The sequence below is a fragment of the Perca flavescens genome, chromosome 15, assembly GCF_004354835.1.
Source record: "Perca flavescens isolate YP-PL-M2 chromosome 15, PFLA_1.0, whole genome shotgun sequence".
Taxonomy (NCBI): Eukaryota; Metazoa; Chordata; class Actinopteri; order Perciformes; family Percidae; genus Perca; species Perca flavescens.
Genome location: NC_041345.1, coordinates 29,988,537 through 30,239,656, shown reverse-complemented (window position 1 = coordinate 30,239,656; position 251,120 = coordinate 29,988,537). Strand labels below are relative to the sequence as shown.

General features: G+C 40.1%; 4 protein-coding genes, 3 long non-coding RNA genes and 1 pseudogene across 8 annotated transcripts; 4 read left to right on the top strand and 4 right to left on the bottom strand.

The window, feature by feature from the left end:
* The first annotated feature begins 952 nt into the window (after positions 1-952).
* Positions 953-1,284, top strand: LOC114568955 (uncharacterized). The gene is made up of 3 exons (XR_003694365.1): positions 953-974; positions 1,062-1,149; positions 1,267-1,284. It is a non-coding gene; the product is annotated as an uncharacterized LOC114568955 (long non-coding RNA).
* A 25,388-nt stretch (positions 1,285-26,672) lies between these two features.
* LOC114570217 (potassium voltage-gated channel subfamily C member 1) lies at positions 26,673-115,263 on the top strand. Its single transcript, XM_028600471.1, has 5 exons — positions 26,673-27,215; positions 84,826-84,957; positions 85,123-85,984; positions 89,222-89,431; positions 115,112-115,263. Exons 1-5 carry the CDS (start codon positions 26,673-26,675, stop codon positions 115,261-115,263), a joined length of 1,899 nt encoding a protein of 632 aa, XP_028456272.1.
* A 20,184-nt stretch (positions 115,264-135,447) lies between these two features.
* On the bottom strand, positions 135,448-146,775 carry LOC114570216 (uncharacterized; annotated as a pseudogene).
* A 1,354-nt stretch (positions 146,776-148,129) lies between these two features.
* Positions 148,130-162,309, bottom strand: LOC114569490 (pyruvate dehydrogenase (acetyl-transferring) kinase isozyme 2, mitochondrial). Its single transcript, XM_028599329.1, has 11 exons — positions 162,009-162,309; positions 160,334-160,475; positions 158,346-158,417; positions 157,572-157,759; positions 155,990-156,079; positions 155,126-155,203; positions 154,941-155,017; positions 153,636-153,734; positions 151,708-151,818; positions 151,483-151,596; positions 148,130-149,248 (listed from the first exon to the last, which is right to left on the bottom strand). Exons 1-11 carry the CDS (start codon positions 162,136-162,138, stop codon positions 149,105-149,107), a joined length of 1,245 nt encoding a protein of 414 aa, XP_028455130.1. The 5' UTR covers positions 162,139-162,309; the 3' UTR covers positions 148,130-149,104.
* Positions 162,310-167,749: 5,440 nt separating this feature from the next.
* Positions 167,750-175,873, top strand: LOC114570048 (uncharacterized). Its single transcript, XR_003694455.1, has 3 exons — positions 167,750-167,939; positions 175,321-175,453; positions 175,787-175,873. It is a non-coding gene; the product is annotated as an uncharacterized LOC114570048 (long non-coding RNA).
* LOC114570047 (trichohyalin-like) lies at positions 171,733-174,345 on the bottom strand. The gene has a single exon (XM_028600244.1). The coding sequence runs from the start codon at positions 174,151-174,153 to the stop codon at positions 171,958-171,960; it is 2,196 nt and encodes a 731-aa protein (XP_028456045.1). The 5' UTR covers positions 174,154-174,345; the 3' UTR covers positions 171,733-171,957.
* A 17,417-nt stretch (positions 175,874-193,290) lies between the features above and the next one.
* On the bottom strand, positions 193,291-196,378 carry LOC114568881 (uncharacterized). Of its 2 annotated transcripts, XR_003694354.1 has the most exons (4): positions 196,293-196,376; positions 196,177-196,206; positions 194,209-194,279; positions 193,291-193,659 (listed from the first exon to the last, which is right to left on the bottom strand). It is a non-coding gene; the product is annotated as an uncharacterized LOC114568881 (long non-coding RNA). The 2 variants fall into 2 exon arrangements; XR_003694355.1 differs by lacking the exon at positions 196,177-196,206 and having other exon boundaries at positions 196,293-196,378.
* A 23,852-nt stretch (positions 196,379-220,230) lies between these two features.
* LOC114568880 (TANK-binding kinase 1-binding protein 1) lies at positions 220,231-243,518 on the top strand. The gene is made up of 13 exons (XM_028598514.1): positions 220,231-220,319; positions 224,630-224,867; positions 225,049-225,180; positions 232,510-232,614; positions 232,768-232,918; positions 235,468-235,661; positions 238,693-238,760; positions 238,840-238,946; positions 239,681-239,871; positions 239,969-240,247; positions 241,917-241,997; positions 242,089-242,316; positions 242,978-243,518. The coding sequence occupies exons 2-13, from the start codon at positions 224,637-224,639 to the stop codon at positions 243,104-243,106; spliced, it is 1,896 nt and encodes a 631-aa protein (XP_028454315.1). The 5' UTR covers positions 220,231-220,319; positions 224,630-224,636; the 3' UTR covers positions 243,107-243,518.
* Positions 243,519-251,120: the final 7,602 nt, after the last annotated feature.

Genomic DNA, 251,120 nt, shown 5'->3' with positions numbered 1-251,120 from the left:
GCCATCTGGTGGTCGAATATGGGGCGCATTTTGTGACGTGGTGGCCCGTATGTGGTGCGGGTGGCGCTTCACCACTACAGGGGTCTGGTGCACTGACGGGCGTATTCTCACAGATTTCATAGTACCTGTAGCACCCTTTTTACCACGTTGCGTTTTCCGCAGCAAAAGGCCATCTGGAGTTTGTCTTATGTTTTGGTGAAAAACAACTAGGATCGTTTCTCAGCAGTGCCCTCTTTAGCCTTTTTTGTTTACTGCTATTTAGCTCTTTTTTTTTTAGATGTTTTTTAGCTAGTCTGGTAACTAGCTTGTTTCCACGTTTTTTCCACATCAAAAAGCCCTCTGGAGTTTCACTTTTTAATTCTTCTTGGTGCAAGCAAGCGCCAGATTAGTTTTTCATCGCTACCTACAAGTGGTAAGTAAAGCTTGTGTTTAAGAATGTTCAAAGCTATTTAATTCATTCAGTCATTCATGAATTAGCTAAAACTTTGATCGTGTGTTCGTAATGCTGGTGGGTTGTACCACATGGCGCTAGTGTTAAAAAAAAAAAAAAAAAAAAAAAAGTAGGTGTTAGACCAGTAGCTAGCTTGTAAATGTGGGGTCTTTTTGTTGTGAGTGTTAAATCGTCATAAAGGGGTTTGGTTTGTGGTGTTTAAAACCCCTTGTTTCAAGACGGGGTCTGCTCACTTTTTACCTGCATTTTGTAGCTACGTTGGCTAGCTAAAACTTTCCCTCGTTTTCTCAACAAAGTCCTCTGAAGAAAGAGGATTCGGTTCTACAGCAATGGCTGCATTTGGTGAGTATATTTAAAAAAAAAAAAAAAAAAGCTTATTGTAAGGTATTTAATTCATTCAGACATTTGTGACTTAAAACGTTTTTTTTTTGTGTGTTATAATGTAGTTTGCATCATTAGGTGATCGTGCAAAGAGCTGGGATAACGTGGCTGTGTTAGTTGGACGAAACTATTAAACCACAAGGTAAAAACTTATAAATATATTATACACTACAGCATTAATTGATTTAGTACTGTGTTTTCATTCATTTTGTTTTTGTTTTTAAAAAAGCTCCGTGTAGCCCATTCCTACAGACCCCAACACGCCAGAACATTAAACCAAAGGCCACTCTAATAAGGAATAAGAACACAGCAAACAGGTATTTACGGTTTATTTATCTCTTTCAGTATGTAATATTTATTACTGTTTAATTTATCACTGTGTTTGTAGCCATCTAATATATATATATATATATATATATATATTCTTTGTCTAGACAATCAGCCCCTGAACAAAAGGATCCGCAAGAGGCGAGGGCTACTCGCTCTCCCATGTGGCTGAAATCAATCCTGTTGAAAGACCATGTGCTTCCATGCCCCTCTCTGTGAAAGCTGCTACGCCTAACGTTCGCCAACGTAAGCCTAGAAGCAATTTATTGAGGTGAGTTTAAAAGGAAAGCAGTAAAATAGCGTGTTGTATTTAAAAAAAAAAAAAAAATTTTTTCTAATCTAATGCTAATTCCAGCCTGTGAAGCCATACACGACCGGTCTCCGCCCAAAAAGTAGCCCCTTCCTTTGTTCGGTCTCGTCTTACCCGGCCACTGTATCTTATGATAGTAACACAGCAGCTGAGGTGAGAAAACCTTTGTAGCTAACAGAATATATTTACATAGTGTTGTAAAAGCTTTTTAAATAAAATGTATATATTTTTAAAAAGGCTTTTTTCCTTTGTTTTAGCAACTAAAGGTGACGGAAGACTTAGTTACATTGTATTTGACGCCTGAGGACGATTTCACACAGTCACCCCCGTGGAGCGAATAAGATATGTCCACACAAGCCTAAGAAGAGATCTAGGAAGAGATCTATTGATGTGAGTTTAAAGGAAAACTGTAAAATAGCGTGTTGTATTTAAAAAAAAAATGATTATTTTCTAATCTAATGCTGATTTCAGCCTGTGAAGCCATACACGGTCTGTTTCCCGCCCAAAAGAAGAAGCCATTCCTTTGTTCCAGACACGCCTTACCCAGACACTGTATCGGGTGTTCCTAACACCACTGCAGAGGTGAGAAACGCATTTGTAGCTAGCAGAATATATTTACATTGTGTTATAAAAGATTTTTAAATAAAATGTATATATTGTTAAAAAGGCTTTTTCCTTTGTTTTAGCAGCTAACGGCAAGCAAAGACTTGGAGTCCTTGCATCGGTCGTCGTCTAGTACACCAACGCCCTACCAGCCACCAAGTGTCACCATTGAGAGGGAACAAAAGACATCTGATGAGGTGTGTGTGTGTGTGTGCTTGTGTGTGTGCTTGTGTGTGTGCTTGTGTGTGCTTGTGTGTGTGTGTGTGTGCTTGTGTGTGTGTCTTTATTTAACCAAAAATATTTTGTTATACCTCTAGACAATCCATGCCATAGAAGTAGGCGAAGTATCCGAAGACACCGGACTAACAGCGACAGCCCCTACATCACGCCAAACAAATCGTGAAGCTACAGGCGAAGGGTCTGAAGACACAGAGCTAACAGCACCCGTCCCTACATCACGTCAGACAAATCGGGGAGCTACGGGAGAAGAGTCTGAAGACACTGGACTAACAGCAACACAGCTTACACCCCACCAACCGTGTCAGGCTGCTTTGCAGGAGGCCCCTGAATATAATGTAGGTGAATACCTCTTTAACTGTATCTATAGCACCGAGGAAGGCACCGATTATGTCAGCTGTATACCACACACCTCTGTTATAACTGTGGCAGATAAAAAGTGTAACAGCGCTAATACCGCCATAACCACTCCTGTAAATGTATTAGAGGTTAACGTTCCATTCCTTGATAAGCAAGCAGTACCTAATTATATTACTAACAATCGGTTTGAACAAGGTGGGGCACTAGGAGGTCCTGAGCAGTTAACATTACTTCAGAGTGCAGAGTTTTTTGAGTATTGCGTTAACACATCCCCTCAACAACCTGCAGTCGCTGACCCTTATAAACAAATACAATCAGAATTAGCGAATTACGAAAACAAAACAATGGTCTTATGAATAAATTAGATGTCTTGCAAACAGCTAACACACAATTGACCGGTTTGGTCACAGACTTTGGAACTGCGCTAGCCATTCAGGCCAGAGCTAACACGCATTTGGTTGATATGGTCACAGGCTTTGGCACAGCTATTGCCTCTCATGTCAGCTCTCTCAATTCAATGCTTGATCCTATGATAGTATGCCTTAAAAAACACAATGAATATGACACCGCAGTAAAAAGTGTTAAAACAGTCTATAGTTTGTGCAAAAAAAAAAAAAAAAAAAAAAAAAAAAAAAAATGTCATCCCCACCCAAAAAAAAAAAAAAATCTGAACCCCTAGGGAGTGTGATGCTCGTATTGATGAGGAACTAGAATGGCCGTGCAAGGGCGATTACACAAGAGCAGTAAACAATCCTCAGGATTTTTACACGATTGTGTGCAATGCATGCAAAAATATTGAAGCATGGGCCCGATCTATGCCTCGCGCTAGACCTAGTGAAAGCAACAGTGAGAAAACACACACATCAGATAGACCTGCTCCTGCGCAGTTGTCACATAATGGTCCTTCAAGCGTATATTCCAGCAATACACAGGCCAATACAGACTCTACACAATCATCAAATACAGACCCCACAGGCATAGATCAGAGTAATAAGAGACCATCATGTTTTCCAGTGTTCAGCCCTCAAAACGATCTTGTACAGATGAGCAGACTGGTCCCCAACCGTCCACAAGCGCTTATAGACCCCCTCCATCACCCTCAGAAAATCCTCAGGGTAGTGTGCAGTGTGGTGCGGGGCGGGTTTCTAAGGTAACATCTGAAATAACATCCAGACAGATACCCCTTTTTAATGCTGCTGAATTTCGTCAAGATGTTGACTTGCGAAATATTGATTTGACGGATATTGGTAGTGTTCCTAAAAGGGTGTATAGCACCCTAACAGGTTTAATAGAGAGGGCGTTGGGTAATGCAACACAGGACAGTGTTTTAAATGTTGAGTTAAGGGGTCCCGCCGTAGATGTCCCTATCCAAACAATGTTGAATTCAAGCGATGGCTATAACACAGACACATTTCTGGAGCAAGTAGCACAGGCGATGCAGAGTAACGATAATTCACTGACCGAAGACTCTTTAGAATTAATTGTGACAATAGCGCGCAATATGTCGGGAGGGAATGGTGGTGGACGTCGAAAACTAGGAAGCATTGGTTACGATCAAATATTGTCAGAAAAAGGTAATGCTTTGTATAATCCCAAGAATAACGCTGGTAACGACAATCTCTGCTTTTCTCTCTGCCTGGCACATTATGTAAACAGCAGATTGTCGCATGATGAGAAGATGAATTATGCCAAGCAGCTGCATAGTGATTTGGGTTTTGACTACACACATAAAGTTTCGTTCTCTGATGTTGACAGATTTCAGAAACATTTGAAAATGAAAATTGTGATATTCCATCATGTAGCTGACTGTAAAAAACCCACAATCTTCAAAACGCACGACAAACCCGATGTGAAAACAGCGTGGTTGTATTTGCATGACGAGCATTATTATCTCATCGTAAATAAAACGGCTTTTTTGGGGCGTCTTACGTTTTGCGAGGGTGTTACAAGACCTACCAGAACCCTCTGGGGCACCGTTGTAGTTGGGATTGTAATGTGTGTTACACTGCTTGTATACCTGACAAGACCATTAAATGCAGAGACTGTAGCGCGATATGCAAATCGCAACAGTGTTTTGAAAACCATAAAAAACCCAATGGGAAACACGGGCTTATACCGTGCAATACAAACAAATATTGCAAGTCCTGTCACGCAACATATCGTGTGTCGAAAAATCCACACAGCTGTAAAAAACCTAAATGCCTACATTGTAGAGAGCCTTTAGGTGCTACTACGCACTCTTGCTATATACAACCCGTAGAACGCAAAGAAAGTAGTGATAAGTATCTCTTTTACGATTTCGAAACACGTTATCAATGTGGGCGTCATGAAGCTAATTTTGTATGCATTATGGATATGGACGGGCAAAAAAACTGCTACGAAACAACAAATTGCGTCGCATCATTCATTCAGAACTACAGACAGGAGAAATACAAAGGCTATACTTTTATAGCACACAATGCTTCAGGTTTTGACAGTTATATAGTTTTAGAGTATCTGGTGAGTCAGAAACTTTGTCCAACTATTACTATCTTGCGGTTCAAGGGTGCTTCTGATGATCGATTCTACTTTCAATCAGCGTTGGATCGATTCGTTCAGTTTTATCCCTATGGCTCTGTCTAAAACTCCGGCAGCAATGGGGTTCTCAGATCTTCTCAAAGGATTCTTCCCCCATGAATTTAACAAGCGAGAGAATGAGAATTATATTGGACCGTATCCTGCACCAGCTCTATATGGTTATGATGCTATGAGTGACACCTCTAAGAAAACGTTCATGGAGTGGTACGATACGGTCCGCGACACCCCTTTTGACTTTCGAAAAGAGCTGCACAGCTATTGTGTTAACGATGTAACGGTTTTGATTAAAGCATGCAAAATATACAGAGAGGCCTTCCACGAGTGCACAGGCCTAGACCCGTTTGCATACGCTACATTGGCTTCCTCGTGTATGGGTGTATTTAAAACGCTGTTCCTTCCCAAAGACACTGTTGCTCTGACATACGAAGGTGCCTACATTAGGCAAAACAAGACATGTTCTGATGTTTCAATACAGTGGCTTGAGTATGTTGCAGACAGAGAGGGCCTTGACATACAACATGCTCTGAACAGAGGTGAAAAGTCATTCGGTCAGTTCTTTGTAGATGGCTATTGTGAAGACACACACACGTGTTATGAATTTAATGGCTGCTTCTTTCACGGCTGTGATAAGTGCTATGCGCCAGGTGAAGTCAATCCTCAAAAAAAAAAAAAAAAAAAAACACAGGGTGAGCTGCGCTCGGAGTTCCATAACAGAGTGGCTGTTCTAAAAAATAAGCATCAGCTGAAAGTTGTGGTGATGTGGGAATGTGATTGGAGACAGGCTGTGGACACTAACCCTGACGTTAAGGAGTTCATGTTAACATATGAAAAACCAGGGCGTCTCAATCCACGAGAATCCCTCTTTGGAGGCCGCACAAATGCAATGAAGCTGTACCACAAGGTAGAAAATGATGAAAAGATCAGATACTATGATTTCACAAGTTTGTACCCAACTGTTCAGTCCAAAAGAGATTATCCAATAGGACATCCCCAAATAATACACAAGGATTTTGATGACATAAACGCATACTTTGGCATTGTGAAATGTACAGTAGCACCCCCCAGAGGCCTGTATCACCCTGTGTTGCCCTACCACTGTAACGGTAAACTGATGTTCCCCCTATGTGCAGCGTGTGCTGTTCAGATGAATCAAACAACACCTTGCACACATAACGATCAAGAACGGTGGTTGTCTGGCGTTTGGGTGACGTTTGAATTACAGAAAGCCGTAGAGAAAGGGTACAAGATTGTTTCCATTGCTGAAGTTTGGCATTTCCCAGAAAAAAAACTGATCAGCTTTTTAAAGCCTATGTTAAAACATTTCTTAAACGTAAGCAGGAAGCTTCAGGATACCCTGGACATATCAAGACGGAAGACGAAAAACAAAAGTACATAGATGACTATTATGCACATGAAGGCATTCGTCTTGATCCGGCCAAGATATGTTTTAACAAAGCTGTCAGGCATACAAATAAACTGCTTCTGAATAGTCTTTGGGGAAAATTCGCCATGCGAAATAATATGACTACTGCTGAGCTCATAACAGAACCATCCCGCTTCACACAGCTCATGTTCAGCGACACTTTTGATGTTCGCCAGTTCTCATTCATCTCACCAGAAGTAGCGATTGTCCAGTGGAGATACACAGATGGTGAAGCATCCAGAGTAAAAGATGTGAATGTTTTTATAGGAGCCATGACCACCGCCTACGCTCGCATGGAGCTATATGATTTGTTGGATAAACTGCAGGAACGTATTTTATATGTGGATACTGACAGCATTTTGTTGTTCACAAGAGAGGCAGTGGATCCCACCTCTAGGGCCTTATCTTGGTGATTTAACGGATGAACTAAATAGCGCTCAAGTCTGTGGGGCTCCTAACGAAGATTATATAACGGAGTTTGTTTCCGGGGGTCCTAAATGCTATGCTTATAGGACTGCTCAAGGAAATACACAAGTTAAATGCAAGGGTGTGACCCTTAATGCCTCAAATGCCAAAGTGGTTACACATGAATCGTTAATTGGTCTTGTTCAATCCTTTGTGACCAACCAGCAGCATCCTAGCCGTCTGACCACAACAGCATTCACAATAAAGCGCGACAAAAAACAGTTCCATCTCAAAAACGACACCTTGACAAGGAAAGTACAGGTTGTTTACAACAAACGACGTGTGCTCCAAGACTATACAACCGTCCCTTATGGCTACTAGGGATGTTTCAGGATTTGATGGTAGGCTTCAACACCCTTTTAGCCTCGTTATCAGTGGTCCTTGAATTGTGGAAAAACATATTTTGTCAAAGACATTATTGAAAACATGTCCTCTGTTATTTCACAAAAATTGATAACATAGTATACATCTATTCATGCTGGCAACCAATATACGATCAATTGCTTAAAACGGTGAATATAAATTTTGTACAAGGTCTCCCGGAATCGTTCTGCGACGAGGCACTCTTGCCTACTACTAAGAATAATTTGCTCATTATAGACGATTTAATGAATCAAGCCTGTGATAATTTGGAAGTTCAAAAGTTTTCACACAGTATGTCCATCACCGACGTCTTAGTTGTATATATTTAGTGCAGAATCTGTTTATTCAAGGTAAAGCTAGTCGTACAATCAGTTTGAACACCAACTATATGATTATTTTCAAAAATGCTAGAGATCAACATCAAATAAGCTTGCTGGCACGGCAAATGTTCCCGGAAATTCTAAATATTTTTTAGAGGCTTTTAAAGACGCCACTAGTTACACCTTTGGCTATCTATTGATAGATTATAAATCCACAACCCCCGATATTTTAAGACTCAGAACAGCTCTGATATCCCCCAGCAGGTTGTATATGTTCCTAGAAAAAAGGTGTAATAATGTCAAGCGAAATGAGAGGAATTTTACATTGTTAGACATGCTACATAAGGCGTCACCCAGAGCGAGAGGTGTCATTGTGAGCAACGCTAGTCCAGACTTTATCAATGCGCTTTGTGAAATAGCTTTGAACGTCCTAAGAGGCCACATACCACTGTCTAATAATCAGTACAAACTGTTAAAGAAGAAGAAGAAAGTTATTAGACTAATAGCTGATAAAAAGTTAAACATTTAAAAAAAAAAAAAAGACAATCAATCAAACGGGTGGGTTTCTACTGCCTCTACTGGGGGCCGCTATCCCATTCATAGCAAGTCTTATCAACAGGAATTGAGATGGAACACACGCAGAAAATGTTTTTGGTTCCACAAAATCAATTAGTGGCATTACAACCTCCTCAAACAACGGACTCCTCAAATGTATCTCTGCGACAGTCTGTACAAAGTGAATTGGACCGAGCCATGAGTGATATATTGAAACAGCCTGACATTGATGTATATGAAAAAGCTAAAAGATATTCCAGTATTCTACAGCGGTACTTAGTCATGATAAAACAGGGTGAACGCGAGAAAAGTGTGATTACATTATCAATACCTGAAGTTGATTCAAAGGATGATTCAAAAGATGAAGAAGAAAATATGTTAAAGACAGAAGTGTTGAAACATATGCCTATAAGAAATAAAAGAAATGCAGAATACATATTGGCTTCATTATCCCGACACAATGACCAGTTATCTTGGACAAATCAAGGGAAATAGTTGTTGAAAATAAGAATGTGCCTGGAAGTCATCTGTATGATCTGCTGAAAAGTGTCACAACCCATAATAATGTTCCAGAACACTCTAGACCAAAAGGGTGGAACATATTTTTAAAAACGTTGTGCCACTCTCCGTAATCCCAAACACGAGGGCGCTGTTCTATTGAGGCTTTTAAAACTGTTGCATCATCTGAAACTAATACACAAACGCCTATGATTGTTCCACGAACCCCTCGCACTCCTAGAGCAATAAGAATGGCCCCTGTATTTACACATGGTACACCATCTGCTTTACGAGCAACTAGTACTCCTAGAACATTTAGTATTACACCACCCATTGCTAAGACTCGCTGGTCTAGTTTTTAATCTTTTATATTTTCTATTTCTATTACACTACTTTTATTTTTTTTTTTTTTTTTTTTTTTTAAACATATTTTTATTATTTTCTATTTTTTTTTTTTACTTTTTTTAAAACCTATTTCTATTATTATTACTTTATATTTTACTTTTTATATTTTATTTTTTTTAAAAAACCTATTTCTATTATTACACTACTTTATATTTTACTTTTTTTAAAAACCTATTTCTATTATTACACTACTTTATATTTTACTTTTTTAAAAACCTATTTTTATTTTGTTTTTATTCTATTGAGAGGGGTGTTTTCTATTTGATGTGTTTTCATTCATTTTGTTTTTTGTTTTTATTCTATTGAGGGTGTGTTTTCTATTTGAGGTGTGTCTTCTTTATTCAACTATATGAAAAGTCAGTGTTGTATGTAAACATGTGACATAAAATGAATGTGTTTTACATAAATTTTCTATTCATGTGTTTGGCTTTATTCGACTACGTGAAAATGCTGTGTTGTATGTAAACAGGTGACATTAAATGAATGTTTTACATTAATTGTATCTGTTGAATGCATTTTTTTTCTGTATAATTTGTTTTAAAAAAAAAAAAAAAAAAAAAAAAAAAAAATGAAGGCATTATAAGAATAGTATATTCCACATTCTTTATTTTTTGAAAAGAAACATCATTACACAATTTCTACCTATAGGTGGAACATGAACATTGTACACATTTAAATTTCTGATCGTGACACACGGGGTGTATACTGCTAACAAAATGGCTGACCATTGTATCGTTGCATACAAGATTAGTGCCATACATGCTCAATACTTTTTGTATAAGGAATCTTTTTCTGAATATGACATAAAAAGAAGACGCAGTGCTGGCCACATGTTGTAGAATAATTATTTTGCACTTGGATTGCTGAATGGTACATCTCCACACAGTTCTTTAAGAGGAAATTGCCAATTTCCTGAGGAAAAAAGGTAGGTGGATGTCCAAAGCTATCAAAGAACAAACCATGCTTGTTCTCTGTAATGTAAATACCTAGCCAGTGTTCACCCGGCATATTACTGGGCTGTGTATTTACAACGAGCATGGCGGGTAATTTACAAACAACTGTTTTTGGGAGATGATCGCATGGTATTACTCCTAAGAAATTTGTGTCTCTATTCATTCTTTTTCTGAGGACGCTGGTGAGTTCTATTGTATTCATCTTTAGTAGTGATCCAATAGGACTTGCCGTCTGTTAGATATTTCGATTACAGAGTCAAAAACTGAATAGCAGATAAGGGTCACAGTCCTAGGAAGTGGATTTCTGAACCGAACTTCCAAGCGAACGTTACCGTTCTTAATCAGTGAAACATTTCCTGAGCCCCCACCGTCAGGTTCCAAATTAAAACAAAATAGAGTATAACCAGCCCCAAAATCCTCTCGTGTTATGGCTAGTGACCTGTCTTTTAAATGGCGTCCTGTTGATTCAACCAGTTGATAATATTCCCGTACATATTGCCCTCTTTGAAAAAGGGGCTGAAAAGGACGGGCTGGGTGAGGCTGTCCATCGGCATAAAGGCTAATAAATTCTGTATTATAGTTTCCAAAATTAAAGGGGTTATGGGCATACGAACCTGTGTATGCTTCATTATCTCTGAAAGCTATGACTACAAATTTAGGAATCTGTCCTATGAATAGGTTTTCTTGGTTGCAAACACGTGTGCCTGTAGGTATTGAGAAGGTTTTTAGAGCTACTCTGTCAATAGCATATTTTGCATTAGTATGCTGTAGGGCCCTACTATGAGCTAGTCTAACAGTTGGTGCCACTGATATTTTCTTGACAAATAGACTAGCAGACATTATTTTCACAGCAAATTGGACATTTCCAGGGTCATTAGTGCAAAGTCATCTTTTGAACGTATGAATTTCAGAGACATGTCCACACCATTTAGCAACAATTTTTCTTGAAAAAACAAATCTGCGTGTACTGGTGCTATTAATTCAACAATACGGCTTTCGGATGTGTATTCACCCCTTTGTGTCAACCCCAAATTATCGCCTGTGATAGAGGTCTCATCCATTTTGCCCGCTGTGTCCTTACAAAATAGCCCTGTGCTAAATTGCGTAGCCAATGTGTCCTTTCCATAATTCAGAAGACATTCTATAACGGATCGATAAGGATACGATTTGAAGACTGTGTGATCAGTCTATCACCCAACATTATATCTACTTGTGAAAAAGACTGCATCCAGGATAGTTTATAAAACCTACATCGGCTGCGTTAGCCAACAATGTGCCATCAGGGTTTGTAATCCTTACGTGTATACAAGTATGAATCGTTAAGGTCGAGATAATCCTCCCGCTAGCCGAAATGAAAAATTCAATAGGACCACCGTCCGTTAGAGCTGACATTGGTGGGATTTCTACAAATGTAGATTTTTCGATAGATGTTTGTGTGTACGGTACTGTAAACAGGTCCAATTCGGTCTTCACACACTCTTCGGACTGATTATGAATAAACGCCATGATTGATTCTGTAAAATTAAAATATGTCTTTTGTCAGGGACAGAGAGCGTCGTTTCGGAGCTCTGCGCCTACTGACAGATGCTTTCTTTTTGAGAATTCTTCGTTTTTTGGTGGTGTTTTTATGCTTATGGTTAACAGTCCGGCTACGCCCACATCCTGGCGGGCTTCTTTTTAATGCTTTGCGTCTGTACACCATGAGCCCATTGCCCTGTTGTCTGGATGCCACGGCGTTCCTGACATTAGTCACAACATCGCCAATAAAACCACTTGCTGCTGTTTTCAGATGGGGTTTGGCTATATTAAACCCCTTTTTTAAAAGTGGAACAGCCATTCGAAATAAATTTCTGAATATCCCCCCTAATCCATGCCCATATTGTGTGCTGGCGCCTATGAAACCCGGCAACTCTCCACCAGCTTGATTCATGTAATAGTGCATATATCTTCCATCATCGGCTGTGTACGCTTTCCTCATCATTTTAATGATGTTTCACAGGTCTAAAATGTAGTTTGACAATTACTTTTCCGTATGAGAAAGGGATGTGTTGGTTCTGATCGCCTCGTAGTTCTATCTGAATATCAGTAATAGTCGAGCGTGACAACGATGTGTAGTGAGGACTGTCGTAACTTAGAGTGGGCATACGTTTGCTCTCATCAGAGATATTTATACAACGGAGCAGGGGTACATGACTATCACCGACTAGCTGATAGTCCACAATGTCACTATAAATAAATATATTATAACGACCCCCATGGATGTCGGCCGGGTGTGGAGCTGAACATTTTAAATGAGGGCCAATGTGAATTTCGAACACAGAGTCTGGAATGAACCCAAGAATTTCGGCCAGACGCCCCCTAAACACAATATTCCAACCGTCTCCTCCCGTGAAAAGAATCTTATTAGTGATAGGGTTGTGGCTCATAGTTATGTGGGCTAGGGCTGTGTTAGCAGCACATTTCATATTATATTCATTAACAATGCTGGCGATTGTATTATAAGAACCAACTGTTAGCCTTGTCTTGTTGTACATTTTCGTTTTCGTGTCGATGAAATCAATCTTGGCATCGTTCTCAGTGAAACTATTCCAGATCCTGGGGTATTGAATTTCAATAAGACCAACTTCATACGGTGTTTGTAATATGATCGGTTTAGCCAGTTTTGTTCTGAATTGCCAAATCTTATTATTTGGATAAACTAATTGTGAGGCATTACTAGGTAGCGTAACAAAAAATCCGTTCTTATTCATAGCTCCAACACCTTTCACTAACAAACCACAATGATTAATATTACAAGACTGACCCCTCTCTTTTATCTTACATCAACCATGTCTTTTTCAGAGATCCATGAATTGAATTTCTCAGGCCATCCTAGCCATTTCACAAGTACAAGCTTTTTACGGCCTGTTTTCTTTCGAGCCAGCACTTTCTCAATTTTAAACACTTTGTTTTTGTCTACAATTACAGCCTGTAACTCTGCTTCGTAAAAGGTACCTGTCACAGGCTCCCCGCTATTGTCTTTCAGTATATAAACAGGAGGAGTTCTACCTATACGTTTTGATATTGTAAAAAACTCATCTGTAAAGGTCTGTTGGTAACCTTTACGAAAAATGCCTCTGTGCTTTGATATCCTAACGGTGTCCCCCATCTGAAATTTAAACAGCACTGTTCCATGTGGTTTCAGTTTGTACAGAGTGTTAAAGACAGTTTTCTCATTGTCTTTACATACGGAGGACGGGGCCATTTTTATTGACCTATGGTATGCCGAGTTGTAAGCTGCAACCATATCTTGTACTACCTCAATATAACGGCGTGAGTTAACAGCCGTTAAATATCTCCACATTCTGGTTTTGAAAGTCCTATTGAAACGTTCAACCACACTTGATTTTATTTCATTCGATGTGGAAAAATGGTGAATTTTATACTGTGTCATCAATTTTTGAAAAACCTTATTATAAAATTCTTTTCCAGCATCTGTTTGAGTTCTGGGGTATGCGTCCTTGTTCCAATATTTCCTTAAAGGCACTTGTCACAATAGGACCCGATTTGTTTTTCAGACATATTACCCAGGCATATTTAGAAAACACATCAATACATGTCAATAAATAGTGCACATTATCGTTTTCCGATGAATATTCAGACATATCGACCAAATCAGCTTGGAATTGCTTGTCGATACCATTAACAATCACTCTGTTTCTTGGGAAGTGTTTCAATGCAGGAGCGTGCAGTGTATACGCATCCTGCCTCAGCAGAAACTTTTTAACCGTGGGTATAGTTGGAGACAAGCCAGTGCATTCTTTGACGGAATCACGAAGCCGCTGCACTCCTCCCAACCCTCCTGGGTGGGACGGATCATAGTATATCTTGTGCATAACCTTCTCCATGATTCATTTAAAACACAAGTGAACCCATTAGAGTTATGTCATTCTTTTTATTTATTTATTTTTTTACAAAACACTCTCACACATCCATACATAGCACAGTTATGAAGACAGTGAAACTCATTCTATCATAGACAGCATATTGGCTAATACGGTTACATCGCTTTTACTGATTATGAATATATTCAGTTTTTGCAAATCCTGCAAGACATCAGTATACTGTTTTTCTTGCACATACAAACTCACTGTATCTACAAGCATTGTATACATAGTAAGTAGGTGATAAACTTTCAGCATCTTAAAATTGCGTGTAATGTTGGCTATGACGTCACAAAATGTTTCCACTATACTCTCACGTGTCATTAACATTGATAATAACATCTGCAGCAGATCCTCCCAAGGAGGGGTATTATGTTGTCTTCTTACAATCACCATCAGTTTTTCTAACCTACTCACAACTGTACGATCTACATCAGCACTCTTACATTGGTATTTTTCAACGTCGTTCACATTATTAGCAATGGCATGATCTAAAATACCAGATAAATGCGATACGTGATATCGCTCACTGATATGGTTATACATTACACCTAAACAATTCCCCATATTTTCACACTGTTAGTTTTTTCTTGCATATAAATCGCGCCAATAGTCCCCAATCTCTCTAATTTCGCTATTTTGACAACGCCGTCCCCTATCATAGAGTCATACATAGCACTGATTTTAGTCGTAACATCTTCAGCCGTTTTCAACTCGTACAAAACTGTTTCGGATACTCCCCTGATTCTACCCTCATCAGCTGTGAGATGTTTCAAGGACAGAAAACGTTGCACTACACCAATGAATTTATCAGTAAGGAGTCTTTTCATAAGCTGTTCAAAGTGGACAGTGTAGAAGTGTTCTGGTAGCCCCTCTAAACAGGCATGCTGATTCTGGCTTGGATGATTGACCTGACACCCCGAACAAAGCTCTTCCAAATACTTGTAAAGAACAATGTTAAGAAGATGTAGAGACGCTGTTTTAACGCTATCTATAAACAAAGATGACACCACCCCATCCGTCTGATCAGGCGCCTCTGTGTCCGAACAATCAGCAACACCTCCCTGTTGTAATGTAGCATATGTTGAGGGGGTTGTTTGATATGCACATGTCTGAGGGGGAAGTGCCCCAAACAATAGAGATGGTGGCAGGGGAGGTGTAGGTGGGGATGGTAGGAAGTGTTCCGGCGATAGAGGTGGCGATGATGACGATGATGAAAGGGATTGAGGAGATCCGGATGCCTTTAGGGGTGCAAATAGCCCAGGGGTGTTAGGAGGCGTACCTGTGGGGGTCGAATGAAACCACTCCAGATCCTCTGGGAAGAAAAAAAAATAACACATTACAATCACAGTAAAAAAAAAAATAAAAATAAAATCATTTTAACTATTTTGGGCAAATAATTAGCACCTTAAAAATAGACCCACCATTTTGCTAGTCTTTGTGTCTGATGATTTTAGGTCTATAGAGGTTCCGTGGCAGGGGTAGAGACTGTTGGTCAGTGTTCCCAAATATCAATCTTTTTCTTATGTTCTCATAAGAACTCCTTATTTTGTCTCTTCTGATGACATAGTCGATGGTATCAAACTGTTTCTTCAAAATCTCCCAGTCACACCATTGTATAAAGAACACATTTTTAAACCATTTGTTGTATTCATCGTTAGATACAGGATACGGTTTTAACTTCCATTCTTCATGACCACGGGCAGCAACTAACTTCTCCCTTTCACTGCACAAGCTAAGGAAAATAAAATCCTCTGTAGGTCTAGTGAAACGGTCTGCTTCCACACGATAGATACTGGAGCCATTGCGACTATCCCATTGAGACACATACACCAGCTCAGGTAAGCCCGGATTGTCAAGATCCGGACAGGCGACATCACAAAAAAGGCCCCAGTCTTTCACAGAGATTGTACAGGCTGTTTTGGCATTGCTAGATAGTTCCACAGCAACACTAGTGTAAACAGCTAATGTCACGTATCCAGCATTGTAGCGAATTGAATAACTGTATCCGTTGACACCAACATATTCCAGATCAGATGTACATGACTCAGTCATGCTTGTAGGAAAGATCTCCGAGCGGAATCGCTTCTTTCTGGGAGCCTGACTCAAACTGCCTGTTGTTCCAGTATTAGGCTCTTCGCATCCCCATAACTCTTCACGGTGGGCTAGGCTCAAACCAAATGTAGTGGGTCCTATTCTAGATGTCTCACCTTCTTCAACAAAAGATGATCCAGATTGTTGTCCAAATGCGTGGAAAGACATGGCTGAAAAACAATTCCTCGTTGCTTGCACCTAGAAGAATTAAAAAGTGAAACTCCAGCTGGCCTTTTGTTGTGGAAAAAACGTGGAAACAAGCTAGCTACCAGAACAGCTAAAAATGGTGGATAAAAAAGTGAGCAGTCAGCCTTGAAACAAGGGGTTTTTAAACACCACAAACCACACCCTGTAGGGCGTTTTTACAACCCACCAATAGCAAACCCTTCTTAACAGCTAACCATTGGTCTATCAGACGTTTTAACACCTTTTTACAAAATGTAAATAATGCCTCACCCCCACCTAAACCATGACGCCAGCTATACCTACGTCATCACATCCGCTAGATGCGTGCGCAGTTTCGACGATTAGATGCACTACCATATTCGGCCACTAGATGGCGCCCGCGAGTACCAGCAACGATTAGATGCAATACCACATTCGGCCACTAGATGGCGCCCGCGGTGTGACGACGTTCGACCGCTACGTCATTACGTTCGCGGTATGCGCGCGCAACTTCGACGATTAGATTTACTACCATATTCGGCCACTAGATGGCGCCCGCGAGTACCAGCAACGATTAGATGCAATACCACATTCGGCCACTAGATGGCGATCGCGAGTACCAACGGGCACCCGCGACGTTACATGCACGCTCATATGACCAGATTACAGGGTGGGTTTGCGCGTGCGTGTGATGACGTCACACATGCACGCGCGAACCCGCCACCTTTATACTACTAAAATCAGACAAATAGCAGTTAAAATCCCTCCGATTCAAAATCAATAAAAAGTTTATATCAAGCGTCATCATGTTGAGTCGATTCTGAACCAATCAGCTGTTCGATCAGCTGAGAGTGTCTTGAAATTGAAATGGTTAAAATCTTTTATTAATAACAGGCAGTCCTTTTGGTTTACTGTCCCTAATTTGATATTTTCAAAAATGGGTGGTATAGATTTTCTGCTGCGATGCGATTTTGAATGCAATGCTTTACCAGTCAAACTTTCTGCTTTCCATCAGCAGGTCCTTCTTTATTGGAATTTAATCTACAAACATAATTTTACACCTCATAATACTCCAGTTTGGAATAATAGATACATATTGATAAGTAGAAAATCTGTGTACATGGAGGAATGGAAATCCAAGGGAATTTGGGCAATTGCTCATTTTATGGATAGTAACGGACTCTTGTTACAGCACGAGGAGTTTTGTGAGAAATATCAACTTCAATGCAATGTCAAGCGTTATGACAGATGGTTGAAAACTATACCAATGTCTCTGAAATCAATGAGAGACTTCAAGGTTTCTCCTGGTCTGAGGCAGCTCTGTATCCAAGGAATTGATTTCTGTGATTATAAATGTACCAACAAAGTTATTAGTAATATTCTATTGAAGGAATATTATCCCAATTCAGTTAAAAGATATGATGAAAGAATTTGGTGATGAAGAGGTTAAGAAAATAAGGAAAAGTTATTTCTCATTTCCTCTTCTTCCAAAGGTAAAAGAGGTCAATTTTAAAATTTTAAATGAAATCTACCCGACAAACGAATTTTTAAGACTGAAATTTAATTTTGGTACTAATAATTGTGCTTTTTGTGAAAAAGAAATTGAGGATTTAGAACATGTTTTTTTTCTGTGTGAGTCAGTGCAATACTTCTGCATAACTGGCTTCAGACCAGGGAAATTGAGATACCACCTCTGACAATGAAGAATATAAAGTTTGGTGTTTTTGTTGAAGATAAGAAAGTAGATTTTGTTCTCAACAACTTGGTGCTGCTAGGAAAACATTTTATACATAAATGTAGATATTTTAAGACCAAACCCTCCCTGATCCATTGGAAGAATGAGTTCAATCTTTTGTGCAAGTCATTGAAACGAGTTAAGGATAAAAAAGCCTTTGAATTGATTGATTTATTTGAAATTTTTAATTTAATTTGAGATAGCCCCTTCTTTTTATTTATTTGATTGATTTATTTTATTTTATATCACTCTTTAGGCTGATTTGTAAGATATAAGCTCCTAGATTTTTTTTTTTTTTTTTTTTTTATGCTCAACCTGAGGCAACAGTTCTGTTTTTTGAGATGGATTTGTGATTGTGCCTTGTTTGTTTGTATTTCTATGTTCTGAATAAATGTATAATAATAATAAAAAAAAAAAATAAAAAAAAAAGTTGGTGAAAAGCAACTGCGCTACCTGCGTCTCAGAACTGCGGCCGCCTTGGTCTCGTGAGATTATCGTTGCCCACGTGTGCATGACGTCAGAGCAAGTCGGGATCAAGTCGGACACAAATCTAACCGGCATGCATTGGGCGGCGATCGCCGGTGATCAATTCTGCGCAGATCTGGCTCATCTCGAACGAGCCTATTATCAGAATTCCTCATGGGGGTGACAGATATATTATGCCCTATACCTTTAAGTCTTCACGTCTTATTGTAAGACATGTTTCATACAGTAATGTTTTGTATCTCTGCTTGCCAGAATCGAAATTGAGTGTGTATATCAGTATTATCATACAAATCAATAGGATGTACTCTGTCATGGACAGTAAGCTCCCAATGAACTTTGATCTGTTGACCTTAATAGGCACAGCCAATCGCTATTGACCACTGAAACTGAAAGATACTATCAAATCTTCAAATCAAATTTAAATAATAGGCTAAAACCTCACTATTGATAAAGCCTAGTTTGCATATTTAAACATTTCAGAAAACTTTTTATACAAAAATCAATTGTCTCAACTGGGGAAGTTATATGAAGATATTTGTTAAAACACATTAAAATGTTTTACAACTTATAGCGTTTTTAAAAATCTGACGAATTTTATAATATCTTTAAGCTGTTTTCTCAAAATGAGTGTTTCTCATACTCTGAGCTGGAAATCTCTACTTCAGTAGCACTTACATATGTTGTGTCCCTGTAAAAGAGAAAATAGAATTAACCACACAAACACAGTGTTTCTTCACTCCCATCCAATGTTGTAATGGACGTAAGCCACACATTCCCCTACACAGTCCGAACAAGGCATTAGTAATCGAACACAGATTAGCAACTCAACTAGTAGCACTTAAAACAGGAAACAAACAGAAACTTAAGGAAACAAAGAAATACTGCAAAATGTCATTTCAAGTGCATTTTTCCCAAAGTCTTATAGGTATCAGACAGCATTTTAAACACAAATCGTCTTTTTATCTTATTTATCTTTTAAGCCTCTTTTGCGTGAAAAGGTCAGAGCAATGGATTACCGATCTACAGATCATAGTGCATTTTAACTCAATAAAGAAATGAATGACCATCTTTTTAACCAAGCAGTGCAATGAATTACAGCATTTTAACTTATAAGTTTTAACTTAAACTTTTATGCACATTTTTAAGTATCTTTTAACCTATGTATGTATTCCCATTCAATGTATTCAAAATATCACTGTTACACATGCACCAAACTTTCCACTTTTATTCCTGTCTATTCTGAAGGTTTTTACTGAGGGGTCTGTTCATATATAATTCATAGCCTGATTTATGTAAAAGAAAAAAATCCTAAAAACGTGCTGAAAATTGATTTTTTTTCTAATGGCTGTTTGACAGTATTTTCTGATTTATTTTGTGATAATAAGAGATATCCAAAATACTCTGACATGTCAATATAATGAAACAAGAATTTCGAGCCTGGCTTTATCCAGATGTCTGTTCTGGAAATGTCTGCAAATTGTGTCTCCCCTTAATAAGAACATGAGGAACGGTTACAAATGTTTTTTTTATTCTAGGAGTGACAGCAAAATGACGTCATTCATACATTAAACATAATTATACATTATAAATGAAATATGCATACCGTTCCTAGACATGTACATTCAGTATTTCTCCCCTCGTGCTTCGTGGCTGACGAGGTCACATGTTGACCGGAAATAGTCGAAGGCGGGGACCAGCGGTGTTGGCGCTGTCCTTGGTGCTAAAAGCGGACGAGACCGCTTCTCCTTCCCTCAGTCGAGGACTGATGAGGAAAGCCTCGTGGATCTCTCTCTCTGCTGAGCCTTTTTGTCTCGTGCGCTTTTCAGCACTGGGAATACAGCGTCATCAGCATGTCTGCTTCACTGTGTTCCAAAAATAAGAAAATATTCCTGTGTGAAGCTATTAGGTCACAATTTATTGGATTACAGAAAGGGTATGGGGACACATGAAACATATAAATGTATCTATTCCTTATTTTACATTAAGCCATGTATTAGGTATGCCTACTGTCTAATGTAGGAGAAAGAGAAGAAATAAAAAAAAATGTGATCTAACGCAGTACAACATCCTGCAATACATCATCCCTTCATGCAGATTCTAATGTTCAGTTTTTGCTGAAAAGGTTTTAGAGAGGTGTTGATTCAACCATGTGATAATTTTGGAGGATGTAGTTTGTGGTTCTGTGAATGGTATTGCGGTATACTGTTTAAAATTTGTTGTCCACCCTAGATTAAAAACATACTGTATAGCCTATATTACCCGAAAAACAAAGTAGTCAGTGCCGTATTCAGTGTCAAGTCAATTTATTTTTATAGCCCAATATCACAAATTTCAAATTTGCTTCAGGGGGCTTGTCAGCAGGTATTCTTAGATTAAATGTAATCTAGCCGTATACAGCCTGACAGCCGAAACCAAGGGTTCAAAAGTCCACTAGCCGCGCCGCACTACTCGCTCCTTCTCGTTAAATTGATTGCTCTGAGCGCACGTTAATACCTGACTTAGATGAAAATATCCACATTTCATCAGCTCACATCTTACATCTAGCTTTTGATAGCTGGGCTGTTCAGAGGGACCGGTAAGAAAATAATCCTGAGACAATAAAAATTAGACGAACAAAAATAGGATTTTGAGGTGTGTGTGTGTGTGTGTGTGTGTGTGTGTGTGTGTGTGTGTGTGTGTGTGTGTGTGTGTGTGTGTGTGTGTGTGTGTGTGTGTGTGTGTGTGTGTGTCTGTGCGAGAGAGAGAGAGAGAGCCTGCGTGCGTGCATGCGTGCGCGCGCAGAATGACCACACAGTTGAATCAACACCTCTCACAGCTTGAACAAAAACTCAACATTAGAACCTTCATGAAGGGTGGGTTTATTGCAAAGTCCTGTAGTTGCATTAGTTTTAGCTAGGTGTACCTAATAATCTGGTAACTGAGTGTATATCCATTTCTGGCCAATTTAGCTCTTCTTAATGACCATGAGTAAGTACAAGTACAGTATTGCCAAAGCTTGTTATAAAATGTTTGCAATATAAGTATTATATATCAGAAAGTAAGGAAAGTATAGGTTTGCACATCATTACATTATATACGTTTTTGAAAAGAAAATAAATATACATAATATATGTCCATCAGATTTTTTAGCATTAAAGACTGACAACATACAAGCCTACAAGAGCATAGAGGCCATAGTTAAATTTGTTTCATTGACGTTGTAGTGGACCATATACAGCAGAGCACAGTGCTGCAGACTGTTCTCAACAGACCAACACAGCACATTAGCTCTGCACTAGTGAGAGAGAGGACAAGCAGTTGAGACGATAAGGGGAGGTGGAGAGAGAAATGGAGAGAATACACCGTGTGAGAGAAAAAGAGTGAGAGCGAGAGAGAGAAAATGGGTGAGCACTAATAATCTGACGGTCTGCAGTCTTTTCCCCCCATTTTGTGATGCTCAGCAAATACTCGTTCTGCTTCTGGTCTCTCTCTCTCTCTCTCTCTCTCTCTCTCTCTGTCTCACTTGCTGGTAGTGGAGGGACTATCTTGGAAAGGGAAAGAGAGAGAGAGGGAATAGGTGGTGGGCGTGAAACACTCTATCATACCCTCCTGCTCCGTTCTAATTGAGCCAAGTGTTTTAGTAGATTGAAAGACAGTGTGGAGGAAGGGAGTGATGCAGCACAGAGAGAGATAGAGAGGAGAGAGAGAAAGAAAGAGAGAGAGAGGACAGATGAGAGACTCATGTTCATGCAGGACACTAAATCAAATCTTTACAGTATTGAGGTACTTGCATTCAGTCTTTTACTTCTTTTGGAGATCAGTTACGTTTACACTTACTTGACCACATACTGTATATGTGATGGATCTTTTTATTAACTACAACATAAAAGAAAATGCTGATCCAATCACATCAATAACACTCGAAAAATAATTGTTTTATAGAATGAGCAGCTTTAAAGGTACAAAATGTAACTTTTCTGCATTAAAAGGTCTACAAACGACCATACCTATGTTGTATATTTTTTTAGTTGTGTAGTTACACTATCCCAAATGTTTGCATCAAATGGCAAACCCAGAGAAATCTGTTATTTTATTTTTAGACACGTCACGTTTCATTTAGTCGCCCGTCAGTGGCGTCATAACCTTTCACCATCTAGTTACTTGTAACTTCCATCAAAACACGGCACCCAGATGCTACGTTCGAGAGTAATTGTAAATCATACAAGGTCACTAAAAATACTGGTAACACTGCTTTTTCTGCCAAAAGGCATTTTGTGATTAATTACATGCCACATTGCAACACAGTAATACACCAGAAACCTTATTTATTGATACATATCAATATTAATTCAGCTTAATGTTACTACAATGTATGTGGTGGTTGACAAGTAGCTAACATTCATGCTAGCTAATGCTTGTTGGATAACATTATAGGGTTACAGCATCGTTCAAGACGCTTATAAAGTTATTAGTAGTATGATTGTTTGACCATGGATAACAACAGCATTGCGCTAACCCACGAATAAGTTCACTAGTAACGTTAACGTTAGCTGTATAGATAGACAATTAATCTAATGCTAATTTAGCCAGCTAACACACTCCGGTCTGCCTGCCTCACTCCCCCGGCACAAAGAGACTTCATTCGGGATGATAGCTGACAACACAGCTGGGACATGTAGCAATAGCTAGCTAGTTACTGTTAGCCCCAGCCGGTGCTGTGTGCTTACGACGCTAACGGCAGTTTAATGAAGTGTCGGGAAACAGAGAATATCGGACCCAGGCATCCTAGTCACAACATCAGCAATCCATAATGTTAGCTAACTACGTCTCTGTTTGCGCTACCGGTGTTTGTACCGAAAATCTCCTCCCTGCCGAATTTCTCCCCACTTTGCGTTTACCTGTCTTTACAGTAGCTAGCTAAATTAACCCGACAAAAGGTGGGTTAAGCACCAAAACGAATAGTTAAGATTACAGAAAAGTGAAGTGGGAGATCGGGCAGCTGGGAGATGTTCTCCTGCTGCACAACAGGCATCAAACGTACTCGCCGTCGCGGAGATTCCCCCTGCAATCCCCACCCACACCTGTCTCTCAGCCTCATTGAGTAGCTAGCTAGCTAGCTTTACAACAAACCCCGTCCGCCCGGTAAAATCCAAAAGGTGACATTGGCATGTGACATATACTGTGATAGTGTGGTTTTAGCTGCTGGCTAATGATTAGCCGCTAATGTTAGCTTGCTGGATCACTAGCTAACTGGTCAGCTAGCTACCAATACAGATTTAATCAATAAAAACATAATTATGTTGGGGAAACTGCAGCTATTTTATTAGCATGACATGAATAAGTAAACGTTACTAAACGTAACGTGAATAAACTTGAAGGGGTAAACTCATTCGTTAACAGATGCATTCTATCGACGATAGTGTTTAGCAATAAAAACTCCCATAATTCCACGCAACTTCTCAACGTCATCAAATGTCTGTGTTTACAATCCATTGTTTTGGTTGAGAGACCCCTAGCTACGTATATGTTACAAGTTACATATTGTACGTTTAAGTACATTTTAATGTTAAAATGTCTGTCCTCTGGTAACGTGTATCCATCCATTTTCTGTACTAACTTATAATGTCATGTGTTTAGGCCAAAACTCAAAAAGACATTCCGTCACAGAACAGGAATTTCAAAGGAGAAAATACTGGCTTTAGCATTGTTGTCAGAAAAGAGTATTTCAACTTAGTATATAATATCTGATGACCTATTGTGGTCATTTTGGGATTTAATACAGTAAATATATTCGAAATTGCACCTTTAAGTTATAGATGTTGACAATATATTCCAAATTTTCCATTTTACTCTAAACAAGTTATATATTAGCAGGCTCACATTAGCTTTGTCAGTTGGTTCAGTTAGCAACAAAACAGTAATGGTGCGTTCTTTTTGTCTTGTAATCGCGACTAGTAGCTCGAGTGTGACGTCACATCCGTGTCGAAAAACGAGAAACGAACTCGGGGTCCTCTGAGTTCAGACGACTTGACGAGTCGTATATACGACCTCGGCGTTCTTTTTGCAACTTCCGGTTCGTAACTCCGAAAAACAACTCGTAGATCGACTTCGGTGGACAAAAAGAACGCACCATAACACCCAGCAGTTAGTGGGTGTAAATGTTCCGTAACAACTAATCTCTATGTAAGAACTACTTCATATGGAGCATCCATCCAGTTTAATTTAGTAATCTCCTTTGGCTGTAATACTTCTTCCTTGATGTTCTGTTATTTGTTATATCTTCTCTTTTATTTTTATTGTAGGCTAGGTGTTGTTAACCATTGTGTATTATGGCTCTAATACAGAGATGCTGACAGCATAACATTCACAATTGATAATAATGCATTTTCATTAAATTTAGAAGAACCATTACAGCTTGATTTCAAGTTAAATTTGTACTTCAGACAGAGTAACGTCTTTCTCCAACAGCAACTACATCAATCAAAGTTTACTTTATTACTTACACCCAGTAGCATGAATCATAATGTAAAGAAAGCACACGGCTGCAGTTTATTGCACATTAGGCTTTGTTTTCATATTTAATCCCTCTAAGTTTGAAACTGTACTCTTTGCAGTATGAATTCTTAATATTTACTGTGGCATAGCTTACAGACAGTTGAATATGCAAATTTACGTTAAAGTGTAATCAGCATTCTCTTCAGCACCACATAGCTGACTGTAAGATGCTCTTAACAGAACTTTAATTGTTATGGGAAATTGGGCCCTTGGTTTTGAGACAATTTTGTTCTAGTGACCACAGTTGGAATTGCAAGTCATATGACGCCGACAGGCCCCAAAATACTTTTTCTATTCACAGTCTTCCACAAGAAAAGCCTATTGCCTATTTGGTCCAATAACAAGTCTTGAAGAACTGTATCAGTAATATTATTTTCAAGCCAGATGAGACTTCCAAAGGCCTCAGTACATCTGAACCCCTCTTTCCAGATTGTACTTTTAGTCTGGGCCTGTTTGGGCCCCTCAGTTCCATAAAGGGAAATCTTAAAGCTAGATAGAAAGAAAGATATTTTAGACAACAATGTTCTTCCAACTTTCCTGTTTTAACATGACAATGCCCCATACACAAAGCCAGCTCCATAAATAAATGGTTTTACAGTTTGCTGTGAAAGAACTGGACTAGCCTGACTTCAACCTCATCCAACATTCTTTGGGATGAAACAGAACTCCGACATAAACGATTAGTTGTTTGGTCTATAATATGTCAGAAAATGGTGAAAAAAGTAAATCTGTGTTTCCCACAGCCCAAGATGATGTCCTCAAATGTCTTGTTTGTCCACAAACAGTTTAATGTCACAGAGGAGTAAAGACCGAAGAAAATGTTAACATTTAAGAAGCTGGAATCAGATAATGTTTTAATTTTTTCATAAAAAATAACTCAAATTGTTTAATCGAATGTCAATAAATCAATCATTGCAGTTTTACAGGTCTCCATACTGTCAGCCATGTAGTTTGCCCTTATCTTATGTATAAAAATATGAACCATCTAGTTTCTGCCTCTCTCTGCTTTTCAGTTCAATAACTCTTATTTCTTTGCAGTTCAATCCTAGGATGCGGCAGATTCAACAGTGCCAGAATGTAAATAGATTTGATCGGCAGTTTTTATCTTAACAACATCAAATGATCCGGTAATATGAGTTCAATCAGTCAGTCAGTCAATCAGGCAGTCAGTCAGTCAATCAGGCAGTCAGTCATTCAGCGGGCAAATCTATTGATTCATAAAATCCGCATCCCACATACTCTCCCTCTCTGTCATACACACACTTGCAGACACACACCTCTCTCTCTCTCTCTCTCTCTCTCTCTCTCACACACACACACGACACACACCGACACGCCGACTCCTCCTTCCTGTCCTCTCTCCTCCTCTCAGTTGGCTCTGTGACTCCTTGCCGGGACGGTATAACAGTAGCTTACAGAGCAGGGACCGGTGGTGGATGGGGAAGGGCAGTAGCCGCATCAGCAGCAGCAGTCGGGCGCACCGACCGAAGCATGCTCCAGCGCAGCCATGACTTGCTCGGCGTCAGATAGCGAGAAGATCGTGATCAACTGCGGCGGGATCCGACACGAGACCTACCGGAGCACCCTGAAGACGCTGCCGGGGACGCGCTTGTCTTGGCTGACCGAACCCGACGCCTACAGCAACTTCGACTACGACCCCAAGTCCGACGAGTTCTTCTTCGACCGCCACCCGGCCACCTTCGCCTTTATCCTTAACTACTACCGTACCGGCAAGCTCCACTGCCCCAATGATGTGTGTGGGCCGCTCTTCGAAGAGGAGCTTGCTTTCTGGGGCATCGATGAGACGGACGTGGAGGCGTGCTGCTGGATGAACTACCGGCAGCACCGCGATGCCGAGGAAGCCCTGGACAGCTTCGAGCAACCCGAGCCGGACGCACCCGAAGATGATCCGGCGCTCACCGGCGGGGCGGACGGTGACCTGAAGCGGCTGTGCATGCAGGAGGACGGCCGTAGGACGACGTGGTGGGACGCGTGGCGACCTTTTATGTGGGCGCTGTTCGAGGACCCTTACTCCTCCAAATACGCCCGGGTGAGTGGCTGGACAAGTGTCTTGTATTCTATTCTAATCTTACCAATTTTTTATTTTCCTTTTCTCTGCGTTCCTGCGCCTTTCCTCTCTGGCGCTGCGCTCACATATCAACGGTTGGCACAATTTTGGCCACTGCGCAATGTTGCGCGTAAAGTTACCCCTTACACTGTTTTGGAGAGGGGGAGGATGTCAAATTCACTGCAGTATTTTCTCCTCTCCTCTCCATGTTTCCTCTCCCCTTCTCTCCTCTCCTGCGCTTAGTTACTCTGCCGCTGTTCTTTCCTTTTAATCTCTCGCATTGATACTCTATCACTGTATTACGATTTGGCCACTACTGATGCCCATTTGTCAGTGCGCATCAGTCCACCCTTCTCTCTTTCTCTCCCTCTCTTTCTACCTCTCTCTCCAGTGTCTATATGTGTGTGCCAAATTATTTCTTCAGCAAAACACTTAACAGTTAAAACATGATTTAATTAGGCATGACCCTAATTTGGGATCCAGTTCTCTCCACTATCAGTCCACATTTGATGTAAATTGTTTGATAGTCCAATAATCAACTTAATCACTTTCCCCCCACTTTTTTCAATTTATTCATCTGCTCTCTCCTGTGCATTAATCTGCTCTCTCCTATCTAATATGCTATTCTGAAGCAAAACTCAAATCCTGTAAGCAGCAGATTTGTGTGTGTGTAGGTGAGCACATACACATGAATGCATTAATGTTTATTCATGATTGCGTACCTTACGTGTGCTGGCAGGTGATGGTAAATGCATTCGTACCCGAGTGTCAGGGTGTGAGTGTGTGGATGTGTGGAGCAAACACTGTTGCGCTATTAAACACTGCTCTTCTTTAAGCTTTGGTTGGTCTGTTTTTTGTTTTACTTTGTTAAAGAACACACATCCTATCAGTACATGCTGGCACAGAACACAAATTAATCAAATGTCATTGGTAGCCTTAACTTACTGTAATAGAGCTCCTATTGAATCTGCTTTGAATTTGGCATGCACTACTCTGCGCTGCTTTAGAGCACAGAGGTGAATTCTTAATGACTAAAAAAAAAGACAAGTGTGTGTTTTTCTCAGCACAAAGAGCATGTGACAGTATCCTGATGGCAACATGAGGAAAGGTCTTTTGATGAAGCTAAAGCATAACATGTACAGGTCTTGTCTTTGCACAGCCCTGGCAGTTTTAATTCATATTAGACCAGTCTGTTGGTAACAAATTCTGTCCAGTACAAATGCAGGACATAGTGTACCGTTCATGTAGCAAAGCGGAGAGTAAGGGTCAGGGCATACCCCTTTCATACGATAGACTGAAGTTTGTGTCCAGTGGCAATCCAGCAGTTAAAGAGTATGTAGGCTACATCCTTGATTTCTGCCTCTCCCAGAATATTTAAAATATGTGATGTGGAAAGTGGGTGTTGGTGCAGCGTCGTAGAGTCGCAGTTTGTGATGATGCAGGAGGTCATGGGGTGGTACATGGGGACAAGGGACAGAGACAGATTGACACATTGACCACTACTGACGACTCTCAGCATACGTGTCCCTTCCCCCTGACAATAAGAAAGATTACGACGGTCCAGAGACTTAGCAGTTTGAACTTCTGGCCAAATCAACGCTTCCACCATTGTGTGTGTTGTCAAATAATTAATAGGAACTTTTCTAGTATGCTGGTATTTTATTTCTACCGTTAAACTTCCAATCAGTTAGAGATTCATCTCTGCTTTCCCACCTTTCTCCTGCACTTTTTATATTGCTCCATTTCTCTGATCTATACCTGTGAACTAATTTTTTCTCTTTTCTCCTGTTTATCGGTCAGTCCTCCATTTCTCACCAGTGTCTCCCTCAGCTTATGTCTCTAATTGTCTCTAAATATGGCCATTTGCAGAGCGAAGCCAGTGCTGACCAGGATCACTGTGAGTGGAGGTTATCTGTAGACTCTGCCATACGCACAGAGACAGCATATTGACTCTCTGTGACTTAGGGTGGAGAAACACAAACGGAGACACACATACTAGACATACACACACACACACACACACACACACACACACACACACACACACACACACACACACTTGCACACAGACAGTCTGACCTGTGTACATGGTCTGTAGAGAGGCATGAATACACACCAGCAAATGGGGTAATGTATGCACATAAACACTATAGACACAGGAACATACACATGCACAGCTACACACACACTATCACACACACACACACACACACACACACACACACACACACACACACACACACACACACACACACACACACACACACACACACACACACACACGTCATACTCAAAATCTAAGTATAAGAACACACTGGAGAAGCATGTTCCAACCCATTATCTTTGGAAATCACATTCAAATTGGATGATTCTGCATCTTGCGATTAATGCCCAATGTGGTGTCATTAGTGTCGATGCCCCCTTACAGCACGTAGATGAGTGTGTAACATGTCTGACTGTCATGCAGGAAATGCAGTTTGCATATCAATGTCTGGTTATAAAGTTGTCCTGCCCTAAGATAGACGACAAAAAAAACATGGCTGGAATGCATCAGTAGATGTTCCATCAGACGCAGCTACGCATTTTAGCTGCCCTGTAGCTCTGTCATGTATCTGCCATGGTTCCAAAGTGAACTGTGAGCATTTGTCAAGTAGCTCACCTTCAAATAGCCTCTACCTGCAGCATATTGTTCTTTTTTGTAGAGGTTAGAAAATGCCTTTCACTGAAACACATCTCTCACTAAAGGGCCTTTATATTTATAAGCACTAAATTACGATCTCTGTAAAAACAGCTTGACAGAGTGTGCAGGGAAGAGTGCATGTTCCTCTCTGAGTGCTTCAAATCTCGCATAACAAAGTGAAGAGCCGCATGATCTTTTTTATGTACAGGTGGAGTCCCAAATGTGAAGCTGGGGGTGTCAGTAGTTGCCAGTAGATCTGTGAGGCATTACAGCTTATCACAAGGTATGCAGTACTTAAAAAGGGTTGAGAACCGCTGGTTTTTTTTGGTACATCAATACTAAAGAATAAGAGAAAGGGAAGATCTAACAGTGACTTTGAACTGAGTGTGAATCTACAGCATATAGGACGGGCACTCTTCTTTGTTGCAGCTGTGTCTCATATTTAGACTGGACTCGTGTAGCTTTTTCATGCATAAAGCCCGACAAAATTAAATAGCAGCCAAATAGGCGATCGGTGGCGGGGGGGGGGGGCAGTAAAAAAAATACCATGGTGGTGTTATGGTGCGGGGGTTATGGGAGCATGACAATGACAGCTGAGGTGACGGTGACTTTGAAAGTGTTGCAGTCAATAGTTTCGGTGCCAGCGCAGTGACATAAAGATAGGTTGGATGGTGAAGGGGGGCAGCCAGCGCAGCAGCACTCAGGTAGGTTGAGGTCAGGTGGCCGGCTCGGTTTTAGCTGATTAGCTGGGTGGAGAACGACGAGGGCGAAGCTGCTCGTTCCTGCCAACGTCTCGGCTGAAGAACAATGTTGGATGTTAGAAGAAAGTGAAGGAAAATGATTGACTGGATCACTGGTTCAATAAATGCATCTGTGCATTACGAATATGCGACATCCTTGCAAAGGTAGCACGGTCTTCCATCTCTTTCTGTCTTTCTTTTTCCTTCTGTCCAATTCTCTTCTACAGTCTGCACAGTCCCCCCGCTCCTTTTCTCCCTGTCATCACCACTGACAGCTCGTGCTGCTTTATTACCACGATTCCAGAGCTGAGTGCTGGATTGCTTATTATCGCTATTCAGCCCCTCCAACCCCCTCCACGTCCTCTCCCTCCTCTACTCCCCCCTCCTTTCTCGTTCTCTCCAGCTCTTGTGCTATAGCGTAACACTGCAGTCCCCGTAGTAGCTGACTGCGCTCGAGTCTGCTGCAGAGAAGGAGGGAGAGAGACACAGAGAGGGGAGGGGGTGACAGGATGAGAGGTGTTTTTGGTTGGCGGGGTGTTGAAAGAGTAAGAAGCAATAGAGGAAGAAGCAGAACAGGATGGGGGGTCACTCTTCAGCCCCTCGTTTTCGTTCCGGCTGCCCCTCTTTTTTTCTTTTTCTGCTGAGCTCGGCAGGCTGGGACGCTCGTATCCGTTTATTGATCGGGCCGTACGTCTCAGCTCGCCTCATTCAGGTGGACGTCTCAGCTGAATGGTGTTTCTTTGTAAGCAAAACCTTACCTCTCTCTCTTTCTCTCTCTCTCTCTCTCTCTCTCTCTCTCTCTCTCTCTCTCTCTTTTTTCAATTTAATTAAAATTGCTTTATTGGCATGAATGTCAGAAAAACAATATTGCCTAAGCATCAAGGATAATAAGATGAGAAATAATACATACATATAAAATCGGAAGTGTCAAATGTAAGAAAGAAAACAAAGACAACACAAACACAAACCTACACTTACATAAGCCTACACCTCCTGTACCTTCACACACAGCAATTGCATCACTGTTAATGTCATTTTGACCTCATTCTCAGAGGCTTTGTTGCACATTGGAGTTATTTTTGTTCAACATCATTATACCGTGATGTCATGCTGGAGTGTCATAATTAAGGTCCTGCAGTTAGGCAGGCAAAAAATAAGCTAAGATGGTCCTGTTAGCATATATAACACTGATCGCTGATGTGACCAGTTTTAGGTAAGAGAATGTGAAATTCTACCAAGCTAGACACACATGAAAAACTGTAAAAATAGAATTTCATCGCATTCCTTTCAATGAACATCAAAGAGATTAATGGATGTCACACTATGCTAGAAGAGATAATTGTTTTAGTCAATTAAAGCAGCAATACTCAATATTGTTATGTCAACAATGGATTGAATTAATATGTTTAAGGCTGAAGGTGTTGCTCATAGTGACGAAAACACAAATAATCACCAACTCTGCAGTTATCCTAAGCGTTACACAGCCCTTTAGCCTATTTAGCTTGTTGTTTTGATTCCACTGCCCTCTTCTCATTAACCTCCTTTCCAGCAGCAACTGCCAGCTGTTTTCAGTGAAAAAACACTAAAACACCACTGTACACTACCTGCTCAGCCACTAACAGCAAACAGACACAGTTAGAGACTAGCTGGTGAACATATTGGAGCATTTAGCAGCTGAAGACGGAGGAGCTGGTGGAGACAAAACCAGAGCCCATTAGTGCATGGAAAAGATTGTACCTCAGCTCATTTAAGAAATAATATAATATAAATATACTGTACAACCAAATATGATTACAAATTATTGTGATTTTGATCTTCAGTAAAATGTATTGTCACAATAACCAGTAAGCTAGAAGCTACGATAAGCTAACTGCACAGAAACAAACATCCCACCAACCTAGTCAGTTGTAACACCTTGTGTTGAAATTGTCACAGAATATTCTTGTGGCTTCCGTCGCCAGCTTCACAGTTATGAAATGTTGGACAGTTAGATGATTCCCACTTATTTACAAACTGACATGCAACCATATGTAATGTACAGTGTATAGACAAGCTGCTTTTAGTAAATCATTTTGTAAATACAATGCAACAACAAATATTTACACATAAACTTAGACAAGGTTATCAACTTTATGGAAAAAAGGGTGTATTTTTTATTTAATTTTTTATAATTAACAGGGTCGGGAAAGTAGTGTTTCAGTCACCCTGCCAATATTCTCCCCCCCACTTCGGCTAAGCAGCCATAGCAGCTAAGTTTAGCAGACAAACGGTGACTGTGACCTCAGTACAAAGTGTTAGGTCACTTTCTTTTAGTTGCAGTTAAGTTTAGCTGACAAAAGATGACTGTGAGCCGGGTATAGAGCACCCCGAGGTCACAGTCTTTTGCGTCAACATAGCCAGCCAGCATCTAGCTAACATTGACGTCGTGGGACGTTCGCAGCCTGGCAACCTGCATGAGGTTCGAGTCTGGGGAGGGGGACCAGGGGAGATGACTCTCCATTATTTTCTTATTCACTTTTTCTTAATTAAATGTTAGATGTCAGTATTACATATTGCTCCTTTAAGAAAAATGTTTTTTGGCAATTGACCATAGTATAAGCGGGTTAATGCTTTTGGAGGTGTCTTTTGTATATTGTACAATTGTACATTTTCTACTACTTTTAACATGCAGACACATTGAACTTGGTTGGAAAAGAAATAGCTATGTTAACCATAAATAAAATTAGTCCTAACGTTCTCATGCACATGTGTAGGTGCTCACTGGTGAGCCAGGAACAGTACTTGGTGTTAATATTGTTCAAAGTGGGGAAAGCTGACTCACAGTTGTAAGTCGAGTACAAAACCGTCATTAGGTTCACTGCGTACTGCCATTTGGTGATGCACAAGACCAACAGTCAAAATAGTTGGCTAAAATAAATGGATAAAAGGATGAATTGTTAGCTAAAAGTAATGAACGGTTTTAATACTTAATCAAAAGTAATGGATACATTGTTGAATTGTCCAGCTTCTGCCACTCTAATTGGTGGTAGTACAAATGCAAACTTGACCAAACCGACCTAAAAATATATTTTTTTTAATGATATCCACTTAAATAGTCAATAGCGGTAAATAACATCCTCCTAATATCAATTCAAGGTGAAGGGTACAGCAGCCAAAAATGTTTGGGAACACCTGCAGTAGTTTTTTTGTCAGTTAGTCTTTATGCTAAGCTAGGCTAAACATTCCCTTACTCCAGCTCTGTGCTTAACACACAGACATTGACACACTGTATTTGCACCTGAATCCTGACAAAATTACCCAAAAAGATGAACTATTCCTTTAAAAGCTAAGGTGAGACAGGTGGTCAGTGGGTGGAAACTGGCCCTGTTTATTAATCGATTCACCCAAAAACAATGACTTAGCCAGTGTTATTTATGGAGCAGGAACATTGCTTCCGACCTTCAGCATGGAGCACAGTGCTAGCTGCTTACGTCACTGCAAGATCTCCATACCTCTGCACCAAAACAAAAGACAACCGGATGATGATATTTAATGACACAAAAACAGCGGGTTTTAAAATCTTCCCATCTTTTTCAGTGTCTTTTTTCCTGTTTTTAAAAACATTTAGCACCGCTCTCTCCCCCCTTCCTCTCTAGTGGTTTTGTTGCGCTATAGGCAATATATCCACCAGGGTCCCCCTTCCCCCTCTGTGCTTTTCAGGATAATGCTGCGACAGAGCTTTCTTTCTCTAAGTGTCGCCCATTGCAGGAGAGAGAGAGAGAGAGAGAGAGAGAGAGCGAGAGAGACTGAGAAAAGCATAAATGTAAGAGGAGAGGATGCAGAGAGAGAGTGCGAGAGAGAGACAGGGACACCATACTATATTTGATGACATGTCAAGAAATAAAGCGTTTAACCTCTGAGTGATCTCTACTTTCCTCTCGCCTCACGGGGTGTCAATAACACAGTCAACGAACACACACACACACACACACACACACACACACACACACACACACACACACACACACACACACACACACACACACACACACACACAGGCTAAATGCAGAGACACACCGCTTTTGCAAAAACAGCAAATTGAGCACAAAAAATAACATGTGCAGTAAGCCCCTAGCCTTGCTATATACAGTACATTCACACATGCAGCAGATTACTGCAGAATGATCTGCAGTTGTGACATGCTGTGCTGTGTGTGTGTGTGAGGGAGGTGAGAAATGCAGCAGATTTCCTTAGTGGCTTGATTTGAACACCCTTACCTCTTGACTGTTTTGGTGCCTGTTTACTACACTTTAAAGACCAGATAGGACTAGGGTTGGGTATCGTTTTTTTTTTTTTTTCGATTCCGGTGCTAAATCGATACTTTTAAAACGGTGCCGGTGCCTAAACGGTGCCTGAACCGGTGCCTGAACCGGTACTTTTCAATAAAGTAAAAAAAAAAAAAGAAGAAAAAAAAAATAAGGGTAGTAAACAACAGTCAGTGACTTGTTTATTGCTAAGGCCATGGTCAAAATTAAAGATTTAATAATAATGTAATAACTATAACAATAACAATAACTTATTTCACCAGTAAATTGCTGTTGAACCCCAGATGGGAAAAGGGTATTTTATAATTACTGTGAATGCACCACGAGGCTACCTGTTTTAAGTGAATCTGTGTTGTTTAATTCCGACAATGGCAGCTGCAAGTGAACGCACCGTCTGTGTTGTTTAATTCCGACCATATAAACATACTGTATATCTATGAATTGCGACAACGGCAGCTGCTGCGCTGCAGAGCAGACTGTTACATCCCGCTGTTGAAGTCCTCCACAGTGAAATACAGTCACACTTTACACTGTTTAACGTTAGCTGTCAGCATTTTAACCGTGATTAATCCAGCTGCTAGCTAAAGGTAGGCTAACGTTACATGCTGTCAGGTGTAGTGTAAAGTCGAGCACCGAAATGAGGCACCGAAACTTTCGTTCTTATTCGGTCTCGTTACTACCGTTTACGTCGGCACCGGTTCCCTATTGGCACCGAGTTTCGGTACCCAACCCTAGATAGGACTTTAAGAAAACCAGGAGGAGCTGTTCAGATTGCAACAAGAAAACTTCCTGAAACCAGTTCCTAAATGCTCAGTCCAGTATTTCCAAACAGCTTTGTTATTCTTTGTTTTAATATTGTTTACAAATCCTATGAAAAGAACCAAATCAAACAAGACATGCAACCATAACTTTTCTCCCCTAAAACATTTGCCAAATGGAGAGTTTATTTAAAAAATGCTCAGTAATTTGCTAAAACAGCTATCTATTGTAATTTTTAGCCAATGTTTCTCAACAGGAGGAAATCACGTATTTGTTTGGGACTATTTTCAGTGTGTTCATGGTAAGGAACATGTCACCCAGTGCAACAGTGTGGCTCATTATAGTTTTGGACAACAATGAAGCTCTATGGCACAGAGAAAGGTCTTTCAGATTTTGGATACACACACAATACTAGTTAGTTGTAGTTAGTTAATCGGATTAGTTCATTGTCAGTTTTTATCTCTTCAAAATTTGTACTGACAATAAGAGTAAAAGTTCAAAATATTAACCTTAAAATGTCAGAGGAATCATAATGTATCTCCTTTGTTGGAGTAGTTAATGAAATACTATCACACTTAATCCAACTTCATGCTTGTGTCCTTGTGATGAATGTTCTTTTCAGTTTGTCACTGTAAGAAAGCAAGGAAAGATAATCAATCTCTACAATTTGAGATGAATTAGTGGTTACGGTTTTCCTATCACTAAAAGCATGAGTTCAGCAACGGTATCACTAGAACACAGGATTAGACAAACACCCTGCTATGCCCTGAACTGCTACAACTAATATTTCTAGTCATAGTTCAATTATCTTTATTGTTACTATGATTGCCACTGTTCATCATACCAACTGATATAATTATTATGAATCATATTTCTCTATATCTGTATCAGTGTCTCTGTGTCAAAACCGACAGTGGCAGATGGCTGCCCACCAAGAGCCTGGGTCTGTCTGAGGTTTCTGCCTGAAAGGAAGTTTTTCCTTGCCACTGTTGCACCAAATGCTTGCTCTTGGGGGAATTGTTGGTATTTTTGGGTCAAGACCTTCTCTATCTGTAAAGGTTCTTGAGATAACTTGTTATGATTTGATACTATACATAAATAAAATTGAATAAAATTGATTCAGTTTTCTTAGGTTAGGGTTAGGGCATGGAAATCTCCTCAACCTCCTCTTTATGAGTTTTTGTGGTAGTGTAATGTCACAGAAACATCAATATAATGTTTTAAGCATTTGGACAAATTACTGATGCTGTTGTTTTTCTGGTTTCTGGTCGGTTTTGGATTGTCCTCTCCTTTATGACAAAAATACATGGAAATTATTAACCAGAAATCATCCCCTTGTCACTTTGTTTGCCAGTGTTTCCATTGAAGAAAACCTAAGGAACAGTTGCTATCAGCTCAGCAGCTGTTATGTGTGCTAAGCTGTATCCTCGTAGCCCTATAACAACTTATAACACCATATGCTCTGCTTAAGGCTCCTGTTAGCAAATAACAACTCCCAGCAGCACAGAGGCTACATCAGTCACATGCACATGCCTGGACACATACACGCTCATACACACTCTAATTTGTCATGGCTGAGCAGGTGCTCAATGCTCTCCGACATTATGGATGTATCATCCAGAGGTGCTGAAATTAAAACTCCTGTTTACACTCACTTTTTGTTAACGCAAAACTTGCCTGTAAGATTAAATACAGGACAGCTATTGGCTCGTACAAGTAATGTTCAAAGGGTTAGTGTTGGGGTTGCATGTGGAGCATTCCTAAATATTCCTTTAAAGCTATATGGTGTAAGAATTTCTCCCATCTAGCGGCAAACTTGTATATGACAACCAACTGAATATTACTTTCAAGCCTCTCCCATTCCGAGCGCGTTTTAATTCCTACGGTGGCCGTCCGTTCTGTATATTGTACGAGATTAATAGTGTAAGGCAATGTTTACAGTGTAGGCTACATATTTTTCTCTGTGAGCAGAGTCAGAGATCAGTTGATGCGACGGAGGTGCGAGGGAAGCTAAAAGAAGAGGGAAATAAGGCAAAGAAAAACCAAAAGACAGAGCCGGTGGCAGTGGATCGGTGAGACCGCCTAGGCAAAGAAAAACTAAAGAGACACTTTCCAAAGATGACGAGAAGAGAGTGGAAGCCCTTCAAAGACAAAGTAGAGAAGCAACGGAGGTTTGTGTTTTTAATATATTTCTCTGAGCAGTATGAACAATGTCAATAAAACCAAAGTGAGCTCTTAGTATCTCCATCGTTTACATGCACGTGAGTTGTCTGCAGGGGGAAATCACGACGTTATGCACAACCATGCTATAGTAATAGCCAAGCAACTATAACATTTTGAAACTATAAAACTTTGAATTTACACAAATAGGTGAAATACCTGTCGAGAAGAAAGCAGGCAACTTTGGCGTCCCTTTTAAAATCCTTGCTCCTCATGATCTCTTTCCATCTTGGAAAAGCCATTCCAATATTGACTTTGGTCTTGTTGCTTTTCCTGTTGCGTTGTCGTTTTAATTTTTTTTTTGTTTTGTTTGTTTTTTACTTTTTTGCTTCCTTGGCGGCTCAGTTACATGTTCTCGAGAATAGGTGTGATCCTCCATCTTCAACAGGCTTTCAAATCTGCCGGCAGTCATGAGTAATCTCCTGGCTGGCATTCGTCACAGTGCCACGGAGTGTAAAAGTGCAAAAGGCGGAGGTATCTTTGGCTAATGTATTTTAGATGGAGGTGCAACATGGCTGCCACCATTTGAGCGACTCGCTTGTATGTATTCTGAATGATTCTGAATGTCAGATTCTACGCGTACGAGAATACTTTGATTAGTTGGTGGAAGTAATTACACATTAATGAGCACATATTTGTGAAAGAACAAAGTGTTTTTTGCTAAGAATCAACTCAAAAAATTACACAATGTAACTTTAAAGTGTTCATATTATGCTCATTTTCAGGTTCATAAATGTATTTAGAGGTTATGTCAGAATAGGTTTACATGGTTTAATTTTCAGAAAACACCATATTTTTGTTGTACTGCACATTGCTGCAGCTCCTCTTTTCACCTTGTGTGTTGAGCTCTCTGTTTTAGCTACAGAGTGAGGCATTGCACTTCTGTTTCATCTTTGTTGGGAGTTGGACATGTGCAGTACCTAGGTAAGGACTACTAGCCAGTCAGAAGCAGAGTTTGAGGGCATGCCACGCTAGCAGCTGCTCGCCTGAGCATTATAACGTGTGTTACAAAGTGACCACGTTTGTCTCTGAAGTAAAGGCTGGACTATAATAGAGCTGTTTGGAGCGGTTTGTAAACAGTGTTTTCTGTGGGAGATAGTAAGTCCCTTTGGGGTGGACTTTGGGCTTTTTGACTTTGTAAACCTATTACATGCACAAAATAAGATATATAACAATAAAGGAGAGGGAAAAACCCAAAAAGCATAATATTAGCACTTAAAAAAATTATTTAGTTGATGCTGATAAATAATATGTAACCTGTAAAGTGACTGCATCAGATGGCCTTATAAATGGCCTTCAGTAACCAGTCATATGGTAACTCAGGAGGCAATTTGGTCTTGTGTGCTCTGAAATTAATTGGCATGCAGTAACACACCACTCATTTGTTTTTATAAAAACCAAAATCGTGGCAATTGCTCCTGGTGTTCTTCACCACTGTAGAAAATAACGAGAGTGGTTAACTTTAAAAGTGATTTATTTATTTATTTATTTTTTTAAGTAGTAAGAATGGAACTTAAACTTAAAAAAGAAAATTTTGACTTGATCAGAAATTCTGATCAAGTCAAAATTATGACTGTATGCTTCAATCTAGTAGTATCAAAGTAGTTCATAGATGTGTCGTCTGACCACATTTAAGCCTTTCATCCTGTTTTGAATGGCCACACTCACCTCTATAGCCTCCTCATTCATTTAGTCTGTCAGCGTCCATGATTGTTACATAGTCAGTTTCAGAAAGTAAAAAAAATAAAAAATTGCGAATGCAGCAACCCCTCTGATTCCAATGTAAATATGAAATACCATGTTAATAGTTTAACTTATTACATCATAATCATAGGATAAAGTACTTTATCAACATTGTCTGGATATTAAAAACTGTACCTGTATCTCAAACTCATAATTGAGACTCAAGTCAGTATCTAATAATTTGGCCTTTGATAAAAATATCTAATCATTTTTTATTTGCATCTCAATATAGTGTTAATTTGTAGGTCTTACTTTTACTTTTAATCCAATCTTTGATTGACAGTACAATAATTTTTAGTCGTGCTAGCTATGTTGTTAGATGGCAGTGTTGGTCCAGACTAACGTCTGTTGGATAGAATACCATGACATTCAGTACAGACATTCATGTTTCCCACACTTTGGTGATCCCTTTACTTTCTATAAAGCTCCATCATCAGGTCAAATTTGATTGGTCCAACACTCTGGTTTATGACTAACACCTGAAAAACTAATGACGTCAGCCTCAGTTGTCTTTTGTGTTTAGTGCTAATTTTTTTTAAATGTTAGCATGCTAAATTAAGATGGCCACCGTGGTAAACATTAAACCTGCTAACCATCAGCATTATTAATGTAAATGTGGCAATACCTGGCAATGACACTCAGGGAATTTAAGATTTCCAACAACTCCACTTTGAATAGGCCCAAGACCTTTAAAACACAGGTTTGTTTCCAAAATTAGGGTTAGTCAGAGACAATAAAGTAATTATAAAAATATACAATTTTATTTTGTCTGATAGGTTTAAAATAGCAATATCTTTTCTGTAAAAAGGGATATAATGGATATTAGAAAAAGAAACAAAAGACAATTCAAATCAATAAACCACCATGCATAATGAAAGTAAACAAAATCAACCAAGATCAACACATGCAACAGTTAATCTACAGTATTTACATAAAACAATATTTGTGTACAGTCTAAGGCTGACACCACCAATATCAATAACCCAATGATTATCTGGGTTTTCCAACCTTAGCTGTAGTAGTCCAAAAGACGTAAATATGTCATCCAGAACAGCTCTATGTAGTCCAGAACAGCTCTATTCGCTCCAGAGCAGCTCCATGTAGTCCAGGACAGCACCAGCGAGAGGAGAACGGGAAGTACTGGCCCTTTAATTGGCCACCACGGTAGCCCCACAGCAGCATATACAAAGTTACAGCCCGGTCCAACTGTGGTGTGAAACGCAAAAAAAACGTGCAGCATGCCAGCCCGGAAACGTCTCCACAGACCCAACGGGAGAAGACAGAGAAACAGGACAAGGCCACACACAGGCTTAAGTAATGCCCCCACCTCTCTCAATCAAGCGGGATGAATCCCAGGTGCACTGATGCACGTTCCCGTGTACAGGTAAGGGGTAGGGGAAAACCTCATCCTGCCACATAACATTTTGGCATGCTAATTTTACTGTGCAGCCTCACATAGATACTAGCCTGGCTGTAGACTCTTAGTGATTCCTAAATCTTTGACTATTTAGTTATTTTTGAGTAAGAAATAAATGTTACTGTACAAGAAACCATAAGTACAATGCACATAAGTACACAATATAAGTACCCTCAAAATAAAAGTGTCCTTGAAGGATTCTTCAGTCTGCAACACAATCACAACATACCGTAATTGAAGAGAGAGCCTCTTTCATGTTTTAAGCAGAATTGAAGAAAAAAATGTTGCTGTTCATCAGATTGTGACAGCTGTTTGACAGACCTTAATCATGTTCTACACATTGAAATTCTTCAAAATACCCAGGTATGGTTGGTTCTGTGTAGAAGTGTATGAGCCCTTTCTGGTGTCAGAGGATCCTGGATTAGTGCTCACAGTGAATGAGCTGTCCACTGCTGAGAGAGCGGATATAGGGTGTAGATTTCAGCGAACAGAGCTGGCCTATGAAAAATGAAAAGCTTTAAATGTGCTGTTTGTTCCCCTGTGGTGCCATCTAGCCCTGAAGTAGCTAATGTGGGTCGCTGGCACCAAATGACACAAAAATAGAAGCATCGCTGGATGTGGAGTGCTGAATCAACTTCAGAACGCAATTTTAATTTGGGAGCGCTTGTTTTGCTGGTAATTGTTTGTTGGCACTTTCCAATGGTGAAACAGCTGCTGAAGCAGACGTTGTCCTGCGCTGAAAGTGCTGAAATAGTGTACAGGGTTCAATTTCACTTTAAATTTGAAATCCTTTTAGAAATTAAATGCATGACAGACTCAAGTCACATCACTGTGATTAGGTGGGGCTTGTCTTGCCCATGATTACATAAGTCTCACTGTGGGGCAATTCTTGTGTGATTTGTGATAATATAATTTATTGTAAATTAGTTTAAATAATATGCATGAGAAAAGCATAGTATTAACTGACATTAAAAGCCTTATGGTGGCTCTACATTAATCTTGTGGCCCTGTGTGAACCTCCAAGTAGTCGTTTATCATTACAGTTGACAACCTACATGTGGATTATTCCTAAATATTCCTAAAACATAATTCTTTGCTTTATGGGATGAAGGGACATGAGTAGGCTTAATGGTAGGACTGGACGATGTCGCCCTAAAATAAAATCTCGATTTTTTCAGACCACACTGAATGACTAAACTGACTGGAGCTAAGTTCTGCTACTTTATTCTTTTTTTGATCCTGTAGTGTTTCAGTGGACATTGGTGTTGAATCCAATACAGGTACATGGTGTTGAATCCAATCATTCTGGGGATTTAAGATATCTAAGAACTGCTCAGTTGTGCACAATAAGAGGATTGTTTACTGCTATTGTTTGTTACCCACAAGTCAACTTTATGGAGCATAAAGCCAGCATAAAGACTGGAAACTAGGGGTTCCAGACTTTATGCTAAGCTAACTGGCTACTGGCTCCAGCTTGACTGTATTTGTACTGTATACTGACATGATCGATCTTATCCTCTAACTCGACTGAGCAAGTGGATGTGTGACTTCATGCATCTTCTGGCACTTGTGTAAGGTGGAACATGGAACTACTACTACTACTGCTCCGTGACTGTGGCTTGGATTGTACCTCATATGTACATCACTTTGGACAAAAGTGCCTGTCAAATGAATAAATGTTTCCAAATTTACTCCTTTAACTAAAATTTGACATAAATAAAAGTCCTGCATTCAAAACTTTACTCAAATAAAAGTATACAAGTATTATGTATAAAGTATTTCCTAAAGTATCATAATAGTATTATTTATGCTGAGTATCAAATTATTGTATATTACTGAATTTATATTACAGATGAAGGCAGGGTAAGGCAGGTATTTGTACATCAAATTTCATACACCAGGGCAATTCAATACAAATATAAGAGATACAACATTTAAAAAATAAGCTTGTGGTGAATTACTGTGTAAGCAGCATTTTAGTGTTGCAGCTGTTTGAGGTGGAGCTGATTTTAACTAATTATCAATAAAAAAGAGTACTGTACTGTAATGTACTGAATGTAAATTTTTAATTTGCAAAGTAAGTTCAAAGTTCACTTAATTATTTATATAACTATAAGATTGTTTCAATTTTGTCTGTAGTTATTTACCTACAGTATTTACTTGTGTTTTAATTATTTAAAACATCTCTGTAGCCAGTGTTGGGGAGTAATGGAATAGGCTACATGTATTGGCGTTACGTATTCAGAATACAAATTATGAGTAACTGTATTCCATTACAGTTACAGTTTAAATAGTTGTTATTTAGAATACAGTTGCTACCTGCTTAGTTGACATGCAACTTTACATTCTCCTATGTGCTGATTTACTAGCCCCAGAGCCTTTGAAAGACTAGCCCTGTTTAACTTGCTAGCTAACATTAGCTAAAATTAGCTCGTGGTAACTTAGACTGCAGTTAGATTTTTGTAGTATGCAGTTCGGGACTAAAAATACAAAAATCTATCTGCTTATTCAGGTACATGTTTGTAACGCTACTGTGTGTACTTTTACCAGAATAGGCCTGTTTAGTAAGCAGGATTTGATGGCCGCGTTCCTACACTTATCAAATGCAATTCAATGTGGATGTAATCCAAGTAATGAAAACAATGTTACTCAGATTGAGTAATGTAACGGAATACGTTACAAATTACAACTCAACAAATTACGTAAAAAAGCTTAACGTGGTTTAATATCTAAACGACGATCAATCATCACCAGATGTATCATTGTCATGAACACTTAAGCCTGTCAAAAAAACTAAATCAAAATCCAACGATTATAGAAGTTATCTTACGTTAATGTGTCAGATAACGTCCATAATATTTGGACATTGGGTTAGATTTGACCGGTTTAAGTTGTTATGATGAGCAATATAGAAGAGGATTTTTTTGATGATGATTGATCGTTGTTTAGGTACATTAAACCATGTTAAGCTTTTTCACATTAGGACTTATAAAGCCAATGAGAACCGTGGAGAGTCAACCCCCAGCCGCTCGGCTGCCCTGAAGCAGAAACGCTTTATGTCAGATAACGTCCATAATAATTGGACATTGGGTTAGATTATTTGACAGTTTTCCGTGGTTATGATGGGTAATATGAGAGATAAATCTGGTGATGATTGATCATTGTTTAGGTACATTAAACCACGTTAAGCTTTTTCCTCGCCATACGGCCATGAAGAAAACATTAATGTGAGATAACTTCTATAATCGTTGGATTTCGATTTAGTTTTTTTGACAGGCTTAAGTGTTCATGACAAGATATGACCATGATAAATCTGGTGATGTTTGATCGTTGTTTAGATACATTAAACCACGTTAAGCTTTTTCACGTTAGAATGTCCCTGTCGTAACCTTTGTTGGTCATTTCCTTCGCGAGCTCCTGATAAATGATGGCGTTTCTTAGATTTTTGCTATCTAAAAAAGCTGTTATATTTTTCTGGTAAATTAAATTAAAAAAGTATTTTGTCTCCTCGTTTGTCCACTTACATCTGTTTTTGTTGACACCTGTCATGTGTGCAAACAGAGCGGAAATACTGGGCGGAAATGAACTGAAACTTCTTCTTCGTTTTATATATATAGCAATATACTGTCTTCTTTAAAGCTATACTGTGTAGTTTCTGTCTCCACCATGAGGAATTCTAAGTAATGACAACAACACTGGCATTGCATCCATATGACGCAAGCCTCTGGTGATCGCGCACCACCCCCACCCCTCTTCCACTTGAATGTAACGGACGTCCATTAATATAAAATGCGCCATAGCTTTAAAGCTATAGTGTGTAGTTTCTGTCGCCCCCATGAGGAATTCTAAGTAATGATAACAACACTATCTCCCATGATACAGCCTACCGTGATTGCGCACGCACCCCCACCCCTCCTCCACGCAGTTGTGAGTAGCCAAAGAGGACACGGAGAATTAAAAAAACATGATGGCCTCTTCAGAAGAGGTAATTATCTTCACTCAAGCTTCTGCGCGGGAAAGTCACCATGACACAATCTACTGAACATAGTCATACTGAGAAATACAGAGAGAGTTGTGTGGAGCTGATCATTTGGCAGTGGCTTAAATGCAACGGACGTCCAATAATATCAAAAAGTTACACACTAAAGCTTTAACTTTGTCTTTTTTAAACCACAGAGAACTAAACAAGTGCAGAACTTGTGACAAGCTGTGAGCACCTTGGAATAAGAAAGCAGTGTGGTAAAAGACACCTGAACCACAGCTGTGACCTGTACATTTCACATAAATACACATGTTAATAACACAAAACACAAGCAAAGCTGTGCTTATGGTTCAATTCACACACACACAAACACACACACACACACACACACACACACACACACACACACACTGCGGTCTCACACACACACACACACACACACACACACACACACACACACACACACACACACACACACACACTGCAGTCACACACACACACACACACACACACACACACACACACACACACCACTGCGGTCACCATGACTTTACTTATTCATGACAAACTTGACATTTGAAGAGCTTTCTCAGGGGAGTTATTGACCCAACGAAACCTTTCATAGTCGTTTGACCAAACCAACACTTGCTAACACTCACTACAAAGCCTCTGGCCATACACACCACACCACATAATTACAACCCATAGAGGGGACAGTTCCCACAGTCATTATGTGGGTGCCATTAAAAGCATGATAAGTGCATTCATGTTAAATGTTGGATTGACACATAGCCAGTTGGCATTCACTTCTGGAAAGACACAGGAAACTCATTTTTGTGACACTGAAGTAGCCTATTTTTTACATTCAGATACAAATAGAGTAGTTCAGATATTTCATTGTGTTCCATGACAAGCTGTGTAAGCTGAATTTAATTAGTGTAATTTTAGGATTTTCCAAACAATTCCTTCCCCCTTCCTTAGAGGGATTGGGGAAAGCAGTGGTGCCACAGTTTGGAAACCAACATAAAAATAAAGCTTTTAAACTGGCTACATGAATGTACAACCTTGAATGCACCACACAGAGAGGTCTTCTCTGAATCTTCCTGCTCAAGTAGCCAAAAACCCATTAGAGGATCCTTTTCTCCCTTCCATCTCTCCTCCTCTACTCCTTTCGTTCGCTCTAAATATAGCCTTATTTCACTCCGTCATTTCGACACACACACACACACACACACACACACACACACACACACACACTTCGTCCCCCTGGTGGTGGTAAGAGGTGTTACAGCGCCTCTGATGCACACTCATGGGTAGGAGCCCCTGGTGCAGTCTCTCACACACAAACACACACAGTTCCCCTCTTTCCCTGCGGTAGTGTTCATGGTGCCACTCTGTGGGGGGTGCTGTAGCAAACAGCAGGAATACAGGAGCTGGCAGGGCTTAAGGATTTTCACAACCACTACAAAGAAAAACAAAGATCAATAAAAGACATCACCTAAAAATTATATTTTTTTGTTCAAAATGAAAGAACACAATTAAACCAAAATGCAGTCTAAAACAGTATTTTACTTTACAGTGTTTTACTTAAAAGTGTATTAAATCCAAAAATGACCACAATATGTCATCAGATATTAAAGGGATACTTCACCAATTAGCATTAAGCTTTGTATCAGTAGAACCCCAGTAGTATTTTTTAATGACCGTGCTTCCCTCCCTCATGTCCCCCTGAGACGAGAGATAGCTGTTCTGTGTGTCTGGAAAAAAGCCTCTGATGACGCAAAAATCGTAATTTTGCGTCATCTGAGGCATTTTTGCCCAGAGGCTGTGGACTACAGCCAGTAGTAGGAACTACAGCCAGTAGTAGGAACTACTTCCACATTTTTTTCAACCCGCCCATAGGGGGTTGGACTGTCACTTTCTGAAGCGTCCCGATGCGAGAAGAGTGTCAGCCATCTTGGAGCTAAGCTACAGCCCTCTCTTTTCAGCAGCAAACTTTTACAACAGTTATGTGCATTCAAACTACCGCACATGTGTACCACCAGGATACATTGGTACAGATCGGAGAATATGCAGGAAACTTTATTACAGACGGAATACTCGACAAACTACGAACAAAGGTTCGCCTGCAACGGAGACCAGACCCTCAGCCTGCGGTGCCGCTAGCGGGTAGACGGAATACTGGACACACTACGCGAGCTTCGCCCATGGATGTATTAAGAGAACGGCTTTGCCTGCCACGGAGACCAGCAGCTCAGCCTGCGGTGTCGCTCGATGCCGGGCTTTTATATAATGTCGTTTTTATATATTTTAAATATGTAACACCACTTGAGCCTCTGTGAAATGTATATGGTTGAAATGACAATAAAACACACTTGAGTTGAGTTGAAAGCCTCACTGTCTGTCTATGTTTGTAGGCGTGGCTTGGGAGTGGACTTGTAGAGCAGCGAAGCAAGTGCATTTTTTTGGTGTCTTTCATCCACATGAGCCAAAAACATATTTTCTTGCTTTTTCTCGGCCTAGAAGGCACCAATTTCTAAAAAGATTTCACATTTCTACTACATAAGTGTCCCAATTTAAAGATATATTCATCTTTCCAATGGTGAAATATCCCTTTAAGGAAACATACAAAGTTGAAATACTATCGATAAAGGTACTTTATTTGTCACATACGTAGTGAAATTCATTCTCTGCATTTAACCCATCCCTCAAGGGAGCAGTGGGCTGCCAATGACAGCGCCTGGGGACCAACTCCAGATCTGAGCCAGTGCCTTGATCAAGGGCACTGCCTGGAGAACCTAGTACATGTTTTTGATGGTGGGGGAAACCGGAGCACCCAGAGGAAACCCGCGGAATCATGGGGAGAACATACAAACTCCACACAGAAAGGCCCCGGAATGACCTGGATTTGAACACAGAACCTTCTTGCTGTGAGGCCACAGTGCTAACCATTGGGCCACCATGCTGCCAGATTCTGACAATAATGCTATAGCCAGTATTTTCTCCTTTGAAATTTCTGTTCCGTGACGGAATTTCTGTCTTTTGGCCTGTGTGTTAATACCAACTGCCCATTTTGACAGGCGGGCTGTGTTGCCAGAGATACCTACGCAGACCCAGCACACTACAGCTGTAGTACAGCCATGGAGGCAGCAAACAAACAAACAGGATCAATCCGACTTAAAAAACATTGGCAAGTATACAGTTGCATGACCAGAGACATAAATCAAACCCGGGTTAATATTGGAGATGGAGACAGCTTGGAGCCCAAAAGGATGCCGGGTTGGCTAATTTACTCCTGAACAGGTAAGCATTAAAGGGATACTTCACCGATTTAGCATTAAGCTTTGTATCAGTAAAAACACGGTAGTATTTTCGAATGACTGTGCTTCCCTCCCTCATGTCGCCCTGAGACGAGAGATCTCTGGGTCTGGAAAAAAATCTTCCGATGACGTAAAACGATGATTTTTGCGTCATTGGAAGATTTTTTGCCCAGAGGCAATGGACTAAAGCCAGTAGTAGGAGCTACTTCCGCATGTTTTCGTCTGTCGTCTTTACCCGAAGGTTCCTGAAGTAAAATGAGTGTCAGACATCTTGAAGCCTCGCTAAATAAAACAATAATAAAACAATAATAAAAACAATAATTATGTGTATTCAAACTACCGCACGTGTACCACCAGGATACATTGGTACAGATCGGAGAATATGCAGGAAACTTTATTACAGACGGAATACTCAACACACTACTCAAGCTTCGCCATCTACCAGACCAGCACTTGCCTCCAGTGTCACCTGATGCTGCTAGCCGGGGAAAGGGACTTCGACAGCGGTGTGCAGAAGTTAGAGCTGGTGGAAAGCTAACGCTAGCCGGCCACTTGTTACATCAATCCTGCTTGCAAGTGTCCGCTCATTAGACACCAAACTGGACTACATCCAACTTCAACGAAACTCCCAACGCGAGTTCAGAGACTGCTGTGTTTTTGTTTTTGTGGAAACATGGCTGAACAACATTGTACCGGACTATCCAGCTACAAGGTCTGCTAGCCCTGCTGGGTCAGCAGATAAAACTCATGGAGGTGGGTTAGGTTAACACGGACTGGTGCTTGTATCCAACTAACTGCTCACCGCTGGTGGAGTTTGTGACTGACAATTCCGGCGCAAAACGAACCTAGGAGTTAATAACGCATGTGTACCCACTCTGTTATTCTCTGGGACATGTTTTCATGCTAATTGAATGTGTTTGTAGCTTGAAAGAAGCTAGCACAGACCGCTGATTAGCTTACAACGCTAGTATTCGGGGCACAGGGAAAGTAAATATATGTATATATATATATATATATAAATAAATCGCTATTTTGTACCACTAAAAAGGCTCAAAATATCACTAAACTTTAACGGTAGCATAATGAGGGTCCCTACATGTTAACCAAAGCATTGAGAACGTTGTAAATGTACAGACAGTTTATTGAACAAAGAGCTGCAGGAGCTCCGTGAAAGGGAGCTACGAGAGAAGAAATCTAAGACCAAAATGACCGAATAATCGACTTATCGACTAAGAGGGGACATTTATCAAGTGGAAAACAAACATGATTTCAAAAGAATGATCATGTTGCTAAGTATCTGCTGAATGTGTTCACTAGCAATTGCATTCTTACATGTTAGCCATATCAACGTTACAAGATATATGTCAAAGGGGTGTCATATGGCTTGTTATGGAGTTTTTTAACAAAAAAAAAGAAGACGATGTCTCTCTTTCTCACATGAAAATAAGAAAAAGAGGAATACATAAAGTGATGCGGGAGTGAGGAAAGGAGCACAAGAGAGAAAGACGGTCCATTTTTCCTCATCTTTTAACATTATTGCAGAGTCTGCTATATCTCTCTCTTGCTGATGCACACACACACACACACACACACACACACACACACACACACACACACACACACACACACACACACACACACAGAATCATGCCATAAACCTCTCTGTCAGTCCTCATGCTCTGCATCAATAATACAATGATTTCCGTAAAGCCTTCCTGTATGTTTGCTGTGTTAAAGTCTCTTACTGTTGATCGAGAGGTTCTGTGTGTATGTCTGTACATATCTGCATACTGCGGGACAAGATGTGGGTGAAGAAAAGGACAATCTCCGAATGACAGCAGTGTAAAGCTGCAGCACACCGTTCAGACATAAAGACACAGAGGAGAAGAAGCTGGACGATAAATGGATTAATATGAAGAGGAGTAGGCGATGAAGAGGGAGGTGAAGGAGGGATTATTTCGTGAGAAATGAAGAAGCTGGGAATTCTGTAAGAGAAAGGAGATGAAAGAATCTCTCCTTTTTCTCTCTCTTCCTCTACTGATATCCAGTGATGTCCCATTTGGCCCTCTATAAATTCATATGCTTTAATTTTTTTTTTGGTTTCCATTTCAGTATTATGCTGAGAAATCTCTGCAGGTGTAGGTGCGTATGTGTGTGGGAGAAAGGGAATATGGGCATGTGTGTGTTATTTGATGATGGAGATGAAATAGGTTGCTGAATGCGGCTTTACAAACGCACGCATAATCAAATTGCGCTTTGCTGCTCTGTGAATGTACTGTGAGTGTGTGTGTGCATACAGTAGGCTACCGCCAACACTAAATAAATAAATAACCAGATTTATTTATATTTTTATTCATGACAAAAATTTACTTCTAAATATTGTAGTTTGACAGTGTGATACAAAACACATATCAATTCATATTAACATTTATCATTTTATGAACATAATATTACGTCTTTGCTATTTGGGTTTATGTGTGTTGTATGCTTGTATGCTTGTTGGTTTGTGCAATTTTGGTCACTATTCTGATAACTAAACTCTGCTTATATTTGATTTAGATTTTTTAGGCAGAATGCTTTCCTGCCCTGCCATTTAAAAAAGTAGCTAAGCAAATGGCCCTTCAATCTGATTGTTGGTTGCGAGGTTGCGGTGACAAATGGGTTGAAATTGTTTTTCATAGATGATCTGGCAACTTATCAGACAAACGTTTGTATTTGTATATGACGTTTATTCATAATAAAATTTGAGGGCCGTGCAAATTAAAAACGGGAGGGTGCAAGGAGATGGCAGGTATGTGTGTGTGTAGGTGTACAGTATGTGTGTTTGTGGACAGGAGCAGCTTCTTTGAATGTATGTATAAAAAAGTTTGAAATAGATGTAGTTTAATGTATTAAAACAAGACTAAAGGCGTGACTATACTCCCTCTCTGTTTATAATATTTGCTTGGAGGACGCGTTCCACACATGTGCAGAAGATCGCTACGCTACCAGTGGAGTGGTTAAAAAGTTGGAAGTACTCAGACCTCCGCGCAGAGCCTCTACGTATACACTCTGACAACATGTACATCACGCAGATGCCGACAGGCCCTCACGCACACAGACAGTATAATTTCATCAAGCGTTACAGCTATTGTTTTCTCTGTTGACATGAATAGGTGCCTGTAATGTCTGCCAATATATTCAATCAATTCAATAAATGTTGATAAGTATCACTGATATTTCTTAAATCATTGTAGTTTTTCAGAGCAATAAGATACAGATTATTAAAACCATGTTCATATTTGCAACAAATTAAAACCCTGATCAAGGCAAATTGTTTTTTTCATTTTCCATAACATTTATAAAAAAAAACATATTTACATTTGGTAAATAGCTTTAATTACCTTGTCAAAACAATGAGTAATTCATAACAAATTGCACAATATTTGACACAAAACCTTAAAAGTGTTCATACTACGGTGAAAGCAGAACAATTTGCCTATAGGATTTACTGTAGCAGGAACATTGATATTGGCAAACAGATGACCCAGGTTAAGGTGAGTTTGTGAGCAGGGTTATGAATAAAGATAAGATAAGCCTAGTGTTCACAAGAGGGATGATTCAGGTATTGCAACACAAATTAAGAATAATTCAATTAAATAGGAGGTATATACAACTAGTAGAAAATAAATGAACTACACAAGAGCAATTAAGGTTAAGTTATGAGGTAGTGGTAAGCTAAAGTGATGTATAATCAATAGCATGGAGTCAAGTCAACAGTGTACACCAGAATAATATATACTGTGGTTAAGTAATGATACTTACTGTTGTCTGTATTAGAGTCAAGTCAACAGTGTACACCAGAATAATATATACTGTGGTTAAGTAATGATACTTACTGTTGTTTGTACTAATATAACAAAACAAAAAATATACTAATATAATATAATGTGTGATGCAGTATGGAGAACAACCAAGTCCCATATGAACCCAAGAGACTTTTAGTGCAGCTGTTGATGTTCACTACAAACAAAACTTGCAGATTGGTTGTAGTCTGTAGTCAGCCATACAGTAGGTAGATCTGGACCAGATGGTTGTAGTCTGTAGCCAGTCATACAGTAGGCAGATCTGGAGCAGATGGTTGTAGTCTGTAGTCAGCCATACAGTAGGTAGATCTGGACCAGATGGTTGTAGTCTGTAGTCAGCCATACAGTAGGTAGATCTGGACCAGATGGTTGTAGTCTGTAGTCAGCCATACAGTAGGTAGATCTGGAGCAGCAGGGTGAATTCTAGCTATCATGGGTTGGTGATATGACACACACAGATCAACAGGGGTCGAGCCCCTCAGCCCCACCTGGATGAAAAGAACGTGAAACAAAATACTTGTTTTTTCAGTTCAGTTTGCTTTGTATTAATTAAACAAATAACTGGAGCAAATTTAAGGAGCAAATAAGAAAGCATATCATTTCTAGATTTGTTTTTATTGTGGTGAAATTGTACTTAATGTTACAACTTTTTAAACAGACTGATATGAATTCATCATTTTCAGACTAATGCTATATGAAGGAATGAAGACTAAATTCTGATGAACAACACAACAGTGATGCAAAAACTGACACAAACAATCCAGTTTCTTGTGTTCTTTCAGTTATATTACAGTTTAAGTTCTACTACTGGCTCTAACATGAAATCAGCCAAATCCCAGGAACACGGTGTAGGATTCTCGTAGGGTACAGATTTGATCATTGGCAAATTATCAAAGATGTTTTATCAATATTAATAAAGTTATGAATATGGTTATTAATAACTTTATCAAATCGACAAACAATCAAAAACGGGGCACCACCCTGCAAGTCAGGGACCAATAATCAAACTGTGGAACAGTCTCATTCTGTGGTAATCCTTTAAAAAGGGATTAAAGGAAGGGGTGAATCCAAGCACGGACCTGATCGACCAGCAATTATTACAACAAGTACACAAATAATCACAAGCAACTGCTAATTAAGCATAATAAGATTTATTAACGTCACAATTATCGGTAGCTAATCAATAATCCTTTAATAATAAACTCATATACCTCTTTACAATATCACAACCAAAAACAAAGCAAAACCAAAGCAACGCAGCATGGACACGTCTGTGTCTGTGTGTGTGTGAGAGGGAATGAGTGAAAAGGGAGGGGCGGTGTCGATCGTAGTTCTAACACATCAAACAACTCCAAAAATGGCTACTCATGTGAGCTGCACAAACTATTTAGCCTCAAGAGGGCGGTAGTGGTGCTGGGTGCACGGGCAGGGGCTGAAGAAGCCGGGGGTTGCTAGGCAACGCGCACGCTTAGCTGGTATGGTAGCTAGTTCCTGTGTTAGCTCTATACCAACGTAAGCCAATTCCACGTGTGAAGCTAGCCTACAGCGTTAGCTCGGGAGCTACGCGGCTAGCCTGTGTGTGTGTGTGTGTGTGTGTGTGTGTGTGTTAGAGAGAGAGAAGAAAGAGAAGAAGAGTAAAGAAAAAAGGGGGCACTCTGATCTTTAGTTATCGATAATGACCCAGTTCCCCTCAGCCACTCAGGTCTGGGCTAACGTGTGGTTTAGGACAGACTGAGACTTTGTTTTGCTGAGGAGAACGTCACTATAACTAATTCAGTGACTAACAGCTGATTTTCGCGATTCTATCGCAGACAGTAACTAAACTCCTGAAAGGAGTGATTTAAGCAGGTAGCGATTACAGTTATACCCAGCTACTTAACACAACATAAATCAACGAGTATAGTGATCAATTTATACATTCACAGACAAGATTAATAATCACATATGGACCAGTACATGATTAAATCAGATCACATTAATGGCAACAATGGTAGCGAACCCCTTTTGCTCATTAATAAACACACTACTTATCTCTGCCCAGACGCAAGCCTTCTTACGGTGTGTTCAGTCCGTCTGTTTCTACTGCAGATATGAAAACACTGGTGTGTTTTCAAGGATCCACCGAAATAAAATCCACTTTCTCCAGAAAATGGAACACAAGCACACAATAGCACAAGCGCGCCTCCTTTCAGCAACTGAGTTGCAAGTGAAGACGGGGGAGTTTCCTAGGGTCAGGTTATTTATAGGTTAAAACACACCTGCTGTGTTTATGGTCCCGCTGAACCAATAGGAAGACTCAAAAAGGGTGAAAACTACACTTTTGTAGTCATTTGACTTCCTGCCAGTTGTGAGGAGTTTCCCTTCTGGCTGGCATTTCGCATAGAGGTGTGAATTGTCCCGGCTTTGGGGTTTACATGGAGGCCAAGATTCCTTTGTCTTGGTCACATGTTCCTTTGTCTCTGAGCACATGTGTGTCCTGTATCCAGAGGTCAGTTTAATCTGAGGCCTTTTGGTTAAAATCAGATTTAACCAAACTCTTGGTCCCCAACAACGGTTAACCAAACGAGGAAAAAATACAAAGTGAGGTCGTCACATATACACATACAGTCCATCATATGTCGTTCAATCTAGCTATACAATAAAGAAAATCTATTTGTTTATGGACATCAAGCTAGCTATATGCTAGCGCCATATGTTAGCTAGCTAGCTAGGTGCTTAAGTTATGTTACTCACCCTCGTAGTTGTGGACATAACTTCATATGTCCCACTTCAAAGCTTTTTCCCGTTTCCTGATGGGTGCAGGTGAAAGTGCGTCGACCATTCTGTGCACATTGTTGACATATACTTATAATAAAGCAATGAACAGCGCGGGGATATATAAACTTGGTTACAGTTATTGGTTACAGTGCAGCTGCCCTCAACAGACGTTCTAACGTAAAGTGAACGCACCCTCAACGGGGCAGGGATCATTTCATTGGTCAACACTACAGCTGGCATTCTATTGGTTGTTGACTTTTGGCAGGGTTATAACACAAAAAAATCCAAGTGCGCAGGAGAGATCCAAGAGCAGAAAATTTGCAAGCGAGCAGAATCAGCCTGAGTGCGAGGAGAAGGTTCAAAGCTGAGAGCAGGAAATCTGTCCAAACAACAACATATCTGAGTCTAAGCAGAAAGTTTGAGCACAAGCAGAGCAAATCTAAGCACGAGCAGTGACTATTTGAGTGTGAGAGCAAGGTTTTGAGCGCGAGCAGTGACTATTTGAGTGTGAGAGCAAGAAATCTGAACGTAATATCAGTGAGAAATGCTCTCAAATTGAAATAATGCGCTCTTGACTAATGGCAGTAATATAACTCCATACTGATGGGAATGTCATTAGTTTTGTGTAGTAAGTACCCGGCCTAAGTGTTTCAAAGCGGTGGAACAAGAATACAGATCGTCTTAGGTAAAGTACCAATATAACAATGTAAAAACACCTTCAGAAGTCCATTGTTAAAATTTTTACTTGAAAAAAAATGTGCAGAAGTATTAACAGCAAAATGTACTTAAAGTATCAAGTAAATGTAGGCCTACTTGTTTTGCAAAAAATTGCCCCATAAGCTAGGACAATGGTATGAAACGGTACACACTTCCTGTCTCCTAAATGGGCGTGGCCTCGTTTGAATGTGTAGTGAACATAGTGTGAATGAATGAAAAGTTATATTTAAATAATTTATTAATATGTTCTTTTGCTAATGTTAGATATTTACATTACAGAGATTAGTTTTGTTAGGGTGTTCACGAACGTTAGCTGACTTTACTGTGTTGCCAGATCTCATGAGAGTTTGGTCCAGAGACGGAGACAGGAACAGGTCTTAAACAAAGTTAATTTTCATCTGATTTGTCTTTCTGAAAAATGCCATTTAAGTGTCTGTGACTGTTCAAGAGATGTATGGCTTGTGAAAAATGGGTCCAATATATGCTTTGGTTACTAAGGGGCGAAAGAATTGCTCATAGTCTGTGTTCACGTTCACTTCTCCCGTTGGAATCAATACACCAGCCGCTAGTCTCCTAAAGAGGCGTGGCCGTGGCGGATACAGATACGGGAAACTTGGGGCGTCTTGGTTCTAAACCGTCTCTGTTAATATTAATGCATCAATGTGTAAGCACAAGCTACTATTGTAGCTGTTGAGCTGGAACCTTAACTACTGCAGTTAGCTAGTTTAGTTCATTGGTTCGTAATTAATTGATTAACAAAGTTTTTTTCATTGTTTTGATTTTTCTTATGCGTGTTGGGGAAATATTGGAATATTTGACCTATGGTTACCTAACAGTTATTTAAATGAAACCATGTGAGAAGATTTGAGTGAAAATCTCTGATGGAACTGAACGTGACAATGATACACTACACAGGGTTAATGGTAGCATGCTAACAAGCTATATAAGATTGGGAACATGGCTTTTTTAGAACATTGCAGCAGGACAATCATCCGAACCGTGGAATGTTCACGTCAGTCACCTTACCTCAGTCCAACTAAGTATAGCAATATACTGTGGAAAACCAGACCTGAACCCCATATTGACTCTATAAGTTCCTGAGAAAAATGTCTTTAGCTCGATAGGTGTTCCAATATGTTTACAATCATGAACTCTGTTTGGTCAGGAGCCTTTTTATGCTGGAAACTTCTGCAAGAATTGGTCCCTGTTGAATTCCCAAAGTTGTGGCTAAAAGAAAGGTATTTTTATTTCAGGAGAGTGAAGGGGGGGGGGTGAAGAGATAGGAAAGGTGAGGGGAGGAGAGGACGCAGCAATAAAGAGGAACATTTCTGCAAGGACAAATGTGAATGGCATTGTAGCACTGCAGCGATCAGGGAGAACAGGAGAACTAGGCAGAGAAAGTGCACTGCCTTCTGTTTGCCTGCCTCACCTCAGTGAGACAGGAGGCGAGACGGAGCAGTGCTGGGAAGCATGCCTGAGTGACAGAAATGAAGTGTAGACAGAACAGAACATTACATTCTGATGTTTGTGATGATTATATTGTAAGAAAAGTATATCTGTGCTCATAACCTTTCATACATGTGTAAATGCTTTCTTTCTGTCTTTGGTTTGTCCCTCTGCATACTATCAATTAGTATCCTGCTCTCATTCCTGTCGTCCCCAAGGTCTTGTGCTCTTCTTAAATCACTCAAGGGACTTATTGCTGCGCGCGCACACACACACACACACACACACACACACACACACACACACACAGACAGACAGACAGATAGACAGACATGAGCATATACATCTCCTTCTAACACTACCCTATTTTTTATTCAAAATGTTCTTTATATGTTTACAATTTCATCATGTTTTGATTTGACAAAAAGCAAAAAAAGAGAGAGAAAAGATCAAAGGAAAGGAAAAAAGGAATGAAGAAAAATGAATAAATGAAAGTAGGAAAGAAAGAAAATGAAGGACGGACAGAAGTGAAAGGAAGGCAGCTAGTTAATGCACCCCCAGGCATTTCTTTACATCAGTGTACGATGCAGTTGTAATGTTCTGCGTTAGAAAGCCTGAGTGTACCGAGGAATTGTGAAGAAAAAAGCCATGCAATGCATTTCCTCTTCTCTCACTAAAGCAAATCACCTGTGTCCTCTAAAAACCTTGGAGCAATTCGCTTTTTGATGCTGTGGCAGACATCTTCCTCCATTTGTAGAGAGAATCCTTCCTGACCATGAGGCTAAACCCAACCACTACCTTACCTCCATTATTTTTGTCTCATGTGAATTTGTTTTTGTGCAGGTTTCCGCAAAGGAAAGACATCTTTCATTATGTTTTTGGAACATCTTCCAAATATCTGTGGGGAAGATTTTGCAGATCAGACTTAATTTGTTCGTTCACACATGATTTTTCAGACATCATTAGTGTAATTTTAACAAGATGCATAGCCTGCTTTATAAAGTAATTTTTCTTGTAGGAAAGAGGGTCTGAATCTAGTTCCTAGGAGGCTTGGGCCGGTGTAAAGACTTTAAACCAGTCTAATATCAAGCCGGACCGGTATACCGCAGCGGTATACCGCTATTTTTTACGGCTAACTTTGCTATCATCTCGTCACCCCGAACAAACACATAAACTTTCTTGTAAACTAACACAATGTGTGCCACTGAAATGTTATCTCTGTCATGGCGTCACTTGGCTCCAGGAATTTGCGATGTCGTGATCGCAACAATTCACGGGAATTGAACGAATCACCATGAATTCAGTGCGACTCGCAATTTTGACCAATCACCCCAACTTTACCACAAATTTGACCAATAAGCGTTGTTTCCTGCAACCAATCACAGAAGTTTCACGCGCCAGACTTTGCGTCAGTATGTGATTCTGTGAACCACTGACCAAGCGGGAGTGAGAACAGGTTGACGTAACACATATACGTCATCAAATTCATTTCCTTGTTTCTGATATGAAGACATGTGTGACTTGAACATCTCACATTAAAACGTACAGCAAAAGACCGCGCAAAAATTTCAGACCGTCCTGCCAACCTGTATACAATTTAACATCAATGTACACTGTTATGTTTTTTCACTCTAAAGTCTCTAAAAGCTGATGCTGTTTCAATCCTGTCTGCTCTCTGCAGCGGGCGGGGCTGCTGCTCAGTTCCTACCCGCGATGACGTACACGATGACCTAAATTGAGGACAGCTACACTCGTTATTATAAGTGCAATGATAAGTTAAAGTCCAATAAGAGCTTTATCAAACCGTATGAATGTGTGTCCCAGCCCAAGCCAGGATAGGCAATTAACTAACAATGTAAAGATCAACATGCCACTGACAGATATGTTCAAATTTGAATCATTCAATAAATTTGTATTTTTTGTCTTAAATCCATCAGCCTTTTTCATATAACATTTGCAGCATCCTGAGCCTTTTTGGTAAGGTTACTAGGAAAACTCAGCCCAGAGTAGTTTTATTCTGCCCGAAACAAGTTTCCCTTTATTTGTAAAGAAGTATACCAAAATAAAACCGTAACTTTTTTTGCAATTTTCACTCTCTCTCGCAACTTCATTGCAACAAAAATACAAAAGACATCAAGACAACAATCTCAAAAAAAGGCCGCAAAATCCTGGAGGAACTGATAAATTGCTGTCAGACACTAGTTTGTTCATTTATAAATGAACACGTTATCATAATGTTATTATCAGTGTTGGGCAAAGTAGGTAATTTTGAGAAAAAACGGCCTTTGGTCCACAGGGATAAACAAAATCAGTAGGATTCATCCTCTGGGAACTGTGAATATGTGTATCAAATTTCATGGCAATCCATCAAAGTTATTGAGATATTTCAGTCTGGACCAAATTGGCTGACCAACCAACTGACACTGCCATCATATTAAATAAAGGTCTATATGTCAGACACAGTACACCCCACCATGGATACTGTCCTCCCCCAAAAAGCGCTCCCATAGGTCAGTCATTCAAGCAGCAAATATGACTCTTAATAAAGTTTATTGTGGCAGGGTACAAACTACGGGGGAGCTAGGGGGAGCTCGGCTCACCTTAATAAGACATGTGCTCCCCTGAAAACGTGATTTGTGGAATTTTGGGGGGTCTCACAATGTGTCATTGACATGCAATTTCAGTTTTGTGTAATGTGATCATCGTGGATTATTATAAAATTGCAAAAATATCAGTCATTCATACATGTCGGTGATTTAACCCTAATTCACTTCAATAAAGATAACTATTCTTGTCATGAGCATCAAGGCGTTGTGGTGCAAATTCAACTCATGTTTAATACATGTTAACTCAAAGATTCGTAGAAAAAATATAAACGTTGGAGGCCATTAATCGGCGCGCAAAGTCCTTGAAATCTATTCTGCAGTTAGCGTCATATAGCCATGGCAAAAAGAAAACAAGGCAGTTTTAATTCATTTTGGTTTTACTAAGAAATTCTGTAGCGATGATGTTAATAGCATGACTGATTCCCTTGCTGCAACCCGTCAAGAGCATGCCAAACCTGTAGGTGGCAGTGTAACGAGAAGCTCAAGCCCACGTTAGACAATCAGAATCCCGAAAATAGCAACAACAGCAACAAATCACTTCCTCTCTCTTCTCTTCCTCACTTCCTCGGCTGCCTAAACCTCCGTTTGTCTCAGTTTACATGCAAATGTGCAAACAAAGTTTTCCAAAATCTCCATTCTGGCTGGAGGTTTTAGAAAGACTTGTTTTCAGAGGTGAATGCTCCATTTGCGTGTAAACGAAGGGCACAAACGGCAGGAAATGTACGTATAAACAGGGCTTCTGGCTGAAGATGGAGGTTGTAACAGCTTGTCAGAGGCCGGTCACAATCCTAACCTCTCTTGCTCTTCTCTCCCGTTGAATTGGAACAGCCAGCAGTGGAGAGACAGGAAGAGCCGATATACATTGCTGTTTGTTAAACTAAGCTTCTATGGGTCGTATCAGAGGGGTAGGAATGAACATCGTCATATAGTTTGGAGGAGTTGTTGCACCACGAGACCACACTGAGGACAAAGGATGGCTCACACTAACAAGAGCAAGAGAAAGAGAAGAAAAGACAGAGGTGAAATGTGAGGAGATTAAGAAAATAGATGAGGTGATACAGAGAAGTGAAAGATTTGAACACACCTGAGCATATTCCCTGATGTGTCTTGGTGTAGCGGATGAAATACAGAAGTAATTGCATATTGCAGATGCTGCGCAGAAGAAAACCTTTTAGCTCTGAAAAATACACTCAAACTGTCCTTTTGGAATGGAAGAAGCTGCAAATGACAATAAAACAATACATGTACTACAGCAGGATGAAAACAGTGATGACTTCTCTGTAGTTTGTATTACATTAACAATGGTTTGATAAATAGATGCACTTAATTTATTGTTGGGAATTACCAATAAAGATAATGCTCATTGAACACCCAATGTACTCATTGGTTTCTAGTATATGATTGAAACAAGTTTTAAACAAGTTATTCTACCAAAAAAACAACAACATATGAGCAGTTTTCTGACAAGGCGTCTTTGCCAGGACATCATTGTTTGTTGGTACTTTCCAAAATCATTACAAATATCCATGACAAAATTATTCATATAAGCATTTGTCATGGTCTAGTTCTTGGTTCCTTTAGGCACCTAAAAATACTCATGCCTACACAATATCTTTTTTTCTTAGTTGAATAAGATCACAGTCATTACTGTGGTACTTTTATCTTCCATCGCAAGGGAAACAGGAGAAATATGATGTTCACGTTACCAGGAATGTGCCATGCTTGCACATATTTATATTAGCCAAACGTAGTACTTGCCTGATGATGCTGCCTTGCACCAAAAGTTGAGCCTGGTTGAACCCTGCTTTTTTTGCCAGAGCCCTCTGCAACAGCACCCCTCCTTAGAGTTAACGCAGCAGTACAGTTGTGAGTAAAAGATGTGTCTGTGTCGTCATAAAAGTTGTCCAAAGAAATTCACTAGACTTTCTCAGATGGTGCATTGGTTGTCTTCCTCTATGAAACACTATACAAGATAAACCTAGCTGAATTTTTCTCCAGGACCACAACAAGTCCAAACCAATGCTGTCTTTTTCTGTTCCAGTTTACTAAACAGCTGACTCTGCTCTCCATCCATTGCTTGTCTATTCGACCTGGGAACACAACCAGCTGCTTGGTCTCTGGGGCTCTGCAGTATTCTGTATGTGTGGGTCAGTGGGTTGATGGTTGAACTACATCCCCAGTCTTGTACCTGCGGCAGTTCTTTATTTGCTGTTGGGGAGTTTCAAGACACAAAGAAAATGGAGGGACTACTTCACTTTTAGTCTCACTCTTGTAATTTCACTATCAGTCACATACACACGCAATACTGTAAACATGCTCAAATCTGCTCAGTTTGAGCATGTCACTGCTCTATCCGTAATTTGACTGCTTCCTTCTTTTCACAAGTTATGAATGCCCACACTGATATACCAACAAATACATGGAAAGGAGATCAATATATGACCTTAGCAGAGTGCTCTTCTCAGCTGATGACCTCATCTAACTGGCCAGTTAAAACATCAATAAGGGGCAGGAAGGCGGGGCCAAGCTGTTAGTCATTATAGTGGACAGTGATCACCCAGTCATCCAGTTCCCCTTCATTCAGCTATCCTCAATGGGTGAATGATTCTCTCTCAAAAGGTAATACAACTTAATATACAAATTGCAACATAAAGAGTTCTCAAATATATACATACATACCAAAGTATTGGACAGTATATATATATATATATATATATATATATATATATATATATATATATATATATATATATATATGTATGTATCTGTCCAATACTTTGGTTTATGACCAAATACCTGGAAATTGGCATTCCCACCAGCCTCAGCTATACTTTCTGCTAGCATGATAAGTAGGGTGTTACTATGACAATGTGTTAAAAGCTTATTCCACCCCCCAATTGTCTTCATTTCATTTTTGTCACTCAGTTTTGGCCTAATAATAAGTGGACATATTATGCTTTTCCGTATTTTCTGTCATATCTACAATGTTATAATGTCAGATTTTCATGTTAAATTTGGCTAAAACAAATAATCAGGTAAACATATTTTAGAGAAATCCCTGTGAGCTAAAATATTCAGATTTCCAACTGTTCTGAACGCTCTGGTTTCAACGTTTTTTACACTCTGGGCTAGGTGTCACTTAACACTAAACCAGCCTTCTCTGGCCTTCTGTGATTGGTCATCTGCTCCAGGTAGGCAGGACTGGAGTGTTGTTGTTTTTTTGCATGTAGCTACATGCTAACGGCAGTAAAAGATGTTATCTTGGCTGCGAATGTTGTTAAATTCTCCACAATTCTGGGTTACATTGCTCCAAAAACATTTTCGGTTATGTAGTATTTGGTTAAAAACACTTGTATCTGTGGTTTGTGACTGTAGAAAGTGCTGCTATATTCTATTAGTAGATTAACTATTAATTAACTATTAAGTAAATAATTAACTATAGTAGCTACATGCTAATGGCAGTAATGTTGATAAATTATTTGTTCAGAGGACTTTATCTGTTATTTTTGATGGTAGAAAGTGCTGCTCCATTCCATTACAGTCTAACATGACATGCTCACTATTGAGTAGCTGCATGGTAAGGCCAGATAGCTGAAATTTTGACGGCCAATGTTGGTAATTTCTCCCCAATTTGGGGTTGCGTTACTGCTGGGACATGTCCAGTTTTGCAGTATTTGGTTTAGAAGCCTTTACGGATTCACGGTACAAAGTCCTGCTATATACTCTGTTGCAGTAGCTCCAGCTGCTACTAGTGAAACAAAACTGGAGTGAAGTGGAGATTCCAGGAAACACACTGACCAATCAGAGCAGACCGGGCTTTTTTCTTGGCAGGGTGGCTTAACAAGATAGGCGTTCCTACAGAGCGTCTCATACAAAGGATGAATACAGGTGCAGCAGCCATGGGCATTATAAGAATGATAATTGTTTTTTTATACATTAAAGCATGTAAACATTTCCTCAGACCACAGTGTTTCTGTCACTTCCTGTTCAGCCTGAAGGCTGCTGGAAACGGCTGAAAACTGTCCGACTTGAGAGCGGATTTTTGTCACCGCCCCCGGCTGCTGCCGCCTGCTCTCGTCCATTTTACAGGCGAGGCGCAGTTCATCTCAAACGAGCCTACTGTTAAATGCTGACCATTCTACATTCCACGCAAATTCATGGCTGTGTTTATACTCAGTGTTTACATCCCACCAAGCGCTAATGCTACCAATGCGTTAGCTGAACTTTACGGAGCCTATAATGTGTGTGCACTAAATGTAGCCTGTTTTGTATGTTGTTTTTATATAATGTTGTTTTTATATATTTTAAATGTGTAACACCACTTGAGCCATGGTGAAACATGTTTCGTGTATACACTATGGTTGAAATGACAATAAAACACACTTGAGTTGACTGCCTCTCTGTAACCTGTAGGCGTGGCTTGGGAGTGGCCTCGTAGGGAAGTGAAGCAAGTGCATTCTGGGAGTTGTTGTCTTTCATCCACATGAGCCAAAAATAAATTTTCTGGCTTTTCTCGGTCTAGAAGGCACCAACTTCTAAAACATTTTAGTATAAATTTAATACATATTCATCTTTACAGTGGTGAAATATCCCTTTAAGTAGCAGACTAGAACACTTGTAGGCGTATACTGCCCTTGTCAGGTCCGGAAGAATTGCCTCCCCTGGTACCTACGCGTTATTATGGATCCCACGTAACTTCTAGGCAAGTCCCGCCCTACGAAGCAGCTCAATTGGTTGGGGTTAGGCATTGATCTTGAGTGTGTATGGTTAGGATAGCCGATTGTTTAGGGGATATGACCTGAACATATCGGGTTACGTTACCTTGCGTAAGCATGGACGCCTGGCCAATAGTAGTGTGTGAATGCTATTGAAGGCGGGTCTTTCCTAGAAGTTGCGTGGGTTCCATAATAACGTGGTACCTACGGTACTGTAGAAAAACAAGTACCTTCACGGTTTCAGTATTTTGGTTTTGACTTGGTACCGAAGACCGGTTCTCGTGACATCCCTAATATGATGAGAGAAAGCAGTAAGAATGCTTGGGCAATGCTCAGGTGGCTATATAACTTTACATTTAAAGTGAAAATTAAGGATCTTTTACTGCATAATTTGGATTTGTTGAAGCATGCCATTTTATTGTGAAGAACAACAACAAATCGCTATTTATACCACTAAAAAGGCTCAAAATATCACCAAACTTCAACGGTAGCATAATGAGGGTCCCTAAATGTTAACCGAAGCATTGAGAACTTTGTAAGTGTACAGACAGTTTATTGAAAAGATAGATTATAAAGACACTCGCGTTCATGTTTACATGCGGCCGCCGTCTTGAAAACGAGTCACGACTTACAGCTGGCGATGCAAACTTAAATCAAAAGCAATTTGCTCAATATATCTAAAATAATAGCAGAAATGTAAAACATAACTTGTCTAGTTTAGCTATCTACTTACTCAGTGGATAACTGTCCATCTGGTCCCTCCGGTCTGGGTCGCCGTCTCCAATTTATTTTCGGGACATGGAAAAAAGTTTCAAGTACAGCCCTGTTTATCAGAGAGGGGAAATCCTCAGACAGTACGGCTCATGGGTGTCGCGATGCAACATGTCCCACTCCGTGCAACACAGACACTCCTGTTTGGTGGCCATAGCTTCACAATGTCCGCAGGTACACCACCAGTTTCCTGAAGTACGAGGCTGTGTTGCAGCATTGACTACCGTTAGCTCTCTCTCTCGTAGCCCTTTCATGGAGCTCCCGCAGCTCTTAGTTCAATAAACTGTCTGTACACTTACAAAGTTCTCAATGCTTCGGTTAACATTTAGGGACCTGTAATTTCACTGTGCCCCGAATACTAGTGTTTTAAGCTAATCAGCGGTCCGCGCTAGCTTCTTTCAAGCTACAAACACATTCGATTAGCATGAAAACATGTCCCAGAGAACGATCGAGTGGGTACACATCTGTTAATAACCCCTAGGTTCGTTTTGTGCCGGAAATTGTCCTTTAAAACGACATTCTGTTAGAGAGGTCAGATGTTACATTTAAGTTTTACACCTTTAAATTAACTGAAAACATTTCTAGATCATTTGTATTTGTATTTAAACAGATTCTGATAGAACTATACCCAAAACGTGTCCAAGCATTGACACAGTTATATGGCTCTGCTACCAATATCGTGATGTAGAAAAGATCCAAAATATCTGTGAACTGATCATCAAAAGGTAAATGGACTGTATTTATATAGCACTTTTCTAGTCTTAATGACTACTCAAAGCACTTTTACATAGTACAGAAGCCACTCACCCTTCAAACACTGTGGCTGAGGCTGCTGTACAAGGTGCTCATCAGATAAACATTCACACACATTTGCGCAGCATTGGGGGCAACTCAGGATTCAGTGTCTTTCCCAAGGACACTTTGACACGGGACTGCAGGGCCAGGGATCAAACCACCACCCTTCTGATTGGCAGGCGACCACTCTACCATTGAGCCACAGCCACAATGTTTGATAAAAGCCTAAAAAAAAAGATTAATTTTGGCACAATGTCTTTATGTGGTGAAGCAGTAATTAATAATTGTACATTTTGGTGGTGGTCCATATTAATGACGACCACAGGAGCAGGAAGTCTATGACAGTGCCCCTACTGGCCCGTTCTATCCTCCAGTATGTTTGGTATTCACTTTCTGGCAGCAGCTACTTTTGGACCTCACTCTGAGTTTTGGCAGCCTGGGGCACTATTTGGCAGAGCTCCGTCCTTCCTACTTAGTGTATTGGAGCTACCTCTGCACCGAGCAAAGCACTGCAGCAATCTGTGGCCTGCAGCAGTGCTACAGCAAGGGAGGAATCAGGAGAAAATAGTTCTCATACTGGTCTCATTTCCCAGGGTTCATTCTGAGGTTTCCTTCTTTACATCATTATTTTAGTTTGAGATTTTGCTTTATTTCTTAAATAAGGAATATTTAGACTTATTTTGATTCCTGTTCTCAAAATCTCCAATTTGTTCATCATACAAGTACATACACTTATAATCTACTCTAACAAAGCCCTTGTAGGCTTATTAAACCAACCAAGTGGACACACACACACACACACACACACACACACACACACACACACAGCAGGTTTTGCAGTGTGGCTAGTGGCTGTTTTAGTACTGTAGCCAGAGCCAGAGCCCTGTCGCTTTGTGACAGCACTTCTCCTCCTCCTGCTTTTCTTTCATTGTTCTACCTTAGGTATCTGTTGGTCCGTGTCATTAAAGCGCAGTAGGGAGCTCCAGGAATTACATTAGCCTATAACTTGTCTGTCCTTCTTCCACCCGTCCTGCTCTCTCTCCCTCTGCCCAATCTTTTCAAGCACAAATTGCTTGCTTAGCAGATTAAATTAGCCAAGAAAATATGTATTTTTACCCCTTTAATGAGCACCAGTATTAGCTAGTTATTCTCCTAGCGTACACCAACTGGGCATACTGCAGCACAGGGGAAAGAAGATCCAAACTCTGCCTGACTTGCTGTATTTATGACTTATGGAGATGTGTTGTGATTGATGGAATTTAATCTATCGATTTATAATGAAAAGACATCAAGGCTCTTTTGTTTTTCATCCAAAAGAGTCCCATCGATCCTTTTCCCTCCACAACCACCTCCCCCTCCATGCTGATTCAGTGCAGTCCAGCTTTGCTTACGCATACATCTAGTAAAGGCTGGACGGCAATTACTATCAAAGTGCTTTGGGAGGTTTATGTAAGGCTGAGGCTGGTTGGCTATGGTAGGCTGCTCTGGATATCTCTCTGAGGAGGGAGGGAAGAAGGCAAAGAATATTGGGAAGGACAGAGGTAGGGTGAGCCAAAAACCTGTTTGGGACCACTATCTAATACAGTATATATTGCAAATGAAAAATGGTGCATTTATCTATCTATCTTTAAATTGGAGGAACGTCTGTCTGTCTGTCTGTCTATCCATCCGGTTGTTAGGCACATATTTCTCGAACCGTTAGTCCGATGGATTTCAAACTTGACAGGTGTTTTGCACGGGCAGTGCAGTGCCAAGTTTGACATTGTTTGGATTAGAAATGCAAAAGATATCGTTAAAAATATAGGTAAAAGAAGCACACATTGGCTTTTGCCGCTCTAGCCGCTGGCCACTCCCCCTCTTACCTTGAGGACCTGAGACCGAGAGCAGCAGAGCTTTGGCAGCTAAAATGTGACATACAGCTCAGACCCACAAAAATGTGCAAAGTAGCACTACTTTGGACTGTCTTTGACTTTGAATAAACAAACGACAATTCCCGAATTTAAGGACGTTTCAGAATCCCACACATGCAAAGCACAGCCAGCTACAGACAAGTGGCAGCGAGACGTATCTGTATATATGTGTGTCCGTGTTTGTGGGCATGTTTGGGGGGAAGGTAACCTGCACATCACACGCAGATGCCACAAGCAGAACGCTTTATACAGCGAGGGGGACTCTTTTCCTGCTATTGTATTAAGTTGCTGTGAGCTGGCAGAACATAACGTAATCTCTGAGATTATTCCTTCACAGCGCTGTGCAATGCGAGACAATCTCAGAGTTGAACCGGGCAGACACATCAGTTTTCATCAGACTCACCCTGGTCTGGATTAATTAAATTTACTGCTAATTTACAACACTAATAACATTACCGTCGCCAAACACCCCCGCGAACAAATCCATACTTCACTGTTAACCATCAAGCCACTAAACCTGTATGGAAATGAACACCTCAGCTGAAATGTTAAATTCGTAAATTCTAACGATTATACGTCACAAGACGTCTTTCTCTCTCTCTCTCTCTCCCTCTCTCTCTCTCTCTCTCTCTCTGCTTGCACATGCACACACACACACACACACACACACACACACACACACACACACACACACACACACACACACACACACGGTCCGGTTCTGGTGGTTGATGAACGCAGATATGTGCTGATTAGCTCTCATAACGGGCCGGATGGGTAGCACACTGCCATGAGTCCATGACGCTAATGTCTGATTACTCCACATTTTCATTGTGATATTTTGTGATTACATTCTAAATCTGCTCCATTCTCTGGTAAATGCAGTTGTACAATGTCTTCCTCTGATGTAGACGTAGCCTATACTGCAAGTCAGTAGTAGGCTATACAGTGGAGGTGCATATTAAGTGGTTTGGAGTCCTTCTTAACAGTAATTTTGGGGTACAGTTTGGTTTTGAAGAATTCTACAAGCAGCAATACCACAGGCCAAACAATCGCCTGTCAACTATTAAATTAATCTCCAACTATTTTAATAATTGATTAATCATTTTGAGTAGTTTTTTTTAAATAAAAAATGTTAAACATTTCTGATTCCAGCTTCTTAATGTAAATATTTTTCTAGTTTTGTTACTCCTCTATGAGAAAACAAAACATTGTAGGACACCCACTTGGGCTTTGGAAAACACTGATCGACATTTTTCACCATTTTCTTACATTTTATAGACAACAAACACTTATCGATTAATGGAGAAAAAAACGACAGATTAATCAACAATGAAAATAATCGTTAGTCGCAGCCCCATTTGCAAGAGTGAGAGAAGAAGATGGATACCAGTTTCATATCTTTGTGGTGCTGGAGATAGGATATGGTTAGCCTAGCTTAGCATAAAGACAGGAAGCAGGGGTAAACAGCTAGCCTGGCTCTGTCCACATTTCAAAAATATACATATACCTACTAAGACCCCTAAAGTTGACTTATTAACACATGTTGTCCTAGCATATAGTGTCTATAGCACAGGTTGGCAGATTCAGTCTGTGCAAGTTTCGGTAAAGGTATCTGTAAAGGCGCAATGGTACCAAACCTGGCAACCTCACTGAGACAACAATGCTCTGCACCCATCTGTTAAATCAAGAAACCAGAGTAACTTCCTCCAAAACCACAAACAGTTTGTGAATAGCTTAAACGAACCAGATCCAACATGTTGTGTAGGCTTTACAGGTGCTACCTCTGTGCTTCCTTTGCTGTGCAGCCAACTTCTAATAGGATTTTTTCAAAGTATCAGATTTTCCTTTTTTAACCTCTTTTAGGTGCTTTTTTTTCCAATAACCTCACCTATTATTAAACAAAAACACCCAAAATGACACATATGAACTTTTAGCTCCCAAACCATTCTCAATGAAAGAAAGGCAAACTTTCAAAACGTAAACGTGTAATTGCCAGTGGAGCAGCATGGGTTCAGGGAAGATTGACATTTCTGCGCACCTAAAAAAACAAACTTTTGTACACAAAAAGTGATTAATGACAAATTGAGAGCGTTCAGGGTTGAATGCAAAAGTCCCCCAATGTCTTGCAGCCATGGCTGGATAAATCCAGTTAGATGCTCTGGGACAAAAATTAACTGTGGTTGGTTCAACACAAATTTATTTAACGAATATAAACTATGTATATTTAACACAGCATCTATCTAGCTATTATCTTAAGGCAAACATTTTGTACCTTCTACAAGACAGATTAGGTAAAAAACCCTGAAAAAACGCTCCCATAGGTTGTTTGTTCAAGCAGCAATTATGACTTATATTAAAGTTTTAAACTAAAGGCAAAACAACCTATGATCATATGGTTTGGAAGACTTGTTAAATAATAACGGACCTTGAGTCCTTTATAAATTCAGTCAATATTGTGCTTTATTTGTGCACATTCCCATTTTCTTTTGCAATAATACAAATGAACACAAATGAATTGACCCTTGGAACATATGCCACACAGAATTATGCATCCATGCTGCATCCACCTGCCTCTCTGATCTCTCTCCAAGAACTTGGTGTCTTTTACATGTCTTTATGGTCTTGGCACTTGCGAACAGTGTCTTCTTACTGAAATCATTCATGGTGTTGCTCTCTTGTACTGAAGAGAAATTACAGAAGTAGTTGTATGAAGTTCATGCCCTTCTTAGTTCCATTGCCAGACCTTCCTCCACAGTGCTGTGTAAGAGGGTCTGGCTAGTCCACATAGAATTCCGGGATAGGAGAAAAAAATGCTCAGGTTTATTGGCATGTCTTTAAACCAATCACACTGGGGCCCGACAGAGCCCCGGTGCCGCTGCAAAATAGCCTCGGGAAGGAATTTGTTTTGGTGGAACATGTGTAAGTTCAAAGGTTGTTTTAGTCGTGCAACAGAAAACTCAGATTGGACAGATAGTATAGCTAGCTGTCTGGATTTACCCTGCAGAGATCTGAGGAGCAGTTAACCATAGCCCTTAGGCCGGCTGCACACTGGCTGTGTGGCGTGAGCGTGTCAGCTGTGTGGCGTGTCTGTTTTTATTTCAGCTCCCATGTTAACAGGTTAGAGCTTGCACACTGCCTGCGTGACACGCATGTCTCAGGCTCAAGCCACGCTAAAAATGCGTGCATGCTAGAAATAGGACCGACACCTATTTTTCAGCGTTTCCAGGCAAAATAGAATAGGAAAAGATGCTTATATGTCATTTTGACACAAATACATTTAATAAATTACATTTTGATGTTTGAAAGTCTCTAGGTTTTGACAGATATATTTATATGCAGATATAAATGTCATTTAAAAAAATATATATTGCGCGTCAATACAGAACGAAATATTCTATAGCCTATTCTTCCGTCAATACTGCCGACGTTGTCTTTGCTGTAATCATCGAGCCTCCATCAGTATTTACGTTTAAAATGAAGTATACTACTGCTTGAGTGCATTTTTATCAATGGTAAACATTGATAATGTGTACAGACAAGGCTAGCTGCAGCAGTGCTGCGTCAGACACATTTCTGGTGTGCAAAGACATAGAAAACGCCATTGAGCCACACACAACAAAAACGCCACACAGCCAGTGTTAGCTGGCCTTATAAGTCGACCAGAGTTTAAAATTCCAACACAAAGAAAGCGGAAGGTAACGGACATCCGGCCGAAAAGAGTGACATCCGGCGGACTTTTCGGCGGCAACGGACCAATCCTGGAAGTGGAACGTCGTGGATATAGTCTATGCCCTGCCCAACCTGTCGGATGAACATAAGACCTAAAAAGACCAATACTGCTAGTTTCAAGCTCCTATAATAGTCAGGCATTTGTGCTTGTTTGTGTTGAAGTTGATCTTTGACACCTCCTGCATGTCGCCATCTGTCAGCAACAGGGAGAGAGGATGAGACAGCAAACAGGTTGGGGGATGCAGAAAACCATGAGCTGCAGTTTAGGACAAAGGCAGCCAGTCAAACAACTAGATAAAGATCAAGAGATAAATATGTATAAAATGGAAAATTAAGTGGGACAAGGCAGAAAATCCACAGAGGGAGGTATGCTGAGACAAATGCAGCTACTGTAGCACACCAAGAACTAATGCACTACTACTGTCTGAAATAACACACATACAGACCACATACAGACTGTGTCTCATCTCAATCTCTACTGCTGTCTTTCATCTCACATATACACACATAATCACACAACCAGTTAGATTCTTACTGTGTGTGTGTGTGTGTGTGTGTGTGTGTGTGTGTGTGTGTGTGTGTGTGTGTGTGTGCACGCAGAGGGATTCCAGCCAACATAAAGCTGTATCCTCCTCCTGGGGAGTAAACAGTATGCAAATCTTCAGCCGGGCTATTTGTAGTGAAGTCACCTTTACAAGGGACAATGTGTGTGTGTGTGTGTGTGTGTGTGTGTGTGTGTGTGTGTGTGTGTGTGTGTGCGTGCGTATGTGTGTCTTTTCTGCAGTGGAAGAGAGGACATCCCGACTGCTGCGTCACTGCTACAGGAGAAAAAATATGATGTAATTTATGAAGAATTACTTTGTATAATCTTTCAGCTGCAGTCACATTTTTGGACGAAAGCTGTGGTCTAAGTGGGTACAGTTAGGATTGGAATAATACCTTATATTTACTTCTATTACTGTGTTTCCTATGGAACATTAGTGTCAGCAGATTTACATGCATCATTTGTAACTGCCCTCTAGAATGACACATAAAAGAGTAGATTGTTACAGATTACTGTTAATAAATCAAAACTGTTTTCAGTCTTTGTTGGCCCCTCCTCCCCAGCTCAACGACACTAGCCAGTGAGTTTAGAAATCTTCAGTCTAGCTAGCTAATGGGCATAGTATTTGTGTCCAAACAGGATTATTTGGCGGAGCTTCCCGAGCTTCCAGTTACGTTTTCTTACAAAATGTATTTGTCAACACAAATTAGTAGTATATAAACTAAGGCTGCACCAATTCCCCTTTTTTAGTTCCTTTACCGATATCGATACCTGGGCTTATCGGTCGATATGAGTAGCGATCCAATACCAGTGTTTAGTCAATAAGCTGTATGCCTTACTGTGTGGACGAGACTGGGATCATTCTTTTATGTGTAAGGCAATATCAGGCTTGACTTAAACACTGCTTTCATAATTGTAAAACAATATGTAACAAATAAATACATAGATCCAGCCCATGGGCCCACCACCTGTGGGAGGAACCGCTGGGGTAATGTGCGCTGCCACATGGGTGGCAGTGAAGGTCAGGGGCCTCGACGGACCAGACCCATGCAGCAGACGCTGGCTCTGGGGACGTGGAACGTCACCTCTCTGTGGGGGAAGGAGCCGGAACTGGTGCGGGAGGTGGAGCGCTACTGGTTAGATCTGGTGGGGCTTACCTCTACGCACAGTCTCGGTTCTGGAACCGTACTCCTGGATAGGGGTTGGACTCTTTTCTTCTCCGGAGTTGCCCAGGGTGTGAGGCGCCGGGCGGGTGTGGGGATACTCACAAGCCCCCGGCTGAGCGCCGCTATGTTGGAGTTTACCCCGGTGGACGAGAGGGTCGCCTCCCTACGCCTGTGGGTTGTGGGGGGGAAAACTCTGACTGTTGTTTGTGCATATGCACCAAACAGGAGTTCGGAGTATTCGTCCTTCTTGGAGACCTTGAGTGGAGTCCTGCATGGGGCGCCAGTGGGGGACTCCATTGTTCTGCTGGGGGACTTCAACGCACACGTGGGCAATGATGGAGACACCTGGAGAAGCGTGATTGGGAGGAACGGCCTTCCTGATCTAAACCAGAGTGGTTGTTTGTTGTTGGACTTCTGTGCTAGTCATGGATTGTCTATAACGAACACCATGTTCGAACATAGGGATGCTCATAAGTGTACCTGGTACCAGAGCACCCTAGGCCGAAGGTCAATGATCGATTTCATAATCGTTTCATCTGATCTGAGGCCGTATGTTTTGGACACTCGGGTGAAGAGAGGGGCAGAGCTGTCAACCGATCACCATCTGGTGGTGAGTTGGGTCAGGGGGTGGGGGAAGACTCTGGACAGACCTGGTAAGCCCAAACGTGTAGTGCGGGTAAATTGGGAACGTCTGGAGGAGGCCCCTGTCCGACAGACTTTCAACTCACACCTCCGGCGGATCTTTTCGTGCATCCCTGTGGAGGCTGGGGGCATTGAACCCGAGTGGACAATGTTCAAAGTTTCCATTGCTGAAGCTGCGGCGAGGAGGCAGTTGCAGGGTACCAAAGGGCCCGAAGGGCTGCAGCCTCTGCCGTGAAAGAGGCAAAGCAGCGGGTGTGGGAGAAGTTTGGAGAAGGACTTTCGGTCGGCACCAAAGTGCTTCTGGAAAACTGTTCGCCACCTCAGGAGGGGGAAGCAGGGAACCATCCAAGCTGTGTACAGTAAGGATGGGACACTGTTGACCTCAACTGAGGAGGTAATAGGGCGGTGGAAGGAGCACTCTGAGGAACTCCTGAATCCGACTAATACACCCTCTGTTAGAGGCAGAGCTGGAGGATAACGGGGGATTGTTGTCGATTTCCCAGGCGGAAGTCACTGATGTAGTCAAACAACTCCACAGTGGCAAAGCCACGGGGATTGATGAGATCCGTCCAGAAATGCTCAAGGCTCTGGGTGTGGAGGGGCTGTCCTGGTTGACACGCCTCTTCAACATTGCGTGGAAGTCTGGGACGGTGCCAAAGGAGTTGCAGACTGGGGTGGTGGTTCCCCTTTTTAAAAAGGGGGACCAGAGGGTTTGTGCCAATTACAGGGGTATCACACTTCTCAGCCTCCCTGGTAAAGTCTACTCCAAGGTGCTGGAAAGGAGGGTTCGGCCGATGGAGGAACAATGCGGATTCCGTCCTGGTCATGGAACAACGGACCAGCTCTTCACTCTCGCAAGGATCCTGGAGGGAGCCTGGGAGTATGCCCAACCGGTCTACATGTGTTTTGTGGATTTGGAGAAGGCGTATGACCGGGTCCCCCGGGAGATACTGTGGGAGGTGCTGCGGGAGTATGGGGTGAGGGGGTCTCTACTCAGGGCCATCCAATCTCTGTACGACCAAAGTGAGAGCTGTGTCCGGGTTCTCGGCAGTAAGTCGGACTCGTTTCAGGTGAGGGTTGGCCAGGGCTGCGCTTTGTCACCAATCCTCTTTGTAATATTTATGGACAGGATATCGAGGCGTAGTCGGGGTGGGGAGGGGTTGCAGTTTGGTGGGCTGGGGATTGCATCGCTGCTCTTTGCAGATGATGTGGTCCTGATTGCATCATCGGCCTGTGACCTTCAGCACTCACTGGATCGGTTCGTAACCGAGTGTGAAGCGGTTGGGATGAGGATCAGCACCTCTAAATCGGAGGCCATGGTTCTCAGCAGGAAACCGATGGAATGCCTTCTCCAAGTGAAGGAGTTCAAGTACCTTGGGGTTTTGTTCGCGAGTGAGGGGACAATGAAGCGGGAGATTGGTCGGAGAATCGGCGCAGCGGGTGCGGTATTACATTCAATCTATCGCACCGTTGTGACAAAAAGAGAGCTGAGCCAGAAGGCAAAGCTCTCGATCTACCGGTCAGTTTTCGTTCCTACCCTCACCTATGGTCATGAAGGCTGGGTCATGACCGAAAGAACAAGATCCAGGGTACAAGCGGCCAAAATGGGTTTCCTCAGGAGGGTGGCTGGCGTCTCCCTTAGAGATAGGGTGAGAAGCTCAGTCATCCGTGAGGAGCTCGGAGTAGAGCTGCTGCTCCTTTGCGTCGAAAGGAGCCAGTTGAGGTGGTTCGGGCATCTGGTAAGGATGCCTCCTGGGCGCCTCCCTGGGAGGTGTTCCAGGCACGTCCAGCTGGGAGGAGGCCTCGGGGAAGACCCAGGACTAGGTGGAGGGATTATATCTCCAACCTGGCCTGGGAACGCCTCGGGATCCCCCAGTCGGAGCTGGTTAATGTTGCTCGGGAAAGGGAAGTTTGGGGTCCCCTGCTGGAGCTGCTCCCCCCGCAACCCGACACCGGATAAGCGGACGAAGATGGATGGATGGATGGATGGATAAATACATAGATATTTTTGCAGAGGCTGGCTGCTCTTAGTTACACATTACGGAGCATCTGTTAGAATGTTCCACCAAGACTTGAATAATGAAGTCTGAGACCGTTTGATCAATTTGATGCACTTTAATGAAGTACACGCATGTTTGTGTGTGTGTGTGTGCTTCTAAAAGGTAACCTATACAATGTAGCCTTTAACAGATCACTCACAATAAATGCAATAGCATTCAATAGTCACAGATCTCCAATAGCTGACAGCTTGACTACAACCAAAGTCCTTTTAGGCAAGTCATGCCACTCGGCCGCCATCTTGGCAACGCCTCCGGGCAGCTATTTCGGACTAACAAGACCAGGCTCCTATCTAAATGAATGGGCAGAGAGTCAGAACTGCACTTTCACTGGTCATCGGGACATAAAAACTACATGTATAGAAACAGCAGTAGAATATGATAAAAATTGCTGAAAAAGTTTGATGACTTTGCCCCAAAATAAGGTTTAAAATGCCTTTTTCCCCACAGGTTATACTGTTACTACGCATGCGCAAGGGTTCACGACACCAACTTCATTTACGTCTCTATTCAGAATGCCGGTGTTGTGCCCATAGATATAAAGCCTTAAGGCTTTATATATATCTATGGTTGTGCCAAGCCAGAGACAATTTAAGGACTTTGGCCAAGCACTTAAACCAAATGCTCAATGTCATTTGTTTTGTACAGTACAATATTTTGAATTATTATTTTTCTTGTGTCTTGTTCTTCTTGTGTCTCACTTTTTCTTGTTGTTTTAACAGTTACGTAATGCTAGCTAACGTTAGCTTGAGCGTTGATAACTGATGCTACGTCATGAAGCTAGCTTCGTCGCGTTGCTAAAATTAGCCTGTTAGCTGTTTCGGATGTTAACGTTAGCATAGCTAGTCTAGTCTTTTAACGTTACTTACCGTTAGGCTGGTTTAGTAGGTCTTCGCTGTCGCAAAACCTCAACCGTGCGCATGCGTCAGTGGAACCAGATGATAGGCTTAAATGTTTCCCGGCTTGACTGTTAAAAAGCAGATGATTGGCTTTCCAGCGGGAGGGGCGGGACATGTGCATACAACCGCTATCTTTGCCGTTACGGGTTTTCCTTATATAGTTGTATTGAGGATTGAGGAAGTGGCATGTCTCTTCTAAATAGTCTCTGCTACAACACACTAGCTAACAATAGCACTAGCTCCCTCAACTATGTCTCAGCTATGCAGTCTACTTGCGTCCGTTGCTGCTGCTGATGCATAACGTATTACATGCATGTGTAATCAGACAACATAGAATTGAATTGAATAGATCGCCCCCACTGTCACAATACCCAATCCAACTATTTGAGTCAGTATTGACCCGATATCTGATATGAGTATCGGATTGGTGCATCCCAAATAAAAACATAATGTGTAGACACACACAAGGCAGCATGAATGAGCTTTGGGTTCATTTTTCTAGGTTTTTCTTTGCTCGCAGTCATGGTGGTTTGCCTCACAGTATATTCACCAGCTGGAGGTCACAGCTTATTTGTTGTCTTGTCCTACAGCTTTCTATTTCTGTAATTTTTTTAGTAGCTGCAGCTGTTTTTAGTAGCCTTTCTTTCTATCCCTCTCTCCACTGACATATAGGTCAGTGTGGGATCAGTGTGATGAGTTTGGGCACAGATTGTGAGCCTGGCCAGGCTAAATTACTCTAATTAGTAGCTTTTGATCCTCCGTCCCAAGCTGAGAGCTCCTTTTTCTTGCCTCATCTTTGGCTTGCAATTGTCCTACCTTCTTATTCGTTTTCTTTTTGTCTGAAAAATGTATTTTCATTCATCATGTCATCCCTCTCCTTCTTTGCATCTTTCTCCCTTGCTGACTTGCAAACTTGCTTTTGGTGTTTGTCGTCATCCTTTCTGTATTGACATTATTAGCTAAGTACTTAGGTAAAGAGTATTTTCTGAGTCACCGGATGCTGTTTTAGTATTATTCCTTCCTATATGCCCACATAAGCAAACCTTGTAAGACCACTTAAATGCTTTTAACAGGCTTGTATTGTTTGGTAGGTGTTTGCCCTTACTTGTAGAGCTTAGCTTATAGTATGTCAGACATTTATTTTTTGTATTTTTTTACTTTTGGCCACTAGGGGGCTAAAATGCCACGATCTACTGGAAGTTAATTACGACTGTCGTCCGCTATATGTTATGAAGAAATAAATGAGCGTTTGTTTGTTTGCCAAACTTGTAGTAGTAGATTTACGTAATCATTTAACGTCTCACTGGCTGCAATGCTTTGAATTCCTTATACATAGCTATGCAGTGTTCTGAGAAGCCTGGATGGAACGCAGCAGGTGATACAACACTCTTTATAATCACAAGACTTGAGATTTGACTTGGACTCTAGCTCAGAGACCTGAGACTTGACTTCTAGCTTAAAGACCTGAGCCTTGACTTGGACTCTAGCTCAGAGACCTGAGACTTGACTTCTAGCTTAAAGACCTGAGACTTGACTTGGACTCTAGCTCAAAGACCTGAGACTTGACTTGGACTAGCTCAGAGACTTGTGAGCATCTCTGGCAAAGTGTTGAACTTTCTTCACCAGCTATCCGCTAACTCTGTCTGTCTGCTGTTTGGTTTTTACAAATGTGCTGGCAATAATTATCTATTTACACATCTAGCAGACACAGAGCAACATTAGCAATACTTTTGAGTCAGTTTCCATTCTCCTTATGAGAATTATAAGTAAGTCCAATACATACACTTCTTTTAACTTTGCAGTCCTACCACCAACTCTTTAATGGAATGCCATTTCATTCAATATTAAATAAATAAATATGCCTATGAAATACATGCTGAAATAAATAAATGAGGCAATTAATACATACATATATGTAAATATAAATATATAAATGAGTCTATATAGTTAAATAAATATAAATAGGTTTTACTTTTGTGTATTTCAGGGGACGTTTATTTCATAAGTACACATTTACTTATTTCAAGGGACTTTTACTTCATAGGTTCACATTTATTTATTTCAGGGTACTTTTATTTCATAATGTTACATTTATTTATTTCACTCTATATTTATTTCCACTTTTTTATATTCAAATGAAGGGGCATGACTATAAACTGTTTCAGACTGCATGTGTCCTGATATGGCTAATAACCACAAATGGTGTCCGAGCAATGACACAGAGACACTAAATTTAATATTCACTGTCCTTTAACACCTAGTTTTGGTCTCCACCAACTGCTAGGAAAAATAGCTGGTATATCAGATGTAAGATATTATATGGTTAGCCAATCAATTGCTAACTTTGTCAATGTTTAGTGCTAGGCAGCTTTTCTGCTAAAGATAGCTCGCTCTTTAAGCTGGAAACGGTTGTGAGATGCACAACCAAACAAAAAGCTAACGTTGGCTAAAAGGATACCTGAAGAGGAACTGCAGAGTTGGGTAATAATTGTCTGGGGTTGTCACTACTAGCAATCCCTTTCATATTACATACACACAGAGAGAAAAGACAGAAAGAATTAAAAAGGGAACAAAAGGAGGATTGAATAAGTAGAGATCTAACGATACCAAGAGATGACATAAAGGGAATAGCACATATGAAGGAGAAAGGTATAAAAAGAGAGACAGAAATAGAGGAGAAAATAGCAGAGACAGGAGGGAGAGGAGTAGTCAGTGATGAAAAGCTAAAGAGAGAAAGCTAAAGAGAGTAGATTGTCCAGGGGAGGAGGTAAGGAAAGAGATTTAGGTCATGCTGTATGACTGACAGCAGTGAGGGAATGTGATAGAGAGGATGGGGCAGGGAGGTATGAAGGACTGTAGGGAGAGGGATAAAGAGCAGGATAAACTCCAGTGTTGCTTGTGTCTTAGGTTCCCATGAACCTTTCGTACATATAGCAACGAAAGGTAATGCACTGTAATTTGTATGTATTCCACTTATTTAATAATGTATGCACCACATTGATTGCGGAAGAAGAAAGTGGGGGACCCAGAAGAAGTTAAGGGGAAAACACAAGACTTACTTAGAAAACTGGTGTTCGTGTCCTGGGAGTACTACTCAAGGGGACCAGTGTTTTAACCCAAACCACAATATTTTTTCTAATATTTAATAGTTGTTTTCATGTCTAAACTTAACTGTTGTCCCCGCATGACATCACCTTTTGTCGGCTAAACTCAACTGCAACAGCCTCTGAAACGACCAGCCCCTTACGGTGCCCTGTACGAGGCTCACTGTTACCTATTCTTGGCTAAATTTTACTTTAAGGCCGCTAAACTTAACTTAACTGTTCATCACGTGAACAGCTGACATTTGTTGTAATTCTGTAGGATATTGTATGAATTGTTGTGCATAACTTTCCGTACAATATCATGCGTACCCATTCATGAGAATGGTCGTGTAGGTTACTGTAAATAACGCATATGTAGATGTGAGATGTGTGTTATATTTATTGGGCCTTTTTATTTATTTTTTTAGTTTGTTTACAATAACTCCCAATTAGAAAACCCCTGCTTTCCGTACATACAATTTAATGGCGTGGAGCAAACAACTGGACATACTCTCATTTCATTCATCTAAAATGCATGCTTTTGTATGTTCCTTTACACAGTAAAGGAAATAAGGACAGTAGAAACAACAGATGAGTTGGACCACCGCGTTTAACTATGTATGCTTAAACATTACAGTTACAGCTGAAAGTAAGAACAGAAATAAACAAGTTTGCCGATTTCACATATCTCCACAAGTCAAATCAACAACTAGTTCCCGACCTGGAAGTAGTCTTGCATTGCCAGACCTATTTCCACAGCGCTGTGGAGTAAGGCGCTCTGGGTTGAAGCCACATACAACTTAACTGTTCACACAATACAGTAATGTGAGCTATATAAATTAGCTGGATACATGGTTAAACATCATTTGCTCTTATAACACTACACTTAACAGTGTATCACCTTGTATTTTGTCCATAGCAAATCCCTGCCAATTGGTCTCAAATCGTCCCAGATAGATAGCGAATGCTTTGTAAATCTTTACAATCATTGTGTTTTTATAATTTTTAGCACTATCATGTAGCACTTTGAGATTTGCGTAAATATAAAGTGCATTACAAATTAAATGTATTATTATCATTATTATCATTCCCCGAAGGAAACAAGCAGGCCTGCCTTGTTGCACGATCCACATTTTCTTCAAAACTTGCCATTTTGTGTAGCTTGCTAGCTTGAAGTTTGTTGTTGTTTCCTGAAGGGGAGTTAGACAACGGCAACACACAGCGCAACACAAATGGCAACACACAGCGCAACACAAACGGCAACACACAGCGCAACACAAACGGCAACACACATCGCAACACACAGCAGTTATCCTGGAAATTAATTGTTGTTGATCCAAACTAATCCATAATTTACTGTTGTGTTAGCGCTATGTAAAGGTGATTCCATTCAAACTGTTTTTTCTTCTTTTCTCTTAAAAGTGGACAGATTTTTTCTGTATTTTTGTTTACTTAAGAATGATGGCTCCATTTTTTAGCTGAAATGTCAGCAGTTGGGCTGTTTTGATCTGATCTTCTGAAGTTAAGCAGCAGGTTAACCATGTAGCACAGGATAGCATGGTGAGTTACAGTTAAAAATTAGATCACTAATCTCGCTTTATGTTACAGGCACTTGATTGAGCCCAACCTTTTTTTTTAACCCTCAGCTGGCCACAATGGTAGCTCTCATATCAACCAGTTAGACAATCACATTGATGCCAAATGATGGATGGTAACCTGCCAAAGTGTCTGGCACAGCAGACAGACTCACCAGCCAGACACATTTGGGCAGTTTTTGGTTGAAGAAGGTGTTTCCCACTGAAATATCTCAAATAGTCATCTGACACGCTACTGTACTGTATGTCACTGACACACTCGTATACTTTGATATGTTATGTTAGATACAGAATAAACAATTGCAGAAAAAGACAAAGGTGTCACATGGAAAGTAAATATAAATATAACAATGTGTTTATGTAGATACTATTATTATTTATCTGTGTTCATTATTCAAATCTGATTGTCCAGTTTACATATTCTGATTAAGGGTATTTTATCTCTGAATACCCAACAGAACACATTTAAGACTTTTAGGTGCAAAAAAAATCAGAATTAAGCATTAAGACTTGCGGTGTGAACGTAGTCTTAGTGAGTTTTTGGTCACTCTAGTTGTAGTCTATGTCCACGACGTTCCACTTCTGGGATTGTGCTGGTGCCGCAGGAAATTTCTGTCTTTTTGACGATTGAGACAGCTAGCTAGACTATCTGTCCAATCTGAGTTTTCTGTTACACAACTAAAACAACTTTTGAACGTATACGTTACTTCCCGAGGCTATTTTGCTCTCTCTGTGCGGAGCTTAGCGCCGCCCACGACGATTGTGATTGGTTTAAAGAAATACCGATAAACCAGAGCACATTTTTCTCCCATCTATTTATACTGCATTATAAAATGACATATACCATTTTATTTCCATTACTACAAGGACTGCACAGGTATACGCATCAGTAAACTGCAAATAATGCTTCATTTAAATTACTTAGAGGGTAAGCAATATTGCAGCAAAGTGACATGTAGCCTATATTCAATTTATGCTCATTTTGATGCCGACCAAAAAAGGATTGAGATTTCAAAGAAGGAGATTGCCAAAGCAAATTGTAAAATAAACGAGGGATAATTATGCTGTGCATCCTTCTGTATCTGCTTTTAATACCTCCAACACCCTGAAAATGCTCAAGAACGTGTGTGTGTGTGTGTGTGTGTGTGTGTGTATGTGTATGCGTGTATCCAGGGCAGCTCTAGATAGCAGTGTTAAATTAGACCATGATAATAAGCTGTGGGACTTGATGTGTTCCCTAAGGATTAGAGGAAGACTTCATCTGTCTGTCTTCATCACTGACCTGACACACACACACACACACACACACACACACACACACACACACACACACATACACACACACACACTTAAGAGCATACTTACATATATATATATATACTTGACTGGTTTTATTTCTTCTTAAGTAGGTTGCTGGGTTTGGGTGCAACTACAGTGTAATTAATAATAAAAATAATGGAACAGAGCCATCATTAATGTTATTAGTTACACCAGTGCTTTTCCTGCTATGACAAAATGTCCAATTTATCGGGTCAGTTCTCACTGTACATGCTCCCCACGTGGCTAAATTATTGAACAACATGGTGTGAAATTTCATAGTTATGCAGACGACACAATTTTATTTATCTGTAGCACCCACCAACCATAAAAGTATAATTTTTTAGCAGTCTGATTATAGAGTAAAATTATTGGGGCTGAATCAAAGAAGGATAAAATGTTATGGGGCCTTATAACTTGCAAAGCAGGTTCAATCAGAGCCAAAAAGCTTGCGTGCCATTATAGATCAAGTTAAATTTAAAGAAAAACATTTTTCGACTTAGAAAATATAACAGAAGCCAGACCAAATCTTGCACCTGAACATACTTCAGCTGGCACATGATGCAGCCGCCAGAGTCCTAACCAAAACAAGTAAAAGAGAACACAGATCATCACTGTTCATGTTAGCCATATAACCTTTATAAGTATATCAAGTTTGTTTTCTACTGCATGTTTTGTTTCCATAAATATGTAACTGTGCTTTTCTTTGGTGGGCTGCTTCTTCGCATCAACCTTTGCTTAAAAGTTTCAGAAGAAGCTAAAATATGTACTGATAGTGAAAAATGTATGTGGTCAGTATCTAGGCAGCTCAGCATCTGCAGTGGGGAGAACAAACATCAGGGTTAAAAGGAAGAAAAAGGGTTTAGAAAACAAGTCAAACAAAATGTTCATGCATGTGAACGAACATTGATCCCAGCACTTAGGAAGACGACTGCTATTCCACACACTGCATGGAGCACAGGAAGGTGGGGGGAGAAACAGAGAGAGGGAGAGAGAGAGGGAGAGAGAGAGAGAGAGAGAGAGAGAGAGGAGAGATGGGAGGGAAAGGAAAAGTTGGGGGCAGGGGGATGCTGCAGAGAAAACGAAATCTTATTTCACACGCCTGTACACTGTACAGAAAATGAATGATAATACGTTACATAAAATATATGAATGATTTGCCAGCTGCAAGGTTTATGGAGTGTGTATGTGCATGTGTGTTTATTGGTGGTTTACAACAAATAGATGATGGAAAAAAGACCTCAACCTACATGTGGCAGATCTACATACATTCTATGATACATGATGTGTGCTTTCATATTCTTGCTCACAGTAATGCATACATCTCCTTACTCCATTGTCTATGTAGCCATTTACTTTCTTTTTACTGTGTATCTATGTTTTCACTTTCTCTCTTTCAAACACACATACACACACACAAACACACACACACACACACACACACACACACACACACACACACACACACACACACACACAGATACCCTGTGTACCTCATTACTTTTACACTCTCCATCCATCAACCCTCCCTCCCTCCCTCTTTGTCTCTGACTTTGCTGTTATCAATGGGATTGCAGCAGTCAGGACTGAATTAACAGCATTCCTCCAATCTCTTCAGTGTGTTATCTGTGCCCCCTATATGCAGCATGTTGGCTAACCACTGCTTTACACATATTACACATGAATACCTAAATACTAATGACGAAGGTTTAAACCAGGGGCCCGAAAAATGTGTGCAGATGTGACAGTTTTCTTTAGTGTTCTGGAATTAAAGGAGATGATGTACAAATTGTAAAATTGTAACACCCCCCTCTGTTTCTCTCTCTGCAGTATGTGGCATTTGGCTCGCTCTTCTTCATCCTCCTCTCCATCTCCACCTTCTGCCTGGAGACCCATCAAGCCTTCAACACCATCTACAACAAAACAGAGAACGTCACAATTGGAAATGTGACGCATGAGGAGGTACAGTGAAGTTTTAGTGAATTGTTTTTTAGTATTAGAGATGTTAATGCAACTGTAAAAGGGAAGCTGCAGCAATCTAGTATTAAGATGGCAGATTTGAGAGTACATAAATGAGGAAAGGCATTAAAAAATAAACTAACACTTTGTTTTTCCCCTACCCTGCAGATTGTTTATGAAGTAGTCACAGATGGCTGGCTGACATATGTGGAGGGCGTCTGCGTCATTTGGTTCACCATTGAGGTGATGGCGCGTGTCGTCTTCTGCCCTGACAAGGCAGAGTTCTTCCGCAGCGCCCTTAACATCATAGACTTTGTGGCCATCGTGCCCTTTTACCTAGAGGTGGCGCTGAGCGGCCTCTCCTCCAAAACAGCCAAAGACGTGCTGAGCTTCCTGCGTGTGGTGCGCTTTGTCCGTATCCTGCGTATATTCAAGCTGACTCGCCACTTTGTTGGTTTACGGGTCCTGGGCCACACTCTGCGGGCGAGCACCAATGAGTTCCTACTGCTCATCATCTTCCTGGCGCTGGGCGTCCTCATCTTTGCTACCATGATCTACTATGCCGAACGTATCGGTGCCGACCCAGATGATCCGACAGCTGCGGCCCACACCAACTTTAAGAATATCCCCATCGGGTTCTGGTGGGCTGTGGTGACCATGACCACACTGGGCTACGGGGATATGTACCCTGAGACATGGTCAGGAATGCTGGTGGGTGCCCTCTGCGCCTTGGCTGGTGTGCTGACCATCGCCATGCCTGTGCCCGTCATCGTCAACAACTTCGGCATGTACTACTCCCTGGCCATGGCAAAGCAGAAGCTCCCTAAGAAAAGGAACAAGCACATCCCCCGAGCGCCACAGCCCGGCAGCCCCAACTACTGCAAGCCAGATGCCCTGGCCATGGCAACCGCCTCGCCACACAGGCTGATGGGCAATGTGCTTGGGCCAGGCATGGTGGGATCAGGCAGCATGATGGGTACTGGAGACTGCCCACTGGCACAGGAGGAGATCATCGAGATCAACAGGGCAGGTGAGTGCTGGAACAGAAATGAGTTTCAATGGGCCTCGAAAGTCCCCCCATATTTTTTATTCAGCATCCAAGCATTTTAAAATGAAATATGCTCATGACAACTGAATCAAGGAGAATCAGTTAACAACAGATCTGCTCGTGGAGGACAAAGCAGATCTGTGTAAATATTTCACTTCAAGTAAAACTTTGATACCCTCAGTTGTTTCTTTGTCCCAGGATCAAACCTTGTGATGGATGTGTGATTATCTGTAAAACTCTTGATTATTTTATAGATTATAATAGATTACTTTTAGTCTATACATTGTAATAAAATAGTGAATAAATGCATAACCAAAGCCTGAGGTGACATCTTCAAATAACAGCTCAAAACCCAAAAGTAATCAATTAACAATGACCTGAAACAGGAGAAAAGCAGCAAATCCTTAACATTTGAGAAGCTGGAAACAGATTATAGATTGAAGTTTTTGCTTGTTAATTGACTTAAACAAATAAGCAGTTATCAAGATATTTGCCTCCTTTCAATCAAGTAATCTGTTCATTGGTTAATTATTTAAACAATAATTTGAACTGTGTCAATGAAACAGAGGCCTCTGAATCATGGATCTAATTTGAACCAATATCACATCTTAGCCCCTTAACACTGATATTTAGAGTCCTTGAATGCCATTATGAAAGTCGGGTTTGAATTTGATTTGAGACTGTTGAAACGTGTCCTGTGGTTGCGCAGTAGACATCATGGGCCATGTTTGCGTATTTTGTTTTGCACATGGTTTGCCTTGGTTGAGAAAGGATTTGTTTTTGTATCATATATCATCTTTTCTTTTGTACTTTACTACTTAAAGAGTTTTCAAATTCTAAAGTTAATCACTTTAGTCCCCTTAATAAAAATAGTTATATAAAACTGTCCACGTTTCTCACTTTCTAATCAAACTGATGACCAGAGGTCAGATTCCAAGCACTGAGTTGATGGCAGCAGTGTGTATCTAACAGGTTTTGAAGCTGTAAATAACTTGCTGCATGTCCTCGTTCTTCCTAGAGAAGAGTACACTAAAATAGATTTTAATTTACGATGGGACAAGAAAGCTTATTACTTTCTCCCGACAAATCCATCTCTTCCCTCTCACAGCCAGATGCTGTACCACCAAGGCCGACATGTTCAGATAATCCTGGATTGGGTCTATATACATATACAGTACGTTCTGCCTGTCCAAACATTGATCTAAGTCATCTGATCTCTGCTATTTTAATTGACATGTCTATCATCTGCATTCATACACAAAAAACACTTCTTGTGGTGGAGTTTCAGTTTGTGTCTTTACAAGGTTTAGGGTTTATAACTATGAATAGCCTTGAGATTGGCTTGCCACCACAGTGTGTGACAGCAAACTGACATGTAATCAGTGTGTGTGTGTGTGTGTGTGTGTGTGTGTGTGTGTGTGCGTGCGTGTGTGTGTGTGTGTGTGTGTGAGTCTGAGTAAGTGAATGTGTTTGTGTTTGTGTGAGCACTTAAACTTAAAGTATATGCGTAGTTTAACTTTATGAACTTTGACATCAAATCTTTGAAATCAACTTTTATGAATCTTGACAGTATGGAGAGCCAGAGTGTCCAAAACATTTGACTGTATTTGAACTTAAATGTCTTACAGGAGAGACTGTCATCCCATATCCCATATCTAATATCTCATCTCTATGACAGCTGACTTTTTCTTTCCAGTGTGGCCGTTCAGAACAACAACAAAACACTTTTGATTTCTGACGTGGTCGGACAACATGTACGAGCAAGTTCTTTTCCAGAATAACCCCCGACCCTAAGTCTTGTTACCAGTTCATCTTGTGCAAACATGTGTGTCCTGTGTGTGTGTCCACCCCTCTGGCCTGTATCTGTAACTGTTGAGCAGTAAATCATATCAGATTAGATTTGACAGCTGTGTTGAAAGCTACAAACACTGTACACCCTGTAGCCATCTCCTTTTGTTGTTGTTGTTGTTGTTGTTGTTGTGTGTGTGTGTGTGTGTGTGTGTGTGTGTGTGTGTGTGTGTGTGTGTGTGTGTGTGTGTGTGTTTGTGCGTGAGTGCTGTACTGTAGTATGTTCTCCCACTCCTCTGTTTAGTCCCTCTCGGTCAGTGCTGAAGTGTGTGTGTGTATGTGTCTGCAGCCTGCTCTGCTGCAGTGTGTTGGTCATGTGATCAGGGTAGCTATCACAAGGCACTAACGTTCCATTACACCCCTCCTCCTCTTTCCCTCTCTCTTCTATAATTTCTCCATCCTCTCTTTACCCTCTTTAATTTTCTTATTACCTCCTAATCATTTTTTTCTTCCCATTTCTGTCTCATCTCCCATTTTCCCACTTTTGTTTCTCATCTCATTTCCAAATCCCTTCTCCTTGTCCTCCTCTCGCTCCTCACCATCTCCGCTCTTATCTCCCTTTCTTCATTTTTATTGCTTTTATGCTCTCAACCTTACCTTCCCTGTTTCTTTCAATGGGTCCACCCCTGCATACTCCTCCTCTCCCGACCATTAATCTATTCTTCTTCTACCTCCCCTCCTCCTCACTCTCTCTCAACTCCCCCCATCCTTCTTTCACATCGCTTTGACATTCTGTCTTGTTTTTCTGTTTTCTTCTTTGTTTTATCTTCTTTTGATATTTTAATATTTTCTGTATCCTCTCTTTTCCATGTTTCCTATTTTCTCCTCTCTCCCCTTCTTCCATTTCCTTTCCATGTCTCTTTATTCTCTCCTCTTTTCTTTTCTCTTCTCCTCATTTCTCTTCTTCTCGTTTATCTGATCCTTTCCTTTTTCCTTTTTTCCTTTTCATGTCCCCTTTCCTCTCCTCTTTTCTCCTCATTTCTCTGATCTTTTCCTTTTTTCTTTCTTCCTTTTATGTCCTCTCCATGTTTTCTCACCTCCTTTCCTCTTATCTTTTCTCTGATTCCTTCCTCTATTCTTTTTTCCTTTCGTGTCCTCTCCATGTTTCCTTTCCTTTCCATGACTGCTTTCCTCTCCTTATTTTTTTCACACCGTTTTTTCTGATCCTTTCCTCTTTTCTTTACTCCTTTCATGTCCTCTCCATATTTCCTCTCCTCTTTACCTTCACCACGACTTTCCTTTCCTTTCCTTTTCCATCTTTTCTCAATTACCCTCCACTCTCTTATCTGTTGCCCCTTGATTCTGTTTCTACCACTGTTTTTTCTTTACCTCAACTATTACCCCTACCATCTCTCCATTCCCTTCTCCCAGATTCCAAGCAAAATGGTGATGCAGCAGCTAATGCGGCCCTGGCCAATGAGGACTGCCCCACCATTGACCAGGTCCTTGGGGACGAGCGTAGCCCGGCCACCGGGGGCCTTGGCTCCACCACCAGCCGCGAGCGCTACCCGCATGACCGGGCCTGCTTCCTGCTGAGCGCCGGGGAGTTCCAGCGCACGACAGATGGGAACGTTCGGAAAGGTAGGAGGGCTGAGGGGGGGAGGAGGAGGATTGATGGGGGAGAAGGAGGAGCGGGGGGTAGGGTGGTACTTGAGTGACAGCAGTGGGCTGTCGCTCGATGCATGGTCCTGATTGATATGTGCTGACAGTGTGTGTAGTGTGCAAAAAAACATGTAAAAGTCAGACACATATATTCCAAGCATACGTATACATACATACAGGTGGAGGACAAAATAATAGAAACACCTTACAATACAAAGGTGTTCATGGTATTGTGACCCCCGCCAAAGTAACGCAAAAGCACACACCATACAGACAACGTAAAAATATGTAGTGAATAACTGTAATTTAAAAGAAAAGTACTTAACAGGCTTTTATGCGAAGCTTAAACTGAGACTCAGCAACACACATAAACACACAACATATTACATTTCCCCTCACTCCCCTTTATCATTTTGTGTGACAGCTCAGCATGACCACTAGGCTCACTGCCTTCCGACCATTCAACATGAAGAGCTTGCTCCTGTGGCACAAATAACATATCAATGCCAAATCAATGGCATTGATATTTAATCCAACCATTCTTCTTATTTACACCTTTAAACTACAGCTGTAGTAGAAGTCCCCTTCATGCACTTATCCTGCATCTGTACTGCAGAGGTCCTGCAGAGGCTGCTGCAGCACTGCCATATTTGCTGATGTTAAAGGGATTGGATTTAGTGTCCTGTAACACAGAAGTAATCATGACAGCTTGTTTTGTGAACTGTGGTCAAATAATGCAATATTCAGATTGTGCAGATGATTCCTTACTGAGGTGGGTCAACAGCCACTCAGCAGCACTACATGCAGGATAACATTGGTCACCTGTGTCTGCTGTATTCTATGTTAACATAACATGTTCTGTTATGTTCATCCTGATGCAGTTCTTTGTGTACATATAGCTGAACTGTTTCATTTCAAAACACTGTCCTTTATTGGGATTACAATGTTACATGTAATGTTTGAAACAGAGAGTTATTAGGATACGAATAACATTGATGTTATACTATTATTTTTTACAATATTATTTTTTCAACAAATCCCATGAAAGAAACAGTTTTCAACAGTTGTTTGTTTAAATGGATTAAATTACATATGTTTACCTAAGGTGGACTCATTAAATCATGCTGATATTAGCATTTAGCTTAAAGCAATGCTGTGCATAAGAATGCCTCACTGAGCTGTTAAAAAAGGCTAAGCAATTTCTAAAAACAGTTGGATACTTTTGTTATTATCAAACGTTACTCTAACAGGCGAAAATTGGGGACTATTTTCAGTGGTGGATTTGTACCCATTTGGTATGTATGTAAGATTGACTCAAAATAAACTACAGTGACATGCTACTTTGTGTTAATGAAGGAACATGTCACCCAGTACAACAATGTGGCTCATTGATGTGATTTTATTAGACAGAGAAAAAAGATTTCAGGCTGTGAATACACACACATACACACACACAATACGTGCTAGTAGATACATTGTTAATTCTGGTCTTTTCATGGAATTTGTTTGATAATAAGAGAAATACAAAATATCTCCAGCCTCATCCTTTAAAGTACTAACATCATGCATTACTTGAACTTTTTTTGCAACATTTGAATGCTATAAATGTTTAAGTCTGTTTGTGGATGTCTTGTTTTGAAATGAAACTCTTCTTGTATAAATGTGCAGTATTTTGAATCTGATCTGGCAGAACAGCCAGATCAGATGACTGTCACTCTGTTCTCAGTCATCACATCAGGCTACTTCATTATTGTGCTCTGTCTCTCTCTTTCACAGTCTGTCACTCTATGTCACTCCATAGTTTCTTTTTCTCACTTTTTTATGCTATAATTCATTAATTCTTCATTCTCCCCCCCCTCTCTCTCCTCCCCACACTCTATTGTGACTCATTTCTGTTCTCACATTTGTTTTTTACCCAACTCCTCCTTTGACTTTCCATTTTTTCTTCGCCCTATTCTCCTACTGCTTCTTCTTCTCCCTCCGTTTTCCCTTCCTATTTCATCATTTCCCTGCTTTTCCCCTGTCTGTCCTCTTGGTTTTCCTCAACTTCCATTCATTTTTCCTCTACATTCTCCTGCTAACATCTTGCCTTGTGCCACCTTGACCTGTTAACACTAAAATAATGAATTTTGTTTTCAAATATAACCCCTGACCTTTCACCTTTAAAACCCTATACACTCCTCTATACACATGCTATTTCCCCTGACTCACAAACACAAACAAACACTACAAAATACACACCCACACACAGATGGCTCAGAGTCCAGCAGTGTGACATCCTCCCTGGGAGAGGATTGGTACAAGCCAGAGGGGCCTCTGTTACAGCAGGAGCTCAGTGTTAACTCCACCTCGTCCTGGATCAAACCGTAGAAACACAGAGGTAACACTTCCACACAGTGCACAAAGCAGCCAGTCATACAAGCTCCACTCACTGGGAAACTGTACTGAACTGAAAAACTGATTACATTAGATTACACTTCATTAGGGTATAGTAAAACTGATTAGAAAAGATTATATTAGACTAAAATATAACTAGACTAGAGATTATATTAAACAAGAACATATGAAAATAGATCAGATTAGATTTAACTTAATTAGATTAGATTCAAACTTTACTTGAATGGGTTTAATAAAACTATACTAGACTAGATTCAGTAATAGTAGACTATATTATATTAAATTAATTTAGATTAGATTTTACCAGATTATATTATATTAGACTGAAATAGACTACATTAAATAAGATTAGACTAGATCGGACTTAATTACATTACAATGAATTGGATAAAAATTAGAATGAACCTCACTATACTAGACTATAGATTACTTTTTATTAGACTAGACTGCACTAAAATAGGTCAAATTAAACCAAACTTTATTAGATAAGAATAGACCAAAATAGATTCAATTATACTGGACTAGACCAAACTAGATGCTTGGTTATTGTATAATAATATCTTAATTGGCTGAATCAATTTGAATCAATTTGATTTAATTCAATACGTTAGGAATCAGAAGAGAACAATGGTTGAACTTGAGAGGAGGGAATAGAGCATACAGCACATGCACAAAATAAGATATGAATCAATCAATCAATTTTATTGACAATTTATTTGTCACATGAAATCATACGAGATAAACTTTCACTGAAATATAATTCCATCAGTGGTGGCCTGTATCCGGTACCTTCTTACCGACTTCTACAGAGAGAAAAGGCTGTTGAAGGTGGTTTGGATCTTTAATGATTCTCCTAGTCTTTTTCTTGCAACGTCTGGTATACATATCCTTTAGACATACCCATGGTAGTCTTAACATGATGATGTAAAGCGGAGTAGATTAGAAGACAAGAGAGAGATACCAAAATCACATGATCAATTGACAAAGTTGAAAAGAAAAGAAACATTATAAAGATCCGGCCAGACTATTGTTGAAGCCTCACAACAGACATCACACACACAGACACACACAGACACAGACACACACACACACACACACACACACACACACACACACACACACACACACACACACACACACACACACACACACACACACACACACACACACACACACACACACAGGTTGAATGTATAAAGGTGCATGCAGGTTGCTTGTTATTGTAAAGCTTTTAAGTGTGGTTCAGCATTATGAGGTGAATAATAGTGGTATGTAGGGTGTGTGGGGGGGGGGGGGGGGGGCATATGCATGTGTGTGTGTGTGTGTGTGTGTGTGTGTTTTGTCCATACCTACAAAAGGCTTGACCCCTGAGCATTGACGTCCATTTTATTTGGTTCACAAGGAACAATTTTTAATCAACACTAATATTTTGTTCATATTTAATAGGAATCCTCTATTAAGGGATTGTTGTAATAATTGGCATAATGTACATGATAAAAAGAGTGCATATGTCTACTGTATGTAGGATATATTTTCACTGCTTATTATCAATGGTGTTCCTTAAGCTATTATTAGCTTACTTGCTACTGCTACATTTCATTAATGCTAGTCTTGTCAAATTAATGTAGCACACAGCTAATTATAAGCACTGCAATACATACTGCAATATGTCCCGTCAAAAAAAATAATTTTTACAAGCATGTTTTTTGTCGAGAAATTATCATCACCTTTTTGTCATTATTATCAAATTATTATTATTTATAAAGGTTCAACTATTTATCCAACCAAAACTGTATAAACTAGTTACGTGTGTGCCTGCTCCATCCAGTTACATTTTCTCAGTGCTCTCCCATGGGCCTGGTCACGTTGGCATTTCAACAGCACAGAATTATTAGCTTATTGTGACTGACTAGGGTGGCTACTGAGTTAACTTTTAGCTCAACAGCTATACAGTTTACCTAGCTCTGCATGTAGTCACTAGATCATTAAGCTTCTTGAACCAAATATTAGGCACAAATAAATTCTATTGTGCCACTTTCTGGTGTGGCCAAGCCTTACTTCCCTGGTGATAATCCGATCCTGATCCTGATTTTCCTGCCAGCGATTTGATTGGTGGCAAAACAGCCAATCATAAATTACCTACTCTAATTCTATGCTTGGCTAAAATTGTGGCTCACTAAGGTTGAACAAGTTAGTAAAACAGAGAAAGTGGTCACTGTTGTGTGCTTATTTGGATGTGGACAATAGCAAAAATGCAAATATTACAAAGACATTAATTAACACAGAAGGGAATTTTTCTTCTCAAACCCAATTATTCTTTGCATGATGATTTCTCTATTATGTGCTTGGAAAAATCAAAAACAACACTGTGTGAGTGTGCGAGCATGACTGTGTGACTAACTGCATGCCTCTATGTACTGTTTACTGTGTGTTTGAAAGAGATATGCCTTCCCTCTTTCCACCTACAGTATGTTGGAACCAGCAGGGACAATAGGTCATTGGGTCAGAGAGGGGGTAAAGGTTAAAGTTCACAGTGCGGGTCCATGTGTGATGCGTGCTGTTGCTGTTGTTGTTATTTTGTTGTTGTTGTGTTACTGTCTCCTTCCCCAGGTTGTGTCAGGTCATGCGTTTGTACGTTGGCTCTTGTTGGTCTGTGTCACACTATCCATCTGTCTGTTTGTCTGTCTGTTTCTCTATTTTTTCTTTCTTTGTTTTTGTCTGTCCCTTTCTGTGTGTCTGTATTTTGTGTGTAGCTGTCTTCCCCTCTTCCTGCTCCTCCTCTTCCTCCTCCTTCTCCTCCTCTCACCCAGTCTCTTCTCACTCTGGTACTTACAGATAGGGGGGCGTCACTCTGGCCTAAAAGTCAGCCTGGTTCCAAATGGGCAAGGGAGGTCTTCTTCCCAGACTGCTTTTGGGAAGAGGGTGCCTGGTCTTTCCATACTTTGCTTTATGTGTGGACAGAACTTTACAACTACTTTGGTTTGCAAACTCTACACTACTCTCTGTACAGTGTAGTTAGGACTTATTGTCCTTGTGAGATCAATCAAGTATTATATTATTGGGAATCAAAATGAAGTATTTTTCACCCAAATACTGAGTGAGTTTTTACAAAAAAAAAAGAAAAATAGATGGGGAGTGAATTTAACGTGTTTTGTGAAAGGTGCCAGAGTGAAAGTGGCTGCCGTGCACCGGTTGGCTTCTTGGCCGGCCATGCCAGTGAGAGCTGGTTGCTGATTGGTTGTTTGGTCGGTTTCCTCTGTCCTCTTCTCTGGAACTGAGCTCAGGTCAGTTTTTACAGCTCAGCCGTCAGAGAGCACTGATTGGCTCAAACCATTGCATTAGGGCTCTGGCTGATTGGATCTTTCAGGGAACTATTTTGTATAATATAATGCTTTCAAAAGTTCTCATTGCACTTTCAAATGAAAAAAAAAATTATTTTGTAGCTGAGCCGTGTGTGACTCTCTGTCATGCTGGGCTGAAACACTGACTGCTGTAGTGCTTCAAAGGTTTACGTTAGCTAACAAGACTGCTAATGTTTGCAATTCATGTACAAAAACACACAAGATCAAGCAGGTTCTTTGATAGACTAGCAGATAGATGAGCAGGGAGAAAGAAAGACAGACACAACTCTAATCACAAAAAGACACATTCAGGTAAGTATTAGAACAACTTTGAAGGGCTGTGGTGATAAGCATAGTGGTGGCACTGTTTGCTATGCTGTGATGGCCTCTGGCTCGAAAAGCTTCAAATGCACTGGAAAACTATAGACCGAATCACTGTGACGTCGCGCTAACACAACAATCACTTCCGGGTAGACATCTGGCCATTGATTTGAATTGTGGAGATATGTGGAATCGGCAAACTCACCGCTGGTCGGACTGACTGCTACTTTGTAGTAGCTAACTGACTGACTAACTGACTGACTGCTACTTTGTAGTAGCTAATGTTCTTTAGTCTGTGGCCCAACAGGTAAATGTTGGGCCACAGACTAACCTAACGTTAGTGAAAGTGTTGACATATGAAAGCATCAAACGTACTGTATTTTAGATGAATGAGATGAGAGTATATCCACTTGTTCCTCATCCCCCTTTGCTCAGCGCTGTTAAATTGTACTGTACATACGGGACACAGGAGTTTTCTACCTGGAAGTTATTGTAAACAAACATTGTGATTGGGTCTATTAGCTGACTACCTATAGGAAAAATCTGTATGCTTTATTTATCTTACGTTATTGTCTCATTGCGACTGGTCAAGTTTCTTGGCAAGATAAATCAAGCACACCTCAAGAATTCACAGTCACACACATTTTAAGATGATCGCCAGGCTTTCGCTGTAAAAGTGCCACCAGGGCTCTCTTCTAATCTCTCTACGACACTCCTCTTTCCTTCTTCCCTTCCTCTCGTTGACAATATCACAGATCGTGCTGTACTTGCATGGGATTACTTACAGATCTTAATGTTCAGAGCTGTCACTGTAACCCAACTCTATCAGATCTATGGTTGCGGTGGGTGGGAAGAACGAAAGACGTGAGGCATTATAAAAGGAAAGCAACCCGCTGTAACAGCCCTTTTTCCTTCTGTGCAACTTTTTTTGCTCCTCTTCTGCTTTTTTTTCCCGGCTCTGGTTCCTTTGTATGAGCAAGCAATGGGGCAGGGGCGCAAGCTACTACTTGTTAAAAAAAGACTGAAATGAGACTGATAAAACTGATAGCACTGTAACAAAAAACCCTATTAATACAAAACTCTTCAATATCCACCTTTGCTTCGCCCCTGCCAGAGGGATTCCCCTGGTTTGTAGCTTTGTCATGGTTTTATTTTATGAGAGCTATCTATCTATCTATCTATCTATCTATCTATCTATCTATCTATCTATCTATCTATCTATCTATCTATCTATCTATCTATCTGTCTGTGTATCTATCTATCAATCTATCTATTTATCTATCTATCTATCTATCTATCTATCTATCTATCTATCTATCTATCTATCTATCTATCTATCTATCTGTCTGTCTGTCTATCTATCTATCTATCTATCTATCTATCTGTCTGTCTGTCTGTCTGTCTGTCTGTCTGTCTGTCTGTCTATCTATCTATCTATCTATCTATCTTGAAAAGGAAATGTGCTGATGTGTTTTAAATGATTTTGTTTAGCTCATTGCTTTAGTATTTCTGTTTATTTCGTTAGTCCTCATCATAAATCAGTCTTATTTTCTTGTCCTTTACCCCACCATCCCTCTACTCTCTCTTTTTATTCTAGCTTCTCACTTTCTCCCTATCTCCCCGCTGTTGCTACGGAAACAGTGGACAGGGGAATTCTGGGAGTGGGTGCAGCAAAGCATTTTGGGTCAGGGCTTGGTGTTTGATTGCATTATTGATTCATATTGATACAGTGGGCTGCATTTTACTAATCATGCAGTGAAGTGACACAAATCTAACTTCCTGTGAGGTAAATGATGACAATGTACAACATACAAGAACATAATCTAAACCAAACAAGAAAAGTGCCAAACACACTTTATGAGTATAAGCTGAAAAGTGTGATTACTCACACTTTGTCCTTTTTGCTTGTTATTTGGCAGGATGAATCTTAATAAATTATTAGAACTTTTGCACTAACCATGAGGACAAAGTTCTTTACAAATTTATTTTTTTAATTGTAAAGTGTACACACTCATTTATTTACAGACACTTGCACATTGTAGCTGAGTGGTAGAAGGATGAGCATGTATCCCCCACATAGATCCCAGAGATTAGCATTCACTCAGTCTTCTACAAGTAAATGCCACAATTAGTATGTCAGAAGTTTGCATTGTTCTAGTTGTTTTTATCTGCCAGGACAATTTCCACCCTCAAAACACTGTACTAGATATAACAAAAACTGCATTTTTATATGCCACAATCTTTGCCTAACCTTGGAAAGAGAGAATAAAAAAAAAAAACATTGCTATTGGCTGTCAAAAAAACATTCATTGAATGTAATCTAGGTGTTTGCACAATCGCCCAATAACTACATTCTTGTTTGGCAGCAGTGGCCATTCAGAAAAGGTATAAACCCTTTGACATGGTCGGGCTGATGCCTGTAGTCACTTTACTGTCCTTCTGTTCCAAGAAAGAATCCCACCACAACTCTGATTTTGTGTGACTGCAACTCGTTAAGGTTTCTCGCTGTCTCAGTACAAAATCGGATAAATGATCAGAGAGAGTGCCCTGCCTGCTAGAATGCAAAGAGGAGAACACTGCCTGCTCTCTTTCAGAGAAAAAAAAAAACCTGCAGAGAGGTAGCTCTGGAGTAAACATTGGTGCAGTGCCGTGAGTGCCTCCAAAGGCCAAGACTGCACATTACACCCTCATCCTGACTGCATTACTTCCAACGGCAGCAAACACACTGCATTACGATACTGTACACGTCTATCTCATTGGGAAACCTAATCAGTGAGTTGGTGGAGGTCGAATAGATGAATTAAATGTTGCATTGCGTTGCTTTGTATTTCATGCTCTCTCTGACTGCTGTCCTGTCTCCCCTTGTTTTTTCCCCCATAATTCCCCATGATGCCTTTTCTCCCTGTTCTCCTCCTCCTTTTCCTCAGTAAAAAGAGTATTGATTCTCTTCATTGACAGACAGATACCACTGGCCTGAACTAACTCTTGCATCTTACTTAGAGGCTCACTGATGTAAGGAGATATGCTGCGCCATAACAGAGTGGAGAACCCCCCCCCCCCTCCACACACACACACACACCCCTTTTCCTTCCCTCTCCCTTGAGTTCTTCCACCAACATTCTATTTCATACCACCTTAAATATACTCTCTTTTCACCAGATGTTTTTATTCTTATTTAGTATTTAATCATTATTGGTGGTCAGAATCCCCTGAGGCCTATTGGATTGCACTCACATTATTTTATTTCCTGAGTGCTGCTACAGTAGTTGAGCTACAATGGTGTCAGGAGGAGAATCATGTTGACCAAGGATAGTGTGAAATGTATTGATTATGTTGATCATGGTTATACAGTAGAGTGGAAAATGTGTGAAGTTAAAAACCTTGTAGCCTAGTAAGAATTTAGATTTGTTAGCCAGAGAGTTGTCATATTTATATATATATATATATAAATATGACAACTCTCTGGCTACCAAATCTAGATTCTATATATATATATACACAGTATATATACTACCAGTCAAAAGTTTGGGGTCACTTAGAAATTTCAATTCCACTCCATTACAGACAGAATACCAGCTGAGATCAGTTGCATTTTTTTTTCAGTTTTCAGATTTCATTATGTGCTTACATAATTGTAAAGGGGTTCTCGACTGTTGTAGAAAGAAGTGGCTGATCTTTGATGCAATATCTACATTGCCCATTATCAGCAACCATTCATCCAATGTTCCAAAGGCACATTCTGTTTACTAATCTGATATAATTTTAAAAGGCTAACTGAGAAAACATTGGAGAACCTTTTTGCAATTATGTAAGCACATAAAGTAATCTGAAAACTGCTGCACTGGTTAAAAAAACATTGCAATGCAACTGATCTCAGCTGGTATTCTGTCTATAATGGAGTGGAATGGAATTGAATTTTCTAAAGTGACTCCAAACTTTTGACCGGTAGTGAGTTTACACATGCTCATGTAATGATCACCTTTAAGGCTCGTTGTTCAGTATACAGCTCTGCCTTCCCTTCTCATTAGCCTGCATTAGTATTGTATACATTGTTTAGTTTGAAGCCATCAAACATTAGTAATGTAGGACAGGGGTCTTCAGCATTTTTTAGGCCAAGGACCCCTTAACTGAAAGACAGATGGAGCAGGGACCCCCTACTACAAATATTATAAAGCCTTTATACATACCTTTTTTGCATAGAATACCACGCTATTATTAAAATAGCCAAACAATTGTTGGCATGATTTTAAAAATCATGTTTTAATGTTAAACATACATGTGGCACAGTGAATCCTTAGGATTAACTGTATCTGTGGATGGCTATCTTAGTGACTACCTTATCTATAGGCCAGAAAGCCTATGATCAGTGGGGATTTATATTTGCTAATAATATGTTGGATGTATGTTAAGAGTTTTGAATCTGTAATTTCTTTTCCAAAAATTACATTACAATTACAATTACATTAACATTAATTTCTCCCCAATTTTGGGTCACATTACTGTTGAAACAAGTCTGGTTATGTAGTTTTTGGTTCAGAAGCCTTTATCTGCGATATTTGACGGTAGAAAGTGCTGCATAGTAATATAATATAATATTACTATGCAGTGCTAACTAAGTTATAGTAGCTGCATGCCAGGGAAATCTGTAATCTTGGCTACCAATGTTGGTAATTTCTCCCCGATTATAGGTTGAAATATGTCTGGTTGGGTAGTATTTGGTTCAGAAGCCTTTATTGGTGTTTTTCATGATACAACGTCCTGCTGTATACTCTGTTGAAGTCAGACACCGACTGTACGGAGACAACAACAGGAGCTAGATGTAGACTGCTGACCAATCAGAGTAGACTTGGCTTTTTCAGGAGGGGGGGCTTAAAGAGACAGCCGCTCCAGCAGAGCGTCTCATACAGAGGGTGAATACAGGGGCCTCAGCCAGGGCAGTATAAGAAATATGTGTTTTTTGAACATTAAATCATGTAAACATGTCCTAGTACAAACACAAAACACAAGTATGAACCTGAAAATGCTATATAATAGATCACCTTTATGCTAACTTTAGCTCCATGAGTCGGAACTAAAATGTGGCTGCAGCTGATTTTTTAATGTTCCCAAATGACTCCTTTTACACTTAAAATGACAGTCTAGTAAATAGTCTCTTAATATGTTAAATTGTTATGGTTGTGGGTGAAGGTAATGTCTGCTGGTTTGTTTTGTCTAAATGCAATGTAAGCATTTAGCATTGAGTGATGAAGATGTTTTCTTCATGTGCTTGTGTTTTGTGTTTGCTCGTGCTTTCTTACAGTAAGTTGTCTGTGTTGAGCTCCCTCAGCCACCATAGACCTCTGCACTCATTGTTTTAGTCAAGTTAAAATTAAAAAGAAATGGTTAGACTTTATATCGTTTTTTTTACTAATATTTCTTCATTTTCTGTCCTTCCCTCTACATCTTAGTAATCATATCATAACTTCGCCATGTTTTTCATTTAATGAAATATTGCCCTAAGTTTCACTAATGTCCTGTAACAGGACCTTCATTATTAGATCATGCATGGTATAATCTGTTCATCTGTGATATCCTTATTAATGTTCTGCATGTGCATCTCTCTCTGCATAACTATAGGGTTTTTCATGGTTTGTGTATTCATACTGTTCATACTGTTATCTTTAATGTGACTCTGAGTTCATATGACATAGCAATGAAACTTTCTATATATTCTTTCTTTATTTACTTTTCCTGTTTTACTCAGTGTGGTGTGTGTGCATGTGTGTGTATGTCACATGTCACATACATACAGGTTGTGTATGTATGTATGTATGTATGGATGTACCTTTTAATCCTAAACTGCATTTTTATGTCTGTATTTGATGCAAATATTATTTTTTGACAATCTAAAATCCACATGCGGTTCCAATGATACAATTAAATTTCAAGCGCATATTTGTGTGTAATTTGTGTGTTTTTTTTAAGTAAAAAAAATAAGCTTTTTGTAATTATTTCCAAAAGCTAAACATAAGAGCATTTTGCTGTAAGTTGAAGCACATGTGAAATATATTTTGCATGCAGATTGTTGTTGGGATAATATTTGCCCTGATTGTTCACTTCTGTGTACCCCTACTCATCCTCAAGCCTTTTCCTTCCCCTTTCTTACTCCCGCTCTACCCTTTCCTATCATCTTCCTTGGCCTCCCTGCACTCCTCTATCCACCCCCACCCTTGTCATCACTCTCCATTCTCACATGTTTGTCCATTCTCCTTTTCTCTGGAGGAATCTCATGAATTCATTGATCACAGATCATAGATAAAACGTATATATCAATACGTGCGATTGAAATTTAAGCACATTTTCCTCTCAATCACAGTAATATTTGACATTTTTGGAAGTATAATGACTGATGATTGTTTAAACTGCTTGTAAACATGTGGCCATCAACTTGAGAAGATGATGGCAGTTAGAGTAACGGACAAAAAAGAGACTTTATATGGTTTATACTGTTTTTCTGTCCCCAGATAGTTGAATAAGTATTCAATTTAAAAAGTCTGGTGGTATTTTATATGTTTCTTATTGTCAACAAATCCCAAACCAACAATGAACTGATCCTATTAAAAAGGATGTGTGCCATGTGCCATAGAGCTCTATTGTTGTTAACGTCAATAAGCTACACTGCATTGACATGTTCCTTAATTACCATAAAACACACACACACACACACACACACACACACACACACACACACACACACACACACACACAAAAATACTCACTAAAGAAAAAACATATTCACACACATTCTTGCTTTTAGATTATTTATTTTAGAAATTGTATGAAATCAATGACCAAAATCGTCATAAATTATGTCATTGTGTTACTTAAAGATGGAATTATAGAGAAAATGTATGATTCCTCTTTTTGCTGGGAACCCATCCCCTCAAGGACCCATGGGGATCCCTGGACCCCACTTTGCAAACCACTGCAGTACAGTAATAATACAATATACCAAACAACTGATTCCCTTTGGAACTTTTACATAACATCTGTATGACTAACTAACTATGATAAGTTGATTTAGCAATTATATTTGAGTATTCATTTACTTCCTAATAACGCAGTTTCCCAAGTCAATATACAGTAACCCAATATCACAGATTTGCCTCTAAAGGGCTTTACACTCTGTACATCACACAACACCCTATGTCCTCTTGTGGTGTGAAGATAGCTCATTCTATCCCATTCACTCTCCCCTCTGCTGCTACCTCCCTCCTTTTCTTCCTTTTCCCATCATCCCTTGTTCCTTCTTCCTTTCCCTCCCTCCCTTTCCCTCCTACCTGATGTCTCCCCATCCCATACTAACACTGGTGTATCCATCCCATCCTCAGGCTATCCTCCTCAGTCTCTCCCCCTGCGTTGTGTTACTAAAGTCTGACTGAGTGGAGGTATGTACAACATGTCGCCATCACAGCACAGCCAACAGATATGCTGCTACACTGTGAGCACTCGCTTAGCTTCTTGCTTCAGAAATCAAAGCTTTTAAAACAGAGAACTGTTCTGGAGACAGACAGTGGGCCATATTTCAACGATCTAAGTGCACGGCGTGATGGTGCAGGTGCGTTTAGGGCTTGTACAAATCCACTTTTGCTAGTTTGACGGCGGAAAAAGGGTTCTGTGCGACGGGCGCATGGTTCAAAGGGTTGTACTTAGTGTCTTCATTAATTCATAGGTGTGTTTTGGGCGTAACATGCAATAAACCAATCAGAGTGTCATCTCCCATTCCCTTTAAAAGCCAGGCGCGTTTGGACCATGGCGCATTGCTATTATGATGGCGGATTTGCACCGTAATATTTTTATTTGTAATCTTTTGCATGTTTGTGTGCTGCTGCGCTTCCCTGTGTGTGTAACAAGCATAGTGTGTGCGAGCTGTGCACGAGCCTAGGCACATTTTACTAGCCTCGTGAGACCGTCCTGATCTCGCGAGCTCCAGTTTTCCACTCGCAGATCAGTCTGGCATCTTGAGGCAGAGAAAATTTGGAGCCGTTAGCCAAACGACCGGGCCAATCAGCGTTGGTTTTGAGGTGGGTTAGGTGGTGATAGACCGATGGTTTATCCAATCAGCTAACCAGTATTATCAGCCAGCGGTAGCCCTAATTCTGTTAGCCGCTCGCTAATGCTTTTTTTCTCTTGGATCCTTCTTTTGGAATATGGTCCGGGAACCTGAAATGGTGCCTTTTATTCCTAAATTCTCGTTACACAAATGGCAAATATCCTTTACCGACATGTTGCTTGCATGCTGAGCTTACGAGCTATGCTTTGCCTGCAGCAGCAGGGGCGGGCTTGTGGTTGTATTTTCATACGCTTCGTTGATGTGATTGGTTGATTTGGCCCGTCTATCACCAACATAGATGATAGACAGATGGTTCATCCAATCAAATAACCAGTATTCCGCCCCTTCCCAAAAGTTCTCCAACGGAAAGTTCCCAGATGGATATGCCGAGCAAATGCGAAGCAATCCATCTGGCGGAGTCAGATTAACATTTTACTAGTTCACTGTTAAAATAATGATGAAATGCTGCGCTATTGACTTTAGACCAGGTTTTTGTTTGTCAATTGCGTGATCACTTCCCGCTGCCTCAAGATAGCAATACGCCAATAATTCACCTGAACACAGCTCCCTGTAAGACCAGCACGCCCGTGGGCGCAAAGATGGGCACAGGTGCATTTGCTATTTAAACGACGTGGGCGCTGGATGGGAAATTGACAACTGCGTCGGTCTTAAACTAGCAAAGAAACTTGTGTCGGGCTTTGCGCTGCGCTGCACCGGGTGCAAGATAGGGCCCATAATCTCACTGATTGACTTTATCAAGCTAGCTTAGTTTAATAGGTATGGGCTTAGTTTAAACTCTTGAGAAAATGACTAAAACAACTAGTACAGGCAATATAGCTATATTACCTTCCTCTTCTCTTGCCTTTTCATATTTGACATGCTCCCTATACTCCAGAGAGAAATATATGTAGCCTGTTCACTTCAATACTTTACTGCCATGTCAACACAGTTGGTAGGAATTTGCCTCAGTGCAGCTCTTAAAACAAACAAAATGCAAAAGAGCCCATACAAAAGAGAGAGAAAAAAGGGTAGGGGCAAAGAGGGGGAAAAGAAGCTACCACTTATCACAATGAACACAAGGATGATAATGAATCTGCATGGCTCAGGCAGGCACAGCTGATTGATGAAGTAGTAGTAACCTCTTTAAATGTGCATGCATGCACCAGTTCACATCAATAATACATTAATTAGTTTTAATTCATTTATAAACCCCTGGATTTTAGTAGCTCATATGTGTTTCTGCAAGATTTCTGCTCATGTTCAAAACTTTTTGCACATTCAAAACATTGACTTGAAAACAAAGATTTCAAGAATATAGTTGTGATTTAATTAAGAAAAAAAGTCCAAATGTTACAGTTTTTCTCAATTGTTTACAAATATTTCCTGAAAGCATATCTCATATTCTCAGAACTCTACACACAAATCCAAAAACACAAAAATATTGTCTCCTCAAAATGTCATTTTGTGTTCTCATTATTATCAAATATGAATCCCCACACTATACTATACATATATACTGTAAGAAGACTGTGCCAAATGTAGAGAATTGTTTGTAGTGTTCAGAAAAAAAGTGTGGTTTAGAACTGCAATTTGAGTGTAAAGCAGGAAATGTGATTGTATTTTAGCACAATTGGTTCAAGGGGTTGAGACATGAGATACAGGTTGCGGCCATTGTGTCACAGGTACCAGTATTATTGTGTAAACAACTGAGAAAACTGTAATACTCTGCTGAAACAGATGAGTAGTGGTGTAGTGGTACTGCAATATTTGGTATCGATCCGATACCAAGTAAATACAGGGCCATATAACAATACCGATACCAATACTTTTTAATACAGCACTACTTTGAAAATAGGGACCGGTTTTTCAAAAAACTACACACAATTAGCACAACCACACACCCAATAAGCAGAACACCTCAGACCTCTTGAAAAAACTATACACTAATTAATAAAAAACATATTTTGTTACCATATGAAACACACACGTTTCATATGACTTAATTCTGTTTGAACCAGTTACACACTGCTGTTGCTAACCTAAATCACTTTTAGCAATTCTACTTATCAGTGATTAGAGTACTGTAAATGAAGTACACAGAGAAAGTGCAAATATACAATAAGTTCACCAAACATTACACATGACCAATGCTTCAGACTGAGGAAAAAATATAATTTATTTCTCTCCATATACCTAAATCAGTCAACATGTCAACATGGAGAATCCCAACAAAACATGTCCCAGTTTTCATACAGCTACAGTAGTGTGTATAACACTGTTAGCTCAGGAAACAACAGACAAACATACAATACTGTATCCAGTACAGGTTACAATTACAGTAAAAAAAAAAAAAAAAAAAAAACTGAAAATACAGTACAGAAAATACTAGACTGTTTCACTTTTATAATGCTTAAATCTGATTGGTGTGTCTACAATTACAGTAATGGGGCACTATGCAGTTTTGGCAGTTTCTTTGCTGCTTTTTGCTTGCAGGTTTCTCTATAGAGCTCCACCTACTTCGGAATAGATATTTGGCAACGCTGTCGTAAAAACTTGTTGGCGACTCTCCACCCTCCCATCTTCTCCCTCTGGTCATGTGCATTTGTTTTCAAAGAAGCCGGCGAACGCACGGAACCATGTCCACTGAGGTTTTTCTCGAAATATTACCCTTCTCTCCCGGGTCCGTAACATTATTCTTTTTTCCTACAGTGGCCTTAGAACGCTGTTGGAGCAGAAGCAACTTGCGTTTGCCAACATCAAGCTGACAAGAAACTCTATGGCAGATAAAGTTTCTGATCAAAGATACTTACAAGTGCAACAGCAAGAACGCCAGGTCAGCATCAGATTTTTTCAGGCTTGTGTTTGTCTCAGTTTTTGCCATTCTGAAAACGCAGGTCCGATGTTTACTCGTGTCTGACTCCTCGCTTGGTCAGTCTGCCGTTTCCTCTTTCTCAGTTCCTCCCATCAATCCTTTCCTAGCTTTGGCTCAGCCATGACGATAGTGTGAAAAACTCCATCGCTACCTTGTTCTTATAGCTAGTCGGTTCCTGGATGGGGACGTGTAGCGGCATGTATGTGTGCAGTGCCGTGAAGCAATTCGTTACATTGACCTGATAACACGCGATACTTCCTGACGCTGAGGCCGCAGTTACAAGGGTGGTTTTTCCGCTCAGGCGCTAGGGGGAAGCGAGACGACCACCATTCAACCCAAAAAAAGTCATATAACCATTCCAATGACTCCGAAGCTGTTCAGTTAAGGTAAATTAAGCTAAAAAAAAACTACTGCATAGTTCCCCTTTAAGAAATCATCTGTTTGCGTACCTGATGGCTTTTTCACAGATTGGCTCATAGGTGTGGTAATATGACAGTCAGTGCTTTGGAATTGCAAGGAAGTGACATTATGATATACTTATGTGTGTTTAGTGTTTTGCAAATCACTGTGTAGTGTTTTGCAAAAGGTGTGAGGCTGACATTGTACTTATAGTGGTGCACATCTGGGCCAATGTTTTGCTCCTTGAGTCCTTGGGTTTGATAATTGTGTAATACTTTTGATTTCAGTGTGTAAGCAATCGGCAAAAACTGTAATTCGGTGGATGCCTCATCAAATTGTTAAATCTGATTGAATTTTCAATGTTGTGTTACCACAGTATCTTACAGCCTTTTTACAAATTATACAGCTTGCCTTCGTTTCATTTTCAGCCTGAAAATGTAGCCACCGTCTCTGTCCTGCTTGTGTGTGCGTGCTGCTAGCCGCTGCTGGCAGCTTGCTTGTTTGCCTGGCACCGCTGAGTCACGTGACGGCACAACATCAAATCACAAGAGGGGGGAGGAGGAGCAAAGTGTGCCGGCTCCGCGCTGTCACAGGAGTGACACTTGAAAGCAGCAGCACTTACACAGACACAGACAGCCAGGTCGCCTCTTTGAGCAAACTGCAGCAGTGCATACTGGTACACTTGTATTGATACCAACGTATTGATACCAACGTTGGTATCGATATTATCGATATGTAGATCGATCCGCCCACCACTAGATGAGAGCAGTGTGTCATCTGAGTGTTGATGGCCTGAAGTGACAGGGTTCAACAATAAGCACCTGATCTCATTATTTGAGAAAATGAAACCACCTACATGATGTATGAATATGAAGCAGGAGCTCATGGAATACAATGGGGGACCTGGGTTTCTCATGATGTCATGATGATGTGAAAGGCAGCCAGAATCTAACAGAGCAAAGGTGTCTATAAGCGAGTGGGGCGAAGAGACATCAACACAGAGCTACCAGTCAGAGGAAAGTTAAATTATCAGTTTGCTACAGCAGGACTGTCAGGAAATGCTAAATCCACAGCCGTTTCTTCAGTGCAAGACCTCTTTGGCCCTTATTAAAACCCAAAACTCTGACCAGCTCGCTGGTGCTAACGGATCATTTTCCACCCATTACTTTGTGATTCCTGCAGTTTAAGGCACCAAAACAACTCCCCATGTTGATTTCCTCATAAACTCCCAGTCATTCTGGTCTGTTCTCTACCTTGCATGTGCAAGCAGATCTCACGACATTGCTTGGAAACCCGTCCATATACAGAAGGTTACTCACTGTAGTTTGTTAGAATTGTTGATTGTAAAATAACTTCCAAAAAATATTTTTAGGGGGACAAGCAATATATTAAACTTACCTACCAATCCTTTGTAAATGTAGGTATTGCATTTTGTAATCTGAGGTATAGTAGGTTGTTTTTGTGAATCATATCGTGAAATGTTCCCAGATTACATTATTATACTGCAATAATGCAATCTAAGTGTTAGACATGTTGACCATATTCCTTTTCCATACTCCACTTACTAAACACTTAATATAAAAAGGCAATTTTCAGGAGCGGGTGCAACGGACAAATTGTTATGTATTCTTTCCTGAAAAAGTAATCACCTCATTGTAACATAGTGCAGTAAATTATTAAAGCCATTCGGTCAATGAGATATTTCATCAATTAAATCAGCAGCATAATACAAGATGAAGTAGCTTCAAAGGCCATGAGCAAGGCACCAGGCACATTAAGTGGCAGATCATAGCTAAAGCTGCCTAATGCTGCATCTGCTGCAGAGCAAACTGCAGTGAGGCACTCATTAGAGATGCTGAGCACCTTTCAGCTCCACTTTTCATACAGCGAGAGACACTAGAAACAGTCCCTGCTTTTAAGCACTGAGACATGTAAGTGCTTATCAACAATGTGTTTTGCCTTTGTTTATTTATTCATAGGACATGTTCATCAGGCAGATCTGTGCTCTAATACAGAATCATATTCACAAGATGTCTGATGATAGCAGTCCTAATCAAGGATTACAGGTCACTATAAATTGCTGCTGTATGTTAGAAGCTGTAGGTTATTGATCCCATTCAATCTAACACTCCTGCAGCTCTGTGTATATATATATATATATATATATATATATATATATATATATATGTGTGTGTGTGTGTGTGTGTGTGTGTGTGTTTGTGTGTGTATTCCAATCAGCTAAGAGCCGCAGTGCTGCTGATTTATTCCTGTGGTTACAGGACTTGACGTTGCAAACACAGCTATTTAAACAGAGCAGAATGCGTGCTGTTACAAAGTAAACATGCACAAATACACACATACACACAAGGATACAGTATATGAGGCTGTAATGCACACAAAGGCGTTGGTCATTCATTTTAGAATGATATGCTAGAATCATACTAAAGTGTATGCTGAGAACATGGCTGGACCTATTGTCAAAATTATCAATAACATTTTCAGGGGGATTTTCAATACAGCCATTTTGCATCCTAAAATGAACTGGACCAGGAGCTTTGATATACAAAACTGAAAAATGAAAATCCCCATTGAAATGAATGAATGAATCAGCCCATCTCCTATTCTAACCAAACCTGACAGTTTTTTCAGCAGTGGGGGCAGGTCTGTCCAAACAACAGACCCCCCCCCAGCCCCGCGCCCCGCCGCCAAATGTTTTACGTATGAAACGGAACTGACACTTCGCACAACACAACACAAGACGTGAACAAGAAGATGCCGTCATTCTCGTGCATATTAAGTAGCCACGTTGGTTTGTTTTGGTCTTATAATACATCCATAGTTCTCCAACAGAGAGGATCATTCGTTCAGCCAGCAGTTAAGTTTACAATAATTTGTCCAAATTTCAAGATTTGTGGCAAACTAAGATAAACAGTTAGACTACAAAATGACAGCTTTTGTTTTAGCTTGTTTGTCAAAATTCTCCATTTAGAGTAGAGTAGAGCTGTGTTTGTGTAAACAGCGTGGTGGAGTGGACTGCCCAGACAGATCAGATTGAAATATATATATATATATATATATACACACGTATTTACTAGGTTTTATTGTAGCCTACTTACAATAACGAGCGTAGCGGTATCTTTCCCAGTCAGGTGCCTGCGTGCTGTGTGTTGTAACACACCTTTGCTTGCAAACTGTGGCTTTTTTGTCGACAACACGAACGTTGTCAACATAACTCACTGGAAATCCAAAATACTTCCACACCGTTGCTTCAGTGAAAGAGGAGGGGGTTAAAGTTCTGTCGATGGCAGTTGCCATGCTCATCTGCAGTTGCCATGCTATCTTTTGAATGGCAGTAGCTACGTTAGAGGAGGTTGACTCGCAGCACTTCAACAAGTGTGTGTTTTTTTCTGCTTGGCAAGCCGACCGGACGTGACATGGGGGTGTGGCAGCATCGACGATTCCATTATTTAATTTGAAGTTCGAGATTGTGACTTAATTTCGTGACACCCTTGGTGTGTGTGTGTGTGTGTGTGTGTGTGTGTGTGTGTGTGTGTGTGTGTGTGTGTGTGTGTGTGTGTGTGTGTGTGTGTGTGTGTCCCATGCCACCAAGTATCAATTTCTCTTCAATGACCACTGACAAAAACAAACAAACAGGCTTCACCCTTCAAAAACCGCGGTGGATGCACCTGAATGGAGTCGCCCTTTTGGTTTGCTTAAGTAGTGGTCCTCAACTATAGAGAATGCAAATGCAAATAAGGAGCAGGCAACATTGCTACCAGAATGCATTGCCAGTTGCTTACAATGAATGTGAAATAATGCTCCCTCTGGACAGGTACCTTGAAGCGAGTGTCTATACTGGTTCTGTCTGATTTCAAATCCTAAGCTGCTGCTTAGGCTTTGAAATCAGACAGAACCAGTATAGGTAGGGAGATCAGGGAGGTTTTGGGGATCAGAGCAGAGTTGTCTAGTGCAGTGTGTCCATGAATAAATACTGAAGTTCCTGTGTGCCCAGCTAGCCTCTAGCCTTAAGCCTCTGACTCAAGTGACATCACTTGAGGACATTAATCAGACTACATCAACACACATCTCCCTCTGGAGACACTAAAGACGTTATATAACTCTTATAATGTGCAGTAGTACTGCCCAAAACCTGAAAACACACATTGATGTGTAAAATCAGTAGTTCCCCTTAAAGCTGTTGTAAAGAATTTGAAGTAGAGTGAGACCACTTCCTGCAGATCTCTCCCTCTCCCCTCTTTGTCCAGCCCCTCACTGGCTTGCACCGCAGCTTCACACAGTAACCTGTATGAGTACTAATCATTAACTTCATTTAGATGAAAATGGCATGCTGTTATATTCTGGAAATTCTATGAGAATTAATGTAAACACGGCAAATAAGCCTGTATTTGTGCTAGGCTAAAGGCTAACCCCAGTACTCCTGACGGTCACCTTTAAGTCAAACATACAGTCAGTTAATGAGGATTATTATTATTCTCTTTGATAATAGAATTTGGAAGAAACACAGAATGCAAATTTCTGCCTGAACACAGTCTTCCCTCTTATGTGATGTTGGTGATGTGGCAAACAATGAAGGTCTAGTACTGAAACATAACTAATTAATGAATCTTTGCCGGTTAAGACAGTGTGCAGGGGTTTGTTTGCAACTTTTTACCTACTGGCAGCGAGATTCTCGCGATATCACAAGAAAAAAAAAATTTCTGGGTTGTTTGCATTCCTTTAAAACAATCATAACCATCTTGGGCGGCGCTAAGCTCTGGTCACAGAGATGGTGGCTCTGCATAATGCTGTTGGGAAGGAACTTGGAAAATGCCATATACAATATTGTATTGAAGTTAGCTGTTAATAACATGAGTCATTTAAATTAGATGAATGGTTAAATGTAATTTGCTCTTACCACCTGTATCGCGTGTGTATTTTGTCCATAGCAAATGCCCGCCAATCAAAATGTCGTAAAAATATTATTTGTTAATCTTTACAATTCCCCAAAAGAACCAAGCAGGCCTACATTGTTGCACGATCCAAATATCCTTGAAAAACTCGCCATTTTAAGCATGTAGCTTGCTAGCTGGAAGTTTGTTGTTGTTTCCCAAAAACAACGGAAACTAACATTCCTGGAAATTAACTGTCATTGATCCAGACTAGGCTTCAAGTAATGTATTTGTATCTGAACTACCAGCTTACCGAACCAATCAGCGTCCGATGAGGAGCTACTGGCAGCTACAGGCGTGGTTTAGGTGTGTGTGAAGGCTGCGACTGTTTGTCAAAACAACAATTGCAGAGGTGTTTGACAGATGGTTCATCCAATCACCTGCCAGGTATTTTATGTATTGTTTGAAAGTGCCTGCCCTTTTCCAAACAGTTTCCAATGCTCAGATGGTTCTGCGTAACAAACAATCAGGTTACCTCCTACGCACCTGTCTAGTAATCTTCTGCGATAATGTGTGTTGACAACAAGCCACCCTTGACTCACAGTATGACTGCAGAGTAGTTACACCTTTTAAATCTAACTAATCTATTCACATTAGGTCTGTTTATTAGCAGTCCTACTTTTCATGGGGCTTTCTCACCTAAAAGTCCGAACCAAGGTTTTGGACCAAGGTTCATGTTTTTGTTACATTGTATATGTTTTATTGGGTAAGTTTTAGTTTCACACTGCAGTTATGCAAGGAAACTAAAGAACTACGTGACAAAACTACGTCCTTTCGTCATCACGTACACAAGCTGTGTCTCCCGACCGTAATTGATTGGTTTGATTGTTTGTTTTTCAAATGACTGCTGCTCTTCTTGTGTTGTTGAGAAGCTAGACACAGGAACTTTACATGGGGTTTGGAGTTGCAGCATTTATTTAGAGACAAACTGAAACCTACACTGTACATTTACTACCACTTAACAAGTAAATTGCTGATTTATTCTCTGCTCTGATAGCTGACAGCTCAGCTGTCTGCTCTGAGTGCATTCACCGTCACACTCTCTCATGTACACACTAAGCACTGAGCTATTCCTTAAAGGAGCTTCCCTTATATCATGAAGTCTGTAGTCTATTTGGTCCAAAAGTCTGAACCATCCAAACAATTCTTTCACACTAGAAATAAAGAAATGGTTCAGCTTGATCCGAACCGAGACCACATCTTTTGGTCTTTGGCCTGGACCGTGGTCCAGTGGAGGTTTCACACCTGAAATGTTTGGTTCAGATCAAACTGAACTGTCCGAAAATTAGGACCACATGAAGTAGGCATGAAAGCACCATAAGACACCTATTAATTGACTCCATTGTATCTGTTGGATGGTCTATGTGTTGCTGGGTTCTCTAGAAGCACTTTAAAACCAGTCATCCATCTTATTCCGTCAAAATCGAATCAATCATTTGGTTAATTATAGGGAAACTTGGAAGCATTTATATTAGCTACGGAGAAGATATTCTCTTAATGATGCCCATGTAAAAAATGTAAACAGAACAGATTCTTAAAATCAATTAATTTGCTTATTCACTCTTTGAGCCCATCACAGTACAGTGCACCTTGTGGGAGCCCCTACTCTTTGCATTTACATTGAGATTTCTCTGATTTTAAAAGAAGGCCTTTTTGACTTTTGGCTGAATGGAGAATCATTCAGGAATATGAAAATCCATTTCTTTCTCAAGTATTTCTTGGGCTGTTTCAGAGTTTTATGTCATTATTTTAATTAAATATAAATAATTCTGCACCAATTCATCAGCCAGACCAATGTCTTTCTTAAATAGTGATGTTAGATCCTCAAACAAATCGTTCTTTTTGAACGACTCTTAAAGAGAAACAAGTTAACTCGATCGCAGGTGGGTGTAAATCCCAAATCCTGCGTCTGTAAGGTGCATGCATCAGAGCAAGGTTAGCTTCCAGACTCTAGTTCAGACTCTTATTGAGCACACGCCCATCAGGCTATACTCTAATAAAAATTCATGCCGATCCAAGTAAAGTGTCACCACATTCTTCAAGATAAAAATCCACCCAACATGTTGAAATGTCGCCGAACTCTGCCACTTCCTGCTGCTTCAACCTGACCAAAAAATTCCCATCAGCCTCAGCTATACTTTGTGTTTAGTGCTAACTTGCAAATGTTAGCATGCTAACACACTGAATAAAAATGGTGAACATGGTAAACATTATACCTGTTAAGTGTGCTGATGTTAGCTCAAAGCACTGCTGTGGCCACATACAGTCTCACAGAGCTAGCATGGCTGTCAACTTTTAAACAATTTGACCACTTAAATGAAGAGTAACACATACTCGACCCTGACCCTGGTGGGGGTTGTTCAGTGTGTCTGTCTGTCTGTCTGTCTTTCTGTCTAACTGACTGTTCCCCTGGTAACAGCGGCCTGCTGTTCTTACTGGTAGACTGGCTAAAACACGTGGACTCTGAAATTAAAATGTCTTCAGTGAAGTGAAGTTTGTTAATATTGGAGAGTTAACTTGGATGATTGTGTGTATTTCTAACTGTGCTCAGCTCCAGATGATTTACCCATTTGAGTTGCTCTGAGTTTCCCAAAAATCATTAAACCACCAAGTCCGGTTGTGTTTCATGTTCCTGAACAGTGTACCACCACTGATGTGCTTTTGGGAATCCCAGAGCAGGTAGTCCAGTGGATGTACAAGTATAAAAATCTTATGGGATGCATTCCGATCAAAGGGGTTTGTGTACTTCCACTGGACTAGTGCATCCTCCCTCCCCTACACAGTTCATGTCGGTGCTACAGAGCGCCACCTCTAGGTGTCTAGGGGATATTGTGGCAACTGATAGCTGATTTTCGTAACCAATATTCCTGTTTTGTCCTGTCTCTGTCTGTCTGTCCATTTGTTTGTCTTTCCGTCCATCTGTCTGTCTTTTTCTTACTTCCTCCTTTGGTCTAATATATTTTACTTGGTTTGGTTTGGGCTGGTTTTGTTTTGAGTTGTCTCTTTTTTTCAACTTTGTTTCATTTACAAATGCTTGTAACTGTAACAAATGGTTTATATTTGCAATTCTGATGTGCAATGCTGTCATAACATAACATAAATTAACATATTATAATTTTATTTTCTGTAATAAAAATGCATTTCCATGCAATACCACACATTCCTTACATTACAACTTTTTACCATATCATGAAAACATTCATGCTGTTTCACTTGCTAATATAAATGGCCCTTCATAACTCCACTCTAACCTTTGCCCATTTACCTGTGCTTGTCATCTTCATGTAGCCACGGGTTATGAGAAGTCACGCAGCCTCAATAATATCTCTGGGATGACGGGCGCCCCGCTGCGCCTCACCCCCATCACCAACTCCACCTTTGAACCCTTCGAGCCGCCTGGCCTCAGGCGATGCCACTCCCCCATTCCCTCCATCTTGTAGCATAGCTGACAGGGAAACACAAACAACAAAATGTCAACAACAACAGCAACAATAAAATATAAAAACATTTTTTCTTCTTCTGGGGAACATGCAAAGAAACAAAAATCATCAACATGGAAGGAGTGTCTCGTGGACATTTGATTCATCCCAGCTCTTTCATTATCATTACTCACATGTTTTCCTCTAGATTGGAACAGCAAGAAGGAATTAGAGCTCTTCTAGACACTAGAGGTTCCTATTTTAAACCCACAAAATAGCTAAATCTTACTGATCAAGCTGACATAGACGCTTAAGCAAATGTATTTTAAAATACACCAACACACACTAACACACATGCCTTACTAACAGGGATAGAGTCTAGGTTAGTTTAGACTGATAGTTGAGTTAGTTTACCTCTAGCGTTCCCTGTGCTACATCTTGCCTGTATCTTGACACTGCACTTGCACTTCAATGCTTTAAGACTTAAGAGTAGCTATGAATAAGAGACTTTTCTGATATTAATCCTCAGAATGCACACATTCACACACACACGCACACACACACACACACACACACAAACACACACACGCACGTACACACACACACGCACACACACACATACACACACACACACACACACACACACACATAGACACTAACATATTACTGCAGCATGCATGTTTTATCCATAAGAATCTCCATAATAAGAGCATACGGCAACCTTCGAGTAGATTGAAAAAAATTGTTTGTTGTATACTTAAAGTCAAAATCATATCTCTGAAAAGGAAGTACCCCAAACTGTGCACCTTGCCACCTTTAAAAAAAATGTCAGTTATTTTTGTTACATTGAGACAACCACAACAACCTCTGTTACACACTTAGTTTGTTCTCAGTGTATCCCTTTAGTAGGGGAGAGAGGAGAGAATGACTTCCAATAGATTCTACATCACCTGCAAAGCCAACTTATGAAAGCAGTAGCATCCCCTCCTCTTTTTACCCCTGCTTCCTGCTCAGGCCTCAGACTCAGACCCTAAACACTCTGCTAACAACCAACACATGATGTCCTGCAGGACTTACAGTAAAAATGATTTGTGTATATCGTGGACAGAAGGAAAACAGGTGTAAATGTCTCTGTCAGGGTGGGACGCAGGTCATAGGACAGTGGTTCCCAACCTGGAACTCCTGAGTTGCAAAAAAAAAACAGCAGTTGAGATATGTTTAAAAAGAAATGGAGTTTAATTTTTATGAAACCGTTTCATAAAAAAATCATTTTTTTTCTCCTTGTGAATTACTGGATAACTTTTCCTCTCCAGGCCCCTGAAAAAAGTATTCAGATAAAGTAATCTGAGAAGCAACAGTCCCTCTTTGGGAGAGAGGGGACATACTGTAAATTCTCAGATAGTAAACTTTATTTACACATTGGCTACTATGTGAATAAGGCTACTTTTAAAGGCATGCCTGTTTCAAGTATTTTGATCATATTTTAGTGAGAAGCTTTAGAGATTTTTGATCAGTTCCTGTTTTAATTAGCTGCTGCTGATGCAAAGTCTAAGTCAAAGTTCATATTTATACGGAGGAAGCTCCATATGATAATGCACATTTCAGGATAATGTACATTTAATGTTTCCTTAGTGGAATTGTATTATGCTAAATTAACCATGCAATTACTACGGTACCCCACTCAAGTCAGGTTTCCAGCCAAATGTAGCATGGATTTTTCCTGAAAATTGGCAAAAGAAAATGTGAATTGTGTGTTTCCAACCACTACTGTTATACGAATAACCTGGCTATTATTTGGCCAGGATTTTAGAAATACTGAGGTATGTATTGAAGGTGTTAGTTGAACACTCCCACTTCCACCAAGGGATTTTGACCAAAAATTAACTATATTGAATGTTTTTATTTTTTTAATTAAATTATTCATGCAATTGTAAAGTCTGTAAATGTTATTTTCCAGCATGAAGATGAAAACATTACACAGGCCACTCCAATATGCTACAAATAAACTAGGAAATGCAAAATACTTTGATTATTAAACTTATTGACCTAAAAGTAGTAACAATTCAATATATTTATTCCACAAAATACTGGAATCAGAATAATCAGTATATTTATCCACCAAGTGTTTATCTGTATAATGTAAATGTGACCCTTTTGCCAAGAATCCTAATTGCCAGAATAAACATAGAGGACACAACCACAGTGTCCTCTATCTTAGCTACTGTATGGGCCTGCTTTGGGAATTTATTATCTATTTTTCAAAGGATCACAAACTGAAAAGGTTGGGAATCACTGTCAAATGGGGATTATGGGATGCTAGGGGAGCAGCGTTGGTATTAGCTGTGTCGTCACTCGATTCTGCAGAGCTGGGGCATGAAACATATTTCGTAAAATAAATAGAAAAAAGCAGCTATGTGAAAAAAAACTGTAGGTGAACATAGATAAACATTGAGCTTTAGCCTCACAAAGATCTCCAGCGTATACGTCGTGGAAACTGGAGCAGTAGGGTCCGATCTTTACCACACCATCACTCCTCACCTGCTCTCCATGTGCTCTCACCTGGGCTCTCAGCAAAAGGCTGAGCTGCAAAATCCAAAGAAAGGGATGATCACTTCTCATTTCTTTTTTGTGCTTTTATTTAGTCAATATTGTTTAAAGAAACTGCACCAAGACAGTTTAGCCTATTTGCTTTCTTTTCAAGAGTAAAATGAGAAGATTGATATCACTTTAATGTCTGTGGGTTAAGTACTTAGCTGGAGTCAGTAGTGGTTAGACAAGCTTAGCATAAAGACTGGAAGCAGAGCGAAACACCTAGTCCAAAATAAATAAGTAAAGCTGGCTAATTAACACGGGGTATCCTGTCTTTTTAATGAAGACAACAAACAGAAATGTAGGACAATTTGTGGTTTTCAGTAGTGTTAACATGCTGAAAGTTGGGTGCAGGACTGTTCCACTTTCCATGGTCTTGTCACATTGAGGTTGCCAGGTTTACTTCCATCATACCTTACCATACAGAGCTCACCAACCTTATCATTTGGCAACCTGGATGTATAAACAGTTGTTTATCAAGACATAGCTCCGACACATAACTCACATAAACCGCAGAGTCCATTTCTGCATTTCTATTTGTGTATTGAGTACACGTTTTAAAACAACTAGTTCATAGATGTATTTTTGAAAAGTGCCAGGCTAGCTGTTTCCCCCTGCTTCCAGTCTTTATGCTAAGCTAGGCTAACCACATCCTGACTTCAGCTCCATTCTTAACACACAGACAGAAGATTGGCTTTCATCTTCTCATGACATTTTCACAAAGAAAGCAAATTAGCATATTTACAGTTGAACTATTCCTTTAGGATGGGGAATTGGCTTTGTCTTTATGGATGCCATGTGATTGCAGCTCAGCCTGAGTGTGAGAAGCGTGGTTTTCCTCAAATCTGAGTTCATCCCGCCACCACCACCACCGCCAACAGCGTTACTACTTGCACTGACTCCAGTGTGACTCAGCAGCCAATGGCAATATTTTTAGTTTTTGGCTTCTCTTTCTTTCCCTGTTTTTGCCCCTCCTGAACTCCCCAACCCCAACCAATCCCCCCCTTCCCTTCTGTCCTTCCACCTCCTCTTTGTTTTGGCTGCGGCTGCTCAGTAGGTGGCACTGTGAACGGCTACTGGAGCGACAGCCCGTGGTAGAAGAAGAGCGGACGACAAACACCACAAGGGAAGAAGAGAGAGAACTGAATTGAAATGACAACTGAGACAGCATACTAACATAGAAATATGCAATGTAGATACATGAAACAGCGGTGGTTGGATCTGTGTGTTTCTGTTTAGTAATGTTGTAACTGTGGCACACATGAGTGTGCATGTGGATGTTTGTGTGTGCATGTGTGTTTCTGCATCTACCTCTGAACTAAGATGCACAAATGTCAACCTGGAAAATACATTTTCCTTTGTTTTTGCTTCTGCAAGATTGAAAGGAATTTTTTCACTTTAGTTTTTTTTATTTAATTTTAGCAATCTGTGTGTGATTACTATCAGTAAGTGGACTTTTGTTTTTAGTAAGTTAGTAAGTTTTTTCTTCCAAACTGTAAAAGTTGTTTCATTTTTTTTAACTGGAATTTTCTGTTGAGTGTTGCAGACATTTCATTGATTTCATAACAACGATGCCAGACTAATTGTTTTAGACAGTAATTATTTGTCTGTTGGCTAAGTTTTATACAGTATCTGTTTAAATCTCTAGTCCTCCTCTCTCGCTTTCACCTTCCCTCTCTCCCACCAAAAAGTAACAAAGAGCTTTTGGCTGGCAGGAAGTCATTCCTTTTGATTTGCATTAGATTCCCAAGATCACTTACCACCCAGTCAACTGTTTAGGCAAGAATATCCTTAAAGAAAGAGTCAGGTGGAGAGGAAGTTCATAAAGTACTGTTTGTCTCTTAAGGACATCTAAGGAATTGTTCTGTGCTCTGAGGTATCTCCTTCCTGTTACTGTTTTACATTCAAGCTGGGAGTGCTTAGAAGGTGAGAGCACCAAATGAGGAGACTTTGTCTGAGGAGCATATAAATGTTTATTAAAAAAAATAGCTTGACATTGTGGGAAAAATACTTTATTTTGAGCTACATTTGGAGCTATAGTAGTAAAGCATTTAACCTAAATTAGATTTAAGACTGGAAGAAGGGGGGAAGCTAACCTGGCTCTGTCCAATGCAAAAATACACTGTTAAACAAAAACTGAAAATAAGCAAGCTCACAGTGAGGACAAGGAATCTAATACGACTGGTCACAACTCCTGTAAAACCCACATTTTTACAATTTACAACTTTTTGTGTACAGCTTAAACAAGAGATATACATTGTCTTAATTAGTAGGCTTTACAGGTGTTCATTTTAAATTTTTTGGACATTTTAGATCCAGGTTAGCTGTTCCCTCTACCTCCAGTCTACGCCAAGCTAACATAATTGCCTCCTAGCTCTAGCTCTGTACTGCACAGGCATGAGATTTACATTGATTCCTCATCTTACTCTCGATAAAAAAAGTGAATAAACCTATTTTCCCAAAATGTCAAGCTACTCTTAAAACCTTAGGTGACCCTGATTCTGGGTCATGCAGGGTTCTTGTTTCCTGTTTAGCCTAGTTTGAATCCACTGGAAGTTCAGGATTAAATTCCCAGTTGGCAAGTCATTTTAACCCCCAATCCTATTAGACATGCAGACAAGGCACACACACACACACACACACACACACACACACACACACACACACACACACACACACACACACACACACACACACACACACACACACACACACACACACACACACACACACACACATCTCTCCAATCTCTCTACTAAATCTGTCTATAGTTCTCCACATTTCATCCTCTCCTCATCTTCCTCTCCCTTCCCAATGTCTACTAGTTGTGAGTGCGTCTGTCACTTTCACTAAGGCCACTGCTGATTGGTCGCTTTTGTCATGATAATGTACATATGTAAAGTTTGCGTTGTATTTGAATCTGCATGGGTTTCCATTGCAAGCAATAAGGATACTGATATGACTAATAATGTGAGGAGGTTTGATAAGATTTTAGTCTCAAGCTTAATGAATGTGTATATACTTTAGACATGTAAGAGTGTGTATGGATGTGTGTGTTAAGATGCATACATATGCACTAACAAAGCATGCAGGACAAAAAATGTTCACCTCTTTGAATGCGAAAGAGGTGGGATGGGCAGACATTATGCATGCCAAAATGCTATGATGCTATTGGTCGGAAGAGACCAAGTTAGGTACTGTAATGGGGCTGGGTGGGGGTGGGAAAGTTTATTTTTGCAGGACAGGGAGGGGTTACATTTCTAGTAGGTCTTGTATAGCTGCTTTCTTATCGAACTTGAAAGACTTATGATAAGAGAAACATATTAACAATTGAAGCTTATGATTTTCTTCTTTTTTTGCTTCTCTTTTCACAGAGAACTGTTCTGAAAGCCCTGCGCTTATCAGATATATGCAAAAAGAAGCAGTAACTGTGAACTAATGCTAAGACATGAAAAAAACAAATCCAGCTTCTTCCATCATTGTCTCAACTCCTCTTCTGCAAGAGAGAGGAGAGACCATTCTCCTCCCAAGATACCTCCTCACCAAAATTTCCCTATCCATCGTCTCATTCATCTGCTTCTTCATTATCTGTCTGTGATTCATCCTGCCCATGTCATGTTTGATTTCCTTCTGTCCCCTTCTATTCTCTACACTTGCATTTAAACTGCAGTGAGTTCAAAAGGATACCTCTGCAATGTGAGAATGCAATGATTCAATACAAGCTCCCACAAAGGATGAGTATCAGGGCCAAATTAGCCGGCCAGGGGGGCCTCGGGCAAAACTGAGCTGCCGGCCCCTTTTGAGCATATCCTGTTTCTCTGTGTTAGTTTGATTAAATTCAAGAATCCTTATCATTTTCCGTTGTAAACCTGAAATATTTCCATCAATGCAGAATATAAATCGTGTGGCTTTTCTATCAGTCGCATCATCATGACAACCAGTGACAGCGGTAAGTCTTAGCTGCTTTTTTTCTGTAACTCTAAAAACCATGCTATAAATGGACTTGAAGAACCTTGCCAGCCTAGCAACATTAAGACTACAATACCTACAATACTCTCTCCATTCAAAAAATAAATCTGATTTTATGAATATGTGTGTATGAATGTCTAGTCCTCGAATATAATGTGACCCCCACTTTTTCAAACGTAATGTCTTGTGTTATAATTTGGCCAATCCAGTTTCAGCAAAATCAGCTAAAAAGGCCCCAGGGAATTATTACTTAATTTGTATAATGTATCCTCTTGAAACAAGTCAGTAAGTTTAAACCATTGCTAGTTAGTTATGCAATCAAAGGCAGATTGATTGGATAGGACGGTCAAAAAGGCGAGATCACTGAAAACATTTTAATGACTTTATTGTTGCGATATTGCACACACCCACAGAGAGATGGCAGAGATGGTGTTCTGCAGGGAATACGCTGAGAGAAAAAAAAACTGTTGGTATTGGATGTAACCCAAGGTTTTGGGTTTTGCAGGATCAATGTTCTTTTCTAATGATTTATTGTGCTTTAGTGGTGCATGTGACCAAACAAATTGGTATTTTTTTTTTTTTTTTTTTAAGTTGCATTAAGTTGCATTGAATACCCAGTAGGAAACCACACTGCAGAGGCACCCTTCAAAATTCAAACGTGTTTTTTTTTATTTCTTAAGCTTCTGCCCCTTGTTGCCAACGTTTCTCTTCTTCCCATCCATTCACAACTCAGGTATCTCTTTCTCAATCTGTCCCTCTATGCCCCCTGTGTTTCTGTTCGCCCATGTTTCCTCAAAGATGTACTGTAAAAAGGGATAAGAAAAAAAGTAGAGTAAATCCTCTCTTTTCTGTCCGTGCGAATGCCATGTGTCTCGGTTTGGTGGCTCTTGCTCCACTCCTTAAAAAATGCTATTTTTTTTTTGCTTTCCTTGTCCAACTGTGCTTCCTGTCTTCTCCTTGTGTCGTTTCCTTGTCTTCCCACCCTCTCTCAATAACTGTGTCCCTCTTTCTGTGAGACTTTATCCCCCCCCCAATGCACCATCCATCCCCCCATCCTGAAGTCTCTCACAGCAAAAACCAAAAAGGAATTGAGTAAAATTGGAGCACCTTTGCACCTACAAAAAAAAAAAAAAAGGCCAAACACTGGATTTCACCAAGGAGGAAGACAGGAACGGACATTTAAATGAATGAAAAAGGCTGAAGTGATATATTGTAAATGGGGAGGAGGGGAAAATGTGCTATGAAATGATTTGTTGTGAGTGGATTGTCAGCCAAGCAGCATCAGAGGGAGGAGATGGAGGAGGAAAAGTTTGGGGAAGACAAAAGTGTGATGATGAGGAGGAGGAGGATGAAAGAAGCAAAATCGCTTCTCCATGTAAGAATGTGTACCTCACTGTTGTTCCTGTGCACAGTTTTGCTCTTTGTGTCCTCACCTGTGTGTGGTTCTATGTTGGTGTGACATTTTGTTTTATGTTCTGTGTTCTCGTGTTGTGTGCCGCACTCTATTTCCTTTTATATAGCCTTTATGTGTACCACACCTGGGTCAAACACCCTTCACAAACACCAGCTTTGGCTTTTTTTATCCCACATGTGCAGAATAATTGTAGTTTGTCATTTGGGCAAACACAAACTGCACTAAAGTGAAATGAATTAGAAATGAGCAGGCCGGATGCAGCAAACTCTGATGGTCTGATGGTTAAAAATGGGATGAAACAAAAAGCTAAAAACCTTATTTGGCCAAGGTCTGGTCTGTACATGTGCAGGACACACCAACTGAGATGTTCCATTCACAGCTCTAGGTCTGGATTTCAGCCCAGTCCTGGTTGGCTGCAGTCCTCTGGTTTGAATTTTGACATCACTATGTTAGTGACCTTGATGTCTCTTGGTTTCATCAGCAATTAGCTTCCAAAGATTTGTTATATCAGAGGACTGAGCAGCTCCCCGAGGACTTCTGCAGATTGTATCTGTGTGTGTGAGTTACAGAGACACAGAGAAACGTTAGCGTGTGTCACATTCAAGCTCTGTGTTCTTGGTGTATTTGCATGTTGGCTGGGCTGGGCAAGCTTTGTAGTGGCGTCTTTTTTTGCTTCAGTGGTGTGTTTGGCCTATACTTTCCTTGCCTTGGTGTTGTATTCCTGCAGTTTCCATTAGTACAAACAACTATTTCACACTGAGGACCACTGAAAACTAACATGTAGGTGAGGAACACTTAGTCTGCCATTGTAGAAGTCTTTCAATTTATACATTCTTGCTTAAACCTGGGATGATTTATTTGGAAAGATGTGATGCAGTAATAAAGAAAGAAGGGTTTCTACAATGGCTAACACTATAAATGGCCTCTTTCCCAACAGCATCTTTGGGATTAAAACTGTTAATGTTAAAGTACACTTCCATTATAGACATTAAGTTAACAAACAAAATAATGCTGTTGGAGCACTTGAGATGGCTCAGTCATCATCACCTTTAAGAAGTACTCAGTTCATTTGCTAAAAGTATCAATACAACATTGGCATATTATTATATATTACATTAGGAGATTGGTGTTACTAAGGCATCGGAATGTAAGTGTTATTCTACTGTGGTAGCTGGTCAAGGTGGAGCTAGATAGGCAGTTTAGTCTAGTATTTGCTGTTTGCTGCCTTGAACAATTATGCCTTGAACTCATATACATCTGAAACATGTGAAAAGGTGCCCCAACTAGATACAGACATGGTTCTTGATGCTTTTGGGAAACAGGCCTATATCTAATGTTCTGGTGTAAGATATCAAATCAAACTGAATAATTTTATTTTTCTGTGATGGGTAAAATAATTGTCAGTTTTGCTGAGGTAAGGTCCTTTCCTTAAATGTGGCTTTTCATAGTCATATGTAAAATTGGTCCCATCGGTTGTAAAATGTGAATGTCTGATAGAACCATCCCATGAGCCAACACCAATAGATCTTTTAGGTTGCACCAGCAATTCAAAATTGTTCACTAACAGAATATTTGTACAGAATGGGAAATATCTGATTATGCTAACCTAACACTATACACTCCTTTAGTCAAATGTTTTTGTCATAACAACATTTTGTAATTTGAGATATGTGGTGTTATTTTTGTGAAATGTAATTGAAAATCTTAAAATCTAAAATATGTGGACCATACTCCAAATTAACTATTCTCTCTAAACGAGTGATATATTAGAAGGCTTACATTAGCTTTATGAGTTGGGTAAGTTAGCAACAGTAACACCCAACAGTTAGTAGTGTATATGTTTAGTAAAAATAGTTCATGAGGAGCAATTAGTTTTAATTTAGTGAAGTGTAAAACTCATGAATAGCTGGTGCAACCGGCTCCAGGACTTTGTATCTGAGCAGATGCCTTTCTTATGAAATAAAGAAAATATTACTTTACCCATCAGCATCATTCCACTGATTTACAGTATGTGCGAATTGGGCTTTGACCTTGATCTGCACCAGACCTGGATGTTACTAAATTCACTTAACATTTGAAACAAAATAACTGGAATATAGTCAAAATCAATTACTAAATGCTTCATTCAAGCCTTTATCTATTACATATGTTCAATTGAATTATGATGTCTTGATGAACTTTTTATGGGTTGTACATTCACACGAAAAATCTTGAATTATTTAATTTTCTGACAAGCCTTTGTCAAACGCTATGCCATGGTCTGGTGTCTGAGGGTCAGGAGTCATTACTTATTCACTTCAAATCCTCACTAAATTCTCTTTTCTTTTTATCTTTCAGTGCTGAGTTTCTAAACCCACTCTTTCTACAAGAAGAGGAAAACAATAAACTTTGAAACCGCTGCTCCTCCATCTCCCCCAACGGGATTCACTGTAGAAAAGGGAAGGAGATAGAGAGAAAGAGAAAAAAAGAAGATTAGTGGCAGAAATCATCACCGTTTCTGACACTCTGACCTGAAAATCGTTATCATCCGTGTGACACATTCATATGCAAACTCGCTCACGATCCCAATGAAGAAAATGGTCGAGATCACATATAAGCTATTTTAAGATGGGAGAGAAAACATTTCCACCTCTTTTGAACTGATTTTCAGAGCAAACCACAGCATGGATGCTCCCAGCGTAGCGGCCAAAAGGCCTACTGTCAGACTTGGATTAGAAACCATGTAACAAAGATGCCCTCTGTTTTAGTTGTGTTGTTGCATTACTCTTTTTATTTCAAGAAGCTGCATTTACAATGTTGATTTCCAGTGGATGTACCATTATTTTGGCACTCAAAGCACTATGCAAGGTGAGGGGTGGTCCATTGTGATGTCTAACGGCTCTGGCAGATCCAGCGTTGGCGCTGGGCTACCCAGGCCGGGCTGCCCTGCTGATCTCTGCTGAGCTACAGGACTCTAACGGCAGGCTGAAATCTACTCATACATATCAGAAAACATCAGCCATATCACATGTATATTGACATGATCCTGGTCAATCTTCCAGGAGCCAGTTGACATCTTGGGACTGAGATCTCACTAAATGTCAAAGAGACAGTTTTCATCCACCTTGTGATGGAATTAACCCAAAGACAGACACATGGATGGACGTACCAGTTGGGGTGAACAGAAGCCCTCACAGACAAGAAACTAGCTGTAACATCTGCTAAAGAAAAGGAGGTGTCACTGAAAAGGAAGATTTGATTGACCAGCTTTCTCTCTTTCTCACTCTCTCTTTCCCTCTCGAGTGTTTACGGTATCTCGACCGCCCCCCTCCCTGCATCTCAGCATCGCTGCTGCTCCATCTTTTTAACAAAACTGCATGGCATGAATGAAACCAATTAACACCCGATGAAAGACAGTCAAAGACACAATGGATGGATTAAAAAAAGGGGGGAGAGAGAACGGAAAGAGTCTATGAGAGAGACTAAAGATTTTCTTTTTTCCACGCAGCAATGTCAATGCAAAGTCATCATCATCCAAGCTACTTTTAACCCCCCAAAATGGCTGCAGAACAGCATCTCCTGCAGCGAACTGCTCTCTCAGAAGGCATAATTGAGGAGGAGGCGCTCCCTCCCCCTCTGAGGTAAAGAGGGAGAGTGGAAGGAGATTCTGCAGACCATACACTCTATATTTCTGGGGCTGTGGGTCAAGAAGATAGAGGCATTTTAAAGAAAGCAGGTATTCAGCAGGAGCGGGAGAACATCTTTGAGAAACTATTTTAGGGACAAAAAAAATGGCAACCATTGCAAATAAGAAATGCATTTTTACCAGCATGAATATTCTGCATGACTTCTGCAAGCCATTCTGATCTCCCCCATGAATAACAGGGCTAGCAATTGAGAATTTAAACATGAAAATTTAACAAAGATTATGTTATATGCAACCAATTAAAAAATGTAGGATTGTGTTTCAAAAAAGATTTCCTCAATTTTATTTTTAATGCTAAAACACAAATAAGAAAAAAAGGGTTGCTACTTTTACCCTGTTTTGTTTTCTCTAAGAAATCTTAGGAGACCCCCAACCCCCCAACCCACTAAAATCCACGAAGACTTCTCCCAACTTCTGCAACTATTTATTCTGCTACTACAGGTTTGTCTACTACTACTTCAACTTCTCACCTGGCTGCTACTCTGCTTCTTCTTCCTCCACTCAGAGATGTTATTGATTTAGTGTAGTTGAATTGAAACTGTCTGTTGTCCCATTCTTTGGAACTTTTTCTTGACCTTGATCTCCAAGGCAACGCCACACTTTGCAGTCTGGAATCAAGGATAGGTCAGAAAAGGTACAGGTGAAGTTGGAATGATCCAGGCAGCGCTGAATAGGTACAAGGTGACTGCCTCATCATCCAGGCAAGTTATTCCACTATCTTAGATTTATTTCTGAGGAGAATGTATGGTTTCGTTTCCCCAAAGAGCAATTGCTTTTTTATAATTTGCTTTTAGAGTCCCTAACATTTAGGGTTAGGGGTTAGAATTAATTCATGTTTTATGGGGTTAGGGTTGAAATTATGAATTTAAACAATATGTACCACTGAAATATCAACAAACACAGGGCCAGGATTTCAGAAATACCAAAGTCCAAATCCCCTCAACCCAACCATATCCACCTTAAACATTTGTAGGCCACAACATTCTGTGAGATTTTCAACCATTCTAAAAAAAGAGACAAAGCCCATATTTTATGTAGCCTATCATTTAACTTTTTGTAATTAAAATTAAATTAAATGTTACAGCAAAACATTATTGTCTGATGTTGGGTAAAATAATGTAATTTTTGTCTGAAAACAATCGAAAACAAAAACAAATGACCCCACGCAATATATACAGACAAACTGTTTATCTGCATGTATTTTGCCTGATGAAGATGATACCTTGTGTTCATAAAGTGAGTTAGACAGTGAACAGGATTTTCTTTGGTTTTGAGGGAAGTTTTTGATCCTGCACACTTGCCACTAAGACTTTATTGGTGTGCAAGAACCTTGTTGAAATTACAAAAAAAAAAAAAAAAAAAAATCTAATTTAGACAAGAAATATCAGAATCAGACTTGTGTAATCATAGACTGTAAACTAATTTCATCATTTTATGTCAAATACAAACAACATGACCTCAGTGGTCTCAATGGTAGCCATGGACCTGACCAAAGGAAAAACAATATGTGGTTCAATAGTTCAAGGGCTTCATTCATCCCACTTCAAAACAAAACAAATGAAAGTGTAGCTTTTTCATGGTGCTTTACCAAATCTGCCCTTTCACTCTGTCAGAGAATCACAAATGAGCAATTAACTTGTGTATTAAAGGGGATTGATGATTTATAAACCCTACTTGAGTAAGTAATGTAGTCACAATATTCCTCAGTTAAAGCTCCCATATTGTTCAAGTTTTCATGCTTTTGTTTTCAAAATAGCGCAGGAAAATAATTACGGTTCTCTGGTGTTGACTGAAAGTGTAGCTAAATTTGATGTGTATTTATTTACAGACATCATTACAATATTCAAATCTTCATGGCTGATTGTACCAACTTTACTGATTAGCTAAATTGACACAATGTGCTTAAAAAAAATCACAACTTATTGTATCATGTTCAAAACTTAGTTAAATTGGATCCTTAAAAGAGACTATTCATATAAATAAAGGTCTGGCCTTAATCATCAAAGCCAAACTTTTCAAATTCAGTAAAACATTTTTTTTATATAACAAACTGTCCCAGAACAGGTATATGCCAATTGGTGACATTATTTAGTAGCCTAACTTGTTCTAAAAACAATATATGGTATGCCCAGCTAAAACATGTAGTAACTCTGCCATAAGCCTGTAAATGAGGGAGTGAAAACTGAACGAAGACAGCCCAAGGTATGACCTGTAGAGTGGAGGCTTTCCAGTTTATTATCCTTAAAAGTGACCCGATTGGAAAGACTTTAGTTGGTTGGTGAGGTATTATGCAATAACTCCAAACAAAGTCTCATTTAAACACTGTGCTACACTACACATTGTGCTCTAACACTAAAATATGTTGGGTCTGTCACCTGCTAACCTGGTGAGACAACATAAGAGCAGAAGAGGCATACATGTACCGTGTACAACTCATTTATCAGACCACCATTAATGGATTATGAGCAGCTCCTGATGGTGGGGGTTCCCCTATGGTGAGAGGCAGCCATCTTGGCTCTATGTGTTCAAACAGGGTTGGCCAAGTACCCCTATCACCAGAAACAGTAGAAGCAAGATGTTCTGACTACTAGACTAGATAAACAGGGGAATACGCAGAAGATGGAAATGCCTTTAAAAGTGGCAGAAGCACTTTGGGTGGACTGAAAGCTGCAGGTAGCCTTCTTGACAGATGTGTTAAAAAAAAAAAAAAAAAAAAAAGCTGTGTTCTGGTACTTTTCATTTGTCTTGTCATGTCTTTATTATGCATCTTATGTGAGCATAATTTGTTATGCTGTTTTATTTATTTAAATTGCTCTGTATTTATTGGTATTTGTTTATGAGACCATGTCGGCCCACCACTTGGGCAAAATTGTTTGAAACTTTTTGGCATGGATGGATTACTGAACAGGCCTACCTGGGATAGGGGTGCCCTGGGTGAGATCCTCTGTTTAAAGTGACTAACCAATTTCTTCATGGAAAGTTAATCAACTACAAAACGACCTCAAAGAGACTCAAAGTGACTTCAAAGAGAAGTAAAACAACTACAAAGAGACTGAAAACTACTACAAGGAGACTCAAAACTACTAAAAAGACACACAAAACTACTACAAAGACACACAAAACAACTACAGAGACTCAAAATGACTACAAAGAGAAGCAATGCAAGTACAAGAAGTACACAAAATTGGGCCCATTTTTTCATAATCCATCCATGTGTAGGTTTTTCATTTTGTGGCTGACATACAGTAGGGCTATGACAAACATCAAACCAAAAATATTCCCATTTATGGCTTGTTCCTATTTAAAAATTCTTTGACGCTAACAAGTAACAGAAAACAAAAATTTGACGATATATGTCCAGCTATTTGCAGACAAATCTGCACACTCCTGTTGTCACTGCTTTTGCCAAACTCACCAGCCAGAGAAGTGCAGCAGAATAAGGGCTATCAAGCTAAACGAGTCTAGCCTTGGTATTTGTGGATTGGACGCTCTCAAAATGTGGTCATATGTACCATGGTGTTTTAAATCATTGTCACATTGCTGGGGTGCTAAGGGAACTTAAGACCTACGTTCTTTGTATAGATATGAATTATTGACCCCTAAAACTCATCTGAATTATCCATGTATGCAAGATGTGCCTGGTCTGCTACTTTATTTAGTTCAACTAGGATAGATTTTGGTTCATACCTTTCTTTAGCTTTGATTATCTTCACATTATTATTGAGCACAGCAAAAAAAGTCCTTTTCGCACTTGATAAAATGCAGATTTGGACAGTACTAGGTACTCACAGTCAAGCTGCAGTCCATACAGTATTTGTTATTTCATTGTCAAATGCAGTGTATGAAAATCAGATATCATATTTTGAGGATTAATAAGCATTATACATTGTAGCTTTTACAGCGTATGCAGCCACGCTAACTGAACCCAATAACTTGAACAGCCCCTGGCTGGTTAAATGTGAAGTTTGGTTTGCACCATGTTGTGCATTGTGGGGACCAAAAAGGTTTGGTATCCATACTCTGTTCAAAATTACTGTATGTCGTCACAGCAGAAAAAAATCATTGTAACATTTTCAGACATACACACAATTCTCTGTATCATTCTGGGGGAGTCTTAACAAATAACAGGGAGCCAAAAATCAAATAGAAAAAAAGGGCGTTTCTCAGGAATACACTGTTTCAAGAATCTGAGCGATAGAATGTTGTTGTTGAGATGTTATGATGCTGCAGTATGTTTTTTCAGGAAAACTTAAAGTTTCAAATAATAGTTTCAAATTAACATAATGATCATTTCAATGGATACCGACAACGTTACTTAAAGCCTGGAAGTATATTTTTCTGTCCTTTTAGTCTAAACTGTGTCCAAATGTCCTTCCACAATGCACTAGATCTCATTGCTTCCAAGATATTCTTTTTGTATGTGGTACTGTGAAAGGAATTGGTTCTGATATTTTACATCACTTGTCTTCCTAAAGGTATATAAGTACAGCATCAGAAATGTCAAAAATAATAATAGCCTACAATGTACTGTACTGTAGCTATACCAAGATGAACGCAACTTCTTTCCGTCATTACTTTTGTTGGTTTATATTGCTTTCAGCATTTTTTTATTTGTTAACACTGTAGTTTTTGGTTTACATGTCATATATTTTGTATTTGTAACACATGCAATTATGATGAATTATGATCACGAAGATTATAACAATGGATCGATAAAATGCTTTTGTATTCAAGCATGTAATGAACATAAAGATAGCCTATGCACGCACCAGTTGGGCTAAAGGCTTCATGTCATTGGGATGTTGGAGAACAACTGGTTTTGTGTCTCAGATGGGGTTTGGGAGGTTTAGACAGGGGTTGCAAATGTTGCCATTATATATAACTTAGAAAGAAGACTTTTAACCTGGTTATAATACCATACAATAACACCATACAATGAGACTAAACCCTTACTGTAGATGTAAAACACAAAGGTTCTCTAGCAATAATTGAGTATGTGATTGAGCCATCAACGTTGATAGACAGTATTGCTGATCAGAATTGCCCATGCATTTGTGTATCGCTACCTAGAGGCTGTGCAAGTGAGGGGTTTTACAAAAACAAATGCAATTGACGGTTCTCAAATGTATTGAAGCATTAAATAATAGTCTGCTGATATTGATGTAGTCCCTAGCATGGGTCAAGCTCCAAAAAGGCAGGATAGTGTTTGACATCGTTCAAATTCCATGCTAGCAGTTTGCAACGTAGGCTAAGTTAACAGCAGTCATTCTCAGACATTTTGGTGTAATGAATATTCATTTCTAGAGGACTAAATTGATCGGTTAACACCTCACAGAAACACTGATCATCTAACCAGAAACTCTCCTGGGTCTTTGTCTTGCAGTGTGCCTAGATGCTGCAAATGATCATTATTTCACAACAAATTGCAACAATGGTTTTATTGACATTGAAAGGTTGAAAAATATTGAATCCTCTGGCGCCCGCGGGATTGACCTTTGTTGCTCAGTTTGAGAACCCTTAGCTGTCTCTAATGTCTTGTTTAATACTCAAAAGTATGGAAAAGAAATGCTTCAAAGGTTCATGGGATATGAATACACCCCTGCATCTCACTCTTCTCCCTCTATACATTTCCTAAGGCATGTTGCTTCAGAAACCAACCTGAATAAATCATAATAGAAACCTGTAGGGCAATAGGAGGGAGAAGAAGAAGAAGAAGAAGAAGAAGAAGAAGAAGAAGAAGAAGAAGAAGAAGAAGTGATGGCTGTGCAGTTCTAGAAAGACAAATAGAAACCTTGATTATTCCACTGCAGTGTAGTGGGACAGAGCAATAATGGTGAAAGGCGTCTTTAGGATTTTGGTTATGTGTGCGTATGAGTGTGTTTGTCTATATAAATGACTCTGTGTAAGAAAGGAAGCATGTTGTGCAAACTGAGCTAAGCCACACCCCTGTGAGCAGACTGACAGCTGAGCTGACTAATAGTGCAACTTTACTTGAAACCCAATTGAAGCCAAACATATCAGGACAAGATGCAGAGAAGCGGCTCTGCCCACTGTCACACCCCCATCTTCCTTTAATGCTGATTGGAGTTTTAAGGGCCTATATACAAGTAGTAGGAGTCAGGAGCAACCTGATTGGTGGGTGGTGAATCAAACGGGGCAGAAATGGTTTTTGCACAGCTTTCTGTGGGTTAAAACTTTCAGGAGTGTTGTATGTCTGGCCACACCCCCATCAGTGATGTCACAGTGGGTGCTTTTCCTTTGACAAAAAAGCCCCTCGGGTTTTCTTTCAGTTAGTAGCAAGTTGGGCTCTAAAACTCCAGTCTGTTTCTTGCAACCACTTCTCCTCCTCTCCATCTCATGCTCTTCACCTCTCCCCTCTCTCTCTGTCTTCTCTTCCTCCTCCTCCTCCTTCAGTTATTTTGAGGAAGAAGCTTCCTTTTGCATCCCTTGTTCTTGTGTTTTTCTATCCTATTTTTTTGGAGATGAATTCTAAATGCATGCGTGGGAAACTTTAAAATGACGACTTTAACTAAATTGTGAATGGCCATGTGAAGGGACAGCCGGAGGGAAGCCTCTCCTCCATGGAAAAAAAAGCAAAGGTTTTCGTCTTCCCCTCATCTTTCCTCTGTCAGGATAGAAGATACAGTTTAGGACACTGCTTTTTATTTTTATTTTTTGTGCTTCTTTTTATGGGCATTTGTCACTTTTCACACAGCAGCAGACTGTGATGTGGTCACTTTCTGAAAGCAAACAGGCTCAGTTTCATGAGTCCAATCATGGTTTTTCAGTAGCTTCTCAGCACCAGTGTCAAGGTTTGGGAAATCAGTTTTTTATTTTTTTGTGTCACCAATTGGGAAATCTTTTTTCTTTACTTTTGACACTGCTTTTATAACTTTTCACAGAATCATGAATGCGGAAAACTATGTCATTGTCTCTCTACCTGTCTGTTCAGGTTCATTTATTCACTCATTTTAGATTTTTCATACTTATCGTGTGCTCATTTTGCTGTGCCTTCTCTAAGTCCCATTTTTTTTCTGTTTATCATAAAATGAAAAATACAAAATGCTCCAAGTACAGATGAGGCTATTTGGGCCATCCTTAGGTATACACTGTTGACTGATTCATTGATTAGTCAGTTGATCAATTCATTCGTTGATGGACCCACAACAGGGATGAGTAGTTGCTATGTGTCAACTGGAAAGAGGGGAGGCAGTGAGGCGAGAGGCTTCCTTCCGTTAATGAATGGGTTTATGCTATACAGACTGATGCTGGATATAATTTTATTGTCACTACACTGGAGAAAGAAAAATTAAGAAGAATCAAGAACTGTATAAAATATATTTCAATGGAATGTTTATTATTTACCTTTTCTATTTTTGAAACATGTAAAGAACAAAAAAGGTGAAACTGTAATAATTCAACAGCATTTGTAAAAAAAAAAAAAAAGACAAAATACAGTTCTGTTGTTAAATGTATGAAGGTTTGACTGTGAATGCTGATTTACCTGAGCAACTCTTCTCCTTTACTGATAGGATAAATAAAAACCAGATTAATAATAAAAAAAAAAAAATCACCAAACTACTGGGAAAAAAGCAAATCAATTCAGTTTAAAGAGAAAACCTAGAAAACTTAATAAAAACATTAAAAGCTTATGCCAAAACTTTCCATTTGTGTCATGTGCCTTTTGTAGCTGCTTGCTTACTTTAATCGAATCAATTTGTGTTTAATCATAGCAGATAGAGTAGATCTATTCAATTCAATTTTATTTATAGTATCAAATCATAACATAGGTTATCTCAAGACACTTTACAGATAGAGTAGGTCTAGACCACACTCTAATTTACAAAGCCCCAACAATTCCAACAATTACAGTAATTCTCTCAAGAGCAAGCAGTGCGACCGTGGCGAGGAAAAACTCCCTCTTGGGAAGAAACCTCGGACAGACCCAGGCTCTTGGTAGGCGGTGTTTGACGGGCCGGTTGGGGGTGTGATGAACAGTGGCAATAATAGTCACATTAATAATGGAACAGTGACTGGATGTAGCGGGAAGCTGCAGGGTTCAGCAGGAAGCAGCATGATATTGCAGGGCACCGCTGAGCTCAGCAGGGAGTGCAGCAGGACCACGGCGAAAGCTGGAACCAGGATCTTGGTGCCAACGTTCTCCAAGGAAATACGCTGGGGGGAAAAAAAAAACATAAGGACTCCGGGGAGTAAACTCCCTAGAAGCTAGGATTAGTAACAAGCATTTCTGGGACGGGATACACACAAATAGTAATAGTAATAGAAAGGGAGAGGAGAGAGCAGCTCAGTGTGTCAAAGGAAGGAAGGAAGGAAGTCCCCCGGCAGTCTAGAACTATAACAGCGTAACTATAACAGCGTAACTAAGAGAGACAGGTCATAAGGAGAGGTAGCTTTTTCGGGCTTAGAACTCTCCCCCTGCCGGATCGGGCTTGGCTGGCCTGCCTCCCTCTACTTTGTTATGTATTATTAATCTAACAATTATGAAGAGAAGAAGGTGGGCCAGTTAGGTGGACACTGCAACTCCTCCCTAACTATAAGCTTTATCAAATAGAGTTTTAAGTTCATTCTTGAAAGCGATTACAGTTTCTGCCCCCCAAACCCAGATCGGGAGCTGGTTCCATAGGAGAGGAGCCTGATAACTGAAGGCTCTTGCTCCCATTCTACTTTTAGAGACTCTAGGTACCACCAGTAACTCTGCATTCTGGGAGCGCAGTGCTCTAGTGGGACAATAGGGTATTAGGTTACTTCTAGATATGATGGTGCTAGACCATTTAGAGCTTTGTAGGTCAAGAGAAGGATTTTAAACTCAATCCTGGATTCAACAGGAAGCCAGTGCAGAGAAGCTAATACAGGAGAAATATGATCTCTTTTCTTAGTTCTTGTGAGAACAAGCGCTGCAGCATTCTGGATCAGCTAGAGAGTCTTAAGGGACTTATTTGAGCAACCTGACATTAGGGAATTACAATAGTCCAGCCTGGACGTAACAAATGCATGGACTAGTTTTTCAGCGTCGTTTTGAGACAGGATATTCCTAATTTTGGCAATGTTACGAAGATGAAAAAAGGCTGTTCTTGAGGTTTGTTTTAGATTGGTATTAAAAGGATATATCCTGATAAAAAATAACTCCTAGATTTCTGGCAGTAGTGCTGGAGGCCAGGGCAATACCATCCAGAGTAGCTATGTCTTTAGATAATGAGGTTCTGAGGTGTTTAGGTCCCAGTACAATAACTTTCGTTTTGTTAGGGTTTAACATCAGAAAATTATAGGTCATCCAGGATTTTATATCTTGAATGCACGCTTGAAATTTAGCTAGCTGACTGGTTTCGTCTGGTTTAATTGACAAGTATAATTGGGTGTCATCTGCATAACAGTGAAAGTTAATTGAGTGTTTCCTAAGAATATTGCCTAGAGGAAGCATATAAGGAGAATAGAATTGGTCCAAGCACTGAGCCTTGAGGAACCCCATGGCTAACTTTAGCGTACTTGGATTTATCATTAACAAATTGAGATCGATCAAAGAAATAGGACTTAAACCAGCTTAGAGCAATTCCTTTAATGCCAACCAAGTGTTCCAATCTCTGTAACAGGATTGAATGGTCAATAGTGTCAAATGCAGCACTAAGATCTAGTAAAACAAGAATGGAGACAAGTCCTTTGTCTGAAGCAGTTAAAAGGTAGTTAGTAATTTTCACCAGTGCCGTCTCTGTGCTATGATGCTTTCTAAATCCTGATTGAAAGTCATAAAATAAACTATTGCTATGTAGAAAATCACATAACTGATTAGCAACCACCTTCTCAAGGATCTTTGAGAGAAAGGGAAGGTTAGATATAGGTCTATAGTTTGCTAAGACCTCAGGATCGAGGGTGGGTTTTTTCAGAAGAGGTTTTATCACAGCTACTTTAAATGACTGCGGTACATAACCTGTTAATAAGGACATATTGATCATATCTAGTAATCAAGTGTTTACCACGGGTAACGCTTCTTTGAGTAATCTCGTTGGGATGGGGTCTAAGAGACAGGTAGATGGCTTAGCTGAGGATATCTTTAACATTAATTGTTGAAGGTCTATAGGATAAAAGCAGTCTAAGTATATGTCGAGACTAGTTGTTATTTCTAGCGACTCTGCGTTTAAAAGGTGAACCGTTAGAAGTTGAGGGCAAAAGGTGATGAATTTTATCTCTAATTGTTATAATTTTATCATTAAAGAAGCTCATGAAGTCATCACTACTCAGAGCTAGAGGAATAGATAGCCACAGCTCTACTGAGCCGTGGCTATCTGTCAGCCTGGCTACAGTGCTGAAAAGAAACCCTGGGTTGTTCTTGTTTTCTTCTATTAGTGATGAGTAATAGTCTGATCTGGCCTTTCTTAGGGCCTTCCTATAGGTTATAAGACTCTTGCCAATCCAAATGGGTTTCTTCCACTTTTGTGGAACGCCACTTACATTCAAGGTTTTGCGAGATTTGTCTTAATTTGCGAGTTATACCAAGGTGCTAATTTCCTTTGCTTAATCGTCTTTTTCAGGGGAGCAACGAAGTCTAAGGTCGTCCGTAGGAAAGTTGTAGCACCGGCTACAAATGTATCAATTTGAGAGGGACTGAGGTTAATGATGTCATGACAGAGTCGAATGCTGTTGGAATCTCTTTTTTAAATTTAGCTATAGCACTGTCAGATAAGCGTCTGGTGTAGAAGCTTTTATCTAATTTAATATAGTAAGGTAGTAAGAATTCGAACGTGATTAAAGAATGATCTGTTAATACCGAATTCTGCGGAAATATTATTAAATCCTCAATTTCAATACCATATACCAGCACAAGGTCGAGGGTGTGGTTAAAACAGTGCGTCGCCTTGTGCACACTCTGACTGAAACCGATTAAATCCAATAATGAGTTGAAAGCAGTACCAAGGCTATCATTGTCAACGTCCACATGGATATTAAAATCACCTACAATAAGTACTTGGTCTGATTTAAGGACTAAACATGATAAAAACTCTGAGAATTCAGATAAAAATTCAGAATACGGACCCTGTAAATAACAAACATAATTGGCTGTAATGTTTTCCATTTTGGATGTTGAAGATTAAGAACAAGACTTTCAAAAGGAGTTATAATTTAATTTAGGTTTAGGAGTAATTAACAGGCTTGCATCAAAGATGGCTGCAACTCCCCCTCCTCGGCCTGAGCCTCTAGGAATTTGAGTATTAATATGACTGGGAGGAGTGGCTTCATTTAGACTAACATAGTCTTCATGGCCCAGCCAGGTTTCAGTAAGACAAAATAAATCAAATGTTATTATCTGATATCAACTCGTTTACCAATAATGCTTTAGAAGACAGAGATCTAATATTTAATAGTCCACATCTAATTTTCCTATTTTGTTACATCGTTGCAGTCGTTTTAATTCCAATTAGGTTGTTAAGTATAGCGCATCTTTTGTTTACCTTTGATTTAACCGATCTGAGTCGGGGAACAGACACCGTGCTTATTAGACTATGAGTGGGTGACTGCTCCAACGGAAGCACAGGGGGGCGCGTAGTACTGCACCCCTGATTACTAATCTCAAACTTGGGTTGTCATGGTTTATGTCTGATAAACTCGGTCAGATTTTTTGATATGAGAGCGGCTCCGTCCCAGGTGGGATGAATGCCGTCTCTCTCCATCAGACCAGGCTTTCCCCAGAACGCCCCCGTTATTCACATAGCCCACATCATTAGCTGGGCACCACCCCGACAACCAGCGGTGGAAGGATGACGTACGGCTGTACATTTCATCATTTGTCAGGTTTGGCAGGGGTCCAGAGAAAACTGAGTCCAACATTGTCTTTGCGTATGCACAAAGTGACTCAACATTCAATTTAGTGATCTCCGATTTACGACCATTACCCCCTACGTGAAGTATGATCTTACTGTATTTACGGTTCTTTTTAGCCAGCAGCTCTAGATGGGTTTCTATATCGCCCGCTTTAGCCCCGGGGCCACATATGACCGTAGGTACTGTAGCCGCTGGGGCCGCCGGCTTCACATATCGCAGTATAGAGCTCCCAATAACCAGAATTGGCTTCTCAGCGGGTGTATCACTGAGTAGGGAGAAACTGTTAGAGAGGCGAAGACTAGAGCGACCGTCATCATATGCTGGTCTAGATCTAACGCTACGCTTCCCTCTAAGGCTACGCTTCCCTCGGACAGTCACCCACTCGCCCGGCTGCTCGGGATCTGACGGGGGACAGCTAGCAGAAGTTAAAGAAGCTACAGAAGCTACAGTATGGTGGTCCGCATTAACTACATGGTGCTGGCTAGCTACGGAAGCATACAATTCTGATTCCATGGTGCGGAGCCGTGACTCAAATTCACTAAGCCTTGCCTCCAGATCAGCGAATATACTACATTTATTACATGTATCGTTATCACTAAAGGAGGCAGAGGAATAGCTAAACATTTGACACAGAGCAAGAAAGAGCAGGAGAGGAATTAGCCATTGCTAATAGCTAAGCTAAAGTAGCTAACAGCGTTTTAACAATTGTAAATTCAACGAGTCAGTCACTGTAAGTGAAGCTAAGTATAAGTGCTTGAGTAAAACAATTGTAATTCAAATGCAATCCAGGCAAATAGCCGCTAATTTAAACAGTAAAGCAGAGTTCAGTAAGTTTTTGCCGGCGCAGCAAACTAGCGTTTGTAACACGGGAACACCGGAAGTGACACAATACGCTCACCTTGCACGTCAGCCTCCTCCTTCCTCCACCAGAACAGCCTGTCTAGACCACATTCTATAATTTACAGAGACCCAACAATGACAGGGAAAAAAAAAATAAATAAAAAAAAGTAATTTTAACAGGCAGAAACCACGGACAGAATCTGGCTCTTGTTGTGCCATCTACCCATGGATGTATTAAGAGAACTGGATACAGCAACCTTCGGCGTTGACTGGCCCATGACGTCATGATGGACATGTGCACTAGCACCAGTTTGTGTTGTCGTAGCAACTGGTAGCAACGTGTTCGTTCATGAGCTTCTCTGTCGGGTCTCTTACAAGTGGCGAACTCATGAACTCGCCATTTCATTGTATAAAATATTCACTAACGTTAAACATTGTGTTTTCGTGGTTCCTGATCGTTTACATGCTTATCTAAATAAATAACGTATGTATTTAGACAACCAAGGAGATGTAATTATTATGTCGAGCTAGCTACTAGCTAGCGGTAGCTACTAAGGTTAGCCTGCAGTTTCGTGAACAGAGCTTCTCTTAATAACATATCCATCTCCATCTCTCATCCACGTTACAGGCTTTACAGCATACATACCTGTTAGGTTCAGCAGGGAGGAGTAGGGAATGGTGGACCCAAAATGCAGAGGCAGGCAGGCAGGCAGGAGAACGTAGAGGTGGAAGGTTTATTAGTCATAAAAAACAAAGTGCAAACAACAAAGGGAGTCCTGAAAGCAGCAGGCAAAAAACCAATCCAGAGTGTAGAAAACAAAAGAAGGGAATCCAAAAAACAAGAGCAGAAAACAAACCAGCGACTACAGAAGAAAAGAAATCCAGGGAGAAAAAAAAACAGACACAAGCAAACACTGGGAGACACAACAGGCACACACAAAATGATCTGACAAAGGACAAGGGGAAACACAAAGACTAAATACACAGACTAATGAGAAAACACAAGACAGGTTGACACAAGGGCTGGGAAACAGGTGAAACACATTAGGCTGGGCAGAGTATTCAAAAAAGGCGGGAAAACACAAGACAGGAAGTAAAGTGGACAAGACAAGACAGAAAACCACAGACTTCAAAACAAAACAGGAAACAGAGCAGAATACAAAACAGAAAACAGACCACCAAAATAAGACCAAACCCCAAAACCATAACAATACCATGATGTATTAAAAGAACACATGGTGAATTACAACCATTAGCATTAGCATTAGCCATTATTACCAAGGGGGTAAGCCTCGCTTCAGAACTCAAACCTCCTATGGCGCCATTTTGATGCTACCAAACGATCACCCGCCGTTAGCATTTCATTGACTGCCATTCATTTTGACGTCACTTTGACAGTGAAGCGTTTAAAGACTATTTGTCCATTGTTTATTTCTAATGAAACACGACAATATATAAAAGGCTCCATTACCTTGTATCTCACGTTATGGCTCCGTAGCAGACGTTTTTGTAAAAATAGGCTAACGATTGTGTCATAACCACACAACTTACTGTTGCATAGTAGAGGAATTACCGTATAGTACAGGAGAAGTTAGCAGGCAGTTTCGACTTACAATAGCTGTTTAGGTTTAATTACCAATGTTAACTAGCATTTTAGTTAACAATAATTAGCCTGTGCCCATGTTATCTCCTTACATATACCTACGCTCTCCGTCTCTGTAAGATTGGGAATGATTGAGATTTCTCTTGGCACAGCTACCAGAAGACTTACAACTTTCAGACAGGTTGCTCACGTCACATTTACGTCGTCTCTCTCAGTTGGAGGCTGCGCAGTAACGCTCAGCCAGCACCGGAAAAGCGTTTCTAATATCCTTCACTGGTCTCCGTCCAGAGACACGGGATCTGTTGGTCCATTTTATATTTTATATTGACAGTTACTTCTCTACTACTTCTTGCTTATTCACAGATTATTTTGTTTGTACGCCCTCCGTGTTTCAGAGAATACTTCAACGAACAATGCATTGAGCATAAATGTCTCTGTGCATGCTCGTAGTGCACGCGCCATCTATGGAGGCCCACACACGGTATTGCGTACTAGTATAACCAAGCCTTTACTGGGACACTTGAATAGAACAGAGCCATTGTTAATGTTATACACAGCATTCATGCTTTTTCTGTTTCACAAGTCAAGTCAGTCCACAGTTTGTAAAAAGCATCAGGATACATTAGACAGCAAAAAAAAAAAAAAAAAAAAAAAATGTATTCATTTTTTATTTGCATTTGCATGTATTAATATTGTGTTTGGAAATTAAGCTAGTGTTTAGAATTTTAGAATAATTAGAACTAACAAAACCAGAAATGATTTAGTAGCCTATTTCTTTTTTTAAGAAAAAAGGAAATTCTCTATTATTACTTTTAATATATCCTACATCTAAATAGTACCCAGGTAATACCTGAGGTATGAGGTGCCCATTTGCCACAGTTCATCATAGAGGAGAGGGGTTATCTGCCTGCAGACTGTCCACTTACTGTCCGTCACAGGGGCTTCTTAAATAAAGGTATATTACACCATAGGCTCGCAAAAAAGTGCCCACAAATAATCCAACAAGAGGCAAGCAAAGCAGATAACAAAAGCCAATATTCAAGAAGTGTTGACTGTCCTGTGTATACAGTAAGTGCATTCAGGTACAGTATGTTAAAAAGGAATGGTTGTCAACTGTTAAAGTAATTTGGTATTTGGTTGCTGTAAAAGTATTTCATTGAAATGTTTTGAGAAGTGTTTTTCTCTGAAACAGTATGAATGTAAAGGACATTTACTAAATACATGTAAGTTTTGTAAACCTCACCCTCACCACATGGGGTCGCTGCTCACCAAATAGTCACACGAATAAAAACAGACAGCCTTTTTGCCATGTCTTCATTTCAGTAGACTTATTATGATAAATTTTTTGACGTTGTTTTGACTGAATGCAAATATGTGATACACTGGAAAAGCTTCTGAAAATCATCTAGGCCATCGTGGACACTTCAAACTCCCCACTGGGACTAAAGCTTCCCTCAGGTCAACCTCACGCGGGTAAGCAGAGTGAGCCATGTTTAGTGCAGGTTCACACACTGTTGAGCTTAAACATATTCTAATATCCAATTTCTCATTTTACTGATATTTCTTATTGATGCTGCAATTTTCTGTTGAGAAGGACAAACCACCTACAGAAGTATCAGTTAATGTGATTGGATGAGTGTGTGGTTGTGGGGGAGTATTACCCTTTAACAACATTATAATCCCAGTGGGAATTGCATAAAAAAATAATAGCATATTCCTTGACTGTTACTGGAATTTGATATTTTCTTATGAAATCGGAGTATTCGTATAGTTTACCATTCGGATCAACAAGTTGGCTAACAAGTGTAATATTTTTGTTAAACCAATTTTCAAAAAAAAAGAGATTGGTGTTTGTAAAGAATGTTCTCGTTATTCCAAATGTAGCATTTGTGTGGTGAGAAGTTATGCTTAAATATGAGAGACCACGCCAAAAGCATTTGCTTGTGAAAATTAGACAATTTGATTGGGATTTTACTAATCTTGTAATTGCACATCAGTAAAAACTTCAGGCCACCAACTTTAGAGAAAACATAGTTAGGGATAAAGTTCCATAAGGATGTGGGGTTATTAATAAACTGTCTAATCCAGTTTATTTTGAAAGTGTTATTTAATGTGGTGAAGTCTAAGAAGTTCAGACCCCCCCATTGATAAGAGTTCATTATAACCGATTTTTTAATACTGTATAGTGTATTCTGTTTTTCCATATAAAGTTGAACAATACTGAGTCAATTTTTTTGGACATACTACTATCTACAGCTAAAGGAGAGCACCATAAGTAAGTCTGGATATACCTTCAGCTTTTGAGAGTAAGATTCTACCTCTTAAAGATAAGTCTCTTTGTAACCATGAGTTCAGTTTCCATTGTGTTTTCTGAAAGGTAGGACTAAAGTTTAGGGAGCACCTTGTAGATTGGTCTTTGGTTATGGTAATTCCTAGATAAGTGACCTGATCTTTTACAGGGATGTTATGTATAGAGGGCACCAAGCAATCTTTTATAGCCATAAGTTCACACTTTTTTAAATTCAAATAAAGACCAGAGGCTTTCGAGAATCCTTTGATTAATTCTAACGATAAAGGAATTTGGGAGGCGTCCTTCAGGAAGATTGTGGTGTCATCAGCAAGTTGACTGATTATAATCTGCCTATCTGCAATTAAGATTCCTTGTAAGGCTCTGTTTGAGATATGAAGAGCCAGGAGTTGAGAAGCTATTAAGAACAAGTAGGGTGAGATAGGGCAACCTTGCTTAACCCCACGAGACACGTTAAACCCTGGGGATGTGCCATGTTTTAATTTTACTGCACTATTGCCATTTTTATACAGGGTTCTAATAGTTTTGCAAAAAAAATTACCAAAACCAAATTTATCAAGAGCTTTCAAAATGAAGCCGTGTTCAAGAGAGTCAAAAGCTTTGTAGAAATCAAGAAACAAGAGGAAACTCTTATCATTGATGAGATCGCTATAGTCTAGCACATCCAAAATCAGTCTAACATTGTTAGCAATATGATGTTTCCTCATGAATCCAGATTGTGACTCCTCTATGATAGAGTCCAGAACGTACTTCATTCTATTAGCAAATATGATAGCCAACACTTTATAATCATTATTTAGTAGTGTAATTGGATGCCAGTTTTCAAAATTTTCTTTGTCTTTATTTGGCTTTGGAATCAGGGTGATGATACCTTGAGTCATACTTGTTGGAAGAGCTTCATTACGAATGCTTTCTGAGAAAACATTTAGCAAAAAGGGAGATAGTTCTTTGTCAAACATTTTATAGAACTCAGAGGTTATACCATCATATACCTGGACTTTTATTAATTTTAAGACTACCAATAGCTTTCAGAACCTCAACAATGGAGATGTTATGATCACATGCATCTCTCTCTATCTTCTGCGGAGATAGCTTTAAAATTATTGATCAAGTCTATAAATGAGTCAGCAGATATATCTGTGGGATTATCAACTATCTGGTCATCTATTTTTAGTGTGTCGATCGTATCCAGAAGCAATATAGTTTTCTCCAATCTAAAAAAGTAGGCAGAGTTTTGCTCGCCCTCTTCTAACCATTTGGACCTGGATTGAATGTATGCACCCTTAGCTTTTTCTATATATAATTCATCTAGTTTATTTTGTAAGTGCATATAGTCAATCCTCTCAAATTCAGATAAGGGCTCCTTTTGACAAAGAGATGCCAGTTGTAGAGTAATCTCATCTTCACTTGCTCTTTTTTTGTTTAGCCAAATCAGCACCAAACTTCCTAAAAAACTTCCCAAGCTCAAATTTTAACAGTTCCCAATTCCTCCCGTAAGCTTTCTGGGTTTCTGCATGGTTACAGTGAGTTATTATAAGATCCTTAACTTTTTCTTTGACCTGTGCATAGTTCAGAAGAGAACTATTTAATTCCCAGAATTATGCTTTTGGGCCTGTATGACTACCAGGTAAGGATATTGATAGATAGATTGCTTTGTGATCAGTCAACGGGGTATTATAAAAATGAACTAAAATGTTATTATTTATCAGGCATCTGGAAACCAGCCAATAATCAATTCTAGACTGTCTTGATCTGTCCTTATTAGACCAAGTATATTGTCGCTCACTAGGAAACAATTGCCTCCAGACAGTTCAAACTTCTCCATAAAACATTTCAGAGTTGAATTGGGAGACACTGAATTATTTGGGGGAATCTGTCTATGGTGTTATTTAAGGCTATATTAAAATCCCCACCTAAGACTAGAGAAGCATTGGGATATTTGGTAAACCAGTAAGATACTTTATCTTCCAAAGTTTCAAAGAGTGTACTATTCTCCAGAGAGGAGTGGTAACCATAGAGGTTGATTATAATAATAGTAAGATTGTTTATGGCTACAATCATACTGACAAAGTGACCTGAAACATGTGTCTCCATAACATGTCCCTTAAAGTTGTGTTTGAAAGTTCCTACTCCTGCCGAATGTTCAGAACCATGTGCTAGCCATATGTCGTTCCCCCATTGTGATTTCCAAAATTTAGAGTCAATTGGAGTTGAGTGACATTCTTGAAAAAAATAAAAATCTGCCTTGTATTTCTTTGCAAACAAAAATAAAGCCTTGCGTTTCACATTATCTTTCAGACCCCTGACATTAATTGACAATAAAGACAAAGACATAGAACAATATTATGAAAGAAACACAGATAGCTAGAGAAAATTACAAACGTTCCCTCTATGAACACTTAATAGCAGACTGACTGCAGTAGAGTAGTATTCAGTATACATGCCAAGTAAGCACCAGAAGATAACCTATTAGCTAATTACGATTTAAACTTCCCCTTCTTTACCTAAAATAAAAATAAAAAAAAAATATATAAAAAAAAAAAAAGTTGGTGATATCAAATCACATAACAGACGGGCCATTTTCTGGCGATTAACAGTAATGACCTATGAAGTTTGCATAAGAAAGAACAGAATAGACTAGACTTATATTTATGAGACAATATTAACAACTTCATTACCCATTTAAGAATGGGCCAAATTAAATCTTCTTCCCTCCAGATTTTGTCCCTATGCGATCTTGACAGGAACTGCACAATGATGCGACGGCTGGAGTTCAACTGAGCAGAGCTGGGACCCAGTCTGTGCACAATGTCCACGGAGTAGGCCAGATGATGAGCGATGTCAGGGGAAACCTTGCTGAAAATGTCGACGATGATATTCTTAACATTCTCTCCAGTTTGCTCAGGAATGCCAGCAACTCGCAGGTTCCATCTTCTTTTGTACATATCCAGGTCGCCGCATCTGTCCCGGAGGATGACATTCTCCTTTTCTAAGATGTCAACTTTTTTCTGCAGGGATACAACTTTAAGAGTCACATCTTCGACTTGTTTTCCCACGGAGTCAAGGACATTGGTGACGCTTTTGATGGAGTTGGTGTTGTCTTTTACCGTTATTTCTAGTGACTGAAGTCTTCTTAGTGATTCCTCCTGCATTTTTTCAATTCTTTCCATTACCGTTAACAGACGTAAGTTGGACACAGGCTCAGAGTCATTTTCGTCGCTGGTTCGTAACTTGGACTTCTTTGCTGCTCGCGGCTTGGTAGTGTCTGGTAGCTTTGAAGGCTCCACACACATCTCAGTTTCCTCTGATAATGTTGAAGTGTTTAGTTCAAATTGGTCAATCGGGATTTCTTGGCATAAGAATGCATTACAGTATGCATATCTTCCGCTTCTTCCATGCTCCAAAGTATTTAAAAAAAAAAAACGTAAAAAATGGCACTTACTGAGTTAGTTTCACAAAACGTGGTCAGGTTAGTTTGACCACGCTGAATTAGCAGGATGCTCGAACCTTCTGGATAACTAGCTAGCTAACTAGTTAACTCGGCTTGCAACTTTTGTTCGAGAATAGAGTGACGGAAAAAAAGCACTTGAGAAGTTCTTTTTGATAGTTATCGTCTTGATAAGTTATTGTTTCCATAAGGTTTCTTCTGTTCAGCCCTTAGTCATGTGTTAGTTGTTCAAAACATTTGTTTTATTCCTCACCCTGCAGAGCCACGCAGAAAGGATGTTATCGAGACGCCATCTTGAACCTCCCTGAAGAAAAAACGCCAGCAGCACTGACGTCAATGTCAACAGTGGCTAAGATGATATTGGAGTCAATGTATGAGGAAGAACAGCTGCTTCTGAGCCTGCTTGCAAAGAAACAAAGAAAAAGAAGGTGGAATGTTTGTCCTTTGAATAACGCCAGACATAAATATGATGAGTTCAATATCCTTGTGCAACAAATGAGGATGATAGACGAAGAGAAGCACTTTGAATACTTAAAGATTCGTTGACCTACTTCGTCGGATCAAGCCATAAAAGAACTCATCTTAACCCAGTAAGTTTACAAGAGAGAACTCGTCCATGTTTCCTGTTTCCGCTTTGTCGTGCGCCGCTAAAAAAATTAGAGACTTTAAATCCTGGCGTGCCAGCGAGATCTACGTCATTTTGACGTCACATTGTCGTGCGACAAAACCTGTAAAAAGGCCTTAACACTGCCAGAGTGGAGGCTTTAGTTTATTATGCTAGATATTAAGGGACTTGTTTTAAGTTCATCCCAACCTGTAACCTTTACAACTTTATTGCTGTTCAATAGCACCATAACTACAGCCCAACTGTCACTCAATTATTTATGATCTCACACTTTCTCTTTTACTTCAGCAAGAGGATTTGATATCTTATGTTCATACACACACACACACACACACACACACACACACACACACACACAGCATGATAACTGAAGTCGCAACAAACACACCCTGCATGGTGACCAAAGTCGTAGTACTGTAGTGAGCTATTCCAGGTCAGAAGAAAGAAGAGAAGAACGTATACGGAAGAAAAACACACACACACACACACACACACACTGTACACTCTGTCAGGAAGGCTACCAGGAACCTGAATCAGCAGAACTGAATTCACATAAATATAACCAGGATAGAAGTTAAATTAATTTCAGGAAATTTATTTTCCAAACTTTTCTTTATAAAAAATATAAGTCCTCCAATAAGAACAATTCACTTCAAATATAAAATAGATAACACTTCAAATGACACAATAACACAATGTCTGGGTTACATATATCTGTGAATCCACACAGTGAATCACACTATACAGTATAACAGTTATTATTTCCATACGCAGTCAAATATACTCATTGCAGTTTGGACCCCTTACTGGTCTTCAACAACAATCTGACTGAGGCACATTCCACACTTTTACCAAAGCTGAGTAATAGAAAACTATTAATGTCAACAGAAGACTGTTTTACATAACCCTTTGATAATGTTACAGTTCATGTTTAACTCTAACCAAATTATCTTGAATCCTTGTTTACTATCAGTAACTAAGCAGCTGAAGACCTGTTCACAAAACAGAAATTTCAAGAGAGGTTTTACCTATTGTCAATTTGTACAAACAACACATGTTTTCATAGTATTTCCACTAACAGTAAGCACACAAAGAAAGAGGAAATGTTTGATTTCTTGTGGCAAAAAGATAAACACACACTTGGACGTATCCAAACCTAAATTTGGGTGAAATGTGTTTTTTACAGATACAGATAATGTCCACAATTAGAGATGTTCCTCAACTTTTCCCGCCCTACTATCAATTCCATCTCTCTCTCATTTTTGGATTTCTATGACTGCATGTTTGACTATCCACCATCATCTCTGTCTATTGCACACATGTAAAGAAGACAGAGGTAGATACAGGAAGAAGACGCTTGATCCAATCAAGAAAGTTCCCAGACAATCAGGACGCTGACGCTCTGCGATTCGCTTTGATCTCCTTGGCCACCTTTGGTCACTTCATCTCCCAGGCTAATAGTTCTGGTCCTACAGTGCCCTGCTTCTGAAGGACATTTATGGTCAACTTGTAACGATTGTGTCCAAAGTCATGCCAGGTCATGAATGAATCACTTGGCAGTGCGGTACACGGCAAGGTCCAGCGGCTCCTTGGAGGGAACACACCAATCGTCTGCCTCCAAACTCAGCTTGTAGTGACGCAGAGCAGTCTTGTTAAAAACTGGGAGCCTTTCCACTGAGTCAGTAGACAATGCCTAGAGACAGACGCAGAGAATACCCTTTAATGCATGATGACAGAGGTGTTTTTTTTTTCACTTACTTAACTTGATTTTCCTCCTTCTAGACCCGGGCCCTAATCTTTGTACACAGATAACCTTATAAGCTTCATGTAATTGTTAACAATTAACACAAGCTTGGATGTTTTCGTTTTAAATTAATTTCAAACTGTTGTCAGACCAACCAGTCCTTAAACCCAAACCGGCTTGTGCAGTTGCACAGTAAGGACTTACATTCCTGTATATGATAAAATAGGCTATTCAATAGAATAAATGCACGACCAATTCAAATTTAGTTTGGGGTAGGGGTGTAAATCACCATGATACAATTATTATAGATGTTATATTGATTCTTTGGACAGTGATACAATATTTGCTTATATCCAAGATCCAATTAGTTACCTTTATATCAACCCACAAAAAGCAACTAAAATATTATTTGACAATTGTATTACTGAGCTCTTCCAGACATTTAAAGTGCTCATATTATTCTTTTTTCCTTTTCCTTTATTGTGCTATATATCTTTTTTGTGCATGTAATAGGCTTCCAAAGTGAAAAAGCCCAAAGTCCGCTCCAAAGGGACTTACCATCTCCAACAGAAAATATTGTTCACAAACTGCTCCAAACAGCTTTATTATAGTCCAGCCTTTACTTCTGTGACGAACGTGCGTCACTTTTTGTCACACATCATAATGCTTGCATAGCTGCTAGCATGGCATGCCCTCATGCTCTGTTTCTGACTGGCTAGTAGTCCTTACCTAGCTACTGAGCATGTGCGACTCCCAACAAAGATGGAACAGAAGTGAGATGCCTCACTCTGTAGCTAAAACAGAGAGCTCAACACACAGGGTGAAAAGAGGAGCTGCAGCAATGTGCAGTACAACACAATTATGGTGTTTTTTGAAAATTAAACCATGTAAACCTATTCTGATATCTTAAATACAATTATGAACCTGAAAATGAGCATAATATGAGCACTTTAAATGAAAAACAAACTATTATTTCTAATGAATAGAATAAATATACTACCCCTAGTTTGGGGTAGTATAAGCAAACAAGGTAATTTCAAATTAAAATATGTTATCATAGCACCAAAGACAAAGGAACAATTAGCCATTTAATTAACATTCATTTTACCCACAGAAATGTATGAAAATTAATTTGTATACTGAAAAACTAAAGTTTTAGTTACAGGAAGAATCCGTAATTTTAGCAAATATGTTTACTATCTTGTCAAGAGTCTAGGCCTAAGCCTGGATGAGAAGATCAATACCAAAGTAAAAATGTAACTGGAGCGAGCAGCCGGTTAGTTAAGCTTAGTATAAAGATTAGAAACAGCTAAAGCTTAAAAACTAAAGTGGAAAAACAACAATTTGCACTTTTGCAGGTGTTGTGTCAGACTATTTCTTGGCCAGGAGCAGTTAGTTCCTGGAGTCTTGTGTCACTGTGAAGTTGCCAGGCAACCAGCTGAGACTCCTGCTAAGCTAAGCTAACTGGCTGCTGTCTGTAGCTTCATATTTACCGTACAGAGGGGAGAGTGGTGTTCTTCTTATCTACTGTATCTCTTGACAAGAAAGTGAATAAGTGTAATTCCCAAAATGCCTTTAAATTAAATTTTTATAAATCAACACATTTCTTTAACACATAATCTCTGATTTGCGTTATGATCCTTATCATTCATCCATTTCATAAATATAGAATAAGTGTAAATTAAAATTATTCTGTGCAGCTTCTGTAAAAATGTGCTGTCATTGCTTTGACTCTCCACTCATGTTGCCTTTATTTCAAAATAAGAAGGCACGGCTATTTAACATTAACAAATCAGTCCTCTAAGTGCATTTAAAGAAGATAGCTGGTTTAAGGTTTAACTGTACACTTTCATCTGGCTAACATGGCGTTAGTTCTGGATTAGTTGAGCCCCGTTTAAATTCAATTCAATTCAACTGTATTTATAGTGTCAAATCATTAACAGAAGTTATCTCAGGAAACTTTCCAGATTGAGTAGGTCTAGACCACACTCTATAATTTACAGAGACCCAACAATTCCCCCAAGAGCAAATACACTTGGTGCGGCGGGGAAAAACCTTCCTTATAATATTATCATATTAAAGAATGGGGTCCCAATCTTATTACCCAATCAGGCCCTCCTTCAATCACTAAAAATATCAAGCAATATGTTGGTGAATACAGGTGTGTGTATACAGTATATTACCTTCAGGTGTATGACTGCGTCAGTGCCATAACCCTCAATAGAGTGGAGCTGTAACTCTCCCTGAAAGTAGCGAACGTAGAGACGAGAGATGGGCAGACCGTACCCAAACCCTGCCTGCGCGCACACACACAAACAAACACACACACACACACGCACACACACGTTAGCTCTCCTCATGTATTTATATTGTTTTTAAATATGTGTGCTTGTATGTGAGTTGCTCACCAGTGGGGCTCTGTGTTTGTCTCCTATGGAGGGTCTGGGAGCTGTGGAGTACATGTAGCTGAACAGACGCTCGGTCTTCCTGAAGGGAACGCCACCTCCTCTGTCACTCATCTGTACAGGGACATAGATTATGGCGAGGTAAACACAGCGGTGAGGGCTCAGCAGCCATTATGGATGCAAGACAAATTGTCTTTAATCATTAGCATAAAACATAGACTGGGTGACTTGTTATACTGTACATGTGAGTGTGTAACTCCACCATTAGTAACCCTGTTCAGTTTGTCCATGTTAGGCCAAAGGTTCCAGGTATCAAACAATAGTATGCTGAGTGAATCCTGTCTAAATATAGATGCATGATGTGCCAGGAGCTGATTATGTCAATGAATGGGGTTGGTATCTGGATCAGATGATGGATCTGGGATGATAATGAGGGTTTATGGCTACAAGGTAACATTTGAAAGGTTATCTTTTCATAAATCAAATCTAATTTGATTAAAATCTTACACAAATGTGTAATTGTATCCAAAATGTATCTTTCTAGTCATTTAATTAAGCAGCTGAATAGTCAGAGTAACAAGAACAATGGGGCAAAGGGTGAAAACACTTTTCAGAATGGGGACAAAAAGAAAGCATTGATTCTACTTTCTTTCCATTGATTGATTGATTGATTTATTTTGGATAAAGACAAATAAAAAACAGTAATCCAAAGGATAACATGCTAAAGTAAAATACTTATTTCCAGCACGGTCCTTGGTGTTTCACATGTAAAACAATATACAAAAAGCAAACAAACCATTATGGAAAGACATACAATATGGAGGAGGAAATTGAAAAAATATAAACATCACGTAAAAAAACAAACTAAATGAAAAACAAAAAATAATAATATAAATGCTACACAAACTCACCAATTTATCAATAAATATTCACCTTATTCCATAAAAACTGCTTTACCTGCGTTTTAAAAATCCTTCGTGATGATAGGAGTTTTGTAGTAGTAGGCAAACTATTCCATGCCATGATACCAGTGTAGAAAAAATAATTTTTAGATGCATTAGTAGCTCTAAGAACTATGCATGAGCGAATGCTGGCCCTAGTATTATGACTATGCTGCATGTGGACCAAAGTTACATTAGAGCATAAATAATTAGGGGCATGACCATTAACAATGTTAAACATATGGTTCAGCTTAAGTTGTTCTACTCTTAGATGTACAGGTAGTAGACCAGCTCTTGTAAACTCCTCCCTACCTATGTGAGTACGGTGGGGTGCTTTTAATAGGTACCGAATAACATTGTTTTGCAGTACTTGGAATTCCATAGCTTTTTTAAGTATCACATAATCACCTTAAAGTACAAATAATGTGTGTTACATACTTATGCATGGCTTTAGTACAGGAAGGATTACTATCTACTATTTCTTTTGGAGTAAAGAAGTTTAAGTTTCTATTCTTGGTTGAGAATTTGGGGCATTCAACTAAGACCTTCCTTGTTCTTTCTTTCAACTTGTGATGTTTTAGAAAGCTTAACTAATGTGTTAATGTTTGCTAATGCATTCTGGGGTTTTATAACCACTCCTGCCATCATGAATGGTATTTGCTCGCCTTGCACTCTTTTGCAACATAAACACATAAGAATCTGAATTCCCTGATGTGACTTTCCATATGACAGAACACACACTGCCCTTCCCTTTGTCCTTCCTTTCTGGTATGTTAAAGTGATTTTTACTCTGGTTTGTACTGTAGGGCTAAAGTAAATGCAATGCACCAGAAGTAAAAAGCATGTATGTCAAGGACGTGTAACGTCCCTACATCAACATTTCTAGTCAATGCGGAAGCTGCGATTGATCTGCTAACTTCACGTTTTTCATGTCAATTAAAATTGATTGAAGATTTAAGAGTTGTTTCTGTATGTAGAAGAGTCACTCACCTTGATTGACAGGTCCTCTCCACCAAGAGCAACCATGACCTTGATTGGTGGGAGGGTCCTGCTGGCCTCATGGTTCTCAATGGTTGCTCTCATGGCGTTCTACAGAGAGGAAACAGGGAGGTTTATTAGCTAGCTTATCAATTCAAATTGAATTCAATTTTATTGTCATTGGCACAATGTGCAGGCACATATGCAACAAAATGTAGGTAATTGCTTTCCAACAAACACATACACAGTAGATAAAAAAAACACATTATGAACATTATCAACATTATTTACAGACTCAGAATTATTACAAATTACATTCTATTATAAAAATAAAAAATAAAAAATTGTAAATGCACTTGTGCAAATATAGTATATATATATATATATATATATATACAGTATCTCACAAAAGTGAGTACACCCTTCACATTTTAGTAAATATTTCATTATATCTTTTAATGGAACAACACTGAAGAAATGACACTTTGCTACAATGTAAAGTATTAAGTTTACAGCTTGTATAACTGTAAATATGCTGTCCCCTCAAAATAACTCAACATACAGCCATTAATGTCTAAACCGCTGGCAACAAAAGTCAGTACACCACTATGTTAAATTCCCGTAGAGGCAGATTTTTATTTTTAAAGGCCAGTTATTTCATGGATCCAGGATACTATGCATCCTGATAAAGTTCCCTTGGTCTTTGGAATTAAAATAGCCCCACATTATCACATACCCTTCATCATACCTAGAGATTGGCATGGTTTTATGTCAGTTAGCCCAATAGCTAGTTTGATTTGCATTGAGAGATGATTTTATGGAGTTTGACCCATTATGGGGACTAAAAGTCTGCCTCTGCTGCTACAATTTTGACCATTTAAAAAGTGCTGTCTCTCCCAACTTAATGGAACTGCAAAACAAAGTCACAAGAGTGGCCTTTTGAGGCTGTATTCACACACACTGCGGTGGTCCTCGGACCGTCAGGTCTTTGCATTCACTTTAAATGGGGATTTAGGCTGTTTTGTAAATGTCAAAAAAGTTAAACTGATGTTCTGATGGAAAACAAAAATTGTGAAATATTAAGTCTACTTGTGCTACATTGGGGGGTTAAGGAACACAACAGGATGTCACACATGGGCAATTTAAATGACACTCCCACAGGCGCACAACCCTGCGGCGAATCAACAAATTGCCTTTTCTGGTCTGAATGGGCCCTAAGTTATTGAGGAGGCTCCAATACTACTGTATATAGTATAGCAGATATCCTATAGTGTTTTTATTTCTTTGTCTGTGTGCAGATGCAGTATTATTTCTCACCTTGAAGAGTTCAAAAAGTATGTGGTACAGATGAGATGGGATGTATGAGATGTGGATGGGCTCTTTGTTGTTGCTGGCTAAGGTAGGAAAAAATGAAAAACAACAGTTAATGTTCAATGCACAGACATATCAGCCAGCGATAAAAAACTGTGTGTGTGTGTGTTTTGTCACAATGTGTGTCTCACCATTCATCTGCCTCAGCTCCAGCTCTGGTGCTCCGAGGTAATACTGCTCACTCAGCAACTTAGCACTCTCATAGGCATCTAGACAGAGACAGAAAGCAAAAACAACTCTATTCTTTGCCCTGCATAGACATAATGGAACTAACTTATTAACAGATGTGATAAATACAAGGTTATCGTCAGTATAAACAGCATGGATGATAAGCGTGTTGGCTATAAACCAGCTGCTCTGATTCTTTCTGTTCAAACACTGACACTGGCTCAAACTGGATGAGCAGCCTACCAGCTTAATTTGCACAGAATTTTAAATACAGCATGTGTGTATACATGAGAGAAGCGGGGAGAGCGGGTACTTTCACCACCGTCAGTGGTCTTTGCTCATAACACTGTTCTCTTAGGGAATGTCGTTATTTAAGCTGCCTGTGGAAACCCAGCATAATAGATTAATCCAGCCTTGACAGTATCAGATGAACTGTACAAGAAATAGAGTTTCTTGTGCCAAATTTGGAAAACAGATTAGCATTATAAGAATTAAATTACAAGCCAACTAACATGCAGTGAATGTGGGGCACTCAGGGGCCTGGGGGCTCTGGTTGAAATGCAGCCTTGTATCATATAAAGCTGCAACTTAAGAACTACGAAATAACGTACATAAACAAAAGTTTTCTTTTCTATTTTGTGAATTTCTTCAATACTTCAATTGAACTGGAGTCACATGCCATATTATATTAACGCATGTCTAAATAAACGATTATCATGTGACTGTAATGAGAACATCATGTGACTGTAATGAGAGCGTCATGTCAGCTGATAAACCTAATTACCACTGTTCAACCTGTGACAACCTCTCTCTCTACTCCTTCTTACCTCGCACAACCTCTGTCACATCACACATGGAGTCGATACAGCCAATGGTGTTGGGGTGGGCGGGGTTTGTGTTACCGTTGAAGACAAGAGCTGTGAGAAAGCAGAGAAAGAAATGGACTGTTCTTATATAGCTCTTTTCTAGTCAGAACAACTACTCAAAGCGCTTTTACATGGTATAGGAACCATTCACCATTCACACACTGTGGCCAAGGCTGCCGTACAAGGTGCCACCTGCTCATCAGATAATCATTCACACTCCAATGCGCAGCATCGGGGGCAACTCGGGGTTCAGTGTCTTGCCCAGGGACACTTCGACATGGGACTGCAGGGCCAAGGATTGAACCACCAGCCTTCCAATTGGCAAGCAACCGCTCTACCACTGAGCCACAGCCGCCCCAGAAAGAAGACACTACCATTACTAGTAGCAGTAATGACATTAAATAGAGTACTAGCAGTTTATGAGCTATATGATGTTTAAACCGACAGTGTGATCATTGATTTCTGGTCATGTGGTTAGGTATGGTTATAACCAAGCGGCAACTTCCAGGTCTGAAAAGTAAAGCCAATGCTGAAGGGCCTTAAACATGCATTCAATCTCATTTCCAGTAGAGGGCGATTCAAATGGCTCAAAAAAAGTCTGTTTCTATTGAAGTCTATGAGAAAAGGACCCTGCTTCTCACTTGATTTATTATCTTAGTAAACATTTTCATAATGAGTTTATGGCCTCAATCGCTAGTGTGAACTGGTAACTTAAGAGAAAGTCTGCTGATTTTCAACCAGCTCTTTGTTCTGCTGCACACGTTTACCCACTGACAAAACTCTGCTGGATGACTCACGTCAAAAAGGCTGAAAATTGGTGACTTTTCCCTCTTTAGCGATTAGCTGAGGGCAGCCACGCAATTGAAACCATAGAGACACTGACTTATCCTCATCATCCTCCCCAGCTCCAACCTTTCATCCAAATATGGTCACTTATGGTCAAAGATTTTGCGACCCCTCTACATTTGAATCACCGCTGCCGGAGATGCTGTATTCCCCCCGACACGTTGTATTACAGTTATTGTTTAAAACTTTTTCCAGGTTAGCAGGGATGCATACCGCGCAAAACCAACATAAAAAAACATTGAAATGTTCCCTCAGCATTTTGTTTTGTTGCTAAAATGAGCCAAGACATCACCTGATTCCCGTATCCTAAGGGGGCGTCTATTTGGTGGATTTTTCCTTAGTGGTTGTTAACTAGCAAATAAGCCCACTAACTTGAATGTTTAGTAATGACAGTAGTAGTGGTCATAGAGAATAAAAATGTGATCAGAGTATCTGGAATTGTTCATTAACGTTAGCTATGTGTGTTATCTGAAAGCTGAATGGACTCACAGTAGTAAAACAGATTTTATTGTGATCCAAAGACTCTGTGTGAGAGTAAGGACACTATATCTTGGAACGTAATTGTAATAGATATGATGCTTTAAAGAAACTGTTGCAAAAAAAACAGTACCGTTACTTTTGACAACATCACCCCACTTCACAGGCTGGTAGTTTTTTTTGTGTGTGTGTGTGTGTGTGTGTGTGTGTGTCAGCTCACTGTGCTGGTTGATGAGCATGCGGATGGAGATGCGGCTGGTGTAGAAGCGATCCAGGAAGTACTGGATGTTGTGGTCAGTAACAGCGTCCTGCTGGCCAAAAGTGTCTTTGTACTCAATTATTCCCTGAGCCATGGTGGGGACCACATCGTTGTGCCGGTTCCTAATGGCCTCCAAGACCTCCACAAACCTGGGATTGGTGGGCAGAGGAGGGCGACAGAAAGAAGAGGAGAGGAAGAAGACACAGATTAGGTTAGAGGAAAATAATTAAGTGAAAGCAATGCTATCAGTGCCTGAACTGGACCAAAAAAGGTGCCAGTACCCTAATTTATCAGTTTCATGAAATGATCATTGCTTGTGTCTCAGATATATGTATTTAAATTAGTGTGTATATCTTGGGGTAACCCCAAATAGTTGACTATTCGAAGATTCGATCTAAGAAGCCTGATTTGACTGCAAATTTCACAGTTGAATCGTTGCAGTGTCTGAAAATGTGGTTATGAAACAAAGGATCATTCCATTCAGGCTACACGGGTGTGCTGAATGTCTGATGTTACATATAATTGTTTGGTTTCCCCAACAAATCATAATATATAGCCTATTATGGTATAAATATCAGCATATTAACATTACTGTTAATAACAATTAGAATTAAGGGTCCTCATGTGGACAAAAATCATAAGTGCCGGTACTCAGTACTGTTGAGAACTGGCCCATTACAGACACTGAATCCACATCAGTCCTGTTTTGCTTTTAGATAGGTGTGCTACACTCACATCTCAAGGACTCTGTTGTCATCAGGGTTCTTATCCAGAAACTCCAGGATCTCCATCAGGCTCTGGATGTACCTGAGAGAACACAAACACTGTTGAGCCACGGACTATAGAGCATGCCTGCTTTCACAGGAGATAGGCATACACATGCACACAATAACCTTGCTGCAGCCTGGTAGTATTAGCAGAACATTCCACTGGGCGAATGAGACAGAAAAACATTGAGAGAAGCAGGAGGAGGAGACTGAGAGGAGAAAGTAAACACCGCCATCCATCACCAGCCCTGACATGTGTCCGTGGGGTGACGTGATTCGAAAAAGATAAGGTGCCACCTCCCAGCAGATCACGAGCAGCAGCATGGGGTGGGTCATCTCAGTTAGAGTCAGTCAGCTGGTTTCTGTAAATACCTTCAGAACGTCAGCAATAAGTGTTGGTAAACCACCTTCTGGGTCTGTAAAATATCACATCACACTATCGCATTTCCATCAGTGAACATTTTCAAATGTAAATATAAGCAGATCATTTTCCTTTTGCATCATCAAGTCAAATGCGACCTGCAGAATGGCAGTTCATTCCCAAAATGTTACTTTCATAATGGTCAACCCTTTTTTTTTATAAAGCAACATTCTGTGAAAGTGTCCATGTCATTACAACATGTGAGTACAACCTTTCAGAATCTTCTACAGTAACTATCTTCTTATGACAAAGAAAGTGTGACTTTCTTTGTCATTCAACAGTGAAGCTGCAGAACTGAACGTGCTGTTCCCTTTAGCTGCAACAACAAGCAGCCAGGGAAATGGGACAAAGTTCAGCCCCCCTCCCTCCTCCTCCTCCTCCTTTCCCTGCTTTGTAATGTAATGCTGTATCTGATTATATCTGGGCCCATGGTGCAGTGTTGGCCTGATATTAATAGCAATTGGATTAACAACCTTAGACCTACTCTGATAAAAAAAAGAAAGTTTTGAAAGAGTTTTAAAGGTTTTCTCTAAGTAATACAATACATAACAAAAAGAAGAAAAAAAAACAAGGAAGAATGACCAAGTTAGAATTAAAATCGAATCTCTAAGATTTGAAAAAGCCACTTGCCTGTGAAATAAATAACTTCTTATGTTCTTTGTTGCCAAAAGCATCCTGTAGTACCTACTAGAAACAGGGCTACTTCCAGGAACAAAATGTTTTAAAAGAATTTTGAAAGTGTTTCACACGTGAGAAGGGTCAGAGAACAGTGAAGTGAAAACATGAAAATCTCCAAAGGTGGATATTGAATCTTTTTTTGTTACTTGTACATTTACTGTATTAAACTAAGCTCCTTTTGGAAAAAGAAAATGAAATGTCAGTTAACAGCATATTTACTTAAGTAGGGGGCTCTATGACATAAGTCTTTGAGTTCTTCACAGGAGGCAGTGACATGTAAGGTCTGTCAGTAAACAAGTCAGGAAATCAGTCACCAGTCAATCTGTTAAAGGTCCCATGACATGGTGGTCTTTGGATGCTTTTATATAGACCTTAGTGGTCCCCTAATACTGTATCTGAAGTCTCTTTCCCGAAATTCAGCCTTGGTGCAGAATTACAGCCACTAGAGCCTTCCTTAGTATGTGCCATTTCTGTGTCTGTAGCTATTGAGGAGGAGAGAGGGGGGTCAAGGTGGAGGGTGGGTGTGTGGCCTTGACCAACTGCCACTTTTCTGGTTTGAAAGCCACAATGTCTCTCTCTCATGGGCAGGCCAAATTCTCTGGGCGGGCAAAACAGAGAAAGGGGAGGTAACCTTGCTCCTTATGACCTCATAAGGAGAAGATTCCAGATCGGCCCATCTGAGCTTTCATTTTCTCAAAGGCAGAGCAGGATACCCAGGGCTCGGTTTACACCTATCACCATTTCTAGCCACTGGGGGACCATAGGCAGGCTCAAAAAGTGAAATGTTCATGCCATGGGACCTTTAATCAATCAGTCAATCCTTCAGTAAGTATTTGTGCTCTATCTCTATGCCTCACCAGCTCTGGAGCAACTGGACGGAGGGCGTAGCCAGCAGCCGGTCCGGCAGCACATTGATCTCCTTCATGATGTTGGACAAACGGACAGGAAGCTCCTGGCGAAGGAAAACAAATGATGTGCGTTCACAGGCATTGGTCGAACCTGGAGAATAGAACAGAAGAGGATTACAATCCAATGTGAATTAAGCAAAAAAACTTACAAAATCACAGTTATTTTGTATAACCGCAATTAAAGCATTGATTATAGCATTTTTTTTAATGAGAATGGTCACACTATTGTTTGGATCCATCAAACGCGTTTGCAATACCGGCATAGCATCACCTAACAGTAACATTAGCTAGCCTTATGATACTATCTGGAGGACACCCCACCCACAGTTGCAAGTCCAGTCGGCTTTCGAGCGTTAAAAATCTACCGAAGCACCTTCATATGTGTTTAAGTAATGTAGTTAGTCCGTCTGTGGTGTTTTATCTACTATGGTACTATGTTTATTTAGTAACGTTACCGTAAAAGACGACGCTGTAGCGGAAATGGCCGTCATTCAATAGGCTGATGTGAACCTGAATAAATTGACTTTTGGTTTCAGACACAATGCAAACCCTGACTGACCCGAGTGTCCAGTGTTTGTGTGATCTCACCATCCACCCCAACCACCATCCCAAATGCACACATACAAACATACTCACATTCATATACCGTTATACACATTTCACGTTATCCATGCATATGCAAGTCAAGTATGCATGTATGTGCAAATGCTTTGTACTGGTTTGTACACAGTTCCTTTACATTCGTAACAAAAAAAAAAAAAAAACTCCCCTGCTCTCCCAAAAAAGTCAAATTGCCCTACTTTCAGTCTAAAAAAAGAGGTACCCTAGGCTGACAGCTTGTTAATTAACACCTTGTTTTCCTTCAGTGATGAGGTGACATGGGGCAATTAAGCCAATGAGACGCATTTGGACACATTTTATTCCAGGACTGCTCTACCTCTGTCTCAGTGCCCTTTCTGATTGCTTTCCACTGTCGCAATGACTAAACTGTACAATGCAGAGATTATAGAAATAATTAGTGCTGCAAAGATGAATCAATGATTTTCAACTATTAAATTAATCAACAATTGTTTTGATAGTCGATTAATCGGTGTGAGTCATTTTTTGTCAAAAAAGCAAAACTTCTCTGATTCCAGCTTATTAAATGTGAATATTTTCTGGTGTCTTCACTCCTCTATGACAGTAAACTGAATACATTTGAGTTGTAATCAAAACAAGACATTCAAGGACGTCATTTTGGGCTTTGGAAAAGCACTGATCAACATTTTTCACAATTTTTTGACATTTTATATAGACCAAACAACAACAACAACTTGCAGCCCTACAAAGAATAATTTAAACTTCAGGGATAGATGCAATTTGAGCCCAATCCTGTACGTATGGCTTATAGTAAACATACATTGAAACTTAAATAGTAAAATGAGTTTAAAAAATGCATACATACTTAGATATACATCATATACAAAAATAGATGAATAAATACATTTAAAACACAATCAAACAAAAGTGCTCAGTCTTATAAGGTTTCTGTTGCACAGATGTCAGACAAAAATGATAACTTTTTCTTTTACAGGATCAACAGAAAACATGTCTGCATGTAAACATGTTGACAACAGATACTCACCGAAATCCAGGAACTGCTTCATTGAAAGAGGAGAGGGGGAGAACTTGGAGAAATGATCGACGTGTTTGGGCACGTTGGCCAGCGCAGCCGCCTTCATCAGAGACCGAACAAACCTCATTTTACTTGTCATACCCAAAAGCTAATTCAAATATTAACACACAGGACACAAAAATGACATGTAGCCTATAAATCCTCTGGCGTAAAAAAGAGTTAATGACGGTCAATAGTGAGTCGAGTAGTCCAGCAGATGCTGGCGTTTACGTTCTGCAGTCCCCTCACATGAAACTGTTATTTATTAGACGAGCTCAGCCAATGAGAGAGCGCGATGGACTGCAGCCGGCAAATGGGTTTCCAGGAATCCCACCTACTTGACTGTAGCCTACTGTAAAACAGATAAACAAGGAGACGTGCGGTGTGTGTGTGTGTGTGTGTGTGTGTGTGTGTGTGTGTGTGTGTGTGTGTGTGTGTGTGTGTGTGTGTTATATAACGTTTCCTCCGTCAGATACGTCACATCGTGTTTTACATAACGTTCCCATAATACATCCATGAACATTCCTCCTTCAGATAAACAGCATGGGTGGAAAAGTGCACCTGTCTTCCATCAGCTCGGCTTGTAGGCAATTTTGACTGTACCACTTCAATCAAATTTAAATTATCAGAATAGGGTTACAAAGTATTTTTTGTTGTTGTTAAAGATAACAAAAAAAGTAATCTTTGATTAAACTATCCACTGTAAACAATTGCTTCATTAATATGGTGGAGTGGCTCTCATGGAGCCTATAGACTTTTTATTGCATTTACAATACCTTTACTATAATTATGTTTTATGATAAAACTGCTCTACTCTGATGAGCTTTACAGTAAAACTGCTCTACTGTAGTATGATACTGTAATTGTGCTTATAGTATGATATTGTAATTGTGTTTTGGAATATAATTAGTGTAATTGTGTTTTTATATACACATACAAACACACACCTTACTATACAAAAACATTTCATAAAAGAGGTACAGAGTCCAAATATAGTAAATAAAAGTTGTTTATTGTCAACAGATTTACAAAAATTAAATTAAATTATTCTCACTGTTGTAAGTGATGACAAAAAACTCAGTGGCCTAAGAAACAACAATATTGGACACTATACAAAACCCAAACTATAGACAAATAGAAAATACTACAGGAAACAACAAATATTGTACAACAAACATCTACCTCATCAAGATTGTAGCATAAAAATCACATAATTCTTTGGAAATGTTTTCTTAAAAACTGTTATAAACTCTACAACAATAGATCCACAAAATGTGGGCACTACGCATTTTACATAATACATATACACCAACATGAACATGTGCATTATTTAAATGCCAAATGGCCACAAACCAGCAACTTAGCTAGCTAGTCCAATTTATAGTGAACCAACTCAAAAAATATAAAACTGAACATTAACAACGTTAACCAAATATTTAAATACCCCTACATAACGTCGCCCATAGTGTATTTTGTTAAAGTATATTAAAGATACACCGTAGTTTTGTAACATTAACGTTAGCTAACGTATTTTACCAGGCTAACATTAACTAGCACTAGCTAACATAAGCATATCAAGCTCAAAGGGTTATGTTAACGTTATGTTAACTGCGTTGCTAAATCTCAAGGCTCAAATTATACTATAAAGTTAGCAAATAAGTATGCCAATGAAGATAATACAATTTTTATTTGAAAAGATATCTTTTAACATTTGTCTTGTTAGGAGTTGAAGCTACAATTCAGAATGACCAACCTGTAACCAACAGATTTCACTAATTTAGGCCAGATATCTGTTGCCTTGGGCTTACTTTGTGTTGGCATTTTAAACTCCGGTCGATTTATGAGGAGTATGGTTAACCTTTTCTGAGATCTCTGCAAGGTAAATCCAGGCAGCTAGCTAGACTATCTGTCCACACACACACACACACACACACACACACACACACACACACACACACACACACACCTCGCCCCCCCGGTCCCAGCCCAGACCGAGACAAAAACATTTCTCTCTTAACCTTGGTTGTATGCTGTACTATAACAGTTACAATTATATGACCGTATCACATGTACAGAATAAAAAAGAAAACCATGGCACCTCGAAGCCAATAAATGCCTCAAAGCCAATAAATGCACCTTTTATCTTTAACACACAACAGAAGGACACTGTATACCACACGTGTCATTACGACCATATGAATAGTATGAAAAACATTGGTATGGACAACTTAAAAGTGAATGACTCGCAATCACTCAAATATTTTGGTCAAATAACAAGTGTGTTGCGTCAGTTCATTTGACCATGAACAACAGAAAATGTTTACAGCATATCATTCATCCCCTCATGTCTCCCTTTCTAAGCATTCAGGAGACAAATGGAAAGATTTGAGAGTATTTATGTCACAATTTTAACACCGATTTGCAACCAACTGAACAAATTTCTGTTAATTACAGCCCACGGGTAAAAGTTTTTATAAAAAAGGTATTTTTATGTACTGTGCACACAATTAAATGTTCAACTGGTACCACATCTTTTTTGTCAGAAGCGGATGCTGCAGCTATCCCGGCCCTAAAGGAAGTCCGTAAGACTCCAAGGTAAAAATGATCTTGGTCTTATCAGAAAGTGGTGATCACCACCAAAGCTAATTCCAGACCATGCCATTGCCCAGGAAGCAGTGGAGGGCATAACACCTTTTGTTTAAGTCCCTCAGAGGAGCAAGAGTTATCCTGCCATGTTAAAACTCAGCTATTGCGTACAGACTATATTTACCTTAAATAAAATACATTATAATAACTTAATAAGATACAGCGTCTGCCTTTTGTTTGTTGTTGCTTTTCGTGGAGTGTCCTCTTAGCGAAATGCTCTAAGTGAATTTAAGCTGGGCTTTTATTGTGAAGGGTAGACAGGGTAGACAAGGAAGAGCCAGCGATATTGTAGTGCCTGTTTTTTTTCTCTACCTTTTTTAACACAATTTTCCTGTCAGCTATCTGCTTGTGCTCCAGGAAAGTTAAGAAACGTTTGCATGGTATATCCAGCAATCATGTAGCGTTGGAAGCAGCAAAAAGTGAACCGCAATCAAAGCTGTTAAACACCCCCTCCCCACTCCATGCTGCTGTGCAGAATGTGGTTTTTTTTGGACATCATTTTTTTTCTTCATCCTTTATTTTAGTTTTATTCACAGTTTTTAATATCCAATATTCAATGCTGTCCAAACTGCTCCAGATGCTCCAAAATCCAAACCCCAAGTTTATTGGGTTACCAGGAAACCAAGTGTGAAGTAGATTGGATGAACGGTTCATGAGATATGTCAAAGACAGATGCGCACACACACACACACACACACACACACACACACACACACACACACACACGCGCGCTTTGCAACTTATTCAATAGATACCAGGGGGCTGTTTCCCATAAGCAGTAATCTAGGATAACCGATAAAGCTAGCCTTGACTACAGTAGTCTAATCAGTGCATCTGTTGCACACTTAAAACAGACTCCGTCTTCTCTTTTGCAACTTTATTTTGCCAGTTCTGTTGGAATTCTGTTTTTACACAAAGCAACAAACAACTTCTAATAGCAGCGACCTAGCCTACGTTTTTCCGTTTGTTTACTTCACTCGGCTCAGCTCTTTTCTTGGCTGCCGCGCTGACTTATGACATCATCGTAAGCGACCTTTCACCTTCCAGTAACATAAATTAGAATAATATCCAGAATGTTTTTTTAAAATGAAATTACGATGAGATAACAGTGATTTCCCTACAGAATTCTGAACATATGCCCTATTCTAGGAAATTCTGAAATTATAAAAATACTTCTAGATAACATTTCTAGGTCGCAACACATCCTGGTTTTGTGTGTTTCACGAAGGCCAAGTCAGGCTAGGTAAGGCCTTGACTAGGTCAAGCCTGGCTGAAGTAATTCGGATAGATGCACGTTCATGGCTTTCCTTAACAGAACGCAAGGTCAATAACAGATTTACTGATTCTAAAATGGAGAATATACATTGTTCATACTTTATACAGAGTGAGCAGCAGCTTATTGTGGAAGTATGATAATGTGAAACACATTATTTGTAAAAAAGAAACACGGTCGCTGTAATGATGAAACAGCGAGAGAAAGCATGGCAGACCGATTGAATGCGTAAGCAGCCTAAAAATAGACATTAACTGACCACTGCTCTGAATTAAAACCGTCATAATCACACCATCCAGGGATTAGGCTACTAATCGCACAAATTATGGCTTCAGTTAAGAGCAGTAGTTTGTAAATCTAGCTATATTTTTAGACTCTCATTCAGTCAGTCCATTATTATCTGCCACACTTTTTCTCAAGTTTTTTAAATTTTTTTTATAGAGGACGAGTTTCCTTCTTTACAATATTATATGAATTGCTCACTCATATATATGGACATAGAAAAGAAAGACACAGAAGAAATTGGACTCTATTATAAACTATTGATAACATAATGCACACTGTAAACAATGAATGTAACAGAGTAGATTCATCAGTTATTTCACCCCAGCAAAATATAAGGTCAAAAACCATTGGGGTGTCCTCTCCCTGTTGTTACATGAATGTACAGTAGTCTACACTACATAGTTATCGGTTCAGTGAACTAAGACTATAATTAAGGAGGATTGTACAATTAGGATAGATTTTTATAACTGTAAAATCCTCCCAAATTATAGTCTCAGTTTACAGGACAAAACAAATGATGTGCTAAGAATGCCAATTTATTGAATCCTTTATTGCAGTGGTTCCCAACCTTTTTTCCTTGGCACCCCCCCTACTTATGTCTAAGATCGTTCTGTATGACCAGTGCAACATTTGAAAATATTTTCTCTGAAATTTTGTATTACATTTATAACATTGATGTCAAAACCTAGACTTTCAAACATCAAGATGTCATTTATTAATATGCATTCGTGTCTAAATGACATATAAATATATTTTCCTATTCTATTTTGCCTGGAAACGCTTCTAACACGCTCGTGTCTCGCGTGAAAAATAGGCGTCGGTTCTATTTCTAGCAGGCACGCGTCTCACGCCGGCAGTGTGTAATGGTGTGTTCTTTTTGTCCACCGAAGTCGATTTACGAGTTGTTTTCCGGAGTTACGAACCGGAAGTTGCAAAAAGAACGCCAACGAGGTCGTATATACAACTCGTCAAGTCGTCTGAACTCGGAGGACGCCGAGTTCACTTTCAAAGATGGCTACGTCGTGCATCACACGTAGTAAACATTGTGGTTTTCTACCATTTTAAGCACTTTTGTCTTTGTTGTAACCAAATGAAGAAGTCGTACACATAGCACTGTATACTGCTACTTATAGGCATGTCGCTACAGAGTTAAATACCGCCTGCTTAGTTATTTTGTAGCTTGTGCAGCTGAAATTGGCTAGAGACGCTCGGTTGCTATATGACAACAATGGCTTTAAGCCGAGTCTTGAGCAGAAAGCAGAGCAGTAGCCTAACATTAATCAAAACGTAATTTTCATTTATCAAACTGTGAAATATATTTGTGTAATATGTCAATAACTGGGTGAATAGAATCCTAAATGTTACTAAAAATGTTACAGAAATCCATCTTTTCTCCGACTCGTAGTACTGTGTGACAAAAAGAATGCAACAACCCGCGGTTACTCGTTTTTTGACATGGATGTGACGTCACACTCGAGCTACTAGTCGCGATTACAAGACAAAAAGAACGCACCATAAGCTCTAACGGTACAGATCCACTATTGGGACACGACTGTCGCGTGGCGTCGCAACGTCATATAGCCATGGTTGATGCTCCACGCCCCTAACCAGCAGCTGATTGGACGAACGCGTTACGTGGGTGTGTCTACTCGAGAATTTCAACAAAGTGTCATGGCGGCTCGTTGAGAATCAAGGGGGTAAGCTTCGCTTCAGAACGCGAACCTCCGATGTTGCCATTTTGTTGCTACAAAGCGATCACCTCTTGTTAGCATTACACTGACCGCCATTTTTTTTACGTCACTTGACTGCGAATAACTTTACATCTGAAGCGTTTAAAGACTCTATTTGTCCATTGTTTATTTATAAAGAAACACGACAATGTATAAAAGGCTCCATTACCTTGTACCTCACGTTATGGCTCCGTAGCAGACGTTTTTGTAAAAATAAGCTAACGATTGTGTCATAACCAAGTGACCTACTGTCGCACAGTAGAGGAATTACCGTACAGTACAGGAGAAGCTCGCAGGCAGTTTCGACTTACATTAGCTGGTTAGGTTTAATTACAAATGTTAACTAGCATGTTAGTGATCAATAATTAGCCTGTGCTTATGTTATCTCCTTACATATACCTACACTCTCCGTCTCTGTAAGATTGGAAATGATTAAGATTTCTCTTGTCACAGCTACCAGAAGACATACAACTTTCAGACACGTTGCTCACGTCACACTTACGTTGTCTCTGTCAGTTGGAGGCTGCGCAGTAAAGCAAGTGATCACCGGAAAAGTGCTTCTAATAGCCTTCACTGGTCTCCGTCCAGAGCAACGGGGTCTATTGGTCCATTGTATATATGTCAATGTTGAGAATACGATCTTTACAAAAATAGTTCACCGAAATGTGTTTCTGAAAACATTTTAAGCGAGAAATAGGCCATGCAGTTGCTGAATGTCTTCATTTCAGATCAACAAAGGTCAGTTTGAAAGATTTTCGTCTACTTCTACTGGATAGTCGCGTCGCGTTCAACGCAATTCATTTGCATAAAGCTGGGCATCAGCCAGCTTCTTGACGCGCAGCATTTTTTCAAATGTAGCGCTTCCCGGAATGCTTTGCAGGAGCGTTGAAGTCGCTTGACGTCACCCATAGGAATAGAGCGGGGTGCGATGCGACAGAAGCGTCTCACGGACAAGTGGATCTGCACCGTAACATGTTAACATGGGGGCGAAATATAAACGGACACGCTACGCGGCGGCTGACGCTCGCTCGCGACTGGTGCAGTGTGTAACCGGCCTGAAGCAGGGTGCCAGGGGGGGCAGGGTGCCAGGGGGGGCGGGTTCCGAGCGGTGAAGCCAGCTGACTGGAGATGAAGGTGCATTTTATATATTGCCCTTAGTAAATGACTTAATTTAAAACACATTTGGCAACTTTATCAGCCTTTTCTAATTATCTCAACAACTGCCGTAATACACCAAACTTCTAACAATATGAACAGCAGTCTTTATAGTAAGTAATATAACAGTAGCAATGACAACAAAAAATCACAACTTTAAATAACAGTAATTAAATGAACGGCAATGCGCATGTTGTATTTGAATGCAGGTTGATAACAATAAGGTAATAACCAGTGCTGAGTGAACAGAAAAGGCTCCAGGATTAGACCAGGTTAGCTGTACAGAATAAATCTCCATGGTAACTTAGGTGCCTCTGCTTTTGTGAAACCGAGTCAAGACTAAACTGAGCCACGATAACTGGGAAATCCCGGCTTAATCCTTTATCTTGGTTTTGTGAAATAGCCCTCTGAAACTATTTCTGCTTCCCCTGTGAAGCAGTGTAAATATGATTCAATTCAATTTTATTTATAGTATCAAATCATAACAAGAGTTATCTGAGGACACTTTACAGATAGAGTAAGTCTAGACCACACTCTATAAAGACCCAACAATTTCAGTAATTCCCACAAGAGAGAAAAACTCCTTTTAGGAAGAAACCTCAGTGATGAGGAAAAACGTCCTTTTAGGGAAAAACCTCGGACAGACCCTGGCTCTTGGTAGGCGGCATCTGGCGGGGCGGTTGGGGTGTGATGAACAGTGGTAATAATAGTCACAATAAAGATAATGGAACTATGACTAGAAATAGTTGTAGTTCATGGCTAGCAGGGCTACAGGACGTAGCAGGGCACTGCAAAGCGTAGCAGAGTGTAACCGGGCATACCAGGGCGTGGAGCCGGACCACCGGGACAGCTGCAACCATTAAGTGCCACCCTAATCCAAGGAAACATGCTGGGTGCGAAAAAAACAAAAACATAAGGACTCCAGGGAATAAGCTCCCCAGAGCTAGGTTAGTAACAAGCATTTCTGGGACAAGGATGCACACAGAAGCTCAGTGTGTCACAGGACGTCCCCCGGCAGTCTAAAACTAACTTTCATCTTTTCTTAGACATAAGTAGGAGGGGTGCCAAGGAAAAAAGTTTGGGAACCACTGTATTAAAACACGACATTGAGTTAAATGCTATTGGAATATCTTCCTTAAATTTAGCTATAGCACTGTCAGATAGGCATCTAGTGTAGAAGCTTTTATCTAATTTCGTATAGTTGGGTAGTAAGAATTCAAAAGTTATTAAAAAATGTTCTGATAATAAAGGATTCTGCGGAAATACTACTAAATCTTCAATTTCCAATTGAATCTAGTAGTGAGTTGAAAGCAATACTAAAGCTATCGTTGTCAACGTCCACATGGATATTAAAATCGCCTACAATAAGTACTTTGTCTGATTTAAGGACTAAACATAGGATTAATTAACAGACTTGAATCAAAGATGGCTGCAACTCCCCCTCCTCGGCCTGAGCCTCAAGGAATTTGAGTATTAATATGACTGGGAGGAGTGGATTCATTTAGACATAACACATTCTTCATGGCAGAGCTATGTTTTGGTGAGACAGAATAGATCAATTTGATTATCTGATATCAAATTGTTTACTAATACTGCTTTAGAAGACAGAAATCTAATATTTAATAGTCCATCTAATTCTGAAAGTCTGACGGTCTCCGACTGAACCTGCTCAGGTTGAATCATTTCCATGTGACATTTTTATTATTGGTTGAACCGACGAGGACAAAATAAGCATTTGGGGGGCTATTGCCCCTGCCTAGAACCAGGACTGCCAACACCACCTGCCTCTATATTTCAACTAAATGTAGTTTTGTACTTTTTTTAAAAAGTTACATGACCATATATTTATGCTGGCCATTTGGACATGCCAACTTAATGTCTCCTCTATTCAAATATCCTACACTTTTAGAAGAGATTCTGTCACTTTTAAACATATTCAAACGTGATTCAAAAAGTGCCACGTGTGCGATTTGTTCGTGCATTGCTGAATAAAAATGAAAGTCAATCACATTATATTATTTTTGATTGTTTATTTTTTTATAATCAACCATATTTCTAGAATGTGGAAGGAAACCAGATCACCCAGAGTACACCCAAACATGGCAAGAACATGGAATGCCACACAGAAAGGTCTGGATCAACCAGAACCTGGCTGTTAGGCATCAGTGCTCACCACTAATGAAAGGAAAATAGAAAAAGAATAAGAAGACATTTAAATGAAGAGAGAGGAAAGAGGAAAAGGAGGAAATGTAGAGGATTGATTTGTGAAACAAGAATGTTGTAGCTGGCCATTTAAGGCCTCCTGGGCAGTAGATTATTGCGCTCCTGGCGTTGTTTAATGTACCTAATTTGCGCAGTGGCATATCTGGGCAATGATTCACCCGTCTCAATACATACCGTATTGAGACGGGTGAATCACCTCTTCTCACCCCTAGGGAGACAGTGTTTCTCTGCAGGTGTTTTGTAGAAATAGGTGGGAAGCGGGTCTGCTGCAGGTCAACCATACTGTCCTCTTTGTAAATTAGCTGCAGCTTGTATACCGTTATATTATTTTTTATTGTTTATTTTTTAATAATCAACCATATTTCTAGAATGGGGAAGGAAACCTAATCACCCAGAGTACACCCAAACATGGCAAGAACATGGAATGCCACAAAAAAAGGTCTGGACCAACAGAACCTCGCTGTTAGGCATCAGTGCTCACCACTAATGTTGTCCTGAAGAAAGGAAAATAGAAAAAGAATAAGAAGACATTTAAATGAAGGGAGAGAAGAAAGAGGAAAAGGAGGAAATGTAGAGGATTGATTTGTGAAATGTTGTAGCTGGCCATTTAAGGCCACCCGGACAGTAGATTATTGTGCTCCTGGCGTTGTTTAATGTACCTAGTTTGCGCGGTGGCATATCTGGGCAATGATTCACCCGTCTCAAAACGGTATTGCAACCCCTTCTCACCCCTAGGGAGACAGTGTTTCTCTGCAGGTGTTTCTTTTGTAGAAATAGGTGGTAAGCGGGTCTGCTGGTCAACCATACTGTCCTCTTTGTAAGTTAGCTGCAGCTCGTCACGTGTCAAGCGCTGTTTAGCAGTGCTCAATCTGGGTAATGCTTCACGTGCGTGGGACACCCCAGCACCAGCTGTAGAACAAAGGCGTACTGTAACTTCCTTTGCTGCTAAAGCGTTGTTGGACTTTACCTGGGCTGCTCTGGCAATAGGTGGCAAATGTACAGGCTTCATATCCATGTTGAGCTGCAGGCTGTTGTGTTCCTGATACCGTTTCACAAAACGCGTCTGGTCAGTGGCAAATCTGGGCAATGGTTCATCACTTGTTATGCTATAGTAGACGGGCTCCCCCCTCTCAGAAATAACACCACGCCTTCCTGTGCTTGCAGCTAAAAGTTGCTGAACATCTTTGTCTGCAGCCTTTTTGACATACTGCTGGAGTTGTTTCTCCTTCTCACAAATTTGTTCTGCTTGCTTTTGTGCAGCATCATGATCATGTCTTTTCAGGTGTTCAAGACGGGCGTGTTTTTCAGCCGTCATGGTGGCATTGGTGTCTCGACAATTGATTTTATTGTCATTGTTCCTCTTAGCCTTTTGTTTTTTCTGTTCTAGAAACAACCTGTCAGACACTTTGTGGGCCTGAAACCAGTCCATCTTGCTCTGTTGCTCTTCTTTCTTGTTCTGCTCTTTCTCCTGTACCTTTCTTTCTCTCTGAGCATTTATTGACTTGAGCATAGCAGCCCTATTCTTCTCCTTGTCCTTTTGCTGCTTTGCCACTTTAGCATCTTGCTCAGCCATCGCCTTGGATATTTTCGACTCCTCATGAGTCGATGTGGCAGCCTGCTTCTTTTTACTGACTGCCAATTTTTCTGTCACAATTTCTTTTGGTACCTGAAGCTTTTTGAGCTTTTCAGCCTGGTGAATTTTTCTTTGCTGCAGCTTTTCTTCCATGTCAAACTGAGCATGTTGTCTTTTGACCTCCTCCGTAATCAGTTTCTGTGCCTCCTTTTCTCTGTCAAGGATTTTACTGGAGATTTCCCTTTGTCGAAATTGCAAACTGCTTTTATGTGAATCCACCATTTTCTCTTCCTCATGTCTTAGCTCCTGTGCATGCAAAGCAGCAAGGGCCCGGAGTCTATCTCTCTCTTCCTTCTCCTGCTGTCTCTCATCCTCTCTTAGCTGTTGCTTTACGTTGATTTGCTCAATGCAATGGTTTGCCACAGACTGGATGTTAAGCTGTTTCTGGGAAGCTTTCTTTTGCTCTTGTATCAGAGCTTCTTCCACTCTACGCCAAATCTCCACAACATACTGTCTTTCTTGTTCTTGAGCAAGTCTTTGTTTTTCTTTTTTTATTTCTATGAGTATCTCATTCTCTGTCTGCAACTGTGTCTTTAAGATTCCATTGTTAAATTTTCTGACAGAGCCATTCTGGTAAAGCCTCTTAGTATTGGCTTCTTCGATAGCTTCCTGCTTTTCCTTTTTCTTTAATTCCACCTCCTCTGCAGCAAGCTTTTTCAAATATTCCTCCTTTGTCTGCCTCTCAAGTTTTGCTGCTGCTTGTAGCTCTCCTATTCTGGCTTTCACGATTTTGTTCTCTGCTTTGGAAACCTGATGGAAAGCATTGCTGTCTACCGTTTCTTGCCTGGTGTACATTTTGGCCTTGGGCTGGTTTAATAAAGACTGGATTCTTTCCCAATCCGCCCTGGGCAGAATGCAACTGGATTCATCTGGTGAAGCTATTACAGTTTGTTGTTTATCTAAGTTGGTATTGTGTCGCCTTGGGATATATTGACTGTAGTCTTCTGGCACAGGTGGGTACTGCCAGCCTGTTTGGGAGATAACGGGAAGGGGACGACGTCCGTATACTGAAGAGGAGCGCATTGGAACAGCTCTGGATTGTTCCTCTTCGTATATGTGCAGTCCTCGTCCTTTGTAGTGTTTTCTGTCATCTCGGTGCAGTCTCATATCATAACCCTCCTCCTTCTGGTCATGCATGGGGACTTTTGAGTCTTTGTTTAAGTATGACATTTCTTTTGGTTTCTTTCGTTGGGGTTGGATAGTACTTAATGCAGAAAAGGCAGAAAGTCTGTGCCTTTGAGTGATATTGTTATCTTCTCGACCTAAAATCACTCAATAACATTAATAAAACCTCAGAAAACTCAGATTGGTCCTGTTTCAGTAACAAGTAGCAGATTTCAGATAGAATTGTCAACTTCTTACATTAATTCAACTTGGTTAAATGGGCAAATTTAAAGTCTGGACCTTGGGAAGTTAAACACAATCAAAGTCAGCTGATGACATCATGACATTCTTTGACATCATTGGCCTTTGATTTGCCTTTGCTTTTGATAACTTACCACCCACATTCTAAAGTTCCCCTCCCCCCTTGGTTACTGTTGCTATGCCACTCAAGCTATGCCACTCAAGCTCTTTACAAGGAGCTCAACAGTGTGTGCCAAAATATGTGATCAACAAAAAAAGGCTATATGAAGTAGAAGTGACAAAGTGAACCCATGTTGTTAATGAACCAGGAAAAGGGAACAGGTTTAAATCCCCCCTCTGCAAATCACTTTTGAGCCGATATGTGTAATAGTTTAAAACACAAACATATTAAACAAAAAACAAAACTGAAATCATACTTAAAGGTCCCATGACATGGTGCTCTTTGGATGCTTTTATATAGACCTTAGTGGTCCCCTAATACTGTATCTGAAGTCTCTTTCCCGAAATTCAGCTTTGGTGCAGAATTACAGCCACTAGAGCCAGTCCCACAATGAGCTTTCCTTAGGATGTGCCATTTCTGTGTCTGAAACTATTGAGGAGGAGAGTGGGAGGGGCAAGGTGGAGGGTGGGGGTGTGGCCTTGACCAACTGCCACTTTTCTCGTTTGAAAGCCATGATGTCTCTCTCTCATGGGTTGGCCAAATTCTCTGGGTGGGCAAAGCAGAGAAAGGGGAGGTAACCTTGCTTGTTATGACCTCATAAGGAGCAGATTCCAGATCAGCCCATCTGAGCTTTCATTTTCTCAAAGGCAGAGCAGGATACCCAGGGCTCGGTTTACACCTATCGCCATTTCTAGCCACTGGGGGACCATAGACAGGCTGGGGGAACTCATATTAATGATAAAAAACCTCATAAAGTGAAATTTTCATGCCATGGGACCTTTAAACCTTCCTCTATTCTTCATGTTGTACAGGCTTGCCATCAATGCCACAGTGCCAGTGCTGCAGCAGTTTTATGGAGGGGAGGACACTTGCCCAGACTTCAGGCTGAAGACCGAAAGGCAGCATGGATGGGCCCGACACTGGGCTGTAACCAACATATGAAAAGTCAGTTAAGACCATAATAAAGTACACCACTAGTACATGAAGTACATTTGATGCAATATTAAATACACTGTAACTGTATAAGACAATTATCATCTTACAAGACAGATTGTATTACCACTGGACCAATGTTGGGGAGTAACGGAATACATGTAACGGCGTTACGTATTCAGAATACAAATTATGAGTAACTGTATTCCGTTACAGTTACAATTTAAATAGTTGGTATTTAGAATACAGTTACATTGTTGAAATCAATGGATTACCTGACGATACTTCTCTGTTTTAACGAGTTTATTCACTCTGAATAAAAAGCAACTCTATCGCATTTTCCAGAAGCCCCGATATGAAATCGAAAAAATTCGCAGTCACAATGGAGTGGGAACCGGCACGACAGAGCCAGGGCAGGAATAAGTTTCTATCTTGGAAATTCAAACAGCATTTCACATTAAAGAAAGAACAGGGAGAACGAAATATAAATGTGCAGTGCAGCCTCTGCTTGCCAGCAACCAGCCTTCTTTCAGCGTCCAAATTAATCCATCTCCAACCTGAAGAAGCATCTTAAACTAAGTTATTTTTTTAATTAGCCAAGGGTAGTCGTCTGCTGTAGTTTTACTGTTTACCTTGCTATTTTAACATTGACGTGGGACTTTCCATTCTCCTATACGTATACGTGCTGATTTACTAGCTCCAGAGCCGTTTAAAGACTGACAGCCCCGTTTGACCTGCTAGCTAACGTTAGCTAAAATTAGCTCGTGGTAGCTTAGACCGCGGTTAGATTTTTGTAGTATGCAGTTCGGGACTACCAATACAAAAATCTATCTGCTTGTTCAGGTATACATTCAGCCAGTTGGAACGAAAAGAACACACCATAATATGCCTGTTTAGTAAGCTGGATGGGATGGTCGCATTCCTACACTTATAAAACTGTAAAACTCAATGTAGAAGTAATCCTGAAGTAATCCAGTATTCAGAATACGTTACTCAGATTGAGTAACGTAACGGAATACGTTACAAATTACATTTGTGGGCATGTATTCTGTATTCTGTAACGAAATACGTTTTGAAAGTATCCTTCCCAACACTGCACTGGACTAACCTAAACTTTCTCATTCTGTCTGCAGTCTTGAAGCAACAGCAGCATCGGCGGCTTCTTGTTGACCGTTGTAAATGTTCCACTTGTTGTATATAGTTGTCTACAACTATTTAAGAATGTTATGTTTGAATGAATGTGTTGCTTCATGTATATAGTTGTCGATATAAAAATATTTAAATAAATGTGCCTTTTTGTTGTAACAAAGATGAAATGAATGTTTTTGAGCTTGAGCTTGGAATACTTAACCACTAAAACATTGTAAATAAGGGTGAAGATATTGTTCAGTAATTGTTCTAGGCTTCACATGCTAGTTATTTGTTAGTTACTAAGTTTTTTCTATTGCAGTCTCAAGAATAATGAGGTTTTTTAAAAATGGACATAGACGGTTTATATTATATAATTAAAAAAGCGGCAAAGACAAACCAGTTAAATTTAATTTACTTTATTTCTAGCCAAAAAAAAAAGATTTCACCTCTCTCTGGCCTCTGCTTCCCTCTTCTCATCTGCCTCCTTATGGTATTTTATATCCTCCTTGAGGAGCACTAGGAATGGATCCTCTCTCTCCCTCCTCATCTTATCTCCTCTATGCCCTGTACTCTCTCTGCTGCTATCTCTCACTCTCTCCTCCTCCTCATCCTCATCTCTCCCTTCATCTACCTCTTGTGCAGTAATTGGCCCTGGTTTGTCCTCTTGGATCGAGGCAATAAGGCAGGGGGCCTCGTCCATGAGGGCAAACCAGGGCCAAGTTGCTGCCGTTGCCTTGCCATCCTCTGTCCCTTGACCTGAGGCAGGACACTTGCATTCCTAAACAGTGAAGATCAAAAAGTTGCATCTAAACTTACTGTCAGCAGGCCCAAGTCTGTCAGGTTTACATTCAAGTTACATTAAAATGTGCATAAACAATTACATTCAACTAAAGATAATAATCTTTAGGTGAACACCTGTTAAATTTCTCGTTAATGCAATTATCTAATCAACCAATCACATGGGAGCTGCTTCAATGCATTTAGGGGTGTGGTCCTGGTCAAGACAATCTCCTGAACTCCAAACTGAATGTCAGAATGGTAAAGAAAGGTGATCTAAGCAACTTTGAGCGTGGCATGGTTGTTGGTGCCAGACGGGCTGGTCTGAGTATTTCACAGTCACTGGTCACAGTTACTGGGATTTTCATGCACAATAATTTCTAGGGTTTACAAAGAATGGTCTGAAAAAGGAAAAACATCCAGTTTTTTCTCACACTCAGTCCTGTGGGCGAAAATGCCTTGTTGATGCTAGAGGTCAGAGGAGAATGGGCCGACTGATTCAAGCTGATAGAAGATCAACTTTGACTCAAATAACCACTTGTTACAACCGAGGTACGCAGCAAAGCATTTGTGAAGCCACAACAACCTTGAGGCGGATGGGCTACACCGGCAGAAGACCCCACCGGGTACCACTCATCTCCACTAAAAATAGGACAATGAGGCTACAATTTGCACGAGCTCACCAAAATTGGACAGTTGAAAACTGGAAAAATGTTGCCTGGTCTGATGAGTCTCGATTTCTGTTGAGACATTCAGATGGTAGAGTCAGAATTTGGCGTAAACAGAATGAGAACATGGATCTTTCATGCCTTGTTACCACTGGGCAGACTGGTGGTGGTGGTGGTGGTGTAATGGTGTGGGGGATGCTATCCTATCAATAAGGGCCAACATTTCTAAAGAATGTTTCCAGCACCTTGTTGAATCAATGCCACAAAGAATTAAGGCAGTTCTGAAAGCAAAAGGGGGTCAAACACGGTATTAGTATGGTGTTCCTAATAATCCTTGAGGTGAGTGTATGTCCATACAACGTCTCCCACCTTGTAATAGTTTCTAAATTTTCCCACTTTTTTTGGCCTCGGCGTGGGAGACCCTCCTTCCGATCCCCATCTTCTCCAAAATAAGCTTATGTGAGTGATGGGGAAAATACAAAGCAGATTACACAGCTATTACTTCTGAACATTAAACAATCGTACATTTGGTTTTCATCAATATCCGTTTGCCGAGGTGTCTCTCCCCCCGGTAAACAGCTGCCGGTTTTCAAGACGTATAAACGCCTCCGTTTGTTAAAAAAAGACGAGAAAGCTATGTATAATGCTGTGAATGGTATAATGTTAATGGTACATAGTTTGTAATGTTACAACTTCTCTAGTTATTTATAAAAGAAATGCCGTTGACGGCAACCACGCTAATAACTGTTAAATGACTTTAGAGAATGGTTCGGTTCAGTTAGCCTACTGTTAGCTTGTGAGGTATCTAGCAAATTATCAATAGCAATTTGTACTGGCATTAAACTTTACTTTCATGTACTACCATTTTAACATATGTACGGTAACATTAAACAGTAGTTACAATAGTTACATTTAAAGCCTATTGCGTGCCCAGACTCCGCTTATAGCCATTTTAAATTACTCGGCGAAGCTGCTCGGATAGGATTGTGGGTGATTTTGGAGTGCGGAGGATACACATGGAAATTCTCTGAACTATGGACTCAGTCCTTGGTGGAATTCTGAGCATTCTCTACATTGGAACAGTCCTTCGATGCATGCTCGAAATTCAGGCTTCGAAGGATCCATCCTTGACTTTGAGAATAAATAATCGAAATAACAAATCTTTTTTTTGATTATTAGGCATAATGTCTAAACCATCCAGGGTAGACTTACCATTTTGAAACAAAGGTTTCTGCTCCTGAATAACACACAAATCTGTATGAAATCAACCTTGTTTTAAAATAGCCTAACGTGTTTTATTCACAATGTCATGAAGAAGTACTACACTACCCACAATCCTAAGCGTAACAGTGATGTCTCTGATTGGTTGAGCTTGCAGTTACTATGGAAATGTTTATTGCACACATAAAACCGTGAATGGCGAGCTGCTACCACTAAAGTCTATGATCATTTATGTACACAGTCTCTTTTTTTGCAGTTTTTAAAATGCCAAATCAATGTTTTGTGGTCTTGATTCACATCATAGATGGGTGGCTTGGTTCCAGGCTTAAAACTCTTTATATAAGCATTTTCTCTCAATCTCAATGGAGATACTGAATGGGGATAACACTTCCGGAACCAGAACCGATACAAAAGTGGGCGGTCACAGTTGAGTGCTATAATATATATATATAAATAAGGTTCCTTTGTAGGTTTCCTTGATTCCCTGTGTGATAAACTGTAACTGTGTTACAGTTTATTTTCCTATTGCAGCAAAAATCATTACTCATCACATATATCATTGTAAGAACTTTTAGTTCAGCCGACAGATGAACGGGATCACCATGTCCTTGTTTATGACCTGTCCTTTTAACGGTTATTACCAAGGATAGCAGAATCATCTGTAATTTGTTTCATTGTTAATTAGCAATTGTTTAATATATTGGTTAATGTACAGTATTACCTTAGATAGTTTGTATATTTTAAATTTATTTGGATATAGCAGGGAGTAGTTTTTTCAACAATTGGGAAAAACATAATCTGATTTAAAATGTTGTACATGTTAAATCAGATTTTAAACAGATCACTTCAGGGATTTATAAAACACTTACTGACATATAGAGTAACAATTTTATGAATTGTTCTTAAACATATGAAATTGTGGACAGTCTTACTTAATTGAAAGTCTTTCCCATTTCCTTGCTTTTCTTGTGTTGCTGTTCTCTGCAGCTCAGCATCAGTGTGCGTGTGCGTGTGCGTGTGTGTGTGTGTGTGTGTGTGTGTGTGTGTGTGTGTGCATGCGTGTGTATGTGCAGCATATTTTTACTTGGTGCAGAGAAAAACAGAGCATCTGGCTGAGTCTAAATGCGACATAAACAATAAATCACCACCATCGCCATTTGGTGAGCAGCTCTGTGAGTCACAGCCTGGTGTTCTCCTGCATCATTAGCGCTGCCAAGTGGCTCAGCCAGAGAAGGGAGCTTGAGTCCCTCTGCTGGATCATTTAGCTTTAGCAGGATCCCTCCTCAGTCCACATTGAGCTCCCTGAGTGGCTGAGAGAGCCGGGTCACATGTCTGTGCTAGTGGCACAGCCTCTATCTGGTGGGAGGAGTGTTGAAACATCATTTGATTCATAGAGGATCGGAAATCATCATCACTGTTGATCACTGTAATTAGTCTAGGAACATATAGTCTCTATATGCTATTAGTGACTGTATCCTCTAATGCTGCAATTGACAATAATTTTCATTGTCGATGAATCTGTCGATTATTTTCTCAATTTATCGATTAGTTGTTTGGTTTATAAAATGTCAGACAATGGTGAAAAATGTTGATCAGTGTTTTCCAAAGATGACGTCCGCAAATGTCTTGTTTTGTCCACAACTCAAACATGTAGTAAAGAAACTAGAAAATATTTACATTTAAGAAGCTGGAATTTGTATCTTTTTTGCATAAAAAATGACTCAAAATGATTAATCGATTATCAAAATAGTTGCCGATTAATTAAACTAGTACCGTGCCCGATGAAAATGTGCCTGTTTGGAACGGGCTTATTGCTTGGTATTGCTGCATGTAGAATTCTTCAAAACGAAATTATACCCCAAAATTACTTACAGAAGGACCCCAAACCACTTCATATGCAACTCCCCTGTATACCCTACTACTAACTTACTGATTTACCTGACAGAGAACTTTGCAGATTCAGAATGTGACGATTTCCTGTGTGTCTTCCCTCTCCCTCCCCTTTCTCACCTAGCTGTCCTGTCGAATAAAGGTGGAAAAGCCCAAAAAATAATCTTTAAAAAAGAAAATGTGGAGTAATCAGACTACTGTAATCTGCTACCCACCTGGCCCGTTAGGAGAGCTAAACAGCACATATCTGTGTTAATCAACCACCAGAACTGGACTGTGTGTGTGCGCAGAGAGAGAGCGACTGGGACGGTGTTGTCTCGTGTCGTACGATCGTTAATGAAGGTAACATTTCAGCAGAGGTTTAGTGGCTTGATAACTGAGATATCTTCTGGAAAAAATATTTTTTTTTTTTCAAACAACAGAGATAAACTCCTGTCCCTGTAATATGTTAGTCAGCAGCTAACTTACGCTAACATTAGCTTTGTAGAGATCGTGGTATTTCCCAAACTCAATAACAACCGCACATATAAACCCTTGATGTAACAAAATCTTGATGTTTACAAAAAATATGATATAGCTCCTGTACGTCTGCGAAAAACACATTTAGCAGCTATTTTCTAGATAGGGCCGTCACCGGCACAGCTGATCCAAACATATCCATTGAAAGTTAACTTCAGAGCGTTGTAACAAATAAGTTGTTTAATCCAATGAATTCACTTTATATACTAGTTGGAGAGCTTTTGTGTGTTCCACTGTGGTTCCTGCATTACTTACATAAATACAAATGTTTTTAAACAGTTTTTAAATTCAACTCCGTAACGTTGACAGAGAAATGGTGGAGTGATATTTTAAGTGATGCGCCAGGTGCACTCAAATGGCTCTGGGTGTGCTTTCATGCTGATTTGAGCACGTTCCTAATGTCTAGTTGACCAATCAGATTGTCTGGTCAGATCTACTTGTTGTATAATGAGGAAGGAATGAGTAACAACTAGTTAGTTAATGAGTAGTTACTGATTGAATGAGGAACGAATGAGGAACAACTGGTTAGTTAATGAGTAGTTACTGATTAACTGTGATTCAAGCACTAATAATCAGTTACCGGTAAACAGACTGGTAGTTACTGTATTAATGAATGAGGAATGACTGTGAATAACTGTGATTCAGCACTTGGCAGATTTGGCAGTCCCTCCAGGATTTCGCCAACACAGTCTCACTCCCTACTCGTCAAATGTATGACGCATGGTCAAGGACCCTGGCGTCAAGTTTCAACGAAATAGGGGTACCCTTGACGTTATTTTTCGACGAGGGGGGTCCGTCAGATAGACATTCATGTTATTCCCTCACCGTCGGATATCGACGAAAGAAAAAAACACGCCCCCGGCCCCTTAACTCGAAATCTGTGACAGTTATTGGTATTTTTAGCCCAATAACCGCTGTTTTAATCAACATTATTCACGAGATAGTATCATGGTTTATATGTATTTCTTTTTATGTTATTATTTCGGTATATATTTCGCCAGGGAAGCTGGATTGCTTTTTGTTGATTTATATTTTTTAAACTATAATGCTACATCTATCAACATTTATTTAGATGTTATCATGGTATTCATTTTTTTACTTTAATAATATTATTTCGGTCTTATTACCGGTGAAATATTACAGTATATGCTGTAATACAGAACATTACGATATGATCCGAGCAGGAAGCATTCAAAGCCGATAGGCCTATCCCACAATGCAATGCGGCCATTCATTTCAAAAGAATCGGGCAGCGATCAGCTGGTCTTTAACGCCAGGATCGCTTCAATATACATATATACAGTCAGTGATTGTGTCACCAGCAACAACACGTTGCTCAGTTTTATTCAGTAAGTTATGAACCATAATAACGTTTAAACGAATCCGCGAAAAACTCCGGAAGTGACGTAGTACGTCCCGCTCGGCGGATACGAAGATAAAAATATATAGGCCTAACATTCGTAATATTAATGTTTTTTTCTAATGTTGTATTTGAGGAGTTAAACAATAAAGATTGTTATAATATTAAAATACAGTTTCATGTATTTGTCTACGTTTAAACGAATCCGCGGAAGTGACGTGGAAATTCCACATCTCGTCTGTGAAAGAATGTTTCAAGTTGTACGTGAGAATTTACACAATAAAATACTAATAATGAAAAAATTGTGTTTTATATTTAGCACTTTTATTTGCCTTATATATACTATATAAAAAACCTACAGTTGAGTGTTTAGAAATACAGCCTAATGGCTTGTTTGACTAATTTGCATTTGTTTTGATTATACTGTTGTGAAAAACAATATACAAAGAGAAGCATTTTTTTATTTTATTTTCCATACATAGTTATTTAAAAACGCAATTTTCTAATTTTGCAGTTGATGAATATTAATAGCAAAGACTAAAGGGGAAAAACAAAAGTATATTTATGTGTGGGACTTAGTTTGATTTAAAATCACACTGCATTATTAGTTGTTTTAAATAAATTACTTTTTTGAAATATCAATTTATGGTAGGCCTAACATATTCATTATTATATTCAGAACATGATCCTCATATCAATCACCGTGGTTACAGCTTGTAGCCATCCTAACCTTTGTAGCCTTTACTGAGACTACCTTTTCAAAATTAAGAAGGGACTAGTTTTAAGAAGCATTTTCAGGAAATTAAAAGGATAAGCAGATTGTTACCGAGGTTTTTGTTCACTGAGTAAGATGTATATAGCTTTGTTTGGGTATGTATACATATACAACATTTGTATGGCATTTTTGGCACACTTCTACCTCAGCCCTACTGCACAAAGACAAAACTCACACATCTCATTCAACCATTTCACAAGAAAAGGGTCATGACATGGGTCAGAGCAGTGGTTCCCAACCTTTTTTCCTTGGTGCCCCCCCCCACACACACACACCTTTGAAACTGAAGTTGAGGTAACTCTCGAGATAGAGCTGGGTCAGAGGATATCAGAGGTCATAAATGATGAACCAATCCATCGGCTCTGCTCCTACAGGCCCAATGGTGTTCATATGGACAACATGCACCTTTGGCTGGAAGGCCCGTGTTGAAAGTGTGTGTTATCATTTAGAGCAGACACCCACGGTGAATCAGATGGTTTATGTTATACAAGGCTGCATTACAGAGAATTTTATTATGACTCTCATGAAGGTTGTGTAGAGGAATAGAAACCAGTCTCTCCAGGCAAGCACACAGAATATGGTCTGCTCTATCTTTATTCTCCATGCCAAGTATGAGCTCTTATCCTCTGGCAGAAGATATGGGTAAACTTAACATTTCTAAACCATAAAAACGTTGATGATGATATAGGCCTAATTTGGACCTACCTCAATTAAAACTTTAAATAATGTTGCTTGAGATTGAGGGTGTGCAATAGCTTCATGATATGAAGCATGGTTGTGTTGCTCTTGTCACTGTTTGTGAAAGATGAGCAATAGATTGTTGCTGTGTGATGTGCTTCAGTCTAGCCTATATCACTTTGTTCATGTTGTTTTTTATTTTAAGTATGTCAGCTGTATGATAAAACAATATGTCAAGTGTTATTTGTGAAGCATTTGAACTGAAGGCAAATATACCTCTGGGGACAATAAAGTAGGCTATCTCCTGCTAAGTGGTCTCCATGATGTGTAAAAATTAAAACGTTGTCGTAGGACTATAGCAAACACATCGTTGGAAAGGTCTCAACCTGGAGAGGAACATATGTCAGTCTGAAGAGGATACATTACTCCTGCTTTGAAATATTGACCTCTGAACCTTGAACCCAGTACATGTATGAAGGCCTGTCATTTAGCAACAGAAGGTTCTACACACATAAAACCAGCTGTTATAGAAAGCTCTGGACCTCAGCTGTCATGTAGATATGGTCACCAAAGTTTATCCACTGTAAGCACTGTCAAATATGGTAATAAGCTATATTCACCTATTTAACGATTCGATTTTTAAAATCTGATGACACCAGTGTGTTCTCCATCCCAAAAACCCCAGGGTGTATCCAAAATTATACACTGCCAACTTCTACTTATGAGAAATATACCAATATACTTTAAAACTACAACTCCCATAAGAAACGCATACAGAAGCTGTTACAAAGCTTGAGCACTTGTAGTTTTTCGGGGTGGGTGGGGGGACTCGTTCGGCTCCTCTTTCTGCTGTCTGCCGTGAAATGGCTTGATTCCATTTCAGATTGAGGCCGCCCGCCGGCCGGCCGAGCACACAATATATGAGACAAATACATGAAACTGTATTTTATTATTATAACTATCTTAATTGTTTAACTCCTCAAATACAACGTTAGAAAAAAACATAAATATTACGAATATTGTATATTTTTATCTTCGTATCCGCTGAGCGGGACGTACTACGTCACTTCCGGAGTTTTCCGCGGATTCGTTTAAACGTTATTATGGTTCATAACTTACTGGAACAAAACTGAGCAACGTGTTGTTGCTGGTGACACAATCACTGACTGTATATATGTATATTGAAGCGATCCTGGCGTTAAAGACCAGCTGATCGCTGCCCGATTCTTTGAAATGAATGGCCGCATTGCATTGGAGGATAGGCCTATCGGCTTTGAATGCTTCCTGCTCGGATCATATCGTAATGTTCTATATTACAGCATATACTGTAATATTTCACGGTAATAAGACCGAAATAATATTATTAAAGTAAAGAAATGAATACAATGATAACATCTAAATAAATGTTGATAGATGTAGCATTATAGTTTAAAAATATAAATCAACAAAAAAGCAATCCAGCTTCCCTGGCCGAAATATACCGAAATAATAACATAAAAAGAAATACATATAAACCATGATACTATCTCGTGAATATTGTTGATTAAAACAGCGGTTATTGGGCTAAAAATACCAATAACTGTCACAGATTTCGAGTTAAGGGGCGGGGACGTGTTTTTTTCTTTCGTCGATATCCGACGGTGAGGGAATAACATGAATGTCTATCTGACGGACCCCCCTCGTCGAAAAATAAGGTCAAGGGTACCCCTATTTCGTTGAAACTTGACGCCAGGGTCCTTGACCATGCGTCATACATTTGACGAGTAGGGAGTGAGACTGTGTTGATTTCGCAGCCTTTGACATTGTTGAGGGCCAAAATGCCTGATTTTGCTGGAGCTTTTGTAAAAAATTACAATAAAAGTTGCCATGTCTTTTGTATTTTTGTTGCGATGAAGTTGCCCTAACTGTACGTACACACCGCCGCCGACTTGAGCTGCAAAGAAGCTCTGGACGCCCTGTCGAGGACGCTTGTCAAAAAGTCCGAGGAAGCTGTTTGACGCTTTGGCCGCTCTGACGTGGGAGCATTCTTCGATCATGTGCAACACACGATTGAAGAAAAAGCACAAGCAGCCACTGCACGGCCAATACACTGACACTAGAAACCTTTTATAAATGACATATATAAGGACATCATTTGTATTGTTTGTTGGTCACAGCGGTGTCTGTTAGCAGTTAGCCGCTGAACCGCAGCAGAATGCAGGCAGAGCGAGCAGCCGCCAGCTGTTGACCCGTGCAGGACTTCACCGTGAGCGGACTGTTTAGAGACCATGTGACGGCACGTTAACTGGTCCCTATCATAAACAACGTTACATCATAAATGATAGGGGAACCCAGCAACGGCGATTATGAGATTTCCCTCCATTTTCATGGAACTAATGTCTTGGTAGGAACAAAAGTTTACATCGTATGTTTCTCCAGAATCAGCCAGCGAGAAGGACGTCTATATTCCGATTGGTTGCTGCCGTTTGCCGCTGCTTGCCGCTGAACCGCGTCATAGCTCATTACCATAAAGTTGACCAAAGTTCAACTTTCTGATTGACGCTCAAAACGCTGAAAACGCCCAAAACGCGACGCCGACAGTTTTGACGCTCCTTGCAGCTGAGAGAAGCCAGCTTCCATTGAAAATTAATGACTTCCGGTATCTTTAGACGCCCAAGTCGGCGGCGGTGTGTACGTACAGTAATACTGTATCTGAATCTGGCCTTAGTATGTGCCATTTCTGTGTCTGTAGCTATTGAGGAGGAGAGAGGGGGGGCAAGGTGGAGGGTGGGGATGTGGCCTTGACCAACTGCCACTTTGCTTGTTTGCAAGCCATAATGTCTCTCTCTTTATCATGGGCTGGGCAAATTCTCTGGGCGGGCAAAACAGAGAAAGGGGAGGTAACCTTGCTCCTTATGACCTCATAAGGAGAAGATTCCAGATGGCCCCATCTGAGCTTTCATTTTCTCAAAGGCAGAGCAGGATACCCAGAGCTTGGTTTACACCTATTGCCATTTCTAGCCACTGGGGGACCATAGGCAGGCTGGGGGAAATCATATTAATGTTAAAACAACTCATAAAGTAAAGTTTTCATGCCATGGGACCTTTAAAAATAAAAAGGAAACTTGTTTCAGGGAGAATAAAACTACTCTGGGCTGAGTTTTCCTAGTAACCTTACCAAAAAGGCTCAGGATGCTGCAAATATTGGTATAATATGAAAACCGTGGATTTAAAACAAAAAATTATTTATTGAATGATTCAAATTTGAACACATCTGTCAGTGGCTTGTTGATCTTTACATTGTTAGTTAATTTCCTATCCTGGCTCGGGCTGGGACACACATTCATACGGTTTGATAAAGTACTTTTTGGACTATAACTTATCATTGCACTTACAATAACGAGCGTAGCTGTCCTCAGTTTAGGTCATCGTGTACGTCTCATCTCTGTTTTTTCTGCATCCACCGTATGTGTTTGTGTGTGTGCATGCGTCAGTTGCGGGGGGAACTGAGCAGCAGCCCCGCCCGCTGCAGAGAGCAGACAGGATTGAAACAGTAGCAGCTTTCGTGACTTAGAGTGAAAAAACGTTACAGCATACATTGATGTTAAAATGTGTACAGGTTGGCAGGACGGTCTGAAATGTTTTGCATGGTCTTTTGCTGTACAGTCAGTACAGTACAGTACAGGTGTTACAGTCACACACGTCTTGTCTTCATATCAGAAACAAGGAAATGAATTTGGCTGTGTTACGTCAACCTGTTCTCACTCCTGCTTGCACGTCTGGCACGTGGAACTGCTGTGATTGGTTGAAGTCACGGGAAACTCCGGTTATTGGTCAAATTTGCGTTAAAGTTGCGATGATTGGTCAAAATTGCCAGTTGCACCGAATTTGCCGTGATTCTTGACTCTATTGAAGTCTTGTTCAGTTGTCTTTTATTATGCATTATTGTAAGAATTTTTGTTAATGTAGGGACCTTAGGAATGATACATGCTTTAATAAACATGGAAATATTGTTCTCTTAAACTTGACACTCCAAGCAAACCTCATAGCAAAGTAATTGTAGCATATGTTGAGAAAAGAGGGTTGAAATGTGGGACATTTTAAACTATGCAGACTTAAGCACAAATCACAGATTATTACCACATATTTAAATATGTTATCAACAGTCAATCAATTAGTGACAACCCTGATCACCACCAGATTCCTGTGTACTGCACACAGGAATCTCACTTATTTGTAAACATTTTTAACAGATGCTTGAGAGACAGAGATGAAGGGGGCCCTCAGAGAGTGCTCATCCATAGGGCCCAGAATTATGTTCAAGGCCCCTGTTCATGACAGCGTCAACTTGCACTTCAGGCTCAGAGACTATCATTATTAGTATCATGCTGCTGGTGGTCTTGCCATGGAATTAAATGTACTAATAAAACCGCAGAAACACTGCGGCCACACCACTGTGAAAGCTCATTTATCAGTCTGGTTGTTACCCCTGTCCGCGGCAGTCTAATCCACTCAATATCTTTATAACAGAGCTAACCAGAGCTGACTGGAGCTAACCGATAATCTGAGCTAATAGTTGCTAACCGAGCCTTCAGTTGTCTGTTCCTGTATCCATTTACTGTATTATGTACTCGAGCCTGAATAAAACCCTTAATTTTATTAAATTGGCTGTATAAGTTTTAAACTACAAATCAGAGTTGAAATCTGCTCAGGTGAGATCTTAATGAGTGCAACAGGATATGTATAGTACAGAACATGGATCCCCAGAACACGGATTACAACACTGACAAACAAAATGAACAAGAATTTACTTTAGATAGCCCTAGTTCTATATGATTTAACAGAAGTTAGGCGGAAACAGTGTTGAGATTTTTAAAAACGTAGCTTTCTGTATGGATCATAGTAGCCTATAGTATTACGGTTATTTCTGCTGAACCGTTAACATCTGGCAAATGTACACTTTTTTGTCATTTGTTTATTGAAAGCAGCAGAAAGGCAGAACTGAGTACATTTTAATATTGGTTTATGTATCACAAGTAATATCATCATCGTGATATCATCTGAAATTGTGTCAGATGCAGCATAGTGTCACAATATTTTCATCTGTATCATCTTTTTTTTTTTTTTTTTTTGGGCATTTTAGGCCTTTTTTTCCATAGGACAGCTGAAAGGGTAGAGAGAGGGGGAATGACATGCAGAAAAGGGCCGCAGGTCAGAGTTGAAAAATGATTTGTAAAGTGGAATTGAATCTGTAAAATAAAAATACAAATGTATTAGAACAGGAACCTGTTAACATGGCCCTCACGTGAGTTCTGACATGTTAAATAATGAGCATTTAAACACAAAAGTTGAAACCTTTTTTTAATATGGACATCAATTGATTGGTAAAATTCTCTGCAATTCAATCAATCAGTTAATTTTACTGAAATCATAAGCACCAGAGCATTATTCATGATGTTAGTGCTCATGCTATTGAAAAAAAGAAGAAAAAAAGGACAAAATGATGACGCAAGGGTTTTTCAAAGGAATTAATCCAGGTTATGAATTTTGTCCTGTTGAATCCATGCTAATTGTCTGCTAAATTCTTTTGCCGATCTCGCTGTCATTGGGGGGTTCCAAAATGGCAACCGTTTAAGGTGTCTTTTCGGTGCGCTCCTGCACGAAATATGTGAAACACGTAGAAAACAGTACGTTTACAACTTAACTGAACTTGGTTTTGTGACGACCTGTAATGCCGGGCTGTGATAAGAAAATAATGCTCAATAGCGGAAAAAGCACAGTTCTGAAGTTCCGCCAAGTAACGTCTTGATAGCCTCATGCCATGACTATGCTAGCACCATGTCAACAGTAGCAGTCGTGAAGAATTTCCTCCGTTGCCTGTTACCCCGTGCAAATCCCCTGCTGCAAAAAAGGCCCTTTATGGAGGAGAAAGTGAACTCTCACACTTTGTCGTATCTGCCCTCTCTGAACTCATAAATGAACGAGCTGACTCTATTGAAAAGCTGGTTAACAAAAATTCAAAAAAAATAGATGGAAACTTGTTGAAAATAGAGGGGTTGAAGAAAACGGTGGACTTTTTGTGCGGTGAAAACAAAGCGCCTCGGCAAACCAAATTAACCCAACACCAAACCAGCACCAGGCCATCACCATTCGGTTTGCAATGAGGTCTTACAGAGATGCCCTTTGGAAGGCTGCAAAGAATTACCCCTTCTTGCGTGACAACAAGCTACGTTTGGCTGAAGATCTGTCACAACCTGTCAAGGAGGCCAGGATGACATTTTGGCCAATAATAAAGAAAGCACAGAGTGAGGAAAAGTCTGCTTATTACGTCGGAGCAAGGGCTTTCGTTGATGGGCAAGAGTTAACTTGACTTTGAATTTCCTGTCTGCAGCCGGTTGGTCGAATAGGCTAGCCTACAGAGGCCTGTTAAACTTCGGTTTTACCTCTGATGGAAAATATGACCACTTGTTAGATGAATGAGTTTATCTACTTCATAAGTCTTTTTGTTGTTGAAAAAAAGAACAGGCTTTATAAGTTTGGTTATAGTGATTTCTACCATTTGTTGTTACTGTTTTCATAGGGTTATAATTAGGCCTAGGCCTACTATACGTGCAGTTTGCTCAGTGTGTCAAATTCTGATACTTGTCTCATATCTCAAAAGTTCTTTCTTAAAAAGCATTTCATTGTCTATAGTTTCGTTAAACGCCAGGGGTTTAAGAAATGTTACAAAACGTAAAGCATTATTTTTATTTGTTAAACAGCAGAACTCAGATTTTTGTTTTTTTTAAATCACACTCAGTTACAGATTATGTGAATTTTTGGAGAAGCCAATGGGGGAATGATTTGTGGTTTTCTCACTGCAGTGAAAGGTCAGCATGTGTTTTGACTTTCAAACAGGTTTAATAGTGATGATTTACATACAGACCCTGATCCAAAAGGGCATTTAATTTGTCAGGTTATTGATTGCAATTAGATATTTTTCATTATTCTGAATGTGTACGGGTATAATACCAGTGCAGAAAACATAATTTCTTTTTTGTTGATATAGAAATCAGACTTCAACACTGGTTACTTAAGTTTCCGAATTCACACATAGTAATGGGAAGGGATTTTAATGTATGAATGCACTACTAGAAACACTGAAGCGTTTTATGGAAAAATGTGATTCAATGCATGTATGGAGGGTGAAGTTCCCAGATACAGTGATGATCACTTGGTTGGTCTCTAACAGTATTAATGAACAGAATATTTCAGTAAATGTTTTTCCATGTCCTCTAAGTGATCATAAAGCTATATCCATATCTATTAATATATTCCCTTCAGATAATGGTCGTGAAGCCAATTATTGGAAGTTAAACAACTCGCTCCTTGGATATGATCAAGTGAAGACCAACATTTCTCAAGTAATTTCACGATTTTTTAGTAAAGCCAAAGTTGAAAATTAATTTAATTTAAATTGGGAATTATTTAAATATGAGTCTTCGAAGTTTCTAAGAAAGTTTGGAAGTAATCTAGCTAAATTTAGGATATCAGAAGAACAAAGAGTTATCAATAGTATTTCCCTGTTCTCTCAGTTGTCTCCAGATACTTTAACAGAAGCGAACAAAATAGAAATTATTAATTTACAAGAGAGCTTGGATAAAATATATAAGAGGAGGGCTGAAGGTGCTTTTGTTAGGTCACGGAGACAATGGTTAGAAGAAGGAGACCAGAATTCAGCTTATTTTTTGAAGTTAGAAAAATATCGTGCTAAAACGAACACTATTAATCAACAAAACATTGATGGCATGGTAACTGATGATTCAAAACATATCTCAAACTTTTGCTCCACCTTCTACAAGAACTTGGACACATCAGATTATTGTGAGAGTGACACCCAATGTTTCATTAATTTATTACCCGATATCTTCCAACTTAATGAGTCAGATAGAGATATTTGTGATCTTCCTTTGTCCCTAGCAGAGGTCAGTAATTGCATAGGACTTCTTAAAGACAATAAATCGCCTGGTACTGACAGGTTAACATCTGAGTTTTACAAGTCATTTTCTTTGCAGTTAGTTTCGTTTTTACAACAAGTGTTCAATGAAAGTATTTTAGCCAATACATTACCTTGGAGGTAATGTCTTCTCAGGGTTAATAACACTCATTCCAAAACCTCATAAAGATGTACTTTGTGGCACCCTTTTTGATTATTAAATAATGATTACAAAATATTAGCCCTTATCTTTGCTAAAAGAATTAAAATACTACTTGCATCAATTATTGACGAAGCACAATCAGGGTTCATGCCTAACAGGCAATATTAGGTTGGTTTTAGATATACTTGATTACTCACATTTAATTTCAGAAAACCTTTTTCCTTGACTTCTTTAAAGCTTTTGACACTGTGGAGCACAATTTTCTTGTTCATTCACTTAGGAGATTTGGATTTGGTGAATTATTTTGCCATCAGAACTTTACAACAATGCTAATTGTTCTATTAAGCTTAAACATGGATCGTCTCCTAGATTTGATCACTTGCCCTATATCACCGTATCTTTTCTTACTTGCAGCCCAACTTCTGTGTACTTATCTTAAATCAAGCAATCTAGAGGGTATCTCTATTGCTGACAAAACTATTATTATCAGTCAGCTGGCTGATGATACAACATTGTTTTTGAAGGATAGCTCACAAGTTCCTCCAGCTATTAGTATTATAGAATTGTTTTCTAGGGCCTCTGGTCTTTGTTTGAATCTAAATAAATGTCAACTGTTAGCTACTGTATAAAAGATTGTAATGCTGACTTAGTGGTGAACCTTCTAGTAAAGAATTATGTAATCTATTTAGGTATTGATAAGAATGACTCCCAGAGATGTTAAATTCATTTTAATCATATTATTGAAAAAACAAAAAGAAAATTGAATCAATGGCTTTTAAGAGATCTATCATTAAGAGGCAGGTTTTTACTTTCAAAGGCTGAAGGTAATCTAGGGTAACATACACTGCACTTTCAGCAGACATATTTAGCATCTTAGGAGATTAGTTTTGTTAGGGCATTGACATACATTAGCTGACGTTAGCTTATCCGTGTTGCAAGATCTTGTGAGAGTTTGGTCCTGAGACAGAAACAGGTCTCAAACAACGTTAATTTTCTTCTGATGTGTCAGTCTGAAAAACACCTTGACCCAGAATTCCAGCGACAGCACCCATCTTGTCCACCTGCGAGACGACCTCAGAAAACTGGCCATGGACGACACAACATTTGAAAAAGTCATTAAAAGCATCAGAAAACAACACACACACACACACACACACACACACACACACACACACACACACACACACACACACACACACACACACACACACTACAGTTCATGAACCATTCACACCAAGAACACAACATCTGCCTTTTTATTCCCTTTAATCTTCACCAACGCACTCTGCACCTTTTTACACATAAATATCAGAGGAATAAGAGGAAACAAAGAAGAACTAATTCAACTGCTAAATGACAAGAAAATCTCTGTAGCTTCCATAAACGAAACACTTTTAACAAACAAATCACGGATCAATATTCTCAGATACAACATCATCAGAAAAGAGCAACAGACAGGACATGGAGGAGTTTCCATCTATTAAGAAGAAAAATCGAGTACAGTGAAATGGATTTCGGTCTCACATCACATCACTGGAAACAAATATGTTGCATTAAAAACGAAAACCCACTTGCATCACTCCATCACAGTCAGCATCTACTGTCCCCCTGAAATAAAACCCTCTGCAGACCTGTTTCAAGCTGTATCCACCTCCAGCCACACCCTCATCATGGGAGATTTCAACGGCAAACATCTTGATATCTGTAATAAAACAAAAACAAGCGTCAGAGTACTCAAACAGATTATCACCGACACCCACTTATCAATCATCAACACAAATTCATCCAGCTACATATGGACTGGACTGTAAATGGACTGTTATTTATATAATGACTACTCAAAGCGCTTTTACATAGTACAGAAACCATTCACTGTGGACGAGGCTGCCATACAAGGTGCCACCTGCTCATCAGATAAACATTCACGCAAATTTACACTCACCCAAGGACACTTCGACATGGGACTGCAGGGCCAGGGATCAAACCACCAACCTTCCGATTGGCAGGCTACCACTGAGCCACAGCCACCCCATAATCTCCACAAACTGGCAATAGAGATATCCTGGACCTCATTATATGTTACCCTGACCTTGCTACTAAACTCCACAAGTTTTCCACCACCAACCACTTCTCCAGCGACCACCTACCTGTTCTCACTACATTCTCCCTCCAGCTACAAGCCACTGTGATACGCACAAAAAAGGTTTTGTAATACAAAGGTATATTTGTTTTTTTAAGAGTTTATTGTTTTGCTTTGAAGATGGATTTTCATATTTTTGGGTACCTTAATTTAGGTTAGTAATTTAAAAGTAATGAGAAAAATAAGGACATGCTAATCCATATTGCACCAGTAGGTGGCAGTAGTAGCTTTCCACAGCATCTGGTACACTTTGTGAGGGCCCTACATGAATAATCCAGTTGAATGGAGAAAGAACAACACGTAGTCCTGTCTCACTTGTTTCTCTGTACTTTTTCCTGCTGTTACAGGTTAGTTTCCACCACATAAAACAATACAGACATGTATGAGATGATCCTAGTCATAAGCAAGATTAAGTTAAAAATGAACTTTAACTGAAGTAACGGTAACCTTGCATGTCCCGTAATGGCATCATTTCTACTTGTTATTTTCCCGGTTTAGCTACATGCTATTATTGTCTACTGGGTTTTATCTGTCAGTGGCTCATTATTGCAGCGGAATGGTTATAGTTGTTTACCAAGCTAATCACTGCTATTCTTGATCCGTCTACAGTAGCTTGAGCTAACCGGTTAGCCTATTGTTCGTGTAGCATTGCTGTTTAGTCGTTCCCGCCAGTGCCGTTTCAATACGGATTTACCAGGTTTTCTTGCTCATGTATTTGGGTCACGGAGTTACTCTATGTTAGGCAGTTAATAGGTAAATGTTTTACTATTGAAATGTGTTGATCGATCTCAGATGTGAACTCAGTCTCTTCTGTTATAATTAGTAATAAATACTAAGAGAAATGGTGAAAGTATTCACATTAGACAGAAGGTCGGTGTGTTACTGTACTGTATAGTACATTAGTAATCTCAATGTAGGTATAATATACAAAAGATAGACATAGATGATATGTTTTGTGTAGAAAAGGATTTTATTTGTGTCAATGAGGAATGAGTATGTTTTGTAGTAATGTAACAGAGGTCTATGTACCGCTACATTATCTTGTTAAGACATGTAAGAGCTATATCTGGTTTTGACCATTTCATTTATGCAAAAATAATATAACAGAAAGAAGAGTGTGAGAAATAAACATAATCCAGTTGAATGGATAAAGAACAAAACGTCGTCCTGTCTCACTTCTTTTTGTGTATTTTTCCCTGCTGTTACAGGATTATCTCAATAACGAGTGCCAAGCCGGTACCCGTTACAGTTCACCAAGAAAAGTTTCAACTACAAAACAGCAGAATGGGAAAAATACAGACTAAACATCGAAGACAAAGTGAAGAATATGACTCTCATCACCACCCCTCAACACCTAGACCAACAAGCATAACTTCTAAGCCTAATTCTCCCCCAAACCAGAGAGGAAACCATAACCCAACATTCTGCCAAATCTCCGACACAGACATTACCGGCTCACCTCCTCCGACTCATCAAACACAAAAGAAAGCTGTGAAGAGAATACATCATGTTCAGATCACGCCACATTAAAACGGAACTAAACAGACTGCATAGCACTATTAAACCTCAACTCACCCTCCACCGACAGAAAACATGGAACACTTTCTACAGAAAACTCAACCAAGACAGGTCAGCCAGCCGCTAGTGTCGCTGTAGAGCAGCCAACGTCAACTGGCGCCCGCCGCCAAAGCTTTTAGTCTGGCCCCCAGAATAATCATGAATTCACAAAATGTAAAGAGGAAAAAATGTGTTCTGTTATTTATCATTTCAAGCATTTAGAGCAAAAACCCAGCCACCTGTATTTACATCTCTATTCACATGCCGGGATTCTGTAACCTACAGCGATGCCCGAGCTCCACACATAGGCCTACGGCTGAGCCGAGATGGTGTGTGTTAAAACACACACAGCTGAGCCGAGATGTGTGTGCGTTAAAACACACACACAGCTGAGCCGAGATGTGTGTGTGTTAAAGGTTAAAACACGCAGCACCTGACTGGGAACGATACAGAGTTACCAACGGCCGCTGGGGCAGATGAACTCACGCTGGTCTCTTTTCTGTAAATAGGCTACAATTAAACCTTCGTGAGTAGAAAGTCAATACTTATCAATGCACTCACCTGTGTAGACCGGCATAAACATGTAGAAAGCGATATTTCAATCTGCTCAGTCCACGGCGCTGTTTTACGCAAACACAGCTCTACTCTGCATATAGCGATTTTTTACAAACAAGCTAAAACAAAAGCTGTCGGTTTGTAGTCTAACTGTTTATCTTAGGTTGACGGGAATCTGGAAATTTTGACAAATTCTTGTAAACCTCACTGCTGGCTGAACAAACCAAACTCTCCGCTAGAGCGGACAATCTGGAGCTACTTAATATGCACGTGAATGACGCGATGGTTATGTTAGAGTGATGATGATGATGATGGTTGTATTATTTGGCAACAACATCGTTTCATTGCAAATGAGGCATACTTGACGAGTGCATATAGCCTGCTTATCAGTCATTCATCATTAAAGCTGGGCTTTTGGCTTTTCCACTTCAACTTTTCGCTTCAGCGTCTTTGACAGTGACATGTTTACCTGACAACAGCCTTTCTTTCTGCAAACATTTTCCACCAATCAGGATGCTGCATACTACAATAATGTTTCCATAATCACAGACTTTAACCATCACTCCTCAGTGAACTGCCTCCTAGTCTGAGATCTATTTCTAGTTAAAGAGTTATCATTATCGAGTTTCCATGTTTTTTAGGAGTTTGCTCACACTAATACATGTTAAAAAATAGTAGCATTAATTCAGTAAGAAAGTGAAAATTTCGAACAAGAATAGGCGTATTAGGTATAAATTCATTTTATTTTCTTTATTTGAAAGTCCGGCCGCCAGAGTGCTTAGAAAAATTCTGAAAAAAATGTAGTTGATGATCCCTGCTGTAGACTCTCTGTCCAGTCAGAGACATATATTGTGTAATTGATGTTTTTAGTTCAATTAATTAAATCCAAGTAAATGGAACACACAAGATGTCACCGAAATCACTCGGTCCCCTTTAAATCTTTCAGAAAATGATGTAAGTGTATCGAAATATATCGAATCGCATCGAATCGTATCGTTGGCTGAATATTGTGATATATATCGTATCGTGAGCTGAATATCGTGTATATCGTATCGTATCGTGAGATTAGTGTATCGCTACAGCCCTACACCACACTCATAAAACATGCAACAGCCACCTACTCTCAGCACCTCAGACAGCTCTTCTCCACTTGCCTCACCACTGGACAATTCCTCTCATCATGGAAAGTTGCCATAGTCACTATGATTCACAAACCCGGAAAAGAGCCACACAATACCAGAAGTTAGCGCCCCATAAGCCGTCTCAGCCACGTAGGAAAACTATTTGAAAGAATACTCACCTCACGTCTCACCAATCACATTGAATAATGGGTCTCCTATGATTACTCCAAGCTGGTTTCAGGAAGGGAAGATTCACCACAGACAGATTCTCAGACTATCAGAAGACATCCACAGAAACCTTCCTTCACCTTCCACCCCACAAGCAGGAGTTCCACAGGGTGCAGTTCTGAGCCCACTTCTATTTCTCATATACATCTCAGATATCTACTACCCCCCAGCCACTATAGCCAAAGTCTCACAGTTTGCAGACAACCTCTGCTACTGGTCCAGCTCCAAACACCCACGCCTAGCAGCCAAGAAACTTCATACATGCATCAGAGAAATAGAAACCTGGTCAAACGTGGAGAATCAAACTCAACCCTGCCAAGACTCAATGTGTCCTCTTCACCAAGAACCCACATCTGCAGCATAACACCAACCTGTCACTAAACCAGAAAACCAATATCAGCAAAGAAGCATTCTCGGTGTAACATTTCAAAACAACATGACCTGGACAAAACACATCAATAACCTGGAACAAAGAGCAAACAACAGACTGAACCACCTCAAAGCCCTCTGTGGAAAACATGGTGCTTCACCCACTACAGTCATCATGATCATACATCAGACCCCTCTTTGAATACTCCGTCCCCGCCTGGATCACCATCTCACAAAAACAATAAACAATCCATAAAGGAAGCACACCCCCTTGTCATACATGTTGCAGCTGGCCAAACAATAACCCATTAAATTGTAGATCACACACACACACACAAACACACACACACACACACACAGTAATCTAAATAACACACACATGGCACGCACACACACAGGGTGTTTTGTTTCCTGCTCTTTTTATTTGTTTATTTGTGCCTTGGTCCACATAAGCTATAACCTCACCATAGATTGAAAGGACCTCACGAGTCCTTTACCTCCTCCTACCTCTCCGGCCACCAAAAACAGGTAGTCAGGTTAGACAGGTAGGCAAAGGAAAAGCCTGGAAGATAAAGAAAATAATATTTATCTTGATATTAATTTGGCCAATTAAGGAGATGGAGAGGTCCCAAATATTCCCAAATAACTAAAGCCATGAGGTAAATTGTGGAATTATATACTTAAGGCTGGGTTGTCTCTTTCAGACTGGCTAAGATAAATAATAGAAAATTGATCCATATTAGATCAAATTATTTCAGGAATGGATATTGATGTAGCCTCGGAGCAAAACAGATGATTTGTGTACCTATCAGACATTTTCCTCTTTATATGTAAATACATTTTTCTTTGCAATATACAGTATACGAGAACAGATTAACTAACCTACCAATAGTGCATGTTGACTATAATTTAAAAATATATATATATTACCCTGTAAATATGAATATAGAATATCCTTTTAATGAAGGTTCAGAAAAAAATGTAAATGTAATGTTGCTGCTTTTCCTCTGTTGTAAGTTATTCTCTGAACCTTCCCTTCTCGTTGACGGTCATAAGGGGGAGGAACACACACACACACACACACACACACACACACACACACACACACACACACACACACACACAGCTGATGTCAGACTCGAGTCATGTCGACCCTCCTCAGCACCATGCATCAGCACCGTCATCTTCATGTCTTTTCTACAGAGATGTAAGTAAACCGGCTCCACCGTCGTATTTGTCCTTCTCCCAACTTCCCAATATGTTGTGCCTGCCGCTATAACTGCACGTACCTTGTATGTATGGCTCTATTTGCGGAAAGCCTCGTTTACCGGTAAAAACACGGGTTAGTTTTTACGAGCGGGTCGGATGTTTTGGTTGCGCAGCGGTGGATGCTGTCGGGGGGAGGCTCAGCAGTGACGCTGTAATGAATATTAGAAGGATACCAGATAGATATCATCACCGAGGCTACATGAACATTACAGAGAGAATGTGAAAGAGGAAACATCACCAAGCTCGATAATGTTGAAGAAAATGATCTTCAGTCAATGCACTGGGGGAATATACTAGGAAGATTAGAAGGTGCAATATACCATTAGCCTCGTGAGACCATCCTGATCTCGCGAGCTCCAGAGTTTTCCACTCGCGGAGTCAGGTTAATATACCATGGCTTCAGGGTCTTTCGGATATTTGCGGTCCCGGCTATAATATACAGACTGGGTGTGAACGTTTGTATTCAGTATCGAGGCTATAACGAAGCTATTACAGAGCATGGAAGCACACATCCCAATGTTGCGTTCAGTGTTGTCGGTTTTCTGGAACACATCTATGCAATGTGGAAATTATATGATTTTTACGTAATTTAACTTGGAATGAGAGGACAGGGCAGCTCAAATGTAACCTCCCTTTCATACACATGCATGCTGTAGGATTAGAGATGGCATGCATTTCAGTAGCCAGTTTGTGCCTCTCATGTAGGCCTATTAGCATGTATTTGGGATTGAGGTGGTCATCTGTTTCTGTAAAAGATAATTAACCAGCGATGTTGCCATTTGCCACTGTTTGACATATTTGCAGAATCCTCAAATCTTTTCTAACCATCTGGGTGACAAAATATTCAGTCAGTTGAATGATAAAATAAAATGGCATTCTTCTATCAAATATCTTGAACAGCATTAAGTGTTTTTAAAGTCCAGGGGTTTATAATTTAATTAAAATTGTCTGGGTGAGGATTATTTCATTTTAGAATGAAGCTGAAATATTATATAAACCAGAATTGTTATTTTTAAATTCTTTAAATAATCCCTGTTACTAGGAATTGTGTGCATCCAAGTATGGAAACACATCTGTTGTAAACATAAGGAATGTTATATTACACACTTGGGCAATGACATAGACATAGTGTAGTATTTATAAACTAAATATGCAATTAAACATCTTGCCCAGTACTAGTCTGACTCAGATATGATTTTAATTAAACTTTAGCCTAATTAAACAAGCATTAGCTTGGACACACTGGTCAGCAGAACACAAATACACTTTCATGATCCTCTTCTGTTTTGTGCCTCCTGTCGTTCCATCAGTGACTTGCTCTGCCTCCTCTCTGTCCCTATCAGTGTTTAGTGTGATTAGTTGGAAGACAGATAGATGACTTTGTGCAGTGACCTCCTAACCATACTGCTCATGCATTTGTGTACAGGACACACTAGCGTACACACACAGGTTGATTGATGGGCTGTCTGTTAGTCACTTGCTTTTCAGACATTCTCTAACAGCTGCAAAAGACGCAACTGATTCAGCCGACCAAGCCAGTTCTCACTCTATCTTGCACAGCGTACACAAACGTTTGTGTGTTGGATGAGATCTCGTCTTGCATTGTTGCCACAGCGCTGTGGAGTAAGGTCTGGCTACACCTCAGATGCATTCTGGGATAGGAGAAAAAAAAGCACTCTGTTTTTTTTTGCATTTCTTTAAACCAATCACAATCGACTTGGGTGGCGCTATGCTCCGGAAAGGAACTTGTTTGGTGGTACATTTGCACCCTGCAAAAGAAAACGTCACATACAATATTAAATTAAGTTTACTGTTCAAACAATACAGTAACGTGAGCTATTTCTATTATCTGGATACATGGTTAAAAGTAATTTGCTCTTACCAGTGTATCGCCGTGTGTACTTTGTCCACAGCAATCCCACCAATCAGTTCCAAAACTTCCCAGGTGGGAGAGTAAAAGTCTTTACAATCATTCACAGAAAGAACCAAGCAGGCCTGCCTTGTTGCACAATCCAAATTTTCTTTGGCCATTTTCAGCATGTAGCTTGGTAGCTCCAAGTTTGTTGTTGTTTCCCGAAGCATATGCCATGTGCCAAATGTCAGGCAATTATCCTGGAAATGTACTGTACTGTTCTGTTGATCCAGAGTAGATGAGGTAAAACTGTTCCACAATTCAGCTGGTGTTACCTCACCCGTGTCCTCAATGGCAGCCATGTAGGAGGTCCTTTGCTCATTGAGCAGCTCTTAGGTCCTTTTTTGTGGCAGAACTGAGAACTGTGTCTGACTTACAACTGACTGTTTAATCCCTGATCCATCTCACTGATGCCTGACTTACATTACATTGTTATCTAACTAACTGTAGATTTTGCTAATTCAAAATCCTTTTGTCTTACACAGATTTTTTTACCTTATATTTAAAGCTATGCGTTATAACTGTTTTCTATTTTTTATCACATTTTAATTGTATATTGTGCTCACTCATTTGTAGTGTGTGGCTGTTTTGTCTGTTTTGTTTATGTTTATTTTGCCCTCTTGGCCAGATCACTCTTGAAAAACGGATTTTTATGAAACTTTTATATATTATATGAGTCTGGACGGACATGGATGTAATACAACCACGAGGCGGTAATTCTAGTTTTAATTTAGAATAGTTTAGTTTAGAATTTATAATGTATGTTGAATAAACAAAATACATGGAAATTAGACATATTTGGAATTGATGGAATGCATTGTTTAGTCCTTTTTAACTTGAAATTGTTTGGGACTCTCATTAGCATTTATGTTAGCCTGTAAATTTCTCCTATCCAACCTATATCCAGCTGTATGGCATTCGGTTTATGTCATATCTCGTGAGTGCGATAAAACATGCTCACAACAAGTTCACACGCAGATATTACTTTTCCATGCACCAATTGTGGCTGCTCTGTGTGCGTTCTGGTTTAGGTATACTGATCATGCTGATGTTTGTTGAAGTGTTAATTTTTGTCAGTTGTTATTTGATGCTATAGAAACGGGGTGAAACTTCATGATTGACAGCTGTGATTGACTTGCAATTGGCCGGGCGGGTGTATGGGCAGGACTTCAATATTGGGGCTTCACAGGCCTGATCACTACTGCACAGACTCTGGCTCCAAAATTACAAGATGGCGACGCTCATCTTTTGTACAGTGGGAGGAAGTGGATCGTCCATCTTTTTTACAGTCAATAGTCCCAACTAGGGCGGTCACTGTCAAACTACCATATCAATGTGGAAAAAATTACATACTCAACCTATATCTGTTTAACATATACTGTGTCTAAGCACGTACCTTGGACTTAAGAAGGCGGCGTTCACAAAATACCCTGCCCATCATACCCATTGCACGCCCTATTATCAAATCAGGCTGTTGATGTTCCTTTGCTAATGCTAATGAATACTAACAAGTAAACACTAAGTCATCTGAGAAATACAGTGTGGATTGTGTTTTTGGTTCACAACATTGTGGATAAAGGTGAGGCTCTTTGCCTTACAGTGACATTAGCTTGTCAAACAAGCGAGACAACATCAATTCTTCAGCATGGCTTACAATTAAAATATCCATCCATCCATCCATCTTCGTCCGCTTATCCGGTGTCGGGTCGCGGGGGGAGCAGCTCCAGCAGGGGATGCCAAACTTCCCTTTCCCGAGCAACATTAACCAGCTCCGACTGGGGATCGGCGTTCCCAGGCCAGGTTGGAGATATAATCCCTCCACCTAGTCCTGGGTCTTCCCGAGGCCTCCTCCCAGCTGGGCGTGCCTGGAACACCTCCCTAGGGAGGCGCCCAGGGGCATCCTTACCAGATGCCCGAACCACCTCAACTGGCTCCTTTTCGACGCAAAGGAGCAGCGGCTCTCTCCGAGCTCCTCACGGATGACTGAGCTTCTCACCCTATCTCTAAGGGAGACGCCAGCCACCCTCCTGAGGAAACCCATTTCGCCGCTTGTACCCTGGATCTCGTTCTTTCGGTCATGACCCAGCCTTCATGACCATAGGTGAGGGTAGGAACGAAAACTGACCGGTAGATCGAGAGCTTTGCCTTCTGGCTCAGCTCTCTTTTCGTCACAACGGTGCGATAGATTGAATGCAATACCGCACCCCGCTGCGCCCGATTCTCCGACCAATCTCCCGCTCCATTGTCCCTCACTCGCGAACACAAGCCCAAGGTACTTGAACTCCTTCACTTGGGGTAAGGACTCATTCCCTACCTGGAGAAGGCATTCCATCGGTTTCCTGCTGAGAACCATGGCCTCAGATTTAGAGGTGCTGATCCTCATCCCAACCGCTTCACACTCGGTTGCGAACCGATCCAGTGAGTGCTGAAGGTCGCAGGCCGATGATGCCATCAGGACCACATCATCTGCAAAGAGAAGCGCTGAGATCCCCAGCCCACCAAACTGCAACCCCTCCCCACCCCGACTACGCCTCGATATCCTGTCCATAAATATTACAAACAGGATTGGTGACAAAGCGCAGCCCTGGCGGAGGCCAACCCTCACCTGAAACGAGTCCGACTTACTACCGAGAACCCGGACACAGCTCTCACTTTGGTCATACAGAGATTGGATGGCTCTGGTAGAGACCCCTCACCCCATACTCCCGCAGCACCTCCCACAGTATCTCCCGGGGACCCGGTCATACGCCTTCTCCAAATCTACAAAACACATGTAGACCTTTTGGGCATACTCCCAGGCTCCCTCCAGGATCCTTGCGAAAGTGAAGAGCTGGTCCGTTGTTCCACGACCAGGACGGAATCCGCATTGTTCCTCCTCAACCCGAGGTTCGACTATCGGCCGAACCCTCCTTTCCAGCACCTTGGAGTAGACTTTACCAGGGAGGCTGAGAAGTATACCCCTATAATTGGCACACACCCTCTGGTCCCCCTTTTTAAAAAGGGGAACCACCACCCCAGTCTGCCACTCCTTTGGCACCGTCCCAGACTTCCACGCAATGTTGAAAAGGCGTGTCAACCAGGACAGCCCCTCCACACCCAGAGCCTTGAGCATTTCTGGACGGATCTCATCAATCCCGGGCTTTGCCACTGTGTAGTTGTTTGACTACATCAGTGACTTCCGCCTGGGAAATCGACGACAATCCCCCATTATCCTCCAGCTCTGCCTCTAAGATAGAGGGCATATTAGTCGGATTCAGGAGTTCCTCAAAGTGCTCCTTCCACCGCCCTATTACCTCCTCAGTTGAGGTCAACAGTGTCCCATCCTTACTGTACACAGCTTGGATGGTTCCCCCTTCCCCCCCTCCTGAGGTGGCGAACAGTTTTCCAGAAGCACTTTGGTGCTGACCAAAAGTCCTTCTCCATGTCTTCTCCAAACTTCTCCCACACCCGCTGCTTTGCCTCTTTCACGGCAGAGGCTGCAGCCCTTCGGGCCCTTCGGTACCCTGCAACTGCCTCCGGAGTCCTCCGGGATAACATATCCCAGAAAGACTCCTTCTTCAGTCGGATGGCTTCCCTGACCACGGTGTCCACCACGGTGTTCGTGGGTTACCGCCCCTTGAGGCACCTAAGACCCTAAGACCACAGCTCCTCGCCGCAGCTTCAGCAATGGAAACTTTGAACATTGTCCACTCGGGTTCAATGCCCCCAGCCTCCACAGGGATGCACGAAAAGCTCCGCCCGGAGGTGTGAGTTGAAAGTCTGTTGGACAGGGGCCTCCTCCAGACGTTCCCAATTTACCCGCACTACACGTTTGGGCTTACCAGATCTGTCCAGAGTCTTCCCCCACCCTCTGACCCAACTCACCACCAGATGGTGATCAGTTGACAGCTCTGCCCCTCTCTTCACCCGAGTGTCCAAAACATACGGCCTCAGATCAGATGAAACGATTATAAAATCGATCATTGACCTTCGGCCTAGGGTGCTCTGGTACCAGGTACACTTATGAGCATCCCTATGTTCGAACATGGTGTTTGTTATAGACAATCCATGACTAGCACAGAAGTCCAACAACAAACAACCACTCTGGTTTAGATCAGGAGGCCGTTCCTCCCAATCACGCCTCTCCAGGTGTCTCCATCATTGTCCACGTGTGCGTTGAAGTCCCCCAGCAGAACAATGGAGTCCCCACTGGAGCCCCATGCAGGACTCCAGTCAAGGTCTCCAAGAAGGCCGAATACTCCGAACTCCTGTTTGGTGCATATGCACAAACAACAGTCAGAGTTTTCCCCCCACAACCCGCAGGCGTAGGGAGGCGACCCTCTCGTCCACCGGGTAAACTCCAACACAGCGGGCGCCAGCCGGGGCTTGTGAGTATCCCCACACCCGCCCGGCGCCTCACACCCTGGGCAACTCCGGAGAAGAAAAGAGTCCAACCCCTATCCAGAAGTATGGTTCCAGAACCAAGACTGTGCGTGAGGTAAGCCCCACCAGATCTAACCGGTAGCGCTCCACCTCCCGCACCAGTTCCGGCTCCTTCCCCACAGAGAGGTGACGTTCCACGTCCCCAGAGCCAGCGTCTGCCGCCCGGGTCTGGTCCGTCGAGGCCCCTGACCTTCACTGCCACCCATGTGGCATTGCACCCGACCCCAACGGTTCCTCCCACAGGTGGTGGGCCCATGGGATGGAGAGGGAGTTGCCACGTAGCTTGTTCGGGGTGTGCCCGGCCGGGCTCCGTGGCAAACCCGGCCACCAGGCGCCGCCGACGAGCCCGCTGTCTGGGCCTGGCTCCAGGCGGGGCCCCGGCTTCCTCCGGGCAGGGTCACTCCATCTCTGCTTAGCTTTTTCATTGGGGTTTTTGAACCATTCTTTGTCTGGCCCCTCACCTGAGACCACTTTGCCTTGGGAGACCCTACCAGGAGCACAAAGCTCCAGACAACACAGCCCTCAGGTTCACAGAGACACACAAACCTCTCCACCACGATAAGGTGATGGTTCACGGAGAGGTAACAATTAAAATAATTTAATTTAAACATTAGTTCTAATTAGTTAAAACGTTTTTAAAAAAGTGACAGTCCACGTGTCAATCTAGTGTAATTTGAGCCATTTTGTTGCATAAAACTGTAGGATCTGGTTGGGTTCAGGTTTGGTTGTTTTTGACTGACTCTCTGACGCTACGTAAATTGCGTTAAAAGTGGGCAAAGCATCTACAGTAGCTTTGAGTTTTGTGCTGAGTTTGGGTCTCAAATTTGGCAATACTGTCAGGTTCAGTCGGGTAGAGTTGGGGTCGCGTTTGGGTTTCGCTTTAGGCCCTTGCGGACCAGTAGCTAGTCGAACTGTTAGCAATGGCTAGTGGTTACATGTTAATATTAATTTTAACATTAGTTTATTTTATTGATGTACCTCATTAAGCATACTAGATGGTTGATCAAATATAAAATGCCCAGTTGACTGGACCTCAATTCAAGGGTCCTTCATGTGCACAAGATGTTAACAGAAGATGTTCGTGTATTGGCAAACATTGTCTAATTTTTAAAGAAAAAATACAGGCACTGTGAGCTGACTGCATTTTTTGAATGACGCAATAACTGAAACTGATATTGAATACTTCATTTTTTTTAAAAAACAGTAAAAAACAACTGGCTTTATTCCCCGGATCTATCTGCATGACTCTTAAATAGGCTAACTGAAACACATTTTCCTTACCTGTCATTTCTCCTCACTACATTTTTCTCTTCATCTGAAAAACTAAAACTAGCTGGAGGTGGGTGGTCTGCTCAATCATTCTCCGGTACAGCAGCTGGATTAAGTCCAATAGGGGCAAGAGAAGCAGAGAGCTTTGTTTTACATGGACTTGGCTGTAACAGCAGAACTGTTTGTTGAAGAAGGTAGAGGGAGATAAAGGGGGTTGGAGCGCATGCTTTAAGATTGTATGTGTGTACAGTGTGTACTTAAGACGTGACTAAAATACATACGGAAAATAAGGAGTTTTGTAGAGTTTTTACGTAAAAACATAATTAATCATTGTTCATTTAGGATCCCTTAAATTTGGGTAATGAATTTGGTAATGAACCAAGATATGTGGTGAGTGGGACATTTTATTGTAAAGATAAACTTGTCAGGGCTCCAGTGCTGTAGTCAAGACCACCTTCGTCGAGTCTTGGACTTGTCTTAACAAGTCCAAGACCAGGACTAGTCGAGACAGAGTCAAGACCGAGTCCAAAGAGGTTTGAGTCCAAGACAAGACCGAGTCCAAATGAGAGACAGTTAAAACCGAGACAGAAAACAAAAGAACCCTCTTTACCTACTTACAGTACTTACCTGTTCATAATTTATGTGATGCAAGATACATTATATCTTCTATTTAAGATGATAATTTTGCATTAATTATAATCATTTGTAATAATGATCAAAAAACAAGCGCAGAGTAACAACACTGTAGGATCAAATTAGGCCATATTATTTACTTTAAGTTTAGCAATTTCACTTAAGTCACATAAAGCTGAAGTACAACTTCACATTTTAGATGTCTTTTTATTGTGGTGTAACAATAACATTCTGGACTGACAATGGAAAACAAATAACAAGCAACACAGGAGTCACTAAAAAAATTGACTCTTGAACTTATTACTTGTCCTGAAGTATCCATAGTACAAATTGCTCAATGACCAAAATGAAAATGATTGATGCTTCCACATGTGCACATAGGCACAGTAAGTGTCTAGTTGACCTTTGACATCAACTATAACTTAAATTCAACAGCACAAATTAAGTAACTAGGCAGAGCATTAATTCTTAAAAGGGTACTCTAGTAATTTAGTTTTGCTCTTCTGTAAAATTGGGGGACTCAAAAGACAGATTTATTTTTTAAATGTCAAAAACAAAACAGCAGAGGCTGAGATATGGTCCAGGCTTAAACATTTCCTCTGATGCAACTAGATAGTTTATTTTATTACACATTCCCTGCTGTCTCATAACCTCACCTCTGCTGTCTCATAACCTAACCCTAAAAAATCATAGATAACACTGACGGTTGCATTATCACTATAGCTATGCAGTCAACATGAAGGCCAACACTGCACACACTATGGGGATGAGACAGTCCACTGCGTTTTGTGTATGACCGCAGGGGGTTGTGGGTAAAGTGGACCGTTAGTCCATTAATAAATGAAAAAAAACATGTGATGAACACATATGGTCCTGCCCTGATTTGCTCTTGGCTGGCTTGTGTGTATGCTCCTGCAATACAAAGTCAATAGAACTGAGAGGGAGATATAGAGGAAGAGATATAGAAGAATAGAGGGTAGACACAAGCAGTGGGGGCTGAATGTGTGTAGGCTGAATGTGTGTGAGTGTGTGTGTGAGTGTGTGTGAGAGTGTGTGTGCGTGTGCGTGTGCGTGAGAGAGAGAGAGAGAGAGAGAGAGAGAGAGAGAGAGAGAGAGAGAGAGAAAGGCCGGGCCTGTGGGCTGTAAGAGTGGGAGTTATATGCTTTGACCTCTCTCCAGCACTGCTACTGCAGCTGCCTTTAGGCTCTACACACACACACACACACACACACCCACTGAACATGGGATAAATAGGGTACTAGCAAAGGAGAGCGAGGGAGAGTTATATTTGTTTGTTGCTTCAGTTTAAATGTTCAAAATACTGTCAATTTTATTATTCTATTCTACAGTACTATGCTCTTGCAAGTCACTGGCCTCAGAACTTAAAGTGGCCTTCAAGCACTGCAACGTGGCAGCTGCTTCTCCTAAACAGTAAAGATGTGTCAAATACATAGGCCAGATTTCCCCATTATTAAAAAAGTATAAATTCAACAACATTCAACAACCTAAAGGACAGAATACGTCACTTGTCAGGGTGTAGTACACAAAGACAAAAATATGCATACACATTCTTTTCACATTGCTGTCAACGCTCACAAGCTAGCAAGTATGCTAGTAATTATGTTAATAAGAAATCTACGACGTTCAACAACAATTTATGTGACTTTATGCCAAGTCGCACTTTGTTTCTATTTGTACCTGTAATCTTCGAGGCATGATGATACACAAAAGAGGGATCCAAGAAATACAATAGTAAAACTCATAAGAAAACCTACCGCTCCAACAACTACATCACTTTTTATTGTCCGTTTTTTAGCAAATCACTGCAGAGCTCCAGATAAATTTCCCCTCACTTACAAAAAAAATTTACATTTGTAACTTTCAACCCCTGCCATTTTTTGCACCACTATATCTGACAATAAATATATAAGGCATGAAAGACACAATGTACAGTCCAATGAACTGTGTTCTTCTTTGATTTTGTTTGTGAGCAACTAACTGACTAACAGAAGTAGTCAGAAGATTTCACCAGGCTTATTTGTAATTTTTGTGCACGCTGTTTATTTGCCGGTTTATCCTACTTACAGTTAGCTGTAGCTTGTTAGCAAGGTACACAGCAACAATTTACAGTATACTATGCCTGTGCTGTGTCTGTGTGACAGCTCACCTTTTGACGTATCTCATAGCCTACCAGGGTCTCTAGTTGTGTCTCTCTATGTAATGTCTCTCCAGACCTGTTCCTTTTCCTCTTGTCTTCGTATGTAAATAAAGTGGAGTCATAAAGCCTCAGGACAATCACCAATTTTCCACTGAAGTGGAAACATTTTTAACTCTCGAGGACATTGCGTCGCCTCAGTTTTTTGCCCACCAGTGCAAATTTGCTACTATTTGTGTCAACACGTCTTTGCATTATATACACTTGCACTTTCCTTAAAAATGTACTACACATTCAGTCTGAATACAGCTTAGGAGGCTTTGTGGTGCATGACCACATCACAACGCTCTCATTCCTCTGCTGAAGAAAGTCTCAACTTAAGTTATTCTGTTATATGATAACTATGCTTCATTTCTTGATTATTAATCAACGTACTTCAGTATAGGGATTTGTGCATTCATATGTGTGTGGCTGTTGTAAAGGAATATGGCATTATATATGTGGCTTATTCCTTAGCGAGTAATTGTATGTTTTGAGCACAAAGAACTATATTTTGCAAACACATTACATTATATTTTGAACAGAAATTAACTGTTCGTCTCCAATTAGATCGAAAGTAGCAGGAAACATAAATCTAGGAGGAACAGATTTTTTCAGTCATCACCTGCTGGTCAGCAAACTGGTACATCATATACTGACTACAGTGGACATGACTGTTTGACTAACGTTACTGGATTAAAACACATACGGTCTACGGTTGCATAGACCTATACGGTCTATGCAGATGACATGTCATCTGAACAGGCCTCGCAGCACTGTAGCTAAGTTAGGTCAAGGGCGCGGCCAGTGAAGACGCAGAGTTTCGTGGTTGAGTTGGAGTTATCAGTTTTCACCCCCTTTAACCCTTATTTCTGAACAACTTAAAAATAATATCTACTCCGGGATACCTCCTTATATCTTCCTATGCATTTTCGTCAGGACTGTACCGGTTTAACTCTGAAATTTACTTTGAAAACTGTCAAGCAAAAGCTAAGCTAGCTAAAGTTGAACGCAGTCTTACGTTAACTTAAAAACCAGGTAACGTTAACGTCAACTAAAACTGAACAGCTGTAACTATGCCCTGGTCTGAGCAGGGTGTCAAACAAAAAGAAAAAGAAGGAAAACTCCTCTCCAAGAAGACAACAGATACTTCAACCAGAGGTATGAAGGTAACAGCCAATACCCAGGCTAGTGAGTCTGCAGTCCTTACTATGTCAGCATGACTACAGTAACGTTAGCTCCAACACCGGCAAACAGAGCCCAGTGCTGTCACCTTTGCCACACTCCGACCCTGACTCTCCATCCAAACCAGAGGGAAAGAGAATGAAAAGCTGTGTAACAATGGCTGAGTTGCAGAATAATGTTGCTGGCCTAATCAATGAGCGCGCCGAAAATCTGGAGAGCATGATGAACCAACAACACAGTCAGCATTGACGGCTTAAAAAAAATTCACTGACTTAATGTTTGCGGAAATTGAAACTCTGAAATCTGAAGGTCAGTGAAGGCGACAGGTGAGAATAACGTCCAGAGGCTGTCGACCTTGGAGCTAAGAATTAACGAGGCAGAAAGATATCAGCGAAGATGGAACTTGAGGGTCCACGTCATCCCAGAAGACAGACAGGAAAACATCAAAGTCAAAGTAGCCGACATTTGCTGTGCTCTAATCAGTGAGACCCTGGCAAAGATCAGTGAGGCTACTGACATTGTGCATCGTTTGGGTCGTTATGACAACAAGCAGAAGAGACCGAGGAAGACCATTATCCGCTTCATCAGCAGGTCTGCACGCAACTTGGTGTGGAGGAAAGCTAAGGGCTGCAGCTTTCTCGCAGAGAATAAACTGAGATTCACGGAAGACCTGACGACTTCTGACAAGACAGTGCGGGAAAAGCTCTGGCCCTAGAAAGCAAGGAAAGAAGCCCACTGTGCTTGGGAGATTTGAGGGGAAGGAGATCTATCCATCGCTGTTTCCACCTGAAATACAATCTGCACATCAACCTCAACATTTATTACACTGCCTTTATCTGTTGTATATCTCAATGCCAGGGTTTTTATTTTAGTTTATTAACAGCAGAAATCTGATCTCTATTTCTTTCAGTAGGTAATGACGTTTCTTTTTGGAAATCTCAGTGGGAAAATGACATGGTTTTTGCGCAGTTCAGTAAGATCTACAGGGGTTGCTATTTTAAAAAACAGCTTTCATGATTCTATTTCGTACTCAGAAAGTGACTCAGTGTGTTGTATGGATGACAAGTTTCTGCTTCTTGCCAACTTGCATGGTTTAACTCTAAATGTGAAAATTACTTTTTGTTTGATGTCTTAGAAGCTCGGTTTACACACTGGTTATCCAAATACCCTAATATTCTATTTTGTGTGGGTGGAGATTTCAACATTGCACTTGACGGAGTATTAGATAGGTGGCCTCAAAGTAGAAACAACTGTGCAGCTGTTAGTTTGCAGCTATTTATGCACAAGTTTAATTTGACAGATGTATGGAGGATCAAAAACCCTAATGCCAAACGTTATACGTGGAATAATAAGGCCTGCACCTCCATGTCACACATTGATTATTGGTTAATTTCTGATTGTTTAGATGTAAATAACATTAAAGTTAACATACGTATGAGTCCATTAACAGACCATAGAGCTGTGTCGTTACAAATCTCATTTAAATAAGACTCTACTCACTCATTTACTGGAAACTAAATAATTCTGTTCTGCAACATGATGTTGTGATCAAAGAGATCCAAACATTGATAAACTATTTTTTGTTTGAGGCCTCAATTGATAAATGCTTTTTCAGAAATTGGGACCGCTTTAAATTTGAGGTTGCTAAGTATTTTAGAGACTATGGGTCCTCTTTGTCCAAATCTAGAAAATGGGAGAAAACACAAATAATTACTAGAATAACAGTGCCCACTCAAATCTCACCTGAAAATGTATCAGATATGCTGGTGGTGATGGCGCAGTGGATATGACCCACACCTTTGGTGTGGGAGATCTGGGTTCAATTCCCACTGCAATACATCAACCAATGTGTCCCTGAGCAACCCCTAGTTGCTCCCGAGGCATGTGACCTCTGAGATATATATACATATATATATATAGCATGTCGCTTTGGATAAAAGCTAAAATAATAATAAATAAATGACATGTAATGTAATGTAATATGACTTACAAGATTTGTTGTCACTGCAAATAAAGCTAAATGAAATATACAGCGCAACAAATGAAAGTGGAGGAGCTTTTATGAGGTCAAGGAGAAAATGGCTGGAGGAAGGAGAGCAAAACACAGCATATTTTTTTCCGATTAGAAAAGTCTTTAAGTAAATACAATACTGTTAGAACTAAATATCAATGGTGTTATTACTGACAATCCTAAAAAGATAGCTACTTTCTGTTCCACTTTTTACCAAAAATTGTATAAATCTCAGTATAGCGAGATATCAGCTAACACTTTTTTTGATTTTCTCGCAGAAACAAACTCTATTGAGATTGATCAAAAAGAATTTTGTGACAGTCCAATAACATCAGATGAAGTACCGTTTGCCATCCGACACCTAAAACTCAGTAAATCTCCTGGTGTTGTGGGATTAAACTTTGAATTTTATATTGCTTTTGCAGATCAGTTAGTGTCTTTCCTTCTGGTATGTTTATAGAAAGCATTGAAAAACAAACTTTTCCTCCAACTTTATTTCAAGGACTTTTAACCAATATTCCAAAGCCTAAGAAACACCGACAGCTCATTGATAATTGGTGGCCAATTTGCCTGCTTAATAATGTTTACAAAATCCTCGCTCAGATTTTTGCCAAAAGATTAATAGGTGTGCCAAAAATATTATTGACAAAACTGGATGGATGGATGGAGATAGATGAAGATATTAATTATTATTAATTATTATTATTATTTATCTCTAACATTCCTGTGACAGACTATTACTTACCTTTGAATTGCTATTAACAAAAACCAAGACACTAGATGCTTTTTGAGTTACAATACTATCATAGATAACACACAAAAGAAATTAAACGTATGGCTTCAAAGAGATCTATCGATAAGAGGAAGAATTTAGCTAAAAAAGCAGAGGGCAGAGGTGGAAAAAGTACTAAAATATTAAAAGTACCAATACTTTGATGAAATATTACTCAAGTAAAAGTAATAAGTAGTTCATTTAAAATGTACTTTAAGTAAAAGTTACTTAGTTACATAAAAAAAAAATAAAAAAACGGGGCGGATTTCTCCCATGTAGTGAAAATAGGACAAGGGGTCATAAATCCCAAACTATTTTGTTTTTAATTAAAGAAAAATCTATACAAATGTATAATCTTCTCTACAAATGTATGCACATGTAATAACAACAGTAATAATAACACATGTCACACATGACATTTAAGACCCTTAGAAAGGTATAATGTGCAATTTTAGTTCAGACCATCCCATAAAACGTTTTCAAACAATCAATTGAAAGTGAAAGTAACATACCTGGTTAGTTATGAGGGCCATCCTCCTTTTCTTCACAAACATAAACAACAGTTAGAATGCAAATCAAGGCCAAATCACGTGTTTTGACTCCATAAATGGGTTGGACCCATATGTTAATATTAATGGACAGAGCATGTGTGACGTCACCCATTGGTTTGTGCAGATCTGCTATGAGTCGTCTAATGTTCACAGCCCAGACTAGCAGCTAGTTTCTACCCACCTAAGTAGCCGTATGAGCTAATTAGATGTATGTGAATTAATTTAGCCAGTCTCCTAAATATGTTGTCCTACGGCAGGGGTGGGCAATTCATTTTCCCAAGGGGCCACATGAGAAACAGGGACTGTTGTGGGGGCGGACCAATAGGCTAAACTCAGTTCTGCTCAATATTAATTTTATGTCAGGCGGCACATTCTCAAATGTCTCTTTTTTTCTCTGGGCATATTAGCACAGCAGAGTCCACCAAACACTCTTTAATAAACTCCCCTTCAGAAAATGGCTTACTGTTTTTGCCGATTTTGTGGGATATCACAAAGCTGCGTGGTCTTGACTGCTGCATCCCTGGATGCCTTGTTGCTTTTGCAGCTTAACTAGCAAAGCTTCAGATGTCCGTGCCCGCTCTGCATCAGTCAAGTTGTTGTATTTCTCTGCGTGTTAAGTATTGTAGTGGCAATTCAAATTATAATGCTTTAACACAGCGATCTGTTCTCCAAAAACTAAGCACATGGCTTTACCTTTGAATTCAGTAAATAAATACTTAGAAGTCTTTATTTGGTTAAAAACTTGGCATTCTGTATCGACCTCTCTGTCTTTTCCATGAGCTGATATTTTTGAGCTTCTCCCCACATGGACACTACATCTGGAACAATAGAGACATATTATACAAGCACAAATCATTGTGTTAAAAAAACTGGTTAGACAATGCCATTTTTCTGGTTATTCAACTCCTCAATTCTAGTGGCGATTTGTTGTCATACTATGAATTACTAGAACAATATCAAATTCCTATCCCACTGAAGGAATATGCTTTAGTGTTTGATGCAATTCCGTTTGGTGCTGTACAATTGCTCAGGAACTCAGTAGCACCTGAGATAACTTTATGGCCATTAGACCCTGTTGCTACTGGAGTTGGCCAAATCTGTTTCTCGTCAAAAAAGAGCAATAACAACTGTGACTTACATGCTTTATTTCAAAAAGGAATGTTCTCTGTTCCAAATGTGGTCTCTTACTGGAATAATGTCACTCCAGACTTGAACTGGAAGAAAATGTGGTGCTTACCATTGAAATATCTGATTACAAATAAGGTTAAAGAGGTGTCTCTTAAAATGATTCATCAATTTGTCCCTGCAATGTATTTCTACAAAGATACAAAAAGGACATTAATGTGGACTGCTCCTTTTGTAAATTGGCTCCTGAAGATTTATTTCACCTATTTTGGTCCTGTTCTATCTCCTGTATTTTTTGGCATGATGTCAGTACCTTTATTTCCCTTACACATTGACTATGAATTTCCCCTCATATGAAAGTGTATTGTTTGGGTTCTTTTCTTACACTTCCATCAAGACAAATAAATACTACATCATTAATTTGATACTGTTACTCGTTAAACTTAATATTCATAAGTCTAAATTTGCCAACCACAAACCATCTTTTTTAATATTCGAAAATGAACTCAAAAATTACATTTCAAAAATTAAATATTCTAAAAACAAAAAACTATTAAAACCATCAACCTATGTACCCACTATAAGATCTTTGTAAACTGATTTATTTGTTAGTTAAGTGCATATTTGTGTTTTATTTAATTCTGTTCTGACTGCCTGTCTTTGAATGTTAAAAATAAAAAATAAAATGATAAAAAAAGCTAAGTTGGTCTCACAATGCAAGACTGAACAGCAGTAGGCCTACGTACATGTCACGCTATAGCCACATTTAACTAGTTTTTAATACTTTGGTTACATTACCGTGTTTTATTAACCATTATTCTGTTGCTATATTAGCTTGCGAAGGAGCTATCTGTTGCTAACGCTAATTTATCTCAAAAAGCAGAAACGTTAGCTAACTACAGGCGTGCGGGAACCTATTTTTGACCAGGGGTGCTGAATAACAAAATAATGGATGTCTGACGATTTCTGCCCCCAGCCTAAATACGTCATTTTAGCTCAGTGTATGGGTGAGAGTGAGAAGTTTTAGAAAAGTCCTGGGCAGCCACAAATTCCACTGTTCCACAATCATGCGACAGCACTCGCCACTCCGACTCCACACCCACATCACAGAAGCGCACTTGACATCATTAGCCTGTTTCAGTATATAGCTACGGTATACTTTTCTGGTCGTCAAAACCACACCACAGATGTTTGGTTTGAAAATATATGCTAATAATCAGGCTGCAATGACCTCGCCAACAAATTCCTAACTTGTGCCTTCCCCGCGGCAAAGTGTCCTAACCACGTCACAGCGGTTTCTGTTATACAAAACATATGCAATGAAAACAATTATACTTACAGGCATTGCTCTCACAGGGAATGGAATTATCTTTAAAGCAACTTATTATTTTTGCAGAATAACCAAAGTTTCAGGAGACACTGAAACAGTGTGTAAACGGTAGTTCTTTTCCACACATGAACAGGAAGTAAGCGGACCCTATTCCCGTATTTCAGGATAATTACCAATTGTGCTAAATCTATTTCAAATGAAACCATATCTTGGCAGCAACGTTAAGTAGGCCTACTGCTTTTTGACTTAAATTAGCTAACGTTAGCATTAGCAATGGATAGCTACTTTGCAAGCCAATAAGCTTGCCAATAAGCTTGCCCAATATAGCCTTGGCAAACACAATCAAGGTTAATAAAACATGCAGTCCCTCCAGAAAAACGCGATTATGCGGTTGCATAATTCAATGAATAATCTGCCAAAGTCTGCATATTAATGCTGGGGCCGCATTTTTTCAAATATGCCGCACTTTCGCCGCATAAATTGCAGATTTACACTCAAAATATGCGGGGCTTGCATGATTTCATAATCCCCGCAAAAGTCACAAACAGAAAGTTGAAAAATGTTGCGTTTACTTAAGAGCAGCCATTTTCCCCTGTTGCCATGGGAACGTTATGAAGTGACGTAATTACGCGACGTGAACTTCATCGAAAAGCAGGGTGTTGTACACAGGGTGTTGTTGTTGTACAGTAATAACAATAAAGACAAGTATTGAGTGATTGTATTTTAAATGAGCACAAGTAAAGTAGAACTGACGTAGCTAACAGCTGTTATATATGTTAACGGTTATTTTCAAGTTTTATTTTGAGGGTCTTTAAAAGTTATTACATGCTGTTACCTAAACTAACGTTAGCTTGCCTGTGGAGGCTAACCGCTACAATGTTTGAGAGTGGGCGGAGTTAAACATTTAACTCCGCCCACATTGAGGTCTGCGGGTCTGCAGTCAGCGGTATATGGGTTGTTGGAGGTTGAATTTGACATGCACTTAGACTCAAAGTGCATGTCAAATTCAACCTCCAAGGTGGTGGGCCCTGGGATGGATATATTTCCCTTTCTTATTGGATACCAATCCAATAAGAAAGCTATCTTAATATCTGATATTATCTGAAATTTCTTTGTTTAAGTGCTCCTGCTGTCTATATTATTAATGATTTTTGTATCTTTTATTTCCCTCTGTTTAGACTATTACTTTCATATTATATTATTTGTATATATTTTTGTGTCTTATTTGTTTACGTATTGCGATGACTGAATATCTGTAAACTATTTTTTGAAATAAAGTAAAAAAAAAAAAGAAGCAGAGTGTGGGGAATCACTTTTTTTTCTCTTTTTCATCAAACCGCAGTTTTTGCAAGTTCACACAATTTTTGCAAGTTCCCACAATTTTTGCAAGTTCCCGCAATTTCATCGCATAAAATTGCATAAATATCCTGCATATTCCATCGCATTTTTTAAGAAAATGTGCTGCATAATCAAGGATTTTTGCCCCCAACAATCACAAAAAAACTCATTTTTCTGGAAGGACTGAACATGATAACTTTGTAACCAGTATTACAAACTTCTTACATGTGTGACATTTTAGGTGGGTTCAGATGAGATAATGGATGCATAGACTTTATCTATGCTGGGCTAACATTAGATTGCTTGTGAAGGATGATGTTAGTCACACAAGGAGATATGCTATTGTAATTCAAACAACACGGTATTATGATTAACACAACTATTAAGGCATGCCTGTAATATACCGGTAGGTAAATAATATAAAATACTGTAGATCAGTGCTTTCCAGCCTTTCTGGTCTGAGGTTCCCCCACAACCCTGTCATATTAACTCACATACCCGCCCCATCAATTCCCAATGTGTTCGCACTATTTATTATAGTAAGTGAATATTCTTACATTTTCATGCAGTTGAACTGTAAACATTTAGGTTGGTTTGGTCAGAAATTCTACTAGCTTCTACTTGAAGTGTAGTTAATGTTTCAACAGTCATCCCATTACTTTTAGCTAATCATTTGAACCGTTTAGTCAGTAGTCCTACTTTTAGCTATTTATTTCTACCATTCATTACTTTGCTATACTGTATGTTTAAACATCTGTGTTGAGCTTTAGCTTTTAGCTGCTATATTGTTTTAAATAAATCATAATTTCAATTATTATTTTGATTAGTTAAGCTGCTCCACAATCTTTCCAAGAACCCCCTGGCAACAGAAGAAATAACCCTTTGCTGGGGAATTATTGCAGGTGTTGTGTCAAAGACTGTTCCCCCATAGATATATGTTTCCGCGAGTGTGTCAAGAGTTGAGTGTGCACAAAGTGAAGAGGTTGAGAGCGAGGGAGACATGACCAGAGCGCAGCAGCGTCTACCTGAGCGCAGAGAAAGAGTTTTTGAGAGGGCACATGAGTAAACTGCGTGAGAGTTAATATGGATCATAGCACACATAAATGCAAATACATTTATTGAGCACGGAATAGAATTTAGTTTGCTCAAACGGTGTTAATTTCTGTTCAAAATGTAATGTAATGTGCTCGCAAAATATAGTTCTCTGAGCTCAAAACATAATTACTCGCTCAGGAATGAGGCACATATTTAACGCCATAAAGGAAGAGGTATGGCTGTTGTGAACCTCATGTATGAAATATTAATGTACTGCAGAGCTGCACGTTCCATCCAGCTGCTCAGATCTCTTCTGGCTCAGCATCACAAGACTATTCTACATAAGGTCTTGCAGATCGGCTAAATGCAATTTTAATCTTATATTGTTAGACTTTGTATCATCCATATAGATTATAAAAAACAGACACATCTGTGACTTCACCAATGTTTAGGTTTTTGAAGAGACATTTGAAAATCTAGAATTTGGATTCTGCTTACTGCTTACATTTTGTCGATTGTTTAGATCTGGAAAATGGGAAAGTAGGCTGCACAAACGGGATGCTACCACCACGTGTTGTCAGTCAAGCCAGCAGAATCAGAATCAGCTTTAATGGCCAAGTAGTGTCAACACATAAAGGGAATTGGACTCTAGCTTTTTGTTGCTGTCAAAGTACATACACAGGAATAGACATATGGCTAAAAACAAGGACAACAAAGCTGAACAAGGTAAACATAAACATTTCACTATGTACAGATATAAGTTTGTATATAAAAAAGTGCATAAATATGCATACTTACACATAAGTACACATACTGGTAAGTACACACACACACACACACACACGTACACTAGAGTGGTCATTTTTTTGTCTGCGTCCGACAGACCAGTAAACGAACCCCGGCCCGAGCCCGACAGGCATTAAGATATTTATGTCCGAGCCCGACCCAAGCCCGACAGTTAAAATGTCATTTTTTTCTCATACTAATGGCACATGTATGTTTGTTTGTGTGGAAAGCCCGCTTTTATTAAGCAACTGTAGGAAGGCATTCGGAAATGTCAACAGATGAGCGAATAAGCGCACACGGAGCAACAAGCGCACGTTAATAAGTGGTTTAATTTAAAATGTTCAATGTGTCAACCTTTCCTGATTGCTTCGTTTCCGAGCGTGGTCAGAAAACCAGGGGAAACTCGTTACCTCCAGGGCCGACGTTATAAAATCAATAACGTCGGGGTTAAACTCATGTTCCTGGTGAGCAAATGAATAAACTTGGCTTTCAGTTTATTTTGGACACCGCACACACTGTGTATAAAACTTAAACTTATTCCACCAACTCTGCTCCGGTCGCATCTACACGTCTGCTTCCTCTTTCTCTATCTCTCTTCTGCCCACTTTCCACACACACACACACACACACACACACACACACACACACACACACACACTGAGCTCTCTAAAGCCCGAGACACACCAAGCCGTCGGACAGTCAGGCGAGGTTGAGTCTGTTTGGTGTGTTCCGTACCGTTGTCCGTCGGAGGGGCCGTCGGCCTTCATTTTGGTCAATTTGACATGTTGAATCTGAAGGCGGGCTCAAATGACCATTCTGATTGGTAGAGTGCTAACTTGGAAACAAAGAGCTGGATGAGCGTGACTAGAGTCTCTCAAAATCTGACGAAAATCTTATAAACTGACCTTTGTCGATCTGAAATGAAGACAGATTCAGCAACTGCATGGCCTATTTCCCACTTAACATGTTTTCAGAAACACGTTTCGGTGAACTATTTTAGTAAAATATGAGATCGTATTCTGAACAAGCCACCATGACAGTCTGGCTTTGAATTTCCGGAGAAAACCAGACCCACATTCGTCCAATCAGCTGCCGGTTTTCATTTTTGGGCCACAATACAGATTAGCGCCGCCTGCTGTTGTGGAGACATATTATGTCTTGTTGCTTTGGTGTGTTCCAAGGCACTTTTTTGAACAACTCAGGGAGATTGATCAGTCCAACTGGCTTTTCTTCCGAGGGTTAGCTGTCTGGTTGGTGTGTCACGACCTTTAAAGGAGACGCAGCACCATTTTACAACAAATGCCTTATCGCGCTGATGTGACCGAGCCCGACCTGAACCCGAACATCATTTCTAAATATCTGTCTGAACCCGGGTCGGGTATCACCACTCTAACACACACACATAAACTCTATGAGGATTGTAAACAGTAAGACAACAGGGCAGGGCCGGTTCTAGCCCTTTGGTTGCCCTAGGCGAGATTGAGTTTTGCGCCCCCCCACTAGTCTTGCATTGCCAGATCTCCACAGCGCTGTGTCAGCAATACAGTAGCAATGTATGTTCATTTGAGTTTCTAGCTTCCATGTAAGTTAGATGGCACCAACATTTGGTCTAATCATAACTGGTCTGGCAACCCAGAGGCCAGTGTTTTGTTTCCAGATTTGTGTGCATGGTGACTTATGATGGGGGGGTCAGGGGTCCAGTGTTTTGTTTAAATACTTTTTTCCTGCATTCTGGGTGACTTATTTTTGTTTTTTTCTGAAACAATTTATACTGGAAATATCTTTATCTAAAAGGAAACATAGATTACAATCCAAATATAAAAACATAATGGAATATATTGCAGTAAGGCTCTCAGGCATTCTGTATTGCTTTTAACTATTTATTCTCCTGTAGATCGACTTTTCTAAATATATCTGAGTCACAACACATGTAGCCTAGGCATCATTTACTCTTCCCACTTTTGCTTCTTTTATTGAGGAAGTAACCTCATTAAATGTGCATATTAAAATTATTCACCTGAATGATACATTAATTCATTTTAATAAATTAATAAACTCCTGGACTGTAATATTTCAGATGTGTTTGAGCAAGATTTTTGCTCATGTTCAAAACTTTGTGCACATTCAAAATACAGCATACATCATCTGTGTTCTCTGAGGTTTGGAGGAGTCGTGATATTTTGAGAAAAATAAAGTGATAATACAATAAGATATTACAAGAATAAAGTCACTATATTTCAGAAAATAATCCACCTGCACCATAGTCTGCTGTGATATCTCTGCTGAGACGGTAGATCTCAGACCTCCTGACAGGCTCAGAGCCCTGTTTGGGACGCTGGTCTCTGAATGAGACAGTTTAGGGAAGTGGCTGTAGGCTACGCTGCTCTACATCGAAGGTGGAAACACAAAACTACGCAGAAATAGGGACACATCTGCTGCAGCATGCCCCCAGCAGAGCACGTCCATAGTCCTGGATCCTCTGGCAAAAACTGGTCTGCACTGCTCTGCCTACTTTCCAGTTCCTCATCTCTCATTTCCACACTGTGCTCAGAGCTCCCTGCTGTCTTCACTCCCATCATCCTCAATCACATCTTCTCCATCATCTTTCTCTATGAAGGATACATCTGATATTAACCTCTTATCCTAATTTTAACCTAATATAATAAAACACACTAACATGTTAGTTTTACTAAACACCTTTCAGTCAAAATGTCTAAACATGGTTTGCTTTAATTTTGATATAAGATCACCTTGTCTCAAATCCAAAGAGGAGGATGAGGGGTCTGTTGCTACTCCACTCCCTGGAGGTCCATGTGTTCCACATTGTTAACATCTGCTGAATCTGACATAACTATAATGTTGACATGATATGTATCTACCGATGAGCTACCAAGCTACCTATGACACTGATTAGCCTATTACTGCTAATTATAGACATTATAGCCTATTAATTTAAAATTAAACATGTTTTAAATGAGGCTATTACAATGGTGTGTTGTATGCAAACAGCATTGTTAGTGTTTATGTATTTAGTCTTTACCTCAGATTACATGTATAACCAAATGATCAAGTGCATGTTCTGCTCTTTCAATGGGTTGTCTCAGTTTGTTTTTAGCACTAACAGTCACGGAGAGATATTCAAGCAGTTTAGCACAATGGATTTCGTTTTCTAGTTAGTGCTCACCTTTCTTTGAAAAGAAGTCAGTTACCAATTGTTTCCCCTCATTCTGTTTTCTCTCCTCCTCATGTCTTTCTTTTCTTTTTGGTAGCCTGATTTGGCTTTCTTTGAGAAAGACATTTCAAGAGAAAGAGAAAGACAGTTTGCACTCCACCAGACGCTCTCAACTGATCTAGCTAACGTAATGCGTGCAGGTGGACTAACCTTAACAAGGGGGGTGAGACCTTTTTGTATACAAAATGTAGTCAGTCAATCAACCAAGTTATTCAGCCAATACACTAACTTTACATTTCATCTGATATGCATTATGAAATGTTATTAGGAAATAAAAATATCCAGGTAAAATAAAATATATTCCAGATTTTTCAAGGGCCCTCTCTCCCCTTGGGCCCTGGTAATCAGTATTGGTTTTACCCCCGGTCCGATGCCCCAGGTGTCTGTGCCGCTGCTCGTATTTATCCAGAGAGAGTGAACACTAAGCAACGCACAGGTCTGCTTCAGAGCTCCGTGTGTTTGAGTCTGACCTGAGACGGGAAACGTCGCGTAATGAAAGGTTGACAAGTAAACGTGTGGCTGAGGGGGCGCCCTAGGATGATCATGTTTAATAAACACGTTTTATTTTGCTTGTCGTTCTAATTCTATTATTAATGGGAAGTAGACCTAAGGGCGACACGGCGCCCCCAACACATTTGACGCCCTAGGCAATCGCCTTGGTCGCCTATAGCAATCGCCGGCCTTGCAACAGGGCAATGTAAAAGTGCAAAACTGCCAGTGAGAGACAGGGGCCAGGCAACAAACAATGTATTTTACAGTAGCAGATGGGAAACAGCAAACCTTGGCTTACGGCCTTAGTGGGCCCCTGACTGCAGTTTGAAAACACACACACTCTCTGCCACTGTCACCTCTGCCAGGACATGAGGCTTGGCAGATTGTTTGCCATTTAGTGCCCCTGCTGTGTGAGGTGAAGAGTGCAAGGTGTTCAAAGTAGAGCTGACATGGCCTGTCTGTCTGCCCAAAGTCCAGTCTGTGTTTTCCCAGAGATCAACTACAACTTTTTTTCCTACTTCTACAGCTAACTGATGATGGATCTATTCCGCAGAGGAGAGCTGGGGCTTCTGGGAGGAGAGGGGCTGAGAGATGATGTGGGTGTTCCCGGGATCAGTTGGTCGGCTGATCGGCTGCCAGAGGACATGTACCCAGCGTCAGGACTGGCCCTGGCCGCTGCCTATCATGACATCAAGACCCGGCTTGCGAGTCTGGAGAGGGAGAACAGCAGCATCAAGAGGAAGCTTAAACACTACGAGGTCAAGGTGGAGAGCACAAACACACACACACAACACACACACACACACACACACACACACACAACACTACACTACATCACCTTTTATTGTCTGTTTTTTAGCAAATCACTACAGAGCTCCAGACTTGTAATGCATGAATGCATTCTTTTCTGGAAAGTCAATCTCCTCTCCTATCCTCTCCTCTCAGTTCCCTATGATTAGCGAGTTTGGAGAGGAAAGGATACTGTGCCGTTCCTGTGAGCCCATCATCAAGGATACCAGTGTAATCCAATCAGAGACCACCAACTTACAACAGAGGATCAACTCTCTCACTCAGGAGGTACTTTGTGATTGAAGAAATCAGGTTCAGTTTCAGGCTCAGGTTGGCTGGCTGAATAAACATGGAGGGACTAGAATATCTGTTGCTATTTTATTTTGAGAGCAAATTGCCCCACAATATGAATACAGTTTGATTGACACTTCAGTAGTGTAGTTCCACTTCTTGCTCTGTTGCTGCCGGAAATTCCATTGGACGACACTCTTTTCGGCTGGCTGTCCATTACCTGCAGGGTAAATCCAGACAGCTAGCTAAAATATCTGTCCAATCTGAGATTTCTGTTGTACGACTAAAACAACTTTTGAACGTACACGTTCCACCAAAACAAGTTCCTTCCCGAGGCTATTTTGCAGCAGCACATTGCTCTGTCCGGCCCATGACGATTGTGATTGGTTTAAAGAAATGCGAATAAACCAGAGCCTGTTTTTTTCCCATCCCGGAATCAGGCTTGTGCACAATTCAGAATTCAATTGAGAATGACTCCTAAATTCCAATTCAATTCTTGAATTTGAATTGAATTTGAATTGATGTCAAAAACAGGATCAATAATTACAATTCAAATTTAAATTAAAGGAAGCAGAATTATTGTAATTGTAATTTTGTGGAACATGATGGATAATGATTCAATTTCCCAGAATGCTTTACTTTAACCAAGTATTTAAAATTGTTGCCAGACAATGTGAGGTGGACATTTGTTTGAAAGCTTCTTTTCTACACAATTTGATGGTCAACACTGGACTTTTTAAGTTTCAGAAGTACCTTACAACTTCAGATTACCAACGTTTATAGATTTGACACCTGTAATAACAGCAACATGGAAAATAATAGCAAGCCTAAAAGGTCATCTGTACTAGTTCATTTTGAAGAACCAATTCCAACACGAACACCTGGAAACGACATATAGTCATATGCAAGCACTGCAGTGCTCCAGTCTGTGGCTCCATCAAGGCTACTTCAAATTTCAAAAGGCATCTACAAGTAAGTTAACAGACAGACAAAATCTTTTATTTTGAAAACCATCTCTTGATGGTATTATGCTACTGATATTTGATATCATCAGTGTTGGGGTTACTACTCAAGAACGTGTAATACACATTATTCACACACACAAAAACAAAAAACATGCATTACGTTACTTGTTATTCTCTCTGGATAGTAACTCATTACATTACTGTAGCGCAACACAGCAAGAGCCTGGCATATAGCTCATAAAGAACTTAAACACACCAACTCACAACAACAGTAACATTAACATTAATGTGTTACATTACTCAGTTACAGCCAAATGTGATTATATTATGGCATTACTTCATAAGGAAGTAATGTAAAGTAATCCCCCAACAATGGATATATGTGTTTAAAATCATGCAAGCACACTTTTTTCTTATTACTTATAGTAAATCAAGAAAACAATTCAATTGTGGAATTAATAGAAATATTCGTTCTCTGAAAGAGTGATCTATATTTTGGAACAAAATGTATGCAGGGTTGAAGAGTGACTAGTTAAGTGTAATGACATTATGTTATTAAATTACAAAATTAATGTAATTGTATTTAGTTGTATTACTGAGGTAAAATGTGTAATTTAATTAATCAAATCAACATCGTTTTGGAAATAATTGTACTGTTCACCCTAATTTTCTCTCCCAAATATGTCTGACTTATTGACTCTTATTGTCTGACTGCAGGTGGTAATTGACCCATTGGGTTTCCTAACCCCATTTACACTTCATGTATATTGAGTGGATCACATAGCTTTAAAATGTGGCAAGGTGCGGTGGCTCCACAGGAGTAACCACCTGGGGACTTTCACCCCGAGATATGCTTTACATTACATTTAGCTGACGCTTTTTATCCAAAGCGACTTACATTTTGCTATATATCTCAGAGAGCAACTAGGGGGTTAAGTGTCTTGCTCAGGGACACATTGGTTGATGTATCACAGTGGGAATCTAACCCAGGTATCCCAGACCAAAGGCATGTGTCATATCCACTGCGCCATCACCATATCTAGCCTACCCAGTTATACAAACGCTACACAGGTTCGTTAACTGAACCAAGACAGAGACGTGGTTCCAAAAAGAAATCTTCATTTATTGAAAATGAAATGGTTAAAGATTGGAAGTGCCTGAAAAGAGGGTGGTTAGAAATGTAGGTCAATCAAATTAGGATAATCAAATTCAAGTAGAAAAAAATAGAATTGTTTATTACAATGTTGAAAAAGGTAAATTATTTTTAAAACAATTACACTCCAGTTACTTAAAATTACCAAATGGAAAGAGGAAGTGGGCAGAGGCCAGCTGTGGATAGGCAATCTAACTCAGGGTGTGTTCCAGGGGTGCATCAACAGGCCTCCTTTTTGGGGGGCTCTGAATGCCAAACATCTTGTATTTTGTTGCGGCCCCTGACTCCTTCTTAATGGCGCTGACACACTTAGCCGATTATCGCCCGTTAGACAGTGATGCGAATCTGTTCGGTGTGTCCCGTGCCGTCGTCAGTCTGGGGGGTCATTTTGGCCGACCTGATATGTTCAGTAGCCGGCAGGGCAGTCGGGACTCACCCGGAAATAGGGAGTATAGTGAGGTGACTAGAGTCTCTCAAAATCTGACGAAAATCTTTTAAACTGACCTTATTCGATTTGAAATGAAGACAGATTCAGCAACTGCATGGCCTATTTCTCACTTAAAATGTTCTCAGAAACACGTTTCAGTGAACTACTTTAGTACAATATGAGATTGTATTATGAATGGCCGCCATGACAATCTGGCTTTGAATTTCCGGAGAAAACAAAACGCATGTGACGCGTTCATCCAATCAGCTGCCGGTTTTCATTTCCTGGGTAACAATACAGATTTGCGCTGCCTGCTGTTATAGAGATGTATTACGTCTTGTCTTTTTGGTGTGTTCTGTGGCACTTTTTGGACCAACACGGGGAGACTGATCATTTTGACTGGCTTTTCTGTCAACGGTCGGCTGTTGGCTATGTGTGTAAGCAGCTTTAGATACACTAGCTGTCCATCCTGCAGGGGAGCATCACCTTTTGATCGTGACTTACCTTTTGGCGGTTAGCAGCCTCTTGCAGGTGCCGGTTGGCTCCTTCAAATGCCATCTGGAGCCGGGCCTGGTGCTCCACAATCCAGTTGTGAGTACTGCCCTCTTCTGGAACATCCTTCCTAGTAGGAAGTCAACCGGTAAAAGGGGATCTTGTCCAAACATCAAAAAGAAAGGGGACTCACCAGTAGATTGATGTACGGTGTGGTGTTGTACGAAAAGATTACTTGAGGCAGGATGACCAATCTCTCTTCCTGGTTGTGGGCAAGGTGCGATTAAAACATTCACATTGACCATTCCCAGCAGGGTGGTAAGGGGTAGTATGGGACTTTTCAATGCCATACAAGCTGCAAAGCTGCTGGATCAGTCCACTCTCAAAATGTCTTCCCTGGTCTGAGCGGATAAGGCAGGGAACACCAAATTTGCAGAACCACTCGTTTATAGTACCTTAGCCACCTTTGATGCCCGCTGGTCATGGGTGGGAAATGCCTGGGTGTACTTTGAAAAGACATCCATCATCACTAGCACATTCTCCTGCCCATTCTTGGATGGCTCTAGCAGAGTAAAGTCCACGGCAAGGATTTAGTTTGGGCATGCAGCAAGGAGGTGGCCCATATACGTACGAGTTGACGGCTGTGTGTCCTTCGCTACCTGGCACTTTTCACACTCTTGACACCAGCGCTTCGCATTTAGGTGGATACCGGGCCAGTAACATCTCTGCCACACCAAGTTTACAGTTCGTTCTACACCTTGATGACCATGCTCATGATGCAGCTGATGCAAGACCTGACTCTTAAGTGACAAAAGCAGCTGGAGAACATCATCACCATCTGGGGAGAAGACTTTGCGATAAAGAACACCATCTTGCTCCACAATGCGATCCCACCGCTCGATCAATGCCAGGGTCTATCTACAGCATCCGGCCGCTTCTTTCTGGTCCAAAACACCAGGAAGTCACGTATGTTGGCATCTGCGGAGATTAGGGGAAGAGTGACATGGGAAATCAGCATCAGGCGCTAGCATCACAACTTTCTGCATGAACTCAGGAATTTGAGTGCTAGGAGTTAGGTGGTCAGTGGTGGATGTACTGGTTGAGTGTTGCCAAGAGAGGGCATCTGCATTGCCATTACTCTTACCGGGCCTGTACTTGATGACATAGTTAAAGTTAATAAGTTCTGAAGCCCAGCACTGTTCCACAGCAACCAGATTTGTTGTTGAAAGGTGACTTAGAGGATTGTTATCAGCATACACCACACATTTATGGCCCAACAGGTATTCTCTGAACTTCTCAGGCATGACCACTTAAGGGCCAAGAACTCCCAACTTTATGGAATTGTAATTGTTCATATTGCATTGTGATGGCCTTAAGTCCTGGCTGGCATAAGCTAGCCCCTCCCCCTCTACGAGCCCTGTGGGCAGACTCACTACCTGGGCATGACTCAACTATCACAGTGCGCGTGTAGAGCACAACATCATTAACTCCTAAATGGACTATAGGAATATATAATATATAACTATACCTCGTCATTTGAACCAGAGCTGGTGAGGCCATTAAATCAACAGGCAGCCCAGCACTTGAGGATTCAAACAAAGCATGGTTTCCCGAGTCTTGCTGGGTGCAGGTTGCTGCCGCTAGCTTCATAGTACCACCAGGGACTCTGAAAATCCTCCTGCCCTTGAGTTTTACTCAACTAGAGCGCTCAATGGGTGCATTTACCTGGGCCAGGTAACACTGATGCAGGGCTTGTTGGAGTTGGCTAGGGGCCTGTGAGACAGAGGGCAAATCAAAAAGAGCAGGGCCGGGCGCCCGGATAGCTCAGTTGGTAGAACAGGTAGAGGTTTACTCCTCTACGCAGCGAGCCCAGGTTCGACTCTGACCTGCGGCCCTTTGCTGCATGCCTTTCCCCCTCTCTTCCCTTTCATGTCTTAAAGGGGTGATAGAATGATCATATAGGGTATTTCACACTGTTCCTTAAGGTCTCCTAATCGGGTGTAACATTGGATTGGCTGAAAACGGCCTGGCTGATATTTTATTGGCTCTTATGCATCCCTGTGTTTTGGCCCTATTTCTGACAAGAGCTTTTCTTCCAAATATGATATGCTCATGAATATTTAGATGAACTCTGCGCTTTAGGAGCTCCACACAGTCGGACGAGAAAGCGGCAGCCTGCTGGGCTCCATACCCAGGGCAAAGTCACCCTTTGTGGATTACTGCACTACCGGGGCTCCGCGGAGCTGGGTGGCTGCCTGGGTTCCATAGTATATCTACAGTTTGAATTTCGTCACGGCACTTATATTACAAGTTCCCCAAAGCTAACAGTTGTGTCCGATTTCAATTTAAGGCATTTTTGTGAACTTGAGGGGTCTTGTTAGGAGGAGCAACTAGCTAGCTATGCGTCCCATTCAATACAATGGGAAAAGATCGCGGCTAGCTAGCTAGCTACACTTTTGGCATTACTATAGTATATTTACACTTGAATTATATACAGTGAATTTCGTCACGGCATGTATATCACAGCTACCAAAAAGGTCTTACCAACACTTGTCCAATTTCAATTTAATGCATTTTTGTGAATTTCAGAGGCTAGCTAGCTCTCATTGACAGACTCCAGCTCACCGTGGGCTCTATCAATGAGACTCGCGGACAAGAGGCGTATTTCCCCGATCGTTTGTTTAAATAACTCAACACATATCCATTATAAGATTAACTGGAACCTGCGGTAAGAGATTGCGGGCGTAACAAGCTCGCTGACCGCGCTCTCAGTCACACAACGGCCATTTAGCAGGAAGAGGTTATACAAAGGCTACACAGGTTCGTTAACTGAAGCAAGACCAAGGTGGTTACAAAAAGAAATACGTATTTATTGAAAATGAAATGGTTAAAGACTGGAAGTGCCTGAAAAGAGGGTGGTTAGAAATGTAGGTCAATCAAATTAGGATAATCAAATTTAAGTAGAAAAGATAGAAATGTTTATTACAATGTTGACAATTTAAAAAGGTAAATTCTTTAAAACAATTACACTCCCAGTTACTTAAAATTACCAAATGAAAAGGGGAAGTGTGCAGAGGCCAGCTGTGGATAGGCAATCTAACTTAGGTTGTGTTCCAGGGGTGCATCAACTTGCCCACCACATGTGCTCACTGCAATCGATAGTCACTGCAAATTGTGTCACCGCAAATCGTGTCCCAGTGCTATTATCACTACAAACTGTGCAGGGACCCACATTAGCATGCCTAGCCTCCACCACAAGCTCCACTGAAAAGGAAACAAGTAAAGATAAAAACAACAGTTGGTCATATAAAATACAGGCAGACCAAACAGGGAGAGTGCTGTCTGATGGCACTTTAACAACGTACTAAATGAAACAAAATACTAAAAAACTAAACCAAGGCAAAACAGCAGCTGACAACCTACTAGTCGGAAAACATTTACACATTAAAATATAATAATCATCTGCAATAACTTTTTCTTTCAGTAGCCATGATAACTCACTGATGGTTATTCCTACCTCACACCATGTGCTCACTAGAACAAGAAATATATCACAACACACTTGGATTCCTGTCAGACAGGCAAACTGCATCAAAATGTGTAAGTCTTAAAAGCATAATGCAGCATTTCAATCTACTCAACTACTGTACCTACATGGTCACAGAGCTGATCACATGTAGCATCTGACAAGAAGAGAACACCAGTGGCAGCCATGATGGTACAGGTGCCTTAAATAAGCTCAGCTAATGAGGGGGGTTTGGTCTGGGTGGAGCTAATAGGATACTAGGGAGGTGTGTTCAAGAGCAGACACTGCAGGGCTGAATACCTAAAGTTCTGCATACATGCAAACCCCACTACATACAATTCAGTTCAGAGATTTGTAGTCACTGACTATTTAACACAATTGAACACATAACAATACACAGGCACTTCAGTATGTACAGAAGTAAGTGAACAAATCACCATTAATTCAGCAGTATGTTCAGACTCTTGCTAGTCCAAGCACTCACGTTCACTTCAGTACGAAACAAGCCTATACAAGCACAGCACATAAAGTAAACAGCTCAGCAGAGACACACACTTATGTACACACAAAGTCCTTGATTTATATTCGATATGAGACAATTGAAATGACAAATAAGGTCTTTAGTTGCGTGGCTAATTTTGCAGATTTTAGTAATTTACTTAGTGTAATAAAATAAAATAAATATTCAACCCAATTTGTAGTAAACCAGAATGATCTGTTAAAGCAAAGTCTGAGAGGTTTCTTCCCCCTCTCTCTGTCTCAGCTCCAGAAGAGTAAGGAAAGAGAGGAGAGGTTGGAGGAAGTCATCCAGGCTTATGAGAAGATTCACTTGGAGAAAAGCAATGTCCAGAGAGACCTAGACAAGATGGTAAACAAACAAACACACACACACACACACACACACACACACACACACACACACACACACACACACACACACACACATACATAATATTCCATGGTAAAATGTTAAGCAGCAATTTGGGTTTCAGTTTCACTCATGTGTTTGTGTGTGTGTCAGACGACTCTGGCAGAGCAGCATGTGGAGCAGATATGCAGTCTGGAGTCAGCCGTCAGACAGAGAGAAACTTCCCTTCAGAAACTCAGTGCTCAACTCCGCAGCAAAGACGCACATCATTCTCAACTCCATGCCAGCCTGAACGTACCCAGAGGTGAGTTCTGTGTGGATCAGCAGTAGACCAAGTTATATATAATAATAATAGTAGCAGAAAGCAGTAGTACTCATAATAATAGAAGTATTAGTAAAGTATTAGTAACAGTGCTACCAGCTACTTTTTTAGCAGTTAATACCACTATATTAAACAGTAGGGTCCCCCGATTTCAGTCGTGAGTTAAAAACACAAAATATACAATCAACCTTTTGCTTATTCCTGCCCCCGTAGTAACCGTCACTACCTGTATCAAGCGTTCCTTTGGCAGATTTACCATTGTACTAATTTGTAGTATTTTTTAAACAATGGGTCCTTGATTTCAGACTCGCGACCGTCCATTTTGTCGGCTAAAATGCAACCATTCATGCAGATTTCCTAAGTTACAACCTTATAGGTTTATGAGTTGGTTAAAAATGCTGTCTCTGGTTGACTTTCTTTAAGCTGAGTTTTGAATTCCGAAGGTCTTAAATATGCACAGTGGCTAAATACATAATAATAAGGTAAAAGACAAAGGTTTATGCTAATGGATCTCAGTATGATAAGGAAGAATGTAAGATCAGACTCTTATTTTATTGTAACATAACATTGTTTAGCTGCTTTGCTACAGTACAAACTTGGAAAATTAAGGTAGAGGTTGGATTTATACTTGTGTGTATTTTCGAATAATAATTAACTTTTGAAGATGAAGACCAACCAATGTGTTTGGTGAACATAACGCTATGTCATATAAAGCTTTCTTTGTACTTGTACAAGACATGTAGAGTGGGCCTAGTAGACGGTGCACGAGCTGCGAGCATGCATAGATCTACCTTTATGCCCAACGCATTGATTGTTGCAGTGTTGTCTGAAACACCAGGGGCATACAAACAAAATAATCTGTGAATAAGCAAGAATTAGTAGGGAAGAAATAGCTACTTTCATTATTGACATTGTTGTTGATTATATCCAAGATGAAATGACTGCCTCTCGATGTTCCATGAGACAGCTTTTTAGGTTTGACAAAGCGGTCTCTCATGTTTTTCCACACCCTCTGGCAAAATGCCTCTTCTTTCCCAAGGGGTTGTGTCTCTCTTACCACAAATTTAAGGCCATTTGACTCCCATGAAGAATCATACAGATGTTTGTACAGGCGAACCTGCTCAAAATGTTTTCCAAGCTGACTATGTTGAACTGTAACGTGCAGTGCACGCTAGTTACAAAGATTCAGAGGTGCACGACCACACACCATGCAACTTGCGGAGCCTAAGGCCAGGTTTAACAAGGTTTCACAGGGTTTTTTCAAGTGCAACTCCGCTATACCTACCTGGCTCACGAACGTCACACCAGAAACACCACAACCATAGAGCTAGCTTTCCAAGTTGCTGGAGTGTAAGCTTTCCCAAATCCAATGCAGCAGAACAGAGCTGATAATGTCTGCCTACTCTCAGATAGTGGCATCCTGGACCTGAACTCTCAACCCTGGACTTCAGCATGTGGAGAAAGCTAAAGCTTGCCTGGCCTCCTGTGCCTCGTTATGGTTGCTAAGATATGATTGGAAAAAAGGTTTATTCAACTTGTCAATTCTCAATAAAATAGAAATGTGGTAAAATGTATGCTTAGCAACAGTTTACATTATTAGTAACCGTTTAAAAAAAGTAACTACTGTAACAAATAGGGATGTCCCGATGCCAATCGGATTGTAGCCGACTGGGGATCGGCATTTACCCCAATTACCTTACTTCAATTATTAACATCAGCTTGTAGTGATCGCTGCCTTAAAGGTCCAATGACATGCTGCTTTTTGGATGCTTTTATATAGCTTTTGAGAGGCGGCGAGCCGAGCCGGCTGCTCCTCATTTGCATAAAGTTAGCTGGAATTAACTTTATGCAAATGAGGTGCGGGCACCCTGCTTCTCCAAAGTCCCCGCAACGCTACCAGAATGCTCCCATAGAAATGAATGGGAAGCGGGGAAATGACGCTGACAATGGACACACACCTTCAGATTGCCTATGCCCCCCACTGCCCACTCACCTCTCATTTAAAATGAATTACGTGGCAGATCGAGACAATCGCTATCCGTTTTACAGAAGTGGATAACTCCAATTCCCCATACTTCTTAACTATACAGGCTGTTATTCCCTGGAGCAGAAGAAGAAAATCAAAGATTGACTATTAAGCACAAGAGGCTGTTGTCTAGCGGGGAACTGGTTGCGGGTTTGCTGAGATCCTAAAGAGAACTGTTTTGGTGTTGAGAGAAAAGACTCATTTGCTGCACTAAGTTAAATGTATTAAATAATTAAGACATTTAATTACTTTGCTTACTTAGTTAGTTTTGTAAACCAAAAAAAGGGATCAGCCCTCGGTATCAGCGGATATTCACTATTTAAAAAATCGGATTGGGGGGGTCAAAAAAGCTGATCTGGACACAAACATGTAAAAAGGTGATACTGATGATTTAGGATTTACATTTGATTCCTCTACTGATATCATTGTAGAGTAGTGACTTGTAAGAAAAAACAGGGAGAACAGATGAAACAGATTAAGGCTGTTGTGTGTCTGGTTTTGTCAGAGGGCCGCGGTCCGACGCTGCAGAGCTCCCATAGTTTGGACGCCCTGTCCGACCTGAAGCTGCAGCGCCTGGAAGCCGAGCTGGAGGGGGCAAGGCACCAGGCCGAGGGAGCCTGTCAGAGAGAGAAGGAGCTGAGGGTCGAGTTTCAAAGGCTGCAGCAGGAGGTAGCCCAGCTACAGGAAGCACAGAGACAGGTAGGCCTCATGCTTAAAAGACTATATGTTTACGTCTGTGATACTATCAGATCCATTATATCTACCGCAACCTCCAGACTGTGACCATTTTATCACATTTGATGGCCATTTTTAGTCTAAAATAGGTGCAGATGCATTTTTTATTTATTGTATAAGGTAATTCATATAATGAGGGTAGGGAATGAAATGACAAAACAAAATGCAATGAAACTAAAATACATAGGTTTTTAATGTATGAATTAAATTGTGAAATTTGGCAACAAATTAGCAATTGTAGAATTTAGACCAATGAATTACAAAAAACAAAACAAGGAAATTGCTATAAAATAAGGACAACCACGCCAACCTATTCGATAATGCATGATGTCTCTCACAGATATTGTGCGGTTGTATTTGACAGTTATAGCAGAAACGTCACCATCGTTAGGTGATGCAGTTGCGAGGATGGTCTGAAAACTCTTCCAGCTGGTGCAGTTAATGGTAGTGTAATGTAGTGTAATGGTAGCACTATTCTATAATCTTAACACATCCCATGTGCAGCGTTAAACCAACTGTGATTGCATTTACTAACCCGTATAGTTTTGTATCAAAGCCTGATATATCTTCTTCCTCTGTGTCATAGAGCTCTGTTGTTGTTAAAAACACATCCATGAGCCACACTGTTGCACTGGGTGATATGTTCCTTCCTTATCATGAACACACACTTCACGTTATTTTGACTCAATCCCACATACCCTTTCTTGCTGCCATAAATACTGAATAGAGCACCACACATGAAAATAGTCTGCAACAAATGCACTATTTACGATTTACGTCTACCAATACCATTTACGTATGTGATTTACGTATACCAATAGGCAGAGAGCCACAGGAACATGTACAATAATTATAATCTCTAATCTAATGCTGTATGATCGATTCAAAAAATTCCAAAATGTATGATTATTTTGACTTGTCATGGTGTGTGTGTTTACACAGACATTCTTTATTGCTCCAGAAGTGAGAGGCTTTCGCTGCCCCAATTGTGTGTGTTTCTGTTACGTCACTTGGCTGCAGATCGTCAGTTTGTTTGAGTAGTTTCTGTTGGAGTACTCCAGCTATTCAAGTTTCTGAAAAAAAAAACTTGAATAGCTCAAAAACCTGTTAATAACCAGGATAATCATGTCCATGTAAACACACTCATGTTTGCCATGGTGATTCGCCTGACAATATGAAAAATACAGAATAAGACCAGCTTTATCCATTAAGGGTTTGATATCACTCAATGGCTCATCACATTAGATGACTATTACCACAGAGGTTAAAGCTGCTTTCCTGTACCAAGAAGAGTTGTTAAATGAGTTACTGCTCAAAATGCATTAAATTAAATCTTCACAATATTTACTTTTCCACAAGTTCCACATTTCTGCAAATCGATTTTCACCACACACTGAAATTAACCGATACCAGTGGCTGCCAATCTGAAACTGTTACTGAGAGCAAAGCTAACCTGGGCTCATAGACAAAAAGAACACAGCTGCTAAAGGCTAACCTAGCTCATAACATTAAATATAGACCCTTTGCAAACACGTGACCAAAACCATGTGACGACGCCATGACGGACGGTAGAATCACCGGAAGCACAAGCTAAACAGTGCAGTAGACGAGCGGAAAGTTTCATTGGTTTCAATCAGTTTAAAATAAATAACACTAAATAAACTGTAATAATAATACTATCTTCTTCTTTATGAGTTCTTCTATTGAACAACAAGTTGTTGTGACGTTATCGGTCGAGGTAGGGCATCTGGTAGGTGCTCACAAAGAGCGGTATTTCGAGAAGTTGGGGATCGCAGGATTGGATACCGACCTTTACCCTCTTACTCCCTCCATTTTCAGGGACCTCATTAAATCGCCGAATCTGCCCAACTTCAACTTTGACTTCGTCCACACGATCTGTACCACTATGTGGTAAACGGGGTATCCCCATACACTGGTACTGATCTCAAAGCTTTAAACACATCGAGGATTATGGCGTTTCATTACACCGAGCCACTTAGCTGCCCTCTGAGCCAAGCCAACTACTATATAACACAACTTTGACTCACCCGACAGATCACGATCAAACTGTAAATGTGAATATCTTGTACAAACATTTTAATTTCCCTTCATATTAAAGGCAACCTCTGAGCAGGCTACTGTATTTCAACAGAGTCACAAGTTATCTTGGAAGCTAACGTTAGCTAGCAATCACCTGTTGAGCTCCATGCAAAGTTTGCAGCCAGCAGCAAAGACAAACTCCCAAAAGAGCCACATAAAGTGAAACTGAAGGGAAGTTGTGCACCATTCAAATACGAAGACAAACAGAGTCGGTGTGGTCTGTTGTTGTTATCACTTTAAGATAATTAAACTTAACTAACCAAACTAAATAGAAGCGGTTTAGGCAGGCTAACGTGCTAGCATTACGTGGCTAATAGTTAGCTAGCTCTACGTTAAGAGTGATTTAATATGGGCCAGTTTGATACATTAAATATCGAAGGAACCTTAGAAGTGTGTTCCCCTTGTTAACACAATGACTCAAACCAGACATAACACAAAGCCTACAGAAGCCCACCGCACAACAAGAAATAACCATTTAATTATATGAGCGAATACGTACACGTTTGACTTGCCATCTGTCTACAGTAACAGCATAGCACTTCCGCCGTCCGTCATGGCGTTCATAATTCGCGCAAGTAGAGCGTGACGTCATGTGCAAAGGGTCTATATTGTCTCCTCTGCCTGCGTGTTTGCAATTAGTGAGAATGAGACCTGAGCTGGCCTGGATGAGTGTATACTTTTCTACCTAAGAGGGGTTGTGCTGTGTCAAACTGACTCACCCAGCCACTGCTTCAGTTCGCAGTCGAAAGAGGGCTGCTGGTTTGGTGACCACGCCGTCGGGAGCGACCTCAGCTCTAAGTCCGCTTTCCAGCGTCCTCTGTGTAGAATCATTAAAAATGTCTGTGACAAGTTGTAAAATGCTACAGACCTAACCACAGCTCTGTGTCTCTGTCAGCCACGGAACCTGTCCACACACTGTGAGCACTGTGACGTAGAGTGGATAAAGAAAGCTGGGGATGAACAGTGAGTCTTACTTTGAAACCAGCCTATAGTGTTTGTCATGTATATGTATTTTTTTTTAGTCACTCTCTTTGTTTTGCAGGGTGAACCTAGCATTAGCCTACACAGAGCTAACAGAGGAGTTGGGTCGTGTTCGCAATCTGGCTGTGAAACAGAGTGACCTCCTGCAACTTGTCTCACAGGAGCCTGGTAGGCAGCTGACTAGTTTATGGATGTCATTATATCATTACATATTTTATAGCGGAGGCTAGTCTAATATGTTCAGAACAATGGAGTGGGCTCACTAACAAAGTGTGTGTGTGTGTGTGTGTGTGTGTGCGTTTTTCATTTATATTTCAAATATTCACTTATTACACTATGATGAGTTTCATGAAGTTGCCAATGTATGTACACAGAGAAGACAGAACAGAAGCCTCTTACGTTTCTTTGAATGTGTTGTATTCGGACCCAGGTGCCAGTGGGGGAATGCATTAGTGCATCTAATTAATGCAAACAGAACCAGAAATGTCAAATATTATTTTCTTTCATGTTGGTTAAGTGTAAATATTGGTGGTTTAAAATGATTAACAAATGGAAGAAATCTTGTTTAAAATCCTTTTTGCTGTGATTATCTTCTTTACAGCGCTCAGTCATTGCAACCATGTCAATTCAAACAAATTCAAACACAACCCCTATAGCGTGTTGGGCTTTGTTCGTTATAGTGTCCACCAGCATTTTTATTCATGAGCTTAGTTTACTGATATAGGTAAATAGGTATGTTAATCGTGACTTTTTAGAGTGCTGGATCAAACTAACCCAAACAGTCGTGGCTATAGACTGGACATTTTAAATTCAAACATTTTATTACAGAGGGGGTGCAGGTGTAGTAGAGACAAAGCCTAAATCCTTTTACGATTCTCTCTCTTTCTCTCTTCCTCCTCCAGTATCTCGTCTTACTGCTACTCCTCAGCATCTCTCCCCAACCTCCTCCCAGCGCCCCTCCCTTTCCCATGACCGGCTCCTACCCACCCCCTCTCCTCCTCTGTCCCCAAGCGACGGCCCCGCCTCCTACTCCCATCAGCCAACCTGCAGCCGTCTACGGGCAAAGTTCCAGGGTCGCCGTAGTTACTCGGAGGTGAGGCTGGAAAATTAGACGTGTTATTATACTAACATTTTGGTGTAACTTTTTGGAGAAACTACAGATATACTGCATATGCAAATCCTTTTCCCAGGTATCTGACCCGTCAGGTATCCACAGACCCCGAGCTCGGCTGATGAAAGATCCAGTATCCACCCTCCCCAAACCCAGGCCCCTCCTGGGGGAGATGCAGAGTTACGGCCAAACCAAATCTCAGCTACGTACCTCCTTGGTTGGCCTAGTCAGACCGGCCTCAGCTCACGGAGCTGGAGGGGAGAGAGGAGGTGGGGGAGGAGAGAGATGTGGTGGTAGCAGTCTGAGCAGCAGTCCACGTCACTGTGCTCTGGACCTGGGCTTCCCTCTGGCTGCTGAGGTGAGACTGACAGCTTTCATTTATTTTCATTAGGTCGGTGACTTTTCTCATTGTTAACAGTCTGCTTGTTGAAAATGATTTTAGTAATCTGATGTGTTCTCATAGATAATAACCTCACTCATACTAACACTGTCTCACAGATGGCAAATATCTATAATACATATCCTTAATGACCTAAGACTGGTGAGAAAATCTCCTTAGTAAATAGATTTAAGCCCTATTCACAAGGGTCTAGTGAATATGCTAGCTTATGTGATTTAGAAATTACCCCCACATATGACGTCAAGGCTATGTCAAAACTTTCATCTATAATAGCCAATGCGACTCCAAATCACTGAGATGCCGATTCGCACAGAACTAATATTACTACATGACATCTGTGTTTGGCGAAATACGGTAGGTAATCTGCAGTGGAATTTTTAGTAGACAAATTACAGACATGGCAGATTCGCACAGGATTAACATCACAGACAACCTCCGCAATTAGTTCAAATGACAAGAGCTCCCCAGGTAATAATAGTATTAGTTTGAATAGGGCTTTAGTGTTCAGTGCTAATTACTGTAGCAAATGTTATCATGCTAACACGCTTAACTAAAACCCCATTTTCACCTGGTTTTAAAATCCGTCCTGAGTGATCCGATCACAAGTGGACATTTCAAAGTACAGATGGGAATGTACACATTGTGGACTCGTTGAGATCTGATCACACAGACCACATTTAAAGGTGGTCGGGGCTAGAGGACTGCATTGGGATTGGGATACTGGGCCCAACACGGGCGGTTTTAACGGGGGCTATGGCTGGGATTTTGGAGCACTGCACCTGATCAGTGCTGTTACAACTGTTCACTTGGTTCTCCTAGCTAGGTTTCATAAGAAAATCAGCAGCGCACACGATGCATCCAGTTAAACACCAGCCAAATGCTTTATCAACACTCCTCTACTCCCTCTCACTTACTTCTTTCCCGGGGCACTGGACCCCCCCTTTTCTTATATATATATTCGACCTGAGGGATCCAATCAACAGGGACTTTAACATGAAAGGGTGCGTTAAAAGACGGGGAAACGAAACAAAATAAAACAACCTGACCAAAACAAACCACAGCCAGCAACACGTTCTAAAATAAGTTGAATAAATTAATTAATGTCACTTTGCCCTTATTGCACTAGAATAACTAATTATTGCACTTGTATGAATGTAATTATGCACTAGAACGTAATTTGCTACATATTACTGACAGGTATGCATAGTTATTAATATTACACAGTAAAATAACTAGTTTCCAAAATCACTGACATCTACAGTGCAACTTATTCAAATGTTTGTCAGTGGAGATTATATAGCTGTATTATTGATTTGAGTTTATTGCCACAATTTTTTCTAATCCATTTTTTTTAGCAGTTGTCAGGTTACCAAACCAAATTGCCATGCAGTTTCCAGAACTGATGTATAAAACTGACCATAGCATTCTTTTTAAGCTTCCTTAAAAATAATGTGTGAGCCACTAACTAGAGGGGTCATCACTTACATTTGGCCACATACTATTTTATGCAATGTGACCCTACATGTGCAGAAACATACTATTCTATAATCCTTTAAACTGCAACAGTTATCGTGACTTTTTAGAGTGACTTTTCACCATTTTCTCCCCTGCCCCTCCTTTCATTCAGGTACATCACTTCTGTCGCCTTGATGACCCGCCTGAGCCCACCCCACTGGTGACACCACCACAGTCCTCTGATGATGAAGAGGTGATGACGATGATAACAATGTGTGTGGCTTCTCTTGCGACTTAAACACTGGGTTATTTATTTGGAAGATGTGTGTTGTGTAAATTTACAGGATGTATGTACGTATTTATCGCCGGCTGCCAGCCCGCCTCGGACACTTGGTGCAATTGGGATTGGCCCATCATCGCCCAGGGAGCAACCCCTACACCCCTCATTCCCATCTCCTAGGAAACAGCCCCGCCATCCCTCCTTCTCGTCCCCTGAGGGCCCTGCCACCCTGTCCTGCCATCTGCCTCCCTACACTAACACTGAACATGCTCAGTCATGGCCCTCCATTAACGTGAGTAGAAATTAACGATGAGAACTAAATGAAGCAACTAATAGATTCCCTGCAGTCCTTGTAGGGAAACTAACTCATTGTAGCAGCCAAAAGACGATAAAAAGAAGGAAAAAAAGAAATGTGGTACAGAACACAAAACAAAGAGAGGACCAAACACACTTAAATGGCACCATTAAGTGTATGGCTAGTTGGGAGCTGGACAACAGAATTCTTGAAGAAAAAAAAGCATTCAATATAATCGTGAGATTATGCAGAGATATCTGGAGAATGTTAAAGGCAGATTGCAGTATTGATATAGCTTGAGTTCAAGAGGAGCCAATACATACAAGACTGTGTCATCTGCACATAAAAGGATATTATAAGACAAAAGAGGCTAAAAAGCTCCTTAAAGCTGAGGAGAACTGCAGAGTTTATTCTCTATGAGTGTATCACTACAAGCAACACCTTTTCACATTACACATAGTCATATGATCCATTGTTAAAATCTTGATTAATACAGCTTTAAAATACATCTGTTCTTGGCAATTTTGAACAAATTGGCATTCTGTAATGGATTACAAAGCATCTGTGTAAATTAAGATGAAAACTAAGATTAGATTATGGGATTTTGCCATAATTTGAGGTTCAGTAATTTGACACCTGTGTCTTGCTCTGTCTGTAGTTATGGATGGAGTCAGAAGAGAGTGCTGTTCGTAGCTGTCCTCTGTGTCAGCTGACCTTCCCAACTGGTTACCCTGACGACGCCCTCATCAAACACATCGACTCCCATTTGGAAAACAGCAAGATCTGACTTTTTTATCAAGCATTTTACATTAATGTCACCAAAGATGGACACCAGACCCATCTTGATGGTTTTCTATTTAGGTTTTAACCAGGTATGGTTTGATGAGCCTGCATGCTTCTTTCTATGGAACTTCTTACAAAGCTCCATTTCAACAATTCTGTATCAAATGGTGTTTTTTTTTCTTTCACAACCTGATTGCTAAAGAAATAGCAGATGTAGAAAGACAACAGTGCTGTATCTCTCGACACAGAGACAGGAGCTGCTGAAGCTCCATTGTTAACGTCACGTATGTCTGAGAGTAGCCCTGGACGCAGAAGAAACATGCTGGAAACATCTGCCAGATGCAATGTCAGGAGCACCTGTTGTTTTCATGTCCCAACATGCAACAAACCACCTGGATGTCACCGCTTTCATGTTCATGTAGAGGATCAAATTGACTATTTTCAAAAGATTTCTGGAATAAAGAATTGTGAGCTAAAATGATTCAGAGGTTAAATAATTTAGTTAGTAAAATGATAGGATAGAAGTAAGGACAATGATGAGAGTAAAAGAGGCCAATCCACTAGCTAGTGGAGTTCAAAAACAAACTATATGTAAACTTGAGTGTAAAATGCTCCAATGGTAAAACATACTTCAACGAAAAATTAAGAAGTACAGCAAAAAAAAGCACCTACTGCCATCTCTTGGTGTGGTAATGAAAGTGCCTTGGTTAAACCACAATCTTTATTTTAAGAAGGCAAAGAACTATGGAAGCCCATTTCCGCTACTTAAAAATAACAATACACCACATACTTTTATTGTAAAATGATTTTTTCCCCTCATAATTGTTACTTATTATATTTTCATTATGACTTAGTATTTTATGATTATGGAGAAAAAAAAATACAATGAGATATCTAATTTATTATTATAATTTATTATCATTATTGTCATTGTCTTTTCCTCTCCTTATTAGTACTAAGTGAGAAAAGTTCTGACCTTTCTGGACAACTAGTTAATAATTATGTGATACATAATTATGGGGTAGGGAATGAGTCCTTACCCCAAGTGAAGGAGTTCAAGTACCTTGGGGTTTTGTTCGCGAGTGAGGGGACAATGGAGCGGGAGATTGGTCGGAGAATCGGCGCAGCGGGTGCGGTATTACATTCAATCTATCGCACCGTTGTGACGAAAAGAGAGCTGAGCCAGAAGGCAAAGCTCTTGATCTACCGGTCAGTTTTCGTTCCTACCCTCACCTATGGTCATGAAGGCTGGGTCATGACCGAAAGAACGAGATCCAGGGTACAAGCGGCCGAAATGGGTTTCCTCAGGAGGGTGGCTGGCGTCTCCCTTAGAGATAGGGTGAGAAGCTCAGTCATCCGTGAGGAGCTCGGAGTAGAGCCGCTGCTCCTTCGCGTCGAAAGGAGCCAGTTGAGGTGGTTCGGGCATCTGGTAAGGATGCCCCTGGGCGCCCCCTAGGGAGGTGTTCCAGGCCCGTCTAGCTGGAGGAGGGCCTCGGGAAGACCCAGGACTAGGTGGAGGGATTATATCTCCAACCTGGCCTGGGAACGCCTCGGGATCCCCCAGTCGGAGCTGGTTAATGTTGCTCGGGAAAGGGAAGTTTTGGGTCCCCTGCTGGAGCTGCTCCCCCCGCGACCCGACACGGGATAAGCGGACGAAGATGGATGGATGGATAATTATGAAAAACTTTGGCAGTTTCACTCTTATGATTATGAGGTAGTAACTTTAATTAGAAGTATTTTATAAAGATTTTATAAAGGTTATGATACTTTATCACATAATTACTTATATTTAATGTATTACATAATTCTGACTTGATATTTCATAATTATGGGAAAGTTTCTTATAGTTAGTTGAAAAAGGAGGTTGCACTTCAACAATGGAGATTCTTGGTGGTGTGCTAAACCCAAAAATTCAATAGGCATCTTCCAAAAAGTAAAGAAAAGGTAGCACATCTCAGGTTCCCAAGTTAAGGAAGAAAAATATTACATTTTTTATAATTATGAGTCTCATCATTTTCAAATAAATATTGATATGATAGAAACTTTATAAATTACCTCATAGTGTATGGCATATCTCATATGACTTAATATCTCGTCATTATTTGAAACTATCATTTTTATTACATTTTATCACATAATTAGAGGGAGGAAGTCTAATCATTAGTTTTTCATATTCATATTTCATATTTATTTATGAGTTTTACACATTTAATTATCTAAGTTGTGTCTATCTATAGAAATACATTTGCAAGAAAAACAACATGTTTCACAATCCAGTTTGACTTTATATTTCACAGCAGAAACATTCCACCCTCAGAAGTTTATCTATTTTGGTTTTGGAGAAATGCAGCTCCACAGGTTATTCATGGTAAAAAGACAGTAAAGCCATATGACTGATCACTGTAGCTCCTGTATCTCTATGAATGATCACTTCCATTGCATCTGGGCTACTGCAAAAAATATCAGGACTCATGTTAAGAAAGTATGGGCAGATATTTGACTGACTGAAACTGATTTTCTGACTCTAACCCCCAATTTCCACCAACTGCAGAACGGCTGTGGATTTGCTCCGGAACGGCGGCGGAGTCAATAGGTTTCCATTAAAGTCAATGTGTGTATTTTCACTGACTGCGGAACGGCTGCGTTCCGACTCCGTCCCAGCTCCGGTGATCCCTCCAAAGCAAATAGGCAGAGCTTCTATTTTTGCCGGATGCTGGGGGCAGATTGTGCTGAACAGGAAGTCGAGCACAGAAACAAAATAAAACAGCCGGTTAATTTTCAAAATAAAATACACCTTGCTCATGGCGGATCATATTTCCCTGCACTATACCTTGAAAACGTCATAATGGGCGGAGACAGGTTTTGTGGTTCTGTTTATAGAAACTACATCCTGTTATATCGCGCGATCATATGTGAATTCGAGAGATCTCGTGGGTCCTCGTGACTTCAGCTATCAGTCATGGCCGCAGCCTTTCCGCAACAAATTCAGACCTAATGGGTAGTAAAGGACGGCAGAGCACGGAGTCGACACGCAGCGGAGCCGTTCCGCAGCCGTTGGTTTTGAGTTATTTGTCTCTGAGATTGTTGCTTCCACTTCAATAAAGTGGAGATGAATGGAATTTCATTTGTGGTTCTCACAACATCCAAAGGAAACAACATGTAAATCAGTTATAATTGTCAGGCTGCCTTGAGCTAAATGCTCATAACAACAAGCTCTGTATGAAAACTGTTTGATTGTTTGCTTGTTCTGTTGGTTATTCACAGTAACAGAGACACGGTTTCTGAGGGAAATCGTTGCTGTTGATTTATTTCTAATCACCTCCATTGTATTGGGGTGGAGGAGGTAGAAATCTCTGAGACAGCTATTAGAAAACTGTCCCAAAGGATTTTCTTTTTTTAGGTTGCAATCTTAACATGGCTGTGTGAATCAAACCACACAGACTCCTTTAAAAACAAAACCTTATCACTTTAAATCAGATGATCTGTGCTTGTTTAATGCTACCCACTTCATTAGCCTCAGTGTGGTGATCTGTCTCCGTCTGGTGAAGGGACAAGGGATTACAACATCTGCAAAGACAAACAGTTGGATGTGATGCTGTTCTAATGGCCTGCACCAGAAGTCTGCCCTGGAAGCACTGGATTTGGACTCTTAATGTGTCACTTGCTTGAGACAGATAACATCTGTGGTTCTTCTCAACACTGCATTCAGTATATTAATGAGAATGCATGCAAAGTTTTCTGTATCACAGTGGAGTTACTCTACTGGTATGTGTTGTCCCAAATTAAACATGTGGACATGATTGGTGTACAAAGTGTATGTACACTGCTATATTGTACATACAGAACAAATAATGGGTTTCACCAAATCTGTGTCACTTTAACCCCTGCTTTTTCTGGTAATGTTTAAGAGTAAGCAATTGGCTCTCTTACTTAGGGTGCTATGCAGCTGCCTAGCTCTTGAACACAGGCTCCATTTACACTGCAGCTGTCTAAGCTCAGATTTTCTACCATGTGAATCAACATCAGTCTTAAAACATAACTACAATGTATTTCAACTTGGGTTTTATTTTTTGTAGCTTGGTTTTGATAACATTTTATTCACTAAAGTAATCTTCCTGTTGGACTTTTTTTTTTGCAATGTTGCCACGTTCCAAGATCTCAGCAATTACTTTTTGGGGCTACAATGTTATAATCCTTCAAGAACAAAACCCTGCATGGAGTCCATTGGTTCTTTCAGTTGCTCAGCAATGTCTTCCCTTTAGTGAAACCCTTTTATGATGAAACAAGCCCTTTTCTAAACACTTGGCTTTAAACATGTTAGGACGACAATTCGTACAACTATTGTTTGAGACATACTGAACCTTTAAGCCTATTAATTGTTACTGAAGACGTAAATCTTAAAAATTGTGTGACAAATATCATTTTACAAAAAATATTCCACGTCCAATTACTTACTTTTTCCGCAGTTCTAAACCACAGCTCATTGAGTATGTCAGCGAAAGGAGTTTGCTCAGTAGTCATGGAGAGAGCTCAGTTGTCATCATGTGACCTATGTATAGGTAATCAACACAGTCTCACGGCAGTTCGTGAAGTGATCACGTAATTTTGTATCTATTGATTTGTGTACACTGTCACGTTTAACTCGTTTTTTTTCGTGATGTCAGCACGTTTTTTAAACTAATATATTTCAATGGGAAACATCTTTTGTGATCACAGCACGATTCTTTCTGTCAGTCGGGCATGAAATGAACACGATCGCTGAAAATTCCGTGATGGAGGTTGGGTTTAGGAAAAGAAGAACGGGGAAAGGAAACGTGACACGTGGGACACAAACCCCGGTCTAGGGGGTGAAAGTCCTGAGTTGTTTGACCCATCCACCACCCTAACCAACCTCCCTATGTGGATTTTCGGCCTTTCATACTACTCACTACCGTAGTCGTTGTTAATACATTAGTTTAAAAAAAAGTGCTGACCATCACGAAAAAATTAGATAAACGTGTCCGTGTCAATAGATTAAATTACGTGACCATTTCACAAACTGCTGCGAGACTGGGTTGAGGTAATTTCGCAATTTCAGGAAAGATGAAATAAACTAAATGTTTACAGTGTTGCAATGACAAGTAGGCTAAATCTTAAAGGTCCCATATTGTAAAAAGTGAGATTGCAATGTCTTTGTTGATTATAAATCAGGTCTAGGTGCTATATATAGTATATATATATATAATACTGTGAAAGTATTAAAACGATCAATCCACAGAGAAATGCACACAGCCCGTATTCAGAACCCGTGCCTTCACACGAGCCATCAGGACTTCTGTATGGTTGTGAAGTCACAACTATACTATATACTGTAGGTAGAAAGTGAAGCTACAGTGCTGTTACAGTCATTCCCCAACTGCAATGAGCAGAGATTTAGAGAGTGCAGATGCTGAAGACCTGGAAACACGGACCAATCAGAGCAGACTGGGCTTTTTATTGGGAGTAGGGGCTTAAAGCGACATGCGCTAATACAGGTGTATTCAGACAGACAGTATTAGAAAAATAATGTGTTTTTTTAAACACGTTTTTAAAGTGTAAACATGTTCTAGTAGAAACCCAAAATACAAGTATGAACGTGAAATTATTATAATATTGGACCTTTAAACGTTAGGGTTGCTAAAATAGCACAAAAGAAAACAGATGACATGCTGTCATAGTCCAATACATCAATGCTAGGGTATCTTACTGGAACCAAAATATTTTTGTATTGTTGTTAAAGGTACCCTGTGGACCAATGTTTTTATGAACCGGTGTCTGTTTTGTTTGTATTTCGCAACACAGTCCTGCTGATGGTTTTAAAGTGATTCTATTATTATTATTCTATTACATGGCCAACAAAGGCAGCAAAAGAAGAAGAGTGCCAACAGGACAACATGGACATTAATAATGTAAACAAAAATCTGCACTGCTAATTTTTTATGAGAGACATGTATTCAGCATGTTTGTTAGGCCTCCAGGATTTGATGCATTATGGTGAGAAACAGTAGATGAAAAGTTTAAAGGTGCAATATGTAATACTGACAGCTAGCATTTAAAATAGTTACTGCAGTCCAAATTCAAAATACTGGAGAGAGTCGTCTCCCCCAGACTCAAAGTTTAAGGAGGTTGCCAGGTTGGGATCTTAGCATCCAACAATGTTGCTAGACGCTTGTCTCACATAGCCAGACATTACTCCACAGCACAGCGGATTAGCTAATGTTAGATGCTGGCTATATTGACAGTGATAAAAGCCCATGCTCACGTGGAGCTCTGTACCCAATTGACAGATACTTTTTCGGCTTAGAATTACGGTAGGAACCACTAAAAAACCCACAACCTCGCCATCCCCTCCACCTGCCAGACAGACACACTTTCTCGGCTTAGAGACCAATTTGTATGCTAATAGTTCTGATGGTGGCGCTACAGCTGCCATCTAAACTGCTAAAAGTCTTAAACCTATCTCCTTCCATATTTGTATTTCAATTGACATTTACCATTCAGATTTTTTATATATCAAAAATAGAGCCCAGAGTGCATTAAAACTTTTACTGCATACAGTACAGTATTATAAACAAATACTTCAATTTCTTCCAAACTAAATCTTTGATGTTCATCAACATTTTGAGGTCACTGTAGAATTGTGTACAAAATGAATGAATTTTATATCAAAAAGTGAATTTTTCTTTTAAATGTTTGAATTGTGTCCTCATTGACACCATTGCAGCCAATGCAAAATAGAGCATCTCTAAACATCAGTTTGTCATTTATTGATCTTTGTGAAAATAAATTACAGGCATTTCTATGTTGTTCACCAAGTTAACAAATTCTGAAAATGTTCTAATGATGAATTCATTTTTAACAGTAGTTTAAAAATCACCACCTGGTCAATAGCTCACTGAGATTAGTACTTACCTTCAGACCTAAAGGTTGGGAGTTCTATCCCCAAGAGTTACAAGGTGACCATTATATCATCCATTATGCTTTGGACACCTCCCTTGCATATTTTAGATGTTTATCAGCATCAACACACCTGTCTGAACTGATCATCTTATTAGTTAGTTTGCTAGCTTAACATGCATGTGTACTCTGGCGCATTATGGTTTGGGGACTAGAGACATACTTTTCTTTGAGGAGTTGTAGCTCAATAATCTTCTCTATCCACCGTTTTTTTCTTTTCCTGCTCAAGATGCTCGGCTACGACCATTGCTGTGCAGCAGCTATAATTATTATTTTTTATCTATATTATTTTTTTTTTCCTGTCTCGTTTCTTCTTTATTTCAGTTTCTGTCTACTCCTATGAATGTATTGTATGTCACCTCTGTTTTGTGGATTGCCCTTCCGCCCTAAACAAACTGAAGAAGCAGCAGTATGCCATGTTGGGTAGCATTAGCGAACTTAATAAGGAGAGCTAACAGTAATGAGTAAGGCTGATATGAATAAAATAAAATTACAAACAGTAACACTGGATTATATGCTGTATTGTTTCCTGTCAATCCTGTGTGTGTGTGTGTGTGCAGGTTGAATGCAGCGTGGTAATGGCGGACCCCAAATCTAACAAAACTACTACATAGAGAGCCGATTACATAATGTCAAAACATTGAATGGCTATTCCTGAACAAAGAATATATTCAAACAGCTTAGCTTGTTGAATATTAAAAGGTGCTCTAAGGCCAGTTACACACTGCCTGCATGGCGTGAGCGTGGCGTCTCTGTTGTGTGTCAGCTGTGTGGATTTTTCTATGTCTTTACACACCAGAAACGTGTCTGACGCGGCGCTGCTGCTGCTAGCCTTGTCTGGACACGTAGGTTTCCCATTGATAAAATGAAATACCATGTTAAACAAATATATACGGATTTGATTACAGCAAAGACCTCGGCAGTATTGACGGCAAAATAGGCTACAGAATATTTTGTTCTGTATTGACAGGTGCAATATTAGAAAAACAACTTATTTTTAAAAATTACATTTATATCTGCATTTATAATAAAACCTAGAGGCT

What these genes read in the sequence shown, in the direction of transcription:
- LOC114569490 (XM_028599329.1), bottom strand. Translation starts at nt 162,138, where the DNA reads ATGACAAGTAAAATGAGGTTTGTTCGGTCTCTGATGAAGGCGGCTGCG. An exon ending in GAAGCAGTTCCTGGATTTCG is followed by an intron (nt 160,476 to 162,008) that starts GTGAGTATCTGT and finishes TCTATTCTCCAG; the next exon opens with GTTCGACCAATGCCTGTGAA. An exon ending in CATGCTCATCAACCAGCACA is followed by an intron (nt 156,080 to 157,571) that starts GTGAGCTGACAC and finishes GCTTTCTCACAG; the next exon opens with CTCTTGTCTTCAACGGTAAC.
- LOC114568880 (XM_028598514.1), top strand. Translation starts at nt 224,637, where the DNA reads ATGATGGATCTATTCCGCAGAGGAGAGCTGGGGCTTCTGGGAGGAGAG. An exon ending in CAGCCTGAACGTACCCAGAG is followed by an intron (nt 232,919 to 235,467) that starts GTGAGTTCTGTG and finishes TGGTTTTGTCAG; the next exon opens with AGGGCCGCGGTCCGACGCTG. An exon ending in GCTTCCCTCTGGCTGCTGAG is followed by an intron (nt 240,248 to 241,916) that starts GTGAGACTGACA and finishes CCTTTCATTCAG; the next exon opens with GTACATCACTTCTGTCGCCT.
- LOC114570217 (XM_028600471.1), top strand. Translation starts at nt 26,673, where the DNA reads ATGACTTGCTCGGCGTCAGATAGCGAGAAGATCGTGATCAACTGCGGC. An exon ending in ACTCCTCCAAATACGCCCGG is followed by an intron (nt 27,216 to 84,825) that starts GTGAGTGGCTGG and finishes CTCTCTCTGCAG; the next exon opens with TATGTGGCATTTGGCTCGCT. An exon ending in GAAATGTGACGCATGAGGAG is followed by an intron (nt 84,958 to 85,122) that starts GTACAGTGAAGT and finishes CCTACCCTGCAG; the next exon opens with ATTGTTTATGAAGTAGTCAC.
- LOC114570047 (XM_028600244.1), bottom strand. Translation starts at nt 174,153, where the DNA reads ATGTCATACTTAAACAAAGACTCAAAAGTCCCCATGCATGACCAGAAG.